We start from the raw sequence: 266,246 nt of genomic DNA, 5'->3' as shown, positions 1-266,246 counted from the left end.
AAAAAGAAAATGAAGGGCAAATTGGTTGTAGGCCTTTAAGGGAAATTTTAACAAGTTAAAATCTGTAATCAAAATTAATCATATTACACAAAGCATTAATAAAAGATAGAGGTGTAAATCAGTTCTAAAAATGTAAATCAGTAGGTTAGTAATCCCTAAAATGTGAGTTAGTAACAGGACCCTGGCTGGAGGCAGGTAACCTGAAAAAAAAAAAACTCAAAGGATATCACATTTGTTAAAAATTCATCCAACAAAGTAAAAAAATTGAGTGAATTTGTTACGTTCCACCAGTTAGTGGAAAGGAATCCGGTCAGAATCGATTTGTTCAGTAAGCGGTTTGAATCTGGTGTTGCGAACCCACAGAGAAACGAGTTTGAATTTATCTGTGGGAGCCGTGTCATAATAGATTTGGTCATCCATCCGTTTGTATCTGGTGTTACGAACCCACAGGGAAACCTGTTTGAATTTACCTGAGGGACCCGTTTGGAACTGGAGCGAAGCGGATGGTTTAGTTGTTAGATCAGAACCTGATTTTACCTGTTCATGGATGTTTATCAGCTTAACGGATGCAACGTTTTTGCAATCAGAAATTGGAGTGAACTGGAGATGAAGAGACGATGCTCGAAGATCAGGAGGAGGCTTCACCCCCCCCTTTTGTTTCTCAAACTTAACTGTGAGACAGGAGGAGCATAACAAACAACAGTTCTGAGGCTCCTAAGAGCCTGTTCACCAAAGACATGCACATTGTCACCAGGATCGTGCTGAAAGAGCAGGTGTTCAGACGTCCAAAGACCTGGAGGTGTTGGACCTAGAGGTTCTGAAAAAGAGTTAGGCAAGGATGGTTGTGTCACGGGCGTCAAAGCAAACCTAGCCATGTGTAGAATCAGACACAGACATGACACTAGCTTTAGGAACATGGTCTGTCCTGAAAACTGAAGCCAAGAATACTTTATTCCCAAGAATGATGGAGGTTCCCACACAGGGACAGAAAAACCCGGTTTAACCAGAGTAGTTACAGACTGACTAAAGTTTCGCCCCGTAGAAGGTGTACCACCTATCTCCGGGTCGGAGGTCAAAGTTGTCAGCTGAAGTGGTGGAAGGTCAGTGTCGATTTCTGTAATGACCCACCCGCTCAGAGGAGGATTTCCCCCAAACAGGTTGAAGTCCGCAACGGAAAACTCAGTGCCACTCAGCACCCCCCCCCCCCCCCCCCCTTTGTCAGGCGGGGCCCTGAGCAGAGCATCACTGCACACACCTACTGCTCCCGGGCCGGGTCGCGATCCCGGGCCCGTGAGAGAGGTGAATGCAGCAACCACCGAGACTCCCTCAATATCACCACTGACCACAGGGCTACTGGAAACCGCAGGATTTTCTGCGCCGGCGTGGTCACCTGAAAGAGAAGTCACAGGAAAAAGAGCACAGAGGCCTGAGACACAGTCACACCCCTGTGAAAGAAGAAAAGAATTTGCCACCGTATTAGCAGAGGTCACGAACTGAGAACTGACAAGGTCATTCACAGAAAGGTCAAGATGTCCAGGCACAAACCCTTCAAATGGTAGGATGGCCACGTGCGTCACGGTGGCTGATGTTTTCATCTCGCCCCGTGAAATAAGCAGGGTTGTGCATGATGTGGACTGATGATGATCAAAGCAGACCTCTGACTGAAGCGGTTTAGCACAGCTGGAAGAATTCACACCCATGCTGGAGAGATGGTCATCACCTAACATGGTGGAAACAGAAAAAGCATCAGGAACCACAGGTTTAAACACAAGCTGTTTGTCAGAATGGTTAACCATAGGTTCAAGAGATTTATTTAGATTAAAAGTAGCAGAGAAAGTGTCGTTAATCTCAAACCTTGATGTTATTGGTGGGGTTTCTACCCTCCTTAAGAAATAAAGACAAAGAAATAGCAATGTGACTGTAAACATCTTATTTTTAAAGCTCACGTCAGGAAGTGCATAGCAGAACCACCTCCGACCCAGTGTAGCTGGCACCGAATCGCCGTCACCTGTCCCCAGATCCGGGCCTTCGGGCTCCAAAGTCCGTACCTCCACCGCGCCAGACCGGCGGCTCCCGGCTAAGGGTTGGCCGTCCGCGTACGAGGCGGGACCAGCGTGGTCCGGCCGGTAAACAGTCTCCTGTGTCTTGGTGTGTTCCGTAAGCAGATCGTTAGAGAACCTTACATCAGGTGTAACAGTACAAGAAAGATTTTGTCGTGTCTCGTCCATTTCTCACTAAATACAGAGCAAATCGCGTTTTTACCTTCTGAGCCCACGTATAACACCCGGTACAGCCCTCTTAATTCATCTCACAATTGACTGCCCGTTGCGTAAACTTAACTTTACGGCACAGGGTAAAACAAGGAATTGTTGATAGAGAAATGAATATAACACAACTTCACCACAAGATGGTAGAAAAAGGCATGGAACCGGCAGAACGGAGACTGGGAAGCCTTAATCCTGTCACCGGCCCAAAGAGAGTGAAACCTACGCGGCCGCGTTGGTATTAGACGGATAAACTCCTGTTTTACTCCGCCTGAAGGCCACGTAGCAAAATGTCGATTCTACACACCGGAGTGATTTACAAGAACCACCGCTAAAGCGGATTTTAGGATGCAGAAGCACTGCGACAGAATGGTTTAACAGCTTATCGGGGCGCGTAACCCGAGCGTAAACCTGAGTGGTTACTTAGCTCTTCGGCTAAGCCTGTACGTATCTGGAGCGACCAGAAAATTGCCCAATAAACCAAACGTCCCTTAGCGACGAGGTAATGTTTAGGGTCTTTAGCGTTCCCACTCTGGGGTGAAGATACGCTCTCCAGCGTGTTACGTCTTACAGCGAGATTAATATTCGCAAGTTAAGCGAACTATTACTGCACGCGAGGTTGACTGGAAAAAAAAAAAACGTGGATCAAACGCTTGTCGAACGGAATAATATTCCGACGGGGATGAAGTTATCTTCGATTATAGAATTGCTCGCACACGGTGTCCCAACACCGCGACGAACGTCTTACTTTTAGGCAAAGGGATTGTTACTCGAACTAAGCGGCTAGCTGTTAGCTGTTATCAGAGCGGAAAGTTTAAGTTCCGACCTGAAGAGTTCAGAGACGCGATGTCTCGTCAAAATGGACAGAATATAGTGAAAGACCCCACTCACCCAGCCTCTCACCGAAGGGCGAAGATGGGAAAACTCACAGGATTTGCTAAATTTGAGGTTAGTTTGGCATCGGAAATTTAGATGGAACTTCCACAGAAATATCTTCCCCCGGACGTCTCCAGGAGGAATGAGTTTAGTGTAGAACAACTTCCGGTTTTTCAAAATAAGACATCAAAGTGAAACACAGAGAAAACGCGTAATTTTGTTAAAAATTAGCTTTTAGATGGAATAAATCGGATATATCGCAGATATAGAAGTCTGGATAAGCTCGCCAATTAATGTAGCGTTATGGTTTATGCTCTTTTATAAAAGAGGAACCATTCTACATATTAATTTGTGATATTAATTTTATTAAATTAATAACCAAATTGTATAGTTTTAAGAAGACTCAAAGGTTGTTTTCATCGATAAACTGACGATAATATCCGTGTGTCTGTGTTTCAGTTCAATGAAGAAACAAGTTTGAAAGTTAAAAGTTTTAATTCTTCAAATTAAACTAATGATTTTGAAATCACAAACATTGAAATCACAAACATGGAAATGACAATCAACATTGGCAACTTTGTTGGACAATCTTTAACAGTTGATATTGTACTCAAATAGACCTTGTGGCGAATGTGTGAAGATTGAACATGAGGTGAGCTGAGTGCGTGTGTGTGCGTTAGATTTTGCTTCAGGAAGAAACAGGTGTCTGAGTGAACGTGATGTTTTGGATAAACTTAGGTCTTATTGGAAAAGACGCATCAAACGTTATCTGCCGTGGACTGCCTCACCTAAAGTCGGACCCTCTTTAGATCCGGGACGCCAGAGGATGGTGATGTTTCATCCAGGTGACACTAGCGGCTGGCAGAGGAGACGGAGATGTCCGCGACCCGGTCCAGAGATGCCCGCGGTACACGTTGATGGAAAAACGTTTGCAGATGTGTTTTCTTAAGCTTAGTTTACTCAGAAATCAAAGGACTCGAGGCGAGTCCGCGTTAGTTGTTGCAATTCAGCTATTCCTAGGAATAGCGTGGGGGGGGGGGGGGGGGGGGGGGGGGGAATGAGCCGATCGGCTCTGTCCCCCCTTTTGCGTTTATTCAGGTCTTCTCTCTTTCGTTGTCCAGCACGAACTGAATCATGAACTGAAAATTTACCAAAAGCCTTTCTCTTCTCAAAGCAAAACGTGTGCGTCAGCAAATGTGTTTTGGAGTTTACTGTGAGAGCAGATGTGTGTGTGAGTGTGTGAAGGTCACCACTAAAACATCCTCAGAACATTATTTAATTAAGCAGTGATTCATTAGTTATTATGATTACCCAAAGCATAATAATCATTCGACTAAAACACATTTATAATGAGCAAAGTGATAATAATGATTCTTTTAACAACTTAAAATAAAGGGAAGAAAGTTTGTTATGTTATGAATACTTTTCCATGAGAATACATCTTCTGGCGCTGCAGGTGGCAGATGTTATGGTTTCCAGCAGACTCTTGCAGACTTCATGTCTGCAAAGGTCTCAATCTGTGGGTGAAAGTTCTCAGCGACCCAGCACTTGACCCAGCCGAGTCAAATGACCTTTGGCACAGAAAACCCATATTTCCTCACGTTACACCCCATACCTCTACACAGTAAATAAGATAGGGATAAATCAATGAATAATAAAGGACATGGAGTGATTTATATCCCAAGTACTGCCGAGCTTTATTCACAATGTAGATGCTTCTCGCAACCTTATTATATACATGTTTCATTTGTGGTTTCCAACTTAATTTATTATCAATTACTATTCCAAGGAACTTATGTTCTGTTACTTGCTCAATTTCACATCCATCTATTTGCAGCTTAACCTCAGTTTTATCAGCCATACCAAACAACATACATTTTGTTTTTGCTATATTTAATGTAAGCGTATTTTCAATAAACCACTCTTTAATGACGCACATTTCAATTTGGACCATCCTTTCTAAGTCGATAATATTATCTCCTGCACAGAAAATAGTGGTATCATCAGCAAACAAAACAAATGTCAGTGGATTTGTTACATTACTCAAATCATTAATATATAATAAAAATAATTTTGGACCCAACACAGACCCCTGTGGTACTCCACAAACAATGTCCAACCATGAAGATGAACATTCTCCAAATTTCACAAACTGTCTCCTCTGTTGTAGATAGCTTGTCAACCAGCACAACACTACACCCCTAATCCCATACCTCTCTACCTTTTCAAGTAACATTTTATGATTAACTGTATCAAAAGCCTTTTTTAAATCAATAAATATCCCTAGAACATGTTTCTTCTGATCAATTGACGTGGTGTTTGGTTAAGGTCCAAGATTAAAAAACAAAGGAGATTTGAAAATGAAAATCAAAAGAAGAGGTGGCTAAAGGGCCGAGTACGGACTTGATCAACGAAAGTTGAGCAGAGTTACAAGACTAATATTAAGGTTGAAAAAGAACTAAATAGTACATTTGGAAGTACTGTTGTTAAATAAATCCCTCGAGCCTTGTGTGGGTGCCCGCATGTCTCTTTAAATTTGTCTTTTGGCTAAATCTTTGTCCACACAGCTCACAGGCAAAGGCTTCTCTCCTGTGTGGACTCTCATGTGTCTGTTTAAACTTGCCTTTTAAGTACATCTGTATCCACAGAGCTCAAGGCAAAAGGCTTCTCTCCTGTGTGGACTCTCATGTGTGTGTTTAAACTTGTCTTTTGGGTACATCTGTATCCACAGAGCTCACAGGCAAAAGGCTTATCTCCTGTGTGGACTTTCATGTTATCAATAAATGTGACTTTAGGGTAACTCTGTATCCACAGAGCTCACATGCAAATGGCTTCTCTCCTGTGTGGACTCTCATGTGTGCGTTTAAACTTGTCTTTTGGGTACATCTGTATCCACAGAGCTCACAGGCAAAAGGCTTCTCTCCTGTGTGGACTCTCATGTGTGTGTTGGGTACATCTGTATCCACAGAGCTCACAGGCAAAAGGCTTCTCTCCTGTGTGGACTCTGTTGACTTTATTTAAATCTGGTCTTATCTGTAACCTCACAGTCCCCTCTTCAACTCCACTAACTTTTGAGCTAAGCGCCTTTGAACTGGGTCAATCGCCTCCCATGCTGTGCGCACTTATTTACTGTCCTCCACAATATAATAAGGACTTTTTAGATGAATTTGCGACGTTTCTAGCTCAAATCTTCTGTAAATATGACCATCTCCTCCTGCTGGGGGATTTTAATATTCATGTCTGTTGTCCCAACAGACCTATGGTGAAGGACTTTTTGGATCTTGTCGATTCGTTTGGCCTGTCCCAACTCGTGAATGGGCCCACGCGTGGCCATGTTCACACACTGGACCTGGTTCTGTCTCATGGGCTGAGTAACAGTGACTTGGTTATTCTCCCTGCTACTTTCTCTGATCATTCACCAGTTCTGTTTAACCTGGACGTGGCTTCCACTTCTCGTACTGACCATGTCCACACTCGTCTCTCTCGAGTTATTACTCCCTCTACTGCTGGAGATTTTGTAAATGTTTTTGCTCTGATATCAGCCCCCTGTGATTTTACCGTTGTTGATAGTTATTTGCATCTTCTTAATTCATCCTGTCTAGCTGCTATGGATTCTGTAGCTCCATTAAAATCCAGGCTGACCAAGATTAAGCCTGACCCTTGGCTGAACGAGCGCACTCGTTCAATTAGGCAAAACTGCAGAAGACTGGAGCGTAAATGGAGTAAAGATGGGCTTATGGTCTCCTTTGAAGCCATGAGAGAAGCGTGGTCGCAGTATCAAAAAGCTGTTAGAGGCGCTAGAAATCGTTTCTTTGCTGGGATTGTTTCTGCTAATTCTAATAATCAAGCTGTTTTGTATAAAACCATGAATGCTATGCTCTCACCTGTTAAAACACTATTTTCCTCTGTTTCTGCTGGCTAGTGCAACCAAATCCTTCAGTTTTTTTTTAGATGAGGTTGATAAAATCAGAGCTCAGATTCCTCCTACTTCCAATGTTCCTGTTACTGTCATTCCCACTCATGGCTTATTTAATAGTTTTCAACCCATTTCTCTGTGTTGTCTGGAAAAAGCTATTGCTACCATGAAGCTATCGGGCTCTCCAGATGATGTTGTTCCACCTCGTCACCTGAAGGAGGTATTTCAGTTGATTGGGCAATATGTGCTGGATATTATTAATGGTAGCTTGACCTTGGCTGTGGTTCCTCGTGACTTTAAACACGCTGTTGTGCAGCCAATTCTGAAAAAACCTGGTCTGGATCCTGCCAAATTCTCTAATCTCCTTCCAATCTCTAAGTTACCATTTTTATCTAAAGTACTTGAGAAAGTAGTGTACGAACAGTTACTTATACATCTTAATGACCATCAGGTAATGGACATGTTTCAGTCTGGGTTCAGAAAACAGCACGGCACTGAAACTGCTCTTGTTCGGGTGATTAATGACATCTTTCTGGCATTAGATTCGGGGTTCCATGTGGTTATGATGCTTCTGGATCTATCTGCAGCCTTCGATACGGTTGATCACAACATCTTGATCTCTACACTACGGACTTGGGCTGGCATCTCAGGTTCGGCCCTGGACTGGTTTAGGTCTTACTTCCATGACAGGTCCCTTAGGGTCATGCTGGATGATTATTCATCCGAAACACTCTCCCTTCCCTGGGGGGTTCCTCAAGGTTCCATCCTCGGCACGTTACTGTTCTGTATTTATATTCTGCCCTTGGGAGCTGTTTTCAAACAGCATGCAGTGTCTTACCATCTATATGCAGATGACTGTGAAATTTATTTTTCACTGAAACCCAAAGACTCCACTAAACCTCTGTTCGATTGTCTTCACGAAGTCAAGCAATGGTTGGCTGACAACTTCCTAATTCTGAACGACTCCAAAACAGAGGTAATCGTTTTTAGTCCAACTAGTGTTAGAGCAGCCCAGCAACCAGACCTCAACTATCTGTTGCCTAATGTCACTTCTGTTGTTTCCAACCTGGGAATAAGAATAGATTCTGCTCTGAAGATGGATGCTCAGGTCAATAGCACGGTAAGGTCCTGCTTTTACCATCTTAGACGTATTTCAAAATTAAAGTCCATCCTGAGTGTCCATCTTCTACAATCTGTAATTCACGCATTCATCACTTCTCGGTTGGATTATTAAAACTCCTGTTTGTACGGTATCAGTGAGGCGGCTTTGTCTAGGCTTCAGCTTGTTCAGAATTCTGCAGCAAGGTTCTTGACTGGAACTGAAAGAAGACACCACATCTCGCCTATTCTTAAAACGCTTCACTGGTTGCCCGTTAAATTCAGGATCAATTATAAAATTTTACTTCTCACGTTCAAATCCTTGAACGGTCAAGCGCCTCCCTATCTGTGTGATCTCCTTCATTACTACCACCCTCCTCGTGCTCTTAGGTCTGAAGATCAACTCCTCTTAACTGTCCCTAAGGCACGTTTGAAGACTCGTGGGGAACGGGCTTTTTCAGTCTGTGCCCCAAGGTTATGGAACTCATTACCGCTGTAGGTTAGGCAAGCTTCCTCTATCGCCGTTTTTAAATCTTGTCTGAAGACCCTCTACTTCACTTAAGCATTCGATCCTTAATTCCATAACTCCTTAGCTCATCCATTGTCCCACCTAGTCAATTCAATTTTAATTTTGTGTTTTTATATTCTAGTTTTATTTGCTTTTACTGTTAATAGTCTGTTGTTTATATTTCTTTTGCTCCTTTTTACATTTTCCATCTACCTGACTATTTTAAATTGGGTCTTCTTGCTTGTTTTTCGTGCAGCGCTTCGAATGGTTGTAATGCCGTGTTGAAAGCGCTATATAAATAAAATGGTATGGTATGGTATGGTAAAAATTGCCTCTTGGGTACATCTGTATCCCCAGAGCTCACAGGCAAAATGCTTCTCTCCTGTGTGGACTCTCATGTGTGTGTTTAAACTTGCCTTACGGGTACATTTGTATCCACAGAGCTCACAGGCAAAAGGCTTCTCTCCTGTGTGGACTCTCATGTGTCTGTTTAAACTTGCGTTTTGGGTACATCTGTATTCACAGAGCTCACAGGCAAAAGGCTTCTCTCCTGTGTGGACTCTCATGTGTTTGGTTAAATTTGCCTTATGGGTACATCTGTATCCACAGAGCTCACAGGCAAACGGCTTCTCTCCTGTGTGGACTCTCATGTGTATGTTTAAACTTGCCTTTTGGGTACATCTGTGTCCACAGAGCTCACAGGCAAAAGGCTTATCTCCTGTGTGGACTCTCATGTGTGCATTTAAACTTGCCTTTTGGCTACATCTGTATCCACAAAGCTCACAGGCAAAAGGCTTCTCTCCTGTGTGGACACTCATGTGTGTGTTTAAACTTGCCTTATGGGCACATCTGTATCCACAGAGCTCACAGGCAAATGGCTTCTCTCCTGTGTGGACTTTCATGTGATCATTTAAATTTGACTTTTGGGTACATCTGTATCCACAGAGCTCACAGGCAAAAGGCTTCTCTCCTGTGTGGACTCTCATGTGTGTGTTTAAACTTGCCTTTTTAGTACATCTGTATTCACAGAGCTCACAGGCAAAAGGCTTCTCTCCTGTGTGGACTCTCATGTGTTTGGTTAAATTTGCCTTTTGGGTACATCTGTATCCACAGAGCTCACAGGCAAAAGGCTTCTCTCCTGTGTGGACTTTCATGTGATCATTTAAATGTGACTTTTGTGTACATCTGTATGCACAGAGCTCACAGACAAAAGGCTTCTCTCCTGTGTGAACACTCATGTGTGTGTTTAAACTTGCCTTATGGGTATATCTGTATCCAAAGAGATCACAGGCAAAAGGCTTCTCTCCTGTGTGGACTCTCATGTGTGCGTTTAAACTTGCCTTATGGCTACATCTGTATCCACAGAGCTCACAGGCAAAAGGCTTCTCTCCTGTGTGGACTCTCATGTGTTTGGTTAAATATGCCTTTTGTGTACATCTGTATCCACAGAGCTCACAGGCAAAAGGCTTCTCTCCTGTGTGGACTTTTATGTGATTATTTAAATTTGACTTTTGGGTACATCTGTATCCACAGAGCTCACAGGCAAAAGGCTTCTGCCCAGTGTGGACTCTCATATGACGGGTTAAATTGGACTTTAGGCTGAATCTTTTACCACAGTCATCACAACTAAATGATTTCGGTTGTTTCTGGACTTTTCTACATGAGCCTCCATGTTGCTTCTCTTTCACACATTTTGTATTAACCAAACCCTCTGAAGACTTTACTGCTGAATGACTTGTCACTCTCACATGTTCCTGAAGAGACCACTGGTGGAGGAACCGTATATCACAAACAGGGCAGCTAAATGATTTGTTGACAGTCTTAATATCTGACTCCGAAGACTTGTTCATATTACAGCCATGATCTCCGTTTCCAGTTTCAGGCCCAGAGTCTGAACGCTCAGAGTCTAGATTCAAATCATTTTCATCTTCTCCACTAACTTCAATCTCTGAAGAATCGGATGTCTTTTCATTAGGGTCCAGATCTAGGTTCTTGATAGTTTCTGCTCCTCCACCAACTTTTGCTGTCATCTGCCCAGCCAAGCTGCTGGTTGGGACACCTCCGTCTTTCATTTGATGGTTGTGAAAATGTAAGAGCAGAGGTTTCTCATCCGTCTCTTCTCTCTTCCTTGAAACTGCAGCGAACCAAGCAGAAATATATAAAAGAAAAATATTCAGTAAAAAGACAAGACAAAATACCTAGGCGTGTTTTTGCAATCAGTAATATACATAACAAATGTTGGTAAACACATTACTATTCATGGTAATGCATTACTTTAACAAAAAACTATGAATCTAATGAGTTGCTTTTAAGCCCAGACATCACTATGCGATTAGTAGAAGGAAAGAAACGCTATCTGCAAATTCTGATTAACGCCTCTCAGAGCCGGTCAAACCAGCTGTCCGTCGCTGCTACTGTGGAGCCTAGAGATACCCTGACAGCAGCATCGCGTCAGCCCCTCCCTTCCTTTCCCTAACACTGTAGACGCGCAGGGGCAAAAATGTAAACAAACATATCTGCTGAACCTTTACTCCATGAGAGTGCTGTAAAGTTTGTATCCTACATTGAAATCACAGCGCGGAGGAAGCTCGTTAAAATGTGTCAAAACAGTAAATGTAATACGTGTTTTAAGAAGAAACTGTGGGTGGAAAGAAGTGAGATTGTGAGGCTCACTGCAAAAATACAAACACAGAGCATCAACACTCGTCTGTAACCCATAAAATAATAATGAGCATCATGCTGCTAGATCAGCAGCTTGTGATGACAGTTAGTTCTGCTCACTAGGTCAGCTGACCTTAATCCACAAGATGGGACATAAGGCACAAGAATTCCAGATAAAGAGCTAGGAGCAAGGCCATTTAAACATTTGTAGGCCAGAACCAAAATCTTAAATTCAACACAGAACTGAACTAGGATCCAATGCAGAGAGGCAACAACTGGAGTGATATGATCAAATCGACCAGTGCCAGTCTAAAGATGGGCTGCAGCATTTTGAACTAGCTGCAGCCTAGCAATACATCCATGATCAACACCCAAGTAAAGACTATTGCAGTAGTCTAAACAAAATGCATTAAATGCATGAATAAGCTTCTCAAAACGATTCCTCATCAAAAAGACTTATAAAGATTCTTTAGGTGAAAAAAGCATACTTGAACATTATTGACTTGAACATCAAATTTAAGCTGAGAATCATTCTTAACACCCAAATTAGACACAACATCCTTTGCATCATATGAGACTGAGTAACTACAGGAGCAACACTTGGTGCAAACATAATAAACTCAGTCTTAGACTCACTAATCTGGAGAAAATTACAACCCATCCACAATTATTAACCTCACGAAGACAACTCAGAGCTAAATCCTTAGCTTTAACAGGAGCATAGACCTGACAGTCATCAGCATAAAGATGAAAGTCAAACTCAAATTTTCTAAAGATGGCCCCAAGAGGGAGCAAATATAAATTGAAAAGCAGAGGACCAAGTACAGAGCCCTGTGGGACCCCATATTTCAGGGGAGCATCACTGTGCAGAGGTATTGTGTCCAATCTTCACGGACATCTTTAACATCTTCTTGGAGTCCTGCCATGTTCCAGCCTGCTTTAAGCTGTCCACCATTGTCCCTGTCCCAGCCACTCTTGGTTGAAACCAAGATGGCGCAGAGGAAGGACGCCCTGGTGCTAACGTGCGTCGTGTTTTGTTTGTTTTTGTCTGCAAATTGTGTGTCAGTGTGCTCTTACACACGTGAAGAGCTTCTAAACATCAGGAAATCAACGCCGACGGACCTACTTCCAGTTTTTTTAGTGGGTGTGGCGGATTTGGTCCACTTTTTAATTAAGAAAGTGAGACGCCGTAGGAGAGGGAAACGTGCGGGAGTGCTCGTGCGTCTACGAAGATGCGGCTCACGTACGCCCTTACCTGGGATCTTCCTCTCCATTGTCCGCTCACTTAGAAACAAGACGGATGAACTGGCGTTGCTGATGAGACAAAAGAGAGACTTTTCTTCCTCTTCTGTCTTATGCTTCACGGAGACGTGGCTCAACGAGCAGACCCCGGATTGCGCGCTCCATTTGGAGGGATTCCAGCTCCTCCGCGCAGACAGACAGCGGGTCTTATCCGGAGGAAAGACAAAAGGTGGAGGTGTCTGCTTCAACATCAACAATGTCTGGTGTTCGGATGTGACTGTGACCTCCCAGTACTGCTCTCCTGCCCTGGAATTCCTCTTCATAAACTGTAAGCCATTCTACTCCCCACGTGAGTTCGCTTCATTCATTCTGGCCACTGTTTACATCCCGCCTGGCGCGGACGTGCACGAGGCTCAACGTGCGCTCGCGGAGCAGATCCTAAGTGTAGGGTTGTCACGATACTAAAATTTCAAACTCGATTCGATACTTGAAAAAATACTCGATGCTCGATTTCGATACTTTTTAAAAACACCCATTTATCGAACAAGTATATTCAAAAAGTAACATTCCTCAATTTATATTACAAAAATTAAATGTTAAGAATTAAGTGTGTAAAGTGCTTAAACCTTTCAAGTATCAGCATTTTTTAAAACGTGCATACAAAAACTGGTGAAAGTTAACACTTAAAATCATGAATTGTCTCACTATATATACACTATTTGCAGAGTGATGTTTTGCTGCTTAAACTCTGTTTAAGGTGCATTTTTGTCATAAGATGTAATGCCATATGTTTTGTTCTGTACTTTTGAACAACTCTGTTGGTCAATAAAGGGAGAAAACGAATTTCTCCACAGTAGGACTGTCAGCTCCGCAAGGGACAGACACGCACGGACTGACGGAAGCATTTTGCTCTCATACTTCTCCGTCTCCTGGAGAGTGTTGCAAAGCAATTGCCCTGCAGGACAACAGAGGGCGTAGCGCTGTTCTGTGGTATCCTGTCATCCATCGGTCCAAGATCGTGTGTTTATATTGTGTTTTTTGTGTATATAAGAGACTTTTAACAGGGACATATTTGTCTCTCATTCTCCCACCCCTTCATGCGCCTCCCACCTCTAAACCCACGTTTCCTGTAATTTCCGTCCACAAATAAAATGCTTGCTGCGCATCGTTTCACTCCTCCAGTCACGGGGGAATTAAACGTTCATATTTTTAGAGTTTTTTCGCGAGGTATTCTTCAAGCTTCTCCGTGTCTGCCGCTAGTTATCCTCGGCTCTCTTTGCAATGGCGGCGCTGTAAACAACAGCGGCGTCCTGACCAATCACAAGCTTGCGTAATCCGTCTCGTTCGACGGATGTTTAAAAAAGTGGGCTCGACTCCGTACGTACTTGCGTGCCCTACGCAAGGACGGATAATGGCGTTGCGTGTCTCCGCACTGACGCAGACGGAGAAGCATAAATCAGGCTTAAGGTACATCTACCGGTAATCTTAATAAAAACAGACTGGCGCACGGCAGTGACGTCATTAAAAGCGCCGGTTAGATTAGCGCAGCTAGTCTGTTTACGCCTAGAAATCCCAGACCAGACCCGCTCCAAACGAACAGGGGAATCACGTTAATGATTCCTAACAAAACCTTTCCACATGAAGATGTTTTGGTGCAGATAATGTCTTATTTCGAGGCTGCACCATGGGTGCCCGTCCGCACCCGTTATATGGATATACGCTGACGGCGATTCGGCAATGGACCTACGGTAAATACCCCGGGGAATCCAAGTAGCACCAAAGTTGTCAGCGTGAGTAAACAAACGTACTGCATGCTAGAAATTAAGTCCGGGTTGCAATAAACGGGAGTTTCCTTTAAGCACATAAGCGTGAATATACAACTACGTGTCGGACTTGGTGTGCTAATTAAGTTGGGCTGTGAAGCGTCTCCCAAATTCGCTGTTTATGTTTTTGTTTATTTATTTGGCAGACAAAACTTGGATCGGAGACAACTCGCGTGGGAAATTGCTATGTAGCCATGCGGCGTCTTCTTCTGTTTGTCTGGGAGGCGGAGGCTGCTTTACGGCATCTGGCTGTCGTGCGTGTCGGTGTACTTGAAGAAGGCTGTGTATAATAGTCCATAATATCGATACCACAGGGATGGAATATCTACTTTAGTTACCACTTTTAGTATCGATTTATATCTGGGTATCGATTTTTTTGACAACACTACCTAAGTGTGGAACAGACCTTTCCGGACTCTCTAGTTATTATCCTCTGTGACTTTAACAAGGGAAATCTGAGCCAGGAATTGCCTAAGTACAGACAGTTTGTTAAATGCCCGACAAGAGAGCAGAACACGCTGGACCACTGCTACACCACAGTCAGTGGAGCTTATCGAGCCGTGCAGTGAGCTGCTCTCGGCTTCACAGACCACGCCATAATTCACCTCATCCCCTCATATAGGCAGATGCTAAAGCTCTCCAAACCTGCAGTGAGAACTACTAAGAAGTGGACCTGCAAGGCTGTGGAGGAGCTTCGCATGTGTCTGAACTCAACAGACTGGAACATGTTTGGATCTGCCACAGACAACTTGGATGAATATACAGACACTGTGACGTCATACATAAAATTCTGTGAGGACAGCATTATTCCAACAAAAACCAGGGTCACTTTTAACGATAAGCCCTGGTTCACACCCAAACTGAGACAGCTGAGGAGGGGGAAAGAAGCAGCCCACAGAGCCAAGGACAGAGAAAGCTACAAGGGCGCTAAGTACCAGTTCTCAAAAGAGTTGAAAAAGGCGAGATCCCAGTACAATATGCGTCTAAAGGAGCAGTTCTCTGACAATGACACCACCTCTGTCTGAAGAGGGCTAAGGTACATCACTAACTAGGGCCCAACATGCTGCAACATACAGGCCCAACATGCTGCTGACGATCTACAACTGGCTGAACAACTTAACTCCTTTTATGCAAGGTTTGAAATGCAACACCCATGCCCTACACCTCCTACTGCACAGGTTTCTTCAGCCACTCTGGTGTCACATGCCTCCCCCACCACCTTCACCACTGTGAATAGTACAGTCCCCGCTGACCACCCCTCCCCCTCCACTGCCTTCTCAGTGACAGAAGAGGATGTGCACAGGGTTTTCCGTAAGCAAAACCCACGGAAATCCCCGGGCCCGGACAGCGTCTCCCCCGCTACCCTGAGACACTGCGCAGAGGTATTGTGTCCAATCTTCACGGACATCTTTAACATCTCCTTGGAGTCCTGCCACGTTCCAGCCTGCTTTAAGCTGTCCACCATTGTCCCTGTCCCTAAGAAACCCCGTATCACTAGACTGAATGATTACAGGCCTGTGGCGCTGACGTCTGTAGTCATGAAGTCTTTTGAGCGCCTGGTCCTCCCTCATCTCAAGTCCTTCACCCAACCCCCCCCCCCCCCCCCCCCCCCGGACCCTCTGCAGTGCGCATACAGAGCTAATAGGTCTGTAGACGACGCCATCAACCTGGCCCTCCACTTCATCCTGCAGCACCTGGACTCCCTGGGAACCTACGCTAGGATCCTGTTTGTGTAATTCAGCTCTGCGTTCAACACCATCCTCCCTGCTCTGCTCCAGGACAAGCTCTCCATGCTCAACGTACCCAACTCCACCTGCAGGTGGATCACTGACTTCCTGACAGACCGTAGGCAGTGCGTGCGGCTGGGGAAGAATGTTTCCACCACTAAGACAATTAGCACAGGATCTCCACAGGGCTGTGTACTTTCTCCTCTGCTCTTCTCCCTGTACACAAACTGCTGCACCTCGAGCCATGACTCCGTTAAACTGATCAAGTTTGCGGACGACACCACCCTCATCGGGCTCATCTCTGACGGTGATGAGTCTGCCTACAGGAGAGAGGTGGAACGGCTGGTGTACTGGTGCAGCAGCAACAACCTGGAGCTCAATGCTCAGAAGACAGTGGAGATGATTGTGGACTTCAGGAAAGTCACAGCCCCATCTCTCCCCCTCGTCCTGACGGACACCCCCATCACCACTGTGGACTCCTTCCGCTTCCTCGGAACCACCATCACACATGACCTTAGGTGGGAGCCATCCATCAGCTCCCTGATCAAAAAGGCCCAGCAGAGGATGTACTTTCTGCGGCAGTTGAAAAAGGCCAAGCTGCCGGCCCAGATGATGGTGCAGTTTTACACGGCCATCAATGAATCCATCCTCACCTCCTCCATCGCTGTGTGGTACGCTGGAGCCACAGTGAAGGACAAACATAGACTGCAGCACATTGTGCGCTCTGCTGAGAAGGTGATTGGCTGCAGCCTTCCATCTCTCCAGGACCTGTACGTCTTCAGAACTCGGGGGCGTGCAGGTCGGATAGCAGCTGACCCTTCGCACCCGGGCCACAGACTTTTTGAGCCGCTTCCCTCAGGCAGGAGGTTACGGTCCATCCGGACCAGAACCTCCCGCCATAAGAACAGCTTCTTTCCATCTGCCGTTAGACTTGTGAATAGATTATAAACACACAACCATGCTCGTCTTCTGTACTCGACACAACGTCACGTTATCGGCCATGTTACCATTACCTGCCATTTTTTATAGCTGAAAGTTTTATTCTAGTTTTTTTTATTATATTTTATTCTATTTTTAATCTTATTATTCATGTTATATGTAGCACATTAGTACCAAATCAAGTTCCTAGTTTGTGAATTGTTTGTTCACTGACAATGGCAATAAACCTATTCTGTTTCTGACTTGAGCAGAAGCTACCAATCTTAACAGTCACATACCTGTCAGACAGGTAGGAACTCATCCAGAAGAGCGCTGAACCAGAGACCAAATAAATTCTCCAGTCAACTGAGAAGTATAACATGATCAAGAGTATCAAAATCAGCGGTCAGTTCTAAGAGTAATAAAACGACTGTCACCCACATCAGTATAGTGGTAAATATCATTGAACACTCTCACAAGCGCAATTTCAGTACTATGCTTTGCTCTAAAAGCTGATTGAAAAACTTCTTAAATTTGTTATTATCTAAATGGTCAGACAATAGCTTAAAAATACTTTCTCAAGAACCTTAGAAAGAAATAGCAGCGTAGAAATAGGTCAATGATTGGATAATATCAAGACATCAAGACCGGGTTTCTTAAGAAGGGGTTTGATTACAGCTCTTTTCTGACTCTTTGGAACTTCTCCACTGTCACAATGCAAGTAAGGAGGAGGTTAGTATGGCGTCAGAGGCGTGCCACAACCCGTGCACGTGGATTGGGTCCACATCGCGCGTGTTAAAAGGACTCGCGAGTGAAAATATACATGGTGAGAGGTCATTTGTGCACTGAGAGGGAGCAAACTGTGTCTGTGAGCGCACAAGGACGTGCACAAGTGACAAACCTGCGTGCGCGCGTTGCCAACGAGCACACGGCAGAGGAAAACGTGCGCGCTCGGCAGCCTCTCTGCGCGCTCGGTTTCTGACTCTGCTCTCTCGGCTGTGAAGGGGTTTTGGCACTGTGGAGGCGTGGCCTGTGGCAGATCTTCTCTGTCCTCTGATTGGTTAGTTTACCCCGCACTTTACCCTCTACCTATCTATATTAAAAAAATCTGATATTCAGTAGTTGCTGTCATAGCTCAGCTGGGAGAGCGGGTGACTCTCCCCCTGGAGGATCCAGGTTCGAGTCCGGGCAAGGAAAATAGAGTAGATGTCATGTTACTTTTTCCTAAATCCTGTGATATTATTTTACAGTTGTGACCGTTCAACTGTCATTAAACGTCCGAATGTTTGCTGGGCAGTGTTTTTAAAAAGTGCACATAAGCTAGATGGTTTTAACCATATAAAATTATATTTTTTGTGATACTGGAAAAATACATACTGAAATAAAACTACTGATTGAAAACTTTATGACTGTGGTTGTACAATATATGACTCACTAATACACTGCAAAGGCCCTTAGAGTGGGGCTTCGAGAGAGAGAGAGAGAGAGAGAGAGAGAGAGAGAGAGAGAGAGAGAGAGAGAGAGAGAGAGAGAGAGAGAGAGAGAGAGAGAGAGAGAGAGAGAGAGAGAGAGAGAGAGAGAGAGAGAGAGAGAGAGAGAGAGAGAGAGAGAGAGAGAGAGAGAGAGAGAGAGAGAGAGAGAGAGAGAGAGAGAGAGAGAGAGAGAGAGAGAGAGAATTTGTATTCTGTCAAAGTTGTAATATTACTTCAGCCACTCTTGAGAGGAGACTCCAGGTAAAAATAGACTTGTGGGTGTAGGTATGTTCAAGTTTAAAAACTTCTTGCCTCATTAATGTATTGTTTATTTTTTTCAGCATTTAATTGACAAATTATCCTTTCAAATAATTAATTGATGAGTTACATAATTGGCCATTTAGAATTGTTGATTGGACTGAGTCAAGTTTGGTGCACATTATAGATTTCAAAACATGTTTTTTTTTAATGATGCATATAAATAATGTAAATGTTAATTTAATGAAATATTCCTATTTGTTCATTACTTCACCCTTGTTTTGACAAAAACGGGACCTTGCTGGATAATATCATGGAGAAACTATTTGTTCACAGTACTTGGCTCAGTGAGGATCTGTATACCAAAGGAGGAGATGCTCAGAAATCTGTCTGCAGATTGTTACAACCCAGACTGGAAGTGGTGGGCTGTAATAAGAAAGGAGACCAAACAGAGGAGTGGGGGTTCAACAACTGATTTATTTAACCAAAGTAAGGATTTACTAAAACAAGTTAGTGAACAGAAAATGGCCAGTGAGGACTCTCCACCACACAGGAGAGACCCAGTGAAAGCAGAAAAACAGTAGGCTTTGTAGGCAGCACCACACCCTGAGCCCAGGTGCCTCCAAGGCTGCTTAACAAGCTGCTTACAAAAGAAGAAGAACACAACTAGAAAAATTGCATTTATTGCACAAATGCTGTTTGAATGCTGGATAGCTGAAACTGTAAGCTGAAGCTGCTGAACAACTGTACTGAAGCTGCTGAACAGCTTAACTGAAGCTGAAACAAAGCAAAACTGTCAAAATGAGCTGAATGTCTTGAAAGATGTAGAAGCAAAAAGCACCAACAAGCAAATAAAGCACAAAAAGTAAGTGAAGAATAGAGAAAAATAATGCTAAATAGCAAAAAAATAAAAAATAAAACTTAAATCTGTGAACATTATTTAAAAATCTGGACAGCTTAAATGTCTAAACACCTGTTATTTCAGTTGGACAAGTTTAACAGTTTAATCTTTACATTTAGCTGAACTGTGAAATTAGCAGTATATGCTAAATTTGGTAACTGATTGCTGAAGTTGTTGAATAGCTGAAGTAAGCTGAAACTAAGCTAAACTGTCAAATGAGCTGAATGTAGTGAAAGATGTGAAAGCAAAAAGCACAAAGAAGCAGAAAAAGCACAAAAAGTAAGTGAAGAATCAAGAAAACTAATCCTAAATAGCAGAAAACTCAAATCTGGGAACACTGTTTAAAAAAATTGGACAGCTAAAATGTCTAAACACCTGTTATTTCAGTAGGACTAGTTTAATAGTTTAACAGTTTAATTTTTACATTTAGCTGAACTGTGAAATTAGCATCATACGCTGAATTCAGAAACTAATTGCTCAAGCTGAAACTAAGCTAAACTGTTAAAATGAGCGGAATGTTTTGAAAGATTTAGAAACAAAAAGCACCAAAATGTAAATAAAGCACAAAAAGTGAAGAACTGACAAAACAATCCTTAACAGCAGAAAACTGAAATCTGAACATTATTTAAAAATCTGGACAGCAAAAATGTCTACACACTTGTTGTTTGAGTAGGACTAGTTTAACAGTTTCATTTTTATATTTAGTTGAACTGTGAAATGAGTAGCATAAGCCAAATTCAGAAACGGATTGCTGAAGCTGCTGAATAGCTGGCGTGAAGCTGAAACTAAGCTAAACTGTCCAAATGAGCTGAATGAATTTAAAGATTTAGAAGCAAAAATCACCAACAAGTGTAATAAAGCTCAGAATATAGGTGAAGAATGGATAAAAAAAATGCTAAACAGCAGAAAACTTTAATCTTTGAACATTTATAAAACTCGAAATTTGAAATGTTAAACAGCTGGCATTTGAATGAGAATAGTTTAACGGGTACATTTTTACAATTGGCTGAAATGTGAATTTAGAAATATTTGCTGATATCTGAAACTGATAGATTAACATATGTTTATATTTGATATGAGATGGATGAATGGTTGGATTAATGAAATAACAGATGGATTGTTGGATGGATGTTAGATGGTTTATTGGATGGATGGATGGATGGATGGATGGATTCCTTAGCCCAAGCCGATCGATTTGATGTCTCACATGCGTAGGTGTATAATTCCATTTAGCCAGAAGATGATTGACCTCTCTCAACCAATCAGGGAGCTGGGAGGGAGCGGGGCACTTTCCCACCTTCTGACAGTCAATCAAATTGAACTTATTTCTAGTTTTAAGTACAAACAGTTCAACAAGATCAAAAACAGGAGTCTGTTAATGCTTCAATATTCTGCTTTTTATATTCATTCCTATGAGAGTTGGTTAAAGTGATTTGTAGTTCCTTAAGTTGCCATGGTAACAGATGACAGGAGTCTGCATTTTCAAAACAATGTACAATGTCACATGACTTTTTTAAACTTTGAATAACATTTCTATATTAAAGTATGTTGATACATTTGTGTCTAAAATGTTGTTGTTAAGCACGTTGCCATGGTAACGCAGAACACAATATCAAGTTAATACAAGACTCCTGGGACCAAGCAGGTTGAATTGATGTACCATCTGTGGGTGCAAATTTCCTTTTAGGCAGAAGACAATTGAAAACTCTCAGCCAATGAGAGAGCAGCGAAGGAGGAGGGGGCGTTTCCTGCCTTCTGACTAGTGTTAAAATGTCAGCTATGCTGCTAGTTTAGTTTTCAATTCAATTCAATTCAAAAATACTTTATTAATCCCAGAGGGAAATTGATTAAGGGTGGGTGGGTGGGAGGGAGGGAGGGTGGGGGGGTGGGTGGGTCGGTCGGTCGGTCGGTCGGTCGGATTGATGGTTGGTTGGATGGATGGATGGATTGATGGTTGGTTGGTTGGATGGATGGATTGATGGTTGGTTGGTTGGTTGGTGGGTGGGTTGGTTGGATGGATGGATGGATGGATGGTTGGTTGGATGGATGGATGGTTGGTTGGATGGATGGATTCCTTAGGCCTAGCCGATCGATTTGATGTCTCACAAGTGTGGGTGTGTAATTCCATTAAGCCAGAAGACGATTGACCTCTCTAAACCAATCAGGGGGCTGGGTGGGAGCGGGGCACTTTCCCACCTTCTGACGGTCAATCAGATTGAACTTGTTTCTAGTTTGAAGTACAGATAGTTCAAAAAGATTTAAAAAAAGGAGTCTGTTATTGGCTCAATATTCAGCTTTTTAATATTAATTCTTGGGTAAAGTGATATGTAGTTCCTTGTGTTGCCATGGTAACAGATAATGCATTTAAAATTGAATACAAGATTCCTGAGACCAAACTGGTCGATTTGATGTGTCATTTGTGTGGGTGCTGGATCCTGATTGGACAGAAAATGGTTGAACACTCTCAACCAATCAGAGAGCAGCACTGTTTTCCCGCCTTTTCCCCCTGGCTGTTGGAGGCCTGCAGCTGTACTCCTGTTAATGAGAGAAGCCTTTAAATCTGTCCTTCAGAAGTGAAATTGGACCTGTCAAACTTCTCATCACCATTCGAAAAGTACTGCACCGATTTGAAAAATTCAAAAAGCGTGAGCGGCAGAAGTCTTTGATGGTCATCGGTGTGTATTTTTATGTGCCTACCATGAATTGTCTAGAAGCTATGACAAGAAAATTTTAGCTGTCTGAAGCCGATCAGAGGAGAACATCTCTGCTCCTTTAACATGGGTTTCAATGAGAGAAAAGCTGGGTCTCTCCTATTTCTGAGGCTTGTAGCGAAAGAACGGTAACACTTACAGATAAAATGAAACCCATTCTGAAAAGCTGATAAAAATTCCTACTTTTGAGTTATAATTTGTTTTGGTAGTCCAAACGGTCTGGGGGTAGTAAAGAGTTGTTCACAGAAGATGTGAAGTTCAAAAGTTAGAGTGCGGAATCTTCAGCTTAGAGTGGGGAGAGAGATTTTTTTAAATTTCAATTTTCTCAAACAAATGAACCGTACAACCACAGTGTTTGGAGTACAGTCATGACTTATAGCTCAAAACGAAGGTATTTTTGTTAGCTGTAAGCCAGTGTGTGTCTCATTTCAATCGGACCTACGGTTCTCTCGGTACAATGCCAGAAATGGAGCAAGGGAGGGTCACTGCTCCTATCTTTCCCCATTATAACTTTTGTGATTTTTTCTGAAAATTTCAAGTCAGACCTCAACTTCTACCTGCGATTTTAGAAAAACCGTAAAAGATATCAAAAAGCCTCTATAATATGTTAAACAGGAAAGTCTTGTGAGTTTGTTAAACTTTGAATGCAGTCTCTAAGTTAAAAGGAACCCTATAGAGTTTGAGGTCAAAAAAGTGATAGGAATTTGCTGAAAATTGACCAATCCCATTCATTTCAATGGGAAAATTTTCGCAGAAAAAGCCTAATAACTCGAAAAATTTTAAAGTTATATATGCCAAAAGTAATAGCCGGAAAGAGCTTAACGAGCTGAACGTTTTGGTATAAAATTGTTGCAATAGCTCAAAATTTGAAGGAGAAGAAGAGGTTCAAAAAGTGTACGGAAGCAGAATAAGAAGAAGAAGCAGAAGAATAAAGAGAAACAGGAAAACAATTGTTTGAATGCTTAACAGCATTCAAACAATTAAACACAAATGAAAACCCAATGAGACGGTGGGGGCATCACAACACGTTCAGGACTACCCAAACACCAGTAATTCTTGACTGCACTGATCTGAGGTGTCAATGGCCATATTCCCCTCTCTTCCAGAGTCATATATTTTCCTCAAGTTCAACTGCACTCTGAAGAGGCTCATTTGGATTGTGCCACATAGGCCAGTGACCTTTGTCTCAGCACTGTATGCTGGAACGATCAGCGACAAACCTGGGAATCTGGTTTGTTGAAAATGCTACAACTAGAGATCGTCATCATGGTAGACAGGGGTTTCTTCATTGATGAAATTGTGCCCTGCAAAGTGTACAGGCCAGCTTTTCTTTCTGGCAAACCTCAAATGTCTGCATGTGAAGTTATAGAAACAGAAGCCATAACATGTCTGAGAGTGCATGTGGAGCGCTCCATTCATCTGGTCTAAGAACACAAGCTTTTTGATTGTTATTCCCCTCCTTGCATTTGTAAACAATCAGCTATATGCTGTGGTTTTTCTCCTTACCAACTTTTAAAATAGCCCACTAGTGAAGGCCTGGGCAAAGAAGCCTGATGTCTGAGAAACTCAACATATGTACGGCAACCACACTGTATATTTACACACTTTCATAAAGAAACTGCATATCAAGCTTTCATTCAGATGACCTTCAACAGTGCTGAGCCCTGCTGAGGGACATCCGAGTAAAACCTTGAGATGGCCATTTTCTGTTCACTAACTTGCTTTAGTAATTCCTTACTTTGGTTAAATAAATCAATTGTTGAACCCCCACTCCTCTGTTTGGTCTCCTTTCTTATCCTCTCTCTCTGGAAGCCCCACTCTAAGGGCCTTTGCAGTGTATTAGTGAGTCATATATTGTACAACCACAGTCATAAAGTTTTCAATCAGTAGTTTTATTTCAGTATATATTTTTCCAGTATCACAAAAAATATAATTTTATATGGTTAAAACCATCTAGCTTATGTGCACTTTTTAAAACACTGCCCAGCAAACATTCGGACGTTTAATGACAGTAGAACGGTCACAACTGTAAAATAATATCACAGGAATTAGGAAAAAATAACATGACATCTACTCTATTTTCCTTGCCCGGACTCGAACCTGGATCCTCCAGGGGGAGAGTCACCCTCTCTCCCAGCTGAGCTATGACAGCAACTACTGAAAATCAGATTTTTTAATATAGATAGGTAGAGGGTAAAGTGTGGGGTAAACTAACCAATCAGAGGACAGAGAAGATCTGCCACAGGCCACGCCTCCAGAGTGCCAAAACCCCTTCACAGCCGAGAGAGCAGAGTCAGAAACCAAGCGCGCAGAGAGGCTGCCGAGCGCGCAGAGAGGCTGCCACGTGCGCACGTTTTCCTCTGCCGTGTGCTCGTTGGCAACGCGCGCACGCAGGTTTGTCACTTGTGCACGTCCTTGTGTGCTCACAGACACAGTTTGCTCCCTCTCAGTGCACAAATGACCTCTCGCCATGTATATTTTCACTCGCGAGTCCCGTTCACACGCGCGATGTGGACCCAATCCGCGTGCACGGGTTGTGGCACGCCTCTGACGCCATAGATTAGGACCTAAGATGCAGAAACACCAGATGACACGAGGTGCAAGCGGTTTATAAAGTAAAATCCCTTTTATTAGGATGACGAACAAAAATCCAAAAGGCAGGAAGCCAAAAACCAAAGTCCTGAACACCAGGAGAACGAAAGCTCACACAGAGCACAAAACCTAGAGACGAGGCGCAAAAACAATGCTGACATTAAACAATGGACCGACAAAACGCTGAGATACAGACAGGGCTTTATACACTGGGGAGGATGAGAGGGAGATGAACTGCAGGTGTGTGGGGAGAGAGAGACCAGGGGAACTGAGTTACTAATCAGGGAGGAAACTAACATGACCTAAGAATAAAACCTAAAGACAAGAAGAGCAGGACACATAACTTAATAATCTAAGGGGGGAGAAAAACCTCAAACACCGGTGGGAAAAACAGACTAGAGAGACTGACATGAGCAGCTGTAGCTAAAGGAAAAACACTACAAAAAGAAAACCTTCAGGGGCGTGACAAAAGGGGGCCACAGGAGCACAGCGCCTGGGAGGGGGATATCTGAGGAGGGAAACCTTGAGGGCTGAAGATATGGGAAAAATGGAGAACACCAGGAGACACATGAGGAAGATGCAGGCAAGGACACATGAGGGCGCTAGGAGACACAAAAGGAGAACCTAGAGAGGGATGGAGAACACCAGGAGACACATGAGGGGAGACGCAGACGCAGACCATGACACCCACACTGCAGACTAGAGTTGATTACATTAAGAACCATATTTGAAATAACTGGCCAAACATTTTTAACAATAGAGGATGGAATGATGTTGAGGGCAGAGCTGGATGGTTTCATCCTTCCAACAATTTCATCCAACATATCTGGGGATACAGAGTCAAAAGAATTTAAAGTAGTTGAATCAAAACAGATTTCTTCATCAATAAAACTAAATTGCTGGGGAATTTGAGCTTGAATAGTTTCAGTTTTGCCTATAAATTATGTCAGAAACCTCTCAGCAGTAGTCGAGGAGGCTTTAAGTCCACCTGCACACGAAGGATTTCAAATGTCATCCACGGTCGAAAATAGTACTCTTACGTTATGCTCATTAGAGCTAATAATATCAGATAAAAAAGTGGATTTTGCCTTTTTTACAGCCATTTGATAGGAACACCATGCAGACCTCATGTCTTCAAATGAGGGCTGTGACCTAGATTTCTTCCAGTTCTGCTCACATTTCCTGCATTAGATGAAGATTCTCTGTCATCCTGGACATGATCATCCTGAGCTTTAATATAAAAACAGCTGGACATTTCTTGTTATCATGAAGACATTTTTCTTCTCATCCTAGAGGCTTCTTCACATTGGTTGTGAGTAGAAGGTTGTGAGTTATGGTCAGAAATAAACACACTGATGGTCTTTCTTTAGTTTCTCTTTTGAAAACGTTTTAGTCTAAACAAAGGTGATGTTATTGTTCATAGAACTAAAATTCAAGTCCAAGTAAGACCTGTGGTTAGTTGGCTCATTTGAAAAATGTAATGTTTTTGACCTTGAAAGAATCAGAAATCGTTAGGAACTGGAATTGAAACAGGGGAATCGTTCAAATTCAAACGATGCCCAACCCAACTTTTTGTCTGAAGTGAGTAACGTAACTGCAGTAAACGTTGGCAGATAAAAATAGATTGTGACCGGATTTTTTTAGATCCTGCTGGGGTCACTCAGTGACGCACCCATTGACAACCCAACTCTGGTAATTGGCAGCTCCATAGTCAGAAAGGTGGCAGAGACTCCAGCAACCATAGTCAAATGTTTACCTGGGGCCAGAGCGGCGACATTAAATCCTACCTGAAACTGCTGGCTAAGGATAAGCGTAAATACAGTAAGACTGCTAATTACGCTGGTGGTAACATACCTGCAAACTCGGGGTGTGGAAAAAGGTGACAACCACAATGCCCCCCTCCCGTCTGTGGGGTTTGTAGTGACCTGCTCTGGCATTTACATACTTCTTGTAGGAATAATTAAAATAAACTCATCAACATGATTTTTTGCAAAATGCAAACTATTTTCTACCATGACGTTTAGACAGTCTCTGCTCAGAGAAACGAAAATATATGCGTGACAAAAATGACTAGGGATCATCATATATTTAAAAAAAATTTATGAGACTAATTCACACTCATGTTACAGCCCCCTGTATTTGGGCTGATGAGTTTATCTCCCTCTGTTCATCCTGTGAGGTGAACCCCATGATTCAGCTAAATTCCCCCACCAGAGGGAGCCATTATTTGGAACCCTTTGGCCTGCTGCTGCTCCCCACAGGGCAGCTGGTGCACATCAGCTGATTAAGAGGTCTGCACAAACAGTTGAAAAGCCAGACTGAGAGGAGCTGGAGAGAGAAGCGCAGTGAATCGAGAGGTTTTGAAGCTGAGTAAAGAAGGAGCTGGAGAGAGGAGCTGGCATATTGAGGAATCGGTTGTGGCTGAACTGCTGAGCTGGAGAGCTGTGACTGAGACCAGACTGAGGCCTAGTCAACACGTAGCCTTTTTTTTTAAAAACGAATATCCGCCCCTCCAAAAACTTGCATCCACACCACCTCGTTTTAAAAGAAAACTCTGTCCACACGTACCCGGATAAATACGTTGTTAAGGACATTCCAGACCTGTAGGCGGCAGTACTTCCCCCGTTCTTAACCTCGTCCTTCGTCTGTGGTCTTCCGCAAGGAGCAGTAATTCCGCTTGCAAAAACAAACAAGCAAAAAGCGCTTGGACAATTGATAAAGCGAGCGCAGCTCTGAGGGCATCCATGCTGTCGGCTAGTGTAAACACAGGTCGCACACGTGATGTCAGCATTTTTTTGTCGCGGAAAGTGACGATGCGGACCTTAAAACTCCGGTTTTGTCTGTCCACACGCAGACACCCAAAACGGAGAAAACGCAGATCTTCACTTTGGCCGGAGTTTTTAAAAAGATCAGTTTTCGTGTGAAAAAACTCCGTTTTCGTGTGGATGACAGGCCAAAACGTAGAAAAATATCTACGTTGTGGCAGATGCCCGGCTACGTGTGGACAGGGCCTGAAAGGACTCTGAGAGGGAAGAGCCGCTGCTTTCCTGGTTGGAACGAGTTTCCTAGGATCCCTGAGCTGACATCCAGAGCATTCTCCAAGTGGTTGGGTTCTACACCCTATTGGCTGGAATCAGAGCGAGTGATGAGTACCACTAAGCTTATTTTATCAAGAAGTTCATTAATAGACTGTCATCACTAACGTCCCTCCACCAGTCACATTTTGGTTTAAAGCTCCTTTTGTAAATAATCCTCCGTAGTCTCCTTGAGGGTTAATACTCTTGAATATTCCTCCTTAGACCCCTTTGATTGTGTTTTACTCATTTGTCGACTTCCTTTGTTGGTCCTAGAGCCTTTGTATTAATGATAAATTAATACTTGTTGAGTGCCCACTCACTTTTTGTATTTTAGTTCACTGGCTTTGGTTGGGAGTAGGGTCTTAGAGATTCAGGCTGCAACGCCCTTTGTGTGTTATCAAACCATCTTAAGCCGGGCGGACACTGTGCGACTTTTTCACTCGTAGCACTCAGCTTCAACTCAAACTGTACGACTTCCTCGCAGGGCAGATCTCACGAGTCATGTGCTCACACTGCACGACCCAGTTCTCGGATGCGACCTGACTGCTCACACTGTACGTCTGGTAGCAACACGTCGGCCCTAAAAATATGCTAAAAATAGCCGTTTTTACTCAACACGTTAGACTTTTTTTGTCTTGTTTTGCCTGTTGTCGTTCGGGAGTGCTGCAGGAGGACACACAGGGTTTTATGTATAAATCTGTGTTTTGTGATCAGTTTAATTTGACATGAACACGACAAACACGCTTTCTTGACAATCTTTGTGAGTAAAAAAAACGTGTAGAAACAAAAACGAACAGCGTGTGTTATTAGGGAAATAGCGGGTGAGCGGCGTTGATGCAGGATTGCGCATGCGCCGTGAGCGGTTCTGATACTTTTTGGGTCGCAGCTGCTCGCAGCGCCGCTTCAACAGCGCGATACCCTCACGAGGGACGAGCGAAATATCAAACACGCCAGAAGTCCGTGCGACCTCACGACTGCTGATCGGCAGCTGGTCACATGGTGTTAATCGCCTCTCGTAACCCCCTGTACACTACACGACCGCTCGGCGCAAAACTCCCCCGATGTCGTGGAATCTCACACGACTGGAAAATCGGCTCAAAAAAGTGAAAAAGTCGCACAGTGTACGCCCGGCTTTAGTGATTTTACTCCCAAATAGGGTTAAATATACTTTCCGATAATTGTTGAAAAAAGACAGATTTCTTTCCCTAAGTGGATATTATTATTTGAGATAATGGATTAAATCCTCTCACTTTGTGTTTTGTCATTGCCCCTACAGGCCTGTTGGAGCATCCCACCTGTAGGCGCAGAGTCCAGGAGTTCCAAATAAAGTTTATTTTCATCATTTTAAGATGGTCTCGGCTTGGTTATGTTGCGGGTCCACCAATCCTAGTGAGTCTTGCTCAAGGCCCGTAACACTCAGAACAGCAAACACAGAAACATCTGAAAATATTCCAATATTCCAAAATACTGTAACCATCCCAAAAAGGTTATTGTTGTGGGTCATAAGTGCAGCTGCTCTGATGAGTTTGTTGTGATTAAATGTTTAGAAAGAGCTGCAGCTGCAGGTAAATGTAGCTTTATCTCAGCTTGTGTAAGGAAATAAAGAGGTTATTACATTTTATTTAATGAGCCGTAAGGCGTGGGATTCCATAGTAAATATAAAATCCACCTTATGGATCGAGGGTTCTTTAAACCAGAAGATTGGATGCAGAGATTATGTAACCGTTATGTGTTCACTCAGAGACACATAATAGAGTCGAGTTTAAAAGTTAAGAATTTTATTACTAACAAATTAAACTACTTACTTTTAACTAAATGTATAGTGCAACTAAAAATGGATGAGACGGTGAATGGATGATGTGTGATGTAATCAGAACCAGCAAATCCGAAGAAGCGATTAGTTCTGACGGGAACTGAAGATGTTGTTTTGGAATAACATTTGGTTAGTTTCAGAAACGCATGAGACACCATCAAGTCGGGTCTACCTGCCTTGTGGAAGTCCTCGGTAGATCAGGAATGCTGAGGCCCTTATGGACCCTCTCTGGAAACCAGGCCGGTAGAAGAAGCCGCGGTTCCGACCAGACCCGTCTTGAGTTACCTCCGGCACACGACACGTTATTGGCGTCTGATCAGACCCACCTGGGTCTGTGGAGCTTTTATTCTGAAGGGAGCTGTTGTTGCCGCTGGTTGTTATACCGACTGGATTTTTCAGCTTGTCGTTGGTTCTTCGGTTAAAGAGTCAAGTCAGGATTGAAGAAGAAGAAGAAAATATCATTTCTATAGCGCCTCTCAAGATAAAAATCACGAGGTGCTTGGCCACTCCGTCGTTTGCTCTGGAACGCTTGAACTGGCGTTAGAGCTGACGTGGCGTAGTTTTATACCTCGGTTGTTATGGTTTATTGTCGAATAAAAATAGCCAATCACCGTCAGAAGCACGCCCTCGTCAGATCTGTAAGATTCTGATTGGATCAGTGACAACAATGTGTTGTCTTTTTAACAGTACGTGAAATGAGTCCTGTTGGAATCCTTAAGTCACAGTACTTATTATTTCTATGGGATCCTAATAAAGTAAAATTTTAATTTCACAGGTCGGTCACATCTTATTAAATTGACTAACACTTTGATGGAATAGCTTTATTAAAATAGAGTTCTTTGATTAATTAAAAGAAAAGAGTTCATTCTTCGTTCTTCATTGCTGGAACGTAAACAGTTTAGAAGCGAATGCATGACCTTGAGGCTGTTTCATGCACTCTGGCACTGTGTCAAAAGGGAACAGTTGTTAGAGGATAGAAATGGCTCCTTCATCACGTTACACTTGAACACTTTAATTAACCACTGCAAAGGGCAAATAGCTGATATGACTCTTTAATGCAGCAGAAATGTTATGAAATTATCTCATCACGTGTTTCTCCTCCAGCGTCCTTCAATCTTCTGGTGCCCAGATCCATTCACTGGGGTTTGTTTTACTGGGGTTTGAGAAAGGCTGTGGCATACTGGGGGCCATTTCTTACCAGAAATAGTATTTATGTTACTAATAATACTGGCTATGTTTACTCCTGTATTAATTTAGACAATTTTATTTTAAAGAAAAAAAAAAAGACTTGCAGAACAATTAGTGTTTTTGACCACAACTTCTAAGCCTGCTCACAACCCAAGGTTTAGGGCTGAAAACGTCTCTTGGATGAGAGTTAATAACCAGAATCGTCCAGATGTTTTCCTTAAATCTCTTAGGTTGATGGTGTCCAGGATGACTGAGAATCTACACCTACATGCTGAAGCACGACGCATCACAAAAGTCAAAAGGAAAACTGAAACACTTAAATGTAGCTGCTATCAGTAACAATCTAACAGATTTAAATTATTAAAAGTTCTAAACGCTCTAGATACTTCAGGAAAGCAAAAAATATAGATATTAGGGCTGCACGATAGGAAAACTTGCGATATTCGATAACAGTGCTTAATATTGCAATATCGATATTACTTGCGATAAATGAACAAATACTAATGCAGTGTTAATGTCGTGTGACGTCTGCTTTGGGTTCAAAGCAAACAAAAACTAATGCATGAATTCCATTACAACGTAACATTTTTATTGAAAGAATATGCAGCTGCACCTGCTACTGTATTAGCAGCAAAACAACACACTGCATGCATCACCACCACCATAAAACTTTTTCTGAAGCTCCAAATATTATGAGCTGCTTAACGACACCGAGCGGACTCACGTTCACGTTTGAAAGCAGCGCTGATTCCAGAAACCTCAGCACAAAGTGCGTTCATTGCTCTGAGCCAGCATGACGAACAAGGGAACGGCGCTGCTAACTCTGTTCGGGTGTTGCTTTCCATCCTAAAGGGCTATGTAGGGGGCGGGCGTATTACGTGAAAGGACCCATCTGATTGGCCGCATATCAGAAGGGCTACATTTGATTGGTCAAATAATACTTCCGCGTAAAAAACAGCTGGTGTACAAAAAGTTGATGTATGACACGGATCGAAATGTTGAACCAAACATTTATCGCTGTGTTTGACGTGCTTTGCGATGGGCCTATCGCACTTCCTGTTATCCCGATGACGATAATTTTTCGATATATTGTGCAGCCCTAAAATATATATATATCACAACTTTGTGTTGTGAGATTTATTATCATTAACATTATTATTATTACATGACAACGTAACCTGCGTCCACCTCGGCTGAAGACCCCCTGGACGCAACTATGACAGGACACAGCGAAGAAGAGACGCTGGAAAAGGAGAACTACTTCAATCACCTGCACCCAATCTCCAACCTGGTTTCACGGTCAAAGGATCAGAAGGACTTTCGGGGACAAGATCAGCTCCCTGACAGGTGCACAACCACCTCAACACGCCATGGAAGGACCCAGACGTCTCCCTACTGAGAAGTTGAACTGTGCGCTCTCACATCCCAAACTCCATTCTTGCATTCCAGACCTGGACTTCAAGGAACTCATCAACTTAAGACTGAAACCATCCTGATCAACGGACGAGGACTCTAGCCGTTCCAAACCGTTCTTCAACCGGGACTCTCAGTCCATGGACAAGCCCTTTGATGAAGAACGCCTGGTTTGCCTCAGCTTCTGCCATAGTTAGAGCTGCATGAATTGATACTACCTGTTCCTCATTCACAGAAACAGCCGTGTGCCACCTGTAGCTTTAAATTCATCTGATGTTTCAATAAACTCTACTGATGTTTTCTGTGTATTATATGGTCTTGCTAATCCTTCCCAATCTCTTTACAGGAACTGCTCTAAATTGTAGAATTGTTGCATCACAGTAAATTCACGTCAACATGTATGAAATAGCTCTTCTTTAGTTTATGATGGTGTTGATTTCACTGATTTCCATTATCTCACTTGTGTCTCTGTAAGCTGCTGTTTGTTATTGTCAGTTGTGTTTGTCTCATCGTGTTTTATTTATTTGTTCTGTATTATTTTACTTTTTTTTTTGTTTGGTTATCCTATTCGGATAAACAGGAGGGATTATGTTATGGAAATGTTATGTTTATTATTAACTGAATGTATTATTCTATGCCTGAAAGCACACACACACACACACACACACACACACACACACACACACACACACACACACACACACACACACACACACACACACACACACACACAAACACACACTTATCTTTGTTATAAATAAACTCTGAGAGCAGAAACTCGGGGCCGTTGCCTTGAGCTTCTGCCCCTGATTGCAGTTTGGTGACTTGTCTGCTTGTTGTCTCTCCTCTCTCTCCAGCTGCAGGTATTGGGTTATTGATAAAATCCCTAACAGTCATGTAATCATTAGTTTAGAAATATAGAATTAAACTAATTTTTATAAACTATATTCTTGACTCTGTCTGAATTAATATGAAGTGTGTGTTCCTAAGGTCGTATTAAATCAAATATTCAAAGACCAATAAGATTGATCATTTATAATTAGATGGAATATCACATCTTATTGATCATTCAGTAAAAGTAACCACTTCCATCACGTTACACCATCAGCATGGCTCTACACTTCATCCTGCAGCATCTGGACTCCTGGGTACCTACACCAGGATCCTGCCAGAAGCAGAAACAGCTGGAGTTAGCAGGTCAGATCCACGGTGTGTAAAGTCCACTCATGGAGGGAACAGGAAGGGAAACCACTGAAGAACCAGGATAAACAGACCCGAGGAAACATGGACGGAGACACAGCGCTGCCCCGTGGCCAGGCGGGAATGTGGAAACGGACCTGTGGCTATTCCAAACACAGGCGCCATCTTGTTAGCGGCCAGAAGCAGAGTATGGGTGGGATGAGGCTGGCCCATACTCTGGAACAGCAGCTGCTATGTGTGGACTCTCATGTGATTTGTTTATTTACATTTGTAGTAAACCTTTCTCCACACTCATCATGACTAAATGATTTAGGTTTCTTCTGGACTTTCCTGCACGAGTCTACATGTTGCTTCACTCTAACACATTTCTTATGAACCAAACAGCCTGAAGACCTTATTGCTGGATGACTCGTCTCCCTCACGTGTCTCTGGAGAGACCACTTGTGAAGAACTTGTTGACAGACTTACCATCTGACTCAGAAGACCTGCTCTCATTCCAGTCATCATCTTCATCTCCAGTTTCAGACCCAGAGTCTGACAGCTCAGAGTCCCGATTCACACCATCATCATCATCATCATCATCTTCATCTCCAGTTTCAGACCCAGAGTCTGACAGCTCAGAGTCCAGATTCACACCATCATCATCATCATCATCTTCATCTCCACTAACTTCAGTCTCTGAAGAATCAGATGTTTGTTCATGAGGGTTCAGATCTGGGTTCCTGCTAGTTCCTGCTCCTCCACCAGTTTCTGCTGCCATCTGGTCAGCTGAGCTGCTGGTTGGAACATCTCTGTCTTCTATTTGCTGCTGATGAAGCTGTGAGACCAGAGGTTTCTCTTCATCATCCTCACTCTTTATAGAAACAGCAGTAACAGGAAACCCGACAGCTTCAGTCTCCTCCTTCAAACAGAGATGCTCTCCCTCCAGACTGGTCCAGAGCTCCTCCTGTTCCTCCTTTATGTGGAGGTGTTCTGGGTCCTGCTGGTCCACACCAGCACTCTGTTCTTCAGGAGCTTCTTCTTTAACCAGCACCAGCTGTGGAACATCTGTAGGAAACACAGACACATGATGTTACAGACCACCATACCTTTATATTTACACCATGAGTGATACTGGCTACATGATGTGGGAAAAAGGAACAAGAACATGAACTTCATTTAGATAAAAACAGATTTCTACTTTAGGAACAATAAAAACTTCGATCACAATCAGCGTGTTTGTTTCTGACCAGAACTTCTAAGCCTCCTACTCACAACCCAAGCTTTAGATCTGAAGCTGATGTGAGGAGAAACGTCTCCAAGATAAAATCAGCAACTATTCAGTCAAAAGGAAAATGAATAAACACTTAGATGTAGCTGCTGTCAGTAACAATCTTTCACTTTTAACCTCTCAGCAGGCTAGAGCACTACAAAGCAAAGGAATCTTACTAATTAGCATTTTGGGAGATTTATTGTTATTATTATTATTATTATTAGTAGTGGGTTACTTAGTGACTGAGCAGTGGGCGGAGCCTGTTGTTTTCTACTCATTGTATTATTTTTCAGCGTTTTATTGTGATTCCTTTCGTGACCTCGGTCTGGGACACGTGCTGTATGAATAAACTTGGTTCTTCTTCCACCACAGAGAAAGGCTGCTCTTCCAGCATCATGAACTTCCTTATGGTCCGGTTATTAGTAAGTAAGTAAGTAAGTAAAAGTTTATTTATATAGCGCCTTTCACAGATATAAATCACAAAGCGCTGTACAACATGATAAAGGTCAGGGCAAATACCTCTAACCAATAAAAACATCAGAAAAACAATAGCAGTGATAAACGTAAAAAATAAAATCATGAGTATAAACAAAGTGAAGGTGTGAACCCGAACAAAGCCATCTTTTTGAAACATTTAGGGAGGGAACGCCTGGATGAAAAGGTGAGTTTTTAGATGATTTTTAAAGACCTCTACAGTGTTAGAGAGACGGAGATTTGAAGGTAGACTGTTCCAAAGTCTGGGTGCAATAGTCTGAAAGGCCCTGTCCCCTTTGGTTTTCAGTCTGGTTCGAGGAACAGCCAGGAGGTTTTCAGATGTGGATCTAAGGTTCCGAGAGGTGATGTGTGGGGATAAAAGCTCAGATAGGTAGCTTGGAGCCTGGTTGTTAAGAGCTCTATAGGTCAGGACTAAAACTTTAAACTGTATTCTATATTCTACCGGGAGCCAGTGGAGGGACTGTAAAACTGGAGTGATGTGAGCTCGTCTGCTGGATTTGGTTAGGAGTCTGGCTGCTGCATTTTGGATGGCTTGAAGGCGTGAGAGGGAGGTTTTGCTGAGACCAGCAAAAAGACTATTACAATAGTCTAAGCATGATGACACAAAGGCATGGATGATTTTTTCCAGATCTGCAGTAGAAACCAGTTTACGGACTTTTGAAATGTTTCTCAGTTGAAAGAAACAAGAGCGGGAGATGTTTTGACGTGTGAGTCTAAACTTAAAGCTGGATCAAAAATAACTCCTAGGTTTCTAATGTTGGCCTTGGCTGATGGGCATAAAGAGGCAATTTCTTGCTCGATTTTTGGCTGAAGTTCCGGGGGTGCAGCGATCAGGGTCTCTGTCTTGTTAGCATTTAAGACAAGAAAGTTGCTGGACAGACAGTTACTGATCTGGGTCAGGCAGAGTACAAGTGTGGCCAGCATGTCCAACTGGTGTGGCATAAAGGACGTATAGAGCTGAATATCATCAGCGTAGATGTGGTAGGAGATGTCTGGGAAAGACTGAATGATGCCAGCTAGGGGAAGAATATAGAATGCGAATAGTAGAGGCCCTAGAACTGAACCTTGTGGGACCCCGCATGTTAGAGAGGCAGTGTCTGAGGAGAAGGTTTCTGACTTCACTGTGAATGTTCTGTTAGTGAGATAGGAAGAGAGCCAGTCTAGAGCAGAACCTGAAATCCCAGCCAGGGCCTTTAACCTGTTTAGTAGAACGTTGTGGTCTACAGTGTCAAAAGCTGCACTGAGGTCAAGCAGGACCATGACAGAGCATTTCGCTGCATCAGCAGCCATCAGGAGGTCATTATGCACCCTTACTAGAGCAGTCTCAGTTGAGTGCTGCTTCAGAAAGCCAGACTGGAAGGGGTCAGAGATCTTTGACTTAGAAAACCAGGATCTGAGTTGGGTTTCAACAACCTTCTCAAGTACTTTGCTGATGAAAGGTAGCTTAGAAATGGGCCTAAAGTTACTGGTGGAGCTGGCGTCAAGGTTGGGTTTCTTTAAGAGATGAGTCACTACTGCATTTTTAAAGTAAGATGGAACACAGCCTTGGCTCAGTGAGCTGTTGATTATAGTCAACAGAGATGGACTGATAGAGAAAAGGGACCCGACTAAGACAGAGGGAGGTAAGATATCTGATGAGCATGATGAGAGTTTCATCTGACTGATTATTGAGGTTAAGTCATTTAGTGTAATTGGGGAGAAGGAGGTGAAAGACTCGGAGCACTGGGGGGCCTCCCCTCCTGAGGGGACGAGGGCTGGTGGAATGCTGGATCTCAGATTCAGCACCTTGTTTTCAAAAAAGTGGAGAAATCTGTTACAGTCATCAGCTGAAGATAGCTGAGCCTGCTGCGGAGGAGAAGAAACGATGCTGGAGATGGTATCAAACAAAACCTTAGGATTATTCTTATTTTGACATATGAGGTTGCTGAAGAAAGAAGACCTGGCATTTTCTACAGCTTCGTTGTATGACTCGAGAAGTTCTTTAAAATATTCGCGATGAACAACCAGATCTGTCCTCTTCCACCGTCGTTCCGCTTTTCTATAGGAGCGTCTAAGTTCAAGAATCAGGTTGTTCAGCCAGGGTGAAATAGAGGCACTGGAACTGCGGCTGGTTTTGTAAGGGGCGACCTGATCTAGAATTTTGAGGCAGTGATCATTAAATGAGTTGGTAAGGAGCTCTACGTCATCAGAGGAAGGAGGTACAAAGTCAAAGAGGGAGGAGAAATTTAAAATGGTAGAACTGTTGATAATACGTCTTTGCTTAGCAGAGACTGGTAAAAGAGATTCAGAATTTAGGTTGATATGAAAAGAAACTGACTTATGGTCACTGAACACAACATCATTTATCTGCAGCTCATCAACAAGAAGTCCGTAGGAAAAGACCAGATCCAGGGTGTGGCCTGCTCTGTGAGTGGGACCAGACACGTGTTGAGAGAAATTAAAAGAATTCATCATGTTTAGGAACTCCCTAGTGGAGCTGTTAGATAGATCCTCAGCGTGGATGTTGAAAACTCCAACAATGATTATCCTGTCTAGTTTAATAGTTGAAGATAGGAGATCCTGAAAGTCAGACAGGAAGGATGAAGTAGATCCAGGTGGGCGATAGACCAGAATTCCATAAACTGGTTGAACTCGACCAATTTTAATCATGATCATCTCGAATGAGCTGTAGGAGTTTGAGGATATAATTTGGCACGAAAAGTGTTTCTTAAAGATAACAGCTGTTCCTCCACCACGGCCTGTGGTCCGTGGAGCAGAGAAGAAAGAGCAGTCTTGAGGACAGAGCTCACGGAGATGAGTGACGTCATTTTCGCGCTGCCACGACTCGGAAATCCACAAAAAGTTTAATTTTTTGGTCCATAACAGATCGTTGAGGATGTGAGACTTGTTGGCGATGGAGCGCGCGTTAATCAACATCACTTTCGCGGAGGAATCTGGCGATGTGTGTGCCGCGGACACGATAATGGCGGGCGGCTGGCGGGCTAAGCTACGTAGCGACTCCAGGCTACGCCCGCGGAGGTTCTTTGTCTCCCACCCCTTCAGGTAGCGTCCCGCATCAGGGGCTCCATTTAGCAGCGAGATCAGCCCAACTCCGTTAAGTTTCTGTTGGATCCGCCACAACACAGCCTCTTTTCTTCGTGGTCTCTATTCTGTTCTTTTTCTCGTTTTTTCTTTATTCGGTCCTTTCATTTTTTCCTACTCTGCTCTCTTACTCTTAATTGATATGAACCAACAACTGGAGAGGGGTTCTTGAGTGACACGCGACGCGGAGCAGCGATCAGGCAGAGCTTCGCCTCTCAGGACCTTTCGAAGCTGAACGAAGAAGCCGGCTCTCTTCCCCCGTTTCCTCTTCCATGGCCTCCTGGGCAGCGGCAGGCCGACAGGTAACAGAGGGCCGAGATCTGGGTTAATGCCAGGTTCCAGAGGCGGTGGGAAAGCGGGTCCGGTATCGGAGTTCTGGAGGTTGATCATCGTGGACCTGATCGACAACAGTAAGTCTCAATCATATGTTAGCAGGGACTCCGCACCAGATAGAGAACAATAAAAAACAACAAATAACCAAAACAGATCAGGAGCCTAGCAGACGCACAGCCACTCATGGGCGCCATCTTGCTTGTGTTAAGCACTGTTATCGATTATCGTAGGTTTTCCTAATATCGTGCAGCCCTAGTTTAAAGTTACTTTTTTCGTAACATACGTGGTGCATTTGACAAGACAGAGCTGAAAACGGCTCGTGCTGCGTCGGTCACTGCCTCCGCTCCAGTCGGGATTTTTTTTTTTATTTATTATTTTAACTCTCTCTCTCTCCCCCTCTCTCTCTCACACACACCTCAATCAACATTGTTTTGTTTAATTGTGTGTGGGGAAAATGCCAACAACGTTAGGAAAAAAATCAGTTTAATCAAATTAAAATGAAATGGTTCTAGTATTTCATATTTCCTAGTTCCTACTGCATGAGTTCAGATTAATTAATTCATAAACTTAAATATTAATGTTCTGATTTTACTGAAAAACTTGTTCTGTATTAGGGTTGTCACGGTGTGAAAATTTAACCTCACGGTTATTGTGACCAAAATTACCACGGTTTTCGGTATTATTGCGGTATTTTTTTTAAACGTGTTACACTTTCACACAATTAAATAAACCCTGTATGTCAGAAAATATTGTCCTCAGTTTGTGTCTAATTTTTGCCTAAAATGTGTTATTTTGTAATTATGTTGTTTATTTGTTTACATTTTTTTCCTTTAGTCTTTAAAATACCAATATTTGCCCATAACATCTTATGTTTTGTCTGTTTGATGTCATCATTTTAAAAATATTAGATCAGATGATACTCAGTACTCAAGTAGCCTTCTAATCAGATACTTTTTTACCCTTACTTGAGTAATAAACCCTATATCAGGAACATATCGTCCTCGGTTTGTGTCCTTCCAGTGAGCTTTGCAGATGTGGGAAAATGTCATCAGGCAGTAATCATTGTTAAATTCATAATTATTCTCGGAGAGAGACCAACTCTTATCTGCCCCTGGGAGCTCCGTAATGCATAGCGTCATTTCAACATGGCGGTGTCCGCGACACGGTTTATATGCAGGTAGCGGCGCTGCGGCTGCTTTATATAGCAACTCGTTGCGTTCTCCCTCAACCCAAATCCTCGGATCACGCATTTTAGCTAAAGCGCTAACGTTAGCTTGCCTTGCGTTGACTGTAGAGTTGTGGGTGATGGTCACGCAGATGTGTCATGAGATTTGAAGCGTTGCTGCCTTTCAAAGACACTTTTTCTGCACGTGCTGCAAACAGGATAGCCGTCTTCTATCAACTGTCCCTCGGCATTCCTCAAATATCCAAAAGATGCCCGTACTTCCGACTTTGTCTTCTTTGAGGGATAAAAAATGTCCTGCGTGCTGCCGTCTTCTCCTTTCACCATTATTTCAGCTTTAGCTTCAAGAAAGTTTTGGTTGTAAACAACAAAGCGCGCATGTGCCGCCGGCAACTTCAGCAGATGCAGGGTGTAGCGTTATGAATCTTATAATGGTCTGCCCTTAACAGCTGCCCCTTCACACAGTAACATCACCAAAGTCGGACGCTTGGTTCAGTATGTTTACATTCCAGAAGAAGAGAAGAAGAGCGCTTTCCTTTAATTAAAGTATTTTATTCGTGATAAAGCTAATCAGAGCATATGTTGATCATTAATAATCAGGTGAATGATCTGTGAAATAAAGATGTCATGAGTTATGTGTTTAATGAATAAACAGGGCTGCACCAGACAGACTGATCTACATTACCATGGAAACGCATGACACATTATTCTCAACCAATCAGAACTTTCGTCTGTGGTAGGGCAGAATCTGGGTTGTTTATGAAAGTCGTCCAATCCGGTTTACTGAGATTTGTAAACAGTTAGGGTATATAAAATAAGGCAACGCCATTTTAAGTTCAGTTCCACGTTAACATCAGCTCTGTTCGATCCGAGCTCCAAAGGAGTTACACCATACTCTCAACATTGTTTTCAACCAGCTCTCAATCCATCACCGCCAAAAGAGAAGTACAGACTGGCCAGCTGTATTTTCGATTTTAAGCTGAGAACTGTCAAGCTGGAGATTTCCGTCGTTTGAACCAACGAGACGACGTTCCTTCAAAATAAGAGTGAACTTGTTGACGCCTGCCGATGCTACCTGAGTCGACCCTTCAGACGGGCGTTGTGTGCTGTGACCGCTGTTTCAACCAGCTCCAGTACCTCTGAAGGTCCAAGGACCTGGCAATTCCTGATCTAACACGGGAGGCTCCCCCTGGGTACGTAAATACGGCAAAATGGCGGCTCATGTCATCAGCTTCTGAAGCCTCGTGGTAGCCTAGTCATAACAACCAGATTCGCTACGTCAGCATAGAGATTCTGAACACACACACACACACACACACACACACACACACACACACACACACACACACACACACCAATACGAAACATCCAAATCCATATGCATTCATCATTGAGATAGTCCTGGTAGATTGTAAGAATTTATAATTATAGAAATTAAAGATTCTTAAACGATCCCAACTCTCTCTTTTCTTGTCTCTCAGTCAATACAAAGTGTTTAAGTAAACTCCCTGATGATAAAAACAGCCACTTCTGATTAATTACTTAGATCTAATTACAGTGTATAAATATACAAAATCAGATCATTAAACTATCTAATTACAGTGTATTAATATACAACTTCAGATCATTACATTGGTATATACAGCAATCCTTAAGTAAAATTTACTACTTTTTAATACTTTTTTTTACTACCTTCAGAATTTTTTTAAAACAATCACAACACTAAATTGCAAGTGTTAATCAGTGACCTATTTACACATATTTTAACATATATAACATACAAAAAAATAGACTTAGAGACTCACTGATGTTGACAACGTATTGCACATATTTATTTTACTTAGAAAATAAGCCAGGCACTTCTGTTCAGCGGTTCAGACAGTTGACCACGAGGCCTGAAATGATGCAGAACGACCACTTAATATGACGTCATCATTATGTGACCGGATATGCTAAAGTAGGGCTGCTCGATTATGGTAAAAACAATAATCATGATTATTGTGACTGAAATTGAGATCTCGATTATTTAAGACGATTTGTCAATTTATGTAGTTTTTTTTTTTTTTATTCAGTCATAAAACTGCTCAGGGCACAATCAGGGCAAAAATAAACAAGAAACAAGATGATCACTTAAATAACTCCTGATTCCCAGTATAAAAAGACCAATATACTTATAGCTCCTAGTGTATGACCCAAGGGCTATAGACCTTGGTTTAACTCATTTAAGTCTAACCAGTACAGACCCAAATACCAACATCTTGGAAATACTGACAACAATAATTATACAGTGGCATTTATAACAAATAAATGCAAATAAATTGATGTTCACAAAATTTTGCATAACATTTATTTAGTCATGTCAAGGTGCTGTAGGAGAGTGCACTAGCACAGTGTCCTCAGAGAGATTCGTTATTATTTAACAGCGTGAGGAACTTATTTCTACCTTATTTATAAACTATTTACAAGTCCATCAGTTAATGTAATAATTGTCCCAACCACAGCTGCACCTCCACCCCCCAACCCGGTCTCAAAGAAATCAGGGGCAAGCTGCACGTGTGTTTAGCGCGCCGCGCGCGCACATTTAGCCGTTTTTAGCGGCTCAGGAGCCCACAGAGACGGTGTGTGTGTCACTCACTCTGGTTAATCCAACAGGGAGCCGGCTCCGAGAGCTGTTTCTTTAGCGACTGACACATCACTACATCATTCCCTTTCCTAATGTGCTGAAGAACGGTCAGGAGCGCAGGCGGAGTATTTAGCTAACCTGCAGGAAATGTCGACGACAGTTATCCAGAAAGTAGCTAAGGGTTACCAGAGATGTTTCTGAGGTGTTCGCTAGGTACTTTTAAGATTTAAAAAGTTATGAAGTGGGTCTGAAAAGCTGTTAGAAACAGCGTCAAAGTCGCTAAGTTGGCAACACTGTGGGAGGAGCGCTTCATTTGCAACTCAGGGCAGTGCAAGTGGGAGGAGCAAATAATTGGCTTGTTTTGTTTTTATAATCGTTCAAAACATTTCATTCGAAATATATTTCTATGTCGATGTTCAGAATACGACACCTGATAGTCTGAAAAAAAAATACCTAATTTGGAAAAAATAATACCTCTGAGACCAAATTTAACACTTTTAATGGCCTTAAATTTGATTATTTTTATTTATCACTTGTTAATACTTTTTAAAAACCCGCGGACACCCTGACATGATACGGTGGCTGGTAAGGGTCACCGCGCCTACACCGCAGCCATGGTAACCCACAGAGATAATATATATTTTTAAAAACAAGACGGTTATTATTATTGTCAACTTTTTTACCGGGGTTTACCGCTACACCGGTTACCGTGACAACCCTATTCTGTAATAGTTCCTTTACTATTGTGATCAAAACTATTTAATCTCAATTCTGAGGCTGCTCTGTAAATTGTTTTCAAATAAACAACACACATAGCAACTTCTGATCAATTCATATTAATTTCAGATTTAAAATAATGTATTGATGTAAACCACACCCACTAATTTCCAAATAATAATTAGTAAGAGGTGCATTCATCTGTGTATGTCCTTTGATCTGCATTAGTGATGTTTTCAGCACCAGAACAATGAAGCAAAGAAACAGATTCCTGAGTTTATGTTAGTAATTTTAATTATTAGATGCAGCTGACCTGTTCTATTTTTCTCTAAAATGAGATCAAATCAGTGCTTCTATGGGTTGTCTCCTCTCTGCACTAGAAAAATGTACTTTATCAAGATGGCGCCTGTGCTTGGCTTCGCCGCGGTCACCGGCAAACTTTTCTCCACTAACCTCCTCTTTTCCACCTTGCTCCTGTCTGCGATCCTCTTCAGTAGTGTCTCTGCTACCATCTCCTATGATCGCCAGACTCTTTTGTCCTTCCGTTCGTTCACAATCGCCCAAGATGCACCGAGGATGTACCATCCTGTTTGTTTACCTGAGCGGCGTACCGGCCCGGAAGCAATCGACGATCCAGAGCTGCGCACCTCCTCTAGCGATGTTTGTCCGGTCCCGGGAAAACGTCGGAGGAAAAGAGGTAAACGAGCAGGAATCCAGGTGAGAATAAGACTTCTCTTAAAGCGTGGTTTATCTGGTAAACATCGGCGCGATCTTCTAGCTTCTTGTCCTTTGTTTGGTGACCTGAGCACTACTTCCGCATTTCCGCCAGGCCGCGTTGCAGCGCGGTTCATCCGTCCAAGTTTTTTAAGGTTGGTTTATCCTCATTCCTCAGTGGTTTCTCCTGTTCCCTCCATAAGTGGCTTTTATAAACACCGTGGATCTAACCCTGCTAATTTACGTCCACTAACTCCAGCTGTTTCTGTAGTTTCTGATTCCTCCTCACTCAGTATGGCTCTATTAAATTCCCGCTCTGTTAGCAATAAGACCTTCTTGCTCAATGATCTAATTCTGTCTAAAACCGTGGATTTTCTGTTTCTGACTGAAGTTTGGCAGCAAACTTCTGATTATTCTGGTCTGATTGAACTCTGCCCGAGTGGTTATTCTTTTCTGAGCCAGCCCCAGGGTTCTGGTCGTGGTGGAGGTCTAGCTGTTGTTTTCAGAGACCATCTTCCATGTAGCTCTACAACCTCTGGTCACTTTGCTTCCTTTGAACTGCAGCTGATTAAAGTCGGGCGTAAAGACCCGTTCTACTGTGCTGTGGTCTATCGTCCACCTGGTCCAAACAGTTCTTTCCTTCAGGAGTTTAGTGACTTTCTATCCTCCACTGTGAAGCTGTCCAAACTGGTGGTTGTTGGTGACTTTAACATCCACGTTGATGATCCCTCTGATCACTTTGCCATGAATTTCTCCAGCCTCATGGACACCTTCGGCTTTACCCAGCATGTTTCTGGCCCCACACACACCAGGGGGCACACTCTAGACCTTGTTTTTACCCTGAGTCTAAATGCTGACAGTGTTTGTCCTGAGGATGTTTCTGTGTCCCCACCTCCTGCTCGCCGTCTGGTTAGTTCTCGTTTTCTTAATGAGAGCACAGCTAGCAATTTTTCTACTTCTTTTGATCCACCCTGTTCTTCTGATAACGACCCAGATTCCTTAACATCTCAGTTTAACGAGCACTGCCTCTCCATTCTGGACAACATCTGTCCTGTCAGAACCAGATCAGTTCCTGCAGTGAACCCTACTCCCTGGTTTAATGACAGCCTTCGCAGCCTGAAGCGCCAATGCAGAAAAATTGAGCTTTTGTGGAAGAAAACCCATCTCCACGCCCATCTGCTGCACCTAAAGGATCTTCTGACATCCTTTAACTCTGCAGTCAGAGACACTAGGGTTTCCTATTTCTCCAACCTGGTGTCCCAGAGCAAAGGGAACCCCAAGGTGCTGTTTAACACCATCAGCAGCATCGTCTCTCCTGCCTCTCCTACAGCCTCCATCCACTCTGTTACAGACTGTGAGAACTTTCTGTCTTTCTTTGTGGACAAAGTCAATAAGGTTAGATCTAGCATCTCTCCTTCAGCCTTATCGCTGCCTCTCCTGACTCCAACCAGACCCATCATCCTAGATAGCTTTGCTCCTGTTTCTCTGCCTGAGTTTACCAAACTAGTTAACTCTGTGAGGACCTCTGCATGCCCCCTCAACATCTTACCCTCATCTTTGTTTAAAAGTGCTTTTCAGTCCATCGGTCCCAGCGTGCTCTCTATAATTAATGCTTCTCTGGTTTCTGGTCAGGTCCCTGCTTACTTTAAGAACGCTGTAATCCACCCACTTCTTAAAAAACCGAGTCTCGACCCCTCTCTCCATAGCAGCTTCAGACCCATCTCTAAACTTCCGTTCATCTCCAAGATCTTGGAAAAGGTTGTAGCTAAACAACTCACAGCTGCTCTTGATGAACATAACATCTATGATAGCTTCCAGTCAGGTTTTCGTAGAGCTCATTTTACTGAAACAGCTCTTCTTAGGGTCTCTAATGACCTTCTGACTCACAGTGATGCAGGGGACTGTTCTGTTCTGGTCCTGCTGGACCTGACTGCAGCCTTTGACACTGTTGACCATCACCTGCTACTGGAGAGGCTGAGAGACTGGGTAGGCCTATCAGGACCTAATCTGGAGTGGTTCTTCTCTTATCTTTCTGAGCGCTCCTTTTCTGTGGCCGTCTCCAAGTTTAGGTCCTCCACCACCTCTCTTACCCATGGTGTCCCACAAGGTTCTGTGCTGGGGCCTCATCTCTTCCTCCTCTATCTGCTTCCTCTTCAGCACATCCTGAGCTCCTTCAAAGGAATCTCCTACCATCTTTATGCAGATGACATCCAACTGTACATCTCCTTTAAGCCCCATGAGATGTCTAAGCTGCAGCTGTTACACACCTGCTTAGACTCTATCAAAGCCTGGATGGCTGGGAACTTTCTACAGCTGAATGAAAATAAGACTGAGATCCTCATCTGTGCCCCAGACAAGCTGGTTCCCAAAGTCAGAGACTCTCTTTGTCAGCTTGCTTCCCACACCAAACCTTCCGTCAGGAATCTTGGTGTGACCTTTGACCCAGCTCTCACCCTGGATTCTCATGTCAGTTCTCTTGTTCGCTCTTCCTTCTTCCATCTCAGGAACATTGCTAAGCTGAGTCCCATTCTGTCCCGCTCTGAACTTGAGACAGTTCTCCACACCTTCATCTCCTCACGCTTAGACTACTGTAACTCTCTTTTCACGTGTCTGAGCAGAACCTCCCTGAACCGTCTACAGGTGGTTCAGAATGCCTGTGCTCGGCTTCTGACCAAGTCCTCCAAATATATCCACATCACCCCGCTTCTCCTCCAGCTTCACTGGTTGCCAGTCAACTCCAGGGTTCATTTCAAGATCCTGGTTCTGGTCTATAGGGCCTTACATGGACAAGCACCATCTTACATTGGTGATCTTCTTAGTCCCTACACCCCCAGAAGGTCCCTGAGGTCCAGTGATCAAAGCCTACTGGTTGTGCAGCGCACCAGGCTAAAGACCAAAGGTGACAGATCATTTGCTGCTGTGGCCCCCAGACTCTGGAACTCTCTCCCCCTGAGCCTGAGATCAGTGGACTCAGTGGTCTCTTTCAAAAAGCAGCTGAAGTCTAACCTGTTCAAGCTGGCTTTTGTATGACCTTCTTCACCACTCTCTTTATTCTGCTCTCCCCACCTATTCCACCTTCCTCAGGATCCACTGATTTCCCTCTTTCCCATTCACTCTCTCTCTTTCTTTACATTTTTTTCTTTTAAATCGCAATAGCTTATTCTTGCTCATTTTAAACATATTTTTAAACATTTTCGAAATGCTTTTTTATATTTTTACAATTTTTATATTTTTGTTTTTGTGAAGCGCCTCGTGATTTTTATCTTGAGAGGCGCTATAGAAATGATATTTTCTTCTTTTCTTCTTTATTATAATGTTCACTGTAATGCATCTTGATGTTCTTAACAATAAGTTAAATCAAAGATATTGGTCAATACTGCCAAATATGTAAATTTGGGTTTCAGTCATTTTTATACTGGCTTAAAAATACTTCATTAAGTCTACTAAGCAGGGGTGTAGAAGGTGTTTAATAGGGCCAGCCCAGTAATGATCTTGGACCTAAATAAAGGGGGGCAGAAGGAGATGTTTTTCCAGACGCCAAGAAAAGTTAAATGCCAACCCCCCCTGCAAAGTGTGTCACTGAGAGTTTAAAACAAAAATTATTCTTGTGCAAATATTGGTGTATTCACCTTTAATACTAGTTATTAAAATGCAGCAGTTGCTGGATTGGTGCAGTTCAAGGTGGAGTGCATCAAATTAAACAATAATAACATAAAGGTGAGACGTGTCATACACCCCCTTACTCCCCTTAAAAAAACTATTTGGATCAAAACGAGTCACATGACCACAATACTTGGCTTCACAAATCATTCATTGGAGAGATCTATTCACTCTAAAACTTCAAGGTTCTACAACAGTCTGTGAATGAGTGAATGACTGTGATGTAAAACGCTTTGGGGGGGGTTTAGAACCCCAGTAGTGCTAAACATATACAGATCATTATTTTAAAGATTGAACCTCATTCTCATAATTTCACTGTAATGTCCCACCATAATGTAACCCATAGGGCTGTAGCGAAGCCTCGATGACGTCGACGGCTCGATTCTAAAAAATTTGTCAATGTCAGATCCGGTAGTCGACACACCACTCCCACTTGTTGCATCCCCAGGAGTTTGTAAATAGAGGAGGAATCTGCCTGTTTTTCCTCTAGTTCGCCCTCTTCTCCACCTTCACTAACATCTCCACCAAATACCGAAGACCCGGAACAATGTCTGTCCGCTACTAGATTCCTTTCCTGTTTTGCCCGCCTTCGTCTCCCGGCAACAGACAACAACTTCCGGGGTCAGATGCGCTGCTCCGTCTCTACCGCAGATGTAGAACATCACCGGGAGCGTTTTTCCCTTCATAAAGGAGCTTCTTTCAGACATTAGGAGAGCTGTTTTGGTGGTAGCAGTCTCTCCTCCGTGCTGGTCTGTTTGCTGCTGGGTGTTTTTGGTTTATTTAAACTTGGTAACTTGAATTTAACGTTGGTAAAGCTACTGTTAGCATTTTCACTAACAGCTTCTTGCGTTGGGATAAGCTGTTACGTTTTGGTTTAGAGTTCATCTTTTTTGTGGTGCAGATCTCCCTTTTATTACATTTAGAGTGTCGTGGGTTTTTCAGTTTAGTTTAAAATATCACCTTGAGTTTGGTTTAACTGCCCAGTTTAGAGTTTGGACCTTTGGAGATTCTTATTTTGGTCCAGAACCCTGTAATCTTTGCCCAGTGGGGCATCCCTACTTATTTGTACTTTGTTTTAATTCCCCACAGGCAGAATTAGTTTTATTATTCCCAACCTGTGGATGGAAAGATTTATGTTTTTTTTGTAGTTGTAAATAAACCTGATCATCATTTTAACTTTTAAATCCCGTTATTGTCCCTTCCTTTTTGCACAAGAGCCAAACTCCCCAGGAAGGGTCGTAACACCACTCGCCTCACGCACATAAGTGACCAAAACAAAGCAGCATGGAGACACTCCGTCTCCAACCAGCTCTCAGGCACTCCCAAGTTCTACATGTCACCAGAACATAACCAACCGCAACACAATAAAAGCAGTGTTATACAAAATAGAAAGTCTGTAGTTTATTCTCTTACAGCAACAATTCAATTTTTTTTTGAGGAATTTATTAGAGATTTTTTGGTTTTTATTAACTGTGCAATAGAAAAATAATCATTAGATTAATTGTCTAAATAGTAATTAGAATAGTCGACTATTCGATAAAATAATCGTCAGAATAATAGTTTTAAAAAGAATCGTTAAACCCCAGCCCTAGTAACCCAGTAGATAAAACGCCTTAATTTTATTTTATGTATCAGCTTACTTCCATGCTTTAATTTTGGAAAATATTTTTAGTCTGAAAAGATAGAAGTGTAATTCCTTAGTTTGTTCCTGATTCCGGTTGGCGCTCCCGTCGAGTTAAACTAGCCCTCTCATTTGTTGAGAGTGGCGTTAGTCCCGCCTTCCTACAAGGTGAGCGAGTCAGGCGCCGTTTTTTGCTCTTTGGAGAGCTGGAGGAAGATTGCAGAGGAGCCGCACTGAACCATATTTCAGGGGATTGAGTCGAGCCGTATATACCTTTTATTGGGTGAGTCGCTATACAGAACAGAAGTTTAAGAGTATTTGAGTTTTCTAGACGGCTAATTTAGGTTATGTGTTATAGTGGGATGCGTGGAGCCCACGCTAGAGAGACCAGGTGGCTGTGCTGGCGCTTCAAGCACGCTAATACCTCATCTTGGTGAGTTAACGCCATGTGCTCGCTAAGCTTTGCTAGCAACCTGCTAACTAAAGCTAAATGACTTTGGCCAGCCACGAGTTCATTTTAATGGATGTTAATGGTAATTCTGCTAACAGAAGGGAACAAATAATTATTTTTGTTTTATTTTTCCAAATGAATGTGAATATTGTGGATCTTAAACGTCAATTTTGTTGATTATCATGTTGTTATTGTGTAATTTTTGTATTACTCTATGGTTACATGCTAATCATAATCCTTGTTAAAAAACTGGTTAAAAACTGAAGAAAAAAAAAATTCAAACTATTAGTTACGTGAGTTAAAAACTGTTTCATGTATTGCCAAAATGTATTTTGAGAAAAGAAATGTACATGCATGTAAATTGTTACTATGGTAATGTGAAGGACGAAGAAAGAAAAGATTGTAAAAGCTATAGCTGTGAGAATAAGATATGAGAATTTTATTTAGCTGTAAACAATAATTGCATTATTGTTGTGCAGGCTAGGTTTTTATGCTCGGTACGGGACTGAAGTGGATTGGAGTCCTGGATTCTCTCCGGATGGAGATGGCGAGCCTGTGCCCGAACTGAACTGAATCCCGATCAGGAGAACATCATTCTTCTATACTGAGCCAACATTCCAGTGGTAACCACTCAGACCACTGAACCCGAGTTTTACAAGACCGAGGAGACTCTTTTTGACTAGACTACGACCAAATAGAAGACTGACTTTGAGCTCAACCTGACTAGGTTTACTGATATAGGGGGAAAGGCCTAATTGTTTAATTATATGTCTATCGCAGCTGCTGTATTTTTTGTTCTATTTTCATATTTCTATGTAAAATTCCAAATCTGGTGCAACTGTGTTTTTTTGCTCATTCTTTGGATCCAGCTATTCCATTTCCCACTCACTGGTCATTTGTAAGGTAATCCTGTTGGACCTAGAGTCTGGCCTATTTATTATTATTATTTGAATAAGTGGTAACTTAATCTGACGCCAGGGTTACAATAGACTGACAATATATTCAATCATCCACCAGTACCTGTGTCCATGCTGTCCAGGTCCAGGTGGTGAAGAACACACGATGAATCAGTCCCAGCTGATGGATGATCCTGAAGTGGTAGCAGGTTTTCTTTAGCCGTGTTTAGCTAACAGCTGCAATAGAAACAAAGCAGGAGAGCTGATTAAGATGCTGCTTCAGAACAACGCAGGAGATTAAAGATCCAACGCTTTGGTTCTGGCCAAAGGAACAGCAGCAGATCCAGAGGGCAGGAAGTCTAGAGAAAAGCTTTTCTCACCCACAACCTGATTCTGGAGCTCCGATTGTCACGAAGACCGCAGAATATCTTCTCTGGTTCTGGAAAGAACTCCACCAAGTTGTTGAGGAGGAGAAGAAAGTTTCCACAGCCTGGTGAGAAGATTTCTGCAGCAGCAGCAGTTAGTCGCTTTAGCTGATCAACTCTCCCAGAGACTGAAGTGAAGACATTTTTACTGCAGAGCCTCAAATTTTGTCCTCGCACACCAGAACAACAAGCTAGCTCTGCTAGCAGCTTCCGGTTTCTACTTCGTCTGTTGGTCGATGACCAGCGTAAAGGTGCACTAGCGCCACCTGCTGGAGCAGAATAAAACCCACCTGGCTCTCATACATAACTTCCGCTGGTGGTTTTTTAGACAAAATAGTTGTCGTAATGTTTTTTGTCCCTCTCTCCAAAAGCACCTAGCTGCTTACAGGCTTACATAAGAATCAATATTTACAGTTGAATTCTGAGCATGTCAAAAAAGGCAGGTGTACAAACAGAAACAATAATATTAAAGGCAGGGTCCGTAAGATGACACCGTCAAGGTGAGGAGGAGGAGATTTTTAAATTTGAACGGCTGTTGCTCACTCCCCCGCCCTTCCTGAAAGAGCCGAAAGCCACACCTCCTAATGTGCACGTTTAGGAATAGCCAAGTCTATGGCGTTTAAAGTGTGCCACAACCCGTGCACGCGCATTGGGTCCACAGCGCGCGTGTGAACGGGACTCGCGAGCGAAAATATACATGGCAGCGCGCGCGTGAACGGGACTCGCGAGCGAAAATATACATGGCGAGAGGTCATTTGTGCACTGAGAGGGAGCAAACTGTGTCTGTGAGCGCACAAGGATGTGCACAAGTGACAAACCTGCGTGCGCGCGTTGCCAACGAGCACACGGCAGAGGAAAACGTGCGCGCGCGGCAGCCTCTGCGCGCTCGGTTTCTGACTCCTGCTCGCTCGGCTGTGAGGAGTTTTGGCACTCTGGAGGCGTGGTCAGTGGCAGATCTTCCCTGTCCTCTGATTGGTTAGTTTACCCCGCACTTTACTCTCTACCTATCTGTATAAAAAATCTGAGATTCAGCAGTTGCTGTCATAGCTCAGCTGGGAGAGCGGGTGACTCTCACTCTGGAGGATCCAGGTTCGAGTCCAGCCAAGGAACATAGAGTTGATGTCATATTATTCTTTCCTAATTCCTGTGATATTATTTTACAGTTGTGACCGTTCAACTGTCATTAAACGTCCGAATGTTTGCTGGGCAGTGTTTTAAAAAGTGCACATAAGCTAGATGGTTTTAACCAGGTAAAAATAGACTTGTGGGTGTAGGTATGTTCAAGTTTAAAAAGTTCTTGCCTCATTAATGTATTGTTTGTTTTTTTCAGCATTTAATTGACAAATTATCCTTTCAAATAATTAATTGATGAGTTACATAATTGTCCATTTAGAATTGTTGAATGGACTGAGTCAAGTTTGGTGCACTTTATATATTTCAAAACATGTTTTTTTTTATTTTAATTATGCATATAAATGATTTTAATGTTAATTTATTGAAATATTTCTATTTTTTCATTACCTCACCCTTGTTTTGACAAAAACAAGACCTTGCTGGATAATATCACGGAGAAACTATTTGTTCACAGTACATGGCTCAGTGAGGATCTGTGTACCAAAGGAGGAGATACTCAGAAATCTGTCTGCAGATTGTTACAACCCAGACTGGAAGTGGTGGGCTGTAATAAGAAAGGAGACCAAACAGAGGAGTGGGGGGTTCAACAACTGATTTATTTAACCAAAGTAAGGATTTACTAAAGCAATCATTTATATGCATAATTAAAATAAAAAAAAACATGTTTTGAAATATATAAAGTGCACCAAACTTGACTCAGTCCATTCAACAATTCTAAATGGACAATTATGTAACTCATCAATTAATTATTTGAAAGGATAATTTGTCAATTAAATGCTGAAAAAAATAAACAATACATTAATGAGGCAAGAACTTTTTAAACTTGAACATACCTACACCCACAAGTCTATTTTTACCTGGTTAAAACCATCTAGCTTATGTGCACTTTTTAAAACACTGCCCAGCAAACATTCAGACGTTTAATGACAGTTGAACGGTCACAACTGTAAAATAATATCACAGGAATTAGGAAAGAATAATATGTCATCAGCTCTATGTTCCTTGGCCGGACTTGAACCTGGATCCTCCAGAGTGAGAGTCACCCGCTTTGCCAGCTGAGCTATGACAGCAACTGCTGAATCTCAGATTTTTTTATATAGATAGGTAGAGAGTAAAGTGCGGGGTAAACTAACCAATCAGAGGACAGGGAAGATCTGCCACAGACCACGCCTCCAGAGTGCCAAAACTCCTCACAGCCGAGCGAGCAGGAGTCAGAAACCGAGCGCGCAGAGGCTGCCGAGCGCGCAGAGAGGCTGCCGCGCGCGCACGTTTTCCTCTGCCGTGTGCTCGTTGGCAACGCGCGCACGCAGGTTTGTCACTTGTGCACATCCTTGTGCGCTCACAGACACAGTTTGCTCCCTCTCAGTGCACAAATGACCTCTCGCCATGTATATTTTCGCTCGCGAGTCCCGTTCACGCGCGCGCTGCCATGTATATTTTCGCTCGCGAGTCCCGTTCACACGCGCGCTGTGGACCCAATCCGCGTGCACGGGTTGTGACACGGGTCTGACGCGATACAAGTCAACAGGAAGGATGCTTATGAGTACGGGTCCTCGCCGGTCTAGCAAGACCGGGGGTGTGTCCGAATCCACGGGAAAGATGCTTGTAAGAGTGCGATGACGTCACAGCGCAGCGACGAGTACTGTCCGAATTCCAAGAATACTCATTCTCACGTCCTCAAACGCGGCCTCGCTCCGCCCACATTTCGAGGACGGGTCTGTTGTATCCTCACAGAACAAGGCTATCCCAGCATGCTTTGCGCGCCGGCTGTGGATTTTCAACAGGCAGAGAAAGTGGGGAGAGCTACGAAGTTTTATTTATTTATTTTTACCGTGTCCTGTCTGGCTGTGAAGCAAGCAGAATTGATGTCTGAATGCTGGTGACAAGCCTTACAGATTTACTCTCAGGTGGAGCATCAAAGCGTTTGCTTTTAATGTCAGGCCTGATACTTAAAACTTTATTGTTATTGTTGTTGAATGCATTGTAATTCCGACCAGACACGGTTCAGAGGTGAAAGAGAAAGGAAAAGAAAAGGTGGGGAGAGAGGAGGGGGGGGGGGGGGGGGGTTCCACAAAAATAAACAATGAACAAGAGTCTGCTTCTAGACCTGCAGAAAAAGACAAAAAAGCAAAAGGACAAAAAAAGGGACACAACAACAACACAACAAGATCTAGCTATCACTGCGTCAACTTGATGAAAAAAATATATAATCAACATTGCTTAACTGAAGAATCACGATAATAAATCACAGTGCATTAAGTGCCCACCATAGTCTTAAGACCTGTGTTTAACGTGCCCAAGCCCATACTTTTGAGAGCACCATGTGAGCACCTGTGTGTGTACACGCGCTTGTTTATTTAAGGTTTCTCTATAGGAGCGTCCAACAGAGAGTGTGAGGGACCACAGATCTGCCCCACAAAGATGCGCAGGAGACGGGGGGAGCTCCAAGTCCCAGAGATCCAGGCGCTGCCCCAGAACACAGGAACCCCAAGGAGACTGCAACCAGAAAGGCCCCCGCCCCCCTCGAGAGGCACAGAGGATCTCCCCGGGGGGTCACAACCAGCAGCCGGCAGAGTCCTGGGAGACATCAGCGGCAAGCCCACAGGCCCGCCCGCAGCCTCCCACCCCCTAAGCCGGCTGAGCCCGGGACCCAGCGACCCGGGACCCAGGGGCGACCACCCCCGCTGGGGACCCAGCAGAGCCCAGGGATCCAGACCCCACCAGGCAGCCACCGGGATTGACCAGGCAGGCGCCAAAGATCTTAAACCCCCTGACCCGGGAGCCACGAACACCCAGGCAGACCATGGCACAACCCCTCACACCAGGTGTGGCAGGGGGAGGGGGGACAAAGATCTATATCATCAAGAGAAGTTCCAGGAGAGGGGAGGAGTCAAAGGCCCCACCTGACATATACAGTCATACACAAACACAGTCACACACTCCCTCCCTCATGCTCACACATGCACATACAACCCAAGACTTACAAAAATGCACGCCGGACACCCACTCATGCTCCCCATACACACCCTATTCACTCTGGTCCCGGTGCTGCTGCACATTGGGTACAACCATCACCGGTAACCAGAGTTTGACCCTTTCTGCTGGGGTGCTGATGAGCAGGCTCCCCCGCCCAACGCTGAGCACAGCAACCCACCACCCCAGACCCCAACCAGACGGCCAGATCTCCCTCCTAGCCTCCAGCCCCAGGAAGCCTAGCGACAACAGAGGTGGCTAAGACCCCTAGTCTCCCTCCGCCTGCTCCAATATAGTGTTGTGTGATCATGAGGTGTATTCCATGGCTGTGGTGAGTGGGCAGTAAGGGCATCATCTGACCTATGCCAGCTGATGCCACCGCACCACCCCACTTACACCCTCAGCCAGCAGTGTCTAAGTGCGGTTTAAAATTGGAAGTGGGTACCGGCACTCGGGAGGAGGCTGAAATATCCCCCTGCCAAATGCCGTTGAATGTGCTCACTCCCAAGGCCCTAAGTGTGTGTTTGTGTGGAATGTCGTCAGTGGAAGTGTATAAGGTGCAAATAAAATTGGGGGGCAGGTTGCCACAGGAATGCGGACATGGGGTCCATACCCGCACTCCCTGGCTTGCCTACCCCCCAAGGTCCTATGTGTATGTTTGTGTGATGATGTGAGGGAGCAGGAGGAGAGAAATATGCGGGGATGGGGAGGAGTTTGTTAAGAGCTAGCCATAGAAACCTTAAAAGCTTAAAGCGGTTCAGTTCATAGACATTTTTCGTTTGTATATTTGTTTTTAAAATTACATTTTAGGCAGAAATCAGCCAGAAAGAGTTTGTATCGCGGGTCCCAGTTATTCCCGTGTGTGTGTGTGTGTGTGTGTGTGTGTGTGTGTGTGTGGCGAATTAAACTTGTCATTTGTTTTAAGGACAACGGAGCAAAGAAGCGTTTTTATTAAGCTTAGAGGTAATGAGTGAAGCTGTTTACACACAACCACAGAAGTTCTTCTGTGAAAAGTAGTTTGTAGACGTGTCTTGCAACATTTAATCTGGATCAACTGGGCCAAAACTGTAACTATAAGAATTTTTTTATGTGTGACTCAGCGAATACAATTTGTGTACTTGTACCAAAAATTCTGAATAGGTGAAGCAGTCGTTTTGTATCTGTGAATGATAGAAATTTTCTCTGTGATTTGAAGTCACCAGATTTGAGACACAAATATTTTTGCACCATATCTTTTGGATATACTGGGGCGAAACTGTAACTGTAGATTTTTTTCATGTGTGGCTCAAAATGTGCAAATTTGTGTACTTGTACCTATGATTTTGAGTAAGTGTAGCTTTTGTTTTCTACCTGTGATAAAAAGACAAATGTTATTGCACCACATTTACCTTAAAGACAGAAAGAAAACAAACTTTTATATAGTGCATCTCAAGAAAAAAATCACGAGGCGCTTTGCTGCTAAATGAAATGTCCGGGACCTTCCTTGACATCATCCTAAAATTATTCTTTTATTTTATTTTTATTACTTGTTTTATTAGTATTTTTTTTTCATCCTACGATTCTAAATGACACTTCTGGAAATAGATGGACGTGACTTTAGGCTCCCTTTGTAGCGGTCACACATTATAGCGTGACGACTGCAAATTAATTATGACCAATAAGATGTGATGATTCCATATAAATATGAAATATAAACCTGATTAATCTTTGAATGTTTAATCAGAAGATTATAGTTACTTTTACTTGTTCAGGGATCATGAACACACTTTGTATTAATTCAGACAGAGTCAGGTACATAGTTAAAAAGGAATTTTATTTTTCTCTGGAGTTGCTCTGGGTGAGAGGCGGAGGGCTGGGGTTGGCATTTTGTTAGCCCCAAGACTCTCTGCCTGTGTGTTGGGGTTTACCCCGGGGGACGAGAGGGTAGCTTCCCTGCGCCTTCGGGTCAGGGAACGGGTCCTGACTGTTGTTTGTGCTTATGGGCCAAATATCATTTCAGAGTACCCACCTTTTTGGAGTCCCTGGGACGAGTGCTAGATAGTGCTCCATCAGGGGACTCCACTGTCCTGCTGGGGGACTTCAATGCTCAAGTGGGCAATGACAGCATGACCTGGAGGGGTGTGATTGGGAGGAACGGCCCGCCTGATCTGAACTCGAGTGGTGTTTCATTATTGGACTTGTGTGCAAGCCGCAGTTTGGCCATAAAAAACACCATGTTCGAACATAAGGATGCCCATCGGTACACTTGGTACAAGGGCAGCCTAGGTCGCGGGTCGATGATAGACTTTAAAGTCGTATCATCTGACCTGCGGCCGTATGTTTTGGACACCCGAGTGAAGAGAGGAGCGGAGCTGTCAACTGATCACCACCTGGTGGTGAGTTGAATCAGATGGCAGGGGAAGATGCCACGTACACCTGGCAGACCCAAATGCATAGTGAGGGTCTGCTGGGAAGGCCTGGCAGAAGAACCTGTCAAGACGGTTTTCAACTCCCACCTCCGGCAGAGCTTTGACCGCGTCCCGAGAGCAGTGGGGGACATTTCGTTCTGGCCGTGGAACTGTGGACCAGCTCTATACCCTTGCAAGGGTGATGGAGGGGGCATGGGTGTTTGCCCAACCAATCCACATGTGTTTTGTGGATTTGGAGAAGGCTTATGACCGTGTCCTCAGGGGCACCCTGTGGGGGACGCTCCAGGAGTATGGGGTGGGTGGCTTTCTAAGGGCCATTCAGTCCCTTTACCAGAGGAGCGTGAGTTTGGTCCGCATAGCCGGTAGTAAGTCGGACCTGTTCCCGGTGAGGGATGGACTCCGCCAGGGCTGCCCTTTGTCACCGGTTCTGTTCATTACCTTTATGGACAGAATTTCTAGGCGCAGCCATGGTGTGGAGTGTGTCGAGTGTGGTGGCAGGAGAATCTCGTCTCTGCTTTTTGCGGATATGTTGTCCTCCTAGCTTCATCCAGCTCTGACCTTCAGCTCTTGCAGGGTAGGTTCGCGGCTGAGTGTGAAGCGGCTGGGATGAGGATCAGCACCTCCAAATCTGATACCATGGTTCTCGACCGGACATAGGCGTCATTTTAACCGGGGACGCCGGGGACATGTCCCCGGCAAAATTTGTGATTGGCAGCTGTGTCCCCCCCACTTTCAAAAAAGCCTGCTGATGAGGATTTTTGTTTTACCAGCTCAGATCTTATACCAGGGGTCGGCAACCTGTTCCCATCAAAGAGCCATTATTACCCGTTTCCCACAGTAAAGAAAACACTGCAGCAGCCGCAGCGTTGTGGGCGGGGCCTAGCCTCAGACAGCAGAGAGCTGCTCACATCAGGTGACAGCAGCCAGTACCGGTCGCTCGCATGGGCGTCGCACCCGTGGGGGATTCAACACCCACACTTTTCCAGCTGTTTTGCTCACCTCCACACCAGTCTGGTTTCTCTACGTCACACTCACTTGTTTGCCTCATCTCCTTCTTCACCTCCCACTTGCCGATGTCGGGTTTCCAGGAGAGCAGGAGAGGGAGGGATGGAAGAGCTCGACTGAATTCATAATTTTACATCTTGACATTAGCTGTACAAAGTCTGAGTTTGATCAAGTGAAGAACAATAATTTGCAGAGGTTTATAACAGGCGCAGCGCCAGGTTTTCATTTTTGGGTTGGCCACGGTAATTCTGGACGGACCTTAATAAGCAGCGACTTAAGTGAAGCAGGCAGGACGCGCTAGAAAATTTCGTTTAAAAAGACGTCATAAATGTTTTACCCCGTCATTTTTATTTCTAAAATATGAAGTAAAAACTCCCAATTTATTTTTCATTCATTTGTCATTAATATGTAGTCTACACCCGTGCGTTAAGTGGACCATCTTCCAGTAAAAGCAAAGCTCCCAGCCCACCTCTCCAAATGCGTAAAATGTGCACCACAGCCATTAGGCGTGCCGCGCGCACCATCAGCTACGTCAGCCCAGACAAGAGCAGAGCAAATAGAGACAGAATAGAGGATAATTGTGTCTGGATGTGGATGGAGATTACATTTTACAGCAGCCTGATCATCATTTAAATACGTAAACCATCACCTGTCTTCTAGTCCACGCTATCAGCATTATTTTAATTGGTGTGTGTGTGTGTGTGTGTGTTTTCCACTTCAAACACTGGTCTAACCAACCAGACCAGCATGTCCAGTACCATATTAATGTTACAATTAAACAGTTTCACTTCATGTAGGCTAGGAACGTTTCACCTGCCGTGGCCCGACCGCTTCTGCTCCACATAAACTTTGTGCATAATCAAATGTCTCTACGCGTCATGAGTGTCCATATTAGAGACGGGAACAAGCGCTATTCAGCCAAAGTTTCATAATTTCATAAAAGGAACATTTTTCCAAGTGACACGTCCCTCAGAGAGACCGGGTTTCCAGACCGCTTCAGTGGGAGGAAATCTCATCGCATGCACCGTGGTTCTGCGCTGCGCTGCCAACCCCTCTACAGATCTTCAGCTCACTGTCCACCGTGGGCGCTGAACACAGTGTCCAGTATAAAGCTCTGATGTTCTGATGGGAATCGAGTTACCTCTGCGATGTGCGTATTAAAATGTCAGCTCATCCATGCGCATCAGTGTGCGTCGGGGTAATTCTTTCAAAACAACCAACATCCTTGAGTTTATCCGTCAAAATAAACAGTCAAATGGAAATATCTGTAACCTGCCATTTAACTGTTTTGCCTTCTTGTGAAGATTGCTGCAAAGAGAAACAATTAAACTTGATTAACCCCAGGGCCACGCCCACTGCACTGTACTGACTGTAAAATGAGGGGGAGACGATATAATCGGATCCTTTTCTTTTCAACATGGTTTAATGTAAAGTTTCATTCAGTACAAACTTTAGTTACACCAATCTAACGAGACAGAGCCTGGATTTGTATTCTGAACAGTTTAAACATGTTTAAAACGGAGACATGCGTGACGCGTCTAAACTTTGCACCTGCTCCGCTATTATGGAAATTAAACTAACAGGATGAATAACATGAAATTATTTTAGGCACAGACAACATCCCCCACACTTTTGAAAATCTTGCAACGCGCCTGGTCGCTCGTGTACGTCAAAGTTATCTTTCATAAGAGGATAATCAATAAAACGATTTATATAACATGGATCCAGAAGTTGTAGCCCGTCTCTGCCTTCAATTTTTGGTATTTTTCACCCTGTTGGTGGTTTTACTGAGCAGGTGCCACTTTTGTCATACGTTTTTTTTAAAAACATGTTTAGACTGTTCAGAATACAAATCCAGGCTCTCTGAACCAGAGTGCATGCGGGAAGGTTCCTCCCACTGAAGCGAGTGTTTTCCAAACCCTGTCTCTCAGAGACTTGTCACTTAGAAAATGTTCCCTGATTATGAAACATTGGCTGAATAGTGCTTGTTCCTGTCTCCAATGTGGCGACGCATCCAGGAGCCGTCTGAGAAGAAGCCCAGAATCTGACATCCTCCAGCTCAGGAAGCGCATATGATTACGCACAAGCGTGACGCGTCAACCCGTTCTCACAGTAAGACCGGGTTGGACCTGTTCAGGTTTACGCAGACAACCTTTACATTTAGAATTAGCTTACAGATGTAAAATTAATGCAGTAAAATATAAAGCATTTTATTTAAATATCCATTCATTATTTTACAAGCACAGAGAGCCGCATCAGATGGATGGAAGAGCCGCATGCGGCTACAGAGCCGCCGACCCCTGTGCTAGCCTATATTGTCCCCAGCAATTTTTAAACCCCACTCAAGTGTATGGTTATTGTCCCCAGCAATTCTGAAAACAAACTGACGCCCTTGCGACCGGAAAAGGGTGGCTTGCCAACTCCGGGTCGGGAGAGAGGTCCTACCTCAAGTGGAGGAGTTTAAGTATCTTGGGGTCTTGTTCACGAGTGAGGGTAGGAGGGATCGGGAGATCGACAGGCGGATTGGTTCGGCGTCTGCAGTGATGCGGACGCTGAGCCGATCTGTCGTGGTGAAGAGGGAGCTGAGCCAGAAAGCCAAGCTCTCGATTTACCGGTCGATCTACGTCCCAATCCTCACCTATGGTCATGAGCTTAGGGTAATGACCGAAAGAACGAGATCGCGGATACAAACGGCCAAAATGAGTTTCAATCAATCAATCAAAGCTTTATTTATAAAGCGCCTTCTGCAACCCTGTCAGGAAGCCCAAAGCGCTGAACATGGTTCAGTTGAAGGTAAATATACTGAATAAATCAAAAATAAAAGCAATTCAAATTACAAAATACAAACTACAAAATAGGTGAAACATTCTGGTACAGGACAAATGTGTAAAACAATGGATTGAGTGAACCAATGAAAACTGTGAAATAAATTCAACATAAAAGAGGGCCAAAATCAAACATGTTCTGGAAACGCCAAGCAGAGGAGGTGTGTTTTTAGGAGACTCTTAAAGGCTGGCAGAGATGGGGACAGCCTAACTGAGGGTGGCAACTGGTTCCAGAGTGACGGTGCTAGGACTGAGAAAGCCCGGTCCCCGCGAGTACGACACCTAGAACGAGGGACAGCGAGCAGGCCTTGGTCAGAGGAGCGCAGAGCGCGTGATGGGCAGTGTCTGTTCAGGAGTGTGGCTAGATAGGGGGGACCACCACCCTGGAAGAAATGATAAACAAAGACGAGGATTTTGAATTGTGAGCGATAGCAAACCGGAAGCCAGTGTAGGGAGGCCAGAACCAGACTGATGTGGTCCCAATTCCTGGTCCCAGTCAGGAACCTGGCTGTGCTGTTCTGCACAACCTGTAGGCGACGCAGTGATGACTGACACAACCCTGCATAGAGAGAGTTGCAGTAGTCAAGCCTAGAAATTACAAAGGCATGCAGTACCCGCTCCAGGTGGGCTCTCGACAGCATATGCTTGATTTTTGCAAGGCGTCTCAGGTGAAAGAAACTGGACCGGATCACAGAATTGATGTGAGCATCAAATTTAAGTCCAGCATCAAGTTTCATCCCCAAACTGGTAACAACTGGTTTTGAGTAGGGAGAAAGAGGGCCAAGATCAACATAACGATCCACATTCCTGCTGTTGGGGTGAAAAACAATGAGCTCTGTCTTTCCCTCATTCAGATGTAGAACGTTGGCCATTAGCCAAGACTTCACCTCGTTAAGACAGGACACAAAGGACTGGATAGAGTGACCTTTCTCCTGACACAATGGAGAGTAAATCTGGCAATCGTCAGCATAGAGATGGAATGATAGGCCATGTTTACGAAAGACTGACCCCAGAGGTAGCAGATAAATGGCAAACAAAAGAGGACCAAGGATCGAACCCTGCGGGACCCCCAGCGGAGCCCCTCCCAAGATAAAAACATCACCCACTTTAACGCAGAATGTCCTGTTGTGGAGATACGATCTAAACCAGTCCAGAGAAGACCCTATGATCCCAACCCATCGTTCCAAGCGATCGAGTAGAATCGCGTGGTCAACTGTGTCGAAGGCTGCTGTCAGGTCTAACAACAGAAGCACCACAGATGTACCCTGATCAAGTGATAGATAGATGTCATTTAGGACCCTCAGTAGAGCTGACTCTGTGCTATGGCCAGACCTGAACCCTGATTGAAAAATCTCGAACAGATCAGAGTCAGCTAAATGTGAGACCAGCTGCTGATAAACGACTTTCTCAAGCAGTTTTGATGTAAAAGGCAGGGTAGAGATAGGCCTGTAATTTGCGATCACAGAGACATCAGCACCGGGTTTCTTCAGGGTTGGTCGAATAACTGCTGCTTTCAAAGCTGCTGGGACAACACCTGTGCTGAGGCTCCGATTGATAATCTGACCAAGTGATGGGCCAAGACACGGAAAGGCAGCCGTCCAGAGACGAGGCGGCAGAACGTCAAGGGGAGAGCCAGATGGCTTCTGCCTCGCAAAAAGCATACTCAGCTCAGAGTATGAAACAGTATTGAGGGAGCTCAGGGTGGGCGGTGATGGAAGAACTGGAACAGGGTCAATAGAGTTACCAGAAATTGCTGCTGTAATGCCTGATACTTTATGAACAAAGTATCTGTGAAAATCTTCAGTTTCCAGCAGCTGTAGGAGACATGGAGCTAGGCTCTTGATACACCAGAACAGAATTAAGTGTTTTGTAGAGAATCCTGGGATTCTTGGAGTTAGTTTCGATGATGTCTGCAAAATAGGCCGTTCTGGCAGCCCTCACAGCATCCTGAAAAGCAACCAGTGATGTTTTGAACAACTCACGCGAGACCTGTAGGCCATCCTTTTTCCACTTTCTCTCAGAGGCTCTACACGCCCGCCTACAAGCCTGTGTGACATCAGAGAGCCAAGGCTCCCTCCTAGGCCTAGACTTGCAAAGCTTGAGAGAGGCAACCACGTACAGGACCTGATTACAAAGTACATCAAAGTGTTGTGAATAGTGATCAATGTTAGACGGATCTGGGTTAAAGGTCTCTAACCTTACGGACATACAGTCCACAAACTTTGAAATAGTTTCTGCATCCAGGGCTCTGAACCTAGTAGCTGGAGTTTCACACACAGGGACAGGACATGGCAACGTAACATCACTGAGTATAGGAGAGTGGTCAGAGAACACAGGAGGCAAAGTCACAAGGTTCATGACAGGGAGACCAAAAGAGAGAACCAGGTCCAGGGTGTGACCCTTGGCATGAGTTGGGGACGATACCCATTGAGTCAAATTGAATGAATCTAGCAAATTCAAAAAACCTTTAGCAAGCACATTGTCAGGACAGCAGACATGGATGTTAAAATCACCAAAAAATAGGACATAGTCATATTTTAGGATGCAGTCTGCCACAAGATAACAGAAATCATTAAGGAAGTTAGAGTCAGTCTTTGGAGGGCAATAAATCAGCACAACGAGCAGGCGGGGGAAATGCACAGTTCAAATAAGCACAGTTCAAAGGAAGAAAATGACATGGTGGTTGTAAGCTGTTTACAAGGAAAGCTGGATTTAAAAACAGCAACCTTATGGGTACATGTGTATCCACAGAGCTCAAAGAAGGCTTCTGCCCGGTGTGGACTCTCATGTGTGTGTTTAAACTTGCCTTATGGGTACATCTGTATTCGCAGAGCTCACAGGCAAAAGGCTTCTCTCCTGTGTGGACTCTCATGTGACCATTTAAACGTGACTTTTGGGTACATCTGTATCCACAGAGCTCACAGGCAAAAGGCTTCTCTCCTGTGTGGACTTTCATGTGTGTGTTTAAATATGCCTTTTGGGTACATCTGTATCCACAGAGCTCACAGGCAAAAGGCTTCTCTCCTGTGTGGACTCTCATGTGACCATTTAAACGTGACTTTTGGGTACATCTGTATCCACAGAGCTCACAGGCAAAAGGCTTCTCTCTTGTGTGGACTTTCATGTGATAGTTTAAACTATATTTATGACTAAATCTTTCTCCACAGACCTCACAAGCAAAAGGCTTCTCTCCTGTGTGGACTCTCATGTGCGTGTTTAAATTATTTTTTTGGCGAAATCTTTGTCTACAGAGCTCACAGGCAAAAGGCTTCTGCCCGGTGTGGACTCTCATGTGTGTGTTTAAACTTGCCTTTTGGGTACATCTGTATCCACACAGCTCACAGGCAAACGGCTTCTCTCCTGTATGGACTCTCATGTGTGCGTTTAAATTTGACTTATGGGTACATCTGTATTCACAGAGCTCACAGGCAAAAGGCTTCTCTCCTGTGTGGACTCTCATGTGATCATTGAAATGTGACTTATGGGTACATCTGTATCCACAGAGCTCACAGGCAAAAGGCTTTTCTCCTGTGTGGACTCTCATGTGTTTGTTTAAATAATGTTTATGGCTAAATCTTTTCCCACAGAGCTCACAGGCAAAAGGCTTCTCTCCTGTGTGGACTTTCATGTGTGTGTTTAAATTTGCCTTTTGGGTACATCTGTATCCACAGAGCTCACAGGCAAAAGGCTTCTCTCCTGTGTGGACTCTCATGTGATCATTTAAATGTGACTTTTTGGTACATCTGTATCCACAGAGCTCACAGGCAAAAGGCTTCGCTCCTGTGTGGACTTTCATGTGATAGTTTAAACTATATTTATGACCAAATCTTTGTCCACAGACCTCACAAGCAAAAGGCTTCTCCCCTGTGTGGACTCTCATGTGATCATTTAAATGTGACTTATGGGTACATCTGTATCCACAGAGCTCACAGGCAAAAGGCTTCTCTCCTGTGTGGACTCTCATGTGTTTGTTTAAACTTGCCTTATGGGTACAGCTGTATTCGCAGAACTCACAGGCAAAAGGCTTCTCTCCTGTGTGAACTCTCATGTGTTTGTTTAAATGATGTATATGGCTAAATCTTTTCCCACAGAGCTCACAGGCAAAAGGCTTCTCTCCTGTGTGGACTTTCATGTGACGGGATAAACTGGACTTTTGGCTAAATCTTTTTCCACAGTCATCACAACTAAATGATTTTGGTTCTTTCTGGACTTTTCTACATGAGCCTCCATGTTGCTTCTCTTTCACACATTTTGTATAAACCGAACACTCTGAAGACTTTACTGCTGAATGACTTGTCACTCTCACATGTTCCTGAAGAGACCACTGGTGGAGGAACCGTATACCACAAACAGGGCAGCTAAATGATTTGTTGATGGTCTTAATATCTGACTCCGAAGACTTGTTCTCATTACAGCCATGGTCTCTGTTTCCAGTTTCAGGCCCAGAGTTTGAAGGCTCAGAGTCTAGATTCACATCATCTTCATCTTCTCCACTAACTTCAATCTCTGAAGAACCGGATGTCTTTTCATTAGGGTCCAGATATAGGTTCTTGATAGTTTCTGCTCCTCCACCAACTTTTGCTGTCATCTGCCCAGCCAAGCTGCTGGTTGGGACACCTCCGTCTTTCATTTGATGGTTGTGGAAATGTAAGAGCAGAGGTTTCTCATCTGTCTCTTCTCTCTTCCTTGAAACTGCAGTGAACCAAGCAGAAATATATAAAAGAAAAATATTCAGTAAAAAGAGAAGACAAAAGACCTAGGTGTGTTGTTACAATCAGTAATATACATAACCAATGTTGGTAAACACATGACTTTTTATGGTAATGCATTACTTTAACAAATAACTATGAATCTAATGAGTTGGTTTTAAGTCCAGACATCACTATGCGATTGGTAGAAGGAAAAAAATGCTATCTGCAAATTCTGATTAATGCCTGTCAGAGCCGGTCAAACCAGCCGTCCGTCGCTGCTACTGTGGAGCCTAGAGATACCCTGACAGCAGCCTCGCGTCGGCCTCTCCCTTCCGTTCCCTAACACTGTAGGCACGCAGCAGCAAAAATGTAAACAAAAAAATCTGCCAAATCTTTACTCCGTGAGAGTGTTGTAAAGTTTGTATCCTACAACGAAATCACGGCGCGAAGCATCAACACTCGTCTGTATCCCATAAAATAATAATGAGCATCATGGTTCTAGATCAGCAGCTTGTGATGACAGTTAGTTCTGCTCACTGGGTCAGCTGACCTTAATCCACAAGATGGCTCATATGGCACTAGAATTTCAGATAAAGAGCTAGAAGTAAGGCCACTTAAACATTTGTAGGCCAGAACCAAAATCTTAAATTGAACACAGAACTGAACTGGGATCCAATGCAGAGAGGCAACAACTGCAATGATATGATCAAATCGACCAGTGCCAGCTTAAAGATGGGCTGCAGCATTTTGAACTAGCTACAGCCTAGCAATACATCCATGATCAACATTAGGGCGGCACGATATTCGTAAAACCTGCGATATTCGATAACAGTGCTTAATATTGCGATATCGATATTACTCACGATAAATGAACAAATACTAAAGTATGCAGTATTGATGTCGTCTGGCGTGTGACGTCTGCTCTGGGTTCAAAGCAAACCAAAACTCATGCATGAATCCCATTACAACATAACATTTTTATTGCAAAAATATGCAGCTGCACCTGCTACTGTATTAGCAGCAAAACAACAAACTGCATGCATGCAGTTTCTCAGTGATTTTAAAACATCACCTCCACCATAAAACTTTTTCTGATGCTCCAAATACATAAAAACATCCCTTACCAGGGTTTTTTGAATAAATAAAAAAATCAGAAAATAAGTTTAAATGTTAAATAATAGTTAACATCACTTAAATGCAACAGCAAATTCTCTCATTGCTACGGAACATTTTCTCCACTTATGTGGTTATTATATGAGGCTGTTGCTGTAATTGGAATGTGAATGGTGTTGGGCCAAACTAGGAGAATATTAAGATTTTCTGAGGGAAAGAGAAAAACAATTGTCTATCTTTCAGAAGAGGAACTGACAAAAAAAAATTACATGGAAAATATGTGAAAACGTTTGTTTTTATCCCCAAATTGAACGAGTTTACCTAGATCTTAAAAAGCAGCTCAGATGATGAAACTGCAACTATGATTCTGATAACAAGCTAACAAATCGAACTAGCTCCTCTTAAGATAACCGGCTAGCAGAGCTTCTGACTGACAGTTTATGTGCAGCAGCAAATCAACTATCCTGATTAACAAGGTTATAAAAGCTCATAAATGAAAAATCACTTTGATGTGTGGGGGAACTTTTCCAGGCCCTCTTTAGCAGCTCAGGGTGGGACTGTGAGGAGAGTAGTGGTGTGCATCTCTACCTGCCTCAGGATTCCATCCGATTCCGATTATCTGCCTAACGATTCGATTTGAGTCTGAAATGCATCACGATTCTTCACACAAAAATTTTCATTACTTAATAAAAGCAGTAGAATAGTTTTCAATTTCTTTTTTGATTTCGAAACCCCTGAAAAACAGAACATTCATCTATTCACTAGTGAGCAATAATGTTTAAAGTGTGCTGCCTATAATTACTTAAATAATATAAGAAATAATGTTTTCAGTAGAGCAGCTTTAAGAATATTACTGAACTTAAAAATAGTAAACAAATACTGTGTTAAGTGATTCTTTCACATCCAGGATCCCAAAACCGAAATTAGCCCAGACATCCGATTTAAATGTAACGGGTACATCTTTGATTACTGGTAATGTTGGCCCTGTATCCCTGTCCGCCTTTTCTGTTTTAAATTGGCACTATAGGGCAACGCAGTGCGCATGTCATTGCAACTCTGCCCCCAGAAGTAATTGTAAAACCTCAAAACTTTATTGTCCTCGTATAGACATAGACCAGGGGTCGGCAACCTGTTCCCATCAAAGAGCCATTATTACCCGTTTCCCACAGTAAAGAAAACACTGGGAGCCGCAGCAGCCATGGCGTTGTGGGCGGGGCCTACCCTCAGACAGCAGAGAGCTGCTCACAACAGGTGACAGCAGCCAGTACCGGTCGCTCGTGTACGTCAAATTTATCTTTCATGAGAAGATAATCAATAAAACGAACGAACGAACTGACACTTTATTCGTTACGCACATCGCAGATGTAGCTAAATCACTCAAGAAATGATTCCCATCTGAACATCTGAGCTGGACATTGCTCAGCGCAGCTCACTGTCAGTGCGTACGGTGCACAGTGAGCTGAAGATGTGGAGAGGGGCTTGGAGCGTGTCGCAGAACCAGAGCGCATGCAGGAAGATTCCTTCGACTGAAGCGAGACTTGTCACTTAGAAAATGTTCGCTGATTATGAAACTTTGGCTGAATAGTAGGGCTGCAACAAACGATTATTTGGATAATCGATGAATCGGATGGGGTCTCGACACGATTAATCGGATTACATGGGGAAATTTTTAAAAACTGCTAGGGAAACGTTATTTCTCTCCTTCCTTCACTTTATTTAACACAACATTATTAGAAAACAGTTCAATAGCAGAAAAACAACATGCCATCACCTAAATTGTCTTATAAGGTGTAAAGACAGAGACCCTAAGCTACATCTACAGGTGCTGGCCAGTAAATTAGAATATCATCAAAAGGTTGAAAATATTTCAGTAATTCCATTCAAAACGTGAAACTTGTACATTATATTCATGCAATGCACACAGACCAATGTATTTCCAATGTTCATTACATTTAAATTTGATATTCATAAGTGACAACTAATGAAAACTCCAAATTTGGTATCTCAAAAAATTAGAATATTCTGAAAAGGCTGAATATAGAAGACACCTGCTGCCACTCTAATCAGCTGATTTACTCAAAACACCTGCAAAGGCCTTTAAAAGGTCCCTCAGTCTTGTTTTGAAGGCACCACAATCATGGGGAAGACTTCTGACTTAACAGCTGTCCAAAAGACAATCATTGACACCTTGCACAAGGAGGGCAAGACACAAAAGGTGATTGCTAAAGAAGCTGGCTGTTCGCAGAGCTCTGTGTCCAAGCACATTAACAGACAGGCGAAGGGACGGAAAAAATGTGGTAGAAAAAAGTGTACAAGCTCTAGGGATAACCGCACCCTGCAGAGAATTGTGACGACAAACCCATTCAAAAATGTGGGGGAGATCCACAAAGAGTGGACTGCAGCTGGAGTCAGCGCTTCAAGAACCACCACGAGGAGACTCATGAAAGACATGGGATTCAGGTGTCGCATTCCGTGTGTCAAGCCATTCTTGAACAAGAAACAGCGCAAGAAGCGTCTCGCCTGGGCCAAGGACAAAAAGGACTGGACTGATGCTGAGTGGTCCAAAGTTATGTTTTCTGATGAAAGCAAGTTCTGCATTTCCTTTGGAAATCAAGGACCCAGAGTCTGGAGGAAGAGCGGAGAAGCACAGAATCCACGTTGCATGAGGTCCAGTGTAAAGTTTCCACCGTCAGTGATGGTGTGGGGTGCCATGTCATCTGCCGGTGTTGGCCCACTCTGTTTCCTGAGGTCCAGGGTCAATGCAGCCGTCTACCAGGAAGTTTTAGAGCACTTCATGCTTCCTGCTGCTGACCAACTTTATGGGGATGCAGACTTCACCTTTCAACAGGACTTGGCACCTGCACACAGTGCCAAAACCACCAGCACCTGGTTCAAGGACCATGGTATCCCTGTCCTTGATTGGCCAGCAAACTCGCCTGACCTTAACCCCATAGAAAATCTATGGGGTATTGTGAAGCGGAGGATGCAATACGCTAGACCCAACAATGCAGAGGAGCTGAAGACGACTATCAGAGCAACCTGGGCTCTCATAACACCTGAGCAGTGCCACAGACTGATCGAGTCCATGCCACGCCGCATTACTGCAGTTATTGAGGCAAAAGGAGCCCCGACTAAGTATTGAGTGCTATACATGCACATTCTTTTCATGTTCATTCTTTTCAGTTGGCCAACATTAGAGAAACAAACATTTTTTCATTGGCCTTTAGAATATTCTAATTTTCTGAGATACCAGATTTGATGTTTTCATTGGTTGTCACCTATAAATATCAAAATTAAACGTAATAAACATCGGAAATACATTGGTCTGTGTGCATTGCATGAATATAATGTACAAGTTTCACGTTTTGAATGGAATTACTGAAATATTTTCAACCTTTTGATGATATTCTACTTTACTGGCCAGCACCTGTATCTGTGACCTAAAATGCTTGGTCCAATTAAACAGCTTAAGGGCAATTCTCATCTGTTTTGTTTGATCTCATCTGTAGACATTTATTATAACTGGGGATGTCAAACAACTAATTTTTAAATGTAATTAAACATAGGCTGTGAATTAATCAAAATTGATCACTATTCCCAAAAATGACTGAAAAAATAAGTTGTCACACACTCCATGGAAACTTTCAGAGAATCCACAAATAGTGGCTTTCAAATGGTTTTGTTACTTTCTGCAAGTTTAGAAAAGAAGCAGATGAGACAGCATGTCTGATAATTTAGTTTTTCATCTGATAATATTAGAACATGTCAGTAATGCCTGGGGGGCTTTTATAAACACTGTATAACTAACACTACTGGAGAGGGTATGAATTACACAGAGGCTTCTGGGGAGCCCAGTTATGGGGAGGGGGGCATTTTGCCTTGGCCCCCAAAATGTCTTGAAACGGCCCTGGGTGTGTGACTAGTGTTGAAGGTGACCTAAATAGTATCAAATTTATAAATATTACATGTGTGTAACTTATTGTTTTATAGGTAAAAACGTGTAGTGGAGATAAATCTATCTACATTTTACTTTTCAACACTTTGTTTTGTTTTCTTGTTTTTATTGAACTATTTTCCTGTCCTGTCTGTCTCTCATCTTCCTGCATCTCCTCTTAATTCTCCAGAAAAACTGCTGCCTGGATTCTTACTTTTTCACCTCATCAGTTACTTCTGAGCAGATCAAAGGGATCTCCTGACCGCAAAGCGCAGAGCGCGTTTTCGATGCTGCGTGAGGTGACATCACCACAGCACAGGTGATGAGCTCCGCAGTAGCGCGCTGCAGGCACAAATAAGACAGAAAATAGACAACATGTGCAGACTACATGAACGATCGTGTGCTAATTATAGTTTTTTGGTTGCGCCACTTTGAGAATGGACCGTGCGCTGGAAGCAGCAGCCTGGAGCGCTGCGCAACAATGCACTGTGCCGCTCTCTGCTCAAAAGAGTCCAAAAATGATATAATATAGAAAACTTTTTTCCAGCTCCCTGGATGTGTAGGACATACAGCTCCCCCATAATTCGATCCCTGCTCCTGGATGAAAAGCCGGACATTTTCATCAATACAAGAACCCGCAGTCCGGACGCGCCGGACAGAGAGTGAAAAGTGGACACGTCCGGGGAAAACGGAATGTACAGTCACCATGGTCCTCATAAAGCGGGAAATTATAGATACAGTATTGTGCTCGTGCCCTGGGCCCTTTAGAGTTCGTGGGCCCTGGGCAATTGCCCAGTTAATCCGGCCTTGGGCGGAACCGGTTCGCAGCAGCGCGAGTCCCCCCGCTCATCTAATAAGCGTCGCGCTCACGACTTTAGACTCTTTTTTTTACGAGCTTAGTGCATGTCTAGCCTGTGTAATAATCCGGGACTTGGATGAATCACTTTTGAAAAGTTTTTAATTTACCCGGACACAGAGTTCTCTCCTTCCTCGCTGATGATCCCGACATGCTTGCGTTTAAGACGCTGCATCATCCCGTGCCATGCTGACCTAAACGTTGCAGGTAACGCATGTGTTCACCTGATTTAACTGAAAATGCTCCCAAACTTAAAAAGCTTTTACTTTTTTGACTCTCGCTGCTTCTGCCATGTTCCTCTTCCAAACAACTGCCGGCTCTCCCTCGCGCTGATATGTCTGCGCGCAACGGCGGGCGGGAAGGGGGGGCGCTTTTGGAAGAGTTGTGCGACACAACGAATCAATGACGCAATTCGTTGCCAACGCTTTTAGTAATCGATTTTCATCGAATTTATCGATTCGTTGTTGCAGCCCTACTGAATAGCGCTTGTTCCTATCTCCAATGTGGCGACACATCCTGGAGCCTGTCTGAGGATGATCCTCTTCAGCTCAGAATGCGCCTATGATTACGCACAAGCGTGACGCGTCAACCCGGTCTCACAGTAAGACCGGGTTGGAACTGTTCAGGTTTACGCAGATAATCTTTACATAGAATTGACTTACAGATGTAAAATTAATACAGTAACATATAAAGCATTTTATTTAAATATCCATTCATTATTTTACAAGCACAGAGAGCTGCATCAGATGGATGGAAGAGCCGCATTCGGCTCCAGAGCCACGGATTGCCGACCCCCGACATAGATATAGGGAGAGAATCTCATTATGTCACGTTGCTGCATCGATGCGGAATCATGCATGGCTGAATCGCGATGCATCTTAGAATCAATCATTTTTCCCACCTCTAGAGGAGAGTGCTGTAGCCTTTTAGCTGGAAGCTAACCGGAGCCTGGGGCTAACATCACCACCCGGTGGAACACTAGCGATATGAAGGTGGGTTGGTTCACCGGCACGTGTCAGAGTCAGCCCGCTAAAAATGATTAACCACACCGAGGAAACTCACGTTCACGTTTGAAAGCAGTGCTGATTCCAGAAACCTCAGCACAAAGTGCGTTCATTGCTCTGAGCCAGCATGACAAACAAGGGAACGGCGCTGCTAACTCAGTTCGGGTGTTGCTTTCCATCCTAAAGGTCTATGTAGGGGGCGGGCGTATTACGTGAACAGACCCATCTGATTGGCCGCATCTCAGAAGGGCTACATTTGATTGGTCAAATAATACTTCCGCGTAAAAAAAGAGCTGGTTTACAAAAAGCTGATGTATGACACGGATGGAAATGTTGAACCAAGCATTTATCGCCTTTTTTGACATGCTTTGCGATGGGCCTATTGCACGTCCTGTTATCCTGATGACGATAATTTTTCGATATATTGTGCAGCCCTAATCAACACTCAAGTAAGCTGGAGTCTAAACAAAATGCATTAAATGCATGAATACGCTTCTCAAAATGATTCCTCATCAAAAAGGACATAAAGATTCTTTAGGTGAAAAATATATACTTGAACTACATTATTGACTTGAACATCAAATTTAAGCTGAGAATCATAACACCCAAATTAGACACAACATCCTTTGCATCATATGAGACTGAGTAACTACAGGAGCACCACTTGGTGCAAACATAATCATTTCAGTCTTAGACTCATTAATCTGGAGAAAATTACAACCCATCCACAATTATTAACCTCACGAAGACAACTCAGAGCTAAATCCTTAGCTTTAACAGAAGCATAGACCTGTCAGTCATCAGCATAAAGATGGAAGTCAAGCTCATATTTCCAAAAGATGGCCCCAAGAGGGAGCAAATATAAATTGAAAAGCCGAGGACTAAGTACAGAGCCCTGTGGACCCCATATTTCAGGGGAGCATCACTTGAGCTGAAGCTACCAATCTTAACAGTCATATACCTGTCAGACAGGTTGGAACTCATCCAGAAGAGCGCTGAACCAGAGACCAAAAAAATTCTCCAGTCGATTGAGAAGTATAACATGATCAAGAGTATCAAAAGCAGCGATCAGATCTAAAAAGTAATAAAACGACTGTCACCCACATCAGTATATTGGTAAATATCATTGAACACTCTCACAAGCGCAGTTTCAGTACTATGCTTTGCTCTAAAAGCTGATTGAAAAACTTCTTAAATTTGTTATCTAACTGGTCTGACAATAGCTTAAAACATTGACAGATAAAAATTGATTGGGCCCGGACTTTTTTAGACCCTGCTGGGGTCACTCAGTGACGCACCCATTGACAACCCAACTCTGGTAATTGGCAGCTCCATAGTCAGAAACATGGCAGAGACTCCAGCAACCATAGTCAAATGTTTACCTGGGGCCAGAGCGGGCGACATTAAATCCTACCTGAAACTGCTGGCTAAGGATAAGCGTAAATACAGTAAGACTGCTAATTACGCTGGTGGTAACATACCTGCAAACTCGGGGTGTGGAAAAAGGTGACAACTACAATGCCCCCCTCCCGTCTGTGGGGTTTGTAGTGACCTGCTCTGGCATTTACATACTTCTTGTTGGAATAATTAAAATAAACTCATCAACATGATTTTTTGCAAAATGCTAACTATTTTCTACCATGACGTTTAGACAGTCTCTGCTCAGAGAAACGAAAAAATATGCCTGACAAAAATGATTAGGGATCATCATATATTTTTAAACATTTTATGAGACTAATTCACACTCATGTTACAGCCCCCTGTATTTGGACTGATGAGTTTATCTCCCTCTGTTCATCCTGTGAGGTGAACCCCATGATCCAGCTAAATTCCCCCACCAGCTGCCTGAGAGGTGGTTGGAGACGGACTGTCTCCATGCTGCTTTGTTTTGGTCACTTATGTGTGTGAGGCGAGTGGTGTTACGACTCTTCCTGGGGAGTTTGGCTCGTGTGCAAAAAGGAAGGGACAATAATGTGGGATTTAAAAGTTAAAATGATGATCAGGTTTATTTACAACTACAAAAAAACAAATCTTTCCATCCACAGGTTGGGAGTAAAAAAAACTAATTCTGCCTGTGGGGAATTAAAACAAAAGTACAAATAACTAGGGATGTCCCGCTGGGCAAAGATTACTGGGTTCTGGACCAAAATAATCTCCAAAGGTCCAAACTCTAAACTGGGCGGTTAAACCAAACTCAAGGTGATATCTTAAACTAAACCAAAAACCCACAACACTCTAAATGTAATAGAAGGGAGATTTTATTACATTTAGACATTTATTAATTTGTACTACAAATTATTATTTTTTATATGTGTTCAACATGTTTAAATATTGCTTGTTTAATTAACCAACATTTCTAGTGTACAGCGCCTTGTTTGGTTGTAATGCCTTGTGAATACGCTTTATAAATAAAATTGGATTGGATTGGATTGAAAAAAGATCAACTCTAAACCAAAACGTAACAGCTTATCCAAACGCAAGAAGCTGTTAGCGAAGATGCTAACAGTAGCTTTACCAACGTTAAGTTCAAGTTACCAAGTTTAAATAAACCAAAAACACCCAGCAGCAAACAGACCAGCACGGAGGAGAGACTGCTACCACCAAAACAGCTCTCCGAATGTCTGAAAGAAGCTCCTTAATGAAGGGAGAAACGCTCCCGGTGATTTTCTGCATCTGCTATTGAGACGAAGCAGCGCATCTGACCCCGGAAGTTGTTGTCTGTTGCCGGGAGACGAAGACGGGCAACACAGGAAAATAATCTAGTAGTGGACGGACATTGTTCCCGGTCTTCGGTATTTGGCGGAGATGTGAGTGAAGGCGGAGAAGAGGGCGAACTAGAGGAAAAACAGGCAGATTCCACCTCTATTTACAAACTCCTGGGGATGCAACAAGTGGGCGCGGTGCGTCGACTACCGGATCTGACGTCGACGAATTTTTAGAATCGAGCCGTCGACCTCATCGAGGCTTCGCTACAGCCCTATGGAAATGTTATGTTTATTATTAACTGAATGTATTATTCTATGTCTAAAAGCACACACACACACACACACACACACACACACACACACACACACACACACACACACACACACACACACACACACACACACACACACACACACACACACACACACACACACACACACACACACACACACAGTCTTATCTTTGTTATAAATAAACTCTGAGAGCAGAAACTCGGGGCAGTTGCCTTGAGCTTCTGCCCCTGATTGCAGTTTGGTGACTTGTCTGCTTGTTGTCTCTCCTCTCTCTCCAGCTGCAGGTATTGGGTTATTGATAAAATCCCTAACAGTCATGTAATCATTAGTTTAGAAATACAGATTTAAACTAATTTTTATAAACTATATTCTTGACTCTGTCTGAATTAATATGAAGTGTGTGTTCCTAAGGTCGTATTAAATCAAATATTCAAAGACCAATAAGATTGATCATTTATAATTAGATGGAATATCACATCTTATTGATCATTCAGTAAAGGTAACCACTTCCATCACGTTACACCATCAGCATGGCTCTACACTTCATCCTGCAGCATCTGGACTCCTGGGTACCTACACCAGGATCCTGCCAGAAGCAGAAACAGCTGGAGTTAGCAGGTCAGATCCACGGTGTGTAAAGTCCACTCATGGAGGGAACAGGAAGGGAAACCACTGAAGAACCAGGATAAACAGACCCGAGGAAACATGGACGGAGACACAGCGCTGCCCCGTGGCCAGGCGGGAATGTGGAAACGGACCTGTGGCTATTCCAAACACAGGCGCCATCTTGTTAGCGGCCAGAAGCAGAGTATGGGTGGGATGAGGCTGGCCCATACTCTGGAACAGCAGCTGCTATGTGTGGACTCTCATGTGATTTGTTTATTTACATTTGTAGTAAACCTTTCTCCACACTCATCATGACTAAATGATTTAGGTTTCTTCTGGACTTTCCTGCACGAGTCTACATGTTGCTTCACTCTAACACATTTCTTATGAACCAAACAGCCTGAAGACCTTATTGCTGGATGACTTGTCTCCCTCACGTGTCTCTGGAGAGACCACTTGTGAAGAACTTGTTGACAGACTTACCATCTGACTCAGAAGACCTGCTCTCATTCCAGTCATCATCTTCATCTCCAGTTTCAGACCCAGAGTCTGACAGCTCAGAGTCCAGATTCACACCATCATCATCATCATCTTCATCATCTCCACTAACTTCAGTCTCTGAAGAATCAGATGTTTGTTCATGAGGGTTCAGATCTGGGTTCCTGCTAGTTCCTGCTCCTCCACCAGTTTCTGCTGCCATCTGGTCAGCTGAGCTGCTGGTTGGAACATCTCTGTCTTCTATTTGCTGCTGATGAAGCTGTGAGACCAGAGGTTTCTCTTCATCATCCTCACTCTTTATAGAAACAGCAGTAACAGGAAACCCGACAGCTTCAGTCTCCTCCTTCAAACAGAGATGCTCTCCCTCCAGACTGGTCCAGAGCTCCTCCTGTTCCTCCTTTATGTGGAGGTGTTCTGGGTCCTGCTGGTCCACACCAGCACTCTGTTCTTCAGGAGCTTCTTCTTTAACCAGCACCAGCTGTGGAACATCTGTAGGAAACACAGACACATGATGTTACAGACCACCATACCTTTATATTTACACCATGAGTGATACTGGCTACATGATGTGGGAAAAAGGAACAAGAACATGAACTTCATTTAGATAAAAACAGATTTCTACTTTAGGAACAATAAAAACTTCCATCACAATCAGCGTGTTTGTTTCTGACCAGAACTTCTAAGCCTCCTACTCACAACCCAAGCTTTAGATCTGAAGCTGATGTGAGGAGAAACGTCTCCAAGATAAAATCAGCAACTATTCAGTCAAAAGGAAAATGAATAAACACTTAGATGTAGCTGCTGTCAGTAACAATCTTTCACTTTTAAGCTCTCAGCAGGCTAGAGCACTGCAAAGCAAAGGAATCTTACTAATTAGCATTTTGGGAGATTTATTGTTATTATTATTATTAGTAGTGGGTTACTTAGTGACTGAGCAGTGGGCGGAGCCTGTTGTTTTCTACTCATTGTATTATTTTTCAGCGTTTTATTGTGATTCCTTTCGTGACCTCGGTCTGGGACACGTGCTGTATGAATAAACTTGGTTCTTCTTCCACCACAGAGAAAGGCTGCTCTTCCAGCATCATGAACTTCCTTATGGTCCGGTTATTAGCCGAGCCTTCTGATGCTCATACAGACGGGTGTTGGTGAGCGTAGCTGCGTCTGACTGGGAGGTGTTGATCTCTGCACCGATCCCTGGAAACTCACCTCACTCCACCCAGACTTTGTTCTTTACGTCGTATTAAACCAGCTGTAATCAGCTTCCCCAGGAGCTGAAGCTTTTCATTGCAGGACTCAAAGCTTACATCACTCTCGCAGACGGAGTTAAAGTTAGGCGGACATGTTGTTTTACATTGTTGCTGCTGTCCTGCACAGCATGAAGGAAAAGGGGAAGAACCCCAAGTGCTGCACACAGGGTTCACACAGGTGTTGCTGGTATGATCAGAACATCCCAAACTAACACCAACGTAGATACACAATAAACAACTTGTATTAAGTACTGATGAGCTATCTGCAGTGGAACAGGACCAGCTGGCATCCTCACACCAAAAGGAGGAACGGGTGTCTTTTATAAACCAGCCAGGCACTAACTGGTGTGTTTCCATTACCGAAACTTCCCAGTATGACCGTCTCCACTTCACCGGAGCCAGCCGAACTGGTCGTTTTCCTAGTGCAACGTTAAAATCATGGTTGTTACAGTTTTATTTAGTCGTGTTCACTTGTTATCGAATCTTCCTCTCATCATCAACCATCTAAAACCTCACTCTTCATTGTAGCACCTGCCTGCAGCTCAGCAGGTCTGGCTCTGCCTGTCTCACCCTCAGCAGGTCTGGTGCTCCCTGTCTCACCCTCAGCAGGTCTGGCTCTCCCTGTCTCACCCTCAGCTGGTCTGGCTCTCCCTGTCTCACCCTCAGCTGGTCTGGCTCTCTCTGGCACTGCAGACTTCTCACTGACAAAGCCCCTCCCCTCAGGCAGTTAGACAGGCTGGCTGAGTGAAGCGGGAGTCAGAGCCGGGACAACAGCAGCTCTGCGAGTTCTTCTCATGCAGGGGTGGACCGTTAAAGTGCCCGAGCGCCAATGGCGCTAAATTTTCTCGTCGGGCGGTAAATACTTGACGACTTACCGCCCGGGTGGCGCCCAAGCTTTATTTGTCATTTACACACCGGCTTTCGCCTACATCATGGCCCCGCCCTGTAGGAAGCTGCCGTTTTCGTTTCGCGCGCGTGAACCTGCGCGCCTCTAGCCACCTACTGCACTTGTACGATTCGTGCACGTACTGCACGATTAGTTATAGTCACGTGAACTATAAGTTCACTATTAAAGACGAAGTGGAACCACGCTAGAAACACACAAGCACGCAGGAAGATCGCGCCACCACAGGGATGGGATTTCTTGATGAAATCTCCGGCAAAACGCTTTAAAACTGGTGAGGAGAAGCGAGACAGTTCGAAACGGTATGAAGCAGAGAAGCGTGTGCGTAGGTGGAATGATTCTTGGCGGTTTAAAGAAGACGGGAGGCGCAGAGAATGGCCGTGTTCGAGTTGAGCAGCGCCTCGCCTGGAAAACAGACGAGAGAAGACGGAAGCAGCGGGGGGAGTGGCTGAAAGCCGGCGTTTCGCCGGGGACACACCGGCCGCGGAAAAGCCCGAAGCGAATCGCTCACGAAGTCCGGCCGCTGCTCGCTGCTCCTCAGTTCAGATCAGACGCGCCCCATTCGAGGCGCGCCTCGGCTCCGCTGTGGTTTTTCTTTTAACTACCTGGTGTCCTCAATTTCCTCAGCTCTTTTCCTCTACGTGTGTGTGTGTGTGAGAGAGTGAGAGAGTGAGTGAGTGAGAGAGAGAGAGACTATGGTGTGAACCAGTTGTTTCTGCCAGTTGAATCTCTTGGATTTCCCTACATGTGTAGCTCGGGGTGACGATGGCTGAAGATATTGCATTAGCATTCACACTTGTTCAATTTTCAATTTTAATTCTGGTGCCTGTTAGCAGCTGAAACACATCCTCACGTGCTTGTGGATATCATATATTGTATATGGAGACATGAGTGTAATAATAAGTAAAGGTTAGCAGCTGTAGCTTCAGTGTGCTCATAGGAAACGTGACAAAAGAAAACAAAACACATTTCTCTTTATGGCCTATATTGTTGTTATCATCAACGTAACATGATTTACAGAATACATGTGACCAACTAACATTTCATGTTCTACCACCGGATGTTTGGATCAAAATATGAACCAATCAGATCTTAGATCAGGTGAGAGCCAGGCGTTTCCCGTCATCCTCTAGGTTTTGCAGCCAAGGGAGAGCAACTGCAGCGCCTTGCTCCAAAATCTGCGGCCGCCTTGATCTCACGAGGTTATCGTTGCCTACGTATGCATGACGTCAGAGCAAGTCGGCGTCAATTCGGACACAAATCTAACCGGCATGCACTGCTCGCTGATCACTGCTAGTCTAACCTGCGCAGAACTGGCTAATCTCGAACACAGCCGATGGCTCGAGTACAGCAAAGCGGAGTTGGTGATGTACTGCGTTGTATGCCGGAAGTATGCGACGACAAAATAGTGTTTTGTTGAGGGAACAAACAAATTCATACTTGAATACGTTATTATGTTTGTGAATGTGTACAAAATAAAGGTTTATTACATTTAAAACGGTTCAGTTGTTATTTTGACTCGTTTTGGCAGCTGACCAGCGGGGCCGGTAGATTCTTGGCGGGGTCGGTAAATATTCAGTTACCGGCCCGGCTGGCCGGTTGGTTTTGAAGTTAATGTCCACCCCTGTCATGGGCAAAAAAAGAAAGAAAGGAAATGTGAGTTGGTAATAATTTAGTCCAAGAGGATAATTGTATTTCTGGTCAAACGCTAGACTGGCTGACTAACGTTAACATCTTGCTAGGCAGCATTAAACATTAAACAACTCTGCTAGTCAACAAAAAATGGTGAACTTGACACGATTTGACAGTAACAGACAAAAACCATTTGACACGAAATAAATAAAAAAGTAGAATCTCCACATGAAAATGGAATTTGTAAGTGTGATTGTTGCTTGTTTGTGACATTCTCATCACATTTCATTTTTTAAACCTTATTCATGTCACTCTTTTCATATAAGAGACCAGAGGAAGTTCAGCAGGAAAATGATGAAGAAGGTGAGACAGGCAGCACCAGACCTGCTGAGGGTGAGACAGGGAGCACCAGACCTGCTGAGGGTGAGACAAGGAGCACCAGACCTGCTGAGGGTGAGACAGGGAGCACCAGACCTGCTGAGGGTGAGACAAGGAGCACCAGACCTGCTGAGGGTGAGACAGGGAGCACCAGACCTGCTGAGGGTGAGACAGGGAGCACCAGACCTGCTGAGGGTGAGACAGGGAGCAGCAGGTCTGGTGCTGCCTGTCTCACCTTCTTCATCATTTTCCTGCTGAACTTCCTCTGGTCTCTTATATGAAAAGAGTGACATGAATAAGGTTTAAAAAATGAAATGTGATGAGAATGTCACAAACAAGCAACAATCACACTTACAAATTCCATTTTTATGTGGAGATTCTACTTTTTTATTTATTTCGTTTCAAATGGTTTTTGTTTGTTACTGTCAAATCGTGTCAAGTTCACCATTTTTTGTTGACTAGCAGAGTTGTTTAATGTTTAATGCTGCCTAGCAAGATGTTTACGTTAGTCAGCCAGTCTAGCGTTTGACCAGAAATACAATTATCCTCTTGGACTAAATTATTACCAACTCACATTTCCTTTCTTTCTTTTTTTGCCCATGAGAAGAACTCGCAGAGCTGCTGTCATCCCGGCTCTGACTCCCGCTTCACTCAGCCAGCCTGTCTAACTGCCTGAGGGGAGGGGCTGTGTCAGTGAGAAGTCTGTAGTGTCTTTCAAAATAAAATCTCGTGAATCAAATATTTCAAAATCAATTTTTTTCTTCTCCATGTTATTGGGGGAGACAAATGCGCGTTTGTCCAATATTGGAGGGGACATGTCCTACCCGTCCCCCCCGGTTCCTACGCCCTTGCCCAGAATATCTAAAATTAGGATGGGGAGCAGATCTTTTAGTTATCAGGCTCCTCTCCGGTGGAACCAGCTCCCAGCCTTAGTCCGTGAGGCAGACACCTTGTCTACTTTTAAGAATAGGCTTAAAACATTTTTATTTGATAGGGCCTATGGTTAAAATCAGATGTTAGCCTGGATCTGGACAAGTGGGGGAGTAGAGGGAGGTGGAGTGTACAGTCGGTAAAGACGGCTCTCCCTTGCTCTGCCTCCAACATGCCTCCATCTAAAAAGGCTAGGTTATCCAGAGTTATCTCTGTAGTTATGCTGCTATAGGCTTAGACTGCTGGAGGAACAGTTTTTTTTATGCCTGGATTTTAGAGGAGCGACTGCATTTAAAACAGTTGAGCAGGTAGAGTTGAAAGAGGTCAGCAGCTCCTCAGCTCCTACACAGGTGGAATCAGGTTGGGAAGTGGATAGAGTCGCAGCTAGGCTAGATGCTAATAGATTGGTGGTGAAAGGGGAAATTATTCTTGTAAGGTGTTGATTATGTTGCCTAGTGGATGGAGGTGTCAAGCCACAGATATTAAAAATAAGAGGAGAATGATCAGAGATACATGCAGAGTCAACAATCAGTTCAGAGATACAGATCCCAAATGACAAAACCAAGTCTAAAATGTGCGATCCTGAATGGGTGGGTGACTGGACCTGTTGCTGGAGACCAAAACAATCTAAAATTTCTAAAAAGCCACCAACAAGAGGTTTGTCCGGGCAGCAAACATGTATATTAAAATCACCAAGAATAATCCCACGGTCATATTTTGGATGAAAGTCTGTTGAAAGATCAGAAAATTCCGATAAAAAGTTTGAATTGTACTTAGGTGGGCGATAGCAGAGAATAAACAGCAGTGGAGGACTAAAGTCCACCTCAAAAGCCATAAACTCAAAGCTGGCTGGAGTCACTGGTGTAGTAAGTTTTTTAGGATGGAAAGAGGATCTGAACATGGTTAGTAATGCACCACCACGACCAGTGAGCCAGGGCTCGTTCAGAACCTGACAGTCTGAAGAACAGAGCTCTGACAGAGCAGCTGACTCACCAGGAAGAACCCAGGTCTCGTTCATGCAGAACAATGTCACCTCATGCTGGAAAAAATAATACCTTAAAATGAGGGTTTTATTCCCAATTGACTGGGCGTTTAGGAGAGCTACCCTGAAGATCGGTGGAAGACCCTAATCAGCTGACCGGGGTGACTGGGCCGCTTGGGCCACCGTAGGATAGCAAAGGTTAGCTTGGTTGACGCCCCGGTGCATCCACGGGTTGGTGGTTGAGGCATTCCGGATTCCCCAAAGAATCTTGGACAGAGCGATGGAATGCGGAAGGTCCGAAGATCTCCATGTATCAACTCTGGTGACAGGTGAGGTTTACGTCCCATGCACGAACGGCCGGAGGAGGCTCTGAGCCGCACTTTGGAACCTCCGCGTTTGCCACGTCTGCGGCGTTTCCTTGGTAGCCACGCCGGGCGGGGAGAGCGAAGCAGCAGAGCTGGGACCGCCGTAAACAGCGGGGCGAAGGACCATCTTAGATCCAAACAGAGGTGATAGGCAAATCCAAGTTTATGCCGAAGTTCAAGAAGGGTGAGGCGATCATAGCGAAAATTTGAGCTACTACCCACCAAAGAGCAACACAGGAAAATAAAAAGCAAAAACAACAGTCGGAAGAGCAGACGGCAGGCCGTGGACGGTGCCATCTTGACAGGCATCTTATTAAAATGCCTTCTGGACGCCTCCCTGGTGAGGTTTTCCAGGCACGTCCAACCGGTAGGAGACCCAGGGAGGGACTACGTCTCTTGCCTGGCCAGGGAACACCTTTAATCATAGATCCACTAGGATAAATACAATAAAGTTTATCTCTCGCCAAATAGAATATTTACTAAGCAATCACAATGTAACCATAGACACATTGCTTTGTGTGTGTGTGTGTGTGTGTGTGCGTGCGTGCGTGTGTGTCTGCTCTGTTTTCTTCTGCTTATACTTATACTCTGGAGGTTTCTTCCTGTTAAAAGGGAGTTTTCCTCTCCACTGCCGCTATATGCTTGCTTAGTATGAGGATTGCTGTAAATGATGCAATTTGCTGGGTTCCTTATATAGGAAACATTTTTTTCTGATTGGCTTAATGAACTGACCTGAATTGGAATGTTTATTATGTGAAGTGCCTTGAGATGACTTGTTGTGATTTGGCGCTATATAAATAAAATTGAATTAAATTGAACTGTGTTTGTGCGCACCGCGGGAGCGAGCAATGAGCATGTGCGTTTTTACAGCTTGCAGTGTTGCCAAGTTAGCAACTTTGTCGCCATTTCCAACAACTTTTCAGACCCCCTTAACGAATTTTTTTTTCTTCAAAATAGCGCCTAGCGACTAAAGCCTGGTTTAAGCTTCTCCGTCAGCTCCGCAAGGGACAGACACGCACGGATTGACGGAAGCGTTTTGCTCTCATACTTCTCCGTCTCCTGGAGAGTGTTGCAAAGCAATTGCCCTGCAGGACAACAGAGGGCGTAGCGCTGCTCTGTGGTATCCTGTCATGTATCGGTCCAAGATAGTGTGTTTATATTGTGTTTTTTGTGTATATAAGAGACTTTTAACACGGACATATTTGTCTCTCATTCTCCCACCGCTTCATGCGCTCCCCAACTCTAAACCCACGTTTCCTGTCATTTCCGTCCACAAATAAAACGCTTGCTGCGCATCTTTTCACTCCTCCAGTCACGGGAGAATTAAACGCTCATATTTTTAGAGTTTTTTCGCGAGGTATTCTTCAAGCTTCTCCGTGTCTGCCGCTAGTTAAACTCGGCTCTCTTTGCAATGACGGCGCTGTAAACAACAGCGGCGTCCTGACCAATCACAAGCTTGCGTAATCCGTCTCGTTTGACGGATGTTTAAAAAAGTGGGCTTGACTCCGTACGTACTTGCGTGCCTGCCGGAGCCCTAAGCAAGGACGTTGCGTGTCTCCGAACTGACGCAGACGGAGAAGCATAAACCAGGCTTTAATCTGGCAAAATTTCTGACCCCCCTCAGCTACTTTCTTTCTTCTACTAAAAGATTCAAACTATTAGTTACATGAGTTAAAAACTGTTTCATGTATTGCCAAAATGTATCTTGAGAAAAGAAATGTACATGCATGTAAATTGTTACTATGGTAATTTGAAGGATGAAGAAAGAAAAGATCGTAAAAGCTATAGCTGTGAGAATAAGAGAAGAGAATTTTATTTAGCTGTAAACAATAATTGCATTATTGTTGTGCAGGCTAGGTTTTTTTGCTCGGTACGAGACTGAAGTGGATTGGAGTCCTGGATTCTCTCCGGATGGAGATGGCGAGCCTGTGCCCGAACTGAACTGAATCCCGATCAGGAGAACATCATTCTTCTATACTGAGCCAACATTCCAGTGGTAACCACTCAGACCACTGAACCTGAGTTTTACAAGACCGAGGAGACTTTCTTTTTGACTAGACTACGACCAAATAGAAGACTGACTTTGAGCTCAACCTGACTAGGTTTACTGATATAGGGGGAAAGGCCTAATTGTTTAATTATATGTCTATAGCAGCTGCAGTATTTTTTGTTCTATTTTCATATTTCTATATAAAATTACAAATCTGGTGCAACTGTGTTCTTTTGCTCATTCTTTGGATCCAGCTATTCCATTTCCCACTCACTGGTAATTTGTAAGGTAATCCTGTTGGACCTAGAGTCTGGCCTATTTATTATTATTTTTTGAATAAGTGGTAACTTAATCTGACGCCAGGGTTACAATAGACTGACAATATATTCATTCATCCACCAGTACCTGTGTCCATGCTGTCCAGGTCCAGGTGGTGAAGAACACACGATGAATCAGTCCCAGCTGATGGATGATCCTGAAGTGGTAGCAGGTTTTCTTTAGCCGTGTTTAGCTAACAGCTGCAATAGAAACAAAGCAGGAGAGCTGATTAAGATGCTGCTTCAGAACAACGCAGGAGATTAAAGATCCAACGCTTTGGTTCTGGCCAAAGGAACAGCAGCAGATCCAGAGGGCAGGAAGTCTAGAGAAAAGCTTTTCTCACCCACAACCTGATTCTGGAGCTCCGATCGTCACGAAGACCGCAGAATATCTTCTCTGGTTCTGGAAAGAACTCCACCAAGTTGTTGAGGAGGAGAAGAAAGTTTCCACAGCCTGGTGAGAAGATTTCTGCAGCAGCAGCAGTTAGTCGCTTTAGCTGATCAACTCTCCCAGAGACTGAAGTGAAGACATTTTTACTGCAGGGCCTCAAATATTCTCCTCACACACCACAACAACAAGCTAGCTCTGCTAGCAGCTTCCGGTTTCTGCTTTTTCCGGTGGTCAATGACCCGCGTAAATGTGCACTACCGCCACCTGCTGGAGCAGAATAAAACACACCTGGCTCTCATACATAACTTCCGCTGGTGGTTTTTCAGACAAAATATTTGTCGTAATGTTTTTTGTTCCTCTCTCCAAAAGCACCTGGCTGCAGACCTCCGCTGTCAGGACCAGTGTTGGGAGTAACTCCGTTTAAGTATAACGGCGTTTCTAACGGCGTTCTTTTATACGTAATGGAATAATCAAATAAATTACGTTTCCCACTGTTGCAACGCCATTACCGTTACTGGGGATGGAAGGTTGTGCGTTACTATGTCCAGGGCCAGGGCCGGCTCTGGGTAATTTGGTGCCCAAGGCGAGAGTGCCCATTTGCCCCCTGCCCCGCCTCTCACCCAAACCCAAGTCCACACATTGGAAAAAGCAACTCCACAGTTACTCCTTAGTTACTAATTTTTTATTTTAAATATTCACACAGCAACTCTTTAAAGTCAACAGCCTGATGAATAAATGTAAGCTTGAAAGATAAGTAACCTGAGAATATTACAATAGCCAACAACTCAAAATGTTGTGCAAATGTCATTGGGGGGGATGCAAAATCAACAACTGTGCAATCAAAAGCAAAACTCAAACATCAAAGTGTCATCATAAAGAAAGTTCTACTTTCCATTTTGTTCAACTGCTGTGACCAGTCAGCAGGATCCATGGGGCCAGCAGCTCATACATGTTCACAGACATCTGTTGAAGCTGATGATGTCTCTTCAGGCTGTTGGATTGGAGCACTGAGTCTGCTGGTGTTGGGTTCTTCTTCTGTGAGAATATAAACACACACACACACACACACACACACACACACACACACACACACACACACACACACACACACACACACACACACACACACACACCATAAATACCAAGTAGTGTTTCGATGGTTACATTGTGATTCCTTAGTAAATATTTTATTTGGTGAGAGATAAACTTTATTGTATTTATCCTAGTGAATCTTTAATTAAACGGATAAACTAATGGTACCACATTCAATGTCAAAGAAAGTACACACGCACACACACACACATACACACACACACACACACACACACACACACACACACACACACACACACACACACACACACACACACCAACAATGGGTTTCTTTGGGGTACACACAGCCACATGCCCAAAGCCCTGACACCTAAAGCACATGAAAGGAGGTTCCTCAAATGCCCTAACTGAGTAGTTGAGCAAGCCCAACATGACACCAGCAGGGAGCTCCACCGTGTCAAAAGTTAACAGTGAAGTGTATCCATGGGCGTCAAACCCCAGATGCTGAATAGGCACCACTGCCGGCCCACTCAGGAAGTCAAACACATCAGGCTCAGAAAAATTGTTTGATACATCGTATACCACCTCCTTATCCAAAGCACCAGAACACAATTCAGTAACAGTCCTGCCCACCCCCATAAACACCTCAAGTTTCAGCACTTTGAGGCACTGGGCCTTCGTCCAACATACCACCTTCAAAAGCCCACTAAACATAACCATAGCATCAAGAACATCCCCCATCCTCGCACACAGCTCCCTGGTCACAGCTGTTACAACCCGTCTAGGATGGCCAGGCTGTAACATCAAAATGGTTCCATCTTCCACCAATTCCAAACCACCACACTAGAATTCCGAGTACAATAATTTATTCACAAGATCAAGGTAATGAACTAAGGACGAGGGAGGATTAATAACTCAGGGTGAACCAATGCCTAGAACAATAAACAAAACACATCTAACTTCAGAATGACAACTGACCTGCAAACTTACCTCCCTGACTATCCAAAACAGAAGAAAACAGGAATGCAAAGAAAAAAGGCGGTTCACCCCTACAGAATCCTCGAATGGCAGGTACTAGTCACAAAAGCACAAAGGCATCACAAAAACACAGAGCATCAAGTGGTGGTTGATTGGAATGAGTGGAGAATGAAGAACACAACTGCATCTCATCAGGCTCCTTTTAACAGCTTTGCCCCAGCTGATCTTCCAATTCAAACGTCCCCTGGCCATCATCCACCAATCCTAGGAGGGCACCTGCACACTCAAAACAACACTAGAATACAAACAGTATAAAAATAAAAGAAATAATGTTCCTTATGACCGTGGTCATAACACCCCCACAACTAAGAATGAAACAAACATAGATTGTTTCATAAAATAAAATGCTTACACAGCTCTTGACAATGCGTCAGCTATTACGTTGTCCTTACCCCTCTTGTATAGGATCTGCAGGTTGAAATCCTGTAGCAACAAGGACCATCGCATCAGATGCTGGTTAGAGTTTTGCATCTGTTTCAGAAACACCAATGGGTTGTGATCTATGTACACCCATACTGGATCCACACTAGAGCCGACGTACACTTCGAAATGTTGTAACGACAACAATAAAGCAAGAGCTTCTTTTTCAATAGTGCTATAATGTGCTTGGTGCTTGTTAAACTTTTTTGAATAATAGCAGATTGGATGGTCCACTCCGTAACTATCCGTCTGCAGAAGAACAGCACCGACTCCACACTTACTGGCATCCACCTCTAGCTTAAAAGGATGCTCAAAGTTAGGCGCAGCCAACACTGGTGCGCTACACAGCAAAGTTTTAGCAGATTCAAACGCTGTTTGACAGCTAGAGGACTAGACAAATGATCTTGAGGGACTAAGTAGATCTGTTAATGGGCTGACTACTTCAGAAAAGTTTTTACAAAATCCACGATAAAATCCACACATACCCAGGAATCTACGCAGCTCTCGCCTGGTCTGTGGGGCTGGAAAATCAATGATCGCCTGGATCTTTGCAGCTATAGGACGAACATGACCTTGTCCAACATGTTTACCCAGGTAGGTGATTGTAGCTTTACCAAAATCACATTTGGCAAGATTTATGGTGAGGGAAGCATCTCGGAAGCGGAGAAATACTTCAGACAGAGTTTTTAGATGTTCCAACCACGTAGTAGAATAAATCACTACATCATCTAAACATGCTTCACAGTGTTCTATTCCGGTCAACACTTTTTGTATCAGGCGCTGAAACGTAGCTGGTGCATTCCGTAATCCAAAAGGCATAACTGTGCACTGAAGGAAATGGTCAGGAGTTACAAATGAGGTGATTTCAGAAGCACGGGGCGTCATAGGGACATGCCAATACCCTTTCAACAAGTCTAGCTTTGTAACAAACGTTGCAGGACCTACACGGTCGATACAGTCTTCCATTCGAGGAAGTGGAAAACAGTCAGGTTTCGTGACTGCGTTTACCTTTCGATAGTCTGTGCAAAATCGGAAGGTGCCATCCGGTTTAGGAACAAACACACAAGGTGAGCTCCATGCACTGGTGCTGGACTCTGCAAGTCCATGTTCAATCAGATAGTCCACCTCGATAGTCCACCTCTTGTTGCATCAATCTATGTTTTACAGGGTTAACTCTATAAGCGTGTTGTTTTATTGGCTTTTCATTTTGCAAGATGATGTCATGTGCCAAAACAGAGGTCCGGCTAGGATGATCAGAAAAGATCAACAGGTTTGCTTCGATTAGAGCAACGATATCAGCACGTTGAGGTTGCGATAAGTGAGCCAAGAAGGAGTCTAAATCCTTCAAAACCGCAGAGTTACCCAACCAAGCCATCGGAACACATCCATTCTTGTCCGTTAGACCATCTTCTGAAAGAAGGTAAGAAGCAGAAGCACACACAGATACCGGAGTGGTAAGACTCACAGCAGTACTATCGTCTTGGGTTACATAGCGTTTTAGCATATTAACGTGACAAACGCACACTTTCTTTCTACGATCAGGGGTCTTTATCACATAACCAGTGTCATTTAGTTTTCTGTCCACCACATATGGACCAGAAAATCGCGCCTGCAGACAAGATCCACTTAAGGGGAGCAATACTAACACTTTGTCACCTGGGGCAAAACTACGAAGCACCGCTTTTTTATCATAACGTGCTTTCATTTTAGACTGCGAATTTGCTAGATTGTCTTGGGCCGCCTGACATGCAGAAAAAAGACGTTCACGGAACTTACACACATAATCTAGCACGTTTGTCTCAGTGGGAGGAGACTCTAGCCATTTTTCCTTTAACAACCGGAGGGGGCCTCGCACGGTATGACCAAAAACAAAGTCAGCCGGACTGAAACCTAGGGACTCTTGAATGGTTTCACGGATAGCAAACAACAACAAAGGAAGACCTTCATCCCAACATTTTCCTGAGTCAAGACAATATTTACGTAACATACTTTTTGAAGTTTGATGAAAACGTTCCAATGCGCCTTGGGATTCAGGATGGTAGGGACTGGATGTCTGATGTTGGATCTGTAATACCTTTAAAACTTGAGCAAACACCTTTGACATAAAGTTAGACCCTTGGTCAGTTTGCACAACCTTTGGTAAGTCATAGGTCGAAAAGAAGGTTGTTGGGGCTTTTATTACCGGTTTAGCCTTCAAGGTCCGTAGAGGAAATGCCTCAGGAAAACGCATAGCAGCACACATCACAGTCAAAACATATTGATGACCCGACTTGGATTTTGGCAATGGGCCCACACAGTCTAATATTATCCTTTCGAATGGTTCACAGAGTACTGGAATAGGATGCAGAGGTGCTGGAGGGATAGGTTTATTTGGTTTTCCCACCGTTTGGCAGCTGTGACATGACCGGCAGTGTTTTACCACATCTGACTTAAGACCGGGCCAAAAGAAATTACGCAACACCCGATAGTAGGTTTTTTTCACTCCAAGGTGTCCAGCCGGAATAGCATTATGTGCTAAATCCAGGATTTGTGGTCTATATTCCACCGGTACAACCACCTGTTCTATTTGTTGCAAATCACTTGTATCTGGGGACTATGATCTTAGTAGTACTCCATCTCTAACAAAATAAGACACTTGGCTGTCAGGCACTTTCTTTTCTGTAACAGAAGAAAAACTGTTTGTCAACGAAGGATCATTTTGTTGTGACTGGACCAATGTTTCTCTATTTATATTCAAACTCAGGCTCATTTCAGCAGGAATCATGTCTGAGACTTCATAGTTTTTATCTTTTTGCGCCCAAATTGTATCACTCACGTTAACATCAACAGAAGAGGTCACGGACTCATCAGCAGAAGAAGCCATAAAAGAATCAGACAAATTTATCACATCATCCATTTTACGTGCCTGAGCACGAGTAACTGCACATGCAGAAAAAACCTCAGAAAAGGGGGAATCCGGTTCAGCAAACGCAGATGAAAACGGCGCATCGACGACTTCTGGTGGAGGAAAAACCTTCCCACTTGACAAATCATTCCCCAGTATGAAAGAAATCCCTTCGAATGGTAGCCGTGGACGCACAGCGACTTTAACATGTCCCGACACCAGCTGCGACGACAGGTGCACCATATGCAAAGGAGCCCTGATTACACTCATTTTAATCCCCCACACCAGGATGTCGGAGCCACAGGATGAATGTTCAGACAAGGGCAACACTGAATCCAACAAAAAGGAGTGGCACGCACCTGTATCTCTCAGTATGGTGATTGCCACCAAATCTTGTCTATCACCCGTTAACGAAACATATCCTTTTGAAACAAACGGCCCAAATTTGGGATCAATCACAGACTCACTTTGTTGCTGGGTGGAATACTCACTAGGCTGAGGAACGGGCTTAATCAACCCGACACCGTCAGGTGACTTTTCTCGTCTTTCTTCCTTCTGTTTAAGAACGGGACACACCGCAATCAGGTGGCCCGGCTCGCGCCAATAAAAACATTCCCGTCTGTCAGATGAGGCAGCAACAGGCCTGTTTCTATTCAGTGGTTTGGGTGATTTTATTTTCCGTTCCTGAAAATTGTCCCGAAACGAATTCTGCAAAGAAAACACAGTTTTGTAAGTCAGTACGAATTCGTCAGCCAAAAGAGCAGCATTGGTTAATGTGGATACTTTCTGTTCATTTAAACAGACTACAACACGTTCAGGCAAGCATTTCTTAAACTCTTGCAATAAAACTAATGTTCTCATTTCCTCCATAGTTTTAACTTTACATGATTGACACCACTTGTCAAACAGAACACCCTTATCACGCGCAAACTCGACATATGTCTGGTGAGTGGTTTTGCTGAGTTTTCTAAATTTCTGTCGATACGCTTCAGGGACTAGCTCATATGCTTGTAAAACAGTCTTTTTCAGAATTTCATAATCCAAACTTTGTTCAATAGACAAGCTGGAACAAACCTCCTGCGCTTTACCCACAAGTTTACACTGAAGTAACAGGGACCAGAACTCGTTAGGCCAACGTAAAGCAGCAGCTATACGTTCAAAGGCACTGAAGTAGGAATCCACCTCAGTTTCACGAAAGGGAGGAACTAAAGCTATGTGTTTACTGATGTCAAACCCAGAAGAAGCAGAAGCGGCATCACGGCTGGGGAACGTGGCGTTGGTTGCTGGCAGACCTTTCTTTTCTTCCATCTCCAAGGCTTTGAGTCGGAGATGCATCGCCTGCACCTCCAGCTCCCTGCTTCAAACGTCCAGCTCCTTTTGTCGGATCTCAGCCTCCTTGATGCGGAGTGATATGCAGATCCTCAGAGGATGACCCACGAATCCTTCTGGGTTCTTCAGCCATGGCAGGCACAGCAGGCGCCTCAGCCCACGCCAGGGCATCCACAGCAGATACTTTAGCAGGTCCACCAGTCTTTGCCGCGGCCACACCCTTTCCAGGCGCAGCAGCCTCCTTCATGTTCCTTTCGGCCAACAAGCCCTTCTCCACCAGCCGGTCACACAACACCGCCTTTAAGTCCACCTTGCGAGCATCGTATGACACCGCAACATCATAATAACTGGCAATAATGAGCAGGTTGGCCTTGGTGCAACTGTCCAACTGGGCCCAAGAAGGAGACTCCACAAAACGATCAATGGAAAAATCCATAAGCACAGAAACACACACACACACACACACACACTTCCCCCCACACACAAAACAAAACCACCAACCAGACAAAAAACGGCAACCAAAACGCCAGAAAAAAAAGGACAAGCCCCAAATTAATGTTACAACCCGTCTAGGATGGCCAGGCTGTAACATCAAAATGGTTCCATCTTCCACCAATTCCAAACCACCACACCAGAATTCCGAGTACAATAATTTATTCACAAGATCAAGGTAATGAACTAAGGACGAGGGAGGATTAATAACTCAGGGTGAACCAATGCCTAAAACAATAAACAAAACACCTCTAACTTCAGAATGACAACTGACCTGCAAACTTAAAGGAAATAACTGACAACCAAACTTACCTCCCTGACTATCCAAAACAGGAGAAAACAGGAATGCAAAGAAAAAAGGCGGTTCACCCCTACAGAATCCTCGAATGGCAGGTACTAGTCACAAAAGCACAAAGGCATCACACAAACACAGAGCATCAAGTGGTGGTTGATTGGAATTAGTGGAGAATGAAGAACACAGCTGCATCTCATCAAGCTCCTTTTAACAGCTTTGCCCCAGCTGATCTTCCAATCCAAACGTCCCCTGGCCAACATCCACCAATCCTAGGAGGGCGCTTGCACGCTCAAAACAACACTAGAAATACAAATAGTATAAAAATAAAAGAAATAATGTTCCTTATGACCGTGGTCATAACACAGCGAATGGGTTAGAGGTTGCAAAATGTACACTTGCCTCCGCCCTGATGAAGACCTCAAAGCTGCCCTCCTGAAGCCTGTGCATCTTCACCTGTGCATCCCAATCTCCGTCCAAAGCATCACTGCTTCCTCCACGGTCTCTCTTACCAGCCCCCGACCCAGCCAAATGAACAGTCATGCTAGTCTTTCCCGCTCCCTTCTTCCCCATCCACCTCCACCAATGAGGCCAATGCAGAGTGAAGTCGGGCCACCGTCTTACCGCGCCCATACAGACCGTCGGCCGACCACCCGAACAACCCCCTCAGCCAACGCAAATCTGGAGCACAAGCCACAACCCGATGTTCACTCTGCCGGGATCCTCCTCCGGCTCTCTGTCTCTGTTTGCTCAGGTTTCTTGCAGCATTTGTGACTTTTACATCCCCAGCTCTCTAGGAGAGATGAGGAGGGGAGTAATAAAAGTAGTGCGTGGATTTAATAATAAACAAAGTGCTGTGTCGCTTAAAAACAAGGGTTTTATTACAAAACGAATATTTAAAACAACATAAGGAGTGTCTTTGTAAAAAAATACAAGAGCTTATTTACAAAACGGGAGAACGAAAAGCGCCACCCCAGAAGGGGGTGGGGAGAAAATAACAGAGAATATTAATATTTACAACAAAGGGGAGATCCTAAATTCAAAGTCAAAATGCCGGTCCGAAGTCAAATAGCCAAACAATCTATTCCTGAATCCAAATCCAAATGAGTTATTTACCAAAGATGAATGAGCGAACCGAATGTTACCAAAAGAGCGAACCGAGGAGAAGAGAATAGCATAAACTGTTCCCAGTCTACACTATCCTTGACCTTCTCAAAGAACTGATGGCTGAAACCAGCTTTTAACAGCTGGTAAGTGATCAGCCATGATTTGATCCAGCTGAGCACCAGGAGACGGGCGAGGCAGAAGCCACTGAGGCCATCTTGTGGCCGAAAAGAGGCACGGCACGTACCCCCCCCCCCCCCCCAAGAGAATAAATGGGAGTGTAAAAAAATAAAGAGCCAACATTTATTCAAAAGAACCGAGGTCTCCCGCTATCTAAACACACAAACAAAACCCTATCCAACTTCCCTGGATCACAGAAGGCGGGCAGAGTAAACAAACTATCACGCAACGCCGATCCTCAGCGCTGCGGAGTGTTCCCGAGATGTCTGGTTTACAGACAACACTAGCCTTGTGTGGGATCAGACACCTAAAAACAAAACCTACAAGGGAGCCTCATTATTAAACTGCATAACGAAGAGGTCATGATGAGGTTGACAGAGCCCTTCTCGTGGCGAATCTCCGGGTTGGCTTCCTGGAGCAGGAGGGCCCAACACATCAGCCGCTGGCCAGTCTACAGGGTCGAGTCTGAAAGAAATAGGCGTCAATAAATTGTTTTTACTCAGACAGGATAAATTTTGCAGAGCCTATCATAGGGCTATAGTTCCCTTTTACAAAGGTTGAAGAGAGCAGGAGCGCTCGGTTGAATTTCCAAGAGGAGCAGCAAATGGATCAAGCCCGGTGTCATCCTCCAGGATGAGGACAGCTCCAGCCTCTTCTTGGCTGGCGTAGTCTTCCAGCTTGAAAGGTCGGGTGAGATTTTGAGCAACTAGAACGGGAGAACAGAGGTTTCGCAGGGGCACAAAAACAGCTTGACATCTCAGGGTCCCTGAGAAATGAATGCGAGGACTCAACACGTTTTTCAGAGGTTGAGCCACAACAGAGAAGGTTCCCTCGAGCAAAACGGGACGTCAGACGTATATCTGTTTTCTGAACATCAGCCAACGATTTACGAGAAACAGGCAAAACCACTCGAGGACCTCTAGAGGCCAGGTCAGGCGTTTTTATAGCCGGACCTGGTCGGGTGACGTCATCAGCTAGCAGCGGGGACACTGAATCACCAAGGGACTTTTCTGAGTTTTTCTTACGCTCAGCACGGGTTATGACAGGCAGTAAATCTGAGTCGGCACAGGTTTCTGGAGGAGAGATGAGCTCAGGAGGAGGTAAAACTAATCCACCAGCAGCGTCGTTTCCCAAAATCAGGTCTACTCCCTGGATTGGCAACTCATCTAAAATGGCTACCCTTAGGTCGCCAGTAACCAAAGGGCAGGACAGGTGAATATAATGAACCTCCGCTGGAACAGAGCTCATGTCAATACCCCGCCACAACACAGAAGAACCAGCTCGACTGGTTACAGAAAACAGTAACATACTCCATTTAATTAGGGTCTGGGAAGCACCGGTATCTCTTAAAATCACCACTTCCTGGTTAATATGACTGCTTAACAAAGACACCACTCCAGCAGACAAAAACGGCTTAAAACCCAAGTAAGGGGTTTCACAGTTATCCAACCTGTTTGAGATAACAGCACACGCAGCGACGGGCTTCGGTGGAGGTGGTTTCACGCTCCTCCGGTTTTTCCACTGGAGACGAAAACAATCCCTAATGAAATGACCTTTTTGTGACAATAAAAACATTCCGGAAGGTCACTAGAGTCAGAGGAGGTGTCAGAGGGTCTCCTACGTCGACCGGGGTCAGCTCTGGACTCCCAAGACCAATGTGTTAGCTTGAACTCATCTGCTAGCTGTGCAGCAGCCGAAAGAGTTGAGACCTTCTGTTCGTCTAGGTACAAAACAAGACGCTCAGGCACGTGTCTTTTAAACTCCTCCACCATAATTAGCTCTTTCAGATCTGCTAAGGAGTCTATCCCTGAAGCAGAGCGCCATTTTTCAAAGAGGACTGATTTCTCATGAGCATATTCAACATAAGTCTGGTTGGGCCGAGGTTTTTCAAAACGAAAGCGCTGACGATAAGCCTCAGGAACAAGTTTGTAGGCACTTAACATGGCGGCTTTTACACAGTCATAATTAGAACTGTCCATTAGAGACAGAGCCGAAATTACCTAAGGGCCTTACCTGAGAGTCTGCACTGCAAAAGCAACGACCACACCTCACGAGGCCACTGGAGAGTCACCGCAATCCGCTTGAAAGCAGGAAAATACCCATTCACTTCAGTCTCTCGGAAGGGCGGAAGAAGCGAAATACACTTGGAGACATCAAATGCGGGCGGCAACGAGGTGGCAGCCGAAGGAGACATGGCTTCTCGGGACAGTCCAGGCTGAGACGGAGACGAGGCCGCTGGGTGATCAGCGGTGAAGGGGTAGCTCACGGAGGAAGTAGCTTTCACAGTGGCTAATTGTAGCTCGAGCTGCCGGAGGCGAACCTTGGTGTCCATACGTTTCAAACCCAGTTCATGGCGTCGCTCATGAGCTCTCTCCTCTGCCTGGATCTTCAGGCGAGCCAAGCGTAGCTTTATCCGAGCTCCGGTTAGTGGTGAATGGAGAGGACTTGCTCCAGACGAATCAGATTCCTGCGATGAACATTCAGCGGAAGAAGGCGGAGCTGAATCGAGGGTCTCCCTCTTATGATCGAGCCGGCCCGTTTTCTCATCTGAGGGTGGCGGAGACACACCAAGAGGGGACGGCGAAGGGAGGATTCCCTGGGTCTCCAAATAGTCCACCACCAATTTTCGAAGAGCAACCTTGGTGAGCTGCTTCGGAAGGGGGAGACTGAAATGGGCGGCAACCTGCTGCAGATCAGCTTTGCGGCAACTCTCCAGAAGCCGGTGCGAAGAAACCGCCACAAATGTGTGCAGGTCGAAGGTTGCCATGCTCCGCCTCTAAGGGACACAAACACAATGTTAATATCTTTACACACACTTAAATTTGTCGGGATAAGATGGTAAATAAAGAAAAATCCCGGATGAGCCCCCACGTTATTACGTCCCCGGCTCTCTAGGAGAGATGAGGAGGGGAGTAATAAAAGTAGTGCGTGGATTTAATAATAAACAAAGTGCTGTGTCGCTTAAAAACAAGGGTTTTATTACAAAACAAATATTTACAACAACAAAAATAGTCTCTTAGTACAAAAAACAAAAGGAGCTTATTTACAAAACGGGAGAATGAAAAGCGCCACCCCAGAAGGGGGTGGGGAGAAAATAACCGAGAATATTAATATTTACAACAAAGGGGAGATCCTAAATTCAAAGTCAAAATGCCAGTCCGAAGTCAAATAGCCAAACAATCTATTCCTGAATCCAAATCCAAACGAGTTATTTACCAAAGACGAACGAGCGAACCGAATGTTACCAAAAGAGCGAACCGAGGAGAAGAGAATAGCATAAACTGTTCCCAGTCTACACTATCCTTGACCTTCTCAAAGAACTGATGGCTGAAAGCAGCTTTTAACAGCTGGTAAGTGATCAGCCATGATTTGATCCAGCTGAGCACCAGGAGACGGGCGAAGCAGAAACCACTGAGGCCATCTTGTGGCCGAAAAGGGGCATGGCACATAACAGTGACTCACATCAGCAGTTTTGTGCAATTGCATTTTCTCGTTTGTGCATGTGGGAAGGACAAACAAATTAGTTATTCTCTAAATGAGCTGGATTAAATCAAATCAATCAATCAAAGATACTTTATTAATCCCAGAGGGAAATTAGAGTTTCAGTACACACAATTCAGAGATCAGACATACATGGGCAAGACACATGACAAGAATTGGTGACTGTGGTCATTCGCAACCCTGAGTCGCGCTCCCTTAATAGAAATAAGAGGGGTTACATGAGGACTGGTTCAGGTGGAGGCAAAAAAAAGGCACTTCAAAGTTACCCTCCCACCAGGAGGGCAGCTTTGCTCTGCAAGAAAACACCTCAGAAAGAGATATGCAACAGACTTCAGACAACATACAATAAGTGTCCACTAGGAGGGGTGGTGGGTTGGGACTATCTCAACTTTAGTTCCTGCAGCCACGATGAAGCAGCGCATGTCACCTCAGTGTGGATGGGGGGGATCATTGAGGGTTGGAGGGTTGCAGTGACCCTGGACGCATCGGCGGCCTTCCCGCAGTCCCGCCCAGGCTGGGAAAGGAGGCAGAGTTGAGTCTCCATAGCGACAGCACATTCCACATATCTTCTGAGGGGGGAGTTTTCGTTGTAGCCTTGCAGGCTCAAGGACGCCAGATTCTGATTAGAAATTGTTTTGGGGCCAGACAGAGATAATTTCCTCTCTGTCTTACAGTTTGTTGGTCCTCAACCTCTCAGAATCCCAATAGTGGAAGTTAATCAATCCCATTCCATGCTGATTCGTCCACTCTCTCTTTGATGGCATCCATCTTTTGTGCCAAAGAATTAATCTCCGCCAAAGTCCCAAGCTTACGATTCATCGCGACAATTATTTGAGTCTGTGAATTCACAGCGCGGTGCAAACCATCTCTGAGCTCCGGGATCAAGCCAATATTCCTCGACAGCTCGTTAATTTTCCGGTAAGCCAGGTAGCCTCCAAGGCCAATGAGCAGGAAACCTGACACCAACACCATGAATATCCACACATCTTCAGAGTCCTCCACAGACAGCTGAGATAAACAGATCAAGTTCCACTGTTTCCAGGAGTCCATGATATGTCCAACTGGGTCTGTACCAGCAGGACATCTGGGAGCCCCTTCTCCCGTTCTCATCGTTGAAAAAATTTTATCAATCACTTTGAGAGACCAGCTGACGAGATCCATTTAAATGTATTTCAGTTCCCAGAAAAATGCAGAAGCAGCCATGCACCCAGCACCCAGAGACAGACAAAGGCCTTGAGGATAAGATATGGAGGAGAGGAGGAAAAAAAGCGTCTGCACTCACCAAGAGCCGGAAGAAGAATGGTGCAAAATCATTAGAGCAGAAATTCCACATTTTGTAACTTGCTGTAAATCATTTATGTAACTTCAATGAAGAATGTGTGAAGTGTAATAGTAGTTTTGCATCTGTGAGTGACAGTAAAATAGGCACAAGTTATTTTTTCATACACAAGTATGTAGACGTGTCTTGCACCATTTGTTTTGGATCAACTGGGCCAAAACTGTAACATAAGAATTGTTTTATGTGTGACTCAGCGAATACAATTTGTGTACTTGTACCAAAAATTCTGAATAGGTGAAGCAGTTGTTTTGTATCTGTGAAAGATAGAAATTTTCTCTGTGATTTCAAGTTCCCAGATATGAGACAAATATTTTTGCACCATATCCTTTGGATATATTGAGGCAAAACTGTAACTGTAGTTTTTTTTTTAAATGTGTGGCTCAAAATGTGCAAATGTGTGTACTTGTACCTATGGTTTTGAGTAAGTGTAGCTGTTGTTTTTTACCTGTGATAAAAAGACAAATGTTATTGCACCACATTTACCTTAAAGCCAGAAAGAAAACAAACTTTTACATAGTGCCTCTCAAGAAAAAAAATCTCGAGGCGCTTTGCTGCTAAATGAAATATCCGGAACCTTCCTTGGACATCATTCTAAAATTATTCTTTTATTTTATCTTTTTATTTGTTTTATTATTACTTTTTTTTTAATCCCTCGATTCTAAATGACACTTCTGGAAATAGATGGGCGTGACTTTAGGCTCCCTTTGTAGCGGTCACACATTATAGCGTGACAACTGCAAATTAATTATGACCAATAAGATGTGATGATTCCATATAAATATGAAATATAAACCTGATTGATCTTTGAATGTTTAATCAGAAGATTATTGTTACTTTTACTTGTTCATGGATCATGAACACACTTTGTAGTAATTCAGACAAACTCAGGTATATAGTTAAAAAGGAAATTTTTCTGGAGTTGCTCCGGGTGAGAGGCGGAGGGCTGGGGTTGGCTTTTTGTTAGCTCCAAGACTCTCTGCCTGTGTGTTGGGGTTTACCCCGGGGGACGAGAGGGTAGCTTCCCTGCACCTTCGGGTCGGGGAATGGGTCCTGACTGTTGTTTGTGCTTATGAGCCAAATATCAGTTCAGAGTACCCACCCTTTTTGGAGTTCCTGGGGACTCCATTGTCCTGCTGGGGGACTTCAATGCTCACGTGGGCAATAACAGCATGACCTGGAGGGGTGTGATTGGGAGGAACGGCCCACCTGATCTGAACTCGAGTGGTGTTTCATTATTGGACTTCTGTGCAAGCCGCAGTTTGGCCATAACGAACACCATGTTCGAACATAAGGATGCTCATCGGTACACTTGGCACCAGGGCAGCCTAGGTCGCAGGTCGATGATAGACTTTGTAATCGTATCATCTGACCTGCGGCCGTATGTTTTGGACACCCGAGTGAAGAGAGGAGCGGAGCTGTCAACTGATCACCACCTGGTGGTGAGTTGGATCAGATGGCAGGGGAAGATGCCTCGTAGACCTGGCAGACCCAAACACATAGTGAGGATCTGCTGGGAATGCCTGGCAGGAGAACCTGTCAAGACGGTCTTCAACTCCCACCTCCGGCAGAGCTTTGACCGCGTCCCGAGAGCAATGGGGGACATTGACTCAGAGTGAGCCTTGTTCCACTCTGCGATTGTTGAGGCGGCTGTTGTTAGCTGTGGTCACAAGGTGGCCGGTGCCAGTCGTGGTGGCAAACCCCGTACCTGCTGGTGGACACCAGAGGTTCAGGGAGACGTCAGGCTGAAGAAGGAGGCCTACAGGGCGTGGCTGGTCTGTGGGTCTCCGGAGGCAGCAGACAGGTACCGGATAGCCAAATGGGGTGCAGCAGTGGCAGTTGCCAAGGCAAAATCTCGGGCGTGGGAGGAGTTTGGTGAGGCCATGGAGAAAGACTATTGATCGGCTCCAAAGAGGTTCTGGCAAACTGTCCGGCGCCTCACGAGAGGAAGGCAGCAACTTGCTCACACTGTTTACAGCGGGGATGGGGAGCTGCTGACGTCTGTCATGGCTGGTGGAAGGCGTCTAACCCAAGACATGCAGAATCAGCACGGGAGTCAGAAGGTAAGAAATAAAAGTCTTTTATTCACAAACGAGAACTAAAGGAGCACTGGAAAACCAGTGAGTGATGCCGTGGGCGAAAAGTCCAAAGTTCTAGCTCAGCGAGCTGTGGGGTATTGGGGAGCCAAGGTGGATGAGACTGGAGATCCAGCCGGGAGGGAGGTGAGGCAGCAGAGAGGGGAGATCCAGGAGCTGAGGAGGATGGGATGTGGAATCTGTAGTGCTTTAGCTGAATTGTGAAGGTGTGGTGAAAATCCATAACTGAAGTAATCATCCAGCTTCGAGTGGTGTCTCCATCTTTCTTTTAAACCCGAGCTCCAAATGATTAACTCGGCACAGCTGGTGCCCCTCTGCTCCTCACCTGTGGAACACAGGACCCCACAGATGGTTAATTGAGGAGGAGCACTCACCTCAACCCAAGAACGATTATCCCCCCCCTCCCCCCCTCCCCCCACTCAACAGGCGCCTCCTGGTGTCCCAGCGATGGTCCTAGAGGCCTCAAAGTCAGAGATGAGGGAGGGATCCTCGATGAATGCCCGGGGGACCCACGAACGCTCCTCTGGGCCATACCCCTCCCAGTCCTCCAGGTATTGTACTCCCCGACCCCGGGGCCAGAGTCGAGGATCCGCCGAACCTGGTAGACCAGACCTCCTTTGTAGTACCGAGCAGGCGGAGGCGGGTCCGGGGTCGGACAGAGAGGGCTGGTGGCCACTGGTTTGACCAAGGACACATGAATAATCGCATGACTCCTGAGGGATCGCGGAAGCTCCAGACGAACGGTCACAGGACTGGGGACTGCCACAATCTTAAAAGGACCTAGGAACCTGGGAGCAAATTTCTTGGATGTGGCCTTAAAGGCAGGGTACGTAAGATTTAAATGTAGAATAACTTTAAAAATGTTTGATTTTGACCATCTGACCCAATTTTATTAAAAAAAGTAAATAATCTTTAATATTTCAATTTTCTAAGTCCCTCCCCTCCCCTGCCCTGTAGAGCTCAGCCAATATTTCTGCAAGCCTAACGCGTTGACCAATAGCACTGCGTTACGACCAGGGGCTTACAAGCAAGAAAGGTCTTCCTCGACGCTACAAGCTAAGGCCTGAGGATCCAAGGCGTTATGGTTTGCTGTCCGGAGTCCCTGCACCATCAACAGAGGAACTTCTACAACACCTACGGACTTGCGGTGATGGTAAAATAAAACATTATCTGCCTTACATCTTCCACACAATAGTCCATTGCTAATTGAGTTTATTTTTTATTTACAGGTAAAACATTGCCACAGATATAGGTGTTGGGGGAGGCAAGAGAAAACCCAAAACCTTCTTTATTTTTGTGTTTCCTGTGTATTATTATTATTTTTGTTTGAAAATAAAGATATATTTTGGGGAAATTTGGACTAATAATTTAAAAATGTATGTAAAATGCTGGAGGTAGACATAAGTTTTTGTTGTTGTGCAGGAGTTTTAACATTAATGTTATTTTTACAAATGCCACAGAGAGTTATGCTTTAGAACACTTTATTAGAGCATCAAACTAAAATATATAAAAAACAAACTGATGTAAAATATCAAATATATACAATTATTTACAATCGTCTTGGAAGAAAACCAGTGTAATTACCATTGGGGTCAGGGAATTTTTCCCTTATCCTCCAGACAACACAGCTTGGGATTACTACCCTGCACCCTCCAACAAGTTTTCCAAGCTGGCATGCTACAAACTGTCTGTAAGCTGCATGGCAGAACTGTCTGTTGTCCTCACCAGGGTCCGGGTCATCATAAACTGCTCCAAACTCATTCCACAATGTTCTGGCCAGGCGAAGAACACAATTTTGTAAAATAAACTCCTCCATGTGTGGGACAGTTGAAATACATGTCTGGGGAGGCTGTTGGCAGCATTTCTTTTCCAAATCAGTTGGCATCTCTCTGCAGTGGGAGCATACACACCATGAAGGTTGATTGGTAGTTGGAGGTGTTGTGGCAGGTGGACCAGAGAGGGCAAGTACATCAAAGAGAACACCAGGGTCTCTGTCCAGCACCATGGTAAGGACGTCAATAGCCTGCTGAGGGTTCAGGTTCTGTATGTGTTGCTACAAAAGTGGAAAGAGATGCTACAGCAACAGTTTTTAGGATAATTTAGTGTAATTTTGTTATGCTTGCACGTTCAAAGTCTATTCGCTCGGAACAAAGATTCCGAACTCGAGAGAGATCTTCATCTCCAAGGTGTTTAGGGTTAGGGTCACTCCCCCGCCCTCAGGAAGGGCGGGGGAGTGAGCAACAGCCGTTCGAATTTAAAAATATCCTCCTCCTCACCCAGACGGTGTCATCTTACGGACCCTGCCTTTAAGGGGTACATCTCTGGAGGACAACCAGACCATCTGTCCAGGAGTGTAGAACGGTGCTGGGCAGTGATGACAATCCGCCAACTGCTGGTTCCGTTCAGCAGTGCGCAAAAGTGCTGCCCTAGTAGCCGTCCAAGCTCGACGTGCCCGGCGGAGAAACTGTGGCGTAGTGATGGTGGAGTCTGACTGGAGGGGAAACAGAGAGGGTTGGTAGCCAAGAGAATCAGAATCAGAATCAGAATGAATTTTATTGCCAGCGCTCCAGAGATCCAGAGCATAGGAACTTGACTCCACAGTACAACCTGACCAAGATTACACACACACATATAGACAGGACAGATACAGGCAGACCACGGGAGCAGCCATGACGGCGCTCCTTTTAGTAGATGAAGAGGGGATTACATGAGGAGAGTTCAGGGGAGGGAGAAAAAGGCATTAACAGAGTTACACCGGCAGGGTGTAGCTCTCCAATGCAAAAAACTCCCAACATGTAAGCACGAACGTCACAGTTCACAACATGAGACCCGGTAGGTAGGGGGGAGGGCTGGGACCCTGGTTTCCTCAGCGGGGGCTGCCTGTGTGGCGCTCAGCCAACTGAATCCGCAGGTGGGAGGGAGATCATGGGAAAGCACAGAGAGCAGTGAGTGCCTTCAACTTGATGACCTCGCTGTGCAGAGAGCACAATCTGAAGGCGGGGGGGTAGGTAGGGTTTCACAGCATTTGTCTGCATTCCTTCCATCGTGGGGGTTGTTTTGCACGCAACTCCAAGGCTGCTTATGGCGTCAGATTCGATAACAGAACTTTGTTTGGGTCAGGCAGAGATAATTTTTAAAATAACACTTTGTATTAACTGAGACAAGAGAAGAGAGCGAGACTTTCAAAAGTTTAAGGAGATTTATTACTAAAAAATTTTAAACAATTTAACAAGACTAACTCTCTAATGATGGATATTCTGTTTGAATGAAGTGTGAGGTGAATGGTGTGTGGTGAATGAGTGTCAAATTCAAAACCCTCGCATCCGGAGAAACAAAGTCTGAGTGGGAGATTATGTTTTGCTTCTAACTGATCAGAGTTTGAGACTCGTAGTCATAAACACATGGGCGCCACTTGTGTCGCATCCACATACCCCCAGTGAGACCTCCGTACAGATCCGGATGCCAGGTCCACGGACCCTCCGCTGGTACTGGAGCCGATGAAGCAGCGTCGACAGAACGACAAACCAGTCTTTGGATAGTCTCCAGGTAAAAGCGACAGGTGTTTCACAGCGTCAAAAAGGGGACCCTCCTTGGGTCAGCGAGTTCAGCTTTTATTCTGAAAGGAACCGTTGCTTGGTTGGTAACAACAGAATTTTCCCAGCTTGAATGGTTCTCAGCTTAAAAAGAGAAGTATAGATGGCCTGTCCATACTTCACTTAACATGCGGTGAACTTCATGGGATCTTGAGAACGAGATCTTGAGAACCGAACTTAAGATGGCGTTGGAACTGTTTAATTAATCTGGATGTTTTTGATTCTGGACAAATCAAAGCTGACAGATTTAATAAACACAACAGAGACTCTGCCACGCTTCAGACTAGGAAGGTTCTGATTGGATCAGTACAGCAATGTGTCATGTGATTATTTACCTTAGTGTATCAGTGTGTCTAGTGAACTAGAATAAGTCACATTACTAATTAAAACATATTAATCATAATATTGTGATTTCACAGATCGGTCACATTGTATTATTGACTAACAGCTGTTTTGATTAGCTTTATTGAAAATAGAGTTCTTTGATTTTGATAAAAGAAAAGAGTTTCTTCATCTTCTGTCTTCATTGCTGGAAAGTAAACAGTTTAGAAAGGAATGCATGAACTTGAGGTTGTTTTATGCACTGGCACTTTGTCAAAAGGAACTGTGGAAAAGGTTAAAAAACCTTTGAAGAATAACTCCTTCATCACGTTACCATGCTGAGGTAGTCAAACAACTACACCGCGAGAAGGGTGACCTGAGGGTGTGTTCCAACTATAGGGGAATCACACTCCTCAGCCTCCCTGGAAAGGTCTACTCCAAGGTGCTGGAGAGGAGGGTCCGATCGATAGTTGAATCTCAGATTGAGGAGGAGCAATGTGGTTTTTGTCCTGGCCGTGGAACTGTGGACCAGCTCTATACCCTTGCAAGGGTGATGGAGGGGGCATGGGAGTTTACCCAACCAATCCACATGTGTTTTGTGGATTTGGGGAAGGCTTATGACCATGTCCCTGGGGGCACCCTGTGAGGGACGCTCCAGGAGTATGGGGTGGGTGGCTTTCTGTTAAGGGCCATTCAGTCCCTTTACAAGAGGAGCGTGAGTTTGGTCCACATAGCCGGTAGTAAGTCGGACTAGTTCCCGGTGAGAGTTGGACTCCGCCAGGGCTGCCCTTTGTCATCGGTTCTGTTCATTATCTTTATGGACAGAATTTCTAGGCGCAGCCGTGGTGTGGAGTGTGTCGGGTTTGGTGGCAGGAGAATCTCGTCTCTGCTTTTTGTGGATGATGTGGTCCTCCTAGCTTCATCCAGCTCTGACCTTCAGCTCTTACTGGGTAGGATCGCGACTGAGTGTGAAGCGGCTGGGATGAGGATCAGCACATCCAAATCTGAGACCATGGTGCTCGACCGGAAAAGGGTGGCTTGCCAACTCTGGGTCTGGAGAGAGGTCCTACCTGAAGTGGAGAAGTTTAAGTATCTTGGGGTCTTGTTCACGAGTGAGGGTAGGAGGGTCTCCAGTGATGCGGACGCTGAGCCGATCTGTCGTGGTGAAGAGGGAGCTGAGCCAGAAAGCCAGGCTCTCGATTTACCGGTCAATCTACGTCCCAATCCTCACCTATGGTCATGAGCTTTGGGTAATGACCGAAAGAATGAGATTGCGGATACAAGCGGCCGAAATGAGTTTCCTCCGTAGGGTGGCCGGGCTCAGCCTTAGAGATAGGGTGAGGAGCTCGGACATTCGGGAGGGACTCAGAGTAGAACCGCTGCTCCTCCGGATCGAAAGGAGTCAGTTGAGGTGGTTTGGGCATCTGGTCAGGATGCCTCCCAGACGCCTCCCTGGGGAGGTGTTTCGGGCATTTCCTTCTGACAGGAGGCCCCCGGGTCGACCCAGGACACGTTAGAGAGGTTACATCTCCAATCTGGTCCATGAACGCATTGGGCTCCTGCCGGAGGAAATGGTGGAGATGGCCGGAGAGGACGGTTTGGAGCTCCCTAGTTGGGATGCTGCCCGCGCAACCACGTTTATAACCAAAACTACATGAAAAAAATCAGAACAGGAAAACCGCACGATGCTGCACTACTGAGAGAGGGGATGAAAGCCTTGTTCACACTGAATACAGAACGCATGCAGAAGTGCTAAGTGTCTGTGATTAATTGTCCACCAGCAGTGATTACAGTAATCCCTCGTTTATCGCGGTAGATGCGTTCCAGACCTGGCCGCGATAGGTGAAAATCCTCGAAGTAGGGACTCCCAGCATGCCCCTCGCAGGGATTCCCTCCACGTCGCACCTACGTCACAAACCGTGGCTATAAACGGAAGTCGCCTTTCCAGCTCACCACTCAGTCATCGTTTCTTCAGATTCATGATCAGAGTTTCCAACCTACCGATCAATCCAACGAACTATCAGCTCATAGTAAGTTATCTTACTTACTTCTGGAAAGCCCGGCATTTCCGTGTCACTTCATTGACACTCGAACGCTCGGGGGTTTCCTAAATCAGCCGGCGTTTCACCGACGCTATCACTTCCGCGTCTGTGAAACCACGCTCCCTACAAGCTCAACTCCCGAATCCAGCTGACCTGTCTGACATACAGTACTATATTGAATTATCGTATGATCACATTCTGTTTTTGTGGGTAAAACTCAAGCAAAAAAAAATTTTTACTTGTTTTTTTTAGTTTTATTACAAAAAGTACATTTTATGATGAAATTGATGAAAAAAAAACAAGAATTTGTTGATATTTCGCATAGAAAAATACCGCGAATCAGTGAAAAATACGGTGAATCTGCGAATTCCCCCTGAAAAATGCTCCAAAGAAAAAATCCGCGAAGCAGCGAATCCGCGATGAACGAACCACGAAGTAGCGAGGGATTACTGTAGTGGTGTCATCAGAAATAAAGGGAATGTGGTTAATTTTCATACTGAGCTGTTTCTTGGAGTTCTATGACTCAATCATGGCAAAGTTTGAGTTAAAAAAAGATAACCAGTTTATTACAATGTAGTACATGTTAATACAAGCATCGGTACACCGGTGGAGAACCATGCAGCCCAAAAGTGGTTCTGTCTTTCCAGCATCTGTCCACTGCTTATAACTCTGCAACAGCCTCCCTAAAAACTCTGGTACAGGCACATTCCTAAGCCTGCTTAGAATAGCAAAATGCTATTGTAGGAGAAATGGAGTCTCCACAGAGCCGCCTTGTAATTTATGACTTCTTGACAACAGTCCCAGCTAGAGCCCTGCACGGGCCGAAAATCTGAGCCCGTGTCCGGCCTGGCCCGAGGGGGTGGAGCTCCAGCCCGACCCGGCCCGAAAAGATTTTCAGGATTCTCTGGCTCGACCCGAGCCCGACTTTTTTTTAACCAACTAAATGAAAACAAAGTGTGTCAATCCCGACCAATGTGTTAAAAGACGTGCAGGATCTGATCAATGTGTTTTTCCCTCGTTTACCGTCACAGAGATAACAGCGCACTGGCTCTGGTGGTAATCAAGTTAAATTTTATCTCTTTCCAACAATTTTCACAAGAAAACAAAACAGTCAAAAGCAGGGCTTGTGTTGTGTTGACCGGATAGTTCCCGTATTTGACAGTTTATTTTGACGGAGAAAGAATAGAAAGAATTACCCCGACGCATGCAGACGAACTGACACGCACATCGCAGATGTAGCTAAATCACCCAAGAAAAGATTCCCATCTGAACATCTGAGCTGGACATTGCTCAGCGCAGCTCGCTGTCAGCGCATATGTGCACAGCGAGCTGAAGTTGTGGAGATTGGCTTGGAGCGCGTTGCTGAAGAGCCCATGCGGGAAGGTTCCTCCCACTGAAGCGAGTGTTTTCCAAACCCTGTCTCTCAGAGAGACTTGTCACTTAGAAAATGTTCCCTGATTATGAAACTTTGGCTGAATAGTGTTTGTTGCTATCTCCAATGTGGCGACACATCCAGGAGCCGTCTTAGGAGAATCCTAGAATCTCACATCCTCTTCAGCTCAGGAAGCGCACATGATTACGCACAAGCGTGACCCATCAACCCGGTCTCACAGTGAGATCGGGTTGGGCCTGTTCAGGTTTACGCAGACAATCTTTACATAGAATTAACTTACAGATATAAAATTAATTCAGTAAAATATAAAGCATTTTATTTAAATATCCATTCATTATTTTACAAGCACAGAGAGCCGCATCAGATTCAGATCAGCGGGAAAATTCCTCCGACTGAATTCAGTCGGAGGAATCTTCCCGCATGAGCTCTGGTTCTGCGACTGTCCGGTCAACACAAGCCCTGCTTTTAACTGTTCTGTTTTCTTGTGAAAATTGCTGCAAAGCGATTAAACTTGATTAACACCAGAGCCAGGCGCACTGCGCCGTTATCTCCGTCACTGTAAATGAGGGGGAAAAAAAAAGATCGGATCCTTCCCCACCTACAAAGTTTAATTACAACAATCAAACGTGACAGAGCCTGGATTTGTATTCTGAACAGTCTAAACATGTTTTAGAAAGAAACGTATGACAAAAGTGGCATCTGCTCAGTAAAATCACCAACAGGGTGAAAAATATCAAAATATTGTAGGCAGAGACGGGCTACAACTTCTGGATCCACTTTATATAAATCGTTTTATTGATTATCTTCTTATGAAAGATAACTTTGACGTACACGAGTGACCGGTACTAGCTGCTGTCACCTGTTTTAAGCAGGTCTTTGCTGTCTGAGGGTAGGCCCCGCCCACAATGCCGCGGCTGCTGTGGCTCCCAGTGTTTTCTTTACTGTGGGAAACGGGTAATAATGGCTCTTTGATGGGAACAGGTTGCCGACCCCTGGTTTAAGTGTTTCAATTTTTTATGAATTCGATTAAAAATAAAGGCGCCCGGCCCGGCCCGTGTCAGAGGTAATTACACAGTAGTTGGCCCGAAGCCCGGCCCGAGGGCCGTCAGGCCGGGCCGACCCGAGGGCCTAGGGCTTCAGTGCAGGGCTCTAGTCCCAGCTGTCTCTCCACAGCCTTTAAGGTGGGATTTCTACTTAGGGGCTCCAAATGAATAAAGACGTTCTTTTTAAGCTACAGTTATTACAACATTGTATGCTATTATTTTATATACAGATAAATTGTTTAAAGCAGACGCCACCGGGATCTAACAGCTTTAAATTGCAGTGGGTTATGTACTACAACCATCATGTGCCTGTTGTCTTGTCTATTTCTTAAATACAGGAGGGTATAACAGTTTTTTCTTAATCTTTAAGTAATATTTTTTTGTATTCAGAATTCATGAATGAACATCTCCATTGTTTTTTTTCTTTCTTTATTGAACATGCAAATCAATAGACAACCCATAGCATTCAAAAAGTATCCAAAAAGAAACCCACATATATATATATATATATATATATATATGTGTGTGTGTGTGTGTGTGTGTGTGTGTGTGTGTAGAACATGTTCAATGGGAAGGGAACGAAGCTCTGGTAGCTTATACAATCCCCCCAAATCAAATTTCAAGAAGGATAAAGCAAAAAAATATATATTTTCCCTACACTGAGTGTCATTGCCATTTTCCTATAACATCTTTTATCCTCAATCACAAAAACAAAATTTACAATTTCTTATGTCCCCCCCATGTTCACAGCTCCCAGTTCACCAACAATAGACAATTACAATCAAATGCAACACCCTCACAACTTTTCCTCCTCCTCCATGTAATTAATTAGTATAATTTTTTTATACTTCTTTTTAAACTTATGCAATGAGGGACTTTGCTTTAGATCCTCACTTAGCTTATTCCAAACTCTTACACCCGTAACAGAAATACAAAATGACTTCAATGTTGATCTAAAATATGTATGCCTAAAATGAAGTTTGTATCTGAAATTATATAGGTTATCTGGTTTTATAAATAGCATTAATAATTTGCTTGGTAATAATTCCCTATGCACTTTAAACATGAACGCCGCTGTATATAGTTGAAGTAAATCTTTATATTTTTGTATTTTAGAATATATAAATAACAGATTAGTGTGTTCTCTAAATCTAATGTTGTGAACGACTCTCAGGGCTCTTTTCTGTATGATAGACAAGGGCGCAATAGATGTTTTATAAGTGTTACCCCATACCTCTACACAGTAAATAAGATAGGGATAAATCAATGAATAATAACGGACATGGAGTGATTTGTATTCCAAGTACTGCCGAGCTTTATTCATAATGTAGATGCTTCTCGCAACCTTATTATATACATATTTCATTTGTGGTTTACAACTTAATTTATTATCAATTACTATTCCAAGGAACTTATGTTCTGTTACTTGCTCAATTTCACATCCATCTATTTGCAGCTTAACCTCAGTTTTATCAGCCATACCAAACAACATACATTTTGTTTTTGCTATATTCAATGTAAGCTTATTTTCAATAAACCACTCTTTAATGACGCACATTTCAATTTGGACCATCCTTTCTAAGTCGATAATATTATCTCTTGCACAGAAAATAGTGGTATCATCAGCAAACAAAACAAATGTCAGTGTATTTGTTACATTACTCAAATAATTAATATATAATAAAAATAATTTTGGACCCAACACAGACCCCTGTGGTACTCCACAAACAATGTCCAACCATGAAGATGAACATTCTCCAAATTTCACAAACTGTCTCCTCTGTTGTAGATAGCTTGTCAACCAGCTCAACACTACACCCCTAATCCCATACCTCTCTACCTTTTCAAGTAACATTTTATGATTAACTGTATCAAAAGCCTTTTTAAATCAATAAATATCCCTAGAACATGTTTCTTCTGATCAATTGACGTGGTGTTTGGTTAAGGTCTGAGTTTAAAAAAACAAAGGAGATTTGAAAATGAAAATCAAAAGAAGAGGTGACTAAAGGGCCAAGTACGGACTTGATCAACGATAGTTGAGCAGAGTTACAAGACTAATATTAAGGTTGAAAAAGAACTAAATAGTACATTTGGAAGTAATGTTGTTAAATAAATCCCTCGAGCCTTGTGTGGATGCCCGCATGTCTCTTTAAATTTGTCTTTTGGCTAAATCTTTGTCCACACAGCTCACACGCAAAGGCTTCTCTCCTGTGTGGACTCTCGTGTGCGTTTAAACTTGTCTTTTGGGTACATCTGTATCCACAGAGCTCACAGGCAAAAGGCTTCGCTCCTGTGTGGACTCTCATGTGTGTGTTTAAACTTGTCTTTTGGGTACATCTGTATCCACAGAGCTCACAGGCAAAAGGCTTCTCTCCTGTGTGGACTCTGTTGACTTTATTTAAATCTGGTCTTATCTGTAACCTCACAGTCCCCTCTTCAACTCCACTAACTTTTGAGCTAAGCGCCTTTGAACTGGGTCAATCGCCTCCCATGCTGTGCGCACTTATTTTCCGTCCTCCACAATATAATAAGGACTTTTTAGATGAATTTGCTACGTTTCTAGCTCAAATCTTCTGTAAATATGACCGTCTCCTCCTGTTGGGGGATTTTAATATTCATGTCTGTTGTCCCGACAGACCTATGGTGAAGGACTTTTTGGATCTTGTCGATTCGTTTGGCCCGTGAATGGGCCCACGCGTGGCCATGTTCACACACTGGACCTGGTTCTGTCTCATGGGCTGAGTAACAGTGACTTGGTTATTCTCCCTGCTACTTTCTCTGATCATTCACCAGTTCTGTTTAACCTGGACGTGGCTTCCACTTCTCGTACTGACCGTGTCCACATTCGTCTCTCTCTCTCGAGTTATTACTCCCTCTACTGCTGGAGATTTTGTAAATGTTTTTGCTCTGATATCAGCCCCCTGTGATTTTACTGTTGTTGATAGTTATTTGCATCTTCTTAATTCATTCTGTCTAGCTGCTATGAATTCTGTAGCTCCATTAAAATCCAGACTGACCAAGATTAAGCCTGACCCTTGGCTGAACGAGCGCACTCGTTCAATTAGGCAAAACTGCAGAAGACTGGAGCGTAAATGGAGTAAAGATGGGCTTATGGTCTCCTTTGAAGCCATGAGATAAGCGTGGTCGCAGTATCAAAAAGCTGTTAGAGGCGCTAGAAATCGTTTCTTTGCTGGGATTGTTTCTGCTAATTCTAATAATCAAGCTGTTTTGTATAAAACCATGAATGCTATGCTCTCACCTGTTAAAACACTATTTCCTCTGTTTCTGCTGGCTTGTGCAACCAAATCCTTCAGTTTTTTTTAGATAAGGTTGATAAAATCAGAGCTCAGATTCCTCCTACTTCCAATGTTCCTGTTACTGTCATTCCCACTCATGGCTTATTTCATAGTTTTCAACCCATTTCTCTGTGTTGTCTGGAAAAAGCTATTGCTACCATGAAGCTATCGGGCTCTCCAGATGATGTTGTTCCACCTCGTCTCCTGAAGGAGGTATTTCCGTTGATTGGGCAATATGTGCTGGATATTCTTAATGGTAGCTTGACCTTGGCTGTGGTTCCTCGTGACTTTAAACATGCTGTTGTGCAGCCAATTCTGAAAAAAACCTGGTCTGGATCCTGCCAAATTCTCTAATCTCCGTCCAATCTCTAAGTTACCATTTTTATCTAAAGTACTTGAGAAAGTAGTGTACGAACAGTTACTTATACATCTTAATGACCATCAGGTAATGGACATGTTTCAGTCTGGGTTCAGAAAACAGCATGGCACTGAAATTGCTCTTATTCGGGTGATTAATGACATCTTTCTGGCATTAGATTCGGGGTTCCATGTGGTTATGGTGCTTCTGGATCTATCTGCAGCCTTCGATACGGTTGATCACAACATCTTGATCTCTACACTACGGACTTGGGCTGGCATCTCAGGTTCGGCCCTGGACTGGTTTAGGTCTTATTTCCATGACAGGTCCCTTAGGGTCATGCTGGATGATTATTCATCCGAAACACTCTCCCTTCCCGGGGGGTTCCTCAAGGTTCCATCCTCGGCCCGTTACTGTTCTGTATTTATATTCTGCCCTTGGGAGCTGTTTTCAAACAGCATGCAGTGTCTTACCTTCTATATGCAGATGATTGTCAAATTTATTTTTCACTGAAACCCAAAGACTCCACTAAACCTCTGTTCGATTGTCTTCACGAAGTCAAGCAATGGTTGGCTGACAACTTCCTAATTTTGAACGACTCCAAAACAGAGGTAATCGTTTTTAGTCCAACTAGTGTTAGAGCAGCCCAGCAACCAGACCTCAACTATCTGTCGCCTAATGTCACTTCTGTTGTTTCCAACCTTGGAATAAGAATAGATTCTGCTCTGAAGATGGATGCTCAGGTCAATAGCACGGTCAGGTCCTGCTTTTACCATCTTAGACGTATTTCTAAATTAAAGTCCATCCAGAGTGTCCGTCTTCTACAATCTGTGATTCACGCATTCATCACTTCTCGGTTGGATTATTAAAACTCCTGTTTGTACTGTATCAGTGAGGCGGCTTTGTCTAGGCTTCAGCTTGTTCAGAATTCTGCAGCAAGGTTCTTGACTGGAGCTGAAAGAAGACACCACATCTCACCTATTCTTAAAACGCTTCACTGGTTGCCCGTTAAATTCAGGATCAATTATAAAATTTTACTTCTCACGTTCAAATTCTTGAACGGTCAAGCGCCTCCCTATCTGTGTGATCTCCTTCATTACTACCACCCTCCTCGTGTTCTTAGCTCTGAAGATCAACTCCTCTTAACTGTCCCTAAGGCACGTTTGAAGACTCGTGGGGAAAGGGCTTTTTCAGTCTGTGCCCCAAAGTTATGGAACTCATTACCACTGCAGGTTAGGCAAGCTTCCTCTATCGCCGTCTTTAAATCTCGTCTGAAGACCCTCTACTTCACTTGCGCATTTGATCCTTAATTCCATAACTCCTTAGCTCATCCATTGTCCCACCTAGTAAATTCAATTTTAATTTCGTGTTTTTATATTCTGGTTTTATTTGCTTTTACTGTTAATAGTCTGTTGTTTATATTTCTTTTGCTCCTTTTTACATTTTCCATCTACCTGACTATTTTAACTTGTGTTTTCTTGCTTGTTTTTTGTGCAGCGCTTTGTATGGTTGTAATGCCGTGTTGAAAGCGCTATATAAATAAAATGGTATGGTATGGTATAGTTAAATTTGCCTTTTGGGTACATCTGTATCCCCAGAGCTCACAGGCAAAATGCTACTCTCCTGTGTGGACTCTCATATGTGTGTTTAAACTTGCCTCATGGGTATATCTGTATCCACAGAGCTCACAGAGAAAAGGCTTCTCTCCTGTGTGGACTCTCATGTGTCTGTTTAAACTTGCCTTTTGGGTACATCTGTATCCACAGAGCTCACAGGCAAAAGGATTCTCTCCTGTGTGGACTCTCATGTGTCTGTTTAAACTTGCCTTATGGGTATATCTGTATCCACAGAGCTCACAGGGAAAAGGCTTCTCTCCTGTGTGGACTCTCATGTGTCTGTTTAAACTTGCCTTAAGGGTACATCTGTATCCACAGAGCTCACAGGCAAAAGGCTTCTCTCCTGTGTGGACTCTCATGTGTGTGTTTAAACCTGGCTTTTGGGTACATCTGTATCCACAGAGCTCACACGCAAAAGGCTTCTCTCCTGTGTGGACTCTCATGTGTTTGGTTAAATTTGCCTTTTGGGTACATCTGTATCCACAGGACTCACAGGCAAAAGGATTCTCGCCTGTGTGGACTCTCATGTGTGCGTTTAAACTTGCCTTATGGGTATATCTGTATCCACAGAGCTCACAGGCAAAAGGCTTCTCTCCTGTGTGAACTCTCATGTGTGCGTTTAAACTTGCCTTACGGGTATATCTGTATTCACAGAGCTCACAGGCAAAAGGCTTCTCTCCTGTGTGGACTCTCATGTGATTGGTTAAATTTGCCTTTTGGGTACTTCTGTATCCACAGAGCTCACAGGCAAAAGGCTTCTCTCCTGTGTGGACTTTCATGTGATTATTTAAATTTGACTTTTGGGTATATCTGTATCCACAGAGCTCACAGGCAAAAGGCTTCTCTCCTGTGTGGACTCTCATGTGTGTGTTTAAACTTGCCTTTTGGGTACATCTGTATCCACAGAGCTCACAGGCAAAAGGCTTCTCACCTGTGTGGACTTTCATGTGTGCGTTTAAACTCACCTTTTGGGTACATCTGTATCCACAGAGCTCACAGGCAAAAGGCTTCTCTCCTGTGTGGACTTTCATGTGTGCTTTTAAACTTGCCTTTTGGGTAAATCTGTATCCACAGAGCTCACAGGCAAAAGGCTTCTCTCCTGTGTGGACTTTCATGTGATTATTTAGATGTGACTTTTGGGTATATCTGTATCCACAGAGCTCACAGACAAAAGGCTTCTCTCCTGTGTGGACTCTCATGTGTGTGTTTAAACTTGCCTTTTGGGTACATCTGTATCCACAGAGCTCACAGGCAAAAGGCTTCTCACCTGTGTGGACTTTCATGTGTGCATTTAAACTTGCCTTATGGATACATCTGTATTCACAGAGCTCACAGGCAAAAGGCTTCTGCCCAGTGTGGACTCTCATATGACGGGTTAAATTGGACTTTAGGCTGAATCTTTTACCACAGTCATCACAACTAAATGATTTCGGTTGTTTCTGGACTTTTCTACATGAGCCTCCATGTTGCTTCTCTTTCACACATTTTGTATTAACCGAACACTCTGAAGACTTTACTGCTGAATGACTTGTCACTCTCACATGTTCCTGAAGAGACCACTGGTGGAGGAACCGTATACCACAAACAGGGCAGCTAAATGATTTGTTGACGGTCTTAATATCTGACTCCGAAGACTTGTTGTCATTACAGCCGTTTCCAGTTTCAGGCCCAGAGTCTGAACGCTCAGAGTCTAGATTCACGTCATCTTCATCTTCTCCACTAACTTCAATCTCTGAAGAATCGGATGTCTTTTCATTAGGGTCCAGATCTAGGTTCTTGATAGTTTCTGCTCCTCCACCAACATTTGCTGTCATCTGCCCAGCCAAGCTGCTGGTTGGGACACCTCCGTCTTTCATTTGATGGTTGTGGAAATGTAAGAGCAGAGGTTTCTCATCCGTCTCCTCTCTCTTCCTTGAAACTGCAGTGAACCAAGCAGAAATATATAAAAGAAAATATTCAGTAAAAAGACAAGACAAAATACCTAGGCGTGTTTTTGCAATCAGTAATATACATAACCAATGTTGGTAAACACATTACTATTCATGTTAATGCGTTACTTTAACAAATAACTATGAATCTAATGAGTTGCTTTTAAGTCCAGACATCACTATGCGGTTGGTAGAAGGAAAGAAACGCTATCTGCAAATTCTGATTAGCGCCTCTCAGAGCCGGTCAAACCAGCCGTCCGTCGCTGATACTGTGGAGCCTAGAGATACCCTGACAGCAGCATCGCGTCAGCCCCTCCCTTCCTTTCCCTAACACTATAGACGCGCAGTGGCAAAAATGTGAACAAACATATCTGCTGAACCTTTACTCCGTGAGAGTGCTGTAAAGTTTGTATCCTTCAATGAAATCAAGGCGCGGAGGAAGCTCGTTAAAATGCGTCAAAACAGTAAATGTAATACGTGTTTTAAGAAGAAACTGTGGGTGGAAAGAATTGAGATTGTAAGGCTCGCTGCAGAAATACAAACACAGGGCATCAACACTCGTCTGTAACCCATAAAATAATAATGAGCATCATGCTGCTTGATCAGCAGCTTGTGATGACAGTTAGTTCTGCTCACTAGGTGTCAAGTGTTTCTTCTTTCTGTGAGGCGTCTACACTTGAAAAGACCAGACTTTGGCTTCACTCAGATATGTCTTTATTTGACCAGTTTCAGGATCATCAGTATCGTATCAGCATCAGAATCAGGTGAAAACCTTTAAATACAAAAATTGAACTTTTTAAAGATCACACAGAAAACAAACTAAATGCATTTTTTACAGGTAACACAAACTAAAAAGCATTTCAACCAACATCTGTAATTTAAATAGAAGGTAAGTACTTAAGTTCTAAGTAAAAGTATACTTTAAGGTTAAACATATTCTGGTCTTTAAATTAAACAAGAAAAGTTTTATTTTCTCACATTTTACTACCTTATACATTTTTACTTTCACAGTTACTTTTTCAGTATTTAACCTGTGCTTTTAAACATTTTAATTAAGGTTTTAACTAAGGATTGTTACAAAGAATCTTATTTACATTTTAACTAAATTCACTAATTTCAGGATTTAAACAAAGAATCTTGGGTTACCATTTTTAAATATTAAATTTCTATAAATTGGGATGGAAACCCATATTTTCTGATAAACTTAAAGAAAACCCAAAACTTCCTCCTAACAGTTGTTTGCCAAAAAACTTAGCTCAGAAAAAAGTCCATGTGAATCATCCCAAGAGCTTACCGATAGCCTGTCAAGATCAAAGTCCTCCTCACAGCTGAATTGTTTGCTTGCCATCTCAGTTTTGTCACACCCTGGTTGAATGACTGCTGCATGCATGAAGAAGCCACTAGTGGTGAGCTCTTGATTTCCTGATTTGGCTCACCTGGAGGAGCACACACCAGAGTTCACAAGCCCCCTCTGGCCAGTGTGAAGATTGCATGCACAGCTCATGTGCAGACACTGTGCAGCAGAGTCAGCATGAGGAGGAGACAGTTGACCTCTGCCAAGTCAGCATGACACCTCTCACTCGATCTTTGTGTGGCCATGCCCATAAAGATCGTTTTCAGGTGAGCTCTCCGACTTGATCTTCTACTGGTAATAGGACCACAAGCCGTCGGACATCCCGATGCAGAATGGTGCTTGACTCAGGATCTCTGGTAACGGATTTTGGACTCTTCACTGAAATGTTGGAACTTGGAGAGGCCTTCACGTGCACGTCTCGAACAACACCTCTGGAATCAGGATTCGCGCTGGTGACCTTTCCAAGTCTGAACTGCCCTCTCAGTGCATTTTGGTCACAGATCCAAACAATGTCTCCAACGGCAACGTTTCTTTCAGCAGTATGCCACTTACTTCGGATGAACAGATTTGGACCAGCAAGTTGGCTCCAAGATTTCCAGAAGTTGGTGACTGTTGTTTGCACCTCCTTGAGCCGTTTGAAAGGGTAGGTGGTGTAGTCAACAGTTTTAAAGTCCCCACTTTGTGTGGCTCGACCAAGCAACAGGTTGTTCGGCGTGATGTACTGGATGCGTTCTTCTCTGCTCTGAATTCTGACATCGATGGGTCTCTCATTTGCAAGGTTGGCAGCTAGCTGGAGCACTGTCAGGAACTCACTGAATGTAAGGCCTTCTACATTTCCAAGACTTTGAAGGGCTCTCTTGGTAACTCTAACAGCAGCTTCAGCAGTTCCATTACGATGAGGTGAGTCGGCGGGAAGGATCTTCCACATCCAGGTGGTCTCATTCTTGGCAGCATATTCTTCAAGGGATTCTTGATTTTGTTGTCTCGGGTAAGCATACAACTCTTTCAATACAGGTTTTGCGCCGACAAAGTTTGTGCCAGGATCTGACCAGATTCTTTGGGGATGCCCTCGGACAGCGGTGAACCTCATATAGGCAAACAGGAAGCTCTCTGTTGATAGTGTGTTTGCTAGTTCAACATGGATGGCTCGGCTAGCCATACAACAAAACACAACTCCCCATACTTTCATGTTTACCCTCTTTTTGACATCATCCTTCACATGATTGCTGATTGGCTGCACCTGGCGGTAAGGCGTTTCCTGTTTTCAGTGTTGCACTCCGTGTAGCTGTTTGGTGTTTGGGGCTCGCTAAAGCTGATTTAATTTCTCTGTGCTTGGATATCTCTGAGTTATTGTAGCACAAAAGCACGCTAAAACACACATTTTCTGTTGTTCCACCTAGCTTTTAGGGAACCATTTGAGTCTGCACGCAGTTTATTTGGTACTGAACAGTTTGCTCGTCCAGTTAGCTTAGCCTCAGCACGGCTATGGCTACTTCTGTCTCTGCTTCTCCGTCTCCTATCTCTTGCTCTCTGTGTCAGATGTTTAGTTACTCCTCTGCCTCCTTTAGTGATAATGGTACGTGTAATAAATGTAGCATTTTTGTAGCTTTGGAGGCGAGGGTGTCGGAATTGGAGTCCCGGCTCCGCGCTGTTGAAAAGCCTGTAAACAGCCGTAGTTACTTAGCTAGCGCGGGGCTAACTAGCTCAGAACAACCACGAAGCGACCCTCCAGTAGAACCCGAGCAGCCGGGACCTCAAGCCCGCTGGGTGACTGTACGCAGGAAGCATAGAATCCAGCCCGTGGGCCACCACTAACCCGTCCACGTTTCTAATAGATTTTCCCCGCTCAGTGACGCACCCACTGATAAGCCGACTCTGATCATTGGCAGCTCCATAGTCAGAAACGTGGCATTAGAGACTCCAGCAACCATAGTTAAATGTTTACCTGGGGCCAGAGCGAGCGACATTAAATCTTATCTGAAACTGCTGGCTAAGGATAAGCGTAAATACAGTAAGATTGTTATTCACGCTGGCGGTAACGACACCCGGTTATGTCAATCGGAGGTCACTAAAATTAATGTTGCTTCGGTGTGCAAGTTTGCCAAAACAATGTCGGACTCCGTAATTTTCTCTGGCCCCCTGCCTGATCGGACCAGTGACGACATGTTTAGCCGCATGCTGTCCTTCAACCGCTGGTTGTCTAGGTGGTGTCCTGAAAACAACGTGGGCTACATTGATAATTGGAAAACTTTTTGGGGAAAACCTGGTCTGATGCGGAGAGACGGCATCCATCCCTCTTTGGATGGTGCAGCTCTTCTTTCTAGGAATATGGCCAGTTTTATTAGTCCTCCATGACAACCCAGGATCCAGACCAGGAAGCAGAGTCGTAGTTTAACACACCCCTCTGCAGCTTCTGTACTGTTACCCACCCACTACCCCATACAGACAGTGTCCTGCCCACGGCCAAAATCACACAGATTAAATATCAGGCTTAATAAAGCAAATCATGGAAATCTCATAAATATTAGAACAAATTCAACTGAGCAGAAAACTAGAAAAATTAAATGTGGGTTGTTGAACATAAGATCCATTTTTTCTAAGACTTTGTTAGTTAATGACTTGATTTGTGATAATCAGATCTCTTTGCTCTCTCTCACAGAATCCTGGCTGCAGCAAGAGGACTATGTTAGCTTAAACGAGTCGACTCTTTCAAATTATTTAAATCATCATATTGCTCGAAGTACAGGGCGAGGAGGAGGAGTGGCAACCATTTTTCATTCGGACTTATTAATAAGTCCCTTACAGATTAATAGTTACAGTTCGTTTGAACATCTTATTCTTAGTTTTCCTAATCCAGATAGCAAAACTGTAAAACCACTCTTGTTTGTAGTTTTATATCGTCCACCAGGCCCTTACTCTGAGTTTTTGGATCAGATCTCTGATTTTTTATCTGATTTGGTGCTAAATACTGATAAGGTCATTGTAGTGAGGGATTTCAACATTCATGTGGACATCGAAAATGATTGCCTCAATGTAGCCTTTAGTAATATCTTAGACTCAATTGGTTTTACTCAAAGAATACATAGCTCCACCCACTCCTGCCATCATACATTGGACCTTGTTCTGACTTATGGCATAGAGTGTGAAGAAATAACGATCTTTTCCTCTCGGACCACTTTCTGATAACCTTTGAGTTTTTTATAACTGAGTTCTCGAGACATGAAAGTAAATTTCACTATAGTCGGTCTCTATCTGACAACGCAGTTGCGTCTTTTAAATCAACTGTTCCATCTTTACTGTCCTCAGCATCTCAGAGGCATGTAGCAGAGGGCAATATTTTCAGTTCTAGCCCCTCACAAATTGATGCCTTAGTTCATCATGTTAATTCCTCTTTATGTGTGGCATTAGATGATGTTGTCCCTTTAAAAAAGAAGGTAATTAGGGACAGGAAGTTGGCTCCCTGGTTTAACTCTCATCTACGAGCCTTAAAACAAAACTCCAGGAAATTGGAGAGAACATGGCGCTCTACGCACCATGAGGAGGCCTACCTATCCTGGAAAAATAGTCTTGTGCTTTATAAAAATAAGCTTCAACAAACTAGAACTGCTTATTTTTCAGCATTAATTGAGGAGAATAAGCATAATCCTAAATTTCTTTTCAGTGCATTTGCTAAACTTACACAGAATCATAGCTCTGAGCCATCTATTCCCTTAGCCCTCAGCAGCAACGACTTCATGGGATTTTTTACAAGTAAATTTAATTCTATTAGAAACAAAATCTTTAGCATTCTCCCTAATGCGGTTTCTTCTTCCTCAGTAAGTGAGGCAGCTTCAGAGGTGACTGTAGAACCTCATCTGTGCTTGAACCGTTTTGATCCAGTTGAGCTTTCAGAGCTATCAAAAATATTAGCTTAATCTAAACCTTCACAGGGTTTCCCTTACATAGGCGTAGCCGTGGCGGCCCGCCACGGCTGAAATCCCACCGCCACGCCTACAACATCCCAAGTTTTATTGATGTTTTTTTTTTGGGTTTTGTTGCGCCGTTTCCCGAAGAAGCAGCGGGAACTACTGTGTTGTTGCTTGTGATCACAGCCGGCAGGTAGCAAGGAGGAGGCAGGGCAGGGTGGTTACAGCTATGAGCGTACGGATAAAGCATTTATGACGAATACGAGCATGAAACGAGTGTAAAACTCGAAAATATCTGTAATCGTGCTGAATGAAATCCTCATTGGGTAACTGACTGTCTTCACGCTCTGTGATTGGCCAGTCAGATAGAGCGTCCGCCCCTCCCTACACACAAAACTGCAGCCGGGAGCTCCGTCAGCTCGGCCCAGGCATCAACGCACACACACACACACAGACAGTAAGCCGGGCGTACACTGTGCGACTTTTTCACTTTTTTGAGCAGATTTTCCACTCGTGCGAGAATCCAGAAGATCGGGGCGAGTTTTGAGCAGAGCGTCGCGTAGTGTACAGGGGGTTACGAGAGGCGATTAACACCACGTGACCAGCTACCGATCAGCAATCATGAGCTCACACGGACTTCTGGAGTGTTTGATATTTATCTCGTTCCTAATGAGGGTTGAAGCAGTGCGCATTCGCAATCCTGCATCAACTCTGCTCACCCGCTATTTCCCCAATAACACACGTTGTTCTTTTTTATTTCTACACATTTTTTTTACTCACAATGATTGTCAAGAAAGTGTGTTTGTCGTGTTCATGTCAAATTAAACTGATCACAAAACACAGATTTACTTTCTTTATTTCGTTTCCTCATCCAGCCCCCATAAATCCCTGTGTGTCCTCCTGCAGCACTCCCGAAGGACAACAGGCAAAACAAGAAAAAAAGTCTAACGTGTTGTGTAAAAACTGCTATTTTTAGCATATTTTAGGTCCGACGTGTTGCTACCAGACGTACAGTGAGCACATGACTCGTGAGATCTACCCTACGCTGAAGTCGTACAGTTTGAGCTGAAGCTGTGTTACGAGTGAAAAAGTCGCACAGTGTCCGCCCAGCTTATTATAATGTTCACTGTAATGCATCTTGATGTTCTTAACAAATAAATTAAATGAAAAATATTGGTCAATAATGCCAAATATGTAAATTTGTGTTTCAGTCATTTTTATACTGGCTTAAAAATACTTCATTAAGTCTACTAAGCAGGGGTGTAGAACGTTTTTAATAAGGCCAGCCCAGTAATGGTCTTGGACCAAAATAAAGGGGGCAGAAAGTCAAATAAAGGGGGAAAAAGAAGATGTTTTTCCAGACGCCAAGAAAAATTAAATGCCAAATCCACCCTGCAAAGTGTGTCACTGAGAGTTTAAAACAGAAATTATTCTTGTGCGTATTCACCTTTAATACTAGTTATTACAATGCAGCAGTCGCTGGATTGGTGCAGTTCAAAGTGGAGTGCATCAAATAAAACAATATTAACATAAAGGTGAGACGTGTCATAATCCCCCCCCCCCCCCCCCCCCGCCAACACCACCTCCACCACAGCTGGAAAAATCCTAGGGGAAACACTGCTTCAACTTGCATTTTGGATCCAATCCCAACCAAATTATTTAAAGATGCATTTCCTTTGGTTTCTGCCCCCATTCTAGATATAATCAATCTATCCTTAGTAAATGGGTATGTACCACAAGATTTTAAGGTTGCTGTAATCAAACCTTCACTTAAGAAGCCTTCTCTGGATCCAGATGACCCAATGAATTATAGACCAATATCTAACCTTCCATTTTTATCCAAAGTCCTGGAGAAAATAGTGGCCATCCAAGTATGTGAGCATTTAAACACTAATGCTCTGTTTGAGGAATTTCAGTCTGGTTTTAGAGAGTATCACAGCACTGAAACTGCATTAGTGAGAGTTACAAATGATATTCTCATGGCCTCAGATAAGAATCTTGTGTCTGTTTTAGTCTTGTTAGATCTCAGTGCTGCTTTTGACACAGTTGATCACAATGTTCTTTTAGAAAGACTTGAACATGTTGTAGGGATCAAAGGAGCAGCGTTAGGCTGGTTTAAATCCTACCTGTCTGACAGATTTCATTTTGTAAATGTACATGACAAATCGTCTTCATACTCCAGGGTTACTTGCGGAGTACCACAGGGTTCAGTGCTTGGACCAATTCTTTTTACTATATATATGCTCCCAATTGGTATAATCATTAGACAGCATGGGATAAACTTCCACTGTTATGCTGACGACACTCAGTTATATTTATCCTTTAACCCTGATGAACCTAATCGGTTGGGTAGATTACAGGCTTGTCTTGAGGACATAAAACATTGGATGACTCTAAACTTTTTGCTTTTAAATCAAGACAAGACGGAAGTTCTCATCTTTGGACCAGAAATCCAGAAAAGGAAATTGCTTAGCCAATCGTCTGACCTTAATGGCATTACATTAATCTCCAAGAACAAAGCAAGGAACCTTGGTGTTATCTTTGACCAGGACATGTCATTCAAATCCCAGGTTTCACAAGATTGTCGGATTTCCTTTTTCCACCTTCGGAATATTGCTAAGATTAGAAGCATCCTTTCCAGGAGTGATGCTGAAAAACTAGTTCATGCATTTATTACATCAAGACTGGATTACTGTAATTCATTACTCTCAGGAAGTCCACAGAATGTAGTTAAAAGTCTTCAGCTTGTCCAAAATGCTGCAGCTAGAGTTCTGATGAGAATTAAAAAGAGAGATCATATCTCTCCTGTCTTAGCTTCCCTACATTGGCTACCTGTTAAATTCAGAATAGATTTTAAGATCCTTCTTCTCACATATAAAGCTCTTAATAATCAAGGTCCATCATACATCAGTAATCTGATTGTTCCATATGTTCCTAACCGAGCACTTCGCTCTCAGACTGCAGGTCTACTGGTGGTTCCCAGAATATCTAAACTTAGGATGGGAGGCAGATCTTTTAGTTATCAGGCTCCTCTCCTGTGGAACCAGCTCCCAGCTTTAGTCCGTGAGGCAGACACTCTGTCTACTTTTAAGAATAGGCTTAAAAGACACCCCCGTCACCACTGTGGACTCCTTCCGCTTCCTCGGAACCACCATCACACCAACCACATCAATGACCTTAGGTGGGAGCCATCCATCAGCTCCCTGATCAAAAAGGCCCAGCAGAGGATGTACTTCCTGCGGCAGTTGAAAAAGGCCAAGCTGCCGGCCCAGATGATGGTACAGTTTTACACGGCCACCATTGAGTCCATCCTCACCTCCTCCATCGCTGTGTGGTACGCTGGAGCCACAGTGAAGGACAAACATAGACTGCAGCACATTGTGTGCTCTGCTGAGAAGGTGATTGGCTGCAGCCTTCCATCTCTCCAGGACCTGTACGTCTCCAGAACTCGGGGGCATGCAGGTCGGATAGCAGCTGACCCTTCGCACCCGGGTCACAGACTTTTTGAGCCGCTTCCCTCAGGCAGGAGGTTACGGTCCATCCGGACCAGAACCTCCCGCCATAAGAACGCTTCTTTCCAACTGCCATTAGACTTGTGAATAGATTATAAACACACAACCATGCTCGTCTTCTGTACTCGACACAACGTCATGTTATCGGCCATGTTACCATTACCTGGCATTTTTTATAGCTGAAAGTTTTATTCTAGTTTTTTTATTATATTTTATTCTATTTTTAATATTATTCATGTTATATGTAGCACATTAGTACCGAAGCAAGTTCCTAGTTTGTGAATTGTTTGTTCACTGACAATGGCAATAAACCTATTCTGATTCTGACTTGAGCAGAAGCTACCAATCTTAACAGTCACATACCTGTCAGACAGGTAGGAACTCATCCAGAAGAGCGCTGAACCAGAGACCAAAAAAATTCTCCAGTCGACTGAGAAGTATAACATGATCAAGAGTATCAAAAGCAGCGGTCAGATCTAAGAGTAATAAAACGACTGTCACCCACATCAGTATATTGGTAAATATCATTGAACACTCTCACAAGCGCGATTTCAGTACTATGCTTTGCTCTAAAAGCTGATTGAAAAACTTCTTAAATTTGTTATTATCTAAATGGTCTGACAATAGCTTAAAAAATACTTTCTCAAGAACCTTAGGGTTCCCACCAAGCAAAAACTGGAGGTTTAATACATCACTGCTTAAAGACGAAGGTTTTATAGAATTTTTTAAAAAGGAGTGGGCTTTATATTTAGAACATAATGACCTGCCTGGAACATCAGCATCTATTCTTTGGGAGGCAGGAAAGGCAGTGATGAGAGGTAAAATAATCTCTTTCTCGTCACATAAGAAAAAAACGGAAAACAAACGTATTCAGGAGTTAGAAGGAATCATCAAGTCTTTAGAGGCGTCCACAGAAGAAGAGTCAATGAGCAAATTACGTAAAGCTAAATTAGAACTTCATGGAATTATTGACAAAAAGACACAATTTTTAGCACAAAGACTACGAATAGAAAACTTTGAACATAGTAATAAATCAGGTAAATTCTTAGCTTGCCAATTAAAAATAAATAAAGAGAAAACTACCATATCTGCTGTTAAAGACTCAACCGGGAATATAGTATATGATCCTGAAAGAATAAACAACACCTTCAGAGACTTTTACGAAACTTTGTACTCACCACAGATAAACCCATCAGATAATGAGATCAATGAGTTCCTTGACAGGATAACACTTCCTAAATTATCAGACAGCCAAGTTACAGTCCTGGACTCGCCACTAACATCAGCGGAGCTCCAGGAAGCCCTTAAATCCATGACTAATAGGAAAGCTCCAGGTCCAGACGGGTTCCCAGTAGAATTCTACAAAGAATTCTGGATCATTCTGGCTCCAACATTTTTCGGAATGGTGAGGGAAATCGAAGAGAGCGGCAGATTACAGCCAAACATGAATTCAGCCAATATTAGTCTCTTGTTAAAACCAGGCAAAGACCCGGCATTTCCTACCAGCTATCGCCCAATTTCTCTTATTAATGTTGATCTCAAAATAATTTGTAAAGCCCTGGCCAAAAGATTAGAGAAGGTAACCCCCTTCATAATACACCCTGACCAAACTGGTTTCATTAAGGGTAGACAGTCATCCACAAACTCACGTAGATTACTTAATTTGATAGATTTCTCTTACAGTAGAAACATAGAAACTAGTATATTATCTCTAGATGCAGAAAAAGCTTTTGATAGAGTTAACTGGAAGTTCTTATTTGCAACTTTACATAAATTTGGGTTTGGGAACTTCTTCATAAACTGGCTACAAACATTATACAGTTCACCAACAGCACGTGTCAGGACGAACGACCAAATATCAGCTAGCTTCTGTCTTCAGAGGGGGACCAGGCAGGGATGCCCACTCTCCCCCTCACTATTTGCTATCTTTATTGAACCACTAGCAGCAGCAATTAGGCAAACAACAGATATTAAAGGGATAAAGTGTAAGAAAATAGAACATAAGATCAGTCTTTATGCAGATGATGTTTTACTCTTTCTCCAGAATTCTCAATCCTCTCTCTCCCAAGCAATAGAACTGATAAACTCTTTTTCCAGAGTTTCAGATTACTCTATAAACTGGTTAAAATCCACAGTTCTACCAATTAATTTCTCATTTGTCAATTTGCTTAATACACAATTGGAGTCAGGGAATATCACATACCTGGGAATTAATATCTCTCCCAAGTTAGCAGATCTAACCAAACTAAATTACATCCCACTTTTAAGGAAAGTGGAAGATGATCTTGCAAGATGGAAATGCTTACCAATATCACTCATGGGGAGAGTTGCTACAATTAAAATGATGGTCTTACCTAGAATAAATTACTTATTCTCAATGATCCCAAACAAACCTCCAGCTGACTGGTTTAAATCTCTGGACTCCTCAATTACTAAATTCCTTTGGCAGGATAAACCCCCACGAATTAGCTTAAAAACGCTTCAGAAGACCAAAGACAGAGGAGGACTGGATTTACCCAACTTTTATTATTATTTCTTAGCCAACAGGCTGCAATATATACCAAGATGGTTGCAAGATAACCCATTAGACGAGTCCTGGTTAGATATAGAACAGACACTTTGCAATACGATAGAGCTTTCAGACTTACCATTTATTAGCTCAAGCATAAGAAGACATGAAAGCTTCAAAAGTATTAGTATCAGCACCTCTCTGACAGCATGGTGGGAGTATCTTAAAATGACAGAGTCTTCACTAGTACCATGCAGACGCACACCTATCTGGAACAATCCTGACATTTTGCAAAACAACAAAATGATGAACCTTCCGGACTGGAAAAATAAAGGAATCCTATACCTGGAACACATATATGAAAGATTGGACTTCATCCCATTTAATCAAATAGTCTCCCAATTTGGAATAGATAAGAATAGCTTTTTAGAATATCACCAAATTAAATCTGTAGTCAAACAAAAATTTAAGCTCAATAAAATAGAATTACAAACACCACCAAGGGTATTAGACTTTTATAATCTCAAACCCCCCAAACTACTGTCTAAAGTATATAAGACACTGTCCAAAATAGACGATAAAATTGCAATCCCTATTGAAAAATGGGAGGTGGATCTATCAGTTAGCTTTGACCAGGACTTCTGGTCCCAAACTTGTTTAAAAACTTTTAAAATGATCAGACAGCCCAATTTACAATTAATTCAGTACAAAATTCTACACAGAGTACACTATACAGGTCATCGGATGTTCAGGATGGGGTTTGTGTCGTCTGACACCTGTACACACTGCACAAACAACATTCCTGACAATTACATTCATGCACTGTGGACCTGCCCACCTGTCCAGGAATTTTGGGGTAGAGTATGTGAGGATCTGTCAAAATGTCTGAAATGTCATATCCCAACTTCCCCCTCTCTTTGTGTACTGGGGAAGCTGGACGATGTCCCGATTGCAACATCTTTGGTTCACGTGGTTCTGACTGCCATATGCATCGCTAAGAAAACTATCCTCTTGAATTGGAAAAATAGAGAAAGTCTCTGCATTAACCAGTATAGAAATCTTTTGTTAGATCATATTGCACTTGATATAGCCTCTGCTTCCACTTCAGATGAATCTCTCTGGGCTCCTTTGATCGGTTCCATCACATAGCGAGGGTGGGGGGCCGTTGATGTTGTCCTGCGGGATGGTGTGGGTGGGGGGGTGTGGGGTCTGAGTTTGGAGTATCCGGATGTTCCCTGGAGGTGGGTTCACTGGGGGTGTCTGGGACTGGGGGCCGTTGCCCCCCTCTGGAGGTGCTTGGGTCGCCTCGGGGGGTGGACTGCTGGCGGTTGTGAGTGGGGCCCCTTGGGGATCTTGGCGGCGGCCATGGGTCACTGCCTGGCGGCTGCAATGCCCCTGGGCGGGTCTGGGTGGGGGCCTGGGGGCTCGGGGTTTGGGGGTGGCCGGCCCCGTGTGGGGATCTGGGCGGGGCCTTGGGGGTCGGGTCCTGACATGTATGCTGCCGGGAAGAAGGCAGGGACATCCAGCAGTGCCTGGCCCGGGTTCGGGGGCCTCAGGTAGACCTTGGCTCCTCTGCCGTTCCATCACAGGGGAGGGGGAGGTCCAGGAGGGGGAGGACCCAACCTTACCTGGATGTCCAATGTCGTATATATTCTGGAAGTTGTGCAAATGCAGGGGTGGGCATAGATATTCTGCTGGGGTGGGGCTGGGTTGATGCCCTCGGACTCCGTGAGGCTCTGTAATGCTGCTGCTTTGGGCCCTGGCAGGATGGGCTGGGGTCTCCATGCCCTGGGTGGCAGTTTGACAACAGAGGTGCCTATTGGGGCCAGTAGGGGAGCTGGCTCCCTGGAGGGCTAAGCCCAACCAGCCATTCCTCCCCATCCCCGCATATTTCTCTCCTCCTGCTCCCTCACATCATCACACAAACATACACATAGGACCTTGGGGGGTAGGCAAGTCAGGGAGTGCGGGTATGGACCCCATTTCCGCATTCCTGAGGAAACCTGCCCCCCAATTTTATTTGCACCTTATACACTTCCACTGACGACATTCCACACAGACACTTAGGGCCTTGAGAGTGAGCACATTCAACGGCATTTGGCAGGGGGATATTTCAGCCTCCTCCCGAGTGCCGGTGCCCACTTCCAATTTTAAACCGCACTTAGACACTGATGGCTGAGGGTGTAAGTGGGGTGGTGCAGTGGCATCAGCTGGCATATGCTGGACGATGCCTGCACTGCCCACTCGCCACAGCCATGGAATACACCTCATGATCACACAACACTATATTGAAGCAGGCGGAGGGAGACTAGGGGTCTTAGCCACCTCTGTTGTTGCTAGGCTTCCTGGGGCTGGAGGCTAGGAGGGAGATCTGGCCGTCTGGTTGGGGTCTGGGGTGGTGGGTTGCTGTGCTCAGCGTTGAGCGGGGGAGCCTGCTCATCAGCACCCCAGCAGAAAGGGTCAAACTCTGGTTACCGGTGATGGTTGTACCCAATGTGCAGCAGTACCGGGACCAGAGTGAATAGGGTGTGTATGGGGAGCATGAGTGGGTGTCCGGCGTGCATTTTTGTAAGTCTTGGGTTGTATGTGCATGTGTGAGCATGAGGGAGGGAGCGTGTGACTGTGTTTGTGTATGACTGTATATGTCAGGTGGGGCCTTTGGGTCCTCCCCTCTCCTGGAACTTCTCTTGATGATATAGATCTCTGTCCCCCCTCCCCCTGCTACACCTGGTGTGGGGGCTTGTGCCTTGGTCTGCCTGAGTGTTCGTGGCAACCGGGTCTGGGGGTTCAAGATTTTGGCATGTGCCTGTTAGATCCCGGTGGCTGCCTGGTGGGGTCTGGGTCCCTGGGGCTCTGCTGGGTCCCCGGCGGGGGTGGTCGCCCCTGGGTCCCGGGTCGCTGGGTCCCGGGCTCGGCCGGCTAGGGGGTGGGAGGCTGCGGGCGGGCCTGTGGGCTTGCCGCTGATATCTCCGGGGACTCTGCCGGCTGCTGGTTGTGGCCCCCCGGGGCGATCCTCTGTGCCTCTCGAGGGGGGCGGGGGCCTTCCTGGTTGCAGTCTCCTTGGGGTTCCTGCGTTCTGGGCAACGCCTGGATCTCTGGGACTTGGAGCTCCCCCCGTCTCCTGCGCATCTTTGGGGGGCGGATCTGTGGTCCCTCACACTCTCTGTTGGGCGCTCCTATAGAAAAACCTTAAATAAACAAGCGCGTGTACACACACAGGTGCTCACATGGTGCTCTCAAAAGTATGGGCTTGGGCACGTTAAACACAGGTCTTAAGACTATGGTGGGCACTTAATGCGTTGTGATTTATTATTGTGATTCTTCAGTTAAGCAATGTTGATTATATATATATAATTCTTATTTTCATCAAGTTGACGCAGTGATAGGTAGATCTTGTTGTATTGTTGTTGTGTCCCTTTTTTGTGTCCCTTTGTTGTTGTTTTTTTATCTCTTTTTCTGCAGGTCTAGAAGCAGACTCTTGTTCATTTTTGTTTATTTTTGTGGAAACCCCCCCCCCCCCCCCTCTCCCCACCTTTTCTTTTCCTTTCTCTTTCACCTCTGTCTCCGTGTCTGGTCGGAATTACAAAGCATTCAACAACAATAACAATAAAGTTTTAAGTATCAGGCGTGACATTAAAAGCAAACGCTTTGATGCTCCACCTGAGAATAAATCTGTAAGGCTTGTCACCAGCATTCAGACATCAATTCTGCTTGCTTCACAGCCAGACAGGACACGGTAAAAAAAAAAAAAAAAAAAAAAAAAAAAAAGAACCTTAGAAAGAAATAGCTGCGTAGAAATAGGTCAATGATTGGATAATATCGAAACATCAAGACCGGGTTTCTTAAGAAGGGGTTTGATTACAGCTCTTTTCAGACTCTTTGGAACTTCTCCACTGTCACAATGCAAGTTAGGAGGAGGTTAGGACCTAAGATGCAGAAACACCAGATGACACGAGGCGGAAGCGGTTTATAAAGTAAAATCCCTTTTATTAGGATGACGAACAAAAATCCAAAAGGCAGGAAGCCAAAAACCAAAGTCCTGAACACCAGGAGAACGAAAGCTCACACAGAGCACAAAACCTAGAGACGAGGCGCAAAAACAATGCTGACATCAAACAATGGACCGACAAAACACTGAGATACAGACAGGGCTTTATACACTGGGGAGGATGAGAGGGAGATGAACTGCAGGTGTGTGGGGAGAGAGAGACCAGGGGAACTGAGTTACTAATCAGGGAGGAAACTAACATGACCTAAGAATAAAACCTAAAGACAAGAAGAGCAGGACACATAACTTAATAATCTAAGGGGGGGGAGAAAAACCTCAAACACCAATGGGAAAATCAGACTAGAGAGACTAACATGAGCAGCTGTAGCTAAAGGAAAAACACTACAAAAAGACAACCTACAGGGGCGTGACAAAAGGGGGCCACGGGAGCACAGGACCTGGGAGGGGGATATCTGAGGAGGGGAAACATAGAGGGCTGAAGATATGGGAAAAATGGAGAACACCAGGAGACGCATGAGGAAGACGCATACAAGGACACATGAGGGCGCTAGGAGACACAAAAGGAGAACCTAGAGAGGGATGGAGAACACCAGGAGACACATGAAGGAGACGCAGACGCAGACCATAACACCCACACTGCAGACTAGAGTTGATTACATTATGAACCATATTTGAAATAACTGGCCAAACATTTTTAGCAATAGAGGATGGAATGATGTTGAGTGCAGAGCTGGATGGTTACATCCTTCCAACAATTTCATCCAACATATCTGGGGATACAGAGTCAAAAGAATTTAAAGTAGTTGAATCAAAACAGATTTCTTCATCAATAAAACTAAATTGCTTGGGAATTTGAGCTTGAATAGTTTCAGTTTTGCCTATAAATTATGTCAGAAACCTCTCAGCAGTAGTTGAAGAGGCTTCAAGTCCACTTGCACACGAAGGATTTCAAATCTCATCCACGGTAGAAAATAGTACTCTTAGGTTATGCTCATTAGAGCTAATAATATCAGATACAAACGTGGATTTTGCCTTTTTTACAGCCATTTGATAGGAACACCATGCAGACCTCATGTCTTCAAATGAGGGCTGTGACCTAGATTTCTTCCACTTCTGCTCACATTTCCTGCATTAGGTGAAGATTCTCTGTCATCCTGGACATGATCATCCTGAGCTTTAATATAAAAACAGCTGGACATTTCTGGTTATCATGAAGATGTTTTTCTTCTCATCCTAGAGGCTTCTTAACATTGGTTGTGAGTAGAAGGCTGTGAGTTATGGTCAGAAATAAACACACTGACGGTCTTTCTTTAGTTTCTCTTTTGAAAACGTTTTAGTCTAAACAAAGGTGATGTTATTGTTCATAGAATTAAAATTCAAGTCCAAGTAGGACCTGTGGTTAGTTGGCTCATTTGAAAAATGTAATGTTTTTGACCTTGAAAGAAGCAGGAATCGTTAGGAACTGGAATTGAAACAGGGGAATCGTTCAAATTCAAACGATGCCCAACCCAACTTTTTGTCTGAAGTGATTAACGTAACTACAGTAAACGTTGGCAGATAAAAATAGATTGTGACCAGATTTTTTAGACTCTGCTGGGGTCACTCAGTGACGCACCCATTGACAACCCAACTCTGGTAATTGGCAGCTCCATAGTCAGAAACGTGGCAGAGACTCCAGCAACCATAGTCAAATGTTTACCTGGGGCCAGAGCGGGCGACATTAAATCCTACCTGAAACTGCTGGCTAAGGATAAGCGTAAATACAGTAAGACTGCTAATTACGCTGGTGGTAACATACCTGCAAACTCGGGGTGTGGAAAAAGGTGACAACTACAATGCCCCCCTCCCGTCTGTGGGGTTTGTAGTGACCTGCTCTGGCATTTACATACTTCTTGTTGGAATAATTAAAATAAACTTGTCAACATGATTTTTTGCAAAATGCAAACTATTTTCTACCATGACGTTTAGACAGTCTCTGCTCAGAGAAACGAAAAAATATGCCTGACAAAAATGATCAGGGATCATCATATATTTTTAAACATTTTATGAGACTAATTCACACTCATGTTACAGCCCCCTGTATTTGGGCTGATGAGTTTATCTCCCTCTGTTCATCCTGTGAGGTGAACCCCATGATCCAGCTAAATTCCCCCACCAGAGGGAGCCATTATCTGGAACCCTTTGGCCTGCTGCTGCTCCCCACAGGGCAGCTGGTGCACATCAGCTGATTAAGAGGTCTGCACAAACAGTTGAAAAGCCAGACTGAGAGGAGCTGGAGAGAGAAGCGCAGTGAATCGAGAGGTTTTGAAGCTGAGTAAAGAAGGAGCTGGAGAGAGGAGCTGGCATATAGAGGAATCGGTTGCGGCTGAACTGCTGAGCTGGAGAGCTGTGACTGAGACCAGACTGAGGACTAGTCCACACGTAGCCGTTTTTTTTTTTTAACGAATATCTGCCCCTCCAAAAACTTGCATCCACACTAGGGCTGCAACAACGAATCGATAAATTCGATGAAAATCGATTACTAAAAGCGTTGGCAACGAATTGCGTCATCGATTCGTTGTGTCGCACAACTCTCCCAAAAGCGCCCCCCCCCCCCCCCTTCCCGCCCGCCGTTGCGCGCAGAGCAAGTCAGATCAGCGCGAGGGAGAGCCGGCAGATCAGCGCAAGGTTCGCGCTGCTGCGAACCGGTTCCGCCCAAGGCCGGATTAACTGGGCAATTGCCCAGGGCCCATGAACTCTAAAGGGCCCAGGGCACGAGCACAATACTGTATCTATAATTTCCCGCTTTATGAGGACTAGGGTGACCGTACATTCCGTTTTCCCCGGACATGTCCACTTTTCACTCTGTCCGGGCGTCCGGACTGCGGGTTCTTGTATTGATGAAAATGTCCGGCTTTTCATCCAGGAGCGGGGATCGAATTATGGGGGAGCTGTATATCCTACACATCCGGGGAGCCGGAAAAAAGTTTTCTATATTATATCATTTTTGGACTCTTGAGCAGAGACTGGCACAGCGCATTGTTGCGCAGCGATCCAGGCAGCTGCTTCCAGCGCACGGTCCATTCTCAAAGTGGCGCAACCAAAAAACTATAATTAGCACACGATCGTTCATGTCTGCACATGTTCTCTATTTTCTGTCTTATTTGTGCCTGAAGCGCGCTACTGCGGAGCTCATCACCTGTGCTGTGGTGATGTCACCTCACGCAGCATCGAAAACACGCTCTGCGCTTTGCGGTCAGGAGATCCCTTTGATCTGCTCAAAAGTAACTGATGAGGTGAAAAGGTAAGAATCCAGGCAACAGATTTTCTGGAGAATTAAGAGGAGATGCAGGAAGATGAGAGACAGACAGGACAGGAAAATAGTTAAATAAAAACAAGAAAACAAAACAAAGTGTTGAAAAGTAAAATGTAGGTAGATTTATCTCCAATACACGTTTTTACCAGTAAAAAACAATAAGTTATACACATGTAATATTTATACATCTGATACAATTCAGATCACCTTCAAAACTCAGTCACACACCCAGGGCCGTTTCAAGACATTTTGGGGGCCAAGGCAAAATGCCCCCCCCCCTCCCCCATAACTGGGCTCCCCAGAAGCCTCTGTGTAATTCATACCCTCTCCAGTAGTGTTAGTTATATGGTGTTTATAAAAGCCCCTCAGACATTACTGACATGGTCTAATATTATCAGATGAAAAACTAAATTATCAGACATGCTGTCTCATCTGCTTCTTTTCTAAACTTGCAAAAAGTAACAAAACTATTTGAAAGCCACTATTTGTGGATTCTCTGAAAGTTTCCATGGAGTGTGGGACAACTTATTTTTTCATTGATCCTATCGTCTAATCTCACAGCTGAAACAAGCATCCTTAATAATCTGTGCACAGGAAGCGTACCGATGCTGTAGTAAAACAAAAGGTATAATAATTTATTATTAATAAAACCTTGTTGCAGCACTAAAGCAGAAAAATGAGATTTTGCATTAAATATGCAAAATATTTACATATGAATTGTTTTAGAGCCCTTTTATTGGCAGAATCTGATATTAATTTAGTTCTTACAAAAAATGGGTCCCAACATGGTTTGTGTGGCGTTGCCATAGTGTGACGTCATAGGCACAGATCCCCTGTCCTCTTTTTTGGAAATGGAAATATGATCACCCTATTAAACAAACTGTCCACCCGGGCTTTTGCGCTGCACAGAGATGCTTCGCTGCCTATGACTGAACGTCAGTTGAGAGTCAGTCTCATGCAGACTGACCAATGAAGAGAGGGCCTCAAGTTAAGACCCTCTCCTCATTGGTCACTCCACACGAGGTGGGTCAAAGGTTACTCTGGGCAGGTTACGTGTTGTCAGGCGTTCAAGTATTGAGTATATTTAATGCATATTACAGTAAAATATTCTGTATGTGACCACATTATGGTGATCGTCGGGTCGTGATGATGGAGCCCTTGAATATTGTTGCCCAGGGTACAACAAAGTGTTAATCTGGCCCTGGTTCCGCCGTCACATTCCCGCAGAAACTGGTTGATCACACCGGGGCCAGACTACTAGCATGTGGTTTTACAACCACAATGTCCTCGGAAGCAAAAACGCTTTTAAAAGGGAGGGAGGAGTCCTAACTGTTGCTGCAGGCGTGTTGTGTGAGAGTGCAGTTATATACTGGTTAATATATTTTTGGGTTCAGTTGCTTTCATGTGGCCTAATGTGAGTCTATTTGGGATCATTGGAATGATCAGCAGCATTTCTTGATGTGACTTTATGGCAGTTGCCCAGGGCATCATCACAAGGAGGATGGCATTCTTTTACTTTTGTTTTATTTGGTATTTTTTCAGTCATTTTTGGAAATAGTGATCAATTTTGATTAATTCACAGCCTATGTTTAATTACATTTAAAAATTAGTTGTTTGACATCCCCAGTTATAATAAATGTAAACAGATGAGATCAAACAAAACAGATGAGAATTGCCCTTAAGCTGTTTAATTGGACCAAGCATTTTAGGTCACAGATAGATGTAGCTTAGGGTCTCTGTCTATACACCTTACAAGACAATTTAGGTGATGGCATGTTGTTTTTCTGCTATTGAACTGTTTTCTAATAATGTTGTGTTAAATAAAGTGAAGGAAGGAGAGAAATAACGTTTCCCTAGCAGTTTTTAAAAATTTCCCCATGTAATCCAATTAATCGATTAATCGTGTCGAGACCCCATCCGATTCATCGATTATCCAAATAATCGTTTGTTGCAGCCCTAATCCACACCACCTCGTTTTAAAAGAAAACTGTCCACACGTACCCGGATAAATACGTTGTTAAGGACATGCCAGACCTGTAGGCAGCAGTACGTCCCCCGTTCTTAATCTCGTCCTTTGTCTGTGGTCTTCCGCAAGAAGCAAGCAAAAAGCGCTTGGACAATTGATAAAGCGAGCGCAGCTCTGAGGGCATCCATGCTGTCGGCTAGTGTAAACACAGGTCGCACACGTGATGTCAGCATTTTTTGTCGCAGAAAGTGACGTTGCGGACCTTAAAACTCCGGTTTTGTCTGTCCACACGCAGACACCCAAAACGGAGAAAACGCAGATCTTCACTTTGGCCGGAGTTTTTAAAAAGATCAGTTTTCGTGTGAAAAAACTCCGTTTTCGTATGGATGACAGGCCAAAACGTAGAAAAATATCTACGTTTTGGCAGATCCCCGGCTACGTGTGGACAGGGCCTGAGAGGACGCTGAGAGGGAAGAGCTGCTGCTTTCCTGGTTGGAACGAGTTTCCTAGGATCCCTGAGCTGACATCCAGAGCATTCTCCAAGTGGTTGGGTTCTACACCCTATTGGCTGGAATCAGAGCGAGTGATGAGTACCACTAAGCTTATTTTATCAGGGGTGGACATTAACTTCAAAACCAACCGGCCAGCCGGGCCGGTAACTGAATATTTACCGGCCCCGCCAAGAATCTACCGGCCCCGCTGGTCAGCTGCCAAAACGAGTCTAAATAACAACTGAACCGTTTTAAATGTAATAAACCTTTATTTTGTACACATTCACAAACATAATAACATATTCAAGTTTGAATTTGTTTGTTCCCTCAACAAAACTCGATTTTGTCGTCACATACTTCCGGCATACAACGCAGTACATCACCAACTCCGCTTTGCTGTACTCGAGCCACTGGCCGTGTTTGAGATAAGCCAGTTCTGCACAGATTAGATCAGCGGTGATCGGCGAGCAGTGCATGCCGGTTAGATTTGTGTCCGACTTGACGCCGACTTGCTCTGACGTCATGCCTACGTAGGCAACGATAACCTCGTGAGATCAAGGCGGCCACAGATTTTGGAGCAAGGCGCTGCAGTTGCTCTCCCTCGGCTGCAAAACCTAGAGGATGACGGGAAACGCCTGGCTCTCACCTGATCTAAGATCTGATTGGTTCATATTTTGATCCAAACATCCGGTGGTAGAACATGAAATGTTAGTTGTTCACATGTTTTCTGTAAATCATGTTACGTTGATGATGACAACAATATAGGCCATAAGGAGAAACGTGTTTTGTGTTCTTTTGTCACGTTTCCTATGAGCACACTGAACAGCTGCTAACCTTTACTTATTATTACAGTCATGTTTTCATATACAATATATGACATCCACAAGCATGTGAGGATGTGTTTCAGCTGCTAACAGGCACCAGGATTACAATTGAAAATTGAACAAGTATGAACTCTAACGCGATATCTTCAGCCACCGTCACCCCCGAGCTACACATGAGATTCAACTGGCAGAAACAACTGGTTCACACCATAGGTTCTCTCTCTCTCTCTCTCTCTCTCTCTCTCTCTCTCTCTCTCTCTCTCTCTCTCTCTCTCTCTCTCTCTCTCTCTCTCTCTCTCTCTCTCTCTCTCTCTCTCTCTCTCTCTCTCTCTCTCTCTCTCTCTCTCTCTCTCTCTCTCTCTCTCTCTCTCTCTCTCTCTCACTCACTCACTCACTCACTCACTCACTCACTCACTCACTCACTCACTCACTCACACAGCAAAAAAGAGCTGAGAAAGGGCAGAGGAAACAGGAAAAGAGCTGAGAAAGGGCAGAGGAAATGGAGGAAAAACTACTGCTGAGCCGAGGTGCGCCTCGACTAGGGCGCGTCTGATACGAACTGAGGAGCGGCGAGCAGCGGCCGGTGTGTCCCCGGCGAAACGCCGGCTTTCAGCCACTCCCCCTGCTGCTTCCGTCTGCTCTCGTCTGTTTTCCAGGCGAGGCGCTGCTCAACTCGAACACGGCCATTCTCTGCGCCTCCCGTCTTCTTTAAACCGCCAAGAATCATTCCACCTACGCACACGTTTCTCTGCTTCATACCGTTTCGAACTGTCTCGCTTCTCATCACCAGTTTTAAAGCGTTTTGCCGGAGATTTCATCAAGAAAACCCCATCCCTGTGGTGGCGCGATCTTCCTGCGTGCTTGTGTGTTTCTAGCGTGGTTCCACTTCGTCTTTAATAGTGAACTTATAGTTCACGTGACTATAACTAGAGTGCAGTACGTGCACGAATCGTACAAGTGCAGTACGTGGCTAGAGGCGCGCAGGTTAATGCGCGCGAAACGAAAACGGCGGCTTCCTACAGGGCGGGGCCATGATGTAGGTGAAAGCCGGTGTGTAAATGACAAATAAGGCTTGGGCGCCACCCGGGCGGTAAGTCGTCATGTATTTACCGCCCGACGAGAAAATTTAGCGCCATTGGCGCTCGGGCGCTTTAAAGGTCCACCCGATTATCAAGAAGTTCATTAATAGACTGTCATCACTAACGTCCCTCCACCAGTCACATTTTGGTTTAAAGCTCCTTTTGTAAATAATCCTCCGTAGTCTCCTTGAGGGTTAATACTCTTGAATATTCCTCCTTAGACCCCTTTGATTGTGTTTTACTCATTTGTCGACTTCCTTTGTTGGTCCTAGAGCCTTTGTATTAATGATAAATTAATACTTGTTGAGTGCCCACTCACTTTTTGTATTTGAGTTCACTGACTTTGGTTGGGAGTAGGGCCTTAGAGATTCAGGCTGCAACGCCCTTTGTGTGTTATCAAACCATCTTAAGCCGGGCGTACACTGTGCGACTTTTTCACTCGTAGCACTCAGCTTCAACTCAAACTGTACGACTTCCTCGCAGGGCAGATCTCACGAGTCATGTGCTCACACTGCACGACCCAGTTCTCGGATGCGACCTGACTGCTCACACTGTACGTCTGGTAGAAACACGTCGGCCCTAAAAATATGCTAAAAATAGCCGTTTTTACTCAACACGTTAGACTTTTTTGTCTTGTTTTGCCTGTTGTCGTTCGGGAGTGCTGCAGGAGGACACACAGGGTTTTATGTATAAATCTGTGTTTTGTGATCAGTTTAATTTGACATGAACACGACAAACACGCTTTCTTGACAATCTTTGTGAGTAAAAAAAACGTGTAGAAACAAAAACGAACAGCGTGTGTTATTAGGGATATAGCGAGCGAGCGGCGTTGATGCAGGATTGCGCATGCGCCGTGAGCGGTTCTGATACATTTTGGGTCGCAGCTGCTCGCAGCGCAGCTTCAACAGCGCGATACCCTCACGAGGGACGAGCGAAATATTAAACACGCCAGAAGTCCGTGCGACCTCACGACTGCTGATCGGCAGCTGGTCACGTGGTGTTAATCGCCTCTCGTAACCCCCTGTACACTACACGACCGCTCGGTGCAAAACTCGCCCCTATGTCGTGGAATCTTGCACGACTGGAAAATTGGCTCAAAAAAGTGAAAAAGTCGCACAGTGTATGCCCGGCTTTAGTGATTTTACTCCCAAATAGGGTTAAATGTACTTTCCGATAATTGTTGAAAAAAGACAGTTTTCTTTCCCTAAGTGGATATTATTATTTGAGATAATGGATTAAATCCTCTCACTTTGTGTTTTGTCATTGCCCCTACAGGCCTGTTGGAGCATCCCACCTGTAGGCGCAGAGTCCAGGAGTTCCAAATAAAGTTTATTTTCATCATTTTAAGATGGTCTCGTCTTGGTTATGTTGCGGGTCCACCAATCCTAGTGAGCCTTGCTCAAGGCCCGTAACACTCAGAACAGCAAACATGGAAACATCTGAAAATATTCCAGTAATCCAAAATACTGTAACCATCCCAAAAAGGTTATTGTTGTGGGTCATAAGTGCAGCTGCTCTGATGAGTTTGTTGTGATTAAATGTTTAGAAAGAGCTGCAGCTGCAGGTAAATGTAGCTTTATCTCAGCTTGTGTAAGGAAATAAAGAGGTTATTACATTTTATTTAATGAGCCGTAAGGCGTGGGATTCCATAGTAAATATAAAATCCACCTTATGGATCGAGGGTTCTTTAAACAAGAAGATTGGATCATTTTATTGCAGAGATTATGTAACCGTTATGTATTCACTCAGAGACACATAACTAGGGCTGCAACTAACGATTATTTTCATAATCGATTAATCTGTCGATTATTTTTTCGATTAATCGATTAATCGGTTTGTTATTGTTTAGCTATTTAACCTATACAAGTGATGAATACATTTCAGTTACGAAAAAGAAAAACATACGAGAATTGTGCAGTTGACTGCAATCTATTTTATTGCACATGAACACAGTCAGTGAAAATGAGCTAAACAGTGCAAAATATCAGTCCAGAATAATTTTTTGGCATCAAAATATAAGAGGTAAATTCCATAAAAATAATGTAGAATCTAGAATAGAGTTTGTAAGTGGTGTGCATTGCTGGGGGTGAGTGTCTTGTTCCCCATGTAGTTGTCCATCGTTGCTTGTTTTTTTCTGCATAAGAAACACAAATAAACTGAATTAAGTACACATATAAAATAAAGCAGCACACACACTACAACACTAAATCAATATTACATTATTTGAATTAATTAACAATATACAGTGATCATTTATTTTGACAAAAATGTGTTGTGAGGTTTTTTACAGCGTTAGACGGTAAAACAGCCTTTTAATAGTTAAAAAAAGGACTTTCTGAATTTCTCCTGTATTTAAAAATTGAAAGCGTACAACTATGCCGCGTTATATTCACCTGGACACAGCTCGTCTGTATATTTTTCTCCGCGGAGTTGTTCTTTTTTGAATGAGGAACACAGTTAAGGGTTTGTGCCGTTTTTCTCTTAACAAGAACATTCTTATAAACAGACGTGCTAAATTTGGCAAGCGCATGATTCACAACACGGAGGAGATTCACGATTGCATCTAGTCAATCAGAAGTAGAACACCGTAAACTGACTCGGCAAAAAAAAAAAAACATGTTTAACATCCACTATAACGAACTCAGCTAACACTAAGTCCCAAATTTGATCTGCGTTAGCTTGTTTATTTTCTGTTACTTACCGGACATTCCTCTGCTGCATCAGCCCCCACATGTTTTCGTCTCAAATGTTCACTTAGGGACGTCGTGCAATGGTTTTTGCATATTTTTTAGGTCACCGGTCTTTTCAAGGCATCTAGTGAAGTGCTCCCATAATCGTGAGGTTTTTGTCCGGGGTTTCTCGTTTTGTCGCTTCTATTTTTCTTCCGTATTTCTTGTTGATCTGCCATCTCTCACAGCAAGATGAGCGTCAGTAACGTGATACGTCATGAAAACCGAGGGCACTTATTGGCTCGTTTCTTCTTCTACGGCTCCACTGGTAGATCAGTGGCTCATTACTGCCACACACTGGCGGCAAATTTAACAGATTGTAACCGATGTCAGATTGTGGTAAAAAATAGACTTTATGCGGTAAAATATGATTATTAAACAACTAATCGATGACTAAAAAAGTTGTTAACTATTTTAATAATCGATTATAATCGATTAAATCGATTAGTTGTTTCAGCTCTACACATAACAGAGTCAAGTTTAAAAGTTAAGAATTTTATTACTAACAAATTAAACTACTTACTTTTAACTAAATGTATAGTGCAACTAAAAATGGATGAGACGGTGAATGGATAATGTGTGATGTAATCAGAACCAGCAAATCCGAAGAAGCGATTAGTTCTGACGGGAACTGAAGATGTTGCTTTGGAATAACATTTGGTTAGTTTCAGAAACGCATGAGACACCATCAAGTCGGGTCTACCTGCCTTGTGGAAGTCCTCTGTAGATCAGGAATGCCGAGGCCCTTATGGACCCTCTCTGGAAACCAGGCCGGTAAAAGAAGCCGCGGTTCCGACCAGACCCATCTTGAGTTACCTCCGGCACACGACACGTTATTGGCGTCTGATCAGACCCACCTGGGTCTGTGGAGCTTTTATTCTGAAGGGAGCTGTTGTTGCCGCTGGTTGTTATACCGACTGGATTTTTCAGCTTGTCGTTGGTTCTTCGGTTAAAGAGTCAAGTCAGGATTGAAGAAGAAGAAGAAAATATCATTTCTATAGCGCCTCTCAAGATAAAAATCACGAGGTGCTTGGCCACTCCGTCGTTTGCTCTGGAACGCTTGAACTGGCGTTGGAGCTGACGTGGCGTAGTTTTATACCTCGGTTGTTATGGTTTATTGTCGAATAAAAATAGCCAATCACCGTCAGAAGCACGCCCTCGTCAGACATGTAAGATTCTGATTGGATCAGTGACAACAATGTGTTGTCTTTTTAACAGTAGGTGAAATGAGTCCTGTTGGAATCCTTAGTCACAGTACTTATTTCTATGGGATCCTAATAAAGTAATATTTTAATTTCACAGGTCGGTCACATCTTATTAAATTGACTAACACTTTGATGGAATAGCTTTATTAAAATAGAGTTCTCTGATTAATTAAAAGAAAAGAGTTCATTCTTCGTTCTTCATTGCTGGAACGTAAACAGTTTAGAAGCGAATGCATGACCTTGAGGCTGTTTCATGCACTCTGGCACTGTGTCAAAAGGGAACAGTTGTTAGAGGATAGAAATGGCTCCTTCATCACGTTACACTTGAATACTTTAATTAACCACTGCTAAAAAAAAATTGTAAGTCGCTTTGGGTAAAAGCGTCTGCTAAGCACATAAACATAAACATAAACTAAATGTGATGGGTAACTGGGTGATGAAACCAGCGAAGGACAACGATCTAAGTGAGTCATCCTCATCTTAATCTGTTCCGGTAGGTAAATAAAATGTTTAAGATAACGTTACCTTGATATGTTAGCTTCCGTTTCGCTAATGGTGCGTTCGCTTTCTCCTCGGAACTCCGAATTTCCGCCTAGAAGAACATGAACGCGCTCTAACGTTTGGCTTCACTTTACTAAATGCGACGGGTGATTGGGTGAAGAAGAAACCAGCGACAACGATCTAAGTGTGAGGCATCATCGTTTTAATCTGCTCCAGCAGCTAAATAAACTGCTTAAGATAACGTTAGCTTGATATGTTAGCTTCCATTGCCACCGTTGTTATCAGCTAATGGTGCGTTCGCTTTCTCCTCGGAAATTCTAACTTCCCAGTAGGAAAAATCAAATGAAAAAATACGGCAAAAGGAATGAAGATACTCAGTAAATTTAGTTCACAGTAAAGATATTTGCTTCAGTTTAATTATCAGCTTATAAAACTACAAGGACGATGTTAAAATACAAACAGTTGAATGTCATTTATCAAATATTGTTATATATAGAGAAAAATATATATTTAATTATAAAAGAGAATTAAAATAAACACTCAAAAGTATCGAAAATTGGTACCGTTAAGTACCGGTATCGATTCGTAGGTACCGGGAATTAGTACCGGATCGATTCAAATGTCAAAGGTACCCATCCCTAGGCTGTAGCATACTGGGGGCCATTTCTTACCAGAAATAGTATTTATGTTACTAATATTACTGGCTATGTTTACTCCTGTATTGATTTAGACATTTTTTTTTATTTTTTAAAGAGAAAAAAAGACTTGCAGAACAATTAGTGTGTTTTTGACCACAACTTGTAAGCCTGCTCACAACTAGGGCTGCAACAAACGATTATTTGGATAATCGATTAATCGGATGGGGTCTCGACACGATTAATCGATTAATCGGATTACATGGGGAAATTTTTAAAAACTGCTAGGGAAACGTTATTTCTCTCCTTCCTTCACTTTATTTAACACAACATTATTAGAAAACAGTTCAATAGCAGAAAAACAACATGCCATCACCTAAATTGTCTTATAAGGTGTATAGACAGAGACCCTAAGCTACATCTATCTGTGACCTAAAATGCTTGGTCCAAGTTAAACAGCTTAAGGGCAATTCTCATCTGTTTTGTTTGATCTCATCTGTTGACATTTATTTTAAATGTAATTAAACATAGGCTGTGAATTAATCAAAATTGATCACTATTTCCAAAAATGACTGAAAAAACACCAAATAAAACAAAAGTAAATAAATGCCATCCTCCTTGCGATGATGCCCTGGGCAACTGCCATAAAGTCACATCAAGAAATGCTGCTGATCATTCCAATGATCCCAAATAGACTCACATTAGGCCACATGAAAGCAACTGAACCCAAAAATATATTAACCAGTATATAACTGCACTCTCACACAACACGCCTGCAGCAACAGTTAGGACTCCTCCCTCCCTTTTAAAAGCGTTTTTGCTTCCGAGGACATTGTGGTTGTAAAACCACATGCTAGTAGTCTGGCCCCGGTGTGATCAACCAGTTTCTGCGGGAATGTGACGGCGGAACCAGGGCCAGATTAACACTTTGTTGTACCCTGGGCAACAATATTCAAGGGCTCCATCATCACGACCCGAGGATCACCATAATGTGGTCACATACAGAATATTTTACTGTAATATGCAGTAAATATACTCAATACTTGAATGCCTGACAACACGTAACCCGCCCAGAGTAACCTTTGACCCACCTCGTGTGGACTGACCAATGAGGAGAGGGTCTTAACTTGAGGCCCTCTCTTCATTGGTCAGTCTGCATGAGACTGACTCTCAACTGACGTTCAAAGTCATAGGCAGCGAAGCGTCTCTGTGCAGCGCAAAAGCCCGGGTGGACAGTTTGTTTAATGTAGGGTGATCATATTTCCATTTCCAAACTAGAGGACAGGGGATCTGTGCCTATGACGTCACACTATAGCAACGCCACACAAACCATGTTGGGACCCATTTTTTGTAAGAACTAAATTAATATCAGATTCTGCCAATAAAAGGGCTCTAAAACAATTCATATGTAAATATTTTGCATATTTAATGCAAAATCTCATTTTTATGCTTTAGTGCTGCAACAAGGTTTTATTAATAATAAATTATTATAACTTTTGTTTTACTACAGCATCGGTAAGCTTCCTGTGCACAGATTATTAAGGATGCTTGTTTCAGCTGGGAGATTAGACAATAGGATCAATGAAAAAATAAGTTGTCACACTCTCCATGGAAACTTTCAGAGAATCCACAAATAGTGGCTTTCAAATGGTTTTGTTACTTTTTGCAGGTTTAGAAAAGAAGCAGATGAGACAGCATGTCTGATAATTTAGTTCTTCATCTGATAATATTAGAACATGCCAGTAATGTCTGAGGGGCTTTTATAAACACTGTATAACTAACACTACTGGAGAGGGTATGAATTACACAGAGGCTTCTGGGGAGCCCAGTTATGGGGGGGGCAATTTGCCTTGGCCCCCAAAATGTCTTGAAACGGCCCTGGGTGTGTGACTGAGTTTTGAAGGTGATCTTAATTGTATCAGATGTATAAATATTACATGTGTATAACTTATTGTTTTATACAGGTAAAAACGTGTAGTGGAGATAAATCTACCTACATTTTACTTTTCAACACTTTGTTTTGTTTTCTTGTTTTTAATTTAACTATTTCCCTGTCCTGTCTGTCTCTCATCTTCCTGCATCTCCTCATAAATCTCCAGAAAATCTGTTGCCTGGATTCTTACCTTTTCACCTCATCAGTTACTTTTGAGCAGATCAAAGAGATCTCCTGACCACAAAGCGCAGAGCGTTTTCGATGCTGCGTGAGGTGACATCACCACAGCACAGGTGATGATCTCCGCAGTAGCGCGCTTCAGGCACAAATAAGACAGAAAATAGAGAACATGTGCAGACAAGAACGATCGTGTGCTAATTATAGTTTTTTGGTTGCGCCACTTTGAGAATGGACCGTGCGCTGGAAGCAGCTGCCTGGATCGCTGCGCAACAATGCGGAACCGGTTCGCAGCAGCGCAAGTCTGCAGGCTCTCCCTCGCGCTGATCTGCCGGTACCGGCTCTCCCTCGCGCTGATCTGCCGGCTCTCCCTCGCGCTGATCTGCGGCTCTCCCTCGCGCTGATCTGCAGCTCTCCCTCGCGCTGATCTGACTTGCTCTGGTCTGCGCTCAACGGCGGGCGGGAAGGGGGGGGGGGGGGGGGGGGGGGCTTTTGGAAGAGTTGTGCGACACAACGAATCGATGACGCAGTTCGTTGCCAACGCTTTTAGTAATCGATTTTCATCGAATTTATCGATTCGTTGTTGCAGCCCTACTCACAACCCAAGGTTTAGGGCTGAAAACGTCTCTTGGATGAGAGTTAATAACCAGAATCGTCCAGATGTTTCATTAAATCTCTTAGGTTGATGCTGTCCAGGATTACTGAGAATCTACACCTACATGCTGAAGCACGACGCATCGCAAAACTCAAAAGGAAAACTGAAACACTTAAATGTAGCTGCTATCAGTAACAATGTAACAGATTTAAACTATTAAAAGCTCTAAACGCTCTAGATATTTCAGGAATGCAAAATATATATATATATTAGGGCTGCACGATATTAGGAAAACTTGCGATATTCGATAACAGTGCCTAATATTGCGATATCGATATTACTTGCGATAAATGAACAAATACTAATGCAGTGTTGATGTCGTCTGGCGTGTGACGTCTGCTTTGGGTTCAAAGCAAACAAAAACTAATGCATGAATTCCATTACAACGTAACATTTTTATTGAAAGAATATGCAGCTGCACCTGCTACTGTATTAGCAGCAAAACAACACACTGCATGCATCACCACCACCATAAAACTTTTTCTGAAGCTCCAAATACAGAAAAACATCCCTTACCAGGGTTTTTTGAATAAATAAAATCGGAAAATAAGTTTAAATGTTTAATAGTTAACATCACTTAAATGCAACAGCAAATTCTCATTGCTACTGAACATTTTATCCACATACAGGGAGTGCAGAATTATTAGGCAAATGAGTATTTTGTCCACATCATCCTCTTCATGCATGTTGTCTTACTCCAAGCTGTATAGGCTCGAAAGCCTACTACCAATTAAGCATATTAGGTGAAGTGCATCTCTGTAATGAGAAGGGGTGTGGTCTAATGACATCAACACCCTATATCAGGTGTGCATAATTATTAGGCAGCTTCCTTTGCTTTGGCAAAATGGGTCAAAAGAAGGACTTGACAGGCTCAGAAAAGTCAAAAATAGTGAGATATCTTGCAGAGGGATGCAGCAGTCTTAAAATAGCAAAGCTTCAGAAGCGTGATCATCGAACAATCAAGCGTTTCATTCAAAATAGTCAACAGGGTCGCAAGAAGCGTGTGGACAAACCAAGGAGCAAAATAACTGCCCATGAACTGAGAAAAGTCAAGCGTGCAGCTGCCAAGATGCCACTTTCCACCAGTTTGGCCATATTTCAGAGCTGCAACATCACTGGAGTGCCCAAAAGCACAAGGTGTGCAATACTCAGAGACATGGCCAAGGTAAGAAAGGCTGAAAGACGACCACCACTGAACAAGACACACAAGCTGAAACGTCAAGACTGGGCCAAGAAATATCTCAAGACTGATTTTTCTAAGGTTTTATGGACTGATGAAATGAGAGTGAGTCTTGATGGGCCAGATGGATGGGCCCGTGGCTGGATTGGTAAAGGGCAGAGAGCTCCAGTCCGACTCAGACGCCAGCAAGGTGGAGGTGGAGTACTGGTTTGGGCTGGTATCATCAAAGATGAGCTTGTGGGGCCTTTTCGGGTTGAGGATGGAGTCAAGCTCAACTCCCAGTCCTACTGCCAGTTTCTGGAAGACACCTTCTTCAAGCAGTGGTACAGGAAGAAGTCTGCATCCTTCAAGAAAAACATGATTTTCATGCAGGACAATGCTCCATCACACGCGTGAAAGGTTATAAAAGAAGAAAAACTAATGACATGGCCTCCTTGTTCACCTGATCTGAACCCCATTGAGAACCTGTGGTCCATCATCAAATGTGAGATTTACAAGGAGGGAAAACGGTACACCTCTCTGAACCGTGTCTGGGAGGCTGTGGTTGCTGCTGCACGCAATGTTGATGGTGAACACAAACACTGACAGAATCCATGGATGGCAGGCTTTTGAGTGTCCTTGCAAAGAAAGGTGGCTATATTGGTCGCTGATTTGTTTTTGGATTGTTTTTGAATGTCAGAAATGTATATTTGGGAATGTGGAGATGTTATATTGGTTTCACTGGTAAAAATAAAAAATTGAAATGGGTATATATTTGTTTTTGTTAAGTTGCCTAATAATTATGCACAGTAATAGTCACCTGCACACACAGATATCCCCCTAAAATAGCTAAAACTAAAAACAAACTAAAAACTACTTCCAAAAACATTCAGCTTTGATATTGAGTTTTTGGGTTCATTGAGAACATGGTTGTTGTTCAATAATAACATTATTCCTCAAAAATACAACTTGCCTAATAATTCTACACTCCCTGTATGTGGTTATTATATAAGGCTGTTGCTGCTATTGGGAAGTGAACTGTGCTGGGCCAAACTAGGAGAAAATAAAGATTTTTTTGAGGGAAAGAGAAAAACAATTGTCTACCTTTCAGAAGAGGAACTGTCAAAAAAAACTACATGGAAAATATGTGAAAACGTTTGGTTTTAACCCCAAATTGAATGAGTTTACCTAGATCTTAAAAAGCAGCTCAGATGATGAAACTGCAACTATGATTCTGATAACAAGCTAACAAATTGAACTAGCTCTTCTAAGATAACCGGCTAGCAGAGCTTCTGACTGACAGTTTATGTGCAGCAGCAGCAATCAACTATCCTGATTAACAAGGTTATAAAAGCTCATAAATGAAAAATCACTTTGATGTGTGGGGGAACTTTTCCAGGCCCTCTTTAGCAGCTCAGGGTGGGACTGGGAGGAGAGTGCTGTAGCCTTTTAGCTGGAAGCTAACCGAAGCCTGGGGCTAACGTCACCACCCGGTGGAACACTAGGGACAGGAAGGTGGGTTGGTTCACCAGGACGTGTCGGAGTCAGCCCGATTATTATCAGCTGCTTAACGACACCGAGCGGACTCACGTTCACGTTTGAAAGCAGCGCTGATTCCGGAAACCTCAGCACAAAGTGCGTTCATTGCTCTGAGCCAGCATAACGAACAAGGGAATGGCACTGCTAACTCCGTTCGGGTGTTGCTTTCCATCCTAAGGGTCTACGTAGGGGGCGGGCGTATTACGTGAACGGACCTATCTGATTGGCCGCATATCAGAAGGGCTACATTTGATTGGTCAAATAATACTTTTGCGTAAAAAACAGCTGGTTTACAAAAAGTTGATGTATGACACGGATGGAAATGTTGAACCAAACATTTATCGCTGTGTTTGACGTGCTTTGCGATGGGCCTATCGCATGTCCTGTTATCCCGTGATGATAGTTTTTCTATATATTGTGCAGCCCTAAAATATAAATATATAAATATATATCACAACTTTGTGTTGTGAGATTTATTATCATTAACATTATTATTACATGACAACGTAACCTGCGCCCACCTCGGCTGAAGTCCCCCTGGACGCAACTACGACAGGACACAGCGAAGAAGAGACGCTGGAAAAGGAGAACTACTACAATCACCTGCACCCAATCTCCAACCAGGTTTCACGGTCAAAGGATCAGAAGGACTTTTCGGGGACAAGATCAGCTCCCTGACAGGTGGACAACCACCTCAACACGCCATGGAAGGACCCAGACGTCTCCCTATTGAGAAGTTGAACTGTGCGCTCTCACATCCCAAACTCCATTCTTGCATTCCAGACCTGGACTTCAAGGAACTCATCAACTTAAGACTGAAACCTGTCAGACGCGCTGCTGAGTGGAGCGGAGAAGAGGTGAGGATCCAGACCGGGGAGGAAGCAGGCCGGTAGGATTCTTTAACACAGATTTATTGGAACGCACGCTGGACAATGAAACAATGAACCGACACAAGACACAGAACAGAAGGGGTTTAAATACAGGAGGACCGGGAGCTAAGGTGATTGGGAAAACGAGAGGCAGGTGGGAGTAATTAACGAGACACAAGGCTGAACCAAACAGGAAGACAAGACAGGGTGTGACAGTACCCCCCCCCCCCCCCCCCCAAGGGCGGATCCCAGACGCCCACAGGAACCAGGACCCAGAGGAACCGGGGGACGGATGGAGAGGATGCAGGGACCAGCAGAGTCCGGGGGCCTGCGCCTGCGGCAGAGGAGGAGGCGACGGGTTCTTGGGGGCCAGCGCCTGCGGCAGAGGAGGAGGCGACGGGCTCTTGGAAGCCAGCACCTGCGGCAGAGGAGGAGGCGACGAGTTCTTGGGGGCCGGCGCCTTCAGCAGAGGAGGAGGCGACTGGCTCTTGGAAGCCGGCGCCTGCGGCAGAGGAGGAGGCGACGGGCCCTAGGAGGCCTGCGTCTGCGGCAGAGGAGCTCTGCAGGCTGGGCCGGGGACATAGTCTCTGCAGGCTGGGCCGGGGACAGAGCCCCTTGGATAGGCTGGGCCGGAGTCAGAGCCCCTTGGACAGGCTGGACCGGAGCGACCTCCAGAACCACCATTGGAACCAGAGACGGCGGACCAGAGGGAGCGTCAACTTCTAGAGTGGAGATAGCGCCGACTTCTAGAGTGGAACGAGCGTCGACCCCTGGAGTGAGTAAGGCGACTTCAGACGAGACGACTTCAGAGGAGACGTCGACTTCAGGGGGGACGTCGACTTCAGGGGAGACGACTTCAGACACGACTTCAGAGGAGACGACTTCAGAGGAGACGTCGACTTCAGAGGAGACGACTTCAGAGGAGACGTCGACTTCAGATGAGACAACGTCAGACACGACTTCAGAGGAGACGTCGACTTCAGATGAGACGACATCAGACACAACTTCAGAGGAGACGACGACTTCAGAGGAGACATCGACTTCAGATGAGACGACATCAGACACGACTTCAGAGGAGACAACTTCAGAGGAGACAACTTCAGAGGAGACAACTTCAGACACGACTTCAGAGGAGATGTCGACTTCAGATGAGACGACGTCAGACACGACTTCCGAGGAGACGTCGACTTCAGATGAGATGATATCAGACACGACTTCAGAGGAGACGTCGACTTCAGACGAGACGACTTCAGAAGAGACGTCGACTTCAGACGAGACGACTTCAGAAGAGACCTAGACTTCAGACGAGACGACTTCAGACGAGACGTCGACTTCAGACGAGACGTCTTCAGAGGAGACGTCGACTTCAGACGAGACGACTTCAGAGGAGACGTCGACTTCAGGGGAGACGACTTCAGACACGACTTCAGAGGGGACGACGACTTCAGAGTCGACGACTTCAGAGGAGATGACTTCAGAGGAGACGTAGACTTCAGAGAAGACGACTTCAGACACGACTTCAGAGGAGACGTCGACTTCAGACGAGACGACTTCAGAGGAGACGTCGAGTTCAGACGAGACAACTTCAGAGAAGACGCAGACTTCAGACGAGATGACTTCAGAGTGGACGTCGACTTCAGAGGAGACGACTTCAGACACGAATTCAGAGGACACATCGACTTCAAACGAGACGACTTCAGAGACGTCGACTTCAGAGGAGACGTCGACTTCAGACGAGACGACTTCAGACGAGACGTCGACTTCAGAGGGGACGTCGACTTCAGAACACGAGGAGGCGTCGACTTCAGAACACGAGGAGGCGTCGACTTCAGAACACGAGGAGGCGTGGACTTCAGAACACGAGGAGGTGTCAACTTCAGAACTGGAAGGGGCGTCGACCACAGGACAGGACCAGGCTTCGACCACCATCGACTTCAGGTCCGGGGGCATCGGTTTCTGGTCCGGGGAAATCAACTTCTGGTCCATCTGCGTCTGGACCGGAACCGGAACCGGAACCGTCTGCTTCTGGACCGGGGGCGTCGGCTTCTGGCCCGGGGGAGTCGGCTTCTGGTTCGGGGGAGTCGGCTTCTGGTCCGGGGGAGTCGGCTTCTGGTCCGGGGGAGTCGGCTTATGGACCGTCGACTTTTGGACCGCCGGCTTTTGGACCGGAACCGGAAGAGTCTGCTTCTGGTCCGGGGGCGTCGGCTTCCGGCCCGGGGGAGTCGGCTTCTGGTCCCTCGACTTCTGGACCTCCGACTTCTGGACCGCCAACTTTTGGACCGGATCCGGAACCGTCTGCTTCTGGGCCCGATCCGTCAGATTCTGGGCCCGATCCGTCAGCTTCTGGGCCGGTACCGCCTGCTTCCGGGCCGGTACTGTCAGCTTCTGGGCCGGTACCGTCAGCTTCTGGGCCAGAGGCAGAGCCGCTGCGGGAGGAGCTGCCTGGAGAAGCTGGACCGGATGCGGTGCGACCTCCGGGACCACCGCTGGAACTGGACGTGAGAGAACTGGTGGCGCTGGAAACTGTGTGAGCAGGGAGGACAAACCGTCCACCTGACGTTCCTGGAGGCTGAGGGTCCGATGGAGCTGGACCAGCTCAGCCCGGAGACCGGCGATCTCCGCTGGGTGGACCCCGGGCTCGCTCTTCTGGCTCCGAGATGAGGGAGCTGCCGGCTGGACGGAGGCCCTCTCCTGGCGGTTCGAGAATGAAAAAGTGTCCAGGTGAGACTCCTGATGGCTGACGAGCTGGCGGATCTGGCCCAGCTCCTTCTGAAGCTCTCTCAGCTGGGCTGCGGGTGCTACTCCTCCACCTGCAGACGACGGGGGCGCCGATTGGACCGGTGACGGGACTGCTGACCTGGCCGGGGGCGGGTCCAAGGCGCTGCGTCGGGCAGGGGCAGCGACGAGTCCGAAACTCCGCTCCGGGACACAGGGCTACAGCGGAGCTCGGCGTTCTTCTCCACGCCGCGGACCAACTCCGGGGAAACAGACTGCCAGGCTCGTGCCCACGAAACTGGAGTGATCCGGCAGCTGCTCCCGTTCCAAACTCGCCTCCGGACAGGGAGGAACGCCGCGGCCGATGGTCGGCGACGGCGTCTTCGGCGAGGCGAAGCAGGAGGGGGGGAGGCCGGCCGGTGACCAGAGGAGAGGAATTGGAGCAGGCACTCCCAGAGTAGAATCTCCCCGCTGGATCCTTCAACGGGTTCGGGTCGGTTCATTCTGTCAGACGCGCTGCTGAGTGGAGCGGAGAAGAGGTGAGGATCCAGACCGGGGAGGAAGCAGGGAGACAGGTAGGATTCTTTAACACAGATTTATTGGAACGCACACTGGACAATGAAACAATGAACCGACACAAGACACAGAACAGAAGGGGTTTAAATACAGGAGGACCGGGAGCTAAGGTGATTGGGAAAACGAGGGGCAGGTGGGAGTAATTAACGAGACACAAGGCTGAACCAAACAGGGAGACAAGGCAGGGTGTGACAAAACCATCCTGATCAACGGACGAGGACTAACCGTTCCAAACCATTCTTCAACCGGGACTCTCAGTCCACGGACAAGCCCTTTGATGAAGAACGCCTGGTTTGCCTCAGCTTCTGTCATAGTTAGAGCTGCATGAATTGATACTACCTGTTCCTCATTCACAGAAACAGCCGTGTGTGACCTGCAGCTTTAAATTCATCTGATGTTTCACTACACTATACTGATGTTTTCTGTGTATTATATGGTAGAGGTGGGAAAAATGATCGATTCTAAGATGCATCGCGATTCAGCCGTGCACGATTCCGCATCGATGCAGCAACGTGACATAATGAGATTCTCTCCATAGGTCTATGTTGGGGGTCGGCAACCGCGGCTCTGGAGCCGCATGCGGCTCTTCCATCCATCTGATGCGGCTCTCTGTACTTATAAAATAATGAATGGATATTTAAATAAAAAGTTTTATATTTTACTGCATTAATTTTACATCTGTATGCCAATTCTAAATGTAAAGATCGTCTGCGTAAACCTGAACAGCTCCAACCCGGTCTTACTGTGAGACCGGGTTGACGCGTCACGCTTGTGCGGAATCATAAAGGCGCATTCTGAGCTGACGAGGACGTGAGATTCTGGGATTCTCCTCAGCTCCTGGATGTGTCGCCACATTGGAGACAGGAACAAGCCTATTCAGCCAAAGTTTCATAATCAGGGAACATTTTCTAAGTGACAAGTCTCGCTTCAGTCGGAGGAATCTTCCTGCATGCGCTCTGGTTCTGCGACGCGCTCCAAGCCCCTCTCCACAACTTCAGCTCGCTGTGTGCCGTACGTACGCGCAAAGTATTGAGTTGAATTTTTGACCAAATACTTTTTTTCCGCCCTGATTTACAAATAAATTCTTTAAAAATCCTGCCATGTGAATTCATGGATTTTTTTTCACATTCTGTCTCTCACAGTTGAAGTGTACCTATGATGTAAATTACTGACCTCTGTCATCATTTTAAGTGGGAGAACTTGCACAATCGGTGGCTGACTAAATACTTTTTTGCCCCACTGTAAATGATTTAGGTTTCTTCTGGACTTTCCTGCACGAGTCTACATGTTGCTTCACTCTAACACATTTCTTATGAACCAAACAGCCTGAAGACCTTATTGCTGGATGACTTGTCTCCCTCACGTGTCTCTGGAGAGACCACTTGTGAAGAACTTGTTGACAGACTTACCATCTGACTCAGAAGACCTGCTCTCATTCCAGTCATCATCTTCATCTCCAGTTTCAGACCCAGAGTCTGACAGCTCAGAGTCCCGATTCACACCATCATCATCATCATCTTCATCATCTCCACTAACTTCAGTCTCTGAAGAATCAGATGTTTGTTCATGAGGGTTCAGATCTGGGTTCCTGCTAGTTCCTGCTCCTCCACCAGTTTCTGCTGCCATCTGGTCAGCTGAGCTGCTGGTTGGAACATCTCTGTCTTCTATTTGCTGCTGATGAAGCTGTGAGACCAGAGGTTTCTCTTCATCATCCTCACTCTTTATAGAAACAGCAGTAACAGGAAACCCGACAGCTTCAGTCTCCTCCTTCAAACAGAGATGCTCTCCCTCCAGACTGGTCCAGAGCTCCTCCTGTTCCTCCTTTATGTGGAGGTGTTCTGGGTCCTGCTGGTCCACACCAGCACTCTGTTCTTCAGGAGCTTCTTCTTTAACCAGCGCCAGCTGTGGAACATCTGTAGGAAACACAGACACATGATGTTACAGACCACCATACCTTTATATTTACACCATGAGTGATACTGGCTACATGATGTGGGAAAAAGAACAAGAACATGAACTTCATTTAGATAAAAACAGATTTCTACTTTAGGAACAATAAAAACTTCCATCACAATCAGCGTGTTTGTTTCTGACCAGAACTTCTAAGCCTCCTACTCACAACCCAAGCTTTAGATCTGAAGCTTATGTGAGGAGAAACGTCTCCAAGATAAAATCAGCAACTATTCAGTCAAAAGGAAAATGAATAAACACTTAGATGTAGCTGCTGTCAGTAACAATCTTTCACTTTTAACCTCTCAGCAGGCTAGAGCACTACAAAGCAAAGGAATCTTACTAATTAGCATTTTGGGAGATTCATTGTTATTATTATTATTAGTAGTGGGTTACTTAGTGACTGAGCAGAGGGCGGAGCCTGTTGTTTTCTACTCATTGTATTATTTTTCAGCGTTTTATTGTGATTCCTTTCGTGACCTCGGTCTGGGACACGTGCTGTATGAATAAACTTGGTTCTTCTTCCACCACAGAGAAAGGCTGCTCTTCCAGCATCATGAACTTCCTTATGGTCCGGTTATTAGCTGAGCCTTCTGACGCTCATACAGACGGGTGTTGGTGAGCGTAGCTGCGTCTGACTGGGAGGTGTTGATCTCTGCAGCCATCCCTGGAAACTCACCTCACTCCACCCAGACTGTGTTCTTTACGTCGTATTAAACCAGCTGTAATCAGCTTCCCCAGGAGCTGAAGCTGTTCATTGCAGGACTCAAAGCTTACATCACTCTCGCAGACGGAGTTACAGTTAGGCGGACATGTTGTTTTACATTGTTGCTGCTGTCCTGCACAGCATGAAGGAAAAGGGGAAGAACCCCAAGTGCTGCACACAGGGTTCACACAGGTGTTGCTGGTATGATCAGAACATCCCAAACTAACACCAACGTAGATACACAATAAACAACTTGTATTAAGTACTGATGAGCTATCTGCAGTGGAACAGGACCAGCTGGCATCCTCACACCAAAAGGAGGAACGGGTGTCTTTTATAAACCAGCCAGGCACTAACTGGTGTGTTTCCATTACCGAAACTTCCCAGTATGACCGTCTCCACTTCACCGGAGCCAGCCGAACCGGTCGTTTTCCAGACCTTTTGAGAGTCTTTGCAGGTTCTGTGGCCTCACCCAGATCACCCGCGGGCAAACCGAGTTCTAACCAGAAGCATCTGTCAGCATTCATTCTGGACAGTTTTACTTATTTTATGCTTCTTTGTGAGAAATGTCCTCATGTCCCCATGTCTGTGGAGGGATCAGACATGGATACTGCTTATTATGGGATAGTAATGGCACTGACTCCTCCTCCAGCTTCGACAAGCCTGTAGTTTCACTTTGGTTCGTTCGGTCTTTTATTTTCTAACTTTGTTGACAACCATGTCGGTCACGTCCACCATGCGTGCAGCAGAGCAACCAGGAAAACGTGGAACGGACTTCAGCAGACGGAGTCATTGCTAATGAATCAAGTGGAATGGATTTCTTTGAGAACAATCGAAAGAGCAAAAGGTGATCTAAATGTGTGAGTGTGTGTGTGTGTGTGTGTGTGGGGGGGGCTCACATTGTTTACACACAGCCACTATTCGGGTTTTGATTGGTTTTAAGGTCAGTGTTCTTGTTTCTGAAACATTTGGAATAACCCGTTCACACACACAGTGTTTAAAAGTGTGGGTGTTGAGATTTCTCTGAGGTACAAAACAGTGTTTCCCTTACATAGGCGTAGCCGTGGCGGCCCATCACGGCTGAAATCCCAGCGCCACGCTTACAAGATCCCAAGTTTTATTGATTTTTTTTTCTTTTGCGCTGTTTCCCGAAGAAGCAGCGGGAACTACTCTGTTGTTGCTTATGATCACAGCCGGCGGGCAGCAAGGAGGAGGAGGCAGGGCAGGGTGGTTACAGCTAGGGATGAGCCGGATACTCATTTCAGACGAGTATCCGGTACGGATAAAGCAGAAGGAAAATCCTCATTGGGTAACTGACTGTCTTCATGCTCTGTGATTGGCCAGACACATAGAGCGCCCGCCCCTCCCTACACACAAAACTGCAGCCGGGAGCTCAGTCCGTCCGGCCCATCCATCCATCCATCCATCCACGCACGCACGCACGCACACACACACACACACACACACACACACACACACACACAGTAACGGATCTCTCTGTGCTTGCTTCACTGTTGCTCATGTTTCTTCAGAACTCCCTAGGTTTTCTTCAGCTCGCATCTTTTTCAGTTTAAGGTTTAAAGTAGGGCTGCACAATATATCGAAAAATCATCGTCATCGGGATAACATTACGTGCGATAGGCCCATCGCAAAGCACGTCAAAAACGGCGATAAATGTTTGTTCAAACATTTCCATCAGTGTCATACATCAACTTTTTGTAAACCAGCTCTGTTTTTTACGCGGAAGTATTATTTGACCAATCAAATGTAGCCCTTCTGAAATGCGGCCAATCAGATGGATCCGTTCACGTAATACGCCCGCCCCCTACGAGCTGCCCCGCGCTGCTCGGCTGTCTCCATCCGCAGGTCGAGATGTTTGCCAGCCACCGCTCTTGTTTTCGGCACCACCACTTCCTCCGCGCGCCGACACCGGAGCGTCGGAGATGGTGCTGCCGAGCGGAGCTTCCCGGGCTGCGCTTACTTTGGGCCGCCATGCCGCCGCCTGGTTCACCCGCTCCAGCACAGACTGTATCCCCAAAATTCCACTATCTCCGCTCCGCCCCCACTTTCCGCTGCCGCTCGCTTCCCATGTTCGTCATGCTGGCTCAGATTAACGAACGCACTTTGTGCTGAGGTTTCTGTCTCCGGTTAGCTTCCAGCTAAAAGGCTACAGCACTCTCCTCCCAGTCCCACCCTGAGCTGCTAAAGAGGGCCTGGAAAAGTTCCCCCACACATCAAAGTGATTTTTCATTTATGAGCTTTTATAACCTTGTTAATCAGGATAGTTGATTTGCTGCTGCACATAAACTGTCAGTCAGAAGCTCTGCTAGCCGGTTATCTTAAGAGGAGCTAGTTCGATTTGTTAGCTTGTTATCAGAATCATAGTTGCAGTTTCATCATCTGAGCTGCTTTTTAAGATCTAGGTAAACTTGTTCAATTTGGGGTTAAAAACAAACGTTTTCACATATTTTCCATGTAGTTTTTTTTGCCAGTTCCTCTTCTGAAAGGTAGACAATTGTTTTTCTCTTTCCCTCAGAAAATCTTAATATTCTCCTAGTTTGGCCCAGCACAGTTCACTTCCCAATTACAGCAACAGCCCTATATCATAACCACATAAGTGGAGAATATGTTCAGTAGCAATGAGAGAATTTGCTGTTGCATTTAAGTGATGTTAACTATTATTTAACATTTAAACTTATTTTCTGATTTATTTATTTATTCTAAAACCCTGGTAAGGGTTGTTTTTCTGTATTTGGAGCATCAGAAAAAGTTTTATGGTGGTGGTGATGTTTTAAAGTCACTGAGAAACTGCATGCATGCAGTGTGTTGTTTTGCTGCTAATACAGTAGCAGGTGCAGCTGCTAATACAGTAGCAGCTGCTAATACAGTAGCAGGTGCAGCTGCTAATACAGTAGCAGGTGCACCTGCTACTGTATTAGCAGGTGCAGCTGCTAATACAGTAGCAGGTGCAGCTGCTAATACAGTAGCAGGTGCAGCTGCTAATACAGTAGCAGGTGCAGCTGCTAATACAGTAGCGGGTGCAGCTGCTAATACAGTAGCAGGTGCAGCTGCATATTTTTGCAATAAAAATGTTATGTTGTAATGGAATTCATGCATTAGTTTTTGTTTGCTTTGAACCCAGAGCAGACGTCACACGCCAGACAACATCAACACTGCATACTTTAGTATTTGTTCATTTATCGTGAGTAATATTGATATCGCAATATTAAGCAGTGTTATCGATTATCGTAGGGTTTCCTAATATCGTGCAGCCCTAGTTTAAAGTTACTTTTTTCGTAACGTACGTGGTGCATTTGACAAGACAGAGCTGAAAACGGCTCGTGCTGCGTCGGTCACTGCCTCCGCTCCGGTCGGTTTTTTTATTTATTTATTATTTTAACTCTCTCTCCCCCTCTCTCTCACACACACACCTCAATCAACATTGTTTTGTTTAACTGTGTGTGGGGAAAATTCCAACAATGTTAGGAAAAAAATCAGTTTAATCAAATTAAAATGGTTCTAGTATTTCATATTTCCTAGTTCCTACTGCACGAGTTCAGATGTATTAATTCATAAACTTAAATATTAATGTTCTGATTTTACTGAAAACTTGTTCTGTATTAGGGTTGTCACGGTGTGAAAATTTTACCTCACGGTTATTGTGACCAAAATTACCACGGTTTTCGGTATTATCGCAGTATTTTTTTAAACGTGTTACACTTTCACACAATTAAATAAACCCTGTATGTCAGGAAATATTGTCCTCAGTTTGTGTCTAAATTTAGCCTAAAATGTGTTATTTTGTAATTATGTTGTTTATTTGTTTACATTTTTTCCCTTTAGTCTTTAAAATACCAATATTTGCCCATAACTTCTTATTTTTTGTCTGTTTGATGTCATCATTTAAAAATATTAGATCAGATGATACTTAGTACTCAAGTAGCCTTCTAATCAGATACTTTTTTTTACCCTTACTTGAGTAATAAACCCTATATCAGGAAAATATTGTCCTCGGTTTGTGTCCTTCCAGTGAGCGTTGCAGATTTGGGAAAATGTCATCAGGCAGTAATCGTTGTTAAATTCATAATTATTCTCGGAGAGAGACCAACTCTTATCTGCCCCTGGGAGCCCCGTAATGCATAGCGTCATTTCAACATGGGGGTGTCCGCGACACGGTTTATATGCAGGTAGCGGCGCTGCGGCTGCTTTATATAGCGACTCGTTGCGTTCTCCCTCAACCCAAATCCTCGGATCACGCATTTTAGCTAAAGCGCTAACGTTAGCTTGCCTTGCGTTGACTGTAGAGTTGTGGGTGATGGTCACGCAGATGTGTCATGAGATTTGAAGCGTTGCTGCCTTTCACAGACACTTTTTCTGCACGTGCTGCAAACAGGATAGCCGTCTTCTATCAGCTGTCCCTCGGCATTCTTCAAATATCCAAAAGATGCCCGTACTTCCCACTTTGTCTTCTTTGAGGGATGAAAAATGTCCTGAGCGCTGCCGTCTCCTCCTTTGGCCGTTATTTCAGCTTTAGCTTCAAGAAAGTTTTGGTTGTAAACAACAAAGCGCGCATGTGCCGCCGGCAACTTCAGCAGATGATACGGTGGCTGGTAAGGGTCACCGCGCCTACACCGCAGCCACGGTAACCCACAGAGATAATATATATTTTTAAAAACAAGACGGTAATTATTATTGTCAACTTTTTTACCGGGGTTTACCGCTACACCGGTTACCGTGACAACCCTATTCTGTAATAGTTCCTTTACTATTGTGATCAAAACTATTTAATCTCAATTCTGAGGCTGCTCTGTAAATATTTTTCATATAAACAATACACATAGCAACTTCTGATCAATCCTTATCAATTTCAGATTTAAAATAATGTATTGATGTAAACCACACCCACTAATTTCCAAATAATAAATAAGAGGTGCATTCATCTGTGTATGTCCTTTGATCTGCATTAGCGATGTTTTCAGCACCAGAACAATGAAGCAAAGAAACAGATTCCTGAGTTTATGTTAGTAATTTTATTTATTAGATGCATCTGATCTGTTCTACTTTTCTCTGAAATGAGATCAAATCAGTGCTTCTATGGGTTGTCTCCTCTCTGCACTAGAAACATGTACTTTATTATAATGTTCACTGTAATGCATCTTGATGTTCTTAACAATAAGTTAAATCAAAGGTATTGGTCAATAATGCCAAATATGTAGATTTGTGTTTCAGTCATTTTTATACTGACTTAAAATACTTCATTAAGTCTACTAAGCAGGGGTGTAGAACGTGTTTAATAGGGCCAGCCCAGTAATGACCTTGGACCTAAATAAAGGGGGCAGAAGGAGATGTTTTTCCACACGCCAAGAAAAATTAAATACCAACCCCCCTGCAAAGTGTGTCACTGAGAGTTTAAAACAAAAATTATTCTTGTGCAAATATTGGTGTACTCACCTTTAATACTAGTTATTAAAATGCAGCAGTTGCTGGATTGGTGCAGTTCAAGGTGGAGTGCATCAAATTAAACAATAATAACATAAAGGTGAGACGTGTCATACACCCCCTTACTCCCCTCAAAACAAAAAACTATTTGGATTAAAACGAGTCACATGACCACTATACTTGGCTTCAAAAATCATTCATTGGAGAGATCGATTCACTCTAAAACTTCAAGGTTCTACAACAGTCTGTGAATGAGTGAATGACTGTGATGTAAAAAGCTTTGGGGGGTTTTAGAACCCCAGTAGTGCTAAACATATACAGATCATTATTTTAAAGATTGAACCTCATTCTCATTTCACTGTAATGTCCCACCATAATGTAACCTAGGGATGGGTACCTTTGACATTTGAATCGATTCGGTACCAATTCCCGGTACCTACGAATCGATACCGGTACTTAACGGTACCAATTTTCGATACTTTTGAGTGTTTAATATTTTTTTATTCTCTTTTACAATTAGATATATATTTTTCTCAATTTATAACCATATTTGATAAATATCACGATAAATAACATACAACTTGTAATGTTTCTGGAAGTATGCACCAAGTTTCAGGTTCTTCACAAAAGATGTTTATTGTGTTCCTTCTCCTGCTGTACATCATCCTCTCATCAGGGCTCACCTCTACCCTTAAATAGATTATCTAATACTGCCCCCTTGTGGGCAGAGCCACCATAGATATCACTACATCCCCCTCTGTCACACACACAAAAAAAGTATTGTGCTGTTTCTTGTGTTGTATTGAGTTTTTTTTTTTCTTCAGTATATGCCCTACTAAAGATTCAATCTCTCCAGAGGCTTAATGATGCGCGTTGTCCTCCTGAGCCCACAGGATACAGGCTCAGATATGGCTCCCTCTGCTGACGGGACACTGTCTTGCACAGCCATCCCTGCTGCGCGTTCGGCCCAACAACAAGAGACGAACCATCGTCACAGTCCTGTTCCTGAAGAGTCTCTTGTGTCTTCAACAAGTCACGACGGTTGCGCCTCAATGTCTGGCCATCTTCAGTCCTGACCACATAGGATCTAGGACCAACTGTCCCCAAAACAGCAGCTCTCCTACTCCAGCGACCAGAATCCCCAACTCTCACTGTATCATTCTGGACCAGCGGCTCCAGTGATCTGGTTGACTTGTCATAGTTCCTCTTCTGTCTCAGCTGCAGAGACCTTCTTTGGAACCCCAGATCCTGGGGTACCCCATGGGCGTCACGGAATGGGAGAGTGGTCCTCAATCTTCGTCCCATCAGAAGTTCAGCAGGGGACACACCATGTTCAAGTGGTGAGGCTCTATAATTCAATAGAGCCAAATGGGGGTCAGCATGGCTGTGTTTCGCCTTCCTGAGAAGATGTTTCACGATCTGGACCCCCTTCTCACTTAGATCGTTGTCGCTGGTTAGTTACCCATCACATTTAGTGAAGTGGACCCAAGGTTTAGCGTTCGTCCTTTCTACCACGCTCTTGCGCATGCACAGCTGTCTAGGCAAGTTCTTGTTGTGAAGCACGGGTACCGAAACGAGGCACCGTTTCAAATGAAGTGAATCGGTGCTCGGTCGGTACTGTAGAATTCGGTCGGTACCTTAAAAAGTACCGAATTCGGTACCCATCCCTAAAGTAGATAAAACGCTTTAATTTTATTTTATTTTTTGCATCAGCTTACTTCCATGCTTTCATTTTGGAAAATATTTTTAGACTGAAAAGACGGAAGTGTAATTCCTTAGTTTGTTCCTGATTCCGGTTGGCGCTCCCGTCGAGTTAAACTTGCCCTCTCATTTGTTGAGATTGGCGTTAGTCCCGCCTTCCTACAAGGTGAGAGACTCAGGCGCCGTTTTTTGCTCTTTGGAGAGCTGGAGGAAGATTGCAGAGGAGCCGCACTGAACCATATTTCAGGGGATTGAGTCGAGCCGTCTATATCTTTTATTGGGTGAGTCGCTATACAGAACAGGAGTTTAAGAGTATTTGAGTTTTCTAGACGGCTAATTTAGGTTATGTGTTATAGTGGGATGCGTGGAGCCCACGCTAGAGAGACCAGGTGGCTGTGCTGGCGCTTCAAGCACGCTAATACCTCATCTTGGTGAGTTAACGCCATGTGCTCGCTAAGCTCTGCTAGCAACCTGCTAACTAAAGCTAACTGACTTTGGCCAGCCACATGAGTTCATGTTAATGGATGTTAATGGTAAATCTGCTAACAGAAGGGAAAAAATAATTATTTTTGTTTTATTTTTCCAAATGAATGTGAATATTGTGGATCTTAAACGTCAGTTTTGTTGATTATCATATTGTTATTGTGTAATTTTTGTATTACTCTATGGTTACATGCTAATCATAAGCCTTGTTAAAAAAAACTGGTTAAAAAAGATTCAAACTATTAGTTACGTGAGTTAAAAACATGCTTCATGCATTATTGTTGTGCAGGCTAGGTTTTTATGCTCGGTACGGGACTGAAGTGGATTGGAGTCCTGGATTCTCTCCGGATGGAGATGGCGAGCCTGTGCCCGAACTGAATCCCGATCAGGAGAACATCATTCTTCTATACTGAGCCAACATTCCAGTGGTAACCACTCAGACCACTGAACCTGAGTTTTACAAGACCGAGGAGACTTTCTTTTTGACTAGACTACGACCAAATAGAAGACTGACTTTGAGCTCAACCTGACTAGGTTTACTGATATAGGGGGAAAGGCCTAATTGTTTAATTATATGTCTATTGCAGCTGCTGTATTTTTTGTTCTATTTTCATATTTCTATATAAAATTACAAATCTGGTGCAACTGTGTTCTTTTGCTCATTCTTTGGATCCAGCTATTCCATTTCCCACTCACTGGTAATTTGTAAGGTAATCCTGTTGGACCTAGAGTCTGGCCTATTTATTATTATTATTTGAATAAGTGGTAACTTAATCTGACGCCAGGGTTACAATAGACTGACAATATATTCATTCATCCACCAGTACCTGTGTCCATGCTGTCCAGGTCCAGGTGGTGAAGAACACACGATGAATCAGTCCCAGCTGATGGATGATCCTGAAGTGGTAGCAGGTTTTCTTTAGCCGTGTTTAGCTAACAGCTGCAATAGAAACAAAGCAGGAGAGCTGATTAAGATGCTGCTTCAGAACAACGCAGGAGATTAAAGATCCAACGCTTTGGTTCTGGCCAAAGGAACAGCAGCAGATCCAGAGGGCAGGAAGTCTAGAGAAAAGCTTTTCTCACCCACAACCTGATTCTGGAGCTCCGATCGTCACGAAGACCGCAGAATATCTTCTCTGGTTCTGGAAAGAACTCCACCAAGTTGTTGAGGAGGAGAAGAAAGTTTCCACAGCCTGGTGAGAAGATTTCTGCAGCAGCAGCAGTTAGTCGCTTTAGCTGATCAACTCTCCCAGAGACTGAAGTGAAGACATTTTTACTGCAGAGCCTCAAATATTCTCCTCGCACACCAGAACAATAAGCTAGCTCTGCTAGCAGCTTCCGATTTCTACTTCCTCTGGTGGTCGATGACCAGCGTAAAGGTGCACTAGCGCCACCTGCTGGAGCAGAATAAAACCCACCTGACTCTCATACATAACTTCCGCTGGTGTTTTTTTTAGACAAAATAGTTGTCGTAATGTTTTTTGTTCCTCTCTCCAAAAGCACCTGGCTGCTTACAGGCTTACATAAGAATCAATATTTACAGCTGAATTCTGAGCATGTCAAAAAAGGCAGGTGTACAAACAGAAACAATAATATTAAAGGCAGGGTCCGTAAGATGACACCGTCAGGGTGATGAGGAGGAGAATTTTTAATTCGAACGGCTGCCTGTTGCTCACTCCCCCGCCCTTCCTGAAAGAGCCGAAAGCCACACCTCCTAATGTGCACGTGCAGGAAAAGCCGAGTCAACGGGTGTGTCCAAATCCACAGGAAGGATGCTTATGAGTACGGGTCCTCGCCGGTCTAGCAAGACCGAGGGTGTGTCCGAATCCACGGGAAGGATGCTTGTAAGAATGCAATGACGTCACAGCGCAGCGACGAGTACTGTCCGAATTCCAAGAGTACTCATTCTCACGTCCTCAAACGCAGCCTCGCTCCGCCCACATTTCGAGGACGGGTCTGTTCTATCCTCACAGAACAAGGCTATCCCAGCATGCTTTGCGCGCTGGATGTGGATTTTCAACAGGCAGAGAAAGTGGGGAGAGCTACAAAGTTTTAAACGTAAGTTTGTTAAGAGCTAGCCATAGAAACCTTAAAAGCTTAAAGCGGTTCAGTTTATAGACATTTTTCGTTTGTATATTTGTTTTTAAAATTACATTTTAGGCAAAAATCAGCCAGAAAGAGTTTGTATCGCGGGTCCCAGTTATTCCCGTGTGTGTGTGTGTGTGTGTGCGTGTGTGTGTGTGTGTGTGTGTGTGTGTGTGTGTGTGTGTGTGGCGAATTAAACTTGTCATTTGTTTTAAGGACAACGGAGCAAAGAAGTGTTTTTATTAAGCTTAGAGGTGAAGAGCGAAGCTGTTTACACACAAGTTCTTCTGTGAAAAGTAGTTTGTAGACGTGTCTTGCACCATTTAATCTAGATCAACTGGGCCAAAACTGTAAGTATAAGAATTTTTTTATGTGTGACTCAGCGAATACAATTTGTGTACTTGTACCAAAAATTCTGAATAGGTGAAGCAGTCGTTTTGTATCTGTGAATGATAGAAATTTTCTCTGTGATTTGAAGTTCCCAGATTTGAGACACAAATATTTTTGTACCATATCTTTTGGATATACTGGGGCGAAACTGTAACTGTAGATTTTTTTATGTGTGGCTCAAAATGTGCAAATTTGTGTACTTGTACCTATGATTTTGAGTAAGTGTAGCTGTTGTTTTCTACCTGTGATAAAAAGACAAATGTTATTGCACCACATTTACCTTAAAGACAGAAAGAAAACAAACATTTATATAGTGCCTCTCAAGAAAAAAAATCTTGAGGGGCTTTGCTGCTAAATGAAATGTCCGGGACCTTCCTTGGACATCATCCTAAAATTATTCTTTTATTTTATTTTTTTACTTGTTTTATTAGTATTTTTTTTCATCCTACGATTCTAAATGACACTTCTGGAAATAGATGGGCCTGACTTTAGGCTCCCTTTGTAGCGGTCCCACATTATAGCGTGACGACTGTAAATTAATTATGACCAATAAGATGTGATGATTCCATATAAATATGAAATATAAACCTGATTGATCTTTGAAAGTTTAAACAGAAGATTATAGTTACTTTTACTTGTTCAGGGATCACACTTTGTATTAACTCAGACAGAGTCAGGTATATAGTTAAAAAGGAATTTTATTTTTCTCTGCAGTTGCTACGGGTGAGAGGCGGAGGGCTGGGGTTGGCTTTCTGTTAGCCCCAAGACTCTCTGCCTGTGTGTTGGGGTTTACCCCGGGGGACGAGAGGGTAGCTTCCCTGCGCCTTCGGGTCAGGGAACGGGTCCTGACTGTTGTTTGTGCTTATGGGCCAAATATCAATTAAGAGTACCCACTTTTTTGGAGTCCCTGGGACGAGTGCTAGATAGTGCTCCATCAGGGGACTCCATTGTCCTGCTGGGGACTTCAATGCTCAAGTGGGCAATGACAGCATGACCTGGAGGGGTGTGATTGGGAGGAACGGCCCGCCTGATCTGAACTCGAGTGGTGTTTCATTAATTGGTTTTCTGTGCAAGCCGCAGTTTGGCCATAACAAACACCATGTTCGAACATAAGGATGCCCATCGGTACACTTGGTACAAGGGCAGCCTAGGTCGCAGGTCGATGATAGACTTTGTAGTCGTATCATCTGACCTGCGGCCGTATGTTTTGGACACCCCAGTGAAGAGAGGAGCGGAGCTGTCAATTGATCACCACCTGGTGGTGAGTTGAATCAGATAGCAGGGGAAGATGCCACGTAGACCTGGCAGACCCAAACGCATAGTGAGGGTCTGCTGGGAAGGCCTGGCAGAAGAACCTGTCAAGACGGTCTTCAACTCCCACCTCCGGCAGAGCTTTGACCGCATCCCGAGAGCAGTGGGGGGACATTGACTCCGAGTGGGCCTTGTTCCACTCTGCGATTGTTGAGGCGGCTGTTGCTAGCTGTGGTCATAAGGTGGCCGATGCCATTCGTGGTGGCAACCCCGTACCCACTGGTGGACACCAGAGGTTCGGGGAGCCGTCAGGCTGAAGAAGGAGGCCTACAGGGCGTGGCTGGTCTGTGGGTCTCCGGAGGCAGCAGACAGGTACCGGATAGCCAAGCAGGGTGCAGCAGTGGCAGTTGCCGAGGAAAAAACTCTGGCGTGGGAGGCGTTTGGTGAGGCCATGGAGAAAGACAATCAATCGGCTCCAAAGAGGTTCTGGCAAACTGTCCGGCGCCTCAGGAGAGGAAGGCAGCAACTTGCTCACACTGTTTACAGTGGGGATGGGGAGCTGCTGACGTCAACTGGGGCTATAGTCGGACGGTGGAAGGAATACATTGAGGAGCTCCTCAATCCCACCAACACGCATTCCGAGGAGGAACCAGAGCCGGGAGACCCGGGGATGGACTGTCCAATCTCGGGGGCAGAAGTTGCTCAGGTAGTCAAACAACTACACCGCGGCGGAGCCCCGGGGGCGGATGAGATTCGTCCTGGGTATCTCAAGGCTATGGATGTTGTAGGGCTGTCATGGTTGACACGTCTCTGCAACATTACGTGGTCATCGGGGGCAGTTCCTGTGGAGTGGCAGACCGGGGTGGTGGTCCCCATCTTTAAGAAGGGTGACCTGAGGGTGTGTTCCAACCATAGGGGGAATCAGACTCCTCAGCCTCCCTGGAAAGGTCTACTCCAAGGTACTGGAGAGGAGGGTCCGATCGATAGTTGAATCTCAGATTGAGGAGGAGCAATGTGGTTTTCGTTCTGGCCGTGGAACTGTGGACCAGCTCTATACCCTTGCAAGGGTGATGGAGGGGGCATGGGAGTTTGCCCAACCAATCCACATGTGTTTTGTGGATTTGGAGAAGGCTTATGACCGTGTCCCCAGGGGCACGCTGTGGGGGACGCTCCAGGAGTATGGGGTGGGTGGCTTACTAAGGGCCATTCAGTCCCTTTACCAGAGGAGCGTGAGTTTGGTCCGCATAGCCGGTAGTAAATCGGACCTGTTCCCGGTAAGGGATGGACTCCGCCAGGGCTGCCCTTTGTCACCGGTTCTGTTCATTACCTTTATGGACAGAATTTCTAGGCGCAGCCGTGGTGTGGAGTGTGTCGAGTTTGGTGGCAGGAGAATCTCGTCTCTGCTTTTTGCGAATGATGTGGTCCTCCTAGCTTCATCCAGCTCTGACCTTCAGCTCTTGCTGGGTAGGTTCGCTGCTGAGTGTGAAGCGGCTGGGATGAGGATCAGCACCTCCAAATCTGATACCATGGTTCTCGACCGGAAAAGGGTGGCTTGCCAACTCCGGGTCGGGAGAGAGGTCCTACCTCAAGTGGAGGAGTTTAAGTATCTTGGGGTCTTGTTCACGAGTGAGGGTAGGAGGGATCGGGAGATCGACAGGCGGATTGGTTCGGCGTCTGCAGTGATGCGGACGCTGAGCCGATCCGTTGTGGTGAAGAGGGAGCTGAGCCAGAAAGCCAAGCTCTCGATTTACCGGTCGATCTACGTCCCAATCTTCACCTATGGTCATGAGCTTTGGGTAATGACCGAAAGAACGAGATCACGGATACAAACGGCCAAAATGAGTTTCCTCCGTAGGGTGGCTGGGCTCAGCCTTAGAGAGGGTGAGGAGCTCGGACATTCAGGAGGGACTCGGAGGAGAACCGCTGCTCCTCCAGATCGAAAGGAGTCAGTTGAGGTGGCTTGGGCATCTGGTCAGGATGCCTTCCAGACGCCTCCCTGGGGAGAAATTTTGGGCATGTCCTGCCGGCAGGAGGCCCCCGGGTCGACCCAGGACACGTTGGAGAGGTTACATCGGTCCTGCCGGAGGAGCTGGTGGAGATGGCCGGGGAGAGGACGGTCTGGAGCTCCCTAATTGTGATGCTGCCCCCGCAACCCGGACCCGGATTAGCGGAGGAAGACGACGATGATATAGTGACATCCTTGGGTTCTAACAATAATACAAACTAGGAAAAATATGTAATTTAGTGTCATTAATTGAAGGTAATGTTAGTTTAGAAATAAATGTTTAAGTTTTTAAAGGTGATTTATATCTAGAGATGTTACAACCACATTTTTGTCCAAGTTCTTTGATTTTTGACTATCTTCCAGTACTGAGTCTTGTTCCAAAATGAGGTAATAATGCAATGCATTACAAAATAATGGAAGAACACACAAGTTGTCCTTCTGTCAGTATTTGTTATTTTACTCATTTAGCCTTAAAAGTCACTCATTCAGGAAGTACATTGAACAATATTCAAGATTCTAAATAATTTGTCATTGCACAAGCGTACAACAACACTGACTTTGCGCTCACTAAAGACAGCTCATGTAAGAGGTGGTAAAATATGAGTAAAATATAAGTAGAATAAATGCAACCACATGAAGTTATCCAGTGTGATCTGCAGCTATGTTAGCTGGGGTCTTTTCCTGTCTGTAGGAAATTCCTGAAAGAAACCATAGGTTTTCTTCATGGTGCTGATTTCCCTCATTATTTATTTCTAGTGTTATAATAACAACGTAAAAGTTAATAATTAAAATACATAATAAAGTAATAAAACATATGTATTTATGCTCAAATTCACTTTGAACCATGTCTTCATGGGCGGGAGAACATTCATCACATGTTTAACCCTCTATGACCAGAATGATAACTGGGCCACCTTGTTTTTTTGTTTTTTTTTTTTGTTCTATGGCTGTAAAATTGTAATAAAAAGTGCTAAATGTCTGTAACTCTTTAAAAACGCAGCTTAAACGTATAAAAAATAATAATTAAATGGATGTGAAATTTTTACATTTATTACTAAATGGGAACTTCAAAAGGGCTCATTTCAAATGAACTATTTAAATTCTGAATGGTGTTGCAAAGCGTGAACCCTGCCTCATGTTGACCAGTTAATGACTGTTTCTATTTTCTAAATTCCTGACTGCAGCCCTGTCAGTGACCACAGGTGGGTATAAGCTCTGGTTCAGAGAACGGCGTGGAGTAAAATAAAAATGAGGTAACATATGTAGCGTATTTAACTACATACTAGAATCAACACTGTTTGCAATCAGCTTTGTTAGATTCTGAGAAAAGATCCAAACAAGTTAACAATGAAGCTTCTATTATATATAAATATCTAGGATATTTTATATTCGATAGAAGTTCATATGCCAACGAGCTTGGTCTACTTTTAATCCAAAGATTAATGTTTAGTTTAAGATAATTAAATTTAATAGCAAAAGTTTGTTTATTTAATCAGAAGTTTAAAGGAATCTTTGCTTTTTCAATAACCAGAAATATACACCATTCTGTGTTCCATTTCAAAGGAGAGTCAAGTTTTTAAAGTTAAGAATTTATTACTAACACTTTTAAAAAATTACAATTTGAAATGACAGTTTAGAAATGTTAATTTTTAACAGACAATTTGATATTAAAACTTGTTTTAAAAAGCAAACCTGTGACTGAATGGAAGCTAAAATGAAAATGCGAGTTTTTGAATGCTTGAATGAATATCAGAAGGTTTCTTTCAGCGAGAGAAGCGTTTCTGGGTGGAAAGTTGTTTAGCAGCTAACTGATGTTTATTAGAAGAAACAGCATACAGATGCAATCTGTCAACAGTGTCTACCTCATAGGGGTTGTATCAACTAGTCGACTAGTCGACTTCACGGCTCTGTAGTGACTTTTTATGCCTGTCATCGACTAGTCGCTGTCACGTGATAATGACTGACAAGATGCAGTCCTCCAGCAGGTGATGAGCCCCTGCGTCGGGAGGCGGAGGCGACGCGCTGTGCCAGAGCGTTGGTACTGACACCGGCGGTAAAACGGACATTTAATCAAACTGTGATCTTTTCCCTCTTGCAATTTTACCTTCCCCTCACCCCATCCTAATCTTAACCAGTTTGCGCATGCAAAGCTCTGATCGTTGACACGCTCCAGACATCTGCGTCCTGAGCACCGCCAAATCAGGTGTCACCACCTCAAAAACAAATTAAACACGCGATCGATCGTTCATGTCGGCTCATTTCCTTTCATGTTTTCTGTCTGTTATTTGTGCCTGATGCGTTTCGCTGCTGCGGAGCGAGGCTCTTCACCTGTTTTGTTCTCCAGTGACGCACCCCCAAGATTCCACTATCTCCGCTACGGCACGAACTCCGCAGCAAAAACGGTCCCGTTGTAGTCGGCCGGCGAGCAGCGGCACTCCGCTGTTTTTGTGGTCGGTAGATCTTTTAGAACTGCAGTTCAAAGGTAACTCATAAGGTGAATATATATGAACCCAGGTAGCAGTTTTTCTTTAGGATTGAGAGGAGATGCAGGAAGATAATAAACAGACAGGACAGAAAAATAGTCAAATAAAAACAAGTTAGTTTTTGTACCTGCTGGTTGCAACAAACAGACACCATTGAAGGTAATCAGAAGTGAGGAACAGAAAATGAAATATTTTTTTTTAATGTTTAGAGCAGCAGGAACTCCGAGGCTGCAGGTGCATCAGTGAGATTGCGGCTGCTGCGCAGAGGGAGGTGGGAGAGGGTTGAAGCCGAAACTACCGTTGTTAAAAGAGATGTGTTAACTTAGAAAATGTGGACGCAATATTAATTGTCAAAAACTCCAGCGAACCTACCGACCCCCCCCCCCCCCCCCCCCCCCCCCGGCTTCAGGTGTATGACGTCATCAACAACTAGTCGAAGTCGACTCGATTTTCATTACTTGACTGTCGACTTTAAAAAAAATTAAGCCATGCAACCCCTACTACCTCACCCATATCAGGAGACCCTCTTCTGGATCCGAGATGTCAGGTGGAGATGGTGTCCTCCAGGCATGAGGTTGGTAGAAGGACCTTAGTGCAACCAAATCGGTCCTGAGATGTCTCTGTGGGTCACTCGACTGGTGAAACTATTTGCGTCTCAAAATAAAATAACTTTGAAGGAGTTTTGCGTCAGCTGGAAACAAGTGCGTTTATTCGGAGCAATTCTATCGGCGTGACAGAATGCTTAGTAGAGATTTGGGCGGCCGTCCCTCTTCTCCTGGTATGGTTCAAGAACTGAACTTTTTGCTGCGGGATTTGGTTTTAACAAAACCCTCAGAACATGCCCTCTCAGCGTCAGAAAGCTTGGTCATGAAGTAAAGACATGTGATGGTTTTACCCTTTACCCTAGATCCCTTCTGAATGAGGCTGGCTAACGTGCAAGATGACCTTCTGGTTTACTGAACACACATTAGGATTATCAACCATAATTATTATTATACCCAAGCATAATAAGTCATTCCAGTAATTAAAATACATTTATACTGAATCAAGAGATTCTTTATGATGTTTGTAATAACAGTAATAAAGTCAAGAGATTATTAAAATCATTATTTAAAATAATTATTGTGAAACTTGAAGTGTCCTTCATCTTGGGACGGAACAGCAGCAGATAAAGATGGTTTCAGCAGACATCACGGCTCCTGGCGGGTTAATCTGTGGGGCAAAGTTACAGTCGACCCAGCTTGACCCAGCTGGGAAAATGTGACCATTGTCACAAATTAGAGGCCATTCATGGCGCTACACATAAGATAACACTCATTCATTCAGGACTGCAGATGTGAATTTGCTTCACGTTAAATCAGGTACAATGCATCAAATTTCAATATGTATGTTTAATATTGTACACGGTCCTTAAATAAACAAACATTCATCACAACTGTAGCTACATTCCTACCAGCATTATAAAGATCAATAAGCCACATAAATGGTAATAACATGTGAAAGTTAAACATTTCATGACATAAACTTAACTAATAAAATTCTGCACTGATAAAAATTTCTATTTTCAGCCAAATAAATATTTACTGTAAGTATAAATAATGCTGGAATGAAGCAGAATCATTTAGTAAATAGTTGAGTGTTCAAAGAAAAACAAGTGTGATTGTAATTTGTCCATCGTGTCACCAGCTACAGAAACTTCTGGGACACCTGACCAACCAGGTGGATTTTCTGTGTGATGTTTCCATAACGTTATAAAAGCTGATGCAGATGATCAGATGATCTCCTCCGGGTCGTTCCGCTCTCCCGTCACGGTTCGCTCCGTTTCTGTCTGTGACGCTGCAAAGCCGGTTTCCCTCTAATAACGATTTTTGGAGTAACGTGAATTACATCGTTGGAAAGCTCGTTTTATGCCCTTTTTGAAACCGTTGGAATTATTTTAATTCCATGACGCAGAGAATCTAGAGTGAGAAATAACGTGGTTCTTGTGTTTCTCTAGTTTCACTTCAGAAGAAGTCTCTCATGTTCACTTTTCTGTCTGATATGCTAACTCTGCTTGACACACACACACACACACACACACACACACACACACACACACACACACACACACACACACACACACACAAATGTTAATGTAAACAAAAGCTCTGAGGTTAAAATCCATCGAGCTGACGTGACGCAGGCTGAATAAAAACTTACAGGTAGATGAACGCAGACTCCTGCAGACAAGCAAAACACCGGTCTGTCGTCTCCATGGCAGCGAGTTAGAGGGACAGCCAATCATACGTTAGCCTGACGTGGCAGAGCCAATCAGTGAGTGAGACTCTAAATGCAAATATTTTTTCTTCTGCCTAGTGGTATGCAAGCACATTACAGCGGTACTTGGAAACAGTTCATATTTCACTTCCCAGATGATGGCTATCAGTGATTCGACAGCATTTGCTGAACCTTACTTAAAAATCAAAACAAAACAAAAACATTGGACTGTGATCTGTATTGCTTAATTCATTCACAAATGAATAAACCCACAGCTTTTATCAGTGATAATGGCAAAAAAAATGCCTAAACCACAACTACATGAAAAAAATCAGAACAGGACAACCGCACTGATGGATATAACTGATTTTGACGTCACAGGGTTATTGATGTAACAGTGTAGGTGTTTGTTTAAACGGAGGGTCATCAATTTTATTTTACATTTTAGAGTGATGAAGAATGACCTATTTGATCACCCTCCTGTTATCTGTAACTTCCTGAGACTAGATGAAGGGCCAACAATCTGTTGATTAGGTTACCCCGGTCAGCTGGTTCTGAAGAATTGTGTGTGTAGCTGCCAGCTGAGCAGCTGATGGCAATGACCCTTAATTGGCTCACAGAATGTATATAAGCCACACCCTTCCAGAGGAAATTGTTTGGGCTAATCTGTTTGTGGAGAAGTTAACACTGTTTGAAGTATTGAAATTAGGTCTTAAGCCTAAAGTCACCTCAGCTGCACATTGCCGACTGCATCCCCAAGTAAGTTTTGACACTTTTGTTTGGGTTATCAGTAGTGATGATGATGTGAAGCCTTTTGAACCAACAAAGCTTTACAATCCAATTGTATTGAAAAAAGGTTCAAGGTTCAATGCTTCAAAACTCTGGGAGGACATCTGCTGGTTAATGTTTGTATTTCATTGTATTGCCAGCCAATTCTACTGAAAATGAATGGTGTATTGAACTTTATGGACAAATAAAGCATTAAAAAGCTTCCTCAGGATCATATAATAGTATCTTGAATTTGAACATTACATTAAATACACTAAAATTGCTTTTCTTGGTGTGAATACTTGAAATGAAACAATGTTTATTTTTATGGGATACGTGATGAAATATATCTAATTTACCGTAAATCCTCTAATACAGGCCCGGGCCTGTATTTGACTCAAGCTCATCAAGCTCCAGGCCTTTATTGGAAGGAGGGCCAGTATTAGATGCAGGCCTCTATTTCTAATTGAGAAAAATGAACTAATGGTTCGCTGGAGTTTTTGACAATTAAAATTGCTCCCACATTTTCAAAGTTAAACACATTTCTTTTAACAACGGTAGTTTCTGCTTCGGTCCTCTCCCCCCTCCCCCTGCGCAGCAGCCGCAAACTCACTGATGCGCCTGCAGCCTCTCGGAGTTCCTGCTGCTCTAAACATTAAAATAATTATTTCATTTTCTGTTCCTCACTTCTGATTACCTTCAATGGTGTCTGTTTGTTGCAACCACCAGGTACAAAACTAACTTGTTTTTATTTGACTATTTTTCTGTCCTGTCTGTTTATTATCTTCCTGCATCTCCTCTCAATCCTAAAGAAAAACTGCTACCTGGGTTCATATATATTCACCTCATGAGTTACCTTTGAACTGCAGTTCTAAAAGATCTACCGACAGCAAAAACAGCGGAGCGCTCACTGTTTGGCGGCCGTATCAGTGATCAGTGCGTCGGAGGACAAGGTGATGCGCCCCGCTCCACAGCATGCAGCGAAACGCATCAGGCGCAAATAAAAGACAGAAAACATTAAAGGAAATGAACTGACATGAACGATCGCGTGTTAAATTAGTTTTTGAGGTGGTGACACCTGATTGTTACTGTGGCTGTGCTCAGGAGGCAGATCTACCGACCGCGAAAACAGAGGAGCTCTCCCTGCTTGCCGGCCGCATCAGTGATCTGTGCGTCTGAGGACAAGTTGATGTGCCCCGCTCCACAGCAGCGATACACATCAGGCGCAAATAAAAGACAGAAAACATTAAAGGAAATGAACCGACATGAACGATCGCGTGTCAGTACACGGTCTGGCACAGCGCGTTGCCCCCACCCCCCCCCCCGAGCGCAGGAGCTTGTCACCTGCTGACAGCAGGCTGCTGTCTTTTCCGAGGGCTGCATCTTGCCGGTCATTATCACGTGACAGCGACTAGTCGGTGACAGGCATAACAAGTCACTATAGTAATCCCTCGTTTATCGCGGTAGATGCGTTCCAGACCTGGCCGCGATAGGTGAAAATCCGCGTAGTAGGGACTCCCAGCATGCCCCTCGCGGGGATTCCCTTCACATTGCACCTACGTCACAAACCGCGGCTATAAACGGAAGTCACCTTTCCAGCTCACCAATCAGTCATCGTTTCTTCAGATTCATGATCAGAGTTTCCAACCTACCGATCAATCCAATGAACAATCATAGTAAGTTATCTTACTTACTTCTGGAAAGCCCGGCATTTCCGTGTCACTTCGTTGACGCTCGAACGCTCGGGGGTTTCCTAGATCAGCCGGCGTTTCACCGACGCTATCACTTCCGCGTCTGTGAAACCACACTCCCTATTGAATTATCGTATGATCACATTCTCTTTTTGTGGGTAAAACTCAAGAAAAAAAATTTTTTTACTTGTTTTTTTTAGTTTTATTACAAAAAGTGCATTTTATGATGAAATTGATGAAAAAAAACAAGAATTTCTTGATATTTCGCATAGAAAAATACCGCGAATCAGTGAAAAATACCGCGAATCTGCGAATTCCCCCTGAAAAATGCTCCAAAGAAAAAATCCGCGAAGCAGCGAATCCGCGATGAACGAACCGCGAAGTAGCGAGGGATTACTGTATAGTGAAGTTGACTAGTTCATACACCCCCTACTGCTGCTCCCCAGAGTGTTCTGCAGCATAATCAGCACGTTCTCTTTGAACTTGATAGTGTAATGACCTGGCTGGGGTTGTAAGCCAGGTGCATTCTGGGTATTGTGTTATATGTGTTTCCTATCGTTCTGCTAGTTCCTATGTGCTGATTTGCGTGTTGTGTGAGTGTTATGTAAGCCACAGGGAAGGTGATGTGTGTTCTGTGGAGGGGTTGAATTAGCATGGTTAACTGACACCGTGACTCTGTTTGGTAGGAGCGTGATAGAGGATCGTGTCCGTAGCGTTACAAAGCGTTGAAGAAAAAGCCCAATAAAGGTCCGCGTGAACCTCTACTGTCTCCTGCTGGTTGATTTGGGGACTATAACCCTGCCGCTGGGACGCTCATACTTGCTTGTCACCACATTCCACCCGGCCACAATAAGAGACCGGTCATTATTTACCTCCGCTGACTCCGACACCGGCCAAAATTGGAGACCCGGCCTTTAATTGAATACCGGCCTGTATTAGAGGATTTACGGTACACATATTAACATTCTCTACATATTCAAATATTTTACTTTTCACATTTCTATTGGATTATTAGGCAGGAATAATTAGCTCAATTTATGTATCTTTTTTAGAAATAGAGTAACAAAATGAAGATTAGAAAATTCACATAAGGATAGGACATACTAAATTCCATTACATGTACAACCAAACTGAAAAGCTCATCAACTATTATATTAATTACCAATAAAAGAAGAAAAATCATACCAAACTAGATTTTAATTTAATTAAAGGAAAATGACAGACGGTCTAAAAGATATAGCCCTACAATATGCACCAAGTATTACTACTATAAAGGTAATTTACCAGACTAGACCAAATACATTTTCAAACCTTATTTGGAGAGATTAAATTGAAACATTCCCACATTCCCACATCTCAGAACGCCCTCTTTTTGCTACAGGATCCATTTTTGCGACTCAGTGTTTTATCACTGAATACTGAATCCTGAACCGTCAATCTCAGGTCATACAAACCTGAATGGCAAGCCAAATAAGCATTTATTCTGATATCAGGATATCAGCCAGAATTGTCATGAAAATGTAAGCCATTTCTGTCCACTAGTTAACTAGTTAGCCATGTTTGTGTCAACTAGTTAAATATCGAGGGTGAAAATGTGCCCACTAGTTAACTAGTGACAGCAGAAATGTGCACTAGTTAACTAGTGAACACATTTAGGCTTCAGTAGTTAACTAGTTGACACAAAAACTGCTCACTAGTTAACTAGTAAAAGCAGTAATGCATACCAGTCAGCTACTTGAAGGTATTTGTCTCACTAGTTAACTAGTGAGGGTCAAAATGTGCACACTAGTTAACTTGTGGTAGACATAAATGCACACTAGTTAACTAGTGAACACACTGAGCAATACTAGTTAACTAGTAAGATATGAAACATTTTAGTTAACTAGAGAGAATTTAGGCCTTACTAGTTAACTAGTTGACATATAGGCTGTCACTATTTAACTAGTTGACACAAACATGGCTAACTAGTTAACTAGTGGACAGAAATGGCTTACATGTTAATGACAATTCTGGCTGACATCCTGATATCAAAATAAATGCTCATTTGGCTTGCCATAAACTGCGCCTCTCGGTTTGCGTTGCTTTAAATGTTTGAAACAATGTGTGAAGCGGTCACGTGGGTGGAAGGGTGAATGAAGCATCGTTGCTCATTGGTCACGTGACTTTCAGTAAACAAATCAAGCTCCGACACAGTGCTTTGCTCTGCGGTGGTTCGTTTTGGTGATACAAGCTTCGAATCCTGCGTGTCACAGGTAACATCACTAGTTATTAGTTTGACACTATAGTCATTGTTTGTTTTTCCTGTCCATCACCTAGTCAAATCTACAGATAAAGCCGCTTTGAGGAATTACTGTTTTGTTTAGCACCCTTGGCCAGCGGAGCAAGGTAAATGTGAGAATATAATCTATTTCTGTTATGACATTGAAGTTGTGTTCACCTTTTATTTACGCTTTGTATATCTCCAAACAGTTTTCACTGTGCAACTCATGGAGTGAAGTCCAAGGCAATTGGACCAGAGAAACGAATAAAAGCTTATGCACCAGTCGAGGCTCTCCGTTCTTTTCTTTATGGTGCCAGGGGCAGCTACAGTGAAAACTTGTCCAGTGTCCAGTGGAAAGCCTACCATCGTCCAGCTTCTGGGAGGACCTGTTGACACAGCAGCTCGAGGTGGATGCAGCTTGGTGCAGAATCACCATAATTGCCCCTTTTTTCTTCCTCCTTAAAGGCTTCACAAACTGTGAGTAAAGGAGTTTTGTCATGAACCAGGCTTGGAGTTGGAGTTAAAACCAAAGGTAAAGGTTTTCTGATTGAGGAAGATGTACAAACAACCTCTCAGAACAAGCTCAAGAGAACGCAAGCTAACTGAAAGGGGTAAAGAAATGCAAGCGCAACAAAATAAGACATTTCATAAAGCCTTTTGTAAGGCATATGACACTTGGAGAGAGTTTGCTAGAGAAACGAGGACAAAGCTAAACTTTCTGTACAACTGAGGAGCTTGATGAACTGCAGAATAATATCAAAACTAAACGAACTCTAGTGCATAACACACAAGTCTCTTTGTCAAGGTAATGCCACTAACTCAGATGTCAAAAAAATGGATGCTTGTATTGCTTTGTCTGCAGAAACGTGATTTGATAAGCAAACGTTAAGAGGAAGTGGATACAGTCTAACAACCACCTAGAGAAGGAACGTGTGAGCCGTGTGTAGTGTTGTGGGATTTTATTAGAAACTTAAGAGAAAACAGTCCTGGATTCAGTCAGCAAAGTAAGTTTTATTACAATAAGAAACAAATATCCTTCCATCCATTTTCTATCCTAATCAGACGCTCGAGCCACCTGAACTGGCTCGTCTTGATGTGGAGGAGCAGATCTACTCCGAGCCCCTCCCGGGTGACAGAGCTTCTCACCCTATCTCTAAGGGAAAGCCCAGCCACCCTGCGGAGAAAACTCATTCCAGCTGCTTGTATCCGAGATCTCGACCCAAAGCCCGTGACCATAGGTAAGGGGAGGAACGTAGATCGATCGGTAAATCGAGAGCTTTGCCTTCCAACACAGCTCTCTCTTCACCACGACAGATCGGTACAACGCCCGCATCACTGCAGATGCAGCACCAATCCACCCATTGATCTCGCGGTCCATCTTTCCCTCACTCGTGAACAAGACCTTGAGATACTTGAACTCCCCCACTTGAGGCAGGACCTCGTCCGTGACCTGGAGAAGGCATTCTACCCTTTTCTGATTTAAGACCATGGTCTCAGATTTAGAGATGATTCTCATTCCAGCTGCTTCACACTCGGCTGCGAACCGCAGCAAAAGCCGGAGATCTTGTTCTGATGAAGCCAACAGGACAACATCATCTGCAAAAAGCAGAGATCCGATCCTCTGGCCACCAAAACGAATGCCCTCAACACCACATAAACAAATAATGAAACATAAAGATCATTGCTGAAGCAAAGTGTACTTTAATCTTAGTGAAACAACGACGTCTCATTAAACTAAACAGGATAGAAAATAAAAATTGCTAAAATCACAGATTGAAAGAAATCTCCATCATCCTGTAACTGCTGCTTTACCCAGAAGAACAGAACTTTATTTTGTCATTCTTATAAAGCGCCTTGTGAGCTTATCTTGAGAGACGCTATATACAAATATTTTTTTCCTGCCTAGTGGTATGCAAGCACATTACAGCAGTACTTGGAAACAGTTCATATTTCATTTCCCAGATGATGGCGTTCAGTGATTCGACAGCATTTGCTGAACCTTACTTAAAAATCAAAACAAAACAAAAACATTGGACTGTGATCTGTATTGCTTAATTAATTCACAAATGAATAAACCCACAGCTTTTATCAGTGAAAATGGCAAAAAAAAGCCTAAACCACAACTACATGAAAAAAATCTGAACCGGACAACCGCACGATGCTGCGCTACTGAGAGAGGGCGTGAAGCCTCGTTCACACTGAATACAGAACGCATGCAGAAAAGCTAAGTGTCTGTGATTAATCGTCCACCAGCAGTGATTAGTTGTGTCATCAAAAATAAAGGGAATGTGGTTAATTTTCATGCTGAGCTGTTTCTTGGAGTGCTATGACTCAATTATGGCAAAGTTTGAGTTAAAAAAGATAACCGGTTTATTACAATCTAGTCCATGTTAATACAAGCATCGGTACACCGGTGGAGAACCATGCAGCCCAGAAGTGGTTCTGTCTTTCCAGCATCTGTTCACTGCTTATAACTCTGCAACAGCATCTCTAAAAATTCTGGTACAGGCACACTCCTAAGCCCTTCTTTCCACCGGAGCCGTCAGCAGCACGTTACTGCAGCAGTACGTCTTGCTGCCGTGAGCTGCTGCTTGGCCCTTCCCACAAGACGCGAAGCAGCAGGGGAGCAGCTGTCACCGAAAGAGCACGAAGTCACACGAGTGACTTCGTCAGTAAACAACAGCAAGAAGGAGAAAACTACAACATGGCTCCAAAAGGGTTGTGTTTTATGTTCTGTAGGGCTGGGGGTAAACGATTATTTTTAAAACGATTATTCTGATTATTTTATCGAATAGTCGACTATTCTAATGACTATTTAGAAAATTAATCTAATGATTATTTTTCTATTGCACAATAAATAAAAAAACAGAAAATCTCAAATAAATTCCTAAAAAATTGATAAACTGGTACTGTAGGAGAATAAACACTACATGCCTCCCATTTTGTATAACACTGCTTTTATTCTGTTGCGGTTGGTTATGTTCTGGTGATGTGTAGAACTTGGGAGTGCAGGCTGCTGCCTGAGAGGTGGAGTGTCTCCATGCTGTTTTGTTTGGGTCACTTATGTGCGTGAGGCGAGTGGTGTTACGACCCTTCCTGGGGAGTTTGGCTCGTGTGCAAAAAGGAAGGGACAATAACGGGATTTAAAAGTTAAAATGATGATCAGGTTTATTTACAAAAAAAAACATAAATCTTTCCATCCACAGGTTGGGAATAATAAAACTAATTCTGTCTGTGGGGAATTAAAACAAAAGTACAAATAACCTGGGATGTCCCACTGGGCAAAGATTACTGGGTTCTTGACCAAAATAAGGATCTCCAAAAGTCAAAACACTAAACTGGGTGGTTAAACCAAACTCAAGATGATAATTTACACTAAACCGAAAACCCACAACACTCTAAATGTAATAAAAGGGAGATCTGCACCACAAAAAAGATGAACTCTAAACCAAAACGTAACAACTTATCCTAACGCAAGAAGCTGTTAGCGAAAATGCTAACAGTAGCTTTACCAACATTAAGTTCAAGTTACCAAGTTTAAATAAAACAAAAACACCCAGCAGCAAACAGACCAGCACAGAGGAGAGACTGCTACCACCAAAACAGCTTTCCGAATGTCTGAAAGAAGCTCCTTAATGGAGAAATGCTCCCGGTAATGTCCTACATCTGCGGTAACGACGAAGCAGCGCATCTGACCCCGGAAGTTGTTGTCCGTTGCCGGGAGATGAAGGTGGGAAACACAGGAAAATAATCTAGTAGTGGACGGACATTGTTCCGGGTCTTCACTATTTGGCGGAGATGTTAGTGAAGGCGGAGAAGCGGGCGAACTAGAGGAAAAACGGGCAGTTTCCTCCTCTATTTACAATTTCCTGGGGATGCAACAAGTGGACGCGGTGCGTCAACTTCCGGATCTGACGTCGACAAATTTTTAGAATCGAGCCGTCGATGTCGTCGAGGCTTCGCTACAGCCCTAATGTTCTGTCCGTTTTATAATCGCCAATACGGACCTGAAAAACAAAGGAGATCGCTAGCTAGGTGATAACTTCTCACGGGGCCGCACAGTTAGTAACATTTTTTAAAAGTAAAGCTACCGGAAGGCAGTACATTTCTTTATTCTGAAAATCTCGGGAGCTTCGCTCCGTTTCCGCGTCCAATTTCCTGTCTTTCCTTCCCCAAAAATGTCGAACTTGACCCGTTTCAGAAGCGTTGCGCATAGACAATAGAACCGGCGCGTAAGGGCCGCTACATGCTGCTCCTGAGACGTGCACGATTCGCGCTGCTGATGGCTCCGGTGGAAAAGGTTCTGTTGACCACAGCGGTTCCTATCAGCAGCAATGACGTGCTGCTGCAGTAACGTGCTGCTGACGGCTCCTGTGGAAAGCAGGGGTAAGCCTGCTTAGAATAGCAAAATGCTAATGTTGGAGAATGGAGTCTCCACAGAGCTGCTTGTAATTTATGACTTCTTGACAACAGACCCAGCTGTCTCTCCACAGCCTTTAAGGTGGGATTTCTTCTTAAGGGCTCCAAATGAATAAAGACACATTATTTTTAAGCTGCAGTTATTACAACATTGTACGCTATTACTTTATATACAGATAAATTGTTTAAAGCAGACGTCACTGGTATCTAACAGCTTTAAATTGCAGTGGGTTATGTACTAAAACAATCATGTGCCTGTTATATTGTCTGTTTCTTAAATACAGGAGGGAATAACAGTTTTTTCTTAATCTTTAAGTAATTTTTTTTTGTTTTCAGAATTCATGAATGAACATCTCAAATGTTTGGTTAAGGTCTGAGTTTAAAAAACAAAGGAGATTTGGAAATGAAAATGAAAAGGGGAGGTGGCTCAAGGGCCGAGTATGGACTTGCACAAAGATAGTTGAGCAGAGGTACAAGACTAATATTAAGGTTGTAAAAAAACTAAATAGTACATTTGGAAGTACTGTTGTTAAATAAATCCCTCAAGCCTTTTGTGGATGCTCGTATGTCTTTTTAAATTTGCCTTTCGGTTAAATCTTTGTCCACACAGCTCACAGGCAAATGGCTTCTCTCCTGTGTGGACTTTCATGTGTGTGTTTAAACTTGCTTTATGGTTACATCTGTATCCACAGAGCTCACAAGCAAAAGGCTTCTCTCCTGTGTGGACTCTCATGTGTTTGTTTAAACTTGCCTTTTGGGTACAGCTGTATCCACATAGCTCACAGGCAAAAGGCTTCTCTCCTGTGTGGACACTCATGTGTTTGTTTAAACTTGCCTTTTGGGTACATCTGTATCCACAGAGCTCACAGGCAAAAGGCTTCTCTCCTGTGTGGACTCTCATGTGTGTGTTTAAACTTGCCTTTTGGGTACATCTGTATCCACAGAGCTCACAGGCAAAAGGCTTCTCTCCTGTGTGGACTCTCATGTGATCATTTAAATTTGACTTTTTGGTACATCTGTATCCACAGAGCTCACAGGCAAAAGGCTTCTCTCCTGTGTGGACTCTCATGTGTGTGTTTAAACTTGCCTTTTTGGTACATCTGTATACACAGACCTCACAGGAAAAAGGCTTCTCTCCTGTGTGGACTTTCATGTGATCATTTAAAATTGACTTTTTGGTACATCTGTATGCACAGAGCTCACAGCCAAAAGGCTTATCTCCTGTGTGGACACTCATGTGATAGTTTAAACTTGCCTTTTGGGTACATCTGTATCCACAGAGCTCACAGGCAAAAGGCTTATCTCCTGTGTGGACACTCATGTGATAGTTTAAACTTGCCTTTTTGGTATATCTGTATCCACAGAGCTCACAGGCAAAAGGCTTCTCTCCTGTGTGGACTCTCATGTGATCATTTAAATGTGACTTTTTGGTACATCTGTATGCACAGAGCTCACAGGCAAAAGGCTTCTCTCCTGTGTGGACTCTCATGTGTTTGGTTAAATTTGACTTTTGGGTACATCTGTATCCACAGAGCTCACAGGCAAAAGGCTTCTTTCCTGTGTGGACTCTTATGTGATCATTTAAATGTGACTTTTTGGTACATCTGTATCCACAGAGCTCACAGGCAAAAGGCTTCTCTCCTGTGTGGACTCTCATGTGTGTGTTTAAACTTGCCTTATGGGTACATCTGTATCCACAGAGCTCACAGGCAAAAGGCTTCTGTCCTGTGTGGACTTTCATGTGATCATTTAAATTTGACTTTTGGGTAAATCTGTATCCACAGAGCTCAAAGGCAAAAGGCTTCTCTCCTGTGTGGACACTCATGTGATAGTTTAAACTTGCCTTTTTGGTATATCTGTATCCACAGAGCTCACAGGCAAAAGGCTTCTCTCCTGTGTGGACTCTCATGTGATCATTTAAATGTGACTTTTTGGTACATCTGTATGCACAGAGCTCACAGGCAAAAGGCTTCTCTCCTGTGTGGACTCTCATGTGTTTGGTTAAATTTGACTTTTGGGTACATCTGTATCCACAGAGCTCACAGGCAAAAGGCTTCTCTCCTGTGTGGACTCTTATGTGATCATTTAAATGTGAGTTTTTGGTACATCTGTATCCACAGAGCTCACAGGCAAAAGGCTTCTCTCCTGTGTGGACTCTCATGTGTGTGTTTAAACTTGCCTTATGGGTACATCTGTATCCACAGAGCTCACAGGCAAAAGGCTTCTGTCCTGTGTGGACTTTCATGTGATCATTTAAATTTGACTTTTGGGTAAATCTGTATCCACAGAGCTCACAGGCAAAAGGCTTCTCTCCTGTGTGGACTCTCATGTGATCATTTAAATTTGACTTTTTGGTACATCTGTATCCACAGAGCTCACAGGCAAAAGGCTTCTCACCTGTGTGGACTCTCATGTGTGTGTTTAAACTTGCCTTTTTGGTACATCTGTATCCACAGAGCTTACAGGCAAAAGGCTTATCCCCGGTGTGGCCTTTCATATGATAGGTTAATTTGGACTTTTGGCCAAATCTTTTTCCACAGTCATCACAACTAAATGATTTTGGTTGTTTTTGGACTTTTCTACATGACCCTCCATGTTGCTTCTCTTTCACACATTTTGTATTAACCAAACACTCTGAAGACTTCACTGCTGAATGACTTGTCACTCTCACATGTTCCTGAAGAAACCACTTGTGGAGGAACCGTATACCACACACAGGGCAGCTAAATGATTTGCTGACTGTCTTAATATCTGACTCTGAAGACTTGTTCTCATTACAGCCATGGTCTCCGTTTCCAGTTTCAGGCCCAGAGTATGAACGCTCAGAGTCTAGATTCACATCATCTTCATCTTCTCCACTAACTTCAATCTCTGAAGAATTGGATGTCTTTTCATTAGGGTCCAGATCTAGGTTCTTGATAGTTTCTGCTCCTCCACCAACTTTTGCTGCCATCTGCCCAGCTAAGCTGCTGGTTGGGACACCTCCGTCTTTCATTTGATGGTTGTGGAAATGTAAGAGCAGAGGTTTCTCATCCGTCTCTTCTCTCTTCCTTGAAACTGCAGTGAACCAAGCAGAAATATATAAAAGAAAAATATTCAGTAAAAAGACAAGACAAAAGACCTAGGGGTGTTTTTGCAATCAGTAATATACATTACAAATGTTGGTAAACACATTACTATTTATGGTAATGCATTACTTTAACAAATAACTATGAATCTAATGAGTTGCTTTTAAGTCCAGACATCACTATGCGATTGGTAGAAGGGAAAAAAAACGCTATTTGCAAATTCTGCTTAACACCTCTCAGAGCCGGTCAAACCAGCCGTCCGTTGCTACTACTGTGGAGCCTAGAGATACTCTGTAAGCAGCATCGCGTCAGCCCCTCCCTTCCTTTCCCTAACACTGTAGACGGGGCAAAAATGTAAACAAACATATCTGCCGAACCTTTACTCCATGAGAGTGCTGTAAAGTTTGTATCCTACAATGAAATCACGGCGCAGAGGAAGCTCATTAAAATGCGTCAAAACGGTAAATGTAATACGTGTTTTAAGAAGAAACTGTGGGTGGAAAGAAGTGAGATTGTAAGGCTCGCTGCAGAAATAAATACACAGAGCATCAACACTCGTCTGTAACCCATAAAATAATGAGCATCATGCTGCTAGATCAGCAGCTTGTGATGACAGTTAATTCTGCTCACTTGGTCAGCTGACCTTAATCCACAAAATGGGACATATGGCACTAGAATTCCAGATAAAGAGCTAGGAGCAAGGCCATTTAAACATTTGTAGACCAGAACAACATTCAGGTCCTCCAGCCTGTTGCTCCTTGAGGTCCTAAAAGCATGTTATAAATCATGCGGCCAAAGAGCTTTCTCTGCTGCCGGTCCTAAACTGTGGAACGAACTTCCAGTCACATTTCGACTGGCATCCTCCTTGGCAGATTTTAAGTCTAGATTAAAGACACACTATTTTACCCTTGTTTTTTTTTTTTTTTTTTTTTTACTTTTTTTATTGTTGGCTGTATTTTATAGTACTGTTTTATGTTTTTATCTCTATTATTGTGCGACTGTTCAGCACTTTGGTCAGCCGTATGGCTGTGTTTTTAAAGTGCTATATAAATAAAGGTGGTATGGTATGGTATAGAACCAAAATCTTAAATTCAACACAGAACTGAACTGGGATCCAATGCAGAGAGGCAACAACTGGACTGATATGATAAAATCGAGAAGTGCCAGTCTAAAGACAGGCTGCAGCCTAGCAGACGGGCTACATCCATGATCAACACCCAAGTAAAGACTATTTCAGTAGTCTTAACAAAAATGCATTAAATGCGTGAATAAGCTTCTCAAAACGATTCCTCATCAAAAAGACTTTTAAAGATTCTTTAGGTGAAAAAAGCATACTTGAACCACATTATTGACTTGAACATCAAATTTAAGCTGAGAATCATTCTTAACACCCAAATTAGACACAACATCCTTTGCATCATATGGGACTGAGTAACTACAGGAGCACCACTTGGTGCAAACATAATAAACTCAGTCTTAGACTCATTAATCTGGAGAAAATTACAACCCATCCACAATTATTAACCTCACGAAGACAACTCAGATCTAAATCCTTAGCTTTAACAGGAGCATAGACCTGACAGTCATCAGCATAAAGATGGAAGTCAAGCTCATATTTCCTAAAGATGCCCCCTAAAAGCAGCGGTCAGATCTAAGAGTAATAAAAGACTGTCACCCACATCAGTATATTGGTAAATATCATTGAACACTCTCACAAGCACAGTTTCAGTACTATGATTTGCTCTAAAAGCTGATTGAAAAACTTCTTAAACTTGTTATTTCTCAAGAACCTTAGAAAGACATAGCAGCGTAGAAATAGGTCGATGATTTGATAATACTGAGATATCAAGACCGAGTTTCTTAAGGGGTTAGGGCTGCACGATTATGGCAAATGATAACCACGATTATTTTGAATGAAATTGATATCTCGATTATTTAACACAATTATTCAGTAACTTTGATTAAAGTCATCTATTGAACATAACATTGACTTTTTTACATTTATCATCTGTAGCTTTACAGACATTTAGCAAAACTGACTTTCAATTCTCCCAAACTAAAAGTGTAACTTTGTGTAAAGTGCAACAACAACTGAAATGTACAAAAACACACTGTATTAAAATAGAATATATATATATATATAAAGAACATTTTGCCATGAACTTCCACAACCTACTGAAACTACTTTCAATAGTAAAAAAAAAATGAAATGTAAAAGCTATTTATTTTCAGTCATCCTTCATGAATCAAGGTCAAACATCACACGTTACTTTGAGGTATGTAAATCTTAGTGTGTGGTACCTGGGAAAGAAAATCCAGTAAGGCACCACTGATTGTAAACAATTCTGTATACATAATAAAGGACTCAAATAGTAACTTTGTCTTGAAATATAAAATATAAAGTGCAACAACAACTGAAAAGTACAGTGTATGAAAATAGAATAAATATAAAGAACATTTAGCCATGAAATTAATTCCACGACTTAAACTACTGATCTTTAAAAACTAAAATAGAAAACAAATGTGCATGCTCAAGTCCTTTACTTTTACACTCTTTCTTTATGTAAGGTTTTTAGCCAGAAAGACAAGCCTATTGACATGATCTGGCGTCAGAGATGCACGCAGACAGGTGACAATATTGCCACCTGTGCTGAAGACCCGTTCCGAAGAGGCACTTGTGGCTGGGATGCAAAGATATTTCTTCGCAAGGAGGAACAACTTTGGAAAGAGCTTCGGGGATTGCTTCCACCACTCCAGGGGGTCTTCCTCAGTGTCAAGAGTCGCTGCCTGGAGGTAGGCCTGCAGCTCTAATGCCGGGGACACACCGGCCGTGGAAGCGCTGCAAAGCCCCGAGAAGCGAATCGCTCACGAAATTCGGCCACTGCTCGCCGCTCCTCAGTTCAGATCAGATGCGCCCCAGTCGAGGCACGCCTCGGCTCAGCTGTAGTTTTTCTTTTAAACACTTGGTGGAGCCAGTTGAGGTGGTTTGGGCATCTGGTCAGGATGCCTCCTGGACGCCTCCCCGGGGAGGTGTTTCGGGCATGTCCTGCCGGCAGAAGGCCCCCGGGTCGACCCAGGACACGTTGGAGAGGTTACATCTCCAATCTGGTCCGGGAACGCCTTGGGGTCCTGCCGGAGGAGCTGGTGGACAAGGCCGGGGAGAGGACGGCCTGGAGCTCCCTAGTTGGGATGCTGCCCCCGCGACCCGGACCCGGATAAGCGGAGGAAGACGAGACGAGACGAGACACTTGGTGTCCTCCATTTCCTCTGCCTTTTCTCAGCTCTTTTCCTCTACGTGTGTGTGTGTGTGTGTGTGTGTGTGTGTGTGTGTGTGTGTGTGTGTGTGTGTGTGTGTGTGTGTGTGTGTGTGTGTGTGTGTGTGTGTACCTATGGTATGAGTCGTTTCTGCCAGTTGAATCTCTTGGAACCCGCTCCAATTCTGCAGCTGTATCCTAGCAGTTTCCTCCAAAATGGGTACTTAAATAACCAAGTTTTTCGGGGGGGTGTACAGCTCCTTGTGTTTCTCAACTCCCATAATTAATTTAAAGTCATCCATCTTAACTGCTTGCCTCAGACTTTCTGCCTCTCTGTCCTGTTTGCTCCGGTGAAAAGACACCCAAAACCACACACCCCTTCACGTGGTCACACACGCACACAAGTTCAATGTGTGTGTGTGTGTTTTCTGCAGTGTCTGATTACGAACACATTTGACTTTTGTGGAATTTTATTTTGAAATGTTTTATTTTGTTAACTTTACCGGCCTGCCTCTTATGTCTAGGTTTGACTTCCTGCCAGAATTGACGCGATTCACTCGCGGCTCGCGAAAAAAATAGAGCCAATGCCGAAATGATCACTGCAAGGCGTGGGCTGGAGCGCCGGCGCGAGGCAATTCGTGGCGCTTCGGCGGCCCATGTGGTCTATAGAATAGCTTAACAAGGGCGCCGAATGAAGGCGGTCCCATTTTTGCAGCGCTTCGCTGCGCTTCCGCGGCCGGTGTGTCCCCGGCGTGAGGCTATGGCCTCATCTGGATGCAAAGCAGGCCCTGCACCACCTGGAGAAGTGTCCTCAGGGACCTTGAAGAAACTGCCGAGGCCCTTCTTCCTCCTCTTCTTCTTTGCTTCTTTTGGGTCATCAGATTCAGCAGGCATCTGCATCACTGGAGTCTCCTTTAAGGGAAAAATTAGAGGTCAGAGTGTGAAAGAAAAAAACATGTTTTGTCTGTGTAGTACAACTATGATTTTAACATTAAAGCTTCAAATTAAATTATGATTTTACTACACACAAACTGAATAAATGTATATTATAATTTATATTAGAATAGAATAGAATTATTACCGTCATCTCCTTCATCTCTCTTGTCAATCTCGCTTTCACTGACTCCTGGCTGACTTCACTGCTGTACTTCATCTTGAACCTCGGGTTTAGGGCAGTGGCAATGTCTAGCAGCTCCTGGGTTGGTGGGTCATTGTATTTTTCATTTAGGTTGTCCAGAATTTTTTTCTTGATTGATTTGGAAAGATCTGTGTCATCATTTTGGTCTGCCAGGATTGACTTATTGAAGAGATGTAGTGATGGTTTCACCAAGGACACACTCACATATTTTTCACCAGAAAGAGCATCGGTGAAATCAACCAGAGGGCCCAGGGTCTTGCTCAAGGACATCAATGTCCTGCCATGTGGGGATGAAGTGCCGGGTTCCCCTGTCTTGAGAGAGGACCTGGGCAATAGCCTTCTGCTGCTCGAGGACTCTGGAAACCATTGCATGACTCGAACCCCATCTTGTTGGACACTCAGTCTTTAGTGAGTGTTCAGGCAGACTCAGGGCCTTCTGCGCCTTGGCCAGCTCCTTCTTCTTTTTCCAACTGTAGGAGAAGGTGCTGAACACCTTCTTGCAGACCCCAATTGCCCGATCAATCCTAGCATCTTTCATGGCTCTCTCTGTGATTGGGAAAAAAAGAACATTCTGTTAAGATATTAATTTTAATTTATTTGTTATAATGTATATATATAATCCAATCCACAGATAGGACTATCATTTGTGTGTGTGAGAGAGAAAGAATATCTTTCAGATTACGTATTCATTCATATAATTAATTCATAACGGATTCATTTTGAATAAATAAATTACTAAACAAACAGTAACTTTGTCTTGAGATACAAAGTTCAACTGAAAAGTACAAAAATACACTGTATAAAAATAAACAGACTAAATATAAAGAACTCTTTTCCACCTACTTAAACTACTGGCCTTTAGTTAAAGAATGAATCAAATGTCAAAGCAAGTTATATCACTCATGAATCAAAATCTCAAATATCAAACTTATGTGGGAAAAATAAAAGGTAGGTAATGACTGTAAACAATTAAACAATAAAAATGTGATGGCCTCTGCATTTTCATAAAGGTTTTTTTAGACATGCATAGCCTGAGGTTGCAAACACTGTATGGTAATTTGTCATTAAATTCTAACAATTACATCCGTAAATCATATCCAGCTTACCTATGGCCAAATGGAGTCTGTGTCCGAAGCACTGAAGCCTCATCCAGCCGTTGAGTTGAGCAGCCAGTGTTACGTTGCGGGCGTTGTCTGTGGTCATGCAGATGAGTTTCCCCTCATCTAGGTTCCAAGCAGCTATCGCTTGTCTCAGTCCAGCAGCGATGTTCTGCCCTGTGTGATCCTCTGGGAAATAAGACGTCTGTAGACATCTAGTTTCCATGTTGAAATCGGCATCTATAAAATGAACCGTGAGGCTTATATACGGTTCCATTGTTTGGCTTGACCACAGGTCGGTAGTGGTGACGAAATATTTAGCATTAGCAAGGTCCTTTAGAACGCCCTGGTGACACTCATAAAGAGCTGGGAGACACACTCGACTGAAATGATTTCGAGATGGCAAGTCGTACCTTTTATCTAAAGTCTCGACAAGTTTCTTGAATCCCACATTAGCTACGGTGTTAATAATAATAATAATAATAATAATGCATTTAATTTATAGGCGCCTTTCAAAACCCAAGGTCACCTCACAAAACATGTTAAAACTTACACACAAATAAGAATAAGGTAATTTAAACAATAGAATTACAAAAAGTATGATATAAATTACAGAGTAAAGGGTTTGTGGGCTAGAGAGTGTAAGCCAGGTTGAACAGGTGAGTTTTGAGTTTGGATTTGAATGAGAGGAGGGAGTCAGTGTTTCGAATGTCAGGAGGAAGTGAGTTCCAGAATCGAGGAGTGGAGCGACTGAAAGCTCTGTTTCCAATGGTGAGGAGATGAGCAGGAGGAACCACAAGGTGAATGGCAGAGGAAGACCTGAGGGAGCGAGATGGGACAGCAACATGGATGAGATCGGAGAGGTAAGGAGGGGTGAGACAGTGGATACGTTTGTAGGTGAGAAGCAGGATTTTGAATGAGATTCTGTGTTCAGTAGGCAGCCAGTGGAGACGCTGAAGAACAGGGCTGATGTGATATCTATAGGGGGTACGAGTGATGATCCGTGCAGCAGCATTTTGGACAAGTTGGAGCCGATGGAGGGATTTATAGGGGAGACCAAAAAGGAGAGAGTTACAGTAGTCAGTCCTAGAAGTGACTAGGCTGTGTACAAGGATGGCTGTAGCATGAGGAGTGAGAGAGGGACGGAGTCGGTTGATGTTGCGTAAATGAAAGTAGGCTGAGCAAATGATGTTGTTGATGTGGGCTTTGAATGATAAAGTGCTGTCAAGGATGACTCCAAGACTCTTTACATGGGGGGAAGGAAGGATGGAGGAATTATCTATGTTAACTGATATGCTGGGGGATATGTTCAGCGTGGAGGGTTTGCCTATGAGTAGAATTTCGGTTTTATTGCTGTTGAGTTTCAGGAAGTTTGAAGAGAACCACGATTGTATCTCAAGGAGACAGGTGGATAGGGAGACTGGAGGGAAGATAGCATCGGGCTGAGAGGAGATATAGATTTGAGTGTCATCTGCGTAGATGTGGAAATTTATCTTGTATTTGCGAAAGATATGGCCAAGTGGAAGAATGTAGATGATAAATAAGAGAGGTCCAAGGACAGAGCCCTGGGAAACACCGGCAGAAACCGCAACAGGGTGAGAAGAAAAGGATTTTAATTGAACAGACTGAAATCGGCCAGTGAGATAGGAGGAGAACCAGGCGAGAGCAGTGTGAGTGATACCAAGAGAAGCTAACCGGTTAAGAAGGGTTGAGTGAGAGATGGTGTTGAAAGCTGCAAAAAGATCAAGAAGGATGAGTAGAGAAAGAAAATCGGAGTCAGCTGCCATGAGAAGGTCATTTGTGATTTTAACGAACTGTTTCTGTGCTGTGTCGAGGGCGAAAACCAGACTGGAACTGTTCAAAAAGGTTGTTATGATTGAGGTGGGAGATGAGCTGAGAAGCAACAACTTTCTCAAGGATTTTAGAGATGAAAGGTAGATTAGAGATTGGTCGAAGGTTATTGAAGTTATTGGGATCAGAGCCAGGCTTTTTTAGAATAGGTGTGACAGAAGCTGTTTTGAATGCTGAGGGAACAGAGCCAGTTGTGAGAGAAGAATAGATTATAGATGAGATTAAAGGGAGTAAGGAAGGGAGACCGGCTTTGACGAGAGAAGTGGGAAGAGGGTCAAGTCTGCAGGTGGAGGGTTTGGACTTGTGAATCAGGTCAGAAATATCAGTGATGGAGGGAATCGAAAAAGCTGAAAGAGGATAAATGGGAGACAGAGAGGAAAGATGGAGTTCTATTGGAAAGGAAGTAGATTGTTTGGTGTCCAGCTGTTGGTGGATAGTGGAGGTTTTTTGATCGAAAAAAGACGAAATTGAATTACAGAAATCAACAGAGTAAAAGAAAGAAGGAAGTGAGTCTGGGGGCGGGTAACATTGTTAAGAGAAAAAAGAGACCTAGGATTTGAGTTTGAACAGACTAGAGCAGCATAATAGGAGCATTTAGTAGCTGTGATGGATTCTTTGTAGAAAAGGATGTGATTTTTATACATTTCTTCATGAACCGTGAGACCAGTTTTTTTGTAGAGGCGCTCATGTTGTCGTCCTTTTACTTTTAGCTGGCGAAGAGCAGGAGTGAACCATGGGGCTGAGTGGGAAAAGGAGACAGTACGGTGTTTTTCAGGAGCAGTTGAATTCAAAAGGTCAGAGAGGTAGTGGTTGTAATGGGAAACCAGGCCATCAGGAGACATGGGGTCATGCGGATGAGGAAGGTCCCGGATAGCGGCGGAGAAAGAATCAATGTTAATGTCCTTGATGTTCCTGAAGGTGATGGTCCTAGTAGTGGAGATTTTGTCCATGGGTAGGTTTACAGTGAAGGAGATGAGTTTATGGTCAGAGAGGGGGAATAACTCTGCTTTCAAACCAGAGGGGGTCACCCCAGAGCAGCAGGCCAGGTCCAAAATGTGACCTTTACAGAGGGTGGGAAAGCTGATGTACTATTGGAGATCAAAATTATCCAGGACGGAAAGGAAGTCTCTGGTCAGGGGGGATATTTCCATTATCAATATGAATGTTGAAATCCCCAAGAATTACGATATTGGGATAGAACAGGAATAGATGAGTGAGGAGGGCAGAAAAATCACCCATAAAGTCCTTGTTTGGCTTAGGAGGTCGGTAGACTCTGCAGATGATGTTAGGGGTGGGGCCAGAGAGCTGGGAGGCGCTGCATTCAAATGACTGGAAGGATGGAGCAGACACTCGGAGGATCTTCAGCTATTTGCAGTGAATCATCGCGAGACCCCCGCCCCTACCAGTGGAGCGAGGCTGTGAGATGTAAACAAAGTCTGAGGGAGTAGATTCGTTAAGATTTATAAAGTCATTAGGCTGCTGCCACATGATTGTGGATGAGATCGTGGATGAGAAGACCTTTGCCCGTGAGCGAGCGGATGTTTATTAGGCCAGAGTTAATGGTGGAGTTAGCATGCTTTGGTTTGGGGTTAGCCGGACTAGCGAGAGGGGTTAACAAGTTGCGATGGACAGCCTCGGAGTTACCAGAAATGGAGTTGTGTGAAGGGCGACGGGATGTGGACCAGATGCATCTTATTGAGTGGGGGTCATCATGGATAAAGTTGCGCCGGGACCCACGATGGACATATTTGCTGCGGGGTTTGAGAGCGATGTCCGGGAACAAGAGGAGAGCCGCAGGTGGGGGGACCCCCAGGTGAGCACGGAGCCGGAAAAGCTCAGATGACAGATACTGGATCAGTGCCGATGATGGATGAAGGAAAATGGAGAGGACAGCCCAGGTGAGAACAAACCAGCCAAACAGTCTGCAGCTAGTAAGCATCTTAGCCGAGAGTAGATATATGGCAAGGTGTGGATGAGGTATGTAGGGCGTTGTCCTGGTGGTACAGGGACCTAGAGGCCACTGGTACACACAACTAATTAATGAAAAATACCGACATCCAAATTAGAGATTAAAAACAGATAAAAAATAAAAACAGATAAAAATAAAATCAGGTAAAAACCATATAAGTTAAAAGCGGATAGGAAAGACCAGAGAGCAGCGGCAGCCAAACGTGTCAGCGTCCACTCAGCAGGTGTCGTTGGAGCACTGGTCTTTGGCAAGGAAAAAAGCAATGGCGTTTGTTATTTCTTTGAGTCTTCGAGAGCTTGTGGGGTATTTAGTTGTGTTGTAGAGGGTGTCCTCAATGGATGTTTGTGAAGTGAAAGCTGTCGGGGTTGAGACGGTTTTCTTCTCTACAGGGAGTGCAAAATTACTAGGCAAGTTGTATTTTTGAGGAATAATGTTATTATTGAACAACAACCATGTTCTCAATGAACCCAAAAACTCATTAATATCAAAGCTGAATGTTTTTGGAAGTAGTTTTTAGTTTGTCTTTAGTCTTAGCTATTTTAGGGGGATATCTGTGTGTGCAGGTGACTATTACTGTGCATAATTATAAGGCAACTTAACAAAAAACAAATATATACCCATTTCAATTATTTATTTTTACCAGTGAAACCAATATAACATCTCCACATTCCCAAATATACATTTCTGACATTCAAAAACGATACAAAAACAAATCAGTGACCAATATAGCCACCTTTCTTTGCAAAGACACTCAAAAGCCTGCCATCCATGGATTCTGTCAGTGTTTGTGTTCATCATCAACATTGCGTGCAGCAGAAACCACAGCCTCCCAGACACTGTTCAGAGAGGTGTACCGTTTTCCCTCCTTGTAAATCTCACATTTGATGATGGACCACAGGTTCTCAATGGGGTTCAGATCAGGTGAACAAGGAGGCCATGTCATTAGTTTTTCTTCTTTTATACCCTTTCTTGCCAGAAACACTGTGGAGTACTTGGACGCGTGTGTTGGAGCATTGTCCTGCATGAAAATCGTGTTTTTCTTGAAGGATGCAGACTTCGTCCTGTACCACTGCTTGAAGAAGGCGTCTTCCAGAAACTGGCAGTAGGACTGGGAGTTGAGCTTGACTCCATCCTCAACCCGAAAAGACCCTACAAGCTCATCTTTGATGATACCAGCCCAAACCAGTACTCCACCTCCACCTTGCTGGCGTCTGAGTCGGACTGGAGCTCTCTGCCCTTTACCAATCCAGCCATGGGCCCATCCATCTGGCCCATCAAGACTCACTCTCATTTCATCAGTCCATAAAACCTTAGAAAAATCAGTCTTGAGATATTTCTTGGCCCAGTCTTGACGTTTCAGCTTGTGTGTCTTGTTCAGTGGTGGTCGTCTTTCAGCCTTTCTTACCTTGGTCATGTCTCTGAGTATTGCACACCTTGTGCTTTTGGGCACTCCAGTGATGTTGCAGCTCTGAAATATGGCCAAACTGGTGGCAAGTGGCATCTTGGCAGCTGCACGCTTGACTTTTCTCAGTTCATGGGCAGTTATTTTACGCCTTGGTTTTTCCACACGCTTCTTGTGACCCTGTTGACTATTTAGAATGAAACGCTTGACTGTTCGATGATCACGCTTCAGAAGCTTTGCAATTTTAAGACTGCTGCATCCCTCTGCAAGATATCTCACTATTTTTGACCTTTCTGAGCCTGTCAAGTCCTTCTTTTGACCCATTTTGCCAAAGGAAAGGAAGTTGCCTAATAATTATGCACACCTGATATAGGGTGTTGATGTCATTAGACCACACCCCTTCTCATTACAGAGATGCACATCACCTAATATGCTTAATTGGTAGTAGGCTTTCGAGCCTATACAGCTTGGAGTAAGACAACATGCATGAAGAGGATGATGTGGACAAAATAGAAGAAGAAGAAAGAAGAAAATATCATTTCTATAGCGCCTCTCAAGATAAAAATCACGAGGCGCTTCACAAAAACAAAAAAAAAATTGTAAAAATATAAAAAGCATTTAGAAATGTTTAAAAATATATTTAAAATGAGCAAAAATAGGCAATTGGGATTTAAAAGAAAAAATGTTAAGAGAGAGAGTGAACAGGAAAGAGGGAAATCAGTGGATCCTGAGGAAGGTGGAATAGGCGGGGAGAGCAGAATAGAGAGAGAGTGGTGAAGAAGGTCATACAAAAGCCAGCTTAAACAAGTGAGTCTTCAGCTGCTTTTTGAAGGAGACCACTGAGTCCACTGATCTCAGGCTCAGGGGGAGAGAGTTCCAGAGTCTGGGGGCCACAGCAGCAAATGATCTGTCACCTTTGACCTTTAGCCTGGCGTGTTGCACAACCAGTAGGCTTTGATCACTGGACTTCAGGGACCTGCTGGGGGTGTAGGGACTAAGAAGATCACCAATGTAAGATGGTGCTTGTCCATGTAGGGCCCTATAGACCAGAACCAGGATCTTGAAATGAACCCTGAAGTTGACTGGCAGCCAGTGAAGCTGGAGGAGAAGCGGGGTGATGTGGGTGTATTTGGTAGCCTAGTGAACTAGACCAAATTCTTGCTTTGCAAAGTTTGATCTAGGCATGCTCCATTGGAGCCTACCCAGCTCCTACCAGGACTCTGGCTAGCCAATCACAGCTCTCTAGAGGGGTTTCAAACACATAAAGAGCTATGAATGGTCCATAATGGTGGGCCAATCATAGTGCTCTATCTGCTTAGTGAACAAATCACAGAGCTTTATCCGCTTTGTGGGCCAATCAGGGCACTCTATATTCCTGGTGGGTGGGATGATGCAACAGAGTGAAACAAGAGTATGTCACATTCATTGTCCAGTGGAATGCAGAGATCATTTGAAAGACAACAGTAGAACCCGCCCCACAACCGAGAGCTGTCAATGGAGCGTGGCCAGACTAAATAATACATTTATTTAGTCTGGCTTGCCAGGCTATGTATTTGGAGGACTTGGTCAGAAGCCGAGCACAGGCATTCTGAACCACATGTAGACGGTTCAGGGAGGCTCTGCTCAGACACGTGAAAAGAGAGTTACAGTAGTCTACGCGTGAAGAGATGAAGGTGTGGAGAACTGTCTCAAGTTCAGAGCGGGACAGAATGGAACTCAGCTTAGCAACGTTCCTGAGATGGAAGAAGGATGAGCGAACAAGAGAACTGACATGAGAATCCAGGGTGAGAGCTGGGTCAAGGGTCACGCCAAGATTCCTGACGGAAGGTTTGGTGTGGGCAAGCTGACCAAGAGAGTCTCTGATTTTGGGAACCAGCTTGTCTGGGGCACAGATGAGGATCTCAGTCTTATCTTCATTCAGCTGAAGAAAGCTCCCAGCCATCCAGGTTTTGATAGAGTCTAAGCAGGTGTGTAACAGCTGCAGCTTAGACATCTCATGGGGCTTAAAGGAGATGTACAGTTGGATGTCATCTGCATAAAGATGGTAGGAGATTCCTTTGAAGGAGCTCAGGATGTACTGAAGAGGAAGCAGATAGGAGGAAGAGCAGAGGCCCCAGCACAGAACCTTGTGGGACACCATGGGTAAGAGAGGTGGTGGAAGACCTAAACTTGAAGACGGCCACAGAAAAGGAGCGCTCAGAGAGATAAGAGGAGAACCACTCCAGAGCAGTTCCTGATAGGCCTACCCAGTCTCTCAGCCTCTCCAGTAGCAGGTTCAATTCAATTCAAGTTTATTTATATAGCGCCAAATCACGACAAGAGTCGTCTCAAGGCACTTTACATAATAAACATTCCAATTCAGGTCAGTTCATTAAGCCAATCAGAAAAAATGTGCCTTAAATTTGTTATTATCTAAATGGTCTGACAATAGCTTAAAAACGACTTTCTCAAGAACCTTAGAAAGAAATAGCAGCGTAGAAATAGGTCGATGACTGGATAATACCGAGACATCAAGACCGGGTTTCTTAAGAAGGGGTTTGATTACAGCTCTTTTCAGACTCTTTGGAACTTGCCCACACTGCAGACTAGAGTTGATTACATTATGAACCATATTTGAAATAGCTGGCCAAACATTTTTAACAATAGTGGATGGAATGATGTCGAGTGCAGAGCTGGATGGTTTCATCCTTCCAACAATTTCATCCAACATATCTGGGGATACAGAGTCAAAAGAATTCAAAATAGTTGAGTCAAAACAGATTTCTTCATCAATAAAACTAAACTGCTGGGGAATTTGAGCTTGAATAGTTTCAGTTTTGCCTATAAATTATGTCAGAAACCTCTCAGTAGTAGTCGAGGAGACTTTAAGTCCACCTGCACACGAAGGATTTCAAATCTCATCCACAGTAGAAAATAGTACTCTTAGGTTATGCTCATTAGAGCTAATAATATCAGATAAAAAAGTGGATTTTGCCTTTTTTACAGCCATTTGATAGGAACACCATGCAGACCTCATGTCTTCAAATGAGGGCTGTGACCTAGATTTCTTCCACTTCTGCTCACATTTCCTGCATTAGGTGAAGATTCTCTGTCATCCTGGACATGATCATCCTGAGCTTTAATATAAAAACAGCTGGACATTTCTGGTTATCTTGAAGACGTTTTTCTTCTCATCCTAGAGGCTTCTTCACATTGGTTGTGAGTAGAAGGCTGTGAGTTATGGTCAGAAATAAACACACTGACGGTCTTTCTTTAGTTTCTCTTTTGAAAACGTTTTAGTCTAAACAAAGGTGATGTTATTGTTCATAGAATTAAAATTCAAGTCCAAGTAGGACCTGTGGTTAGTTGGCTCATTTGAAAAATGTAATGTTTTTGACCTTGAAAGAATCAGGAATCGTTAGGAACTGGAATTGAAACAGGGGAGTCGTTCAAATTCAAACGATGCCCAACCCAACTTTTTGTCTGAAGTGATTAACGTAACTGCAGTAAACGTTGACAGATAAAAATAGATTGTGACCGGATTTTTTAGACCCTGCTGGGGTCACTCAGTGATGCACCCACTGACAACCCAACTCTGGTAATTGGCAGCTCCATAGTCAGAAACGTGGCAGAGACTCCAGCAACCATAGTCAAATGTTTACCTGGGGCCAGAGCGGGCGACATTAAATCCTACCTGAAACTGCTGGCTAAGGATAAGCGTAAATACAGTAAGACTGCTAATTACGCTGGTGGTAACATACCTGCAAACTCGGGGTGTGGAAAAAGGTGACAACTACAATGCCCCCCTCCCGTCTGTGGGGTCTGTAGTGACCTGCTCTGGCATTTACATACTTCTTGTTGGAATAATTAAAATGAACTCATCAACATGATTTTTTGCTAAATGCAAACTATTTTCTACCATGACGTTTAGACAGTCTCTGCTCAGAGAAACGAAAAAATATGCCTGACAAAAATGATTAGGGATCATCATATATTTTTAAACATTTTATGAGACTAATTCACACTCATGTTACAGCCCCCTGTATTTGGGCTGATGAGTTTATCTCCCTCTGTTCATCCTGTGAGGTGAAGCCCATGATCCAGCTAAATTCCCCCACCAGAGGGAGCCATTATCTGGAACCCTTTGGCCTGCTGCTGCTCCCCACAGGGCAGCTGGTGCACATCAGCTGATTTAAGCTTGGTTTATGCTTGACGCATTCACTTTCTGCTTGGTGATGCGGCTCGCGGATGGAACGCGCTTCACAGCTCGCAGCGTTTATGGTTTGTGCGGCTCGTCTCTGCGGTGAGCCAATATTCTCCCAAACTGAACGGGGCAGCATGGAGCTCTACGGCATTCACCCAACACTACACCATAGTAGAAGTAGAAATTACTGTTTACAACATGGCATTTCAGCATTTTTAACAGCGTGCTCGTCTTTTCCGACAGTGCGAGCTATTTCTCTCCAAGAATTATTTACAACATGTTGATCACTGTGATCTTTGAGAGCTGAATTATACAAATGTCTGTATTAACAAACCTCTGCCATACTAGTTCTTGCCGGTCCGCCATGTTTTTCCGCGTCCGTCCGTCCGCGTGGTTAGAAATTTTCCGAGGTGCGCGTTGCAGAAATCTTGGGCTGTGCGGAGACGCGGTGGAGGGGCGTGGTTGTTAAAATGACGCAACTTTTTCGCGCGGAGCCGTGCGAACCTCGCGGACGCGTCAAGCATAAACCAACCTTAAGAGGTCTGCACCAAGCCCCCACAAAGCAGCTCTAAAATTGATCTCAACCAGGAAGTGACAAAAATTGCAGTTCCAACCTGATCCGCTGGGGGCTGGTGTCAGAAGCGAGCAAATCCTCATTGACTCCCATGTTAAAAATACCAATTTCACAGCAGAAATAAACATGTTTACAGCCTGGTTCCAAAACATGTTTTTGTTTAAATGATCTAGTTCAGTGGTTCCCAACCTTTTTCCCAAGGGACCCCTTTTTTACCAGTAAAATTTTTGACGACCCCCTCCCATTCTCTCTTCCAGTACAAACATTATTAAGAAATGATAAAATTATTCAAGCACATTTTAATATGCTTTGATTTAATAGATAACAGTAATAGTAGGCGCCAGTAACGAACAAAGTCATTAACAAAACCAAACAGAGCACAATGTGCTTAACAGTTTGTATTACTTCTCTGAACACATTGTTTGTTGTAAACACTGATAAATCAATCATTCCTTTCAATAAATGTTTGACACATATAAAATACACTGAGCAAAATGTACTTAAATGTGTATATTACTGTTTATACTAGATTATTTACTGTAAACGCTGTGATTAATCAACCAGTCCTATATTTAATGAACTTTTGACACTAGAAAATAAAACAGTGAGCTGAGCAAAATGTTCTTAAAAGTGTGTTACTTTTTCTGTACTAATTATTTCCCGTCTTAATATCAGTAAACTTTTCACTCATGAAAAAAAATGTGAGCACAATGTAGGATATAAACAAGTAATAAATGAAATTTTAACCCCTTAAAGTGGAGAGGTCCTGGCGACCCACTGAGATGCTTTGGCGCCCCCTTGTGGGGGCCGGGACCCCCAGGTTAGGAACCACTGATCTAGTTTACACTCATGACAACTCTGAGGGGGCTGAATTTTTTTCTCACTCTTCTGTTTAAGTGTATTAAAAGCCTAAAATTCTGTATAATTAATGAGCATCAGACCCACGTGACCGCAGAGCTAGCTCCGTGGAAAGGCCTCAGTACAGCCTCGGTCTGGCTTGGAAACTGCTCCGGCATTTTGAGTCTCTGTGTTTGTGTATTCTTTTTTGGATATTTTTAGTGCAAATGTTGGACAAAATGACTTGCTGTGGCATTAATTGCACTAATAGAGCATCCAAGAAGTCTCCATTTCATTTTTTTCGGTAAGTAAAATTATATTTATGTATTTTAGGTCACTGCCGAGCTGAGCTTAGATTTTAACATGTACTGTTTAACCATGAAATTTAAATGTAATAGGGTAAAACCCAGTGCATTTAACATAATGCTGCACTTTAGAAAATGGGTTGAAATAGAACATGTTGGTGGAGCTGGGTTCCGACTATCGGCTTGTGGAGCTCTAGGGAGACCGAAGTTTTCCACCAGGTTCTCCCCTCCCTGAAGCTCGGCGCATCTCTGTCTGATCGCGGCTTCTGTCTGCTGTGCGGCTGCCGGCTTGTGGAGGTCTCGGAGACCTCTGTGTTCCACCCGGTTTTACCCAGCGGTCAGCCCGGCGTACCTCTGACTCAGAAGCTCTGGTGTTGTGCACAGTTAACTCTGGTTGTAGCTAGGTTGCTTGCTCCGTTAGCTTAGCTCCCACCTCCGTGTTAGCTTTGGGTTTGCTTGTAGCTAGTTCAACCGGGTGTCGTCAGTTTATCCCAGCCTTACAGCCACACCCTCAGCTCCACCTCTCTTCCCTTTTTCGGAATTGTCTGGGCTTGACGGAACCTGTGACACGGTCAAAATGGCGGTGGTGGCCACCTCCCATTTTAGTACAAAAACTTATTATTAGGGTCTATGGAAACCCATTGTCCAGTATATGTATGTCGATGGTCTGCACAAACAGTTGAAAAACCTGACTGAGAGGAGCTGGAGAGAAGCGCAGTGAATCAAGAGGTTTTGAAGGTTTTGATTACTTTATTTGTTCTTGTTTTCTTTTTGTTTGGCTATCCTATTCGGATAAACAGGAGGGATTATGTTATAGAAATGTTATGTTTATTATTAACTGAATGTATTATTCTATGCCTGAAAGCGCGTGCGCGCACACACACACACACACACACACACACACACACACACACACACACACAGTCTTATCTTTGTTATAAATGAACTCTGAGAGCAGAAACTCGGGGCAGTTGCCTTGAGCTTCTGCCCCTGATTGCAGTTTGGTGACTTGTCTGCTTGTTGTCTCTCCTCTCTCTCCAGCTGCAGGTATTTGGTTATTGATAAAATCCCTAACAGTCATGTAATCATTAGTTTAGAAATACAGAATTAAACTAATTTTTATAAACTATATTCTTGACTCTGTCTGAATTAATATGAAGTGTGTGTTCCTAAGGTCGTATTAAATCAAATATTCAAAGACCAATAACAGGGTTCCCACTCTTTTCTTGAAATTATTTTCCAGGACTTTTCCAGGACATTTTCAAGACTTTTTCAGTGTACAAGTCAAGTTATCATAACTACGGTTTGCCGATATCCCGATATATTTAGAAACTTATATGATATTGTACCTACCTATACCGTACCGTTATTTTGACAATATAGTTGTGAAAAGATTTTTGTCTTTCACAATCCCACCTGCTTTCCTCTACTTACAATGCAACACAACTAAAACAGAAGTTAATCTCTACTTTAGTTCATACCAGAGATGTGACATTGTGGCATCATCAAGTCATCTCCATGTCATGTTTTTGTTCTGCTCAGCAACTGAACCAGGTTAATTCACTGTGCTGATTGAAATCGTCATCGTCTTCCTCCGCTTATCCAGGTCCAGGTCGCAGGGGCAGCATCCCAACTAGGGAGCTCCAGGCCGTCCTCTCCCCGGCCACCTCCACCAGCTCCTCCGGCAGGACCCCAAGGCGTTCCCGGACCAGATTGGAGACGTAACCTCTCCAACGTGTCCTGGGTCGACCCAGGGGCCTCCTGCCGGCAGGACATGCCCAAAACTCCTCCCCAGGGAGGCGTCCAGGAGGCTTCCTGACCAGATGCCCAAACCACCTCAACTGACTCCTTTCGATCCGGAGGCGCAGCGGTTCTACTCCGAGTCCCTCCCGAATGTACGAGCTCCTCACCCTATCTCTAAGGCTGAGCCCGGCCACCCTACAGAGGAAACTCATTTCGGCCACTTGTATCCGCGATCTCGTTCTTTCGTTTATTACCCAAAGCTCATGACCATAGGTGAGGATTGGGACGTAGATTGACCGGTAAATCGAGAGCCTGGCTTTCTGGCTCAGCTCCCTCTTCACCACGACAGATCGGCTCAACGTCCGCATCACTGCAGACGCTGAACCAATCTGCCTGTCGATCTCCCGATCCCTCCTACCCTCACTTGTGAACAAAACCCCGAGATACTTAAACTCCTCCACTTGAGGTAGGACCTCTCTCCCGACCTGGAGTTGGCAAGCCACCCTTTTCCGGTTGAGAGCCATGGTCTCAGATTTGGAGGTGCTGATCCTCATCCCAGCCACTTCACACTCGGCCGCGAACCTACCCAGCAAGAGCAGTAGGTCAGAGCTGGATGAAGCTAGGAGGACCACATCATCCGCAAAAAGCAAAGACAAGATTCTCCTGCCACCAAACTCGACAAACTCCACACCACGGCTGCGCTTACAAATTCTGTCCATAAAGGTAATGAACAGAACCAGTGACAAAGGGCAGCCCTGGCGGAGTCCAACCCTCACCGGGAACAGGTCCAACTTACTACCAGCTATGTGGACCTAACTTACGCTCCTCTGGTAAAGGGACTGAATGGTCCTTAACAGTAAGCCACCCACCCCATACTCCTGGAGCGTCCCCCACAGAGAGCCCCCGGGGACACGGTCATAAGCCTTCTCCAAATCCACAAAACACATGTGGATTGGTTGGGCAAACTCTCATGCCCCCTCCATCACCCTTGCAAGGGTATAGAGCTGGTCCACAGTTCCACGGCCAGGACGAAAACCACATTGCTCCTCCTCAAGATTCAACTATTGATCGGACCCTCCTCTCCAGTACCTTGGAGTAGACTTTTCCAGGGAGGCTTAGGAGTGTGACCCCCCTATAGTTGGAACACACCCTCAGGTCACCCTTCTAAAAGATGGGGACCACCACCCCAGTCTGCCACTCCACAGGAACTGCCCCTGATGACCACGCAATGTTGCAGAGACATGTCAACCATGACAGCCCTACAACATCCATAGCCTTGAGATACCCAGGACGAATCTCATCCACCCCTGGGGCTCTGCCGCTGTGTAGTTGTTTGACTACCTCAGCAACTTCTACCCCTGAGATTGGACAATCCATCTCCAGGTCTCCTGGCTCTAGTTCCTCCTCGGAATGCGCGTAGGAGGGATTGAGGAGCTCCTCAAAGTATTCCTTCCACCGTCTGACTATAGCCCCAGTTGACGTCAGCAGCTCCCCATCCTCACTGTAAACAGTGTGAGCGAGTTGCTGCCTTCCTCTCCTGAGGCGCCGGACAGTTTGCCAGAACCTCTTTGGAGCCGATCGATAGTCTTTCTCCATGGCCTCACCAAACTCCTCCCACGCCCGAGGTTTTGCCTTGGCAACTGCCACTGCTGCACCCCGCTTGGCATTGGCACCCTGCTGTCTCCGGAGACCCACAGACCAGCCACGCCTTGTAGGCCTCCTTCAGCCTGACGGCTCCCCGAACCTCTGGTGTCCACCAGCGGGTACGGGGGTTGCCACCATGACTGGCACCGGCCACCTTGCGACCACAGCTAACAGCAGCCGCCTCAACAATCGCAGAGTGGAACAAGGCCCAGTCGGAGTCAATGTCCCCATCTGATCTCGGGATGCGGTCAAAGCTCTGCCGGAGGTGGGAGTTGAAGACCGTCTTGACAGGTTCTTCTGCCAGGCCTTCCCAGCAGACCCTCACTATGCATATGGGTCTGCCAGGTCTATGCAGCATCTTCCCCTGCCATCTGATCAAACTCACCACCAGGTGGTGATAAGTTGACAGCTCCGCTCCTCTCTTCACTCGGGTGTCCAAAACATACGGTCGTAGGTCAGATGATAAGACTACAAAGTCTATCATCGACCTGCGACCTAGGCTGCCCTGGTACCAAGTGTACCGATGGGCATCCTTATGTTCGAACATGGTGTTCGTTATGGCCAAACTGCGGCTTGCACAGAAGTCCAATAATGAAACACCACTCGAGTTCAGATTAGGTGGGCCGTTCCTTCCAATCACACCCCTCCAGGTCATGCTGTCATTGCCCACGTGAGCATTGAAGTCCCCCAGTAGGACAATGGAGTTCCCTGATGGAGCACTATCTAGCACTCGTCCCAGGGACTCCAAAAAGGGTGGGTACTCTGAACTGATATTTGGCCCATAAGCGCAAACAACAGTCAGGACCTGTTCCCCAACCCGAAGGCACAGGGAAGCTACCCTCTCGTCCCCCGGGGTAAACCCCAACACACAGGCAGAGAGTCTTGGGGCTAGCAAAAAGCCAGTTTTGAAAAGTTTTGAATTTGCACCGTCTTCCTGACATCACACTCTCCTGCCTATAAAGGACACAAAGACATATTTTGAAAGATTGTTACTGTTTATATTGACTGTTTATTCAATAAATTAGGCCTGCTTTTCAAACCTTAGCTCTTTCATATTCTATGTATTATACTTACTGTACACACCACATTACACTTTACTGCTTATTTCACATAGTTGGATGTTAAACTGCATTTTGTTGTTCCAGTATTGGTCATTTTAGGTTAGTCCAGTCATCCAGAAACAAGATTCAGGGTAGATGACTAGGCTAATATCTCCCGCTAACACCACAGACATATTGGACCTGAAAAACATTTTTTTTCTACCTCAAGAGATAAGTACTTGTAGTTGTTCGCTACTTTTTTAGTCTGGACTGTACGTAGCATTACTATGATAAATATATAGTTACCACTTAAAATCATTCTAGTTATTAATTTAGCCGTGTTGAATTCAATTTAATTACGTTAACAACTTTGTTCAAATGACCATGCCAGTCTTCAGTTCTCACTGCCTCCTGGCTGCGGTCTGTGTAGCTAGCTAAAAAGAGTATGAACAGCTGAGGCTCTGTCCTCTGAGCACATACTTAGTATTTTTGATAGAATCAAATTCATGACATTTTTCTCATTCACATATTTTTGTTTCTGCTGTCGGATGATAAAACTTGTATGAATTACTGAGTGGAGCGCGGGTCCGGTAGACTACCTGCTATCCGTTGCTATCCTGAAGCTCTCGTCAGGTTCGCTCATCTCAACGCAGAGTGAAAAAAACAAAAACTCTCCGCTGCTCCTTTGTCACTCAACAGAGAGAAGGAGAAAAACCTCTCACTCTATAAACTGGAATAAAGCAATATTCGTGAACCGAGTCGCTACTTTTGGCCCTTCTTTGGGGAAATAAATCTAGGGGTGAAAAATCTGTAAATCTAGCAAAAAAGACAGTTAGAAAAACAGAAGTGGAACTGGAACTGAAGGGGAATATGCAATCTGATTGGTTGGAAGCGTTATGTGGAGCACTGTGCCAGCTAGATGCAGAAATGAAAGGCGAAGCGCTGCAGCCCAATATTGCCCAATAATCCGTTTGTTTATCCACAAGGAGGGGAAATTATTTTCCAGGACAACTCAAAAATTTCCAGGACATTTTGCAATTCCCCCCATTTTCCATGTGTTTTCCATGACTGGAAAATTGGACTATCATTTTCCAGGTTTTCCAGGTTTTCCAGGATGCGTGGGAACCCTGAATAAGATTGATCATTTATAATTAGATGGAATATCACATCTTATTGATCATTCAGTAAAAGTAACCACTTCCATCACGTTACACCATCAGCATGGCTCTACACTTCATCCTGCAGCATCTGGACTCCTGGGTACCTACACCAGGATCCTGCCAGAAGCAGAAACAGCTGGAGTTAGCAGGTCAGATCCACGGTGTGTAAAGTCCACTCATGGAGGGAACAGGAAGGGAAACCACTGAAGAACCAGGATAAACAGACCCGAGGAAACATGGACGGAGACACAGCGCTGCCCCGTGGCCAGGCGGGAATGTGGAAACGGACCTGTGGCTATTCCAAACACAGGCGCCATCTTGTTAGCGGCCAGAAGCAGAGTATGGGTGGGATGAGGCTGGCCCATACTCTGGAACAGCAGCTGCTATGTGTGGACTCTCATGTGATTTGTTTATTTACATTTGTAGTAAACCTTTCTCCACACTCATCATGACTAAATGATTTAGGTTTCTTCTGGACTTTCCTGCACGAGTCTACATGTTGCTTCACTCTAACACATTTCTTATGAACCAAACAGCCTGAAGACCTTATTGCTGGATGACTTGTCTCCCTCACGTGTCTCTGGAGAGACCACTTGTGAAGAACTTGACAGACTTACCATCTGACTCAGAAGACCTGCTCTCATTCCAGTCATCATCTTCATCTCCAGTTTCAGACCCAGAGTCTGACAGCTCAGAGTCCAGATTCACATCATCATCATCATCATCATCTTCATCATCTCCACTAACTTCAGTCTCTGAAGAATCAGATGTTTGTTCATGAGGGTTCAGATCTGGGTTCCTGCTAGTTCCTGCTCCTCCACCAGTTTCTGCTGCCATCTGGTCAGCTGAGCTGCTGGTTGGAACATCTCTGTCTTCTATTTGCTGCTGATGAAGCTGTGAGACCAGAGGTTTCTCTTCATCATCCTCACTCTTTATAGAAACAGCAGTAACAGGAAACCCGACAGCTTCAGTCTCCTCCTTCAAACAGAGATGCTCTCCCTCCAGACTGGTCCAGAGCTCCTCCTGTTCCTCCTTTATGTGGAGGTGTTCTGGGTCCTGCTGGTCCACACCAGCACTCTGTTCTTCAGGAGCTTCTTCTTTAACCAGCGCCAGCTGTGGAACATCTGTAGGAAACACAGACACATGATGTTACAGACCACCATACCTTTATATTTACACCATGAGTGATACTGGCTACATGATGTGGGAAAAAGGAACAAGAACATGAACTTCATTTAGATAAAAACAGATTTCTACTTTAGGAACAATAAAAACTTCCATCACAATCAGCGTGTTTGTTTCTGACCAGAACTTCTAAGCCTCCTACTCACACCCCAAGCTTTAGATCTGAAGCTGATGTGAGGAGAAACGTCTCCAAGATAAAATCAGCAACTATTCAGTCAAAAGGAAAATGAATAAACACTTAGATGTAGCTGCTGTCAGTAACAATCTTTCACTTTTAAGCTCTCAGCAGGCTAGAGCACTACAAAGCAAAGGAATCTTACTAATTAGCATTTTGGGAGATTTAGTGTTGTTATTATTATTATTAGTAGTAGTGGGTTACTTAGTGACTGAGCAGTGGGCGGAGCCTGTTGTTTTCTACTCATTGTATTATTTTTCAGCGTTTCCCCTGGGAATTTTTCCAGCTGTGGTGGTGGTGTGTGTGTGTGTGTGTGTGTGTGTGTGTGTGTGTGGGGGGGGGGGGGGTTATGACACATCTCACTTTTATGTTATTATTGTTTTATTTGACGCACTCCACCTTGAACTGCACCAATCCAGCAACTGCTGCATTTTAATAACTAGTATTAAAGGTGAATACACCAATATTTGCACAAGAATAATTTTTGTTTTAAACTCTCAGTGACACACTTTGCGGGGGGGGTGGGGGGGGGTGGGGGGGGGGGTTGGTATTTAATTTTTCTTGGCGTGTGGAAAAACATCTCCTTCTGCCCCCTTTATTTAGGTCCAAGATCATTACTGGGCTGGCCCTATTAAGCACCTTCTACACCCCTGCTTAGTAGACTTAATGAAGGATTTTTAAGCCAGTATCAAAATGACTGAAACACAAATTTACATATTTGGCATTATTGACCAATATCTTTGATTTAATTTATTTGTTAACAGGGGTGGACATTAACTTCAAAACCAACCGGCCAGCCGGGCCGGTAACTCAGAAAATTTACCGGCCCCACCAAGAATCTACCGGCCCCACAGGTCAACTGCCAAAACGAGTCAAAATAACAACTGAAGCGTTTTAAATGTAACAAACCTTTATTTTCTACACATTCACACACATAAACTTTTCAACCAGCACTGTGTCAGTCTCTGGCACTATTGTGATGCAGGCTGAACATTTGGCTAGTGGTGGACTAGTGTTACTCCACCTCAAAGTCCTTGTCAAGCTCATCGTCATATTTCTTGCTCATCATGGAGAGCAAGCGACCCTGACCCACGCACATGAAATCTTCCTCTGGCTCTGCGTCGTCCATCTCAGCAGCAGTGGAAGTCTTGCCATCCATGAAATCAAGACGCCTTCGCCGTTGGACATCATGATACCATATGTTTATAGCTGGCTTTGGGTCGAAGTTTTTAATGTCTGCCGACAGTAACCGCACCGACATGAGCTCACCCACACTCTTCCCTGACAGGCTGGACCGCCAGTCACTCTTTATCATTTTCATGTGGTTGAAACCTCTTTCACATTCAGCAGTAGATGCAGGCAGGGTCAGCAGCAGGTCCACAAGCTGAAGAATGTTTGGGCACTCATCAAAGTACCTTCTGTTCAGTTCGCACCATGTCACCTTCTTGATGAACTCCAGCCAGTCGGGCTGCTGATACACCTTGGATCGGAGTGTTGTCCACTCGTCTGCAACTTTGTCCACCTGCACACCTGCATCTTCCAGGACAGGCTTGAAGTGCCCTACCAGGATGTCAACAGCTGCGTCTCCAAAGTCTGAAAAAAATAAATAACAAAAATTTAATCAAAAAACCTTACTCTTTAAAAACCAAGGGGTGTCCTAGCATTACCTCTTCATTTAAAAAAAATGTGCTGTCACCATATCAAAGTAAAATGAGGCAGTTCATAAATTGAAACAAAAAAACCAACCCGTCATGTTTACTTTGTCAGGCCAGAACCCAAAATCTGCAATGTTTGTGGCATGAAGTAACCCTCCTTTCACATGCCCAAATCGGTTCTCCATGTTGGCAACCAGGTCATCAATGAGATTCGGGTGTGATGACTGAAATGATCGACCGTCGCCCGAGAGTTCCCTTCCCTCAAAGGTCATCTTGTTCCCGAACGACTGTAGCATGGGGCCAGGCCTACAAAGAGAAAGTAAAAGTATTGGTTGGTTTAACACAATATAGACTGCTATAAATTTGAATTAATATGTTTAGAATACTACTTTTTAACATTGTCTATTTCAGATACTGTTGAAGGAGACTCCACCAGTGCAGTAGAAGTTCTAAACACAGACTGCTGAAATTTATGTTTGTTACAAAATGATTATATAAATGTTCACAAAGTTAATGAACATTTAATAGATGTCAAACTGTAAGGCCAAATATGTTTTATTTTAAAATGAAGGCTTACTTTCTCTTATAAGTCAGCAGCACAGTCTTGGTTGACTGTAGGGCTTCATGCAATGCAGCCATCGTCACGTTGGTCTTCTGCATCTTGCGTGACAAGTTGGAAAGATGAGCCAGGACATCAAACAAGAACCATGCATACTTTATCACGTCCAGGGATGTTGCAGCACGATAGAAGTTCCGGGCCTTGGCCTGCTGGTCACTGCGTACTCCGGTGGAATCTGGGGACTGTATCTGAAAAACAGCAACATGAAGACATTATTTATTTTATACCTTGCATAAATAGAGCAGATTGCAAGCTTTAATGTGCACATTTAATAAAATACAGTTTTGCTTGCTGCTCATTTCTTTTTTGAGATTTGACCTACTTTATCAAGTGCATTTTTTAAGTGCATTCAAACTGACATTTAGTTTTCTGTGCTGCAAGCATTGTTGAGAAATCATTTTTAAAATAATGCCATTTGAACAGTGCACATAAGGATATACCTGTTCCAGATGTTGAACGATGGTAGAGTACCCTCGCAAGAAGTGGTCCAAGGCCGCCAACAGGTGTGATACCCAGCGGGTGCCTGTCGCTCTTGTGGGCATCAGGGGTTTCTTTCCCAGTGATTCGAATGAGGCCTTCAAGTTTGCCCGGTTGAGAGGACTGTAGTGGTAAAATGTGTAGAGTCCAGTAAGGAGAGCATCCTGCTTCTTGTGGCATGGATTCTTCGAGGCAGCATCCTTAAAACTCAGCTCAAGTCTATGAGGCATACAATGAATGGGCAGCACATGGGGCAGGTCTGCAGTCAGTCTTGTCACTACGCCACTCTTTACTCCAAGCATGACTGCAGCCCCGTCTGTTGAAACAGCGACCAGTTTCTTCTTCCAGGTGCCTTCCTCCACACCAAGACCTTTACACACACCGGCTGTTATGGCAGACGTGATGTTTTCTGCATTAGCTTTTGCGACTGCCTCGATACCCAGGAACTTGACACAGATTTGTCCTTTAACTGCTTGTCGGCCATAGATGATTTCTTCTTCAATGACTGCACTGTCAGCACAGCCATCTGACATCAGAGAAAGAAACTTTCCAGCTGCAAATTCTTCTTGCACACTCTCCTTCTCTGCCTGGGCTATGTACCCAATGAATGTTTTGGCCTGCTTTCTGGTTCGGTACGTTTCGCCTATCTCCATGCCCTTCTGCTCATCTAAACTGAAAGAAAAAGCAAATTACATTTCATACATTCAATTTTGACAGCCAGTCTTTACTGTGCTAATGCACATATCTCTCACATTGGAACGATGGCAGTAAAAAAAATAAATAAATAAAAATAAAAACGGAATAAGAAAAGGTGGGGAAAATAAAAAAAATGGAATAATGAAGAAAAGGTGAAAATAATTAAAGGAACATTTAAGAAAATCTTTAATAAAAATCTGAAAAAAAAAGAAGATGGAACAGAATTTATTTTTAAAAAATAAATCAAAGATGACTTACAGACAGTGCATGTTTTCAGGTTCTTTTCTCCATCAAACAATGAAATGGACAAGAACACATCGTTAAACTAACAGAACAAACCCAGTATTTTGAGAATTTGTTAAGCAAAAAATAATACTTACTCGCACATCCAACTGAAGTCGGTGTATGGCCTTCCTTTCTTTGCAATGGCGTGAGCTGTACGAAACAACTTTTCCAGTTTGTCTTGCTGTGCTTTAGTCATCGCCACGAGGGCCTTTGCAGCTGGCGACTCTCCTACCGTTGCTGCATTAGCAAGAGCAGTCTTTTCTGCCTTCATGTGGCTCGCTGTTTTTTCGTGGTCTTTCACGTATTGTTAAATGTTAATGATATCTTGAACGGTTCAGGAATTATGGTAATGAGAAGCATGTCCAATCCCGTCTGCGGCCACATGTTGGTAATAAGAATATTGTGGCACTAACAGAGGGGTGCCGGCGGTCAGGGCTAGGGGGCCCCCCAACACAAGGGGGCCCCAGGCGGCTGCCTACCTATGCCTAATGGTAAAACCGCCTCTGCTATTATGTTATTATTACAACACTAGAAATAAATAATGAGGTAAATATTCTGGATCAGCACCATGAAGCACCTGCGTGATTCGTGCAGATCTGATGGGGAACAAATAGGTGTTTTTCTTTTTTTTTGGTGCCTTCATGTGGCTCGCTGTTTTTTCGTGGTCTTTCACGTATTCTAGTTTGAATTTGTTGGTTCCCTCAACAAAACTCGATTTTGTCGTTGCATACTTCCGGCATACAACGCAGTACATCACCTCCTCCGCTTTGCTGTACTCGAGCCATCCTCTGCGCCTCCCGTCTTCTTTAAACCGCCAAGAATCATTCCACCTCGGCACACGCTTCTCCGCTTCATACCGTTTCGAACGGTCTCGCCTCTCCTCACCAGTTTTAAAGCGTTTTGCCGGAGGTTTCATCAAGAAATCCCATGCCTGTGTGGTGTCGCCATCTTCCTGTATGCTTGTGTGTTTCTAGCGTGGTTCCGCTCCGTCTTTTATAGTGAACTTATAGTTCACGTGACTAGAGGTGTGCAGTAGGTGCACGAATCGTGCACGTACTGCACACCTCTAGTCACGAACTGCACGTACAAGTGCATGTGCAGTACGCGCAGTACGTGACTAGAGGCAGCTTCACGTGCGCAAACAGGGCGCGGCCATGATGGTGAAAGCCGGTGTGTAAATGACAAAGAAGGTTTGGGCGCCACCCGGGCGGTAAGTCGTCAAGTTTTTACCGCCCGACGAGAAAATTTAGCGCCATTGGCGCTCGGGCGGTTTAAAGGTCCACCCCTGGTTAAGAACATCAAGATGCATTACAGTGAACATTATAATAAAGTACATGTTTCTAGTGCAGAGAGGAGACAACCCATAGAAGCACTGATTTGATCTCATTTCAGAGAAAAATAGAACAGATCAGATGCATCTAATAAATAAAATTACTAACATAAACTCAGGAATCTGTTTCTTTGCTTCATTGTTCTGGTGCTGAAAATATCACTAATGTGGATCAAAGGAGATACACAGATGAATGCACCTCTTATTTATTATTTGGGAATTAGTGGGTGTGGTTTACATCAATACATTATTTTAAATCTGAAATTGATATGGATTGATCAGAAGTTGCTATGTGTGTTGTTTATTAGAAAAATATTTACAGAGCAGCCTCAGAATTGAGATGATCACAACAGTAAAGGAACTATTACAGAACAAGTTTTTCAGTAAAATCAGAACATTAATATTTAAGTGCATGAATTAATGCATCTGAACTCATGCAGTAGGAACTAGGAAATATGAAATGCTAGAACTATTTTATTTTATTTTGATTAAACTGATTTTTTTCCTAACGTTGTTGGCATTTTTCCCACACACACTTAAACAAAACAATTTTGATTGAGGTGTGTGTGTGAGAGAGAGAGGGGGGTAAAATAATAATAATAAAAAAAAAAAAAACGACCGCAGTGGAGGCAGTGACCGACGCAGCACAAGCCATTTTCAGCTCTGTCTTGTCAAATGCACCACGTCCGTTACGAAAAAGTAACTTTAAATATTAAACTGAAAAAGATGCGAGCTGAAGAAAACCTAGGGAGCACTGAAGAAACGTGAGCAACAGTGAAGCAAGCACAGAGAGATCCGTTACTGTGTGTGTGTGTGTGTGTGCGTGCGTGCGTGCGTGCGCGTGGATGGGCCGGGCGGACTGAGCTCCCGGCTGCAGTTTTGTGTGTAGGGAGGGGCGGGCGCTCTATGTGACTGCAGTCTCATAGAGCATAACCCGTTCACACACACAGTGTTTAAAAGTGTGGGTGTTGAGATTTCTCTGAGGTACAAAACAGGGTTTTCCTTACATTGGCGTAGCCGTGGCGGCCCACCATGGCTGAAATCCCACCGCCACGCCTACAAGATCCCAAGTTTTTTTTTTTGGCGCTGTTTCCCGAAGAAGCAGCGGGAACTACTATGTTGTCGCTTGTGATCACAGCCAGCGGGCAGCAAGGAGGAGCAGCCAGGGCAAGGTGCAGTTACAGCATAAGTTACTGAGTTTAAAATTAGAAAGGTAGCAGTGGATATGATGCTTTTTGGTTTACATGTTTCAATAGCATTAAGATAAAGGAGTGTTGACAATCTTGACAGGGTTTCCTCCAGTGCTTTTTAGGCCAGGTTCTCCTCCCCCCACCAGGCTAAGCCGCAGCTATCGAATATTTTTGTAATCGAGTACTCTATCGAATATTTTTTTCGATTAATCGAGTACTCTAATAAATTACCCTTTTGTATTTGTAAACCATTATATCAAATAGCATGTTGTAATTATGAAAGACCTGTTAAAATGAGCAAGCAATTGCCAGTTACTCTTCAAGTTTTATTCAAAATTAGTTTTCAAAACTTCAGCACTTCAACTTTACTTTACAGTAAACAAATGGCTGTGCAAAAAATAAGTACACAACCTGGGCAGATTTTCCCCTCGTGCGAGAATCTGCTAGCCTGCAAGCCAGACAAAAACTAGGAGGATAACTGTTGAAGTAGCGCTGCGAGCGGCTGCGGCCCAAACAGAACCAGAACCGCTCACGGTGCATGCGCAAACAGCTCGCCGGCTGTTTCCCTATTAACACACGTCCGTTTTAATTTCAACACTTTTTTTCTCACACAATAACAAGGATTGTCGAGAAAGCATGTTTGCTGTGGTCATGTCAAATTATACTGATCACAAAACATTTATTTACTTTCTTTCGTTTTCCTCTCATAAATACCCGTGTCCTCCTGCAGCAATCCCGAGGGACAACAAACATCAATAACACAATAAAAAGTCCGACGTTTTGTGTAAAAATGCTATTTTTTAGCACATTTTAAGTCCGACGTGTTGCTACCAGACATACGGTGTGAGCTGAAACTGAGTGCTACAAACGAAAAAGTCGCACAGTGTCCACAGAATATATAGAAATACAGGCTAAAATGCATTATCTTGTAGAGGCTCCGAGTCCGCTTGCAGAAGTGACATTTACATGTGCTGCAGCATGGAGGATGTGTTGTTGTGGTAGGTTAAATCCATTTTACAGTATTTACAATGGACTACGTTTTCCGCCTAACGACGTGAAAAATGGTCCCACATCTTGACATTTTCTGTCTTTTTCGCACTCCACCGGGGTCCACGTTGTCCGCCATGGCTTAAGAGAAAGTTAAGTTATATTCGCTACTCGCGTGTGCAGTCCAGTGGGCATGTGCGTCACTTATTTCAGTCCGGGTGAAACATGACCACGGGCGACTGCAAAGCCACGAATTAATTAAATATGAATTAAACGAATCCTCGAGGCAGAGAATTTGACTCGATGATTTTTTTGTACTCGAATTATTCGAGGTACTCGAGGAATCGTTTCAGCCCTAATCACTTATTCATGTAAAATTTATTTATTTTTTCATGACTGACTTTAACCGCATCTAATACTGTATTACTGCGTGAGCGCAACAGCGACAACTTAAGATCGATGTGTGAGCAGCCTGAGAGGTCGGGTATTTTCATCTGAACCCTTAAAACCTCCAGCAGGCTACGCTGCACTATTGACCTGTTAGCACGCGACGCTAACAACTTAGCGACGTGACATGTCTCGGAGAAAGCGCAAAAACACGTTGGACGCTTCTTCTGAAGAGGGAAAATAACACCTCTTCTTAAGTAGAGCACGACGTCGCCTCGGCTCGTTCACGGCCGAGCCGGACTGAGCTCGATAACATTGACCCAGCACAGCCACTGGGTCGTTGGAGCTGCCCCGTGACTGCCTGATGGAAAACCAGCGGGTTTCATCAGACTCGTAAAGTTTCTTGTTTTTGCTGGGGACCCCCTGTATTTTACCGCTCCCTCCTGCAGTCTTCCCCTATTAACATTTAAAATGATTCTGTAAATTCCGTGTATCAATAGAAAAAATCTCAATCCATATCAATTTCAGATTTAAAATAATGTATTGATGTAAACCACGCCCAATAATTTCCAAATAATAAATAAGAGGTGCATTCATCTGTGTATCTCCTTTGATCCGCATTAGTGATATTCTCAGCACCAGAACAGTGAAGCAACAGATTCCTGAGTTTGTTAGTAATTTTATTTATTAGGTGCATCTGACCTGTTCTATTTTTCTCTGAAATGAGATCAAATCAGTGCTTTTATGGGTTGTCTCCACTCTGCACTGGAAAATTTTACTTTATTTAGAGACTTGTCATAATCCCCCCCCGCCACAGCTGGACAAATTCCTAGGGGAAACACTGCCAAGGTACCGGGAACTAGTATCGAATCGATTCCAATGTCAAAGGTACCCATCCCTACCCACAGCTTAATCTCACCGCTCCCCATGGGGACGGGTCAAATGCAGGACGTAACTTCAACAGTGTGTGACGATGACTTTGGGACTTTAAAGCTTGGTTTATGCTTGACACATTTACTTTCCGCTTGGTGATGCGGCTCGCGGATGGAACGCGCTTCACAACTTGCAGCATTTATGGTTCATGCACCTTGTCTCTGTGGTGAGCCAATATTCTCCCAAACTGTAGGGGGCAGCGTGGAGCTCTACGGCATGCATCCAACACTACACCATAGAAGTAAAAATTACTGTTGTTTACAACATGGCATTCCAGCATTTTTTAACTGCGTGCTCGTCTTTTCCGACAGTGCGAGCTATTTCTCTCCAAGAATTATTAACAACATGTTGATCACTGTGATCTTTGAGAGCTGAATCATACAAATGTCTGTATTTACGAACCTCTGCCATACTAGTTCTTGCCAGTACGCCATGTTTTTCCACGTCCGACCGTCCGCGTGGTTAGAAAATGTCCTAGGTGCGCGGTGCGGAAAGTTTGGGCCGTGCGGTGGAGGGGCGTGATTGTTAAAACAAACAAAACAAAAAACTATTTGGATAAAAACAAGTCACGTGACCACTATACTTGGCTTCACAAATCATTCATTGGAGAGATCTATTCACTAGGGCTGGGCGATATGACGATTTTAGACCGTTTTACGATCTACACATCTGACGGTCTGTCATTTTTGAGAGACCTTTTTATCACGATTCACAGCTCTGCTGTTGAAATTCTGCCTCTGAATGAAAAGGGAACTTACCTCAGGCGAATGACACGCCTTTGTTTGACCCTTAACCAATCAGAGTGAGTCATAGTAATATATTAGTGCCCCCGCTTGTTTTCACCTGTGTGTGAACAAACATGGCTTCGGCCGCGGCTGAGAGCGACAACGAGGTTTTCGTTCCGAAGAGGAACACCTTTTCTATAGTACCGACCGAGCACCGATTCACGTCATTTCAAACGGTGCCTCGTTTCAGTACCCGTCCTTCATAACGAGAACTTGCCAAGAAAGCTGCGCATGTGCAAGAGCGTTATGTCGTCGGTCCCTGTGAGCAAGTTGTAAACAGAGCAGCATGGTAGAAAGAAGAACGCACGCAAACGCTTGGGTCCACTTCACTAAATGTGATGGGTAACTGGGTGATGAAACCAGCGACAACGATCTAAGTGAGACATCCTCATCTTAATCTGCTCTGGTAGGTAAATAAAATGTTTAAGATAACGTTAGCTTGATTTGTTAGCTTCCGTTTCGCTAATGGTGGGTTCGCTTTCTCCTGGGAACTCCGAATTTCCGACTAGATGAACATGAACGCGCTCTAAAGTTTGGCTTCACTTTACTAAATGCGACGGGTGATTGGGTGAAGATGAAACCAGCGACAACGATCTAAGTGTGAGGCATCATCGTTTTAATCTGCTCCAGCAGTTAAATAAACTGTTAAAGACACGTTAGCTCCCTATGCCACCATTGTTATCAGCTAATGGTGCGTTCGCTTTCTCCTCGGAAATTCTAACTTCCCAGTGGGAAAAATCAAATGAAAAAGGATGGCCAAAGGAATGAAGATACACAGTAAATTTAGTTCACAGTAAAGATGTTTGCTTCAGTTTAATTATCAACTTATAAAACTACAAGGACGATGTTAAAATACAAACAGTTGTATGTTATTTATCGTGATACTTATCAAATATTGTTATATATTGAGAAAATATATATATTTAATTATAAAAGAGAATCAAAATATGAAACACTCAAAAGTATCGAAAATTGGTACCGTTAAGTACCGGTATCGATTCGTAGGTACCGGGAATTAGTACCGGATCGATTCAAATGTCAAAGGTACCCATCCCTATTATATGGAACTGGTTTGGTTTTTCACCAGATGACAAAGAGCAGCGGAACGTCATTCGCAAAGTTTGCAAGGAGAGCGTCAAGGCAAGTGATGGCAACACCACAAACTTGTTTAATCACTTGAAAAGAAGGCATCCCAAACAATACAATGAGAGCCAGCTGGCAGCTAAAGCTAAAAAGACTGCGGCTGCTGCGGCAGCGGCTAGTGCTTCTTCCAGGCAGCAAACGCTAACAGAAACACTCACAAAACTCACTCCTTACGACAGAGACAGCAGACGATGGAACAGCATGACAGATGCAGTGACGTACCACTTGGTTAAAGATTTGTGTCCCGTGCGAACAGTAGGAGTGGGATTTAAGAACATGATAAAAACATTGGATCCGCGCTATGAGTTTTCCAGCTGCAAGTATTTTTTGAACACTGCCATTAGGGCTGCTCGATTATGGCAAAAACAATAATCACGATTATGGTGACTGAAATTGAGATCACGATTATTTAGGACGATTTTTCAATTTATGTTGATTTTATTTGTTTTTATTCAGTCATAAAATTGCTCAGGGCACAATCAGGACAAAAATAAGAAACAAGATGATCACTAAAAATAACTCCTGATTCCCAGTATAAAAAGACCAATATACTTATAGCTCATAGTCTATGACCCAAGGGCTACAGACCTTGGTTTAACTCATTTAAGTCTAACCAGTACAGACCCAAATACCAATATCTTGCAAATACTGACAGCAAGAATTATACAGTGGCATTTATAACAAATAAATGCAAATAAATTGATGTTCACAAAATGTTGCATAACATTTATTTAGTCGTGTCAAGGTGCTGTAGGAGAGTGCACTAGCACCGTGTCCTCAGAGAGATTAGTTATTATTTATCAGCGTAAGGAAGTTATTTCTACCTTATTTATAAACTATTTATTTACAGGCCCATCAGTTAATGTAATAATTGTCCCAACCACAGCTGCACCCCCCACCCCCCACCCCGGTCTCACAGCAATCAGTGGCAAGCTGCAAGTGTGTTTAGCACGCCACACGCGCACATTTAGCCGTTTTTAGCGGCTCAGGAGTCCGCAGGTACGGTGTGTGTCACTCACTCTGGTTAATCCAACAAGGAGCCGGCTCCGAGAGCCATTTCTTTAGCGACTGACACATCACTACATCATTCCCTTTCCTAATGTTGTGAAGAACGGTCCAGAGCGCAGGCGGAGTGTTTAGCTAACCTGCAGGAAATGTCGACGACAGTTATCCAGAAAGTAGCTAAGGGTTACCAGAGATGTTTCTGAGGTGTTCGCTAGGTACTTTTAGGATTAAAAAGTCAAGAAGGGGGTCTGAAAAGCTGCTAGAAATAGCGTCAAAGTCGCTAAGTTGGCAACACTATGGAGGTGCGCTTCATTTGCAACTCAGGGCAGCGCAAGCGGGAGGAGCAAATAATCGGCTTGTTTTGTTTTTTATAATCGTTCAAAACTCAGATCGTAATCGTGATTAAAATTCGATTAATTGAGCAGCCCTAACTGCCATTCCACGCATGTACGCTGAATGCAAAGTGAGAGTTATAGGAAATATTCAGAATGCGCAGTTTTTTGCTACCACAAGCGATCTCTGGTCCAGCCGCACATCAGAGCCGTATTTGAAATTAACTATCCACTACATGAGCAACTGGGAGCTACATAGTATTTTGAACAAGTTAATGTTTGCACAATACGTTTGCAATTCACATGTTTGCACTTTAAATATGTTTACGATTTTAATTTATGTTAAGTTACTTGAAAAACGAGAAAAACTGATTTTTGTAATTGTTTCTCTCAGGGCTTTTATCATCTCTGGTGTGAGTTTAAAATATAAGTGTGTTAGCACTGTGTTGATTATCCCTAATATAATAAATGTTTATTTATTCAATGTTTCTCTTCTTTAATACGCAATTGAAGTTATGCTATTCATGGATAAAAAATCATGATGAAATATTGGAAAAATCGTGATATTCTATTTTTGCCATATCACCCAGCCCTACTATTCACTCTAAAACTTCAAGGTTCTACAACAGTCTGTGAACGAGTGAATGACTGTGATGTAAAACACTTTGGGGGGTTTTAGAACCCCAGTAGTGCTAAACATATACAGATAATTATTTTAAAGATTGAACCTCATTCTCATAATTTCACTGTAATGTCCCACCATAATGTAACCCAGTAGATAAAACACCTTCATTTTAGTTTATTTTTTGTATCAGCTAACTTCCATGCTTTCATTTTGGAAAATATTTTTAGTTTGAAAAGACAGAAGTGTAATTCCTTAGTTTGTTCCTGATTCCGGTTGGCGCTCCCGTCGAGTTAAACTTGCCCTCTCATTTGTTGAGAGTGGCGTTAGTCCCGCCTTCCTACAAGGTGAGCGACTCAGGCGCCGTTTTTTGCTCTTTGGAGAGCTGGAGGAAGATTGCAGAGGAGCCGCACTGAACCATATTTTAGGGGATTGAGTCGAGCCGTATATACCTTTTATTGGGTGAGTCGCTATACAGAACAGAAGTTTAAGAGTATTTGAGTTTTCTAGACGTCTAATTTAGGTTATGTGTTATAGTGGGTTGTGTGGAGCCCACGCTAGAGAGACCAGGTGGCTGTGCTGGCGCTTCAAGCACGCTAATACCTCATCTTGGTGAGTTAACGCCATGTGCTTGCTAAGCTCTGCTAGCAACCTGCTAACTAAAGCTAACTCACTTTGGCCAGCCACATGAGTTCATTTTAATGGATGTTAATGGTAATTCTGCTAACAGAAGGGAACAAATAATTATTTTTGTTTTATTTTTCAGAATGAATGTGAATATTGTGGATCTTAAACGTCAGTTTTGTTGATTATCATATTGTTATTGTGTAATTTTTGTATTACTCTATGGTTACATGCTAATCATAAGCCTTGTTAAAAAAAACTGGTTAAAAACTGGAAAAAAAAGATTCAAACTATTAGTTACGTGAGTTAAAAACATGTTTCATGTATTGCCAAAATGTATTTTGAGAAAAGAAATGTACATGCATGTAAATGGTTACTATGGTAATGTGAAGGATGAAGAAAGAAAAGACTGTAAAAGCTATAGCTGTGAGAATAAGAGATGAGAATTTTATTTAGCTGTAAACAATAATTGCATTATTGTTGTGCAGGCTAGGTTTTTATGCTCGGTACGGGACTGAAGTGGATTGGAGTCCTGGATTCTCTCCGGATGGAGATGGCGAGCCTGTGCCCGAACTGAACTGAATCCCGATCAGGAGAACATCATTCTTCTATACTGAGCCAACATTCCAGTGGTAACCACTCAGACCACTGAACCTGAGTTTTACAAGACCGAGGAGACTTTCTTTTTGACTAGACTACGACCAAATAGAAGACTGACTTTGAGCTCAACCTGACTAGGTTTACTGATATAGGGGGAAATGCCTAATTGTTTAATTATATGTTTATTGCAGCTGCAGTATTTTTTGTTCTATTTTCATATTTCTATATAAAATTACAAATCTGGTGCAACTGTGTTCTTTTGCTCATTCTTTGGATCCAGCTATTCCATTTCCCACTCACTGGTAATTTGTAAGGTAATCCTGTTGGACCTAGAGTCTGGCCTATTTATTATTATTTTTTGAATAAGTGGTAACTTAATCTGACGCCAGGGTTACAATAGACTGACAATATATTCATTCATCCACCAGTACCTGTGTCCATGCTGTCCAGGTCCAGGTGGTGAAGAACACACGATGAATCAGTCCCAGCTGATGGATGATCCTGAAGTGGTAGCAGGTTTTCTTTAGCCGTGTTTAGCTAACAGCTGCAATAGAAACAAAGCAGGAGAGCTGATTAAGATGCTGCTTCAGAACAACGCAGGAGATTAAAGATCCAACGCTTTGGTTCTGGCCAAAGGAACAGCAGCAGATCCAGAGGGCAGGAAGTCTAGAGAAAAGCTTTTCTCACCCACAACCTGATTCTGGAGCTCCGATTGTCACGAAGACCGCAGAATATCTTCTCTGGTTCTGGAAAGAACTCCACCAAGTTGTTGAGGAGGAGAAGAAAGTTTCCACAGCCTGGTGAGAAGATTTCTGCAGCAGCAGCAGTTAGTCGCTTTAGCTGATCAACTCTCCCAGAGACTGAAGTGAAGACATTTTTACTGCAGAGCCTCAAATTTTCTCCTCACACACCAGAACAATAAGCTAGCTCTGTTAGCAGCAGCTTTCGGTTTCTGCTTCTTCCGTTGGTCGATGACCAGCGAAATGGTGCATTAGCGCCACCTGCTGGAGCAGAATAAAACCCACCTGACTCTCATTCACAACTTCCACTGATGGTTTTTTTTTTTGACAAAATATTTGTCGTAATGTTTTTTGTTCCTCTCTCCAAAAGTTGTCATTTAACATTCTTACGTTTGTCATTTTTCTAAATGAATTAACGAAGGGCCGGGATAGATTTCAAGATAAAATGCTAATGTAGAAGTATGAAATACCTGCTCCAATTTTATTGGTCTAGAGCAGTACGCCCTCTGTACGTAGGAGGGCGCTGCTGCTATAAATGGGGAGCTCCTCCGGCGAGGAAGTAAGTTCAGGAAACAGCTGGTCTCAGTATTGGTGTTGCCAGCCCCTGTCCTCAGGCTGCGTTTTTGGTGTTATCGGCTCTGCTCCAACTGTGGTATGTACATGGATGGCTACTCTGTTTAGCACTAGGGCTACTGTGTCTCAGACTGTGTTGTGCACTCTGCAGCTTGGGCATTTGTATCAGTGTTGGCTGTGACATCATCGCTCGCCTTTGGTAGACGGAGCATTGGTAAACGGTACGTACCTTCGGCAGGTAGATAACCTGTGAGTCAAACAATCTTAACATCAGCTCTTTGTAAAAGCAGGGACAGAGTGAATCCCCGTTGCTGCCGGGCAGGGAGTTCCCTTCTGCTCAGGCGTCATCAGTAGGAGGACCGGCAGGTGTGTGCTGCGCCGTCTCCACACTTGGCCATTTGTTAGTTTGGTAATTTCTACCTCTTCCTTGTCCTTTCAGATTGTTCTGTTGTCCGGCCGGAGGCGCCGCTGTTTTGTTTTGCTTCCTTTACTTCGTTTTAAATTAGCTGGTTGGAGGAAGTTCCCCTGGCTCGTGGCTGGAGTCCAGGAGGAAGAACAGCTAATTCCTATTGTACAGATTTTATACAGTTTTTAATATTGTTTTCTTTGTGCAGGCTGAGGCAGGAGGTGTGGAGTGTGGCCTCGGAGGTGGCGGTCGCGTGTGGTGGTGCTGGGTTCTCACGTTGGTATGAATGCTCACTGCCGGGGGTGAATTATTTTATTTTAGCTGGTTGGGGCTGGTTTTTTTTTATTTTAGTGGGCAAGGTAAGAGGTTATCATGGAGGAGAAAGAGCTACAGGAGTTAAAGAAGGTAATTCTACAACTGAAAGCAGAAAATAAGAGGTTAAAACAAGAGCAAATGGTGATTTCTGGTCCTAGTGGCCACTCTTCTGCAGCTTCAACTTCCTTTAGGGGGCGGACAGGGATTAGTTTGGCCGAGTGGCTGGTAGAGGTGCAGGCTTGCACGCGGTCCCGGCGGCTCACTGATTTGGAACAGGCTTTGTTCCTTTTTGATCATCTTGAGGGAGAAGCCAGGGAAGAAATTGGGTTTCGCCCTAGAGAGGAGAGGGAGGATCCTGCCCGGGTGATTGCAGCGTTAACGTTATGGCTGTGTTGACTCATACGTAGCCCTGCAGAAAGCGTTTTTTTCTCGGCACCAGCAGGAGGGGGAAACATTGCAAGAGTTTTCCCTAGCCCTGATGAGTTTAATGGCTGCCGTTAAACAGCAAGCCCCCACTGACATGCCCAAAGCTGAAGAGCTGCTTCGCGACCAGTTTGTAGAGCACGTAAGTGACGGTGCCTTGCGCCGTGAGTTGAAACAGTTTGTGCGTCGTTATTTAACAGCTACCCTGTTGGAGGTTACAGCCGAAGCCATTAGGTGGGAACGGGAGGGTTCCTCGGGAGGAGCTAGAGGCCGGAGTTATTCATTCCCTTCGGTTTTTGGGTTGCAATATGGGGTCCAATGTCCCCAGACCACAGCAGCCTCCCCCATGCGGTCGGAGTTGACTGAAATGAGGGAGATGTTGAAGCTACAGCAGGAACAGTTAAATAGACTTACGGAGGGCCTCTTAGCGCTCCAAGGTTCGAGGCGGAGTAGTAATCCCGCTGGTCGTAGCCCCCTAATTTGCAGACGTTGTCGACAGCCAGGCCACTTCGCTAAAGACTGTGATGGGAAGCGGGTTCCTTCTCAACCCGCGGCACAGTCTCAGCAGTCCGTGAGGCAGGGTGGATGGCTGGTACCGTCGGAAAACTAACACCCGCCGAGCTGTGTAGCCAAAGTTCAGGGGGTGCCAAGCCTGGCTCAGATGGAGAGTCTACTGCCGTGGAAGTGGCGAAATTGATGTCTTGTCAACGCGTGGATGTAACAATGGGGGGAGTGCAGGGTCTGTGCTTGTTGGACACGGGGTCAATGGTGTCAACTATTTCGGAGTTTTTTTTTTACCAGCACTTCGAACCCTGGGGTGCGGACAAACTGAGATCTTGCCACTGGTTGCGGCTTAAGGCTGCCAACGGGTTGGCCATCCTATACATTGGTTATTTAGAACTTGAGGTTGAACTTTGTGGTAAAGTGTTGACTCAGTGTGGTGTCCTGGTGGTCAAAGACACCCCCAAAGGTGGACTCCTGTCACGTCTGGGGGTGAATGTGATTAGCAGGTGTTACAGGGATCTGTTTGGAGAACACGGGCGGGCCCTATTTGAACAGTCACCATTGTTACAAGCCCCAGAGCCAGTGAGGTTGGCGCTGCAGAAGTGCCACCAGGCCAGCAGGAGGGTTGCTGGGGGAGCGCCTGGTACCATCAAGGTCGGCGGTCGTCAGGCATGCCAAATTCCGGCTGGCACAATGAAAGTGGTGGCTACTACCTGTTCCGATCGGTTTTCAGGTAAGAGCGTACTGTTCGAACCACCAGTGTTTGGCCTCCCTGCCAGCCTACTTTCCTCACCAGCCTTGGTACGGGTGGAGAGAGGGGTCGCCCACATTATGGTTATTAATGTGGAGAGTACAGGTGTCCTTCTCTACCCTCGGACCAAGGTGGGTACAGTGGTGGAGGTGGGAGTTTCAAGCTTCCCACGCGGCATCACAGAGGTTCCCCTCCATGAGGCCACAGTGGCGTCCTAGCTGGGATCTGAGGTAACATCACACTAGCTTAATGAACTGGACTTGTCAAACCTTTCTGTAAGTGACCAGGAGACGGTAAGCTCATTGCTGACTCTTTCTTCTCTGCCCATGATGGCGACCTTGGTTGCACTAACTTGGTTGTACATGAAATCCCCCTGCAGGACGATGTTCACGTCCGTCAGCGGTTCAGGCAAATCCCACCATCCGACTATGAGGTGGTTAAGGGCCACATCAACCAGCTGTTGGAAGCAGAGGTGATAAGGGAGAGCAGTAGTCCTTACGCATCCCCTATTGTGCTGGCCAGGAAAAAAGATGGTAGCCTGAGGATATGTGGATTACAGGCAGTTAAATGCAAAAACTAGGAAGGATGCTTTTCCCCTTCCTCGCATCGAGGAGTCACTAGATTGCACTGACAGGGGCAGGTTGGTTCTCTACTCTTGATTTGGCTAGTGGCTATAATCAGGTGTCAGTAGCAGAAGCAGACAGGCCAAAAACAGCGTTCTGCACTCCTTTTGGCCGTTTCGAGTGGAATTGAATGCCATTTGCTCTTTGTAATGCTCCAGGCACTTTTCAACGGTTAATGCAGAGGATATTTGGTGATAAGCAGTATCAGTCGTTGCTGATCTACCTGGATGACATTGTGGTTTTCTCCTCTACAGTGGAGGAACACCTGCTGAGGTTGGAGATGGTGCTGGACAGATTACAAAGAGAGGGTCTTAAGGTAAAGTTGGCAAAGTGTGCTTTCTTCCAAAAGGAAGTCGGCTACTTGGGCCATGTCATTTCTAGCAGAGGGATCGCTACAGATCCCAAGAAGGTGCCGGCAGTGGGCGAATGGCAGATCCCGACCACGACCTCAGAATTTCGCTCGTTCCTAGGGTTCGCCAGTTACTATCGCAGGTTTGTGGAGGGATTTGCTAAATTGGCGGCACCACTCCACAAACTGGTGGCAGAAACTGTAAAAGGGAAAGGGATGAGGAAATCCAATCGGGACCTGAGAAGCTATTGGACAGCTGAGTGCCAGACCAGCTTTGAGGTATTAAAAACAAAACTCACCACTGCGCCCGTTCTAGCGTACGCTGATTTTTCGCTTCCCTTCATATTGGAGGTGGACGCCAGTCACGGTAGACTAGGCGCCGTGCTCTCACAGGAGCAGGAAGGCAAAGTTAGACCAGTGGCCTATGCAAGCACAGGGCTTAGACCAAATGAAAGGAACATGGAGAACTACAGTACCATGAAGTTGGAATTTTTGGCCTTAAAGTGGGCCATGGCCGAAAAATTCCGTGAATATTTGCTGGGCCACAAGTGTATTGTCTTTGCTGACAATAATCCACTGAGCCATTTGTCATCGGCTAAGTTGGGGGCTACCGAGCAGTGGTGGATAGTAGGGATGTTCCAAAAAGGATACTTCACGATTCGATTTCGATTATGGGAGCTTCAATGCTTCGATTCTTTGATTATAATTTTTGGTTCGATTTGATTACTGGTGCCACGATTCTTCGATTATTGACATTTTTTAATGCTTTTTTCATACAAGATTGTCTTCTTTATCTACATTTGTAAATAAATAACCTATCAATTAATTCAGTTCCTCTAAAACTACTCTGTTAGTAAATACATTTTTTTTACTTTTAACAATTTTTCAAAGACAAAGTCTTATTTTATATGACATGTAAATATTTGCACTTTGACCAACTTAACTTTGATCAGGGAAAGCTTTACTTACATTAGTGTCCCCTCCATTGTTGGGAAACACTGAAAACAGGAAAGCCCTGGATTTAATGAGGTGATTAATTCAAGTAAACAAAATTTTTACTTCCATCAAATTTATTTAATGGAAACTTAATGAGTCTGGTATATGATAACATTACGAAAAAGCTGCCAAAAAAAGTGCATTCCTCAAAATAAAATAATTCAGCTTTTTCAGTCTGGAATAGGTCACAACAAACCAGCTATATTTGAAGGTAATATGTTGCATCTTTTCAGAACAAAAGTGCATAATTCAACTGAACATATATTCAGCCTGGAGCTTCAGTACAGTGAGGTGAACACAACAAATTAGAGCAGAGTGACACTCATACTCATCTTAAACTTAACTGTCCTCCCACACTCCCTCCCCTCCCTCTTGTCCCCCCTACATCCTCCTTATGTGTGAGACGGGCAAATGTCAACATGGTGCTACTTTGACTCTCACTCATCTCTCGAGTTTGAAGAACATGACTCACCAACTTCCACCCGTTCTTGTCCGACGCGAGAACAAAATGCGCTGTTACAGTAAGGAAGGATTTGGTGGCAACCGATGTCCATGCATCGCATGTGAGCACTATCCCGGTTGCCTTCTTCATGGACCCCAGAACGCTTGCTTTGGTTTCCTCGTAGAGGTGGGGGACTTCTTTTGCTGCTAAATGTTTTTGGTGAGGAAGTTTATAGCGCGGCTCCATGGTGCACACCACTAACTGAAACCCCCGTTGTTTACTACTGAATAAGAGTGTAGATCCGTTGCGATAAAAGTAGCTATTGCTTTTGTAATGCTCCTAGCCTTCTCTGAGTTCTTTGGTAGTTTGGAGACAGTCTCCAGGATAGAGAAAGAGGTCAAAGAGGTAGTGCCACTCACTAAACAGTCCGGGTGGCGCGCTCGTTAAGGCTCTGGTTACGTGTTTTTATTTTTTTAGTACCGGCTTCGCCACAAAACTTTGATGTTATGTTTTTTAAGCATCAACGTTCATTAATCAATGCTGAAACAACGTGTTAAGCTTTTAGATGCATCACCACATCGATTAATTGCACCCACCCCTAGTGGATAGCGCAGCTGGCAGCCTTTGACTTTGAATTTAAGTATCGGTCAGGAAAAAGTAATATAAATGCTGATGCTTTGTCACGACTGCATCCAACAGGGGCCCAGGATTTGGGAGCCATGCTTCCAGGGACGTCCCTCCCAGAGCCACTGAAGCAGGTCCTGCAGGGGCAGAGGCCTGAAGCCACCCAGGCCGTGATGACCACATTCCCAGAGCGTACACCTTTGGAAATGGGGGTCATCCAGAAAAATGATCCAGTTATCAAAGATGTCTTAGGCTTTTGGAGAAAGGGGAGGCACCCTAATAAAGAGGAACGCGACAAACTATCCCAGCCAGCCTTAACCTTGTTAAGACAGTGGAAACGTCTAGTTGACTGTAACGGTGTTCTATTTCGCCAGGTTACCCTCCCAAGGACCACCGAGGATACACTTCAGCTAGTGTTGGCGGAGGCATTGCAGGAGGAGGTGTTAAAGGAGGTTCACCAGAACCACAGTCACCAGGGTATTGAAAGGACATTGGAGCTGCTTAAGCTCAGGTGTTACTGGCCAGATATGTCCAAGAGCATATTGGCGTGGTGTCAAAATTGTGAACGATGCCAGGTAGCCAAGGAGGGACCAGCTACAGGTAGTTTCATGGGTCACTTGTTGGCCTCCCGACCAAATGAGATCTTGGCCATGAACTGCACTGTGTTAGAACCTTCCTGCGGTGGGTGGGAAAATGTTCTAGTGCTAACGGATGTGTTGGGTAATTTCTAATATTGCGTCTATATTACCTCAAAGAAAGTCAGAACACACACAGAGGGATCAGATTCATAATTTGGTAAATTGTAAACAACCCTTAAACATACAACATCGAAATACTCTGCAAAGGGAAAATACTTTGCAGAGGGTGAGAGAATCAAACACACCAGACACAATGGCAGTTTGCACACCAGGCAAAGCCTTAGAGCTCCTTTTATTTAGGAAGACACACCCAGAAGTTTACACAATTTCTTCAGCTGACCGGTAACTTAATCAACATTCTTTAGAATCAGCTGAACGGGGTAATTTAATCAACACATATAGTTTGGACCTTCATCTTGTCTCAGGAAGTGATCACAGAGGCCATTCTTCACCACTCTAAAATGTGATCAAAAAGATCGATGACCTTTTGGTTAAACAAATACTTATCATGTCTACCTATCAGGATGTATTTAGTAAATAAACTTTAGCGGTTCCCACCAGCAATCAGCACGCATCTACTGTATTTTGAATGCAAACAGCTAGCAAGGGTCCATCCGTGGACCGTGCGTGGCAGGAGAGGCAGTTAGCTAAAATTGTAATGCAAAAAGTTCCTTTGCCAAATTTATAAAGTCCACATACCTCTGCTTTGGGCCAGTTTTTTTTTTTCTTCTTCCTCCTTCCTTCGCTTTCGGAATGCTGATCCCGATGGCTTAGGTGTTCTTTTCATCGTAAAAGATATCAAAAAGGGGATATCAAAAGTTTAAACAGGATGTCCTACAGTGCTACCCACGCACATGATCTACGACACCCTTAACGGTCAAATGCTTCAGAGCGGTGGCCCAAGCGAGAGGTCGTCATGCAGCCAGATCATTAGAATTTAAATATTGATGTTTTAATTTCTCCCCGACACACAACAACCTGGTCAAGCTGCTCAGACATGTTCAGCAGCACAAACCTTTGTGAGCACCTGTTGTCATCTAATGTTGTCATTATTATGATGAAGATGAACAAAACAACAGGAGTCTCCTCCTCAGCTCAGATCAACCCCATGATGCAGGTATCTGGCTGGAACAGGTGAGCATCACAGTAAACCAGTGGAGCAAACCAAGCGTTAAATATGTTGGCTTTATGCTCTTTTTCTGCTCCAAAACATGAAAGTTAACAGGTGAGATGTTGCATTTTCATTTAAGATAAAATGATATTTTTATTTTGTTGTTGGCCCGTGAGAAAAGATTTAACCTACAGTAAACAGGAAGTGGAAAGGCTGCAGATAGATGAATAGAATAGAAAATCCCTTTGTTGTTCCTCAGTGGGGAACGCTAGAAGTCACAGCAGAGATGACACGTATTACAGGAGAAAAAAAAGGAGAATAAAAATAAGAAAAATGAATAAAAACAAGAAAACATAAATCCTGCATAGATTTTTAAAATGCTGATTATACCACAAGTAATGAATACCACTGATGCCTTTTATTTCAAACTGACTTGCTCGTGTGTAATTTGGTTATTCCACATTCAGTGTTAATGCAGATATACGTTTGTTTCAAAATTTAAAGGTTCAAAATTGCATATATGTTGATAAAGAAAATGTGCAAATTTGCTGTCACTTTTTAAAAAATATTGTTTGGCCCTCGACTCCATCCCAGAGTTTCATTTCGGCCCCGTGTGAGTTTGAGTTTGACACCCCTGTTGTAGAGGCTCCGAGTCCGCTCGCAGAAGTGACATTTACATGTGGATGTTTCCTGGTCAGGTTGCAGCATCGAGGAATGTGGTGTTGTGGTAGGCTAAATCCATTTTACAGTATTTACACTGGAGTACGTTTTCCGCCTTACGACGTGAAAAATGGTCCCACACCTTTGACATTTTGTGTCTTTTTCGCACTCCACCGGGGTCCACATTGTCCACCATGGCTTAAAAGTTAAGTTGCGTTCGCTACTCGCGTGTGCATTCAGTGCAGTGTGTATGTGCGTCACTTATTTCGGTCCAGGTGAAACATGACCAAGGGCGATTGCAAAGCCATGAATTAATACAACATGAATTAAACGAAGCTTTGAGGCAGAGAATTTGACTTGAGGATTTTTTGTACTCGAATTATTCGAGGTACTTGAGGAATTGTTTCAGCCCTAATAAAGACAAATTCTTTTTAAGGTGCAGTTATTACAACATTGTATGCTATTATTTTATATACATATAAATTATTTAAAAAAGACGCCACCGGTATCTAACAGCTTTAAATTGCAGTGGGTTTTGTACTACAACCATCATGTGCCTGTTGTCGTGTCTGTTTCTTAAATACAGGAGAGTATAACAGTTTTTTCTTAATCTTTAATATTTTTTTTGTATTCAGAATTCATGAATGAACATCTCAAATGTTTGGTTAAGGTCTGAGTTTAAAAAAACAAAGGAGATTTGAAAATGAAAATCAAAGGAAGAGGTGGCTCAAGGGCCGAGTACGGACTTGATCAACGATACTTGAGCAGAGGTACAAGACTAATATTAAGGTTGTAAAAAAAACTAAATAGCACATTTGGAAGAACTGTTGTTAAACAAATCCCTCGAGCCTTGTGTGGATGCTCATATGTCTCTTTAAATTTGTCTTTCGGCTAAATCTTTGCCCACACAGCTCACAGGCAAAGGCTTCTCTCCTGTGTGGACTTTCATGTGTCTGTTTAAACTTGCCTTTTCGGTACATCTGTATCCACAGAGCTCACAGGCAAAAGACTTCTCTCCTGTGTGGACTCTCATGTGTGTGTTTAAACTATTTTTACGGCTAAATCTTTTCCCACAGAGCTCACATGCAAAAGGCTTCTCTCCTGTGTGGACTTTCATGTGATCATTTAAATGTGACTTTTTGGTACATCTGTATCCACAGAGCTCACAGGCAAACGGCTTCTCTCCTGTGTGGACTCTAATGTGTGTGTTTAAACTATGTTTATGGCTAAATCTTTGCCCACAGCGCTCACAGGCAAAAGGCTTCTCTCCTGTGTGGACTCTCATATGTCTGCTTAATCTTGCCTTTTGGGTACATCTGTATCCACAGAGCTCACAGGCAAAAGGCTTCTCTCCTGTGTGGACTTTCATGTGATCATTTAAATTTGCCTTTTGGGTACATCTGTATACACAGAACTCACAGGCAAAAGGCTTCTCTCCTGTGTGGACTTTCATGTGATCATTTAAATTTGCCTTTTGGGTACATCTGTATCCACAGAGCTCACAGGCAAAAGGCTTATCTCCTGTGTGGACTCTCATGTGTGTGTTTAAATGTGCCTTTTGGGTACATCTGTATCCACAGAGCTCACAGGCAAAAGGCTTCTCTCCTGTGTGGACTTTCATATGACGGGTTAAACTGGACTTTAGGCTAAATCTTTTTCCACAGTCATCACAAATAAATGATTTTGGTTCTTTCTGGACTTTTCTACATGAGCCTCCATGTTGCTTCTCTTTCACACATTTTGTATTAACCAAACACTCTGACAACTTTACTGCTGAATGACTTGTCACTCTCACATGTTTCTTAAGAGACCACTTGTGGAGGAACCGTATACCACACACAGGACAGCTAAATGATTTGTTGATGGCCTTAATATCTGACTCCGAAAACTTGTTCTCATTACAGCCATGGTCTCCGTTTCCAGTTTCAGGCCCAGAGTCTGAACGCTCAGAGTCTAGATTCACATCATCTTCATCTTCTCCACTGACTTCAATCTGTGAAGAATCGGATGTCTTTTCATTAGGGTCCAGATCTAGGTTCTTGCTAGTTTCTGCTCCTCCACCAACTTTTGCTGCCATCTGCCCAGCCAAGCTGCTGGGTGGGACACCTCCGTCTTTCATTTGCTGGTTGTGGAAATGTAAGAGCAGAGGTTTCTCAGCCGTCTCTTCTCTCTTCCTTGAAACTGCAGTGAACCAAGCAGAAATATATAAAAGAAAAATATTCAGTAAAAAGAGAAGACAAAATACCTAGGCATGTTTTTCCAATCAGTAATATACATAAAAATGTTGGTAAACACATAACTATTTATCAATCAATCAATCAAAGCTTTATTTATAAAGCGCCTTCCGCAACCCTGTCAGGAAGCCCAAGGCGCTGAACATGGAACAGTACAAAGTTAAATAAAGTGAATAAATCAGAAAATAAAAGCAATTCAAATGACAGATTACAAATTACAAAAAAGGTGAAACATTCTAGTAGAAGACAAATGTGTAAAACAAGGGAAAAATTGAACTATTGAAAACGGTGAGATAAAGTCAACATAAAAGAGGGCCAAATTCAAACATGTTCAGGAAACGCCAAGCGGAGGAGGTGGGTTTTTAGGCGACTCTTGAAGACTGGCAGAGATGGGGACAGCCTAACTGAGGGTGGCAACTGGTTCCATAGTGACGGTGCTAGGACTGAGAAAGCCCGGTCCCCGCGAGTACGACACCTAGAACGAGGGACAACGAGCAGGCCTTGGTCAGAGGAGCGCAGAGCGCGTGATGGGGAGTGTCTGTTCAGGAGCGTGGCCAGATAGGGGGAGCACCACCCTGGAAGAAATTAAAAACAAAGACGAGGAGTCTGAAGTGTGAACGATAGCAAACCGGACGCCAGTGCAGGGAGGCCAGAACCGGACTGATGTGGTCCCGTTTCATGGTCCCAGTCAGGAACCTGGCTGCGCTGTTCCGCACAACCTGAAGGCGACGCAGTGAAGACTGACACAACCCTGCATATGGCGAGCTGCAGTAATCAAGCCTAGAAATTACAAAAGCATGGAGTATTTATGGTAATGCATTACTTTAACAAATAACTATGTAGCTAATGAGTTGCTTTTAAGTCCAGACATCACTATGCAATTGATAGAAGGAAAAAAAATCTATCTGCAAATTCTGATTAGCGCCTCTCAGAGCCGGTCAAACCAGCCGTCCGTCGCTGCTACTGTGGAGCCTAGAGATACCCTGACAGTAGCATCGCGTCAGCCCCTCCCTTCCTTTCCCTAACACTGTAGACGCGCAGGGGCAAAAATGTAAACAAACATATCTGCTGAACCTTTACTCCGTGAGAGTGCTGTAAAGTTTGTATCCTACAACGAAATCAAGGCGCGGAAGAAGCTCGTTAAAATGCGTCTAAACAGTAAATGTAATATGGGTTTTAAGAAGAAACTGGGTGGAAAGAGGTAAGAATGTAAGGCTCGCTGCAGAAATACAAACACAGAGCATGGGCAGGACTGTGGGTGCAAGTGGGGTGGTGCGGTGGCATCCGCTGGCATAAGCCAGACAATGCCTGCACTGCCCACTCACCACAGCCATGGAATACACCTCATCAACACACAACACTATAATGGAGCAGGCGCAGGGAGACTAGGGGTCTTAGCACACCTCTGTTCTTGCTTGGCTTCCTGGGGCTGGGGACTAGGAGGGAGATCCGGCCATCTGGTTGGGGTGGTGGGTTGCTGTGCTCGGCGTTGGGCGGGGGAGCCTGCTCATCAGCACCCCAGCAGAAAGGGTCAAACTCTGGTTACCGGTGATGGTTGTACCCCATGTGCATCAGTACTGGGACCAGAGTGAATAGGGTGTGTATGGGGAGCATGAGTGGGTGTCCGGCGTGTATTTTTATGTCTTAGGTTGTATGTGTGAGCATGAGGGATGGATTGTGTGACTGTGTTTGTGTATGACTGTATATGTCAGGTGGGGCCTTTGACTCCTCCCCTCTCCTGGGACCTCCTTTGATGATATAGATCTTCGTCTCCCCTCCCCCTGCCACACCTGGTGTGGGGTGTGGTGCCTTGGTCTGCCTGAGTGTTCGTGGCTCCCGGGTCAGGGGGTTTAAGATCTTTGGCACCTGCCTGGTCGATCCCGGTGGCTGCCTGGTGGGGTCTGGGTCCCTGGGCTCTGCTGGGTCCCCGGCGGGGGTGGTCGCCCCTGGGTCCCGGGTCACTGGGTCCCGGGCTCGGCCGGCTAGGGGGTGGGAGGCGGCGGGCAGGCCTGTGGGCTTGCCGCTGATATCTCCCGGGGCTCTGCCGGCTGCTGGTTGTGGCCCCCCGGGGCGATCCTCTGCGCCTCTCGAGGGGGGCGGGGGGGCTTTCTGGTTGCAGTCCCCTTGGGGTTCCTGTTTTCTGGGGCAGCGCCTGGATCTCTGGGACTTGGGGCTCCCCCCGTCTCCTACACATCTTTGGGGGCAGATCTGTGGTTCCTCACACTCTTTATTGGACGCTCCTATAGAGAAACCTTGCATAAACAAGCGCGTGTACACACAAAGGTGCTCACATGGTGCTCTCAAAGTATGGGCTTGGGCACGTTCAACACTTGTCTCAAGGCTGTCGTTGCCACTAAATGCACTATGATTTATTATGTTGCAAGTTCCCACATGCCAAAGACAGTGGCAAGAAACGGAGTCAACAGGTGGGCCACAGAGAAAAGATTGGACCCACACTGAAACACACTGAACTTGCTTATGCGAGTAAAATCAGCCAGAAGACAGGGGCCCAACTGCACAACAAGCATCCAAGCTGGGACAAAAGAAGATCAACTGAAGATAAAGCATCTCAGAAGTGGACAAACCCTTCATGAAGAATCCAAGGGATCAGAACTTGCTTCTGGGAGTAAAATTGGGCAAAAGGTCAAGAAGTGTCTGACTCAACCGTCAGCAGGAGAAGTGGGACTGAAGGAGACAGAGTGAAAAGAGCTCATCAGGAACCGAAAAGCCTTCATGAAGAATGCTGGACTTCGGAAGAAACTGAAGATCTGCTGCAAAGATGACACCAAATGTCTTGTGTTGAGCTAAAAAGTATGAAACTGATGAATGACCCCATGACCTTACTGTCATGAGGTAATGATATATGTGTAACTAGAAAACTTTTTACCTTGTCTAAGCTGACCCAAGAAGAGTATAAAAAGAGCAGCTAGAAGCCGAGCTGAAACACGGGGCAGACGACAGTGAGAGACAGAGCAGATTTGGGATAGAAGAGGTCATCCTCCATCCTCTGGACGGAGGATGACAGGTCAAGGAGCAGCAGGAGAGTTAGTGAGCGTGTGTTAGAGGGCATTAGCCTGAAGAGAAGAAGATTTAGAGTTGGTGTAAGCCAACTCATTATTCTTAGTTAATTATTAGGATTAATCTTTCCTTGGGGGAAGAGATCAGTTTTATATTTACCAATTTTTTGTATTTTTTAATCTTGTAATAAACTTTTTGGAAAAATAATCCACATCCCTGATTCTTCCAGGTCCTTTTTAAAGGTTAAAGTGGGAGCCTCGGCCTATCATAAGGAGAGGTAAGCACATTAATTACAGGTTCCTGAATTATCAGGATTTGCTTTACGGTTTGTGACAGATTAATAAAAAGAAACCTTAAGTAAAGAAGATAGTCTTCTCCTCTCCTGTGAGTAACGAGATGTTTAAGGATGATAAAGCCAAAACATTAGTAGGTTAAATTAGGCCCTGTTTGCAAGTGTGGAAAAGTCTCCGCCAGCGTGGGAAGGTTGGATTAATTAGATAAATTAATAAATCAATGTTAGCCTGATCAACTAACAAGAATCATTTTCTAGGAACCACCTCCCACAAAAGCTGACAGAGGCGCAAATTAATCCTAATATAACCCAAAGAATTGTCAGCGACGGATGGCCACCCGCTGAACTTTGCCCTAGTATCTAAATCCACTAGATAACGGGAGTATCTAAAAGGAAGTGTGCTCTCACAAAGAAACAAGTATGGCATATCATTTCTCCTTAAAATAGGAAACTGATTCTAATTTAGGGAGTCCAAACCAGGATCTAGTACAATAAAACTCACCGACGCCCCACGAACCCTGAGAACGCAGCGCAGTCTTATAAGTTCTAACGGAACTAGGTTTTAAAGGAACCGACAAATAGGACGTGCTCGCGACAATTATCGTGTGATTGTTCAGTTAAACAATGTTGATTTTATATTTCATCATCACGTTGACGCAGTGATAGCTTGCTCCTGATGTATTTTTGTGTGTCCCATTTTTTTCTGCTCTTCTCTTCCTGCAGGTCTAGAAGCAGACTCTTGTTCATTATTGTTTATTTTTGTGGACCCCCCCCCCCCCCCCTTCTTCCCACCATTTGTCTTTTCCTTTCTCTTTCACCTCTGTCTCTGTGTCTGGTCAGAATTACAAAGCATTCAAAAACAATAACAATAAAATTTGAAGTATCAGGCGCGACATTTAAAGCAGACGCTTTGATGCTCCACCTGAGAATAAATCTGTAAGGCTTGTTACCAGCATTCAGACATCAATTCTGCTTGCTTCACAGCCAGACAGGACACGGATAAAAAAAAATGCGTCTAAACAGTAAATGTAATACAGTATGTGTTTTAAGAAGAAACTGTGGGTGGAGTGAGGTGAGAATGTAAGGCTTGCTGCAGAAATAAAAACACAGAGCATCAACACTCGTCTGTAACCCATAAAATAATAATGAGCATCATGCTTCTAGATCAGCAGCTTGTGATGACAGTTAGTTCTGCTCACTAGATCAGCTGACCTTAATCCACAAGATGGCTCATATGGCACTAGAATTCCAGATAAAGGCCATTTAAACATTTGTAGGCCAGAACCAAAATCTTAAATTGAACACAGAACTGAACTGGGATCCAATGCAGAGAGGCAACAACTGGAATGATATGATCAAATCGACCAGTGCCAGTCTAGAGACGGGTTGCAGCATTTTGAACTAGCTGCAGCCTAGCAATACACCCATGATCACCACCCAAGTAAAGACTATTGCAGTAGTCTAAACAAAATGCATATTATGTCCCCGGCTCTCTAGAAGAGATGAGGAGGGGAGTAATAAAAATTGTGGGTGGTTGTAATAATAAACAAAGTGCTGTGTCCAGGGTCTGAAATTAACACTCGCCAAATGCGAGTAAATTGCTCCATTTGGTGAGTAAATTTTTGAGCTCTACCTGCCACCTGGCGAGTAAATGTTTGCACCAAATTAGTTATGTTTATCAGTCATCTTCCATGGATTTCTGATACTCCTCCCGCCTGCACGCAACGTACACAAACGTACGTGAAACGTGAGCGCCGCATCCAACGTCATTTCCACCTATCCCATTCAATCAGTTAATCAAGTTAGCAGTTAGCTTCGTGTTAAAACTAGCGGTGAAATGTGGCGGTTTTTAAATGAAGTCAGCCAGCCTTCCACAGGAAAACTCGTCGAACTGGAAGAAAAACCACCAGGACCAGTGGCAACCAGAAGATTTTGTGAAAAGTGGCAAACCGGAGACGGCGGAGTCGTGAGACAATGGCTACATTATGATGGCCACGTAGCGTTGCTGCCTTTCACAGACAACTGTCCCTCGGCATTCTTCAAATATCCAAAAAATGCCCATACTTCCGACTTTGTCTTCTTTGAGGGATAATAAATGTCCCGAGTGCCGTCTCCTGCCATTATTTCAGCTTTAGCTTAAAGAAAGTTTTGGTCGTAAACAACAAAGTGCACATGTGCCGCCGGCAACTTCAGCAGATGATACGGTGGCTGGTAAGGGTCACCGCGCCTACACCGCAGCCACGGTAATCCACCGAGATAATTTTTTTTTTTAAACAAGACGGTTATTATTATTGTCAACTGTTTTACCGGGGTTTACCGCTACACCGGTTACAGTGACAACCCTAGCCCTGACACACTTTCAGATATTCTCATGGTGCAGCTGTGTTCTCCAGAGATCAAGGACTATGACCCAAATGAGGCTGTAATGCTTTGGCACAAAGACGGTGTGAGACGCAGGAGGCCAGACTTCATGGACAGAGAAAACAAGGACTCTGACTAGATTTCAATGAAAGAGTTCATAAAAACATCTCTAAAAATAAATAAATAAATAGTAAAAATGACAAAAGAGTTGATTTTCTTATTAATTGATGTTTTAGTTATTTTGTCACTCTGGAATCAACATAATATAGAATAACATGCTTTAGGTAGATCTAAATCATTTAGAATTTTGGCCGGTAAAAAATATGCTTGGCCGGTAGATTTTTATCATCTACCAGCCAACTTGACCGGTGAGTAAAAAATTTAATTTCGGACCCTGGCTGTGTCGCTTAACAAAACAAGAATCTTTATTACAAAACGAATATTTACAATACTAAAAGGGAATCTATATACAAAAAACAAAAGGAGATATAGTCCAAAAGGGAGATAACGAAATGCGCCAACCCAGGAGGGGGTGGGGATAAACAACCGATAATATTACTATATAAATACAAAAGGGGAGATCCTAAATCGAGGTCAAATAGCCGGTCCACAGGCAAATTGCCAAAAAGTCTTATCCTAAATCCAAATTCAGAACTAGTTATTTACCAAAACTAGCGAGCAAACCGAATATCATCAAAGAGCGAACCGAAGGAGAAGAGAATAGCCCAAACTATTCCCAGTCTGCACTATCCTTGACCCTCTTGCTGAACTGGTGGCTGGAAGCAACTTTTAACAGCTGCCAAGTGATTTTTGTAATTGACCACAGCTGAGGACCGGGAGACAGGCGAGGCAAGGGCCACTGAGGCTATCGTGTGGCTAAAAAGGGGCATGGCAAGTAACAATGCATTAAATGCATGAATAAGCTCAAAATGATTCCTCATCAAAAAGACTTATAAAGACTCTTTAGGTGAAAAAAGCATACTTGAACCACATTATTGACTTGAACATCAAATTTAAGTTGAGAATCATTCTTAACACCCAAATTAGACACAACATCCTTTACATCATATGAGACTGAGTAACTACAGGAGCACCACTTGGTGCAAACATAATAAACTCAGTCAGACTCATTAATCTGGAAAAAATTACAACCCATCCACAATTATTAACCTCATGAAAACAGCTCAGAGCTAAATCCTTAGCTTTAACAGCAGCATAGACCTGACAGTCATCAGCATAAAGATGGAAGTCAAGCTCATATTTCCTAAAGATGGCCCCAAGAGGGAGCAAATATAAAATGAAAAGCAGAGGACCTACTACAGAGCCCTGTGGAACCCCAAATTTCAGGGGAGCATACCTTGAGCAGAAGCTACCAATCTTAACAGTCACATACCTGTCAGCCAGGTAGGAACTCATCCAGAAGAGCGCTGAACCAGAGACCAAAAAAATTCTCCAGTCGATTGAGAAGTATAACATGATCAAGAGTATCAAAAGCAGCGGTCAGATCTAAGAGTAATAAAACGACTGTCACCCACATTAGTATCATTGAACACTCTCACAAGTGCAGTTTCAGTACTAAGCTTTGTTCTAAAAGCTGATTGAAAAACTTCTTAAATTTGTTATTATCTAAATCACATGTGTCAGACTCAAGGCCCGCGGAGCATTTTTATGTGGCCCACGAGATAAATATCAAAAATATATTAAAACTGGCCCCCATGGCCGATTTCACAGCAAAGACTTCAACTCCCATGATGCTTTGCGGCGTCAGCACGGAGCCGACGCGCCCCCTCCTTTGTGTTTTTTCCAGCGCCTGCTGCCGGGTGTCTGCAGCTCCGCTGTCTCGGACAAACTACACTCCTCTCACTCAGCGCCGAGTTCACTCAGCTATTTTCTGACGTTGACGCCCAGAAACGGAGATTCTAGCCGCTCAGTAACGTGTTCATGACTGAAAGAGAAAGTTTTCCAACTAACGTCCAGACAGAGCTGATATAACTCCAGTGAGCAGCGACACGCTCAAACCAGCACCACTCTGTCGTCGTGTTTCCTCCCCGACACACAACAACGTGGTCAAGCTGCTCAGACATGTTCATCAGCACAAACCTATGTGAGCACCTGTTGTCATCTAATGTTGTCTTTATTATGATGAAGATGAACAAAACAACAGGAGTCTCCTCCTCAGCTCAGATCAACCCCATGATGCAGGTATCTGGCTGGATCAGGTGAGCATCACAGTAAACCAGTGGAGCAAACTGAGCTTTAAATATGTTGGTTTTATGCTCTTTTTCTGCTCCAAAACATGAAAGTTAACAGGTGAGATGTTGCATTTTCATTTAAGATAAAATGATATTTTTATTTTGTTGTTGGCCCGTGAGAAAAGATTTAACCTACAGTAAACAGGAAGTGGAAAGGCTGCAGATAGATGAATAGAATAGAAATCCCTTTATTGTTCCTCAGTGGGGAAAGCTAGACGTCACAGCAGCGATGACACGTATTACAGGAGTAAAAAAGGAGAATAAAAAATAAGAAAAATGAATAAACAAGAAAACATAAATCCTGCATAGATTTTAAAAATGCTGATTATACCACAAGTAATGAATACCACTGATGTGTTTTATTTCAAACTGACTTGCTCTTGTGTAATTAGGTTATTCCACATTCAGTGTTAATGCAGAAATAAGTTTGTTTCCAAATTTAAAGGTTCAAAATTGCATTTATGTTGATAAAGAAAATGTGCAAATTTGCCGTCACTTTTTCAAAAATATTAAGTTTGGCCCTCGACTCCGTCCCAGAGTTTCATTTCGGCCCCGTGTGAGTTTGACACCCCTGCTCTAAATGGTCTGACAATAGCTTAAAAAATACTTTCTCAAGAACCTTAGAAAGAAATAGCAGCGTAGAAATAGGTCGATGATTGGATAATACCAAGACATCAAGACCGGGTTTCTTAAGAAGGGGTTTGATTACAGCTCTTTTCAGACTCTTTGGAACTTCCCCACACTGCAGACTAGAGTTGATTACATTATGAACCATATTTGAAATAGCTGGCCAAACATTTTTAACAATAGAGGATGGAATGATGTCGAGTGCAGAGCTGGATGGTTTCATCCTTCCAACAATTTCATCCAACATATCTGGGGATACAGAGTCAAAAGAATTCAAAATAGTTGAGTCAAAACAGATTTCTTCATCAATAAAACTAAACTGCTGGGGAATTTGAGCTTGAATAGTTTCAGTTTTGCCTATAAATTATGTCAGAAACCTCTCAGTAGTAGTCGAGGAGACTTTAAGTCCACCTGCACACGAAGGATTTCAAATCTCATCCACGGTAGAAAATAGTACTCTTAGGTTATGCTCATTAGAGCTAATAATATCAGATAAAAACATGGATTTTGCCTTTTTTACAGCCATTTGATAGGAACACCATGCAGACCTCATGTCTTCAAATGAGGGCTGTGACCTAGATTTCTTCCAGTTCTGCTCACATTTCCTGCATTAGGTGAAGATTCTCTGTCATCCTGGACATGATCATCCTGAGCTTTAATATAAAAACAGCTGGACATTTCTGGTTATCTTGAAGACGTTTTTCTTCTCATCCTAGAGGCTTCTTCACATTGGTTGTGAGTAGAAGGCTGTGAGTTATGGTCAGAAATAAACACACTGACGGTCTTTCTTTAGTTTCTCTTTTGAAAACGTTTTAGTCTAAACAAAGGTGATGTTATTGTTCATAGAATTAAAATTCAAGTCCAAGTAGGACCTGTGGTTAGTTGGCTCATTTGAAAAAAGTAATGTTTTTGACCTTGAAAGAATCAGGAATCGTTAGGAACTGGAATCTAAACAGGGGAATCGTTCAAATTCAAACGATGCCCAACCCAACTTTTTGTCTGAAGTGATTAACGTAACTGCAGTAAACGTTGACAGATAAAAATAGATTGTGACCGGATTTTTTTAGACCCTGCTGGGGTCACTCAGTGATGCACCCATTGACAACCCAACTCTGGTAATTGGCAGCTCCATAGTCAGAAACGTGGCAGAGACTCCAGCAACCATAGTCAAATGTTTACCTGGGGCCAGAGCGGGCGACATTAAATCCTACCTGAAACTGCTGGCTAAGGATAAGCGTAAATACAGTAAGACTGCTAATTACGCTGGTGGTAACATACCTGCAAACTCGGGGTGTGGAAAAAGGTGACAACTACAATGCCCCCCTCCCGTCTGTGGGGTTTGTAGTGACCTGCTCTGGCATTTACATACTTCTTGTTGGAATAATTAAAATAAACTCATCAACATGATTTTTTGCAAAATGCAAACTATTTTCTACCATGACGTTTAGACAGTCTCTGCTCAGAGAAACGAAAAAATATGCCTGACAAAAATGATTAGGGATCATCATATATTTTTAAACATTTTATGAGTCTAATTCACACTCATGTTACAGCCCCCTGTATTTGGGCTGATGAGTTTATCTCCCTCTGTTCATCCTGTGAGGTGAACCCCATGATCCAGCTAAATTCCCCCACCAGAGGGAGCCATTATCTGGAACCCTTTGGCCTGCTGCTGCTCCCCACAGGGCAGCTGGTGCACATCAGCTGATTAAGAGGTCTGCACAAACAGTTGAAAAGCCAGACTGAGGCCCTGTCCACACGTAGCCGGGGATCTGCCAAAACGTAGATATTTTTCTACGTTTTTGCCTGTCACCCACACAAAAACGGATCTTTTTAAAAACTCCGGCCAAAGTGAAGATCTGCGTTTTCTCCGTTTTGGGTGTCTGCGTGTGGACAGACAAAACCGGAGTTTTAAGGTCCGCATCGTCACTTTCCGCGACAAAAAATGCTGACATCACGTGTGCGACCTGTGTTTACACTAGCCGACAGCATGTATGCCCTCAGAGCTGCGCTCGCTTTATCAATTGTCCAAGCGCTTTTTGCTTGTTTGTTTTTGCAAGCGGAATTACTGCTCCTTGTGGAAGACCACAGACGAAGGACGAGGTTAAGAACGGGGGAAGTACTGCCGCCTACAGGTCTGGCATGTCCTTAACAACGTATTTATCCGGGTACGTGTGGACAGTTTGTTTTTAAAACGCGGTGGTGTGGATGCAAGTTTTTGGAGGGGCGGATATTCGTTTCTAAAAAACCCCGGCTACGTGTGGACAGGGCCTGAGAGCAGCTGGAGAGAGAAGCGCAGTGAATCGAGAGGTTTTGAAGGTTTTGATTGCTTTATTTGTTCTTGTTTTATTTTTGTTTGGTTATCCTATTCGGATAAACAGGAGGGATTATGTTATGGAAATGTTATGTTTATTATTAACTGAATGTATTATTCTATGTCTAAAAGCACGCGCACACACACACACACACACACACACACACACACACACACACACACACACACACACACACACACACACACACACACACACACACACACACACACTTATCTTTGTTATAATTAAACTCTGAGAGCAGAAACTCGGGGCCGTTGCCTTGAGCTTCTGCCCCTGATTGCAGTTTGGAGACTTGTCTGCTTGTTGTCTCTCCTCTCTCTCCAGCTGCAGGTATTGGGTTATTGATAAAATCCCTAACAGTCATGTAATCATTAGTTTAGAAATATAGAATTAAACTAATTTTTATAAACTATATTCTTGACTCTGTCTGAATTAATATGAAGTGTGTGTTCCTAAGGTCGTATTAAATCAAATATTCAAAGACCAATAAGATTGATCATTTATAATTAGATGGAATATCACATCTTATTGATCATTCAGTAAAAGTAACCACTTCCATCACGTTACACCATCAGCATGGCTCTACACTTCATCCTGCAGCATCTGGACTCCTGGGTACCTACACCAGGATCCTGCCAGAAGCAGAAACAGCTGGAGTTAGCAGGTCAGATCCACGGTGTGTAAAGTCCACTCATGGAGGGAACAGGAAGGGAAACCACTGAAGAACCAGGATAAACAGACCCGAGGAAACATGGACGGAGACACAGCGCTGCCCCGTGGCCAGGCGGGAATGTGGAAACGGACCTGTGGCTATTCCAAACACAGGCGCCATCTTGTTAGCGGCCAGAAGCAGAGTATGGGTGGGATGAGGCTGGCCCATACTCTGGAACAGCAGCTGCTATGTGTGGACTCTCATGTGATTTGTTTATTTACATTTGTAGTAAACCTTTCTCCACACTCATCATGACTAAATGATTTAGGTTTCTTCTGGACTTTCCTGCACGAGTCTACATGTTGCTTCACTCTAACACATTTCTTATGAACCAAACAGCCTGAAGACCTTATTGCTGGATGACTTGTCTCCCTCACGTGTCTCTGGAGAGACCACTTGTGAAGAACTTGTTGACAGACTTACCATCTGACTCAGAAGACCTGCTCTCATTCCAGTCATCATCTTCATCTCCAGTTTCAGACCCAGAGTCTGACAGCTCAGAGTCCCGATTCACACCATCATCATCATCATCATCATCATCTCCACTAACTTCAGTCTCTGAAGAATCAGATGTTTGTTCATGAGGGTTCAGATCTGGGTTCCTGCTAGTTCCTGCTCCTCCACCAGTTTCTGCTGCCATCTGGTCAGCTGAGCTGCTGGTTGGAACATCTCTGTCTTCTATTTGCTGCTGATGAAGCTGTGAGACCAGAGGTTTCTCTTCATCATCCTCACTCTTTATAGAAACAGCAGTAACAGGAAACCCGACAGCTTCAGTCTCCTCCTTCAAACAGAGATGCTCTCCCTCCAGACTGGTCCAGAGCTCCTCCTGTTCCTCCTTTATGTGGAGGTGTTCTGGGTCCTGCTGGTCCACACCAGCACTCTGTTCTTCAGGAGCTTCTTCTTTAACCAGCGCCAGCTGTGGAACATCTGTAGGAAACACAGACACATGATGTTACAGACCACCATACCTTTATATTTACACCATGAGTGATACTGGCTACATGATGTGGGAAAAAGGAACAAGAACATGAACTTCATTTAGATAAAAACAGATTTCTACTTTAGGAACAATAAAAACTTCCATCACAATCAGCGTGTTTGTTTCTGACCAGAACTTCTAAGCCTCCTACTCACACCCCAAGCTTTAGATCTGAAGCTGATGTGAGGAGAAACGTCTCCAAGATAAAATCAGCAACTATTCAGTCAAAAGGAAAATGAATAAACACTTAGATGTAGCTGCTGTCAGTAACAATCTTTCACTTTTAAGCTCTCAGCAGGCTAGAGCACTACAAAGCAAAGGAATCTTACTAATTAGCATTTTGGGAGATTTAGTGTTGTTATTATTATTATTAGTAGTAGTGGGTTACTTAGTGACTGAGCAGTGGGCGGAGCCTGTTGTTTTCTACTCATTGTATTATTTTTCAGCGTTTCCCCTGGGAATTTTTCCAGCTGTGGTGGTGGTGTGTGTGTGTGTGTGTGTGTGTGTGTGTGTGTGTGTGGGGGGGGGGGGTTATGACACATCTCACTTTTATGTTATTATTGTTTTATTTGACGCACTCCACCTTGAACTGCACCAATCCAGCAACTGCTGCATTTTAATAACTAGTATTAAAGGTGAATACACCAATATTTGCACAAGAATAATTTTTGTTTTAAACTCTCAGTGACACACTTTGCGGGGGGGGTGGGGGGGGTGGGGGGGGGGGTTGGTATTTAATTTTTCTTGGCGTGTGGAAAAACATCTCCTTCTGCCCCCTTTATTTAGGTCCAAGATCATTACTGGGCTGGCCCTATTAAGCACCTTCTACACCCCTGCTTAGTAGACTTAATGAAGGATTTTTAAGCCAGTATCAAAATGACTGAAACACAAATTTACATATTTGGCATTATTGACCAATATCTTTGATTTAATTTATTTGTTAACAGGGGTGGACATTAACTTCAAAACCAACCGGCCAGCCGGGCCGGTAACTCAGAAAATTTACCGGCCCCACCAAGAATCTACCGGCCCCACAGGTCAACTGCCAAAACGAGTCAAAATAACAACTGAAGCGTTTTAAATGTAACAAACCTTTATTTTCTACACATTCACACACATAAACTTTTCAACCAGCACTGTGTCAGTCTCTGGCACTATTGTGATGCAGGCTGAACATTTGGCTAGTGGTGGACTAGTGTTACTCCACCTCAAAGTCCTTGTCAAGCTCATCGTCATATTTCTTGCTCATCATGGAGAGCAAGCGACCCTGACCCACGCACATGAAATCTTCCTCTGGCTCTGCGTCGTCCATCTCAGCAGCAGTGGAAGTCTTGCCATCCATGAAATCAAGACGCCTTCGCCGTTGGACATCATGATACCATATGTTTATAGCTGGCTTTGGGTCGAAGTTTTTAATGTCTGCCGACAGTAACCGCACCGACATGAGCTCACCCACACTCTTCCCTGACAGGCTGGACCGCCAGTCACTCTTTATCATTTTCATGTGGTTGAAACCTCTTTCACATTCAGCAGTAGATGCAGGCAGGGTCAGCAGCAGGTCCACAAGCTGAAGAATGTTTGGGCACTCATCAAAGTACCTTCTGTTCAGTTCGCACCATGTCACCTTCTTGATGAACTCCAGCCAGTCGGGCTGCTGATACACCTTGGATCGGAGTGTTGTCCACTCGTCTGCAACTTTGTCCACCTGCACACCTGCATCTTCCAGGACAGGCTTGAAGTGCCCTACCAGGATGTCAACAGCTGCGTCTCCAAAGTCTGAAAAAAATAAATAACAAAAATTTAATCAAAAAACCTTACTCTTTAAAAACCAAGGGGTGTCCTAGCATTACCTCTTCATTTAAAAAAAATGTGCTGTCACCATATCAAAGTAAAATGAGGCAGTTCATAAATTGAAACAAAAAAACCAACCCGTCATGTTTACTTTGTCAGGCCAGAACCCAAAATCTGCAATGTTTGTGGCATGAAGTAACCCTCCTTTCACATGCCCAAATCGGTTCTCCATGTTGGCAACCAGGTCATCAATGAGATTCGGGTGTGATGACTGAAATGATCGACCGTCGCCCGAGAGTTCCCTTCCCTCAAAGGTCATCTTGTTCCCGAACGACTGTAGCATGGGGCCAGGCCTACAAAGAGAAAGTAAAAGTATTGGTTGGTTTAACACAATATAGACTGCTATAAATTTGAATTAATATGTTTAGAATACTACTTTTTAACATTGTCTATTTCAGATACTGTTGAAGGAGACTCCACCAGTGCAGTAGAAGTTCTAAACACAGACTGCTGAAATTTATGTTTGTTACAAAATGATTATATAAATGTTCACAAAGTTAATGAACATTTAATAGATGTCAAACTGTAAGGCCAAATATGTTTTATTTTAAAATGAAGGCTTACTTTCTCTTATAAGTCAGCAGCACAGTCTTGGTTGACTGTAGGGCTTCATGCAATGCAGCCATCGTCACGTTGGTCTTCTGCATCTTGCGTGACAAGTTGGAAAGATGAGCCAGGACATCAAACAAGAACCATGCATACTTTATCACGTCCAGGGATGTTGCAGCACGATAGAAGTTCCGGGCCTTGGCCTGCTGGTCACTGCGTACTCCGGTGGAATCTGGGGACTGTATCTGAAAAACAGCAACATGAAGACATTATTTATTTTATACCTTGCATAAATAGAGCAGATTGCAAGCTTTAATGTGCACATTTAATAAAATACAGTTTTGCTTGCTGCTCATTTCTTTTTTGAGATTTGACCTACTTTATCAAGTGCATTTTTTAAGTGCATTCAAACTGACATTTAGTTTTCTGTGCTGCAAGCATTGTTGAGAAATCATTTTTAAAATAATGCCATTTGAACAGTGCACATAAGGATATACCTGTTCCAGATGTTGAACGATGGTAGAGTACCCTCGCAAGAAGTGGTCCAAGGCCGCCAACAGGTGTGATACCCAGCGGGTGCCTGTCGCTCTTGTGGGCATCAGGGGTTTCTTTCCCAGTGATTCGAATGAGGCCTTCAAGTTTGCCCGGTTGAGAGGACTGTAGTGGTAAAATGTGTAGAGTCCAGTAAGGAGAGCATCCTGCTTCTTGTGGCATGGATTCTTCGAGGCAGCATCCTTAAAACTCAGCTCAAGTCTATGAGGCATACAATGAATGGGCAGCACATGGGGCAGGTCTGCAGTCAGTCTTGTCACTACGCCACTCTTTACTCCAAGCATGACTGCAGCCCCGTCTGTTGAAACAGCGACCAGTTTCTTCTTCCAGGTGCCTTCCTCCACACCAAGACCTTTACACACACCGGCTGTTATGGCAGACGTGATGTTTTCTGCATTAGCTTTTGCGACTGCCTCGATACCCAGGAACTTGACACAGATTTGTCCTTTAACTGCTTGTCGGCCATAGATGATTTCTTCTTCAATGACTGCACTGTCAGCACAGCCATCTGACATCAGAGAAAGAAACTTTCCAGCTGCAAATTCTTCTTGCACACTCTCCTTCTCTGCCTGGGCTATGTACCCAATGAATGTTTTGGCCTGCTTTCTGGTTCGGTACGTTTCGCCTATCTCCATGCCCTTCTGCTCATCTAAACTGAAAGAAAAAGCAAATTACATTTCATACATTCAATTTTGACAGCCAGTCTTTACTGTGCTAATGCACATATCTCTCACATTGGAACGATGGCAGTAAAAAAAATAAATAAATAAAAATAAAAACGGAATAAGAAAAGGTGGGGAAAATAAAAAAAATGGAATAATGAAGAAAAGGTGAAAATAATTAAAGGAACATTTAAGAAAATCTTTAATAAAAATCTGAAAAAAAAAGAAGATGGAACAGAATTTATTTTTAAAAAATAAATCAAAGATGACTTACAGACAGTGCATGTTTTCAGGTTCTTTTCTCCATCAAACAATGAAATGGACAAGAACACATCGTTAAACTAACAGAACAAACCCAGTATTTTGAGAATTTGTTAAGCAAAAAATAATACTTACTCGCACATCCAACTGAAGTCGGTGTATGGCCTTCCTTTCTTTGCAATGGCGTGAGCTGTACGAAACAACTTTTCCAGTTTGTCTTGCTGTGCTTTAGTCATCGCCACGAGGGCCTTTGCAGCTGGCGACTCTCCTACCGTTGCTGCATTAGCAAGAGCAGTCTTTTCTGCCTTCATGTGGCTCGCTGTTTTTTCGTGGTCTTTCACGTATTGTTAAATGTTAATGATATCTTGAACGGTTCAGGAATTATGGTAATGAGAAGCATGTCCAATCCCGTCTGCGGCCACATGTTGGTAATAAGAATATTGTGGCACTAACAGAGGGGTGCCGGCGGTCAGGGCTAGGGGGCCCCCCAACACAAGGGGGCCCCAGGCGGCTGCCTACCTATGCCTAATGGTAAAACCGCCTCTGCTATTATGTTATTATTACAACACTAGAAATAAATAATGAGGTAAATATTCTGGATCAGCACCATGAAGCACCTGCGTGATTCGTGCAGATCTGATGGGGAACAAATAGGTGTTTTTCTTTTTTTTTGGTGCCTTCATGTGGCTCGCTGTTTTTTCGTGGTCTTTCACGTATTCTAGTTTGAATTTGTTGGTTCCCTCAACAAAACTCGATTTTGTCGTTGCATACTTCCGGCATACAACGCAGTACATCACCTCCTCCGCTTTGCTGTACTCGAGCCATCCTCTGCGCCTCCCGTCTTCTTTAAACCGCCAAGAATCATTCCACCTCGGCACACGCTTCTCCGCTTCATACCGTTTCGAACGGTCTCGCCTCTCCTCACCAGTTTTAAAGCGTTTTGCCGGAGGTTTCATCAAGAAATCCCATGCCTGTGTGGTGTCGCCATCTTCCTGTATGCTTGTGTGTTTCTAGCGTGGTTCCGCTCCGTCTTTTATAGTGAACTTATAGTTCACGTGACTAGAGGTGTGCAGTACGTGCACGAATCGTGCACGTACTGCACACCTCTAGTCACGAACTGCACGTACTGCACGTACAAGTGCATGTGCAGTACGCGCAGTACGTGACTAGAGGCAGCTTCACGTGCGCGAACAGGGCGCGGCCATGATGGTGAAAGCCGGTGTGTAAATGACAAAGAAGGTTTGGGCGCCACCCGGGCGGTAAGTCGTCAAGTTTTTACCGCCCGACGAGAAAATTTAGCGCCATTGGCGCTCGGGCGGTTTAAAGGTCCACCCCTGGTTAAGAACATCAAGATGCATTACAGTGAACATTATAATAAAGTACATGTTTCTAGTGCAGAGAGGAGACAACCCATAGAAGCACTGATTTGATCTCATTTCAGAGAAAAATAGAACAGATCAGATGCATCTAATAAATAAAATTACTAACATAAACTCAGGAATCTGTTTCTTTGCTTCATTGTTCTGGTGCTGAAAATATCACTAATGCAGATCAAAGGAGATACACAGATGAATGCACCTCTTATTTATTATTTGGGAATTAGTGGGTGTGGTTTACATCAATACATTATTTTAAATCTGAAATTGATATGGATTGATCAGAAGTTGCTATGTGTGTTGTTTATTAGAAAAATATTTACAGAGCAGCCTCAGAATTGAGATGATCACAACAGTAAAGGAACTAATACAGAACAAGTTTTTCAGTAAAATCAGAACATTAATATTTAAGTGCATGAATTAATGCATCTGAACTCATGCAGTAGGAACTAGGAAATATGAAATGCTAGAACTATTTTATTTTATTTTGATTAAACTGATTTTTTTCCTAACGTTGTTGGCATTTTTCCCACACACACTTAAACAAAACAATTTTGATTGAGGTGTGTGTGTGAGAGAGAGAGGGGGGTAAAATAATAATAATAAAAAAAAAAAAAAACGACCGCAGTGGAGGCAGTGACCGACGCAGCACAAGCCATTTTCAGCTCTGTCTTGTCAAATGCACCACGTCCGTTACGAAAAAGTAACTTTAAATATTAAACTGAAAAAGATGCGAGCTGAAGAAAACCTAGGGAGCACTGAAGAAACGTGAGCAACAGTGAAGCAAGCACAGAGAGATCCGTTACTGTGTGTGTGTGTGTGTGTGTGTGTGTGTGTGTGTGTGTGTGCGTGCGTGCGTGCGCGTGGATGGGCCGGGCGGACTGAGCTCCCGGCTGCAGTTTTGTGTGTAGGGAGGGGCGGGCGCTCTATGTGATGCAGTCTCATAGAGCATAACCCGTTCACATACACAGTGTTTAAAAGTGTGGGTGTTGAGATTTCTCTGAGGTACAAAACAGGGTTTTCCTTACATTGGCGTAGCCGTGGCGGCCCACCATGGCTGAAATCCCAGCGCCACGCCTACAAGATGCCAAGTTTTTTTTTTTTGGCGCTGTTTCCCGAAGAAGCAGCGGGAACTACTATGTTGTCGCTTGTGATCACAGCCAGCGGGCAGCAAGGAGGAGCAGCCAGGGCAAGGTGCAGTTACAGCATAAGTTACTGAGTTTAAAATTAGAAAGGTAGCAGTGGATATGATGCTTTTTGGTTTACATGTTTCAATAGCATTAAGATAAAGGAGTGTTGACAATCTTGACAGGGTTTCCTCCAGTGCTTTTTAGGCCAGGTTCTCCTCCCCCCACCAGGCTAAGCATCACTTATAGGGCTGCAGCTATCGAATATTTTTGTAATCGAGTACTCTATCGAATATTTTTTTCGATTAATCGAGTACTCTAATAAATTACCCTTTTGTATTTGTAAACCATTATATCAAATAGCATGTTGTAATTATGAAAGACCTGTTAAAATGAGCAAGCAATTGCCAGTTACTCTTCAAGTTTTATTCAAAATTAGTTTTCAAAACTTCAGCACTTCAACTTTACTTTACAGTAAACAAATGGCTGTGCAAAAAATAAGTACACAACCTGAGCCGATTTTCCCCTCGTGCGAGAATTTGCTAGCCTGCAAGCCAGACAGAAACTAGGAGGATAACTGTTGAAGTAGCGCTGCGAGCGGCTGCGGCCCAAACAGAACCAGAACCGCTCACGGTGCATGCGCAAACAGCTCGCCGGCTGTTTCCCTATTAACACACGTCCGTTTTAATTTCAACACTTTTTTTCTCACACAATAACAAGGATTGTCGAGAAAGCATGTTTGCTGTGGTTATGTCAAATTATACTGATCACAAAACATTTATTTACTTTCTTTCGTTTTCCTCTCATAAATACCCGTGTCCTCCTGCAGCAATCCCGAGGGACAACAAACATCAATAACACAATAAAAAGTCCGACGTTTTGTGTAAAAATGCTATTTTTTAGCACATTTTAAGTCCGACGTGTTGCTACCAGACGTACGGTGTGAGCTGAAACTGAGTGCTACAAACGAAAAAGTCGCACAGTGTCCGCAGAATATATAGAAATACAGGCTAAAATGCACTATCTTGTAGAGGCTCCGAGTCCGCTTGCAGAAGTGACATTTACATGTGCTGCAGCACGGAGGATGTGTTGTTGTGGTAGGCTAAATCCATTTTACAGTATTTACACTGGACTACGTTTTCCGCCTAACGACGTGAAAAATGGTCCCACATCTTGACATTTTCTGTCTTTTTCGCACTCCACCGGGGTCCACGTTGTCCGCCATGGCTTAAGAGAAAGTTAAGTTATATTCGCTACTCGCGTGTGCAGTCCAGTGGGCATGTGCGTCACTTATTTCAGTCCGGGTGAAACATGACCACGGGCGACTGCAAAGCCACGAATTAATTAAATATGAATTAAACGAATCCTCGAGGCAGAGAATTTGACTCGATGATTTTTTGTACTCGAATTATTCGAGGTACTCGAGGAATCGTTTCAGCCCTAATCACTTATTCATGTAAAATTTATTTATTTTTTCATGACTGACTTTAACCGCATCTAATACTGTATTACTGCGTGAGCGCAACAGCGACAACTTAAGATCGATGTGTGAGCAGCCTGAGAGGTCGGGTGTTTTCATCTGAACCCTTAAAACCTCCAGCAGGCTACGCTGCACTATTGACCTGTTAGCACGCGACGCTAACAACTTAGCGACGTGACATGTCTCGGAGAAAGCGCTAAAAAACACGTTGGACGCTTCTTCTGAAGAGGGAAAATAACACCTCTTCTTAAGTAGAGCACGACGTCGCCTCGGCTCGTTCACGGCCGAGCCGGACTGAGCTCGATAACATTGACCCAGCACAGCCACTGGGTCGTTGGAGCTGCCCCGTGACTGCCTGATGGAAAACCAGCGGGTTTCATCAGACTCGTAAAGTTTCTTGTTTTTGCTGGGGACCCCCTGTATTTTACCGCTCCCTCCTGCAGTCTTCCCCTATTAACATTTAAAATGATTCTGTAAATTCTGTGTATCAATAGAAAAAATCTCAATCCATATCAATTTCAGATTTAAAATAATGTATTGATGTAAACCACGCCCAATAATTTCCAAATAATAAATAAGAGGTGCATTCATCTGTGTATCTCCTTTGATCCGCATTAGTGATATTCTCAGCACCAGAACAGTGAAGCAACAGATTCCTGAGTTTGTTAGTAATTTTATTTATTAGGTGCATCTGACCTGTTCTATTTTTCTCTGAAATGAGATCAAATCAGTGCTTTTATGGGTTGTCTCCACTCTGCACTGGAAAATTTTACTTTATTTAGAGACTTGTCATAATCCCCCCCCGCCACAGCTGGACAAATTCCTAGGGGAAACACTGCCAAGGTACCGGGAACTAGTATCGAATCGATTCCAATGTCAAAGGTACCCATCCCTACCCACAGCTTAATCTCACCGCTCCCCATGGGGACGGGTCAAATGCAGGACGTAACTTCAACAGTGTGTGACGATGACTTTGGGACTTTAAAGCTTGGTTTATGCTTGACACATTTACTTTCCGCTTGGTGATGCGGCTCGCGGATGGAACGCGCTTCACAACTTGCAGCATTTATGGTTCATGCACCTTGTCTCTGTGGTGAGCCAATATTCTCCCAAACTGTAGGGGGCAGCGTGGAGCTCTACGGCATGCATCCAACACTACACCATAGAAGTAAAAATTACTGTTGTTTACAACATGGCATTCCAGCATTTTTTAACTGCGTGCTCGTCTTTTCCGACAGTGCGAGCTATTTCTCTCCAAGAATTATTAACATGTTGATCACTGTGATCTTTGAGAGCTGAATCATACAAATGTCTGTATTTACGAACCTCTGCCATACTAGTTCTTGCCAGTACGCCATGTTTTTCCACGTCCGACCGTCCGCGTGGTTAGAAAATGTCCTAGGTGCGCGGTGCGGAAAGTTTGGGCCGTGCGGTGGAGGGGCGTGATTGTTAAAACAAACAAAACAAAAAACTATTTGGATAAAAACAAGTCACGTGACCACTATACTTGGCTTCACAAATCATTCATTGGAGAGATCTATTCACTAGGGCTGGGCGATATGACGATTTTAGACCGTTTTACGATCTACACATCTGACGGTCTGTCATTTTTGAGAGACCTTTTTATCACGATTCACAGCTCTGCTGTTGAAATTCTGCCTCTGAATGAAAAGGGAACTTACCTCAAGCGAATGACACGCCTTTGTTTGACCCTTAACCAATCAGAGTGAGTCATAGTAATATATTAGTGCCCCCGCTTGTTTTCACCTGTGTGTGAACAAACATGGCTTCGGCCGCGGCTGAGAGCGACAACGAGGTTTTCGTTCCGAAGAGGAACGCCTTTTCTATAGTACCGACCGAGCACCGATTCACGTCATTTCAAACGGTGCCTCGTTTCAGTACCCGTCCTTCATAACGAGAACTTGCCAAGAAAGCTGCGCATGTGCAAGAGCGTTATGTCGTCGGTCCCTGTGAGCGAGTTGTAAACAGAGCAAGCATGGTAGAAAGAACGCACGCTAAAGCTTGGGTCCACTTCACTAAATGTGATGGGTAACTGGGTGATGATGAAACCAGCGACAACGATCTAAGTGAGACATCCTCATCTTAATCTGCTCTGGTAGGTAAATAAAATGTTTAAGATAACGTTAGCTTGATTTGTTAGCTTCCGTTTCGCTAATGGTGGGTTCGCTTTCTCCTGGGAACTCCGAATTTCCGACTAGATGAACATGAACGCGCTCTAAAGTTTGGCTTCACTTTACTAAATGCGACGGGTGATTGGGTGAAGATGAAACCAGCGACAACAATCTAAGTGTGAGGCATCATCGTTTTAATCTGCTCCAGCAGTTAAATAAACTGTTAAAGACACGTTAGCTTCCATTGCCACCATTGTTATCAGCTAATGGTGCGTTCGCTTTCTCCTCGGAAATTCTAACTTCCCAGTGGGAAAAATCAAATGAAAAAGGATGGCCAAAGGAATGAAGATACACAGTAAATTTAGTTCACAGTAAAGATGTTTGCTTCAGTTTAATTATCAACTTATAAAACTACAAGGACGATGTTAAAATACAAACAGTTGTATGTTATTTATCGTGATATTTATCAAATATTGTTATATATTGAGAAAATATATATATTTAATTATAAAAGAGAATCAAAATATGAAACACTCAAAAGTATCGAAAATTGGTACCGTTAAGTACCGGTATCGATTCGTAGGTACCGGGAATTAGTACCGGATCGATTCAAATGTCAAAGGTACCCATCCCTATTATATGGAACTGGTTTGGTTTTTCACCAGATGACAAAGAGCAGCGGAACGTCATTCGCAAAGTTTGCAAGGAGAGCGTCAAGGCAAGTGATGGCAACACCACAAACTTGTTTAATCACTTGAAAAGAAGGCATCCCAAACAATACAATGAGAGCCAGCTGGCAGCTAAAGCTAAAAAGACTGCGGCTGCTGCGGCAGCGGCTAGTGCTTCTTCCAGGCAGCAAACGCTAACAGAAACACTCACAAAACTCACTCCTTACGACAGAGACAGCAGACGATGGAACAGCATGACAGATGCAGTGACGTACCACTTGGTTAAAGATTTGTGTCCCGTGCGAACAGTAGGAGTGGGATTTAAGAACATGATAAAAACATTGGATCCGCGCTACGAGTTTTCCAGCTGCAAGTATTTTTTGAACACTGCCATTAGGGCTGCTCGATTATGGCAAAAACAATAATCACGATTATGGTGACTGAAATTGAGATCACGATTATTTAGGACGATTTTTCAATTTATGTTGATTTTATTTGTTTTTATTCAGTCATAAAATTGCTCAGGGCACAATCAGGACAAAAATAAGAAACAAGATGATCACTAAAAATAACTCCTGATTCCCAGTATAAAAAGACCAATATACTTATAGCTCATAGTCTATGACCCAAGGGCTATAGACCTTGGTTTAACTCATTTAAGTATAACCAGTACAGACCCAAATACCAATATCTTGCAAATACTGACAGCAAGAATCATACAGTGGCATTTATAACAAATAAATGCAAATAAATTGATGTTCACAAAATGTTGCATAACATTTATTTAGTCGTGTCAAGGTGCTGTAGGAGAGTGCACTAGCACCGTGTTCTCAGAGAGATTAGTTATTATTTATCAGCGTAAGGAAGTTATTTCTACCTTATTTATAAACTATTTATTTACAGGCCCATCAGTTAATGTAATAATTGTCCCAACCACAGCTGCACCCCCCACCCCCCACCCCGGTCTCACAGCAATCAGTGGCAAGCTGCAAGTGTGTTTAGCACGCCACACGCGCACATTTAGCCGCTTTTAGCTGCTCAGGAGTCCGCAGGTACGGTGTGTGTGTCACTCACTCTGGTTATTCCAACAAGGAGCCGGCTCCGAGAGCCGTTTCTTTAGCGACTGACACATCACTGCATCATTCCCTTTCCTAATGTTGTGAAGAACGGTCCGGAGCGCAGGCGGAGTGTTTAGCTAACCTGCAGGAAATGTCGACGACAGTTATCCAGAAAGTAGCTAAGGGTTACCAGAGATGTTTCTGAGGTGTTCGCTAGGTACTTTTAGGATTAAAAAGTCAAGAAGGGGGTCTGAAAAGCTGCTAGAAATAGCGTCAAAGTCGCTAAGTTGGCAACACCGTGGAGGTGCGCTTCATTTGCAACTCAGGGCAGCGCAAGCGGGAGGAGCAAATAATCGGCTTGTTTTGTTTTTTATAATCGTTCAAAACTCAGATCGTAATCGTGATTAAAATTCGATTAATTGAGCAGCCCTAACTGCCATTCCACGCATGTACGCTGAATGCAAAGTGAGAGTTATAGGAAATATTCAGAATGCGCAGTTTTTTGCTACCACAAGCGATCTCTGGTCCAGCCGCACATCAGAGCCGTATTTGAGCTTAACTATCCACTACATGAGCAACTGGGAGCTACATAGTATTTTGAACAAGTTAATGTTTGCACAATACGTTTGCAATTGACATGTTTGCACTTTAAATATGTTTACGATTTTAATTTATGTTAAGTTACTTGAAAAACGAGAAAAACTGATTTTTGTAATTGTTTCTCTCAGGGCTTATATCATCTCTGGTGTGAGTTTAAAATATAAGTGTGTTAGCACTGTGCTGATTATCCCTAATATGAATAAATGTTTATTTATTCAATGTTTCTCTTCTTTAATACGCAATTGAAGTTATGCTATTCATGGATAAAAAATCATGATGAAATATTGGAAAAATCGTGATATTCTATTTTTGCCATATCACCCAGCCCTACTATTCACTCTAAAACTTCAAGGTTCTACAACAGTCTGTGAACGAGTGAATGACTGTGATGTAAAACACTTTGGGGGGTTTTAGAACCCCAGTAGTGCTAAACATATACAGATCATTATTTTAAAGATTGAACCTCATTCTCATAATTTCACTGTAATGTCCCACCATAATGTAACCCAGTAGATAAAACACCTTCATTTTAGTTTATTTTTTGTATCAGCTATTTTCCATGCTTTCATTTTGGAAAATATTTTTAGTTTGAAAAGACAGAAGTGTAATTCCTTAGTTTGTTCCTGATTCCGGTTGGCGCTCCCGTCGAGTTAAACTTGCCCTCTCATTTGTTGAGAGTGGCGTTAGTCCCGCCTTCCTACAAGGTGAGCGACTCAGGCGCCGTTTTTTGCTCTTTGGAGAGCTGGAGGAAGATTGCAGAGGAGCCGCACTGAACCATATTTTAGGGGATTGAGTCGAGCCGTATATACCTTTTATTGGGTGAGTCGCTATACAGAACAGAAGTTTAAGAGTATTTGAGTTTTCTAGACGGCTAATTTAGGTTATGTGTTATAGTGGGTTGCGTGGAGCCCACGCTAGAGAGACCAGGTGGCTGTGCTGGCGCTTCAAGCACGCTAATACCTCATCTTGGTGAGTTAACGCCATGTGCTTGCTAAGCTCTGCTAGCAACCTGCTAACTAAAGCTAACTCACTTTGGCCAGCCACATGAGTTCATTTTAATGGATGTTAATGGTAATTCTGCTAACAGAAGGGAACAAATAATTATTTTTGTTTTATTTTTCAGAATGAATGTGAATATTGTGGATCTTAAACGTCAGTTTTGTTGATTATCATATTGTTATTGTGTAATTTTTGTATTACTCTATGGTTACATGCTAATCATAAGCCTTGTTAAAAAAAACTGGTTAAAAACTGGAAAAAAAAGATTCAAACTATTAGTTACGTGAGTTAAAAACATGTTTCATGTATTGCCAAAATGTATTTTGAGAAAAGAAATGTACATGCATGTAAATGGTTACTATGGTAATGTGAAGGATGAAGAAAGAAAAGACTGTAAAAGCTATAGCTGTGAGAATAAGAGATGAGAATTTTATTTAGCTGTAAACAATAATTGCATTATTGTTGTGCAGGCTAGGTTTTTATGCTCGGTACGGGACTGAAGTGGATTGGAGTCCTGGATTCTCTCCGGATGGAGATGGCGAGCCTGTGCCCGAACTGAACTGAATCCCGATCAGGAGAACATCATTCTTCTATACTGAGCCAACATTCCAGTGGTAACCACTCAGACCACTGAACCTGAGTTTTACAAGACCGAGGAGACTTTCTTTTTGACTAGACTACGACCAAATAGAAGACTGACTTTGAGCTCAACCTGACTAGGTTTACTGATATAGGGGGAAAGGCCTAATTGTTTAATTATATGTTTATTGCAGCTGCAGTATTTTTTGTTCTATTTTCATATTTCTATATAAAATTACAAATCTGGTGCAACTGTGTTCTTTTGCTCATTCTTTGGATCCAGCTATTCCATTTCCCACTCACTGGTAATTTGTAAGGTAATCCTGTTGGACCTAGAGTCTGGCCTATTTATTATTATTTTTTGAATAAGTGGTAACTTAATCTGACGCCAGGGTTACAATAGACTGACAATATATTCATTCATCCACCAGTACCTGTGTCCATGCTGTCCAGGTCCAGGTGGTGAAGAACACACGATGAATCAGTCCCAGCTGATGGATGATCCTGAAGTGGTAGCAGGTTTTCTTTAGCCGTGTTTAGCTAACAGCTGCAATAGAAACAAAGCAGGAGAGCTGATTAAGATGCTGCTTCAGAACAACGCAGGAGATTAAAGATCCAACGCTTTGGTTCTGGCCAAAGGAACAGCAGCAGATCCAGAGGGCAGGAAGTCTAGAGAAAAGCTTTTCTCACCCACAACCTGATTCTGGAGCTCCGATTGTCACGAAGACCGCAGAATATCTTCTCTGGTTCTGGAAAGAACTCCACCAAGTTGTTGAGGAGGAGAAGAAAGTTTCCACAGCCTGGTGAGAAGATTTCTGCAGCAGCAGCAGTTAGTCGCTTTAGCTGATCAACTCTCCCAGAGACTGAAGTGAAGACATTTTTACTGCAGAGCCTCAAATTTTCTCCTCACACACCAGAACAATAAGCTAGCTCTGTTAGCAGCAGCTTTCGGTTTCTGCTTCTTCCGTTGGTCGATGACCAGCGAAATGGTGCATTAGCGCCACCTGCTGGAGCAGAATAAAACCCACCTGACTCTCATTCACAACTTCCACTGATGGTTTTTTTTTTTTTGACAAAATATTTGTCGTAATGTTTTTTGTTCCTCTCTCCAAAAGTTGTCATTTAACATTCTTACGTTTGTCATTTTTCTAAATGAATTAACGAAGGGCCGGGATAGATTTCAAGATAAAATGCTAATGTAGAAGTATGAAATACCTGCTCCAATTTTATTGGTCTAGAGCAGTACGCCCTCTGTACGTAGGAGGGCGCTGCTGCTATAAATGGGGAGCTCCTCCGGCGAGGAAGTAAGTTCAGGAAACAGCTGGTCTCAGTATTGGTGTTGCCAGCCCCTGTCCTCAGGCTGCGTTTTTGGTGTTATCGGCTCTGCTCCAACTGTGGTATGTACATGGATGGCTACTCTGTTTAGCACTAGGGCTACTGTGTCTCAGACTGTGTTGTGCACTCTGCAGCTTGGGCATTTGTATCAGTGTTGGCTGTGACATCATCGCTCGCCTTTGGTAGACGGAGCATTGGTAAACGGTACGTACCTTCGGCAGGTAGATAACCTGTGAGTCAAACAATCTTAACATCAGCTCTTTGTAAAAGCAGGGACAGAGTGAATCCCCGTTGCTGCCGGGCAGGGAGTTCCCTTCTGCTCAGGCGTCATCAGTAGGAGGACCGGCAGGTGTGTGCTGCGCCGTCTCCACACTTGGCCATTTGTTAGTTTGGTAATTTCTACCTCTTCCTTGTCCTTTCAGATTGTTCTGTTGTCCGGCCGGAGGCGCCGCTGTTTTGTTTTGCTTCCTTTACTTCGTTTTAAATTAGCTGGTTGGAGGAAGTTCCCCTGGCTCGTGGCTGGAGTCCAGGAGGAAGAACAGCTAATTCCTATTGTACAGATTTTATACAGTTTTTAATATTGTTTTCTTTGTGCAGGCTGAGGCAGGAGGTGTGGAGTGTGGCCTCGGAGGTGGCGGTCGCGTGTGGTGGTGCTGGGTTCTCACGTTGGTATGAATGCTCACTGCCGGGGGTGAATTATTTTATTTTAGCTGGTTGGGGCTGGTTTTTTTTTATTTTAGTGGGCAAGGTAAGAGGTTATCATGGAGGAGAAAGAGCTACAGGAGTTAAAGAAGGTAATTCTACAACTGAAAGCAGAAAATAAGAGGTTAAAACAAGAGCAAATGGTGATTTCTGGTCCTAGTGGCCACTCTTCTGCAGCTTCAACTTCCTTTAGGGGGCGGACAGGGATTAGTTTGGCCGAGTGGCTGGTAGAGGTGCAGGCTTGCACGCGGTCCCGGCGGCTCACTGATTTGGAACAGGCTTTGTTCCTTTTTGATCATCTTGAGGGAGAAGCCAGGGAAGAAATTGGGTTTCGCCCTAGAGAGGAGAGGGAGGATCCTGCCCGGGTGATTGCAGCGTTAACGTTATGGCTGTGTTGACTCATACGTAGCCCTGCAGAAAGCGTTTTTTTCTCGGCACCAGCAGGAGGGGGAAACATTGCAAGAGTTTTCCCTAGCCCTGATGAGTTTAATGGCTGCCGTTAAACAGCAAGCCCCCACTGACATGCCCAATGCTGAAGAGCTGCTTCGCGACCAGTTTGTAGAGCACGTAAGTGACGGTGCCTTGCGCCGTGAGTTGAAACAGTTTGTGCGTCGTTATTTAACAGCTACCCTGTTGGAGGTTACAGCCGAAGCCATTAGGTGGGAACGGGAGGGTTCCTCGGGAGGAGCTAGAGGCCGGAGTTATTCATTCCCTTCGGTTTTTGGGTTGCAATATGGGGTCCAATGTCCCCAGACCACAGCAGCCTCCCCCATGCGGTCGGAGTTGACTGAAATGAGGGAGATGTTGAAGCTACAGCAGGAACAGTTAAATAGACTTACGGAGGGCCTCTTAGCGCTCCAAGGTTCGAGGCGGAGTAGTAATCCCGCTGGTCGTAGCCCCCTAATTTGCAGACGTTGTCGACAG

General features: G+C 43.8%; 9 protein-coding genes across 11 annotated transcripts; 1 reads left to right on the top strand and 8 right to left on the bottom strand.

Annotated features, from left to right (window-relative positions):
• Nucleotides 1–23,229: 23,229 nt before the first annotated feature.
• Nucleotides 23,230–51,863, bottom strand: LOC139066180 (uncharacterized). 2 transcript variants are annotated; one of them, XM_070548364.1, is made up of 3 exons: nt 51,065–51,863; nt 50,809–50,921; nt 23,230–34,705 (listed from the first exon to the last, which is right to left on the bottom strand). In XM_070548364.1, exons 2-3 carry the CDS (start codon nt 50,816–50,818, stop codon nt 34,077–34,079), a joined length of 639 nt encoding a protein of 212 aa, XP_070404465.1. In that variant the 5' UTR covers nt 50,819–50,921; nt 51,065–51,863; the 3' UTR covers nt 23,230–34,076. The 2 variants fall into 2 exon arrangements, with proteins under 2 accessions (XP_070404465.1, XP_070404466.1); XM_070548365.1 differs by having other exon boundaries at nt 51,072–51,863.
• Nucleotides 51,864–64,040: 12,177 nt separating this feature from the next.
• Nucleotides 64,041–167,165, bottom strand: LOC139061542 (zinc finger protein 665-like). 2 transcript variants are annotated; one of them, XM_070548171.1, is made up of 5 exons: nt 166,606–167,033; nt 166,350–166,462; nt 156,653–157,156; nt 77,141–77,644; nt 64,041–66,146 (listed from the first exon to the last, which is right to left on the bottom strand). In XM_070548171.1, exons 2-5 carry the CDS (start codon nt 166,357–166,359, stop codon nt 64,042–64,044), a joined length of 3,123 nt encoding a protein of 1,040 aa, XP_070404272.1. In that variant the 5' UTR covers nt 166,360–166,462; nt 166,606–167,033; the 3' UTR covers nt 64,041. The 2 variants fall into 2 exon arrangements, with proteins under 2 accessions (XP_070404272.1, XP_070404273.1); XM_070548172.1 differs by lacking the exons at nt 64,041–66,146; nt 77,141–77,644 and adding an exon at nt 107,340–117,596 and having other exon boundaries at nt 166,606–167,165.
• LOC107372891 (uncharacterized) lies at nt 95,414–98,408 on the bottom strand. Its single transcript, XM_070548338.1, has 3 exons — nt 98,300–98,408; nt 97,097–97,859; nt 95,414–95,789 (listed from the first exon to the last, which is right to left on the bottom strand). The coding sequence occupies exons 2-3, from the start codon at nt 97,848–97,850 to the stop codon at nt 95,632–95,634; spliced, it is 912 nt and encodes a 303-aa protein (XP_070404439.1). The 5' UTR covers nt 97,851–97,859; nt 98,300–98,408; the 3' UTR covers nt 95,414–95,631.
• Nucleotides 167,166–190,360: 23,195 nt separating the features above from the next.
• On the bottom strand, nt 190,361–194,416 carry LOC129156798 (E3 SUMO-protein ligase ZBED1-like). Its single transcript, XM_054736030.2, has 2 exons — nt 192,534–194,416; nt 190,361–192,364 (listed from the first exon to the last, which is right to left on the bottom strand). The coding sequence occupies exons 1-2, from the start codon at nt 192,960–192,962 to the stop codon at nt 192,128–192,130; spliced, it is 666 nt and encodes a 221-aa protein (XP_054592005.2). The 5' UTR covers nt 192,963–194,416; the 3' UTR covers nt 190,361–192,127.
• Nucleotides 194,417–209,765: 15,349 nt separating this feature from the next.
• Nucleotides 209,766–226,393, bottom strand: LOC139066184 (uncharacterized). The gene is made up of 3 exons (XM_070548370.1): nt 226,113–226,393; nt 225,857–225,969; nt 209,766–211,519 (listed from the first exon to the last, which is right to left on the bottom strand). Exons 2-3 carry the CDS (start codon nt 225,864–225,866, stop codon nt 210,966–210,968), a joined length of 564 nt encoding a protein of 187 aa, XP_070404471.1. The 5' UTR covers nt 225,867–225,969; nt 226,113–226,393; the 3' UTR covers nt 209,766–210,965.
• LOC129156795 (zinc finger protein 862-like) lies at nt 212,350–217,388 on the bottom strand. Its single transcript, XM_054736020.2, has 5 exons — nt 215,461–217,388; nt 214,470–215,178; nt 213,988–214,217; nt 213,502–213,716; nt 212,350–213,348 (listed from the first exon to the last, which is right to left on the bottom strand). The coding sequence occupies exons 1-5, from the start codon at nt 215,469–215,471 to the stop codon at nt 212,771–212,773; spliced, it is 1,743 nt and encodes a 580-aa protein (XP_054591995.2). The 5' UTR covers nt 215,472–217,388; the 3' UTR covers nt 212,350–212,770.
• A 345-nt stretch (nt 226,394–226,738) lies between the features above and the next one.
• LOC139066181 (uncharacterized) lies at nt 226,739–232,902 on the top strand. Its single transcript, XM_070548366.1, has 6 exons — nt 226,739–226,817; nt 226,890–226,959; nt 227,029–227,147; nt 227,353–227,424; nt 230,015–230,076; nt 232,247–232,902. The coding sequence occupies exon 6, from the start codon at nt 232,267–232,269 to the stop codon at nt 232,900–232,902; it is 636 nt and encodes a 211-aa protein (XP_070404467.1). The 5' UTR covers nt 226,739–226,817; nt 226,890–226,959; nt 227,029–227,147; nt 227,353–227,424; nt 230,015–230,076; nt 232,247–232,266.
• Nucleotides 232,903–233,065: 163 nt separating this feature from the next.
• LOC139066156 (gastrula zinc finger protein XlCGF57.1-like) lies at nt 233,066–264,255 on the bottom strand. The gene is made up of 4 exons (XM_070548233.1): nt 263,976–264,255; nt 263,720–263,832; nt 248,836–249,339; nt 233,066–236,761 (listed from the first exon to the last, which is right to left on the bottom strand). The coding sequence occupies exons 2-4, from the start codon at nt 263,727–263,729 to the stop codon at nt 235,455–235,457; spliced, it is 1,821 nt and encodes a 606-aa protein (XP_070404334.1). The 5' UTR covers nt 263,730–263,832; nt 263,976–264,255; the 3' UTR covers nt 233,066–235,454.
• On the bottom strand, nt 250,166–259,892 carry LOC139066159 (zinc finger protein 862-like). Its single transcript, XM_070548250.1, has 5 exons — nt 253,280–259,892; nt 252,289–252,997; nt 251,807–252,036; nt 251,321–251,535; nt 250,166–251,167 (listed from the first exon to the last, which is right to left on the bottom strand). Exons 1-5 carry the CDS (start codon nt 253,288–253,290, stop codon nt 250,590–250,592), a joined length of 1,743 nt encoding a protein of 580 aa, XP_070404351.1. The 5' UTR covers nt 253,291–259,892; the 3' UTR covers nt 250,166–250,589.
• Nucleotides 264,256–266,246: the final 1,991 nt, after the last annotated feature.

Source organism: Nothobranchius furzeri, chromosome 2 (assembly GCF_043380555.1).
Source record: "Nothobranchius furzeri strain GRZ-AD chromosome 2, NfurGRZ-RIMD1, whole genome shotgun sequence".
NCBI lineage: Eukaryota > Metazoa > Chordata > Actinopteri > Cyprinodontiformes > Nothobranchiidae > Nothobranchius > Nothobranchius furzeri.
Note: the sequence above shows the minus strand (reverse complement) of the source record. Positions and strands in the feature narration are given on the sequence as shown.

Coding starts and splice junctions, on each gene's coding strand:
- LOC139061542 (XM_070548171.1), bottom strand. Junction 77,645..156,652: donor CAGGTCTTCTGAGTCAGATG/GTAAGTCTGTCA, acceptor TGTTTCCTACAG/ATGTTCCACAGCTGGTGCTG. Junction 66,147..77,140: donor CAGGTCTTCTGAGTCAGATG/GTAAGTCTGTCA, acceptor GGTTCACTGCAG/TTTCAAGGAAGAGAGAAGAG.
- LOC129156798 (XM_054736030.2), bottom strand. CDS start 192,962: ATGCAATGGTTTCCAGAGTCCTCGAGCAGCAGAAGGCTATTGCCCAGG. Junction 192,365..192,533: donor GAGAGATGAAGGAGATGACG/GTAATAATTCTA, acceptor TTTCCCTTAAAG/GAGACTCCAGTGATGCAGAT.
- LOC107372891 (XM_070548338.1), bottom strand. CDS start 97,850: ATGGCAACCTTCGACCTGCACACATTTGTGGCGGTTTCTTCGCACCGG. Junction 95,790..97,096: donor TTTGCAGTGCAGACTCTCAG/GTAAGGCCCTTA, acceptor CTCCCGTTCTAG/TTGCTCAAAATCTCACCCGA.
- LOC139066181 (XM_070548366.1), top strand. CDS start 232,267: ATGCTTCCAGGGACGTCCCTCCCAGAGCCACTGAAGCAGGTCCTGCAG.
- LOC129156795 (XM_054736020.2), bottom strand. Junction 213,717..213,987: donor CTGCTGACTTATAAGAGAAA/GTAAGCCTTCAT, acceptor TTCTCTTTGTAG/GCCTGGCCCCATGCTACAGT. Junction 213,349..213,501: donor TGACAAAGTAAACATGACGG/GTTGGTTTTTTT, acceptor TATTTTTTTCAG/ACTTTGGAGACGCAGCTGTT.
- LOC139066156 (XM_070548233.1), bottom strand. Junction 236,762..248,835: donor CAGGTCTTCTGAGTCAGATG/GTAAGTCTGTCA, acceptor GGTTCACTGCAG/TTTCAAGGAAGAGAGAAGAG.
- LOC139066159 (XM_070548250.1), bottom strand. Junction 251,536..251,806: donor CTGCTGACTTATAAGAGAAA/GTAAGCCTTCAT, acceptor TTCTCTTTGTAG/GCCTGGCCCCATGCTACAGT. Junction 251,168..251,320: donor TGACAAAGTAAACATGACGG/GTTGGTTTTTTT, acceptor TATTTTTTTCAG/ACTTTGGAGACGCAGCTGTT.